This window comes from Phocoena sinus, chromosome 1 (genome assembly GCF_008692025.1).
Source record: "Phocoena sinus isolate mPhoSin1 chromosome 1, mPhoSin1.pri, whole genome shotgun sequence".
Classification (NCBI taxonomy): domain Eukaryota; kingdom Metazoa; phylum Chordata; class Mammalia; order Artiodactyla; family Phocoenidae; genus Phocoena; species Phocoena sinus.
In genome coordinates this window covers 41675141-41963498 of record NC_045763.1, presented here as the reverse complement: position 1 = coordinate 41963498, position 288358 = coordinate 41675141, and the positions used below count along the sequence as shown (strand labels likewise).

General features: G+C 42.0%; 1 protein-coding gene across 9 annotated transcripts; it reads right to left on the bottom strand.

The window, feature by feature from the left end:
* Positions 1-88070: 88070 nt before the first annotated feature.
* On the bottom strand, positions 88071-242927 carry ELAVL4 (ELAV like RNA binding protein 4). Of its 9 annotated transcripts, none has more exons than XM_032639156.1 (7): positions 242806-242927; positions 139284-139524; positions 114932-115035; positions 98094-98247; positions 95925-96150; positions 94014-94052; positions 88071-91041 (listed from the first exon to the last, which is right to left on the bottom strand). In XM_032639156.1, the coding sequence occupies exons 1-7, from the start codon at positions 242821-242823 to the stop codon at positions 90672-90674; spliced, it is 1152 nt and encodes a 383-aa protein (XP_032495047.1). In that variant the 5' UTR covers positions 242824-242927; the 3' UTR covers positions 88071-90671. The 9 variants fall into 9 exon arrangements, with proteins under 9 accessions (XP_032495047.1, XP_032495076.1, XP_032495095.1 ...); XM_032639185.1 differs by having other exon boundaries at positions 88071-90999; XM_032639204.1 differs by lacking the exon at positions 242806-242927 and adding an exon at positions 178645-178736 and having other exon boundaries at positions 88071-90999.
* Between the last annotated feature and the right edge of the window lie 45431 nt (positions 242928-288358).

Sequence of the window (288358 nt, the reverse complement as noted above, 5' to 3'; positions counted from 1 at the left end):
AACGTCATCATGATCAGGAAGGGCAAGAGACGCATGCAAAATTTCTCAGACAATAAGTGGCAGAAGTTGGTGGGCTTCTTAAACCCAGGGCTATCTGACTCCCCAGACTGTGCTCTTTCTTCTATACTCTACAGGGCCAAGAGTGGGTAATGGGTAGAGTAGGGCAGAGGGAAGGGAATTTGGGAAGGCAGCAAGGCTGGAGGAGGCTCACAAAATCCAGGCGTTTGCCAAGCCTAACCGCTCATGCCTGAGCGGCTGGCTGCTTTTTCATAAAATAAAAGAAGTCCCTGAATTGAGAAATATGTGTGTGTCCTAGATTGGATTGTGCAGTGAGCAGTAGTCAGAGGAGCAGTAATCCATCATGGCCTGGCGTTGGCAGGTGCTGCCAGCCGGAGCCCTGGTGGAACTGTCATGAAGGTGACCTTGGGAGAAAGCCAGGGTCCAACTTCCAGCTGCCTCCTGGGAGTCTGGGAATGGGGTGGAAGGGAGTTGGGTGACAAGTTCCCTGCTCCCTACTGTGGAGCTGTTTTTCTCCATTTTCTTTTCAGTGTTTTACATGCTTTGCCAATGCTGGTCGGGCAGTAGCTGGCTGGGTCCCAGGAGATATGGATGGGGCTGAGCCTGGAGAGATGGATTGAGCCAGTAAGACTCCCAAATCTTACACTGAGATTCAACTTATCAGGCCTTGTGACCCCAGACCTAACTGTCCTTCCTTGTTAGCTGAGGGTCCTGCTGTGGAGCCAATCAGCCTGGGATGGGCCCTGGAAGGCATCCCCTCACCCAGGGAAGGCCAGTGGTTAAAGATTCTGGCTCTGTAGTCAATCAGACCTGAGTTCAAGTCCTGGCTTCATTGCCTACTTACTACCTGTGTGACTTGAGCAAGTTACATAACCTCCTAGCCTCAGTTTCTTCATCTGTAAAATGGGGATTCTTAGTGTACTTAGGAGAAAGAAATAGGATAATGTAGGTAAAACCATTAGTTAAATGCCTGATGCACAGTAAGTATCTTGACAAAATGGCAGTCATTATAATATTCCCTTGATTCCTCAGGGCTGCCCTGTCAGATGGAGATTACTTATTCTATTTTACAGAGAGCCAGAGATGTACCCCTCTGTTCTTTTGTGGGTTTAGAAAAGACAGAGAACAAAAGTCTTGTTTCCTGGAACCATGGTAAGCTTTGATCTATTATGGTCTCCTGGGAATGTTGTTGGGCTTTCTGGCCTCCTGAATTCTTAGCTACCATAAACTGAGTGATCACCACGTTCCAGGTACTACACTAAACTCTTTGCAAATAGTTAGTGTATGGAATAGCTTTAGCTATTAGTTAGCTTCAGTTAGTGTATGGAATAGCTTCAGCTAGTGTTAGTGCTAGTGTCTAGCAATAGCTGCTGTAACAAGCAAACCCATGAAAGCATAATGGTTCAAATATTATAGAAGGTTATTTTATCCTCTGGTAAAGTCCAGAATGGCGTTCCTTTTTTCTCTTTTCCATTATGGTTACTGAATATAATTCCCTGTGCTATACAGTGGGGACTTGTTGTTTATCTACTTTATATATAGTAGTTTGTACCTGCTAACCCCAAACTCCTAATTTATCCCTCCCTCACCCCCTTTCCCCTTGGTAATCATAAGTTTGTTTTCTATGTCTGTGAGTCTGTTTCTGTTTTATGGTAAATACATTGATTTGTGTCATATTTTAGATTCCACGTATAAGTGATGTCATATGGTATTTGTCTTTCTCTTTCTGACTTACTTCACCTGGTATGATAATCTGTAGGTCCATCCATGTTTCTGCAAATGGTATTATTTTTGTTCCTTTTTTTATGGCTGAGTAGTATTCCACTGTGTATACATACCATATCTTCTTAACCCACAGAATGGGTGTTCCTGATTGAGAGGAAGCTCTCCTCCAAGTGGTGAGTCAAAGACCCAGGCTCCTTACACATTGTGCGTCTGTCAAGTTCAACATGAGGTGGTGGAAGCACTCTCTTGTCTACACCCAGTAGCAGAAGGGGAAAGAGCATGGAGGGTTTCTGTGTGCCAGGTCAAGAAGTGGCACTCATCACTTCTGCTCACATTCCATTGGCCAGGATTGAGTCATATGGCTTCTCCCAGTGACAGGAGACTAGAAAGTGTGGTGTAGCCATGTGCCCAGAAGAAGAGGATGTGGGGTTGGTAAAGAGGTAGCCAGTCTCTATTACACATCATTCTATTTTATTCTTACAATAATCGAGAGAGAGAGAGAGAGAAGCTGCTCTTTCTGTCTTAGCCAGCATCTTGTTATGAATTCTTTTCCAACCTTCCAATATCTACCTGTCCCTTTAACCCTGATGATCTCAACTGATCCCCCTTTTCTTCCTCCTTCCCCCCTTCTAAGTTCCTTTGTTCTCATTATTTCTGATAGGGTACCAGATATTTGTATAAGACTCGCTGCATCTGTAAAGAGTTTTCTGTAATATATCTTATAGTAGATGGTGAAGGTTATTCTGTACTAGTAGACAGCACTTATCGAGTGCTGATGATGTGCCTGAAAATTTCCAAGCATTTTACATATATTAACTCATTTAATCTTCACAACCATTTACAAGATAAGTTCTATAAGAATCCCATCTTATAAATGAGAAAACTGAAACTCAGAGAGATTAAATAACTTGTCTGAGGTCACCCAGTGGTGGAGGCAGAATTGGAATCCAGCCAGTCTGGCTGCAGAATCTGTGCTGTGGACAGTATTATTGTGGGTGAGACTCAAAGTTCAATACTCCACATGATCAGTTGAGATCATCAGGGTTAAAGGGACAGGTAGATATTGGAAGGTTGGAAAAGAATTCATAACAAGATGCTGGCTAAGACAGAAAGAGCAGCTTCTCTCTCTCTCTCTCTCGATTATTGTAAGAATAAAATAGAATGATGTGTAATAGAGACTGGCTAGCTCTTTACCAACCCCTATGTAGCCTATGAGGAGATAATTGTCACGTTCGTCATTTTACGTATGAGGAGCACCAGGCTCCTAGGGGTTAATTGACCTGCCCAAGGTCACACATGTAGTAAGTGACAGGTCTGAATGAGACCAAAGCCTAAACTCTTAACTGCTGGACTCTAAGAATACTAAGGAGCGGGGGATCATAATCGTATTTTCATGTTCCACTGGGAAATTGAAGGACTTATTTTAAAGGATGAGAGGGTGGGTGGTTAAGTGTATCATTTCAGGTGGTTTGTGTATATTTCAGAGAGGAGAGCAAGCAGTGAGGGAGTGGAAGTGTCCTCCAGTTTGCTGTGACAAGGAATCTTGAGTTCTTCTGAGTCCCATTTACATTCTTGTATCCAGGAGCCTGCATTGCTAGCAGAAAACTTGTGCATGTTAGCATCCAACATAACTATGTTTAAATCCCAGATTTGCCCTTGATCTTGAACAAGACTGAACCTCACTGAGTCTTATTTCTTTTTTTTTTTTTTTTTTCCGGTACGGGGGCCTCTCACTGTTGTGGCCTCTCCCGTTGCGGAGCACAGGCTCCGGACACACAGGCCTAGCGGCCATGGCTCACGGGCCCAGCTGCTCCACGGCATGTGGGATCTTCCCGGACTGGGGCACGAACCCACGTCCCCTGCATCGGCAGGCGGACTCTCAACCACTGCGCCGCCAGGGAAGCCCACAACAGCCTTTTGATTCCATGCTTTGCAGCACTTTTTTGATGGGTTGCATGATAGTCCAGGAGCCTTCTAGAACTGCTCTGACCCACAGAGTCCCTTAGTGAAAGATAAATGGCGATTAATCTTCTGTAATGAGTTGGAGCTACTTCTCCCTTTCCTTTTCAAGGCCTGGAGGTTACAACAGTCGTTCAGATAGATAGCCATGCCTAGGAGCTGTACTGTGGGCACCACCAATAATCTTCCCCTCTTTGTTGGCTAAATGCATGAAGATTAAAATCCTCATCTGTCAAGTTCCCCTTGGCTCTCAGATGCCTTCCAGATTCTCTCAGTCCAGAAACTGAACAATCCCTGCTGTCCGAGTCTGGCCTAACGTGGATGAAGTTCTTCTGAGATGGTGCTGCCCACTGACCCTGCCCAGCTTCCCTTCTCTCTGTCTCACTGGTCACCCCCTGCTCTCAACCTCATCTGCCCTGGCCAGGGCCCGGCTTGGCCTCCCTACCTCTTATCTGGCCCCCTCCAACTCAGTGTCCACACTGAAGCCAGATCGGTTTTCTTGCCACGTCACTCACCTGTCTAAAAAACACTTTTAGTTTTTCTCTGCCAACCGAACAAAACTCCAAACTTGCTGGCTGGGCATAAGTGTCTCACCCTTCTCAGTCTGAGCCCTGCCTGCCCTCCAGTATCATCTCCCACATTCCCTGCTGGCCCCGTTCCCTCCACATGCCCCGTACATTCCCAATTCCAGGCCTCTGCCCTTGCTGCCCACACTGCCTGTGGTGCCAGTTCCCCCTCATCTGCCCAGCCAGAGCTCCAAAGCCTACCTAAAACAACCACACCGCCCCTCCGCCACAACGGCCCAGGTTCTCCTTCACTGGACTCCCATCACTCTTTGCATGTGGTCCTTTTATAGCACTTGTTTCACTGGGTGGTAACTGGTGTTCACCTCTCTGCTTGGCCCCTTAGTTCCCCACTGGCAAGTAAACTCCTTCAGGACAAAGCCTTAGGTCCCCTTCATTGGTGTGGCCAGGGCTAATGGCTGGGCTATACCAACAGAGCCCTGCTGACTGCCAAAATGTTGAAATATTTTTACACCGGTTGGCAGCAGCTGTTCTGGCCTTTCACCTAGGACCCTTAGCCTTCCTACAGTCCAGCACGTAAAGAGTTGATACTGGGAATGGCAGGGAGTTCCTGATTGGTCAAGCTGGTGTGACATCTCAGTCTTTCACAGGGAATGGGTCCTGTCCTTCTCTGCCAGATGAACACCTCTATTCTTCCCATGACTTCTAAACTCAGGAACAGTCTCAGTGGCTTTGGAGGCCCTGCTCTGTGGAAAGTAGCAAAAGCCCTCCCTTCAAGATGCCCAAGTCTGAGAACACAGGAAAGTGTGGTGCTTCTCTGGGGGCCTAGCATGGAGGCAGGGACTAAAAGCTTTAGGTTTCAGGCCACAGGCTCTAGGTTGGGGCAGCCTTGGTGGCTCCACTCAGTTATGGAACCCATACTGCACACCTGGCACCAAGTGATGCACCTGGGCTCCAGAGCTGCATCAGGATGGACCCTACCATTTAGAGTGCACAGCCTGGATGGGGAGACAGGCATGGAAACAGACAAGAACAGTATAGGGTCATAACAGAGGTGAGGGTTGTGGTGGGACCTCCAGAGGCCTAGAGTCAGGAGAGCTCCTTGGAGAATGGGGAATGTAGGCTGGAGCTGAGTCCTGGATGACACAGAGGAGCCCTGCCCTGTTCCCAAGGTCACGGTCACGCCCACAGGCCACTGCCCTTCTGGAGGAGCAATGCCCAGTCATTGCTCTGTCTTGTTGCTGGTCTTCTGCTAAACCACAGTGTCAGTAATAACAATAACCAAAACTTAGATGGCGCTTATCATGCTTTAGGTGCTCTGTATATAATGACCCATTAAATCCTCACAATGACCCTCTGAGGTAGTTGCAATCACTCTGCCTATTTTATTGATGGGGAAACTGAGGCAAAGAATATTTTTGAAACTTGTCCAAGGTCTCAGAGGTAGTATGTGGCAGAGCAGCCAGGCAGCCTAGTTCTAGGGTCTCTGTGGGCTTAACCAGCATGCCACACAGCTCCAGTTTCACTGTTGGGGCCTCACCTCTGCGATCAGCAGCAGGAAGAGAAGCCTCAAGCGTCTGGAAGGGCTTTTCCTCTGGAATGTTTCATGTGGTTAGCAGTCCCACAGTCTCAGGCATCAGCCACCTTCTGACACAAGCTCCTGAGGGCCCAGGGGCATTGTGTATCTGTGGTAGGGGGAGGGATGTGTCACTCTGAGGGCCCCAGCCGTGGTCAGTCACACACCATACTCTCAAAACAAGAGTAAGCTCATTACCTACAGGAGCCCAGCCCTGACAGAGGGTCCCTGAATCTGCAAAAACCTGGCCTCGTTCTTCCTCATACCCACGTCCTCACAGTGTCTCCTCCTCTCAGAGAAGGCTGTAAAGGGGAGGTGACGTCTAAGCTGGATCGTGAAGACTGAGGAGGAGTTTTTACGCAGAGGAGAGGAGCGCAGACATTTCAGGTCGATGCCGCTGCCCAAGCACAGGCGTGAGTGTGTGAAACAGCACCATGTGTCTGGGAAATGGGGAGGGCTAAGGTCAGTGATAAGGCTGGGAAGGTAAAAGCCTATGACCTTGGACTTCAGTCAGTGGGCAAAGGGGAGTCATGGAAGAATATGGAGCAGTAGAGCTGCATGACATATTAGTGTTTTAGAATGACCACGGAGCATGGTCAGAGGGAGGGGCCTTTGGTGGGGCAGCCAGGAGGGAAGCTGTAGGCATAGTCCGCTTACAATAATGGTCTGAATTAAGATGGTGACAGAGAAGGGGGCAGCCAGTAAATGCTTTTGAGGACTTAGAACTGTTGACGGTGGGGTGAAGGAGGGGGTGAGTTGAGGCTGATCCTCAACTTCCTGACTTAGGTGACTGGGGGGTGGGTTTCCAGGAGGAGGGGGTGCATTTGGGTGGATGATAGTGAGATCTGTTTTGGTCTCTGACTCAGGGGGGACCCGGGTGAAGATGTCCCTTGGGTTGTTGCCTATACAGGTGAGCTCAGGAGTGGGCTCTGGTCTAGAGATAAAGATCCAAGGGCCCTCAGAGAAGGGAAGAACCCGAAGGCATGGGAGGGGGTGAAATTCCTCGGGGAGAATGTTGGTGACACCAGGAAGGGTGATGAAAGACTGGACCTGAAGGGAGACCAGCAGTACAGGGGTGGGCTGCAGAGATGCTCTCTTCAGGTGTAATTCATTCATTCATCAAACTGAGCCCTGTCTGTGTGCCAGGCTCTGCCCTTTATGCTGTGAATGCAGCAGAAAATAAGACAGGATAAAAACCTGCCCAGTGGAGGTGCCTTCTAGTGTGGAGAGGTAGACATTCACAAAGTAAAATATGTAGTATGACGGATGATGGTAAGTGCTCTGGAGGCTCAGTAAGCAAAGGATTTAGGGAGGGTCAGGTGGGGCTGCAACTGCAGATGGAGGAGGTCTCACTGAAAAGGAAGCATTTGAATGAATATTTGAAGGAGGTGAGTGAGGTGGATGTCTGGACGAAGACCGTTTTAGGAGAGGAAACAGCAAGTGCAAAGGCTCTTAGGGAGGAGTGTGCCTGGCACGTGGGAGGGATAGCTAGAAGGACATGTGACTGTCACCAAACAGTGTATAAGTGTTACTATTATATAATTATTATATAGTTTCTAGTATCTACCCCTGCTCTCTATTGCCATGATTTTTATAGAAGTGATCTTGGGCAAGTCCTTTAACCTCTCCATGCCTCAGTTTCCTCATCAGTAAAATGGGGATAATAACAGTATCTACTTGTTGGTTGGATCAAATGAGTTAGTGTATACAAAGTACCTTGCTCCGGACCTGGCACAGACTAAGTGTTTGCTGCTACTCTATTAGTAGCATTATTATTATTTTCATCCTCACCATCTCCCCCTGTCAACACTGCAAGCCCTTTAAGGACAATGGCTGTGTGTGGTTCTTGCTCACAGTCCAGGGCCAGCTCAGGGCAAGGCTCATGATATGGGCTCTATAACGGGAGTTTTTGGATAGAACAAATAAAAATATAAATGGCAGGACATGGAGGGAGCTAGGTCCCTGCTGGCCACCCCTCCCCCAGATCCCCAGGTCCCATAAAGCTGGCCAGAGCCTGGGCGGTTGGGGCTTGAAGCAGGGCCAAACTCAACAATGGCGCATGCAGAGCCTCCGGGCCTGACAATCTATTTGCTATTAGGGTAATAAATAAACAAGTTGCTTGTCAGCACCGGGACTGGCAAGAGTGCCTTAGAAGATAAATGCTGCCTCTGAAATAGACAAATATTTACCATCCTCCAGAGGAAGTTGTCAGCCCTGCTAAAGGCCTCCGGGGGCTTAGAATTTAAGTGAACGTTGAGAGTTTTTTCTCCCTATTGGAAATATAGCAGCGTACTTCTTCATAACAAAGAAAGTGAAACTGGGCTTCCCTGGTGGCGCAGTGGTTGAGAGTCCGCCTGCCGATAGGGGGGACAGAGGTTCGTGCCCTGGTCCGGGAAGATCCCACATGTTGCGGAGTGGCTGGGTCCGCGAGCCAGGCCACAACAGTGAAAAAGAATGTGAAACTGCCTGTGTTGAGCACCTACTATGTGCTGGGGCTTCCATCAAGCTCACCACAATTCTTTGGGGGTAGGGACCGTGATCTCCATGTTTCAGATGGAGAAACTGAGACTTGCATGAACGGCTTGCTGAAGGCCACACAGCTGGTGGTGGTTGAGTTGGCATTTGAACCTGACTCCTAGCCCAGGATTTGGGTTCGAGTTTCCTGTAGCCAGTATGTCAGGATTCTTAGCTTGGTGGGAGGAGTGGGTGGCAGGAAGACAAGCTCCTCTCCCCTGATGATGCTGGGGTCACTTTTCCTTCACGGAAGAGACAAATGAGGCTCATGAGGGACTGTGCATCTGAGTGAGGGGGTTACAGGAGGATGGAGGAAGTTGAGTTATAAGACTGCAGAGTGTCAGAGATGGGAGAGGCTTTAGAGTTCCTTGTACAGATGGAGACCAAGTTCTGTCCCAGTCCTAATACATTAGCTTCTGCTGTGTGTACAGGAATCAAGTGATGTGGCCCCTCTATTTTACAAATCAGGAAACTAAGGCTTGGAAGACTGGTGACTTGTCCAAGACTACATGGCCATGAAATGGCAGCCACAGGGTTCCAAAGTGGAGCATCTCCAGATTGTACAGGTAGCGTTAGTGGGGCACCTACCTGCCAGACTGCCATGGTTCAATCCTGCTGCTGTCAATTGTTAGCTGTACGACCTAGAGCAAGTTACCTGGCTCTTTGTGCTTCTGTTTCCTTATCTGTAAAACAGACATAGTAATAACTTGTAAGGTTGTTAGGAGGATTAGAAAAGTATTAAGTACTTAGACTGCGCCTGACACATAGCAAACTATTACTAATTATTATAGTAATTATTATCATCATTATTGAGTTGTTTGTGTGTCAAGCATTCATTCAGCAAAATTTCTAAGTATCTGAAGCAGATGCGGTCAGTGCCCACCCACATGCCCCCAGCATTTACCATTTCTGAGGACAAGGGGCAGGTCAGAAGTACCAGGGGTGTTAACATCCCACCTCCCCCAGAGCAGCTCTCAGGATGGGAACTGGTGGATAAATATTCCAGCTCCCTCACCCCCAGGTGGGAGAACTCTGAGATAAGAGTTCTACACTGGATCCCACAGTTAGGTTCTACTTACTCATGGGGGTGGCTTGCTTAAACATGCACCGTTTTTTGGTGACTGTCTCACTTCCCAAGTTTCCTTCTTAGTGTTTCCTAGGACCCTTTGCCAAATACACGACCTCTACTTGAATCCTTGTTTTAGAATCTGCTTCTGGGGAAACCCAAACTAAGACAGTTCCTAATGTGTATCAGATTTTTTGCTTGGGATTGGGGTAGATGAAGTGAGGTTTGGGAGATGGGAAGTGAATTTCTGACAGAGGGAACAGTATCTGCAAAGGCACAGACACGTGAACAATCTGTGCTTGGTGAATGGCCAGGAGAGCAGTATGGCTGGGGCAGAGGGCTTATCAAACCTTACAATTTGACTTTCAGTTCGGCCATGATGGGGACAGGCTTAGGAAAGATCCCTCAGATGGCCATGCAGAAAACTCTGTCCAGACAATAGTCTCAACTTAGTATTTGAGGACCTCTCTGCCAAGGGTAGGGTATCTATCTGCATTTCTTCTGGAAGTCTCCGAAGGTGTTCATCAGCTTGAGGTTGGTTTTAAGTAGTTGAAGTTCATTAGAAAACACCAGTATTTGCTCATGAACCCCACTGCAAAAGGTTCAACCTAGAAGCTGTGAAGGCAGCTGAAAGTTGTCTGGAACTGGTGTGGGCAGGAAGGTCATTGCAGTCCTAGAAATGACCTCTGCTCCCCTCAGAAGGCAGGGGCAGGGTCTAACCTCTTCCCTTCCCTGAACAAAGCTTTCCTTTCCTCATGTCTCTCCTCCAAGAAGCTCTCCTTACACACACACACACACACACACACACACACACACACACACACACACACACTACTGATCTTTTCATGCTTATGCAGTTATTTTTGGGTGAGCACTCTTTTTGTTATTCAGTTCATCAAACAGTCCCTGAGCTTGCACTTGAGCAGGACTCTATTCCAGGCCCTGGGGACCCAGTGATGCCTCCGATGTAAGTCTTTGCCCCAGGGAATCTCTCAGTTTGGACAAGGCGATGGACATGTAAACTGACAGTGGCTTATATGGTGAGGAAAATGTCACAACAGAAAGTCAGAGGGAGAGATTGATCACATCTAGGGAATAGGTCATGGAAAGCAGCTCAGAGCCAATGAAGTTCAAGCAGGGTTTTAAGGATGCTGAAGAGTTGGGTGCTGCACTTTCCTGATTAGGTGTGTGCCTTCCTATGAGGAGGAGCAACTGTCTCTACCAAACTTTTAGCTTCTTCCCCTAGCTCACACCCCTCCACAGCAAGACACACTCAGGCTCTACCTCTATCCTCAGCCACACCAGAAGTCTTACTTCTTCCTGGTGGAGAGCAGGAAGTAGCTGAGAGCCTGGACCTGGGACCAGTGCTGCTCCCCCACTCCCACTTTGCTATTGAATCCCTGAGCTGGAAGCTCCCCTCCAAACCTTGGGAACCCTGGGGCTCCTTTAGTTTCCCTGTTGAGACACTCATATTCCAACTGTCTCTTAGTTCAAAAGGAGCCTCCACCCTAGTCCTCTATCCTGAGTTTAGACAGCCTTTATTTCCTCTTCTAGTTTGTAACTCTTATATGAGTATCAGTTCCAAAGTTCCCTTTACCATTTCTTCCAAGGTTCTTGGAGCCCCACTGTAGAAAGATTTCTACTATCCCAGGATTCCAAGGTGGATATGCAGAGTAGGTCTCCATGGTGATACCCACCAGGCTTCAAGTGGAAGGTGGCATAACTTAGAGACAACACATGCAGGCTTTGCCCTTAGAGAGGTGTTGGTTAGAATCTAAGCCTGCCGTTTCTTTGCCATATGACCTTAAGCAAGATAATAATATCTCTGAGCTTCAGTCTCCTCTTGTGTGAAATGGAGACTTAATAACCTACCTCACAACAATAATAAATGACTTATATAAAAGGGTAAGCTTAGCGCCTCTCAGAGAGGCAGGAGGAAAAGGTGACTTCATGCCTGCTGTCAACACACAACTAGCTCTCTTGCTCTGGCCTGGACCCCTTTCTACAGAGCTGGGGCACCCCATTTCACCTGTTTTGTTTCTTTGCTGTCTTTCCCCTCCAGATTGTGAGATCGGTGACAGACTCCAAATCCATTATCTGATTTATTTTGTCCTCACAATATGAGATGGGCCCAGGGGGGGTGGAGTGAAGGTGGAGTGCTTGATCACATAGCCAGGCAGTGTCTGAGTGGATCCTGGGACATGGCTCTGGCTGAGCCCATGCTACCACTCTGCTAAGTCAGTTGGTTAGAGCCTGGGGGATGCTAGAACATTCTGATAGAGCATTCCAAAACTACTGAATATTTCAATCAACCAACCTGGTTCCAATCTCAGCTTCTCTCCACTAACGAATTCACAATTTCTGATAATTCAGAATTTGTGAGCTGGCCTGAAATTTACCTTCGCGTTTTCCATGAAAAGTCTTAGCAAAAGTAAACATTTCTGAGGAAAAAATTGCAGTGACGATGTTTAATTGATACTAAATGTATTAACATGATGTGCCCATGGCAAAGATTCATATCCGTTCTTAGAAGTGAGTTATTCTAAGCATGAGTTTGTTGGGCAGTAGAATATGCCACTTGGAGAAATGCAGGGCAAAACATATTTCCTTGCTTTCATACTGTAATTCACACTTTTCTTTGTTAGAGTCTCTAAACATCTCCCCCACAATCAGCCACACTAATTCTGATTATTTCTTTTTCAAGTGTTTTTATAAACGGGACAGACCCTGACTCTGCCAATTGTTGTGCCATTACTCATATTGAAGATGAAGGAAAAGAGGCAAAGGGGAAGCCTTCAGGAGTCCAGTCCTAGATCCTCCACTAGCTCTGTGTGCTCTTGGATAAGTTATTTAACCTCTCTGAGTATTTAAGTGGCATTCAAGTCTCTCTTTACTTTGGCCCAACTTATTTTATAGTCTCAACTCCTACTTATATTCCATGTATCCCCTAAGCCCTCCAGTCAAACAAACTTACTTCTCATTCCAGGAACATGTCCCATGCTCTCCTGCTTCCTCCTTCACCAGGATGCTCTTCCTTTCTATGCCATTAAAACCCCATGCATCTTTCAAGACTCAGATGAGAGGCTGTTTTCTCCATAAAGATTTCTTCCCAGTTGGCTATGAGCCTCCCCTACCATCCTGTTTGGGTGCTTTTAATCACATTCTACCTGGCAATAGAGTTCTTGTAGACATGCCTTTTTTCCTATTAATAGAGTGCAAGCTCCTTGAAGGCAAAGCCAATATCTTCTATATCCTCATAAACCCACACTGGGGACTTGGGTTGTATGGCTGTAAGTAAAGAAGCTGGAATTCACAGTTGGGGGTTCTGAGTGCAAAATCCCTGCTTTTGCCTCCCCATGGCATGGATGAAAGAACCTGTTTCCCTGGCTTTCAAATGCATACAGATATAATATTCTCTGCTTTGTGTTACTTGTAAAGATGAATCATAAACTCTGAAGTTCTGTCATTCTCAGAAGGTTATGAAATGGCTAGGGCTTTCTTGGATGAAAAGGCTGAAAATTCAGCAGGAATGTAATAGCTTGTCTATGGGGCTTCACCATGGAGCCCAAGGCTGGATCTTGGGCATATCCAGGATTGAGACTGACCATCTCTCATTATTGGGCTCTAGAGCTGGGTGGGGCTCTGAAGCTGGTTCACAGTCAGCCTTCTTATACTTCAACACCCACTCCTCCAACCTCTTCACCATCCAATGTCTATTCAAGAAACATTGGTTGACCCCTTCTATGTATCACACATTGAGCTAGGCCCAGGAAATACAGTACTATCAATCAGATACTATCTTTGCCCTCCAGGGGGGAGGCAGACATGTGAACAGAAAATGAACACCCAAGGAGACATAGATTATGAAAGAGGGCAGCCCAGAAGTCATGGTGGCCCAGAGAAGGGAGCCCAAGGGATATGAGAGATACACTTCCTGCCTCTGTTTTTCTCTGTACTATGGAGGACATTAACTCGCTATGAGATCTTAGACAGATCACATTTACTCTCTGGCCGTGTTTTCATTTTTCACACAGCAAAGCATCTGGGCTCAGTAGTTTCCCCAGATCTTATCCCACAATACTTACCTCTTGATACTTACTGCACTCCTGCTGATAGGCACCATGCCAATCTTCATCTTACCATCCATGTTCCTCAAGAGGGTGGAGGCCTCCTCCGAGCTCCAAGTCCCATTAGGCAGAAGTGCTGGCATTGGGAAGTTGACTCTGGGACTTCCAGAGAGGTTTCAAGCCTTCTGTTGGTGTCTCAGTCAGTGCCGGATATGGCCAGGCCTGCTTTGGGCACATTGCCTACCTTCCTGCTAAGACACGGTGGAGGCTTCTCCCTGTGAACATTGTGCCAGGACCTGGGAGTGCAATGGTGAGCAAAAGCAGATGTAATTCCTAATCTCATGGAGTTCACAGTCTAGTTGGGGAGCAAGTATTAATATAACAGTCACACAAATGAATGCATAATTATATCCTGAGGTAAGTGCTTGAGAGCAAGAAACATGGTCCTAGGAGAGCAAGTATAATAAGGACTGAAAAATGCCAATGAGTTTACAGCATGAGGTCATTCCCAACAGCTGTTTTGTCAGAGTGATGGTAGAAGCCACACAGGAGTGGGCTGAGGAGCAAGTTGGAGGTAAGGAAGTGGAGGTGGTCAGTTGTAGATAATTCTTGAGCAGTGAGCACTTAAAGGGCTGGAAGGAAACTTAGAGGACTGTCATGGCAGGCAATTTCGAAAAAGATTACTAAGGTATCCACAGACATCATCTTTGTAACCCTTAGAACAATCTCGTGATATGGGTAGGTCAAGTTTTGTTTCCGTTTGACAGATGAGAAAAATTGAGATCCAGAAAGGTTTTGTGTCTTGAGCAGAGTATTCACAGCAGATCCAGGACTGGAAGTGCCCAGAATCCCTGCCCTCCTTCTGCTCTCCAAAGGCTGGCTGTTAGAGGTTATCTGAATGTGTATTGTTTTCACCACACTCAAGGTTTCTTTATTACTTCCTTCTCCTCTCCTCAGCGCTTAAAGATCCAGGACCATGGCCAGCACCCAAACAGCCTCTACAAACACTGAAATCAAAGTGTAGAGCCTTAGCCAATGAGATCAGCACTGCTTTTGTAAGTTGGTTTTCTCAACAAACATGGAGTGAACATCTACTGATTATCAGGTGCTGTGAGAGGTGCCAGAGATACGGAAGGAAAACTGCCCTAGACAGAGCCCACCATCTAGGATGGAGAAGACAAAGACACAGATAACCATAACAAAGTGTGAGGTGTGCACAGAGGTCGTGGGATTAAAGAAGGCTTCCTGGAGGAGGCCCAGCCTGAGATGAATCTTTTTTTTTTTTTTTTTTTTGTGGTATGCGGGCCTCTCACTGCCATAGCCTCTCCCGTTGCGGAGCACAGGTTCCGGACGTGCAGGCTCAGCAGCCATGGCTCATGGGCCCAGCCGCTCCGCGGCATGTGGGATCCTCCTGGACTGGAGCACGAACCTGTGTCCCCTGCATCGGCAGGCGGACTCCCAACCACTGCACCACCAGGGAAGCCCCTGAGATGAATCTTGACGAGAGCAAATGGCAGTGAGGAACCATAGAGGGGTTTTAAGCAGGGGCATGACCAGGTCACACGTGTGTTTTAGAAAGATTCCCCCTGGTGCCATGTGAGAATAAAGAAGGGGGTGAGAGAAGAGAGGGGCTGACTCAGGAGACTGAATAAGAGTAGAGTTTCCTCAAGCACATTCTAAAAGGCATAGCCAGGTCTTCATCTTGCTTGTAAGAGTAGATGGAAACATTCTAGGTTTTGTATGTTTCCTTTTGGCACTGTCAAGATTCACCTTGACCAGCTGAAACTGACACAGTGAGAGAATTGAGTTGCTGACAAAGAGGAGGGAATTGAAGTCTGGAGAAAGGGGAAGGGACAAGAATTTGACTGTTGAAATAGTCACTATGCGTCCGCACCATGCTAGGTGTTTATCACATTCTCGTTTAATTCTCCCAATGACCTGTGAATTAATGAGGCCCCTAATTTTCACAGAGAAACTGAAGATCAGAGAGATTAACTGTAGCCCATGGCCACACACAAAATAAAAAGCAGAATTTGAACCTAGGTCTTCATGGCCCCAAACTCCACACATTCCCTCCTTATGTAGATGCTGTTTCAGTGGAGAACACAGTGGAGATCCAGCTGACAGAGGAGCAGAATAATGACTCCTGGGCACCCACTCCTGCAGCCTCCTGTTCACACATGAAGGAATAATCACATTAAGCATTCTTTCCTCAGCTCCCAAATCCAGGAGCTTCGGAAGGCCACAAATGGATCCAGGATGGGAGACATACATCGTTCTTCCCGGCCTCGGTGGGTTTTGCATGCCCCTTATCACTCCACAGTACCGTGTTTTGCAGGAAAAGATGCTTCTGTGTTCAGGGATGAGAAGATGAGGGGTTTTATAGTGATGCCAATTACCTGGTTTGACACCCCTGAGGTGCCCTTGGCCCCCAAGTTTTAGAGGCTACGCCATTCTCTCTGGGCCTTTTGCAGTGGCTGTGGCGGCGTCTGCCGCAGAGCCTGAGGAAGCTTTATGGAGATGGTCACACTCCAGTGCCCAGCCTACTTGTTGGAACGTTCCAGAAATATTGCACTGCAGACATTTTCCACGCCGTTATGCTAATGGAATCAGGAAAAATCAATTGTCCTTAAGGAACAGGGGAATGAGACGTGCTGTAAATGCCACAGGATGACTGATTGGTTGACTGCTTGCTGGCGATCTGAGCACGTCTCATCCCTACATTATTCTGATGAATTTTTATGGCCTGCCTCCTCTCTTGCTTGCTCCCTCCCCCCATCCCCACCCCCCTAGCTGGGGAAGAAGGTTTATGGCTTGCAGCTTCTCAGTTGATTGAATGCAGCTGGCATTGTTGCAGCAGAGGACAAATAGGTACATTTGCTTTACAGGCTGAGAAAAGTGGGTTTGGAGAAATTGCATCTCCACATCCCTCTGCAACAAAGACACACTTAAAAACGCAGATATTTTTTATGAAATGACTTTACTCTCCTTCTCGGTTGTCCCTAATCTTCCTATCAGAGGAAAGGGCAAAAAAAGAAAGAAAAAACGTTGGGGGAAAGAAATATATGGCTTGCAATTCTGCGGAAATCCGATTTTTCATTCTGATCACAAAGGAGGTTAACGAAGCCATTTCATTAGTATTCATTTTAGGCCGATGTGATTTTCTCCTCTTTGCTAACACAAAAATAAATAAACAGTCCAGCTATGTCTGGGAAGCTGCCGACAAGGCGGCTTGGAGCAGAGGTCGGCATTTTCTGGAATGAGTGGGCACCGCATTCAGCAATGTGGCCAAGAAAATGGATCCAGCTCAAATAAGGGCCATCTGGGGTAGGGAAGAGACAAGGTTTAGGTGGAGACAGATCCCTTGAGTTTCAAAGCTGGTGTCCAGCTTGGCCATGGCAGTTGATGGACTGGGGAAGGCAAACAGGCTGCGACTGTTGTTTTCTGCAGGAACTTTCCTGCGGTTCTAGCTGCTGGTCCTGAGGCCGGGGATGCTTCACATCTGGTCAGGGCACTAGGGAGCTACTTCTATTGTCTGTTCTTTCTTGTTTCTTCCTCAAGGGCAGCTAAATCCTGTAGAGAATTGGGAAATCATATAGGGTGATAAACCTGGGAGTGTTTAGCTGGAAAGAGGAGATTTGGGGACACAGCTGTTGTCTTCATCCACCCAAAGGGGCATTGTGGACAGAGGAGCAGGCTTATTGCATTGGGCTCCAGAGGGCTAAACTAGGATCTGTGGGTGGAGGTGACAAAGAGGCAGAGGAATCCATTACATCTGAGATCAAATTTCAGATCAAGGGTTTTCTGAGTATGCCTATAGGCAAGTTATTAATGTCTCTGAGCCTCAACATTCACATTTGTATAACGAAGTAAATTAGAATAAAACCCAATCTCTTCATTCTTTTCAAACTACTGTCAGGTATAGTAACATGCAGTGCTGGGAAGGGGGCATTAGTGGCTCCTTTGTAGAGAAGAGGAAATCCAGATTCAGAGAGGCGGTAAGTCACACAACCTCCTGGAAGCAGGCCACTGGTCTCTGAGGCCAAAACTCTTTCCCTTCCCCAACTGGAGGCCTTCTTGTTCAGCTGCTTCTCAGGCTCCTTGGAGGAGAAGGAAAGATATACAAGCAGAAAGCTCTTTGTTCTTAGATAAAAATTCTTACCCAATTTTTGCCTCAAATACTGTCATTGGACATGTTTCCGTCTCTTTCCTGGGCTGCATACTCTCAGAGGGGGGGGATCCTCTGTACCCTCTGTGCTTAATTCAGACAGTTCAGCAATTCCTGACTTGCCTTAACATGCCACATGCTTTGATACTCCCCAACCCTAGCCTGTGCTATTGCCCCTTCATGGAATTTTCTCCCCTGCCTTTTTCATTTGGCCAAGTCTGTCCCATCTTTCAACTCTGGGAAAAGTTCCTGGAGACCCACAAAGGACTTTGTTCTCTTTGTGCCCTTGTTGGGTCTCAATGCAGGTGTTTGTAGAATCGTAACTGTGACGGTGACAAAAAAGCCATGGGAATCATGAAGTCAGGGTGACCTGGGTTCAATTCTGCCACTGATGTGTAGTCATGAGCAAGTTACCAAAACTCCCTGAGCCTCACTTTCCTCATTGGTCAGTGGGGAGAGTAATAATGCTGTTTGAAGGAGTCAGTGAGAACTATTTGTAAAGTACTTTGCTCAGTGCCTGGAACACAGGTGGCCTTAAGCAATTCAAAATGAATGAATGAATGAAGTTACTTTCCATTTGGCTAGAAATCTTGATAGAGAGGGCTGAGGACACTTTTTTTTCAGTTCCCTCAATCCTGTCCATATTCCCCTCACCTTACCTCTCCTTGCGTGTCCCATGAATAATAATTAACGCCACAATGTGCCAGGAAGTTAGTGGCAGGCCCAGGATAGAATCAGAATCTCTTAGGCCCTAGTCATTTGCATTGTCTCTTCTCCCAATCAGTACTGGTCGCTGGTCAAGGGCCAGGGTCCCATCTCCCTCACCCTTCTCCCTTGCAGTGCTTGTCACAGGTCAGGCGCCACTGTGGGTGGTCCATGAAGTGCTCTGACAGGAGGGTCATGGGGCTCAGCGGCAGGGAGATCTGGAGCCCAGTTGAACCGCTGCCTGCCTGTGTGACCCCAAGGCCGTCAGTTTCTCATCCGTCATGGGTGATAATACTTCCTGCCAGACCTACCGCTTTGGGTTATTGTTAGAGAGAGAAGAGCAGGAAGAGGAGAGTGCTCTGTCGGCTCTTACGCATCCAGAAGTTGAAACGATTGCTGCTGTTGCTGTTGTCGTTGTCGTTACTGCCTCTCAAAATTAAAAAGTCCCCACAGCCGGGGTCCCGGAACCAGTCTCTTAGAGGAGATGGCTCTGCCCTTGAAAGCTGCTCTCTCAGTCTGGCGTTTCCTGTGGGTAATTTGAAACTGGGGCTCAGAGAACTGAACTCTAGTTAATGGTTTTCAATAAAGAATTAAGTGCTGCTCGTCAGGCTGGCGCTGGGGCCCGGCTTCCCGGAAGGGGGAGAGGGTTGGGGGATGGGAGTGCAGGTTGCAAGCGTTTAGAGATGCGTTTGCATCTTCTGGTCAGTTAGGTAGCCTGTTGAAAGAGGGCTAAGATCAGGCCACAGCAGCCAGAGGCCAGCGTGGAGCGGTGGGGCGGTGGCGGGGGGCTGGTGGTGCAGAGAGACGCAGACCCCGTGCTGGGCAGGCAGCGGGGAAGGTGTAACGGTCACTGCCGCTAGAGCTAGGTCAGCTGTTTCCACAAAGAGCCTGTCTGCTGGGCACGGGGCAGGTGCCCCCTCCCGTGGGGGCAGCCCCTGCATGCCGGGTGCTGAAGCTCTTTCTGCTAGAGCTGCCTCCCACATCAGACATCGCTTTCATAACAGCCACAGCTCCTGCTTCATGCTTTCTGCGTAGAATAAGTCCTTAGAGCCTCATCTACAACCCTAAGGGGTTGCCATTACTTTCTTCACTCTTGCTTTGCAGATGAGGAAACTGAGGTATGGAGAGGTTGCCCAAAGTCACACAGCTCTGAGCGACAGATCTGGGCTTCAAATCTATGTAGTCTGGTGCCAAAGGCCATGCTGTACAGCTACTATCTGGCAGAGTATAGCATTCTATTCCCTACTAGGGTCTCTGAATCACTTTTATCTCCAGGCCCTGAGGCTGGCAGAGGAGGGTCATTAGTTCCATCTCACAGATGAGGAGACCGAGGGTCAAGGAAGTATTGTGCCTGGGCAGAGGGGACTAGAGAGAGAGGGAGAGGTAAAGAAGGCATCCAGACATGGGGAGCGAAGTACAAAGGCCCCGTGAGAAAGGCATTTGCAGCAGGTATCAAAAGCCTTAAAATATTCATACCCTCTGACCTCTTATTTCTGTTTCTGGGAGTCTGCCATAAGGAAATAATCCTGCTGAAAGAAGACCATTCTAAATAAAAGAAAGAAGAGTGATTATTTATAATATCAAATCATTGGAAGCAACTTAAGTAACCAACCATGGGAAATAGTTAGGTAAAGTCTGGTATTTACACCTGATTTGACAGTCTGCAGCCATGAAAAATAATGGTTTTTGAAGGCAACACAGTTACCTGGAAAAATGCTTATGATAAAATGTTTAAAAAAGAAAAAAGTAAGATCAAATTTTATGAATAATAAAATCCCAAGTATATACCAAGCATACACGAGCTATACAAAATAATAGCTGCTATGCTAGGGTGACGCAATTGCAAGCCCTTTTCGTTTCCCTTTCCAACTTTATATAAGCTGCTTAAGTATAAATAAATTGGTGGACTTAGTCCAGGATGTCACTGGATGACCTGGGAAAGGTTACATCTTTCTATGCTTCAGTTTCCTAATCGATAAAATGTGGATAAAATCCCTTTCTTTTCAGGAGTGCTGTATTTCATTAGATAATATGTATAATATACCTAGCACCGTACCTGTGCATTGTAGGACTAAGTGATGTCAGTGACTCCCCTGAGGTTTCTTCCATTTCTCACATGTTGTCTTCTGACTTACTGAGGTTTGCACAGTGAAGATGGGACAGCAGGGCCCAAACGTGAATTCTAGAGAGGGGGCCCCTCAGAGTCAGGTGTAGATATGTCACACCTCCATTGCCTGACACTAGCCAAAAGAATGAAGGCTAGACACTCCAAGGAGGGTCAGCTGGACCCCAAGCTCTAGGACAGCCCCTGACATTTAGTCTCACCCAGGTCCTCTCAGCAACACAAACCTCTAGGCGAGGCTTCTGGGTAGCATCTCTCCAGAACTTCTGGCAGGGCAAAGAGACTTGTGTAGTTCTGATGTTACCTGCTAGGGGCCCACAGGTCATCAAGTCCCTCAGCCACTTGTTCATTCATTATTCACTCATTGATTCACTCACAGAGTCAGGTCCAGAGTCAGCTACAGTAGATCTTTATTAAGTGTTGACTTTATGTTTACTGGGCGTGGGAGTGAGGATGTCTGTATCAGTGGTTTTCACTTACCTTAGCTCATTGAATCCTCATATATGCCTTGCAGAAGAGGTTTGCTTAGCAGAACTTGGCAGTTTTAAAAAGCAAGATATAGGGCTTCCCCGGTGGCGCAGTGGTTGAATGTCCACCTGCCGATGCAGGGGACACGGGTTCGTGCCCCGGTCCGGGAAGATCCCACATGCCGCAGAGCAACTGGGCCCGTGAGCCACAACTACTGAGCCTGCGCGTCTGGAGCCTGTGCTCCGCAACAAGAGAGGCTGCGACGGTGAGAGGCCCACGCACCGTGATGAAGAGGGGCCCCCACTCGCCGCACCTAGAGAAAGCCCTCGCACAGAAACGAAGACCCAACACAGCCATAGATAAATAAATTTATATATATAAAATAAACAAGATATAAATGAATGTCTCCTCCCATGGTTTGTCAGTCAGTCAGTCCCTGGCCCTGCCAATTCTGCCTCCTTCGTACCTTTCAGATCTAAGCCTCTTGCTCCAGGCCTCCGCTTCAGCCACTCTCTGCTGGAGATATCTTTTGTTTGTTTGTTTTTTGTTTTTTTTTTGCGGTACGCGGGCCTCTCAGTATTGAGGCCTCTCCCGTTGCAGAGCACAGGCTCCGGACGCGCAGGCTCAGCGGCCATGCCTCACGGGCCCAGCCACTCCACGGGATGTGGGATCTTCCCGAACCGGGGCACAAACCCGTGTCCCCTGCATCGGCAGGCGGACTCTCAACCACTGCGCCACCAGGGAAGCCCTGCTGGAGATATCTTTAAAAACCAAAACCCAACTGAGGAGAGCACCCCAGATCTTCAACCTGGCACAACTGGTTTCCTGTGGCCTGATCCCCCACCGTGTACCTCGACACACAGCTGCTTCCTGCTTCTCCCTGCCTCTCCATGCCCCTTTCTGTCTTCACGGTTTACAGACTCTTCCTGCTTCTTAGATGGCAAATTCTTACCCATCCTCTAGCACATAGCTCAACCTCCCTCGCCTCTTTGGCTCCCATACAAGGTTTGCTGTTCCCCTTCTGTGCCCACCTCCCGTTGCACTGCAATAACTTCCTAGTCTGTTCCCTATGGCTCCCCCCAACCCCAAGGATAGTGCATCCTCAAAAGCAGGGACTGCGTCTTTCTATATTGATGTCCCTGGAGCTTGGCTCAGAATTTGGCACAGGCATGAAGCACAGTGAGTGTTTGTTGAGTGAATTATGGATGACAGGGTGATCTCAGGGTCCTCACCAGGGAGGAATAAAAGGGCCCCTTGACTTCTTGGGGATGGGAAATGTTCACAGCTGAATCCTCCTGGCAGACACTCTTCAGTGTCACCAGCTCACTCTCTGGAGGCCCTGGGTCTGCTGAGCTCCCCGATGAATACAAGGATATTTGGCCATAAACCTACCTACTGTGGGATTACAGCCACCACCTCACAGGAAGCTCACCCTGAGAAAGCCTTACCTGGACAGCCGGGGATACAGGGAATCTCCTGGTGTGGCCCTGCCACATCTCAGCCCCATGCCCTGCCTCTCGGCACCCTCACGCTCCAGGCTACCGCCAGACTGAAACGTTTCCTGAAGACACCTTGTGATTTCTCTTTTCTTTATGGTTCCTTCTGCCTGGAATTGTCTCCACCTGCCCATCCCCCCATCTTTGCCCAGTGAATTCCTACTGGCTCTTCTGCTTGGTTCAGGTGTCACCTTTCCTCGGAGCCACAGGCCTGCCCTCTGTATCTCCTGACTACTGTGGCACCTCCATCATGGTGCTGTTCACAGGTGTCATTGTCTGTCTATTTTCTCAAAAAGCCTGTGGGCTCCCTGAGGGCAGGGACTTGGTCTAATTCACTTTGGAGTCCGAGTTCCTGGCTCGTGACAGGCACCCAGGTACGTGCTGGCCGTCTGGCTGTATGGGAACATTGCGCTAGGACCTTCTCTGTTGCTCTGAGTCAAACCTTAGTGCGCAGGAGATACGAGGCCGAGGGTTACAGCATGTAAGAAGATACACCCAACCCTCAGGCTCTCAGGGCAAATCAAACACACTGTCATTAGGGGAGCTGAGAAGGCGCAGCTGCAGATTGGAGAGAGACCTGGGCTTCAGTACCACCCCTGCTTCGCGCTGGCTCTGAGCAATCTCCTCAGCTGTCCAAACTTGTTTCCTGAGCTCTAAAAGTGGAACCACAGGCCCTGCTCAGCCTACCTCACAGAGTTCTTGTGAGGATCAGGTGCAACAGTGTCCCTGAAATTGCAGTAAACTGTGAAGTGGCGTGCCCGTACTTTCCCTCTCTTTGAGGGGAAGCTCAGCTCGAGAATGCGGCAGTGCCCACTAGAGGGGGTGGCAGAGCAGGCCAGGCCATCCACGTTAGAGCCCTGTGGGCAGGAGGTGCCAGCGCTGAGAAGCTGGGCTGGCCCAGAAAGAGGGGATGCAGGGTTCAAGACATATCATCATGAGGTCCCAGTCTCCCCTCTGCTCACCTTTCTCTCCAGATTCAGATGACGTCTGGGCTATCTCTGAAGTGCTAGAAGAGAAAGAAATAGAAAAGCCCAGGCTGAAGACACAGGCGGCAGCCCGAACTCTCTGCTTTATTAACGGGGGTGGCTATGGGCAGGGTGAAAGTGTAAGACCTTGGGTTCTTTCCTTTGAGCACTGTTTTCTCTGATTAGCTCAGGAGCCTGGACCCCAGGGCTCTGAGGCCGTTGTCTGCCTGGTGTAGGGCATATTTCCCAGCTTCTGGAGTGCCACCTTAGTGGAAGAGGGCTGAGATCTGTGCCACCTACCTCCATGGAGGCCTAAAGCCTGCGGGCTTGGCCTCACAGTTGATTAGCTCCCTCTTTGCTGGGTTGGGTAGACCAGACAAAGAGGCCAACTGGAGGAGAGCTCTGTAACCCAATTTGCTGTGCGGAGAAGCCAGTCTGTCTGGCAAGAGCTAATTGGAAAGCTGCTTCCTCTAAGCTTGGACCCAGGAGGGCACTAGCCTGGCTGGGCGGGGCCTCCTTGGCTAGACCCACATCATTTAGTGCTTTCTGTGGGTGCTCCCAGCGGGAGAGCACTTAGCCTTGGTAATTGGCCAGGCAGGCTCATCACTAATTCATGGCAAATTGTATTTCTTTTTTTTTTGAGAGAGAGAGAGAAGAGTGGGGGTAGGTGGGAATAAATGAGTTTTTGAAGGGAGGAGTCTGTTTTGGGCTTGGTCGAAGCAGCTCCAAATCGGGAGGAAGGAGGCCAGGGATTCATTTGCTAACTTGCCGTTGATCTGAGCAAGTTATCTTCTCACAGGAGGTCTCGGTTTCCTAATCTGTGGTAGGAGACAATAACCATGATCTATCTACCTCAGAAATGGCTTTGAGGATTGAATCCAGATAGGAGAGATGAGTGCTCATCACATGGTCATTTCAACAGGCCTGGGGAGGAAAGGAGCCATTTATATTTCATGTAATTACTGATGTAGAGTGCGGTAGATTTATATCTGTCATCTTTTGGATGGACAGTATTTTTTAATGACTCCATTTTATCTCTTTTATTGGCTTATTAACTCTTTGGTGTGCTGTTTTAGTGGTGGCTTTACGGTTTATAGTAAACATCTTTACCGTCACAGTGTACCTTCAAGTGACATTGGAACCCTTCACATAGAGTATAAGACACTTCCAATAGTGTACTTCCATTTCTCCCCCTCTGATATTTATGCTAACTTTGTCATGTATTGTGCCTGTAAATTCCACAATACATTGCTATTATTTTTGTTTAAACAGTTATCTTAATTTTTTTTTATTGTGGTAAAATACACATAAAATTAGCTATCTAACCATTTTTAAGAGTACAATTCAGTGTTATTAAATACATTGATAATACTGAGCAACCATCACTACCATCCATCTCCATAGCACTTTTTCATCTTGCAAGACTGAAATTCTATACCTATTAAAGTCAATTATCTTTTAAAGAGATTTAAACAATTTAAAAATCTTATACATTTAAGTAGTTGCCATTTCTGGTATTTTTCACTCCATGTGAGGAACCATTTTTCCATCTGGTTTCATTTTCCTTCTGACTGAAGGACTTCCTTTAACATTTCTTGTAGTACTGTTCTGTTAGTGATGAATTATTTCAGCTTTTGTATGTCTGAAAAAGATTTATTTAGCTTTTCCCTTTGCAAGATATTTCCACTAGGTATAGAATTCTAGGCTGACAGCCTTCTTTCTATACTTTAAAGATGCTGCTCCACTGTCTTTGTCTTACATTGTTTCTAATTTAAAATCTGTTTTCACCTTACTTTTCTTCCTCTGTACTTAATGTTTCTTTTTTCTATGGTTGCTTTTAAGATTTTCTTTTATTACTAGTTTTGAGAAATCTGGTTATCATGTGTCTTCATGTAGTCTTCTTCATTTTTTGGTGTGTGTTTGGGGTTCACTGAGTTTCTTAGATCTATGAGTTTATAGTTTTTATCAAATTTGGAAAATGTTTGAGCCATTATTTCTTCAGATAATTTTTCTTCCCCCACCTTCACAGACTCTAATTATACATATATTAGGCTGCTTGAAGTTGTCCCACAGGTCACTGATGATCTTCTCATTTTAAAGTTCTTTTTCTGTCTGTGTTTCCTTTTAAATAGTTTCTATTTCTTCAAGGTCACTGATTTTTTTTTGTAGGGGGGAAGGTCTAGTCTGCCTTTAATCCAATCCAATGGATTTTTCATCCTAGACCCTGTAGTTTTCACCTCCAGAAGTTTAATCTGGGTCTTTTGTTCATGTCTTTCATGACTCTCTTTAACTTTTTGAACAGACGAAATTTAATCATGATACCTATTCAATGTCCTTGTCTCCTAATTCTAACATCTGTGTCTGTTCTGACTGATTTATGCTTCTCCTCAGTATGGCTCATATTTTCCTGCCTCTCTGCATCCCTGGTAATCTCTACTTGGATTCCAGACACTGTGAATTTCACCTTGTTGGGGGCTGCATATTTTTTGCCTTTCTTTAAATATTCTTGAGATTTGTTCTGGAATATTGTTAAGTTACTTGGCAACAGTTTGATCCTGTTGGGTCTTGATTTTAAGATTTTTTTTTAAGTCAGGACAAGAGCAGCTTCTAGTCTAGAGCTAACTATTTCCCATTATTAAGGTCAGACCCTTCTGAATGCTCTACTCAATGCCCTGTGAATTATGTGTTGTTTTTTTTCAAATTGACTGGTGGAAACAGACACTATTTCTGACCCTTTGTGAGAGCTGGCCACTGATGGGTCTTTCCTGGGCCTTGTGTAATTTTCTCACACACATGCAGTCAATTCTCAAGGAGAAACCTCCATAGATCTCTGGATTTCCATGTGGTGCTTCCCCTCCCCAGTATTCTATCTTGTGAACTCTCATTGCCTTGCTCTCTCTGGACTGTCAGCTCTGACTTCTTAACTCAGGGAGTCTACCAGGTTCTCCTTGGGTACTCCCTCTTTGTTCTGAGGCCTAGAAACTCTCTCAAGGCAGTAAGTTGGGGCAATTGCAGAGTCTACCTTGCTTGTTTTCTTCAGGCTGACTCTGATATTTCAGTTCTCTCAGAGTCCACTGCGAATTTGGATCTAGAAAGGACAAGAAACACCCATGAGAAGTCATTTTGCCCAAGCTCTTATATATAAAATGAAATCCTAATGCTCTCTTTATGTTATAATGCTGTTTGTCTATAACTTGATAACTCAATCATTCAACAATTATTTATTGACCAACTACTATGTGCTAGACACCTTTCTAGTTGCTGGGGATAAATTAGTGGATAGACAGTAATCCTTTCCCTTCTGTGCCTTATATTCTAGTGGTGGAGAAGAGATCATAAATGGGAAATGGCTGAAGTGCCATTCCTAACAAACCTACTTAACGCCTATGGAGAGAACGTGTGAGGCTTTTAGGACAGGCAAATGGAAGTCTTGTCAGTACCACGGAGAGCTCCAAGGGAGGCCAACCTCTGAAGAGAGCGCCTGAAGCAAAGGAGTGCCCTGGTTCCCCATCAGCTGATTCGCCTGGCCAACTCAAACCTAAACCTTGAGTAACTGTTCTAAATTCAGGTCGGGCTGCTATCTGAGATTCTGAGTCTGAGTCTGAGAATTGGAAGCTAGTCCGCCTCTGCCTTACATCTCTTGCTGTCGGAGTGGTTGGCAGAATCTTGTAGCAATAAAATCTCTGGAATTATCATCTGAAGACCAAGGTTTGAATCCTAGTTCTACCACAAACTGTCTGCACGGCTTTGGACAGGTTAGTTAGTTTCTCACCTGTAAATTGAGGGTTATGATGCTTACAGTGGTGTTGTAAGGACTGAGTAAGATAGATCTAGCAAAGCACCTTGTGCAGTGCCTGGAATGGACAGCTAGCTTGCAACACTTTGTTGAAAGGTGAATGAAATCTCTGGTAATGTTAAGGCCTCTCTGGAGGTGATACATAGGATCTCATGGGTGGATAAGAGGGAGAAGACATTCTAGGCAGAGAAAACAGCAGGACCAAAGGCAGGGAGGCATGAGAGTGGATGACTTGGCCAGGAAATGGAGAATCATTTAATAAGATTGAAGCTATTCAGCTGCCACTTTTATTCTGAGGCCTCCCGAACTGCTATTTTCAGCACAGAGCATTCTGTTGAACCTCCAGACTTTATTTCCAGCTAGCCTATTGTGTATCTCAGTTGAAAGATCTATGTGTACCTCTGACCTACCTTTCCAAAACAGAATTTATCACTTTCCTCCAATGTGTTCTCCTCAGATGGCATGTTAGAAGGAAGAAGTGTGTCTTACGAATGGTCATAAATTGGATGAAAGTTTCGTAGAGGATATGGTGACCTTATTCTTCTTTCCAAGTGAGAGCAGAAAATGAGAATGGTCTAACCTAAAGCATGGGATAATTGGGTTAGAGAAGGGAGAACTTCCAGTATCATAGATTGTAAAAAACTCAGAAGGGGTGATTAAAGGAAGCCATGCAGTTCTCTTCCCTGAAGAAGAGGAGACATTATCATCTAGCTGGAATGTTCTTCTTCTTCATCACTACTTAGTTGCTATTGTAGTAATTAAATTATTAATATCCTTTTAACAGCAGTGTATATTTGTATACAGCTCTACAGCTTGTAAAAAGTTTAATTTGATCTTAATCACCACCCTCTGAGATTATCAAGACAAGGATCATTAACTCATTCCCTCTCTGCCCTCACTTTATACACAGAGAAACTAAGACTGCAAGCCACAGAAGTGATACAATTGGCAAGAAAACAAGTAGTACAGTCAGGAACAAGGCTCTGTCTCCCATCTCCCACCCAGACCTAAGCTTTTTTCCAATACAGCACTCTGGCTATCAACTGAAAACAAGAGCAACAATTGAATATATGACTAAAGATTCATAGAGTCTCTCTTCCTGGTGTTAGTTGCATCAAGGAGTGGGAGAAAGAAGACTTTACCTCAAGGAATTCAGAAGTCTTGGTTCAAAATCCCAGAGCTAAGTTATTAGAAGGGAAAGCGGGCCTGATGCCATGTTAACTTTAATCAAGAGAATTGGCAGTGTTATTTCTCACGTGGCCTAGAACTCGACAGTCTACAAAGCATTTTTACACTCTCTAGTAGCTCATTTGACATGCTCCCGCCACCCTATGAAGGGCATGTCATTGTTAGCACACATTTTCTAGGTGTGGATGAAGGGTCTCAGAGAGGTGAATGAGTTTCCCTGAGGCTCCTGGTCAGTGACTGAGCTGAGATCTGAATTGCTTTCTCTGGCCTCTTGGTTTAAACTCTTTCTCTTGCACTTTCTGCCACATCCCACTGCCTCTGGCCAGACCAGAAAAACAAATCCTGTAATTGAGTTGGAATGTGGGTGCTGGGGCCCAGGAGACAATGTTTCCTGCCTTTCAATCTGTTCTTAATTTATTAAAGTGATGAAATAAGGAAGAGGCCCAGAAGCGGTGGATGTTTTCCATCAGTGAGTCACGGGAAAGTACAGAGGCAGAAGGTCAGGAGGAAGGTGCTGTTGCTCTGGCAGCTCCCCTCCCCTGCCAAAGCCCACACAGACATGCTTGGGGGTCTACCAAGAGCTACTCCTTAGAGTGAAATAAGCCAGGAGAGAACAGGCCCCACGGAGGACTCCCTCCTGTCGCATAATGTTACCACTGACTAACTGAGCACCTTCTCATCTGACAAATGCCCAATGTCCAAGGAGAGGGACCCAGAGAAGACAGGAGGGGGCCTGGCCCAGCCTGAGGGGCACCAGGAAAGGCTTCCTGGAGGGGGTGACATTGAAACTGAGATTGAAATGTGAAGAGATTTTATCTGGGAGAAGAGGATACCCCCAGCACAGAGTATGATGGGGTAGTGGGTGGGGGAGGGAGAGGAAGAAGCTAGTTTGGCCCAGGCCTTGGCAACTTGGCCCAGGTGTCCACTTCTGACACTTGTCTGTGTACAGTGGATTTGAGGGCTGCATTCTCTAATCACCATTCTTACTCAGACTGCTTTCCATCTATTAGGCAAAAACTTTTCTGTGCCAGGCTCTGTGCTAGGCACTGGGCACGCAGTGGTGATTCAGAAGTGAGCCTTGACCTCCAAGTGAGAAAATAGACATATAAATAGTGATGACCATATGGTGTGATAAGGCTGGGACAGAGGACTTGCAAGAGTCCAGAGAGGGCACCAGAGGGAGGTTGGGAATAAAGAGAGGCTTCCTGGAAGAGGTGACTCTAGAACCAGTTCTTGAAACCTGGGTAGGAGTTAACTGGGTGATTGAGGAATAACAGGCAATCCTGAGGACAGAAAGGGGGTTGTGAGAGAACATGGTATGTTCAGGGAGTCTATGGGGGGAACCAGACTGGAGTAAGGGACAGGCAGGGCTGGGCTTTCCTGGCCTGGTTCTTTGTGCACTCTGCTCTTTCAGAGTGAGATGATTTTCTCTTTGGCCCACCTCACACTGCCTTCAAGGTCCACTTTAGATTCAAACTCTCTCTTGAAGCCTTTCTTGACCCCTTCCCTGGTCACAAGTAATCTATTTTGAGGACCTACTAAGTGCTCTTTTCATACTTAATTTCATTTATTCATTATGGCATCCCTCTGAGGTGAACTGGGAAGTTCAGTTCAACATCTACCTAGTCCCCACTATGTGCCATGCTCTGAAAATATAGAGATAAATCATACATTGTTCTTGCCCCCAGGTAGCTCACATTCTAATGGAAAGATACACCTATCAATAGATTATTTTCAATAAATATCACATTGGTGATCCAATGTTCATAGTAGCATTATTTACAAGTCAAGATATGGAAACAACCAAAGTGTCCATCAACAGATGAATGAATAAAGAAGATGCGATACACACACACACACACACACACACACACACACACACACACACACAATAGAATACTACTCAGCCATAATAAGGAATGAAATTTTGCCATTTGCAACAACGTGGATGGACTTGAAGGGTATTACTGAGTGAAATAAGTCAGACAGAGAAAGACAAATATTGTATGATATCACTTATATGTGGAATCTAAAACAAAACAAACTGGTGAATATAACATGAAAGAAATAGACTCACAGATATGCAGAACAAACCAGTGGTTACCAGTGGGGAGAGGGAAGTGGGGAGGGGCAAGATAGGTGTAGGGGATTAAGAGGTACAGACTACTATGTATAAAATAGATAAGCTACAAGGATATATTATACAACACGGAATATAGGCAAGATTTTATAGCTATAAATGGAATATAACCTTTAAAAATTGAGTCACTGTGTTGTATACCTGGCACTTATATTATACATCAAAAATACCTCAATGATAAAAATATAATATCGGTGCTATTATCTCATTTTTTGCAGATGAGGAACTCAGACTCATATTTATTTATTAACTGACTTTGCCCAGGTTCATAAGGACAGTAAGTGGAACCCAGGTCTGGGTGGTGTTGAAGCCAGCGCTCTGCTCCCTGCTCCTAAGACACTTAATCATGGTCTGTCTGCCTTGAGGGAAGGATGTATAAATAGAGATGCTGATAGACTTGACTTACCCCTGTACTTGGTTTTTAACTCATTGGAAGCAGGATCCAGTGTTGTAGAATGCTCCTGCAGAGAGAGATCTTGAGGAGGGGATGTGGGCTAGCACTTAGGAAGTGCCCACTGACAGCCTGGGGTTCTGATGCCCGTCCCACTTACCCCTCATGTGCCCCTTCCTCTGTGCTTCCAACACGCTCCCACCTTCATCTCCATGGTTCTTATCTCATGGTGAACAATTCTTGGTCCTTGCCCATTCATTTGTCTGTCTTCCTTCCTTGATCAGTTTGGAATCTTCAGAGCCCAGCATAGTGTGTGGGCTGCTGTCAGAATGTGGTAATCTTGAACTGGCTTGATTTGAATTCTCCTTATTGATTTTCACACGCTCTTACAGAGTTTGCATGTGTCTCTGTGAGCATTTGTGTGTGTTGAGTCTGTGGGTTTTGTGTGGGCTCATTCATAGTTTGCATTGCAGGCGTATAGCTCCTGTGAGGGGTCTTGCATCTGTATGGCTCCTGTAAGGGCACCCACAGCCCCCTTCTGAACCCTGTGCCTCTTCACCTCATTGGCATCATATCCTGACCAATCCTAAATGTCCCTCTTTTTTAGAAATACATTTCAAGGTAACTTTTGTCTCCTAGCCATGATTGGGATAGTTCTGAACACCATGGGGTTTGAAGTCTGGCCTCTTGGTGCTTTATCAAGAGAGTGCGTTTGTCGGCTGAGCTCCCCAGCTCTGTGACTACCGGCAGTAAGAGTGGACCGGCTTGGTTCTGCAGGGGAGTGGGCGGTAAATGGTGAAACTACGCTCAGGGCCCTGCCTTGTCGGCAGCCCCCAAATCACCCGAGCTGCTTTACAGCTTCTTTAATGAGCTAAGCTTTCGGAGGGAGGGATGGAAAGGTAGGAATTTGGAAATTGTTGTCTTCAGACAGTTTGTGTTTTTGGGTGTATAAGAAAGTCATGTCTCCCGCCCCCCCCAACAACCACCCCCTCCCCCAATCAGGGTGTTTTAATGATTCAAAATCATGAATATTAAACCGATGGAAAGTCGACAGTATTTAAATGAGCATCATTAAAAGACACATAAATTAACAGGGTTTTTAGTTCTTGTGGAACTGCTGTTTCAATGTTAATTAAACAACCGGAGTGCTCGGGTGCTTTTGCAGCAAACTGTCCCCAAAGTGTGCTGCAGAATATCATTATGGGTGGCTGCCTTGCTGTTTAATTATTTCCAAGTTTTTTTTTTCATTGCTGCAATAGTTTTATGCTTGTCTTGCATTTGGAAAAGGTGATGGGGCTGAACCTCCAAGGAGGCGGTAATGTGATCTGTCGGCCCCATGGTGAAGACCTGAGCTGAGCAGTTCTTGTCCCTTCGTGCCAGCCCCCTGTGAAGGAAGCCCTGGATGACCCTTTGGGTCTCCTGATGGGCTGGTCCATGACTGAGTCCAGAAGGTACCTGGATCCTAGGTTGCAGATAATCTTGCTCTTAGAAAGTTGGGGGCCTGAATTCGGATAGAGCCCCAAGATGGGGAAGGAAAGGCAGGGGTGACAGTGAGACAGGAGGTATAAAGGCCTCCACAGCTATATTTGAGGCAGTGTGGAGTGGAGGAGTCAGGAATCCTGGATCTGCTCTTGACTCCATAGGTCTGAGCTAAGTGACCTTGAGGCACTGCCTTGCACTCTGTGGTATCAGTTTCCTCAACTGTAAAATGAGAAGTTTAGATTAGATCCTGCATTCTCAAAGGGGGCAATATTGCCCCCAAGAAAGTGGTGATATTTCACCCCAAGAGGGTGAAAAGTGGTTCTTGGGTGTTGAAAAAAGCTCACTCTTTCAAAAATGTATAAAACACAGATACACAGAGTACACAGATACACAGTGCATCTGTAGTATTAGAATTTCATGGGGCAGAGGGGCTTAAGAGAAAAAACTGTTTAAAAACACTTCTTAGGTAGTAAACAATGGAAAAAAGTTTGAGAAATAGTGGACTGGATGAACCCTAGGCTCTTCATCTGTAAAGAAAAGAAAGCCCACTGTGAGGTGGCCTGATGGCCACAAGCCCTGGATACAGAAGTGGTCTCTGTTATTACCCATGTGAATTTGGCTGAGCTCTTATCTCCCCTGGACCTCAGGGGCCTCGTCTTTCAAATGAGAACATTCATATCTTACCAGTCCAAAGGCAGAGGGCTGGACCAAATGAACTTTTGGCCTTTAGATGCCAGGGAAGTAGCTGGTGAAGTAGAAAGATGCAGTTCTGAGTCCACACTGGGCTGCAAATGCAGAGGGTGTGGCTTCTGGAACCAGACCACTGGCATCAAAGCTCAACTCTACCACTTAAAACTGTGATTTGCTGATCCCTGTCCTATGCAAGTATTTCCCTGGAAATACTGAGGGAGGAAGGGGGAAGGGAGACTTCAGCATGGTGGGGTACAGCTGGTCCTGAGTCCCTTGATCACAGCACCATCTACTAGAGGGCTGGTCTCACCAATATTGCCAACACCCAGCATGAAATGCTGTAAGAAGGAGGCCCACTTCACTCATTTATTTGTTCATTAAATATTGTCTCCTATGTGCCAGGCCCTCTTCTAGATGCTGAGGTTGCAGCAGTGACCCAAACAGACCTGAATCCATGCCCTCAGGGAATGTACATCCTGGTGAGGGGTAGACAATAGGAAATATGTAAGAAGACAAGTAAAGCTGAGGAGGGTATGAGGAATATCTTGTGCAAAGTAGTTTTCAATGGGGTGGTGAAAGATGGTCTCCTGAAGAAAGTGATATTTGAGCAAAGACTTGGAGGAGGTTAAGGAGGGGAGGGTGTGGGGCAACACGGAAATAAACAGTGGAAATGAGGAAGGAAGCAGTCCATGGCGAGGGCGGTACGTTATGCAGCAGCCCTGAAGAGAACACTTAAGCCTGTCAGAGGAGGTCAAGGAAGGTTTCCCAGGGACGTGACGACTGAGTGAGTACTTTGGGGACAAGTAGGAGTGTGCCCAGTAGGCACAGACAAAGGGCATTCTAGCCGAGGAAGAAGTCTGTGCAAAAGCATCATGAAGTCGTGAAATGTGTCAGGGTGAAACATGAAATCCAGGCCCAAGGGGCTCAGTGACTCACTCAAGGCCACTTAGTAATAACAATAAAACAAATTAAAAAAAAAAAAACAAAAAAAACAAATTAATGTTAACAGTGGTGGGTAGAGTCAACACTGAGTGAGCTCTTAGTGTGTCGGGACCTGTTAAAGTCTTTCTTTGTGTTGATTGCCTTAGTCCTCACAACAGCCCTACAAAGTATGTACTGTTCCTAACTCCGTTTTGTTAATGGGGTTCAGAACTCTCCCAAGGTTGCACCGGAAGGCCCAGACATGCTTTACTGTTAATTAAGGTTTTTACTCCAAGCTCCAGGGAGCTGAGCTGGGCCACAGGGTAAATTTCTTTCCCTAAGCTCATCAGGGCTGTATTTCCCCAGACTGCAGCAGGCCGCTGATGCTAAAATCCAGCTCTCATATCTTATCACTATGATTCAAGGAATACTAATCCAATGCCCGGAAGAGTGGAGGGAGGGAGTGACGGTGGGTGCTTGTCCCTATGCTTGGTTGCAGTGGGAGGTTGGGGATGGAGAGACCCTCCAAGCAGAGGTGCTTGGATAAACAACTTCTCTTTTTTTTTAAGACTTTTTTTTTAATGTGGACCGTTTTTAAATTCTTTTTATTGAATTTGTTACAGTATTGTTTCTGTTTTATGCTTTGGTTTTTTGGCCCCAGGACATGTAGGATCTTAGCTTCCCAACCAGGGATCAAACCCGCACCCCCTGCATTGGAAGGCGAAGTCTTAACCACTGGACCGCCAGGGAAGTCCCCAAACAACTTCTCTTTTATGGTTCTTTAATATTCATTTATTCGTTCTATATCCTTCAGGGTAGATTTATTTAACAGTATGTGGCAATTTTCCTAATACATTGTTAAATGGAAAAAAGAAAAATACAAAACTATTTAACTATCTATTGTTTATATCTATCTATCATGTCTATCTATCATCTATCTGTCATCTATCTATCTATCTGTCATCTATCTATCTGCCTATCTATCATGTACAGCTTATGTAGGTATATAGGAATGTATACATTTGAATGAAATCCAGTCAAATGCTACTGAGAGGTCCAATTATCCATCAGGTTGTGCATTAAAACATCTGTGAGAAGGGCCCAACAGGAGATCTGGTAACAGAAAACAGCCTAGAGTTGGGTCGATATCAAGTCTGGGCTGATATAAGTAGGGTCTCTAACCTCTCTCTAATAGTGTACACCTGGGAAGGCCACGTAATGTGAAAGGAATGCAGCATCAGTCTTTTTGGGAGGGGCCAAGACCTGGGTCTGGTGCTGAACTAGGGTTTCCCCTCCCTTGGTCTTGGCCTTCTGGCTGGGCCTGGGTTTGTTCACTGGGGACCCAAGTTAAGAGGGCCTCCAGCCGGGGATCTACCTTCTTTCTTTCACAAACCCATCTGGACAAGTAAATGTTTATTTAATCTTGGGGTTATGGAAGGCTTTAAAAGTCAAGACTCTAAAGACAGAAATCAGAAAGGAAAAGATTAGTAAAGCCATAAAGACATAATACTTATCAAATTATTATAGAGACTTGTTTAAGATGTTTTCTATATTACACTGTAAATTCCATGGGAAAAAGTATTGTGTATGCTTTTTCCATTGTTATTTGACTGGGCTCTGACACATAGGAGGTGCTCAGTAAATAATAATAACATATAATAATAACTAAACCACAGGGATTTCACCACGCTCTTAGTATATGTTATGGTTATAGGGAATAATTCAATTAACAAAAATAATAAAAACTTTCTTTGGAATGTTCTCCATTCTTTTTTCCTTGCATATGCCAGGATTAAGAAAAAAGTTCATAAAACTTAGGGTGGATTGCAAAAATGGCCACAATGCTTTCAAATTCTTCCATCAAGAGGTGTAGTGAATTTCAGGCTAGTTTTATGTCTTGCTTTGGCCAATAGAATAAATGGCATTGGGAGAGTTTTAAGTCTAGGCTTCAAGAGGCCTCACAGCTTCCTCTCTTGGTGTTCTTGGAACACTGAGACTACCACCATGTGACCAAGCCCAGGCTAGCCTGCTAGCTGATGAAACATATGTGGCTCTGTTGACCTCCTTAGCCTCAGTTGATAGCCAGCGAACCCCCCAGAAACAAAGCTTCCTAGCTGACCCACAGCTATACACGGGCAGATGAATAAGCCCAGCCAAGACCAGCAGGAGAATCCACTTGAGGATAGCCCAAATTGCCAACCTACAGAGTCCTGAGCCAGGGTTGTGCTAAGCCACTAAGTTTTGGATGGTTTATTACACAGCAATCAATAACTGGTTAAGACCTCTTCAGGGGGATATTCAGGACTAATTAGAAAGTGTTTCAGCTTATACCCTGTCAATAGAATCACAAACAAAGCTCATTGGGAGAGAGTGTGTAATGACTACCTAGTGTGGGAGCAAAATTTTCAAGAAAAACCAGATTGAGCAGGTATTTCCACAATGAATAGCTGTCTAAGGGAGAGAGCGCTGAAGCGTGGTGGTGGTGGTGTTGTGGTTGTACGTTGGTGGTAATGATTATGAAGGTCCAGACGTTTCTCCAGTTTTTAAAGTACAAGTTGGCTCAACTCTTCTTCCTTAGCCCCAAACAGACTTTGTCCACCTATTCCTCTTATTTCAACGCCACTGCAACTCTCATGCCAGAGAAAGTCCCCATTACCTGTAGAAAAGTGTTCACAATTCCTCTATCTTATTTGACCTCAAGAGACTTACCCGTTCCCTCTCAGGTCTCAACACCATCCCATATACACAATTGCCATCCAGACCAGTCTTGATGATCTAAACACACCTCTCTTTCATGCCTCTGTGTCTCTATATATGTTCCTTCTACCCAGACCTAGTCTTCATCTGGCAAGTCCCCACTCATGCTTCAGGGCACAATTATACAATGTTACCGTCTTTGGGAAACTTCCTCATTAGAGGACGTAAGTCAAACTGTCTCTGAGCTCCCAGATCTTGATTACAGCATCTTGTCCCATTAGGAGCTAAACTTTTCTCCTCTCCTAAACTTGTCTCCCCTCCATACACAAGTAGAGTTCCCATCTAATTCCTGTTTGCAGGTGGATTTCCAGCACATGGCTTGGCATAGTGTAGGAACTCAAAAATATTCTTTGAATGAATGAATAAATGAAAACTAAACTTTGAGCAGGGTTTTGCAGCATACAAAGCATTTTTATCCATTGTCTCAGATATTCTCATTAACCCCATTTTCTAAATGAGGAAACTGCGGCTCAGAGCAATTAAATGACTTGGAGTTTCCTCAGTGAGTGAGCAGAAGAGTCGGGAATCAAGGCCTTTGAATTCCAGAGCCCAGGCTGTGTAATGCACAGTCATTCATTCATTTATTTATTCCACTAATATTTAATTTGTGGCCACTTTCTGCCAGGTCTGCTCCTATACCTCCTCCCGCCTTTCCCCTATGCTGCAAATACTGCCAAGATAACTCTTTTCTGCCATATTTCCTCTATATCCTTCACATTAGTCTCCCTGGGAAGTCTTCACTGAACCCAGGTTGGGTCATGTACCTTATCTCTATTCCCAAAGATTAGATCTAAGATTAGAAAATCTTAGATTCTCCTGTCATACCCCTGTCTTCCCTACTGGGCTATGAGGAGTCTGAGGGCTCCCCAGAACCCCATATGATCTCCATACCAGCAAGTTCTTTGTTGGGTTAGAGTGAGGGGGCCATGTGAATGATGAGGCTTGGGGTGTTCAGCAGAGGACAGATCATGAAGGGGCTTCTTAATCCTGTGAAGGGACTTGGACTTTATCCTGTAGGCAGTCAGGAGCCAGGGAAAGGTTTTAAGCAGCTGAAATACCAACATTTAAGTGATAAAGTGGAGTTCTTATAGGAAAATGAGAAGGGTTCGATGGAGAGACTGGGAAACCAATACACAGGCCGGGGGAAACCAACACAAATGAAAACCTCTACACAGGTCTCCTTATATACCCACCCCTCACTTCACGTGCTTCAGTTGCACCTGTGACTTTTCTTCAGGGGACGGCTCTCAGGCTACTGGATGCTAGCACTAGCCCACTATCACATACAGCCAAAAGTATCGGGGAGTTGACCGATGATTGTTGGGTTGTTGGAAGGGAGAGTTTGAAAGTCCAGCTCTACTCTTGAGTTGGGACAACTTACACTCTGGAGTTCTCCTGCAGGATCAGGCTAAAATATACTCTCTGTAGGACTTTTACCTGAGATCACACCTTTATTTGGCTCCTTTCCCTTCCTGTCCTGCTTTTCCTACTTTCTTATGGTTTCTCCTGGGAGCATTTCCTTAATAAATCACTTGCACATGAATCCCCATCTCAGAGTCTGCTCTGAAGAAGCCAATGTAAGACACATACATGGGTGTACACATTGATATACAATTGCGCATACAAACTGTGCTCATGCCCCAAAGCAGTGGCTCAGAAGCACACACTCCCCCCTCCCCACACACCAGGTCTGTGAATAGATACAGGGGACCATGGATCCTACCTCCTAGGACCCCAGTGAGAATTGACCAATCCCATAAAGCTGAAATGAACTTCCTCTGCCTTCTTACATCAGTTCTTTCACAGGGCATCCAAAACGTCCTGCAATATGGGCAAGGATTGCTTCAGCTCCTCTTAACAGGTGAGGAAACTGAAGCTCAGAGTGATTGGGTGACTTACCGGAGGCCACAGAACTCACCTGGTTTCCTTGATTTCACTGTCTGATTTTCTCTACCATTCTGTTCCTCTGAGGGACACTATCTAAACTTTGGGAAAAGGTTTATACCTTTGGGCTACAAGATGAAGATGAATAGTACAAGGGAGTAAATGGATTCCTGCATAGAAATCCAGTGCATCCAACCAAACCAAAGACACAAAGGTGTCTGGGAGTTAGTGTGAGAGTTAAACAGAGCACCTGAATGGTGGACAGAAAATACTGGGAAGTACCGAGGTTGAAGAAAACTGTGTGTTCTTCAGGACCTCGCTGGCTAGAGGAAGAGCACGAGTACCCCTTAAACTAACTCTGCATTCACAGTGTACTGGGGGCACTGGAAGAACGTACTACGTGAATGAGGCCACATGCTCAAAACAGTGATGTAATAAAGGACATTGAAATGAAGCTGCTCAGGTTCTTATGGACTCACAGTTCTAGCATCACCTTCTCAGGAAGGTATTGCCTGGCCTCCAAGACTGGACAGTCTGGCCCTCTCTTGTGTTCTTATTGTTTCCTGTTATCCTCTTTCAAAACTCTTAATAGCTGGTAATTTCAGTTTACTGTCTCCCTGACTAGACTATGGAATCCATGAGCAGGGACTAGGTCTCAATCATTTATGGGGACTTCCCTGGTGGTCCAGTGGTTAGGACTCTGCACTTTTGCTGCCAAGGGCGAGCGTTCGATCCCTGGTGGGGGAACTAAGATCCCACTTGCTGAGTAGTGCGGCCAAAAAAAAAAAGTCGTTTATGAATCCTAGTGTCATGTCACAAATTGAGCCATGATCCTGATCACAATTTAACCTGGCTCTGGCATGAGACTGATTCTGGGCCCCAGGTCTCAAATCTTGGCCGGAGACGGAGCCCTGTTCATAGCCCGAGTCTTGATCTTGGTCACAACCGGAGCCCTGACTTTGGTCCTAGCCTGAGTCTGATCCTGGCCATACATTGAGCCATAAACCTGGCCCCAGACTGAGTCCTGATCTTGGTCATAGACTAGACCCTGGATCCATCTACTACGCCCATTATTTCACAAGGGGCTCAGTCCAACCAACTCTCTTGCTATTTAAACTCTTCCTTGCATATGCTTTCCCCTTATTTCACCTGTTTCAGCCTCACATCTCTATTAGCCCTTGAGCACCCCCAGGGCATGTCTGCCCCACAGGCTAGCTCAGGGTGGAGCCTCTGCAGGCTGCTGAGAAGGTGTGTTTACTGTGGCTGTACTGGGCAAGAAACAGGAACCAATAAGGTCAGATCATAAAGGAACTTCCTGATTTCCTTTACCCTGTCCATCTCTGTGATCAAAGGACATTTGAGAAGATTTATCTTTTTACATGCTACAGAATCCCATGTAACAGAATCTGCTTTTCCTTAACCAAAAGTCTGCCAGAACTGTGGGAACTGTCAGTAACTTGAGGGCAAAGCAAGTGGGAAGGAGAACTTTCGCCCTCCCAGGCAGAAAATTAAAATCTGATTATAAAATCAGATTGTGTTACCAGAATTGTTTATATCTGTGTTTAAGGAATTTGCCACCTTCTGAATCTAATAGATGGAGCAGTCAGAGCTTGACTGCTACGACAGTTTTAATTTGTTTGGAAATTAGTCCAAATAATGAAGAAATGCTTTTCAATACAACACGAAAGCAATACAATTGGCATGTTTCCTTTAAACAACAATGACAATACAGTTTACAACATTGAATAATTAAAGAAATGCATATGTCAGAAACAGGTACACTTCTGGTTTGGGTGGATGCCTCTTCTAAGGGGATACTAACACCTAACAAGTCTTCATAGTTTAGTTCTTGGTGTCTGTATCATTTTTGCCCTTTAGAATAGACACAGAAGTGGGTAGGCCTCCTTACCTTCCATTTCAGAGAAAGGAAACTCAGACTGAGAGGATGGGGTCATCTGCCCAGGGGCACAGAGCTGAGCTGGTGCTCTCAGCACCCTCCATGCTGTCCCTTTCTGGGTTTGGTAAAGGCTTTGCCCCAACAAGAAATAGGTAAATGGCTTTCCCTGGTAACTTGTGGGTTTTAAAAATGGGTAAATTAATCTAAAGTGTTAATTGTGAATGGTGATATAGACAGAGTCCATATGTTACAGCCTCATAGTCTATTTTCACATAGAACTGTGTTCCTGCCCCAGTTTTATCATTATCAAGCCACTGTGTGACCCTGTGCATGTCACTTTTCCTCTCTGAGCCTCAGTTTCCTCCTCAGCAAATGGGGGTAATCTACTTCACCGATTTGTATGAAAATTAAAGACATTGTTAATATGCTAACAAATAGTTGTGAGTTAGTTAATTGGCGCTTGTGAAGTGTTAGACACTGGTCAAGTCCAAGATGCTATAGTGCTTAGAGCCATGCTTGGTGCCCAGCAAGTTGTGAGCTGCGCCTTCTGGGGTTGCCCCGTGCCCATCCTCAGGGCATGCCTGTTCTTGAGGTGCGACGTAGCCCCTCGGTTCCAGGAGTCACAGAAATGGCATTCCTCAATAAATGATTGAGCTTTGAGAGATCTCATCATAAAGTTTGGGAAAACGTCTCAAACTCACTCCTGAAGAGGGGAAGGTTTCTTCTTGGTTCCCTGCTCCTTCTTTTGCTGGGAAATTTCAGTAGATTCGGGTATGGCCTTGGGGTTGGGGGTCAGGCTTGCCTGTTGGAGCTGAATTTTATTTTATTTTTTTCTGGGTCCTGAGAGGTAGACCAGATTTCAAAAAGCAAACAGCTGGAGGAAGGGTTTACCAGGGAGACGCAGCAGCCTGAGCAAATGTGCAGTGGTTCAGGGAGCAGGGGAGGGAGAGGCTGGGCAGTGGGTGGGGACCAGGTGGGGCTAAGGAAGCAGACTTGTTCTTCTGACAATTGGGAGCCATTAAAGTTTGGGGGAGAAGAGTAGCATTTGCTGATTTCCCAATAGGCACTTTGCATATGTCAGCCATTTAACCCTGTGAGGTAGGTATCATCATGCCCATTTTACAGACTGAGAAAGTGAAATTCAAAAGGCAGAAGTAACTTGCTACAGTCACACAGTCTGGAAGGGTGAGAGACAGGATTTGAAGATTTGAGGCTAGTTCTAATCATTTCCAAATCGCTTGCTCTTTCTAGCACAGCTCGCTGCCTCCCAGTGCAAAACGGTATATACTCAAGTGGGAAATTGGTGAGGTCAAGTTCCTGCGGGTGGGGACCAGGAGGGATTGAGCAGAAGGAGAGACCAGAACTGCCAACTCCTGATTTCCTCTGTTCCTCCCAACAGGAGGCTCAGAGGCCTGCAATACCAGGTGGGCAAGGCAGTATTCTCCCCTCCTTCCTTTCTCTCATCTTCTCACCCCTGCTGTTCTACTGGCCTCCCTTCCCCTCCAGCCTGTTAACCAGCCTTTTATCACACTCCGAGATGTCTGGGGACAGCCTATTTCCGTGGCTGGGTCTCAGTCCTGATAAATGATTTGCATGCACAACACACAGCTGAGAAATGGTGGAGCTGGGCTGGAATCCAGGAAGTTAGAGCTTTTTGCATTGCACTGTTCTCACCATGCCTGGCACATAGTACACGCTCCGCGAATAGTAGCTCTTTCCCTTCCTGCAGGAGCCAATGTCCATCCCACTGGAGGGTCAGAAGTTTACAACCTGAAGCTACATTGGCTCCACCTTTCCCTTTGGAGGTAGCTCTTGTCCCTGGCCAGATTTCAGCTTTTTCTGGAGGAGTAGGAGTGCGGGGGTTTTCCTGGGTCCACAGCTTAGGCTGAGGAGGCTGTGGTCCAAGGGTCTGGCCGTGGAGAGAAAAAGCGTGGCTCAGGGAGGCCCCGGCTGCTTTGCATGCGGGATGAGGTCTCCTCTGGTCAATTTGCTTTCACTAATGTCAGGCCCCTGCGGCGCTGTCGTCGGTTGCGTAGCAACTGACCGAGCAGCAAGGCAGAGGTGGCCATGCATAAAAGATGACACATGATGGTGGGGCATGGGGTGACGATTTGAAAATTTAGATACAGTCGCAGCAGGAATATGAACTGGGCGCTCCACATGCGGCATGGGGGTGGGTGACTCTCTCTGTCTCCTCCCACCTCATTCGGAAAGCCCGGTTCCCACCATATTTATAGAGGTTCAGGGAGAGGGAGCAGAAAGGGGAAAGGGCGGTTTGGCTCCAGCCCGCAGAGGGCCAGGGGCTGAGTTGGTGGGGGCTGAGAGGGGAACAGGGAAGGAAACAGGATGGGAGGCAATGCCGGCATGGACAGAGGGCCACAGGGCATCCTGAGGACCATCTCTGGCAGCTTGGATCCTGGAGACCATCCCTGCCCTGGTGGAAGAATAGTGAGAGTGGCTGGTCTGGATACCCCTCCTCTCCGGGTGGGTCTCCTCTGTGCTGCTCTTGACAGCTGCAGGGAGATGACGTGTGCTGGACATGGCATCTCCAGGTCTGCATTCTAGTCCCAGTCTTGCCTTTTCCTGAAACTAAGAACTTCAGCAGGTGACTTTAAATTACATTCAATTTAGTCCATTCAATACCAATTGAGCACCCGCTATGAGCTGCGCGCTGACCTAGGACCTGGGGACACAACATTATAAAATACTGTCCCTGCCCTTGAGTAGCTCTCAGTGTGGTGGGAGAACAGATGTTGAAATCAATAAGTTATACTCCAGTGCAATGAGTGCAGAAATAGATGAACTAGGGAGGAGGTGATTTCTGCTCTGAGTTTTAAAGGTAATATAGGGCCTGGCCAGGAAGGCAAGGACCGGAGGGGAGCTCCTAGGCAAAGGAAGCAGCATGTGATCTCAGCAGGAGGTGAAGGGAGCTTGAAGATGTTTGATGTGGCCAGGGAGTAAAACTTAGTGCCTCATTGTCAATGAGGTCATGTCTGGTAATCTCTAAAGGTCCTCCTGGATGTGTGGGCTCATCTTCCTGCCCACTCCCACCTCATGCAAGGGAGAGATCCCCTCTAGGAAAGAGTAACAAACCACACAATCACTGACGGCCACTTAGAAGTTCCTGGAAATCCATCTGACCCCAGCTCCTTATTTTCGAGAGAAGGAAGCAGGCCCAGAGTAGGGGAGGGATGGGCAGAGGCCACTCCTGAACCTGGTGGGGGCAGGGGAGGGAGAAGAGGGGACAGCAGTCAGTGAGGTGGTGGGTCCCTGTCAGTGAGGATTCTGAGGTTCTGATGTGTCAGGGAATGTGGTGGTTTCATAGAGACTGACTCCTTCAGGAAGAGCTGGTCTGGGAAATAACTCCATTGCAAATGTCACCTTCAATGTAAACTCTGAGAGAGCAGGTCTTTTCTTGTGTGTCTGTCCTAACATCAACAGGCACAGGTAGGTGCTGGCTGAGTAATTGTGGAATGAATCATTTCTCTTTTGCCCAGGGCTTCAACGAGCTTTTGATCCTTTCACAATCTTTAAGGTAGGTATTGTATGCCCATTCTTCAGATGAGGAACGAGCTCAGAGAGGAGCAGGACCTTGTCTAAAATCACACAGTGTCAGATGCTGACCCCAAGTTTTCTGACAGCTCTGCCGTGCCCTTGTGCCTACACACCTAGGACTTCTGTTCTGAGTGAACCAAGGGTCAGCTTGACACTGGTGACAGATAGGATTATGATGTTTGGCCAGAAAGTTGGATTTGAGGCTATCTCTGAGGAATAAGAGTGCCCAGAAAAAAGATGTAATTTGACTAAAAACTTTGTTTGGGCCTCCCTCTATGGGCTCATCTATCAAAACGGAGACTCTGACCAGGCAAGGTGGCTTCCTTTTACCTCCTCAGAGTTTTTCATCACTCAAGGGAACCATGCAGGAGTTCAAATTCCAGCTCTACCACGTATTTGCTAAGTGAACTTGAGTCATTCTTTTTGCCTCTATTTCTCAGTGTCCTTCTCTGTAAGATAAGGACACTAATAGTAACCACCTTGTGGTAGTGTTGCAAGAACTAAACAGATCAATATATGTGTGTTTAGAGCAGTGCTTGGCATGTGGTAAGTGATTAATAAGATTATTAAGATTATAAGATTATTATCATGGAGGGATGCAATCCAACTTGGGATAGGAGTTAGAAGATGAAAGTTGGGGAGAGATCTCCGAAGGGATCTAATAACATGGGTCGAGTCCAGGAAGATATAGGAGTTAGCCAGTCGAGAAGTGGAGGGAGGATTTGCCAGACGGGGGAACAGGAGGTACTAAACATCAGAGCTCCAACCTTTTATTTAGTGGATGAGGACACCGAGGTGCAGAGAGGCTAACTTCCCTGTTGAAGGTCATGCGGTAGGTGGTAGCAGAGCCAGGCTGACCTCCAGGCCCAAGGCCTGAGTGGAGAGAAGAGCTCTGGGTACCCCAGGGTCAGAGCCTGCACATAAACCCAGCCTCAGCCCTCTCTGCTGGACTGTGTCTGGAGGGCAGAGGGCAGGGCAATTGTGGAGAGGCGAGATGGGCCTTCTCCAATGTCCAACGAGTCAGAGGGAAAGCCAGGTCCTGCTTGACCTTTGAGCTGCCCCCTGGGAAGAAGGGAGTGGTAACTCATGTGGGCTGGGGGCACTGACGCTTGGAGCCTCTGGCAGCTGAGGGGCTCACTGGGCTGCCAAGCAAACGGGTCAAGCCCTGGCGTTATTTATAGATCTGGAACCTGAATGTGGGAGCAGGTGCTGGTCTGTTTAAGGTCCCAGGAGGCGCCCAGAGGAGGCAGATGCCCCTACAGTCCACATCGCCCTGTGCAGGTCTGTGCATCTCCAGTTGCCTTTGTAACCTCTATGGGCTTTAGCACCTGTGAGGGGCTGGATGGAGATTCTCACCTGGAAGTTCCCTGGGTGAGTTCTTGACTGACCTGAGCCAAGACTGACACGACGTGAACCCTTGACTGATATGAGCCTAAGAATGTTGGTCTTGGAGATAGCCTCTCTCCTAAGATGTATTCTGGTTGCTCCTGCGAATTGAGTCATGGTGGCCAACGGGACTGGTAGCTTCTTGGGAACAATTGCTATCTAGAGAAATGCACCAAGCGTTCAAATCTCTGCTCTACCTCCTCCTGGATGTCTGACCTTGGCCAAATTACTTAACCTTCCTCCCTTTCCTTAGCCATAAAACGAGGATAATAGTAGCACCAGTCTCAGAATTATTCAGAAGATTAAATGAGACTGTGTAGGCAAAACACTTGGCAAATGAACGATCTGATGCAAAGGAAATGCTCAGCCAATGTTAACTATTACAGTAGGTTTCAAATTTAACTCACACTCCAGCCCAACTCTGCAGAAAGATTGCATTATTTTTTCTATTGATGATCTGGCCTTCCTTCTGAGACTCCCTTCTCTCCCCTTGCTAGTTGTGGGGAAGATATAGCTTTTAGTTCCAGCCAAGATAAAATTCTGGCTATTTTTTAAATGTCAGAGGCTACATATTACTTCATCTTTCTCTTGGAATTCTTTCTGGAAGATTCTCAACTTTACATTAGACTGGGCAAGGCTCATGTACTTGGAGAAGCAAAAGAAAATAATGCATTAATAATTTCCAAAATGTTGCCTCTGCTACCCTTTTATTATTGTATTAAAGATGCAGGGCTCACACCATCCACTCTAGGCTGTGGCTAAGGTTGCAGCACATCTTATACCTCGAGGCCAAAACCAGGCACAGGCTAACCTGGGCGGGACTGCTGGAGTGGGGCCCCTTGAGGACACCTGCCTGCACTTGCAGAGGCAGCTGGTCACAGAAGCCCTCAGCAGACGGCCACTCGTCTCTCCACAGGCCCCATCTGCACCCCCTGCTGCCACTCCTGCAGGGAACACAGATCCAGCCACCTGATCTCCAGCTGCAGCCCTGGTCTGGTCCTCAGAGCACTGTTCAGATACATCCAACAGTTAACAGAGAAAAGCAGCAGCTCTTAGACTTGTGTTATATTTCTTTATTTAAAAAAACCCCAAACACCCCAAAATCCACTCCCTTCTTTCCTTCTGGAAACTCTTCTCTGGATCAGCATCCAACTCTCTCTCCCTCGCCGGCCATAGAACTCAGACTCACGGTCAGACGGAGAGCCCCAGAGGGCCCTGGAGGAGCTGCCTGATGGGGGCGGCCCACAGATGCCGCCTGCAGGAATCAGCCCGCAGCTATTCAGAACTCTGAGTCAGAGCAGTATCTCTTGCCACGTGCCTGCAGCTCAGGCCTGGACAGTGGCCTGGGCCACTCTAACTCACCAAAGCATGCTTGATTTTAGGTGACATGTAAGATGGTTTGAGGTGACCTTTTGCAAGTTACTGAACCTCTGTGTGCCTCAATTTTTTCTCTCTAAAATGGGAAGAATGCTAAACCACATAGGACTATTAGATGAATTAAATGGATTAAATAAGTCAATTAAAAAAATCTTTTAGAACAGCCTCTGACACATAGTATGTGCTATGTAAACATTTGCTATTTGTTAAATTTGTTATTTGTTATAACAAATATATGTTATAACATATATATTATAAATAACATTTGTTGTTTATTTGTTAAATAAGTAAACTGCAAAGGTCATTGCATTAAACAGCACTGAACTCATATGTTGAGAAAGTGGATTCCATTTAACTTCTCTTCCAATCTGTCTGATTACATCAAGAGGTACATACACCTTGGTTTCACACTAATATGTCTTGAGCGTCTAAGACTTGCTTTTTCCCAAATAGAAGGCAGGCTTCAGACTCAGAACCTCTAGCAGGCAAGAGCCTGTCTAAAATGTAATAATTTTGTTTTCAATGTAATTAATTTTACATTTCTCTTCCTGGTATGTAATATTGATTTTCCATTTATGACATGATATAAAATTTATTTAAGATACAAAGCGAATAAATTTAAAGGAAAATATAAATTAAATAATGGTATTGGTGACTTATGGACATGACTAAAATAGCGATACTGGGAAGTAAATCCTGGAAGTTAGAGAAACACAGCAATGAAAAAAATCTGTCTCTCTCTCTCTATCTATCTATCATCTATCTCTATCTTCCTTCCTCCCCCATCCCCATCCCTCCTCTCTCTCTCTCTCTCTCTCTCTCTCTCTCTCTGTCTCTCTCTCTCTCACATCCCTAAAGAGGAGTTAGGACATCAATCTTCGGATATGCTTTGAGGAGTGTCTTTCTCTACCTGTGACCCATGTGGGCCCAGCCTGGTAGAAGCCACCCTAGTGTACCAGTGTGTGTGGCCCAGCTCTCCAGACATGCCCCAGGCTGGTGTCTCTCGAGGCTCTGCCACTGCACATCTCTCTACCCTCATTCTCTCTCTCCCTCTTCTTTAATCTTCTTGCCTGGCAGAGTGGCTGTAAATTACCACATTAATTTCCAAATCAAGCCAAGTTCCATAGTAACGGAACAGCTTCCATCCAGACCTGAAAAGATTCATTAGGAAGTTGATTTGCTAAGTGCCCTCAACTTACTCCTTCAAAAGAACTGCTGCATTTACCCAATTGTGATAGCTCTCCAGGGACCAGGCCTCCAAGTAGCTGTGAGCCTGACGCCCAGGCTGCAGAGTGAGTCCTTGATCCAGTGGGGTGGGAAATTTGGGGATTCAGGAACAGTGGAATGTAGACATTGGGTGGACATCAGAAATTTGGGTACATCAGTGGGGAGGCGCTGACTGCCTGTCCCCTTTGAGAACTCCTGGATGCCTTCAAGCTCTGTTTGTAGGTGGGCTTGCTAAACTTGCTGGGAGAGGTGCCTGAGGAACACTTTAGGAGGGACAGTCAGGTCCCAGGATGCTGGGGGATTGTGACTGTGGGGCAAAAGTAGGGGCATAGGACATCCCAACCTCTTTATGTCAGGGGGAGGGCCTGAGTAGCCAGGGAATATATTTCATGGTTAAAAGGGGCTGGTAAAATATTTATTTTATAAAGTTCGAGTCATTTTCAATGTAAAGTGTCCCAAATAAGCTATTGCTTGGAAGCCTTCATATTCTCATCTATAAAATGGGGATAATAATACCTTCTTATAGAGCTGCTTGCTGTGAGACCCAAATGAGATCATGTATGTAAAGCACTTAGTACGGTGCCTGGCATGAAATTACTTCTCTCTATCAATGATGATGACAGTGGTGATGAGCAGTGATGAAGGTGATGATTCACAGTCCACGTTTCTGACAGCAGCACTACTGTCTACTCATCATCCATCCATCCCTCTCCCTCAGCACTCCCTTACTTGGCAAGTGAACAAGTCCTGAAGGTGCCCCTTCTGAAAAATCTCTCCATTCCACTACCTGCTCTCCCCTCACCCGCAACTGCTGAGGCTGTGGTCACGTTTCCTTTGGACGCTGGAAACAGCTTCCCTACAAGTGTCCCTGCCCTAGTCAAAGCTGAGAGGGGTGAGTGAAGCAGTTTCTCCTCCTTCCTCCCTCCCTCCCCTCTACGAAGTAGTGGTTAAGGTTAGGCTCTGAAGTGATTAAAGCTCTGGGGAAGAAAGACACAGGGTCTGATCAGGATCCACTGCTCACTAGCTGTGTGAATTCTGGTAAGGGACTTGACTTCTCTGAGCCTACATAAAACTATGTGGTGCTTCTTCTTACCTTATGAAGTACTATTAGATTCAGTGAGATTGTGTTTGTGAATTGGTTAGCCCAGAGCCTTCCGGAGAGCAAATGTCTGGTAAATTTTAGCTATTCGGCTCATTTTCCTGGGCTGGACCTTATGCTAAGTCCTGGGACCCAGACCTGACAATCAGAGGTCAGCCAGCCTGGCCAATATATCTGTGAACTGTGAGGTCTTTTTGAGGGAGTGACGGTAGAGCCATTCTTTTAAATTTGAGAAAATATTTGAGGCATCATGTTTATTGCTTTCACATATTTTACGTGATTTAATTTAACTGTGAGGAAGGCAATAATAACAACAATAGCTGACAAATTATTGAGGATCTACTATGTAGCCTAGCTCCGACTAAGTGCTTTTCGTGTATTGTATTTTTTGATTCTCAGGCAATCCCATAGGGTTAACATGACTGTTGTTTCCCCATTTAACTGATGAAACAGAGGCTCAGAGAGGTCAGGATCACGCAGTTAGAATGTGGGGTCTTCCTGACTCTGGATGGAGTCTCAGCCCCTCACCATTATACTAAGTCTCCTGGTACAAGAAGACCCAGTTTGCAGATGGGAAGACCAAGGTTCAGAGAGGTGGCAATCCTTTTGGAAGGGAGTCGCAGGGCAGTGGTGTGACATGGGGGGGTGGGTGGGTAGGTTCAAGGACTGTCTGTGGGGGAAAGCCAGGGCTGGTGCAGAGGGCCACCCTTCCAGGAATAGAACCAAGGTGCTACCCCTCCCGGCAGCACCTTCTGTGGGGAATGCCAGCAGTTTCCTTTGAAACAACTTGAGGCCAGTGTGCAGGCTCCCCCAGCAAAGTCTTCCTGATGGCATTCCATATTTGCATTACACATCCCTGTGTGCCATGGTGGCGGGGGTGCCCTTGTTTTAATTTGGCAGAAATTAGTAAGTCTGAGCAGAGAGACACCACATGTCAGGCTTAACATGGCATTGTCACCCCCTCTAATCTGTTAGGCTATACAGCCCTACCGCAGCTTCCAGTGTAGATGAGGAAAATAAACACATACATATTTATGACTTTAAAAGATTCCTCTTTATCCAAGCGTGTCGCTTTCTTTTTATTCAGCATATCATCAGATCAATAATTAGTCTCCATACATTTTAATAACTAGAGTTTTCACTTATGATTATTTTTTCATAATTTTGCATTTATGTTTGACAAGTTCAGGAACTTGTTCAGTTTGAAAAGGGAGGAAAAAAGTCAGGGATGTTTTTTACTTGAGCTGTGTGTCCCAAATCTAAAAAAGCAGAGGAGGTGTGAGCTGAGAGTGGCTCACCGAAATCTGGGGAGTCTCTTGGCCTGACTGTGTTCTGAGTGGTTCTAACCTCAGGGCTGTGTGTGTTGGAGTTGGGGGCAGGGATTGTATTCTTCATTATCCACTGTTTTTTTTTTTTATAATTAGCAATAAGCTCTGTTCAGAAAGAGATCCACTGGGGAAGGTGTGGAGTGGTTCTGCATGTGTAGAACGACAGCAAAGCTTATTCAAGAGGTGTCTTGGCTACACACACTTCTAGCTTTGAGCTCCCATCTCTTTTAGGAAAGGCCATTGTCCCAGTGGTGTTTGGTGGGACGGACCTAATATCCACTGACACCTACTCTATGCCAGATCCTTTCCGTATTGCCATTAAACCCATGATAAAGTTTTCTGCAGCTATTATTACCCCACTTTACAGAAGAAGAAACTGAGTTCCATAGAGGGTACATGAGTCACCCTGGGCCACACAGCTGAGAAGACTCTGAACCGCAGTCTGCTTGACTCAGGTGGCTGTACTCCTTTTGCTGTATATTCTCACTCCTCCCCTGGCAAGTGGCTCTCTTCCACTTTTCTGTTAAGATCCAGCCCATGAGTAAGTTTCCAGAGAACCTCCTCTGGCTGCTCAGGTGTCCTCTGTGGCCTCCACACTGCTGTGCTTCCCTCTGTCATGGCGCTGGTCTGTGCTGTGGGCATGTACCTCAATGCACCATATATGCACCCATGTGTTGTGGACATCTGTCTACACTATGTCTCCCCCATTAGAAACTGGACCCCTCCGAGTAAGGACAATATCTTATTTATCTTTGTGTTTCCAAGCTTGGAAAATAAGTATTTGTGGGAGAAAGGAAGAGAGGGAAGGAAAGAGAAAGGTGGGGAAAGAGCAATAATTGTATTAAAATAAACTGAGCAGATTCTAGAGTTGCAGTCTTTCTCAGTGTACCATATTCAGGCTGAATGGAGGAACCTCATTTCTCTTTCCCCGTCTTCATTTTATTTTTTATGAATGTGAAGGTTTATTTATTATTAAAGACATATGATTATTTTAAAATGAACTAGGTGCTCTGAGTAAGGCAAGGAAGGCTACATACAACTCGGTCTTTACTTTCTCAGACCTTATAATGGAGCTTGAGAGACACACATACAGGGTATGTTAAATAAGGAAATAAGGGAGCTTATTAGGAAGTGTAAGAAGGAGTGGGAATGCACAGTAGAATCCGAAACTGGCCAGGAGCTGAGCTACGTACTTCACATACGTTATCTCCCTTAATCCTCACACTTGTGCGGTGAGCATGACAGCCCCCATTTTATAAACAAGGAGTTCTTGGCTAGGGTGGTGTAGGGGCTATAAGTAAGTGATTAACAGAACTAGCTGGTCAGGAATGTGGACTCAGGTTTGTAAAATTTCCAAAGCTTGTTCTCAGTCAAGTTCCCAAAGGAAGAGAACAGTCAACCCAGACTATGTGAGTGTCTAGGGGTAGTGGAGGCTGGGAGAAGATACTCTGTTGGCTTTTCATCTCCTACCCTGCTCAGCTGCCAGCCCCAAGGCACTCAGGCCCTGAGCCATCCTGATTCTGGTGGGATGCTTTGGGGCTCAGCCTCAGTAGTGGGTGGGTTCTGGAATTAGGCTCGCAGCCTGAGCCTAGCATGCTGGATACCTGCTGGGAGCCCTCTGACCTGCAACCTCCTTTCTTGGTGTTGGCCCAGTGGATGCTTGCCTCGGTTTCCCTGATGGACCTCCATTGTCTGCCAGAGCCCTCAGCTTAGCCTTCAGCCTGCTCGGCTGATACCTTGATTCTATATATAACTGGTTATTCATTCTGATTAAAGGAGTACTAAGAGCAATACCGTATCAGCAGGTGTCTAGTCGAGAAGCAAACCCCTCTAGATATTTTAAGCAGAGAGACTTTGTTACAAAACTATTGGATGGGCTGGAGAGTAAAAGGGGATTAAAGGGGTTGCTCCCCAGAAATCAGTCACTGAAAGGAAGCCATTACTGTTCCTCAGTCTGGAGAAGTAAAAGGGGGAGAGTAGAGGCTGCACCCCTGCAGACACTCATGGAACCGGTCAGTACAGCTCCTGGAGTCCAAGAGTTCATACTCTCGCCGTGATGGAAGCTGAAAATGGCTTCAATTTTCTTCCTGTCTTCTTATGGCTCATGTGTGCCTTCCAACTGCAGAACCAGACTGGAACCCAGCTGGCATGGAGCCTTGAAAAATGTAGTTCTCAGGTTTCCAGCCCTAATGGTGCACAGAAGAGTATAGAACAGCAGGTGTAGGACTGAAGACCAATGACAACATCCAATGCAGGATGGAAAGAGCAAGGGTTTGGGAATCAGATAGCTTTGGGTTCAGATCCTGGCTCTGCATTAATGGGTCCTTGGGCAACTTACTTAACTCCCTCTAACTTAGTTTTCTCATCTGTAAAAAAGGGAATAATAATAATAATTATAATGATACCATCCTTTTAGGGCTAGTGTGAGGTTTAAATAAGATTATACACATAAAGCACTTAACACAGTCCCTGTCCATAGTAAGTACTCTCTATAAGTGTTAGCTCTTGTCGGCAAGAGTGTTTCAGTTCACTTCCCTTCCATATACATACAACCCTATGTTTCCTGAACTGCTTATCTCTGCTTCCTAAACATTACGAATCAGTGCCCAAGTTTACCACCCACGGGGGTTTTTAAACACAGGCCAGGTCCTTGGAAGATATTGTACATTGCAGAGAACCTTCCTATCTATGCTGCAATGAAGTGGGATCCTACCCAAAGTTGTGCTTTTCCTCACTCTCTTCACCTCAGTTTCCCTCTGTGATACCAAGAAAGTTAACAGGGGTTTAGCAAGAGTAGAAAGTGCCCATTATGTGTCCACATCTGTGACCTCCTTGACTGCCCCTGACGGCCATTACAGTAGGGATTATTGACTCCATTTCATAGAGACATTGTAGATTCAGATGACCTACCTTATGCTTGCCACCTACTCCTGCCTCCGATGACCTATGGTAGGAGTTGGAGGGCTGGACTGCTTGGGTGGTGCTCAGCTCCTTTCAGCAAGTGTTTCCTGGGCGCCCACGGCTGGAGGGCACACAGCCAGGCAGCCACTGCCAAGCCCATCCCATCTGGAGTCAACTCACGAGACTCACGCGGCTAGGAGGGGGTTGGCAGCAGGAAGAGGACGGTGTGAGAAAAGAACATCTCATGCTCCCCTTGCCCACGCACGAGCGTCTCCTGGAGAAGTTGGATCCAGCCACTTTATTCTGCTTTCTGGCTCTTCAGATGCAATACTGGGCTGGTTCCAATTCAATCCCATTTTATGTGGGTTTGTCGAGCATCTACACAGACGGGTCAGGCCCAGAGTCTACCCTGGAGGAGCTCAAAGTCTGGGGAGGCAGATATGAAACAGGAAGAAAACACTGTGTGGTCAGCTCTATGTCAAGGAGGCACAGGGCTTGTGGGAACACAGAACATGGGCTCCTAATTCTGCCTGGGGGGTCAGGCACAGCGTCTCAGAAGCTGCGGCTTGAAGGAGACAGAGCATCTGGTTTGATAAAGGAGTTGGGGATGGTGTCCAGGCACAGAGATCAGAATATGCAAAAGCCATTTGGGGAGCTGAGAAGAGCTCAGGTGGCTGATGCATAGAGAGCAGAGGCAATTGATGCAAATGCTGAGGCTGTGAGAGGATGGAAAGAGCTGACTCATGAAGGGCTTTGTGAGTTATGTCTGCAAGCTTAGATTTCTTCCTGGGGACAGTGGAGCACCACTGATGGGTTTTAAGCAGGGAAGTGACCTGGCCAGATTCATGGTTCAGAAATAGCATTTTGGGGCCAGAGTGGAGCAAAGGACTATCCAGTGGAAGACATGGAGGCCACGGAGGAGGAGGCTGCTGTGTCTGGGGAGAAATGGTGGTGTCCTGGATTGGGGCAGTAGAACAAGGCATGGAAAGAGGGGCAGGGTTGCCTGGGTGACACTGAGGAAGTAGAAGCAACCAATATAATAACATTAACCATAACAGCAAACACACAGAATTCTCACCATATGCCAAGCACCGTTCTAAGCACTTGACATATGACTCATTTAGTTCTCACAATAACCCAAAGAAACAGGCCCAGAGGGGTATATGTCATATTCCAGGTTATATGCCTAGTAAGTGGTGGAGACAGGATTCAAAGTCAGGTAGTCTGGCTCCAGAGTTCATGCTCTCAACCTCACACTCTACTGCCTCTTGAGATCGCAGTGCTTGGTGGCTGACTAAGTGTGGGACAAGGGAGAGTCCATCATGCCTCCCAGTTTCTATAGAAGCTCATACAGTCCTGTGCCTTTAAGCAGAGCAAGGCCAAAGCTGGGGGAAAATGGAGAAGGAAACACGGCTGGACTCCTCTGTGGCTCCTGACCACCTAGGCTCAGATCCCATTTTCTTTCTGGGCCCGGCTTTTTTGTCCTCCCTTTTTATATAGATTGAATATTTGTGTCACCCCAAGATTCATACTTTGAAAACTAACCCCCACTGTGATGATATTTGGAGGTGGGGCCTTTGGGAAGGGATTAGATCATGAGGTAGAGCCCTCATGAATGAGCTTAGTGACCTTATAAAAGAGACCCCAGAGGGCTCCCTTGCCCCTTCCTCCATGTGAGGACACAGCAAGATGACTCTCTATGAACCAGGAAGCAGGCTCTCAGCAGACACCAAATCTGCCAATGCCTTGATCTCAGACTTGTCAGCCTCCAGAACTGTGAGAAATAATTTTTTGTTGTTGTTTAAGCTGCCCAGTCTGGTATTTTGTTATAGCAGCACAAACAGACTAAGATACCTTTCCTGGCATTCTGTGGGAGCCTTGGCATTGTTCAGGAGCATCAATTCCCGATGAACCCTGGGACTTCCTTTCCTCCCCAAGGGGTCCTGAGCACACAGAGGTGCTTCAGACACGGCCTGTGTCATTGAGAGTCTTTCAGGGGACATCTCTGCTTCCTCTCTGCCACTCCCTAACATGCCCCACTCATTAGCATGTCCTCTAAACTATCTGTGGTGAAGGACCTTTTATTTTTCCATTTCTGCTATGTTTTGGACCAACACTCTTGTAAAATATAATAAAAACGTCTCAGCAATATCAAATTGCTATAAAGTTTCTAAGTCCCTACTCTCACCTTTCCCTTTTTGTACTTCTGTCATTATGGACTGGTTTTAGCTCACGGACCAGCCCCAGTTCACAGACCACACTTTGCTGAGCACTGCTCAAGTCCCTGTTTCCAGTTCCACTACCACCACTCTGGACTAAGTGAGTACTGTTACTTGCCTATTTCTGCAACAGTCTCCTAAATGGTCCACCCTCATGCATTCTGGTCCTCTCCAAGCCGTCCTCCCCCTAATAACTAGATGGATTATTCTAGCGCATAAATCTGACCATGTCACGCCCTTGCTTAAACCTTCCTGGGACTTCCCACTGTCTTCAGAGTGGTTCATAATAGACCCATTCCCACTTCTTGCTTCTTATAAAAATTCTCACTTTCCTCCTCATTCACACACAGCAGGGTTCAAGTCATACCAAACTGCTGAAGTTTTTGAAAATGAACGCATCCTCTCATGCCTCAGGGCTTTCGTACAGGCTGTTCTCTCTACGTGGAATGTCTTTTACTAAAAAGCCATTCATTCTTTTAACCGATACTTATGGGCTACTCACTCTAAGCTAAACATGCTAAGCCCTGGCACTGCAAAGGTGAAGAAGATACAGCCCCTGTCCTTTAGGAGGCCATGATCCAGTAGAGGGAGAGAGACAAGTAGACTGACAGTGACTGCACAGTGGGGCAGGGTAGTGACCAAAGAAAGCACAGGGGCAGTGGGAGACCAGAGGAGGATCTTGCAACCCAGCCTGGGGTCAGGAAATGCTGCCTGGAGTAGATAACACTTGGACAGATCACCAAGGAATCATTCAGAGTAGCCTGGCAATAGCAGAGGTGGGAGTGAGGAAAGGTGATCTGGGCTGAGGAACCGACTACGCAAAGGCTTGGTGGTACCAGGCAGGAAAGGGGATGGAGGAATGGCAAAGGAAGCCTTCCTCATTGCCCAGCTGTTCATTGTCACGCCCTATACAAGGGACACAGCAGTGGTGCCAAATATCCCACACGTAAACACACATCTATGACTTAAATACACACAGATGTAAAAACATACATGGACAACCTCGAAAATATTATGCTAAGTGAAAGGAGCCAGACACAAAAAGTTATGTGATTGTACTTAGATGAAATATCAAGAATAGGTAAATCCATAGAGACAGAAAGCAGACTAGTGTTTGCCTGGGGCTCGGGGGAGGGGAATGTGGAGTGACTGCTCAATGAGTACAAGGTTTCTTTTCGGGATGATGGTACGAAGTACTACTGAAATTGATGAATTTTATATTATGCAAATTTTACCTTGATTAAAAAAAAATATGTGGAAACCCACAGACATATTCACTCAACAAATAATTACTGAGTACCTTCTGTGTGCCAGGCACCGTATGAAGCACAATAGATTAGGGATAGTTCCTACCCTGAAGGTCCCACACAAGTAAGGCACACAGATATGAGCCCATACAGACAAAAACACAGGCCTCATGAAGACATGTGGGCACATTCACTTAACGTTCAATTAACAAATATTTATTGAGTGCCTACCATGTGTCAGGCAATAGGCGGGATGCTGGGCCTGAATGGGGAATGAATAGACATAATTACCATCCTCGTGATTTAAGGACACAGACACACCTCTGTAGGCCTCACCTACAGAGGCACACCCAGATTGAAGTACACAAACACACACGTACCTAAACAAGGACGCAGCCAAAGTCCACCAGCCAAATACGTGTTGGGTGAAATAAATGAGCAATAACACACAGACAGGCGAGCGTAACCCCATCTCCCCAACATGTACACATCCCTCATGCAATCAATAGGAGTTCCATTAAAAGTCAGATTAAAACAGGCTCGGGGTTTCAGAGCCTTCTCAGGAGAGGGGAATAAGCAGGCCTCAGTAGAAGGGCCTGGAGCATTAAGAAAAAAATCTCCAAGTCTCACTTAAGTGATTTTTGGCAGAAATCAAATTAACGGCGAGACTATGGACTGCTGACAAGGTGCTCCATCACGCTCTGCTGTGTGAATGTGTTTCTTACACATGTTGTTTTCATTAGCACTTCATTTGATAATGATAAATGGCATTTTCATTTGAAAGGAAAATATTAAAAAGTTCTGATTTGCAAGAGTGAGTTAGAATAAATGATATTATTATGTTCTGCCACTTGTGTGGCTCAGAGAAAAATAGTAATAATGATAATAAAAAACCCCAACAGCTTTCCCTGCTGAAGAAACACAAGCATTTTATTTCTCCAGCGGGCCATTTGCTCGCCATCAAATCTGTCCTTGGCACAGAACCTGATGAAAGGCGATGGTTTAGAAGAGTGGGGGAGAAATGCTGGAGACATTGAAGGCCATCAGGAAAGGTGACCTTGGGAGGTCCTGGCCCCCTACAGGCTATGGCAGGAGGAGCTCAGCACTGGCTGAGCCTCTGTTGGGGCCTGGAATGCACTTTCTTGCATTTGAGTCCAATTTCAGCATTTTCTCCTTCAGTTTGTAGAAATCTGGCCTCTTCTGGACCTATTTCAAGGACCCTGGGGTCATTTTGAGGGTTGATCAAGTCACTACCCTGCTTACAACCCACAAAGGGCTCCTATCACCTACAGGATAAAGTCCTAACTCTTTAGCTTGGCGACCAAGGCCCTCGGCTACCTTTTCCCTGCCCCCAGCCTCAACTCCCACATTCCCCCACGCTCCTCTTATGCTCCAGTTACAATGAACTCTGTACTATCCCCTGTACATGCTTTCTTTCCTACCCACATGCCACGAGGAACCCCTGGACGACTCCTTGGGTGAACTCCTACTCATTCCAAGAGCCAACTCAAGCATCTCCCTATGAGACCTTGTCTGAATCCTCTTCAGGAAGAGGCTTCACTCATCGGTTCCCAAGCCTCATTTTACATACTTTATCACGGGTGTGATTGCATGAAATGGCCTGGAGCAGATGAAAGGCTAAAGGTCATTGGCCTGGTGATGCAGAGGATGCGGGCAGGTGCAGAGAAGGAAGCACTGTGGCCGCAGTCGGGCCCAGCCTGTAGAGGGTCTGGTACCTTTTTTTTTTTTTTACATCTTTATTGGAGTATAATTGCTTTACAATGGTGTGTTAGTTTTTGCTTTATAACAAAGTGAATCAGTTATACATGTACATTTGTTCCCATATCTCCTCCCTCTTGCGTCTCCCTCCCTCCCACCCTCCCTATCCCACCCTCCCAGGCGGTCACAAACCACCGAGCTGATCTCCCTGTGCTATGCGGCTGCTTCCCACTAGCTATCTACCTTACGTTTGTTAGTGTATATATGTCCATGCCTCTCTCTCCCTTCGTCACAGCTTACCCTTCCCGCTCCCCATATCCTCAAGTCCATTCTCTAGTAGGTCTGTGTCTTTATTCCTATCTTACCCCTAGGTTCTTCATGACATTTTTTTCCCCCTTAGATTCCATATATATGTGTTAGCATACGGTATTTGTCTTTCTCTTTCTGACTTACTTCACTCTGTATGACAGACTCTAGGTCCATCTACCTCACTACAAATAACTCAATTTCGTTTCTTTTTATGGCTGAGTAATATTCCATTGTATATATGTGCCACATCTTCTTTATCCATTCATCCGATGATGGACACTTAGGTTGGTCTGGTACCTTTAAAACCTCTTTGGCCTTGCCCACCTCAGGCTAGTGAGTGTTCCCTTCTCTGGCTCTCACAGCACTCTGGGCTACCCCATCCTACGACCCATCACACCCAGTTGTCTGCGTCCATAGCTCTGCCCTTTTCCTGCCCCTAGACCAGGAGCTTCTTTAGCACAGGGTCTGCTCTGTGTTCTCTTGGTGTTCTCAGTGCCTGGCTCAGGGTCTGCTCAAAGTAAGCATTTGTTAATCAAGTAAGTGGATGGTGCCCTCTCTAAGAAGGGCACATCACCTAAATGTAAACAGAAGTTGGGAAAGTTGAAGCCTGGGAAGAATTGTTGTTGTTTGGATGACTTTGTTCTTGGTATTTCTTCATAGCAATAATGTAACCTTTCTTTTCTTCAGAGGTGAATCAGAGTCAAATAAACTTGTTTGAAAACCCAGCACATCCTAGCGAGGTCGATGGCATTAGCATGCACTGGGAGACTTCCAAAGTCTGGCATCAGTCCAGGCAATTGATGAATCTCCCTCCTGTCTCCTCTGCAGCAGTGGGAGCTTGGCATGAAGAGAGAGGGCTGAGAGTTTGCTGCCTCTGGTTGGAGTGAGAGCAGCTCAAGGTCAGTGACCATGGCAATAACGCAGGGCTTTGAGGCCATCTTTGGTCTTTCTTCCTAATCACGCAACCATCTACCACCTCATTTGATGCCCTCCAAAAGCCCAGTTCAACTAACATGCAATGAGCTCCCACTAAGTGCCAAACACCCTACCGGGTACTATTGGCAGGAGAAGTATGACTATTCCCATTTTAGAGATGAAGAGACTGAGGTTCAGAGAGAGGAAGGGTCTTGCCCAAGGTCACATATATGGATAGTAGATGAACTAGGACAGGAATCCAAGTCTGTCTTGCTTTTATCTAGGTTAAGGGTCTCCCTCTTCCAAGCATCCATAGGTATTCAGCCCTGGAATGGGTGCTGGCAGAGAGAAAGGGCTGGCAGAGAGAAAGGGGAAATAGGGACAGAGAGGAGAGTTTGTATCCCGGCTGACACAGAAGGTATCCATAGCCAGGCTCTACTTCTGCTCATCCCACAGATCAGCCTGTACTCCAGTCACACCTAAGCATTCTCTAAGCAAGACTTGCCACCTTCTTTACTCTATGTCTTTGCCTCCTGCCTGGCAAGCCCTTCTACCATCTTCACCTGTTAAGATCCCTAGCATCCTTTAGGATCCAGCTCATATTCTACCTCCTCCAAGAAACCTGCCAGCTACACTTGGTTCGCTATCCCCACAGCATTATGAGCCACGTGGGGTCATGGATCTCTCTAATTCATTCTTGAATTATGGCTGACACACACACAGTAGGTGCTCAGTAAACGTATACATAGTGACAATCACCATAGCATGTTCATCATTATTAACATTGTAATACTTGTAAGATTTGTCTAGAATGGTTCTTCCCAGCCAACTTAGGGTCACTTTCTCCCTTGAGAATCTGCTACTGGGAGTCACAGACCCTCCTGCCACAAACACACAGAGACGTCACATCTTATGCAGGAGTTGGATTCTAAAGACAGTCTGTGAGGCAAAAATCATATGTAATCGAAATTACCCTTGCAAATCCTTTGAATTTCCTCTAAAGTCCAGAGTACATAGTCTATACAGCAGATTGTCAGTTTACATTTGGGAACCATGTTGTATGAAAAAGCCTTTCTTTTTCTTTAAAAAAATTTTTTTCTCATTAGTCATCCATTTTATACACATCAGTGTATACATGTCAATCCCAAACTCCCAATTCATCAACCCCCCACCCCCACCCCCACTGCTTTCCCCCCTTGGTGTCCATACATTTTTTCTCTACTTCTGTGTCTCAATTTCAGCTCTGCAAACCAGTTCATCTGTACCATTTTTTAGGTTCCACATATATGCGTTAATATATGATATTTGTTTTTCTCTTTCTGACTTACTTCACTCTGTATGACAGTCTCTAGATCCATCCACGTCTCTACAAATGACCCAATTTCGTTCCTTTTTATGGCTGAGTAATATTCCATTGTACATATGTGCCACATCTTCTTTATCCATTTGTCTGTCAATTTCGTTCCTTTTTATGGCTGAGTAATATTCCATTGTACATATGTGCCACATCTTCTTTATCCATTTGTCTGTCGATGGGCATTTAGGTTGCTTCCATGACCTGGCTATTGTAAATAGTGTTGCAATGAACGTTGGGGTGCATGTGTCTTTTTGAATTATGGTTTTCTCTGGGTATATGCCCAGTAATGGGATTGCTGGGTCATATGGTAATTCTATTTTTAGTTTTTTAAGGAACCTCCATACTGTTCTCCATAGTGGCTGTACCAATTTACATTCCCACCAACAGTGCAAGAGAGTTCCCTTTTCTCCACACCCTCTCCAGCATTTGTTGTTTTTAGATTTTCTGATGATGCCCATTCTAACTGGTGTGAGATGATACCTCATTGTAGTTTTGATTTGCATTTCTCTAATAATTAGTGATGTTGAGCAGCTTTTCATGTGCTTCCTGGCCATCTGTATGTCTTCTTTGGAGAAATGTCTATTTAGGTCTTCTGCTCATTTTTGGACTTGGTTGTTTGTTTTTTTAATATTGAGCTGCATGAGCTGTTTATATATTTTGGGGATTAATCCTTTGTCCGTTGATTTGTTTGCAAATATTTTCTCCCATTCTGAGGGCTGTCTTTTCGTCTTGTTTATGGTTTCCTTTGCTGTACAAGAGCTTTTAAGTTTCATTAGGTCCCATTTGTTTATTTTTATTTCCATTACTCTAGGAAGTGGATCAAAAAATACCTTGCTGTGATTTATGTCAAAGGGTGTTCTTCCTATGTTTTCCTCTAAGAGTTTTATAGTGCCCAGTGTTACATTTAGATCTCTAATCCATTTTGAGTTTATTTTTGTGTATTGTGTTAGGAAGTGTTCTAATTTCATTCTTTTACATGTAGCTGTCCAGTTTTCCCAGCACCACTTATTGAAGAGACTGTCTTTTCTCCATTGTATATCCTTGCCTCCTTTGTCATAGATTAGTTGACCATAGGTGTGTGGGTTTATCTCTGGACTTTCTATCCAGTTCCATTGATCTATATGTCTGTTTTTGTGCCAGTACCATATTGTCTTCATTACTGTAGCTTTGTAGTATAGCCTGAAGTCAGGGAGTCTGATTCCTCCAGCTCTGTTTTTTTCCCTCAGGACTGCTTTGGCTAGTTGGGGTCTTTTATGTTTCCATAAAAATTGTGAAATTTTTTGCTCTAGTTCTGTGAAAAATGCCATTGGTAGTTTGATAGGGATTGCATTGAATCTGTAGATTGCTTTGGGTAATATAGTCATTTTCACAATGTCGATTCTTCCAATCCAAGAACATGGTATATCTCTCCATCTGTTGGTATCATCTTTAATTTCTTTCATCAGTGTCTTATAGTTCTCTGCATACAGGTCTTTTGTCTCCCTAGGTAGGTTTATTCCTAGGTATTTTATTCTTATTTTGCAATGGTAAATGGGAGTGTTTCCTTAATTTCTCTTTCAGATTTTTCATCATTAGTGTATAGGAATGCAAGAGATTTCTGTGCATTAATTTTGTATCCTGCAACTTTACCAAATTCATTGATTAGCTCTAGTAGTTTTTTGGTGGCATCTTTAGGATTCTCTGTGTATAGTATCATGTCATCTGCAAGCAGTGACAGTTTTACTTCTTCTTTTCCAGTTTGGATTCCTTTTATTTCTTTTTCTTCTCTGGTTGCCGTGGCTAGGACTTCCAAAACTATGTTGAATAATAGTGGTGAGAGTGGACATCCTTGTCTCGTTCCTGATCTTAGTGGAAATGCTTTCAGTTTTTCACCATTGAGAATGATGTTTGCTGTGGGTTTGTCGTATATGGCCTTTATTATGTTGAGGTAGTTTCCCTCTATGCCCCCTTTCTGGAGAGTTTTTATCATAAATGGGTGTTGAATTTTGTCAAAAGCTTTTTCTGCATCTATTGAGATGATCATATGGTTTTTATTCTTCAATTTTTTAATATGGTGTATCACATTGATCGATTTGCGTATGTTGAAGAATCCTTGCATCCCTGGGATAAATCCCACTTGATTATGGTGTATGATCCTTTTAATGTGTTGTTGGATTCTGTTTGCTAGTATTTTGTTGAGGATTTTTGCATCTATATTCATCAGTGATATTGTTCTGTAATTTTCTTCTTTTGTAGTATCTTTGTCTGGTTTTGGTATCAGGGTGATGGTGGCCACATAGAATGAGTTTGGGAATTTTCCTTCCTCTGCAATTTTTTGGAAGAGTTTGAGAAGGTTGGGTGTTAGCTCTTCTCTAAATGTTTGATAGAATTCAGCTGTGAAGCCCTCTGGTCCTGGACTTTTGTTTGTTGGAAGATTTTAAATCACAGTTTCAATTTCATTACTTGTGATTGGTCTGTTCATATTTTTTACTTCTTCCTGGTTCAGTCTTGGAGGGTTATACCTTTCTAAGAATTTGTCCATTCTTCCAGGTTGTCCATTTAATTGGCATAGAGTTCCTTGTAGTAGTCTCTTAGGATGCTTTGTATTTCTGCAGTGTGTGTTGTAACTTCTCCTTTTTCATTTTTAATTTTATTGATTTGAGTCCTCTCCCTCTTTTTCTTGATGAGTCTGGATAATGGTTTATCAATTTTGTTTATCTTCTCAAAGAACCAGCTTTTAGTTTTATTGATCGTTGCTATTGTTTTCTTTGTTTCTATTTCATTTATTTCTGCTCTGATCTTGATGATTTCTTTCATTCTGGTAACTTTGGGTTTTGTTTGTTCTTCTTTCTCTGGTTCCTTTAGGTGTAACATTAGATTATTTATTTGAGATTTTTCTTGTTTCTTGAGGTAGGCTTGTATTGCTATAAACGTCCCTCTTAGAACTGCTTTTGCTGCATCCCATAGGTTTTGGATCGTCGTGCTTTCATTGTCATTTGTTTCTAGGTATTTTTTGATTTCCCCTTTGATTTCTTCAGCGATCTCTTGGTTATTTAATAACGTATTGTTTAGCCTCCATGTGTTTTTGTTTTTTACGTTTTTTTCCCCCTGTGATTCATTTCTAATCTCATAGCATTGTGGTCAGAAAAGATGCCTGATATGATTTCAATTTTCTTAAGTTTACTGAGGCTTGATTTGTGACCCAAGATGTGATCTATCCTGGAGAATGTTCTGTGCGCACTTGAGAAGAAAGTGTAATCTGCTGTTTTTGGATGGAATGTCCTATAAATTTCAATTAAATCTGTCTGGTGTATTGTGTCATTTAAGCTTGTGTTTCCTTATTAATTTTCTGTTTGGATGATCTGTCCATTGGTGTAAGTGAGGTGTTAAAGTCCCCCACTATTATTGTGTTACTGTCGATTTCCTCTTTTATAGCTGTTAGCAGTTGCCTTATGTATTGTGGTGCTCCTATGTTGGGTGCATATATAATTGTTATATCTTCTTGGATTGATCACTTGATCATTATGTAGTGTCCTTCCTTGTCTCGTAACTTTCTTTATTTTAAAGTCTATTTTATCTGATATGAATATTGCTACTCCAGCTCTCTTTTGATCTCCATTTGCATGGAATATCTTTTTCCATCCCCTCACTCTCAGTCTGTGTGTGTCCCTAGGTCTGAAGTGGGTCTCTTGTAGACAGCATATATATGGGTCTTGTTTTTGTATCCATCCAGCAAGCTTGTGTCTTTTGGTTGGAGCATTTAATCCATTCACTTTTAAGGTAATTATTGATATGTATGTTCCTATTACCATTTTCTTAATTGTTTTGGGTTTGTTTATGTAGGTCCTTTTCTTCTCTTGTTTTTCCCACTTAGAGAAGTTCCTTTAGCATCTGGTTTGGTGGTGCTGTATTGTCTTAGCTTTTGCTTGTCTGTAAAGCTTTTGCCTGTCTATAAAGCTTTTGATTTCTCCATCGAATCTGAATGAGATCCTTGCTGGGTAGAGTAATCTTGGTTGTAGGTTCTTCCCTTTCATTGCTTTACGTATATCATCCCACTCCCTTCTGGCTTTTAGAGTTTCTGCTTAGAAATCAGCTGTTAACCTTATAGGAATTCCCTTGTAATTTTCAGTAATTTTTCTCTGTCTTTAATTTTTGCCAGTTTGATTACTATGTGTCTCAATATGTTTCTTTTTGGGTTTATCCTGTATGGGATTCTCTGCTCTTCCTGGACTTGGGTGGCTATTTCCTTTACCATGTTAGGGAACTTTTCGACTATAATCTCTTCAAATATTTTCTCGGGTCCTTTCTCTTTCTCTTCTCCTTCTGGGACCCCTATAATGTGAAGTTGTTGCATTTAATGTTGTCCTAGAGGTCTCTTAGTCTGTCCTCATTTCTTTTCATTCTTTTTTCTTTATTCTGTTCTGCAGCAGTGAATTCCACCATTCTGTCTTCCAGGTCACTTAACCGTTCTTCTGCCTCAGTTATTCTGCTATTGATTCCTTCTAGTGTATTTTTCATTTCAGTTATTGTATTGTTCATCTCTATTTTTTTGTTCTTTAATTCTTCTAGATCTTTGTTAAACATTTCTTGCATCTTCTCGATCTTTGCCTCCATTCTTTTTCCGAGGTCCTAGATCATCTTCACTATCATTATTCTGAATTCTTTTTCTGGAAGGTTTTCTATCTCCACTTCATTTAGTTATTTTTCTGGGGTTTTATCTTGTTCCTTCATCTGGTACATAGCCCTCTGCCTTTTCATCTTATCTATCTTTCTGTGAATGTGTTTTTTTCCCACAGGCTGCAGGATTGTAGTTCTTCTTGCTTCTGCTGTCTGCCCTCTTGTGCAAGCTTTCTGATGGGAAGGACTGGTAGTGGGTTGAGCTGGGTGTTGCTCTGGTGGGCAGAGCTCAGTGAAACTTTAATTTGCTTGTCTGCTGATGGGTGGGGCTGGGTTCTCTCCCTGTTGGTTGTTTGGCCTGAGGTGACCCAGCACTGGAGCCTACCTGGCTCTTTGGTGGGACTAATGGCAGACTCTGGGAGGGCTCACACCAAGGAGTACTTCCCAGAACTTCTGCTGCCAGTGTCCTTGTCCCCATGGTGAGCTACAGCCACCCTCTGCCTCTGCAGGAGACCCTCCAACACTAGCAGGTAGGTCTGATTCAGTCTCCTGTGGGGTCACTGCTCCTTCCCCTGTGTCCCGATGTGCACACTACTTTGTGTGTGCCCTCCAAGAGTGGAGTCTCTGTTTTCCTCAGTCCTGTCGAAGTCCTGCAATCAAATCCTTCTAGCCTTCAAAGTGTGATTCTCTGGGAATTCCTCCTCCTGTTGCTGGACCCTCAGGTTGGGAAGCCTGACATGGGGCTCAGAACCTTCATGCCAGTGGGTGGACTCCTGTGGTGTAAGTGTTCTCCAGTTTGTGAGTCACCCACCCAGCAGTTATGGGATTTGATTTTATTGTGATTGCACCCCTCCTACTGTCTCATTGTGGCTTCTCCTTTGTCTTTGGATGTGGGGTATCTTTTTTGGTGAGTTCCAGTGTCTTCCTGTCGATTCCTGCTCAGTAGTTAGTTGTGATGCCGGTGCTCTTGTAAGAGGGAGTGAGCACATGTCCTTCTACTCCGCCATCTTGAACCAATCCTCAACTTCCAACTTCTTGTATGATCATTTGGGGAAGGCAGAGGGAGCTCAAAGCCTTTCTTTAAATAACAGAATCACCACCCACATAGCAAGATGCTTATCTGTAGAAGAGGCATGAAGAAAGTCAGATTCTTTTTGCAGGATCAGCAGATCTCTGCCTGTACTTACAAATTTTGGCCTCAACTTCAAGGGGTTCATGGATTTCAAAGCTCAGGCATGGACCTCAAGTTCAGAGCTTTTGGTATAGAGCTTTATTTTTTATTCATTTATTTTTTAAATTTATTTTTGGTTGCATTGGGTCTTTGTTGCTGCGCATGGGCTTTCTGTAGCTGTAGCAAGCAGGGGCTGCTCTTCATTGTGGTGTGCAGGCTTCTTATTGCGGTGGCTTCTCTTGTTGTGGAACACAGGCTCCAGGTACGTGGGCTTCAATAGTTGGGGCATGTGGGCTCAGTAGTTGTGCCTTGTGGGCTCTAGAGCACAGGCTCAGTAGTTGTGGCCAATGGGCTTAGTTGCTCCATGGCATGTGGGATCTTCCCAGACCAGGGATCGAACACGTGTCCCCTGCATTGGCAGGCAGATTCTTAAACACTGCACCACCAGGGAAGTCCCTGGTATAGAGCTTTAAAATGTACAAAGTCTTTATCATGCAGTAGCCTATCTTAACCTTCAAAACTATCCTTTGAAATGGGTATCATTGATATTATTCCTACGTTATAGATGACAAACTTGAGACTCAGGGAGGAAAAATGACTTTTAGTCCAAAGATCTGGCCTCTTGTCCGATGACTTTCCCTAAAGACTTCCCTACTCCCTGCCCTGATGGCCACATTGAAGGTTTGAATTAATCCTTCATCTACTTGTCAATGGAATAGGAGGCTGTGTGATCTTAGACTACTTACCTAAACTCTCTGATACTCAAAAGCTGTGTTTGCAAAATACAGATAATAACACCTACTGAGTAGTGTCCTTGTAGGATTAAATGAGCCATTGGATGTGAAATTGCATGGCAGGGTGCCTAGGATATTGCAGAGACTCCTTATAAGGGTTAGCTTTTCTTCATCTCTGCTGGCATTCCTGGGAAATCAAATAGAGAAAAGCTTTCCTCTGTACAGTGTCATCTCCCCTCCTGACCTCCAAAGGACTTCAAAGACTTGGAGTCTTGGGCAAAACTGCTTAAAAATATGCAAATACGTTTCCTTGTCTTTGAAATCTCTGGCTCCTCAATGCCACTTGTTGAACACTGAGTGGAGAGCAGAGAAGCAGACACCAGGGGCCTGTTCAATCACAAATTTTGTGTGACTTTGGGCAGGTGCCTTCAATTCAAGAAATACTGATGGAAGCACAAATGCTTCATCTGGACTTTGCAGGCCCTTCATGAACCTCTGCTTGAACCCTCCAATGGCTGCCCATTTCACTTAGAGTAAAAGCTCAAGTCTTACAGGGGCCTATGGAGCCTACATCAGTCAGGGTCCAGCTGGGAAAACAGCCCACACCAGGTAATTTAGTAGAGATTGTTTAATACAGGGAGTTAGTTACAAGGGCATTAGAAGACCTAAAAGGGCAACAAAGGGAAGGTGAGGCAACCCTGAGATTTGCAATTGCAGGGGAATGCAACTTCCCCTAGGGATGCAGGAATAAAGGGAGCCCATGGGCTAGAGCTGCCCCACTGGAGCCAGAACCAAGGTGGGTCTGTCTGGTGGGAGCTGGAGCCATGGGAAGCTGTGGCCCCTACTAGATATACCACTTGAAACAGAGAAGAGTGGGAGATATACTTGGCTTTTCTTCCCTCTCTCTCTAACCTCCTGCCAGTGCCTCCCACTGGCCAAACCTAGCCAGAAGCCAGAGAGCAAGGGAAAAGTACAGAGAAGGATGAATATGAGAGGAAACCAGCCATTGATGGCACACACGCTCAGGATATGGTACACCCCTCTCCAGCCCCCTATTATCTCTTTGAACTCATGTCCAAAATCTTACAATTCACTCCCTGTGCTCTAGCCACATGGGCCTCCTCAGTGTTCTTTTGACACACCGGACCTTTACATTTGCTGTTCCTTCTGTCTGTATTTTGTCCACTAGATATCCACATGACTCCCTTCCTTTTTCTATCACTTTCTAAGTGAGGGTTTTTCTGACTATTCTACTTAAGTTTCTACCCCCCTCCCCACTGGCCCTCCTATCTCCTTCCTGCTTTATTCTTCTCTCTAGTTTTTATGACCATTTAACAAACAGTCTTTGCAACTTACGTTTGTATGTATATATTTTTAGTGTCCTCTGCTTTCTAGAATGTAAGGTCCATGAGGGCAGAGATTTTTGTCTGCTTTGTTTACTGCTATATTTCCAGTGCCCAGAACAGAAAAGTGCCTGGAAAATACTCAATAAATATTTGTTAAGTAAACTAATGGATAACTCAAGGTCCAAACTCCCCCTTTATTTTTATCCATTTGTTCCTGCAGTGAACTCTAGGATACGTGTGGGGTACGGGTTGGAGTGGGGCATGTAAAGAGGCAGTCTGAACAATTAGGATGCCCTTCTGATTGCTGGGCCTTTGTTCCCCCATCCATAAGGCAAAGGGGCTGAGCAGGAGACCTCAAGAGACCCTTCCAGCCTCACCATTCTACAAATCTAAGAGTATTTCCCTGGCAGAAATACTTGGAAGATAAAATTAATCCTCTTCTTAATCAGCAGTTCCCATCTCTGCACGTGACTTGTCAGGGGAACTTTTCTCCGATGCTCACACGATGCGAGAACTTGTCACATCTTCCATCTCTGGGAACATCCTCACCTGAAATTGAAAGGTAAATATTTCAGTTGTGAGTCTCTCTGTCATGACTCAAATAATTTTAAAATTGCTTAGATGTCTTTGCCTAACAATGTTCAGATTGTTCTAATGCAGGGGAAAACGGTAGTTTTAGACACAGTAATATTGCTAGCAGCTAGTAATTTCCATGTATTTCTCACAGTTATTGGCGCTGTGAAGATTACCAGGGAGAATTTTTTACTTATTAGAAAGACGTTCTATGTCGAGGGCCTAGCATGGTGCCTGGCAATAGAAGATGCTCACTAGGTGATGACTTTTGCAATCATTATTTTCATTGAGTTGGGTTAGAAAATAGCCATGCTTATTTCCACGATGCTATTTAATGTCTGCAGGGGTCTCAGCTCCAAGGGATTTTATCCCCAGTAGACCCCTTTAGAAACAAGGACAGGCCCACTGCAAGAATAGCAGAAACTTTGTAGGGCAGAAAAGAATTAAAGGATTGAAAAGTATTGAGAAGAGTTTACGACTAGGGGGTCAGTGGAAAGACAGCTCAGGGTTGCCGCAGTCCTTCCCTCATTCATTCAGCAGGTAGTCTCTGGTGCCTTCATGAAAATCAAACTCTGTCCCTGCCCTCAAGCAGCTACCGATCTAGTCAGAAGGACAAGATAATGTGCTGTAAATATCAGTTAACGGGCCTCAATGCAGTGCTAGGAGAAGGTACAGAGCATTTCTTTTAGTCTTTAGAACATCAAAGAAAGATGTTTAACACTATACATTGAGGGAATTCCCTGGCAGTCCAGTGGTTAAGACTTGTTGCTTTCACTGCTGTGCGCCCAGTTTCGATCCCTGGTTGGGGAACTAGGATCCCACAAGCTGTGTGGTGTGGCCATAAAAAAAACCCCCAAACCAACTATACATTGGATCAAGCACAAGTTTTGTTTTGCCACTTTCACTCACCAGTGCCAGCAAACAGGAAAAAGGAACTAATATCGTAAGCAATTATCACCATTTAAATGACTGTATTGTTTATTTATGTGGTCATTTTAATCATCTGTTTCCTTCTTGAGGCCAGAGAATTTTATCTGTTTTGTTAACTGCTTTATCCCCAGCATCTAGAATCATGTTAAGTGCATAGCAAATCTCCAATAAATATTTGTTGGCTGATGGACTGGACCAGCCCCACTGCACAGAAGAAATAAAACTGGCCCCTGGTCAGGAGAGAAGCTGGAAGAGCCCTAAGCTCTACATAATCAACTGGGTGCGTAGTGATGGGGGTGACAGTTGGGAGGATGGGACAAGGTTGCAGAGATTGGAGGTGTAGCCAGATCCTGGAAGGCTTGAATGCCAGACCAAGCATCTTGACCTGTGTTCTGAGGCTCTAGAGAGACACTGAAGGATTTTTTGCTGGAGTGAGGTCTTCTCAGACTCCTGTTCCAAGACCTCTTTCCTTTTTTGTGTGTTGCTTGTTTTATTTGACTAGGTGAGTCTTACTTGGGAGTTCTCTAACAAAAGTCTTTCAGCGAGTGAAAGGGACCTAGTTATCTGTTCCTCCCTTTCCCAAATTCAAGCCCACATTCTTCCTGTAGTTAAACCCAAACTCCAGCTAAATTAGGCAAACATTTTAAAATGGCAACTCAGGAAGGATGTTTTAGTAATTGTGTGATGAAGATGTCAGATCTTTGTCATCTTATTGCAGCCTGAAGGACAGCTGGTAGGGAAGTTACTTTGAGAGATTTTAATAACGAGTCCAATTCTTGCTGTGTATAAGAATCATGACAGCTGGATGCCAGTTTCAGAGGATGGGTCAAGCTTTGGATTTGTGTATCTGTGCTACTTGTCATGTATCAGCATATTTTTTTATATTAACAAAAGGGTTTATATTGACAAGTATTTCTTAACCATCTACTAGGTTCCAGACACTGCCCTAGATGCTGGCGCCAGGGATTCAGTGTTCACAAGAAGCCATGTCCTTGCTATCGAGAATCTTTTAGTCTAGTAGGGAAGATTTAACACATGGTCATAAGATCAACATAACAAAAACAGCTTTCTTATCTACTATGTGTGATTGACATACATTTTCTCATTTAACTCTCACAGCAACTCATTAAAGTTAATACTTTTATCTCTATTTTATTAGACAAGGAAACCAACCGTGGCAAAGTCAGTAAGTGACCCAGTCAGGATTTGAACTTAGGTCTGACCCCAAACCCATACTCTTTCCACAGTGCCTGTGTCTTACCTTAGAGGAGCGTTGGTTTATGTATGTGGGATGGAGCTGGGAGCAGGGCAGCTATGCAGCATGTCAGGGGTTCTTAGAAAAGATGAAGGAAGAGATGGAAACTGGCTAGTACAGGGAATGGGAAATTGAAAGGGATAGAAGTGTTGGTCTGCTATGGAGGTGGGCAAATCACCAAGTTCCAGGGGTCCTTCCATATGGCCAAGTTCTACCATGGCAGACTTCCTGACCCCTCTCGCTAGTTACACCTCACATTTCTGATTCTCTGCTTCTGATCTACCACTTCCATTCCCTTTGATCCCTGGGAGAGGCCCCAGTGACAGTTCTGCTTCTGTCACCAGTGCCACTCCAGCACACATCTCCCACATACCTCATAGTGGGCAAGTTTAGCTGCAGGTTTCAGCTGTTCCTTCCAGTGACAGGAGAGAAAGTGGCACTTGCAAATGGAAATGCTTTTCTTACCGAGTGTTTGCAGGTGTAATTCTGCTGTTGAAATTGCCTGGCCCTTGTTGGCCCAGAGTTTCTTCTTAGGCACTCCCTCCCTCCTCCATTCATTCAGCATTTACTGAGGCCAGTTCCGTGACAGGCCTTTGCTGGGCTCTGTGGACACACAAGTGTGTCAGACTTTGTTGCTCCCTCCAGGAGTTAACATTGCAGTGAGGAGACAGAATGACTCTAAGGCATACGTGGTGGGTGGTGTGGAGGCCTCTTACAGGGCCTAGAGTGAGGGAGGACCAGACCCTGAGCAGGTTCACTGCTGATGCGAGTGGGAATGTGGGTGGAGAGGGCCAGTGAGGAAGGAGCATCCCAGGCAGGGAAACCGTATGTACAAAGGCATAGAATTCCTGGGGTATCATAACACTTTGAGGACTTTGGGGCTCCAGAGTGAAAGGGGCCAAGACAGGAGATGAATCTGGAGAGATAAGCAGGCGTGAGGTCACGGAGGGCCTCAAATACCAAGTGCGGTCATTGCTGGGGTCACCAAAATCTCTACGTGATTCCTCTTCTTCCAGAGCTCAGAGCTTGACTGCACTCCCAGCCTCTCCTGCAGTTAGAGTGGCTCCACAGAAACCTGCAACTTGTGATCCTCTCTCTCTTCCCCTGTCGGCTGACTAGATGCAGAGGAGTCCAGGGCCACAAGACGGAAGGAGCTTGGGTCTACATATTTCCACTTAAAGGAAAGCTTCCTACTACCATCGGGAACACCCATTAGGACTTTGTGTGAATGAGAAATAAACTTCCCTGTGTTAGGCTACTGTGTGGGTGAGGTTATCTGTTACAGCAGCTAGCAGATACTTTTACTCAGTGATCCTCAAACTTCAGCATACACCCAAATCACTAGCAGAGCTTGTCAAACACAGATTAATGGGCCCCACCCCAAATATCCAATCGAATAGATCCTGAGATGGGGCCTGAAAACTTGTATTTTTTATACAATTTATCAGGTGATGCTGACGCTGCTTGTATGGAGACCACACTTTAAGAATCACTGCCTTAACTCTTATACCAGGTTCAAGGATTTCACCCCAATGAGAGAGGAATAACCTGAGGTCTCCTGAGAGTAAAGGCACAGAGTAAAGGAAGGGATCTTGGTTAGATGATGATGATAATGAAAACAATGACGATGATGACTAGGGTCAACATTCATTAGGCACGCACTGTGTGCTCGCCTGTGTTCGAAGTCATTGAATCCTCCCAACAATATGATAAAGTAAGTATTCTTAAATTTCCACCGTTGAGGGGCAAAGGCTTCTGTTGCAAAAGTGCCTTAGCTGTCCCCTCCCTCAGGCTCTGTAAGAGGAGGAAGAAGCAAATATCCTGGGAGAGGTAATGAGATTTAGCAGAAAAAGTACATAAAATTTGGAGCCAGACTGGGCTAGAATCCCAGCTTCTCCACGGACAGCCTGTAGATCCTGGGAGAGTCACATGACTCCTCTGCATTTCAGATTCCTCACCTGTAAAGTGGGAAAAATACCGTGTACTTCAAAGGGTTGTAAGAAGATGACAGAGAGTGTATTAAAGCTCCTGTCTCCTGGTTTGTGCTCAGGAAAAGGCATCATTGTTATTAAGTCTGCTCTGAGCTCCCAGACCCCATGCCTGGGCTTGGTCTGGCATGTTAGTGTGTGCAAGTCTACTCCTTTTCCCTGAACTGCTTCAGTTTCCTTTGGGCACCTGTGGGCAACTGTATGAAGGAGGAGGGGAGGAGCTGTAGCTACCTTTAGCCACCACCCTGTCCAACCGGTGTTGAGCTAGAACTCCAGCCTGGCTCTCTTAGGTCGCCAGTGCACATAGGTCTGGCCAGCCTGATTCAGATGTCCTAATCCTTTTATAATTCTTCTTGGGGCTGTCCTGACTTCAAGGCAGTTTAATTAGGTTTATATTTAACTCTCCCTGAGCACAGAGATGGGGCCCAACAAGTCTTTGCAGAGGGAGAAGGTTGTGGGGTGAGGGTTTATGGCCAAGCCAGAGCTGGGGGTAGGCAAAGCAAGCCCCAACTTTGTGGCCTTAACAGGACAGAACTCCAGGCTCCAGGTAATTTCCTGTCAGTCGGTTACTTCTCAACCTGCCTTCTCAAATGCCAGGAACATAGCTGGAATCTTGGCTGGAAATCCCCAGGCATTGCTAGATAATGCCTTTTAACTTGTACCATAGCAGAACAGTCCTTGCTCATTTAAACTATATTTAACCTCTTTAAATGCAATCCATTTCTAGCTTTCTGTTTTGCTTGGTCTGTGTCTTTAACAATCTGGTTAAAATGTCCTACAAGCTCTGGCAATGACAACTCTGAAGATCCCTGGCTAATCTCACTTGAACCTGAAAACAATGCTACAAAGTAAGCAGGTCAGAAATGGTTATCCTGAGGGAGAGATACTTGGTAGAGGTCATATAGTGTAAGCCTGGCAGAACAGGGATCCGAATCCTCAGGTCTTAATATTACTCCATACTCTTAATTTAGAAAGTTGACAAGACATATGAAGTCAGTGACCTTAGAGTAAAATCCACAGTCCTTACTCGGGTCTGCAAAAGCCTGCATGATCTGGCCAGCTCTCCAATGTCTTCGGACATCTTTGTCGCTTCCCTCCCTGCTCTTCTGCCCCTCTGGCCATCTGTTATTTCCTAGAACCTATTCAACTCTTACTACCTCCAGGACTTCACACTGATGTTCTTTCCCTGTATCTTTCACAGTGACTCCTTCTCATCCTTCAGGTCTTGTTTCGAAGTCCTTTTCTCAGGGAAAAGACTTTTACCCTGCCTAGGTAGAGCCCCTCTGCTATTTATTCCATAGTATTTTCCTTCCCAGCCCTTACTTATCACAATCTGTAATTATTTTAATTATTGAATGAACAGATGGATTAATGACTTGGTACCCAAGTAATTCAATTCAATTAATTTAATTATTCACTTATTAGGCAAACATTTATTGAGCACCTACTAAGGGCCACTCTTTCGGGAGCTGAGGTTACAATAGTGAACAAAGATACAAGTCTCTGCACGATGGGGAAAATGTCTAGGGAAGAGAAGAAAAACAAATGGAGTTAAGGGTCACTCCAAGGGTTTTGGCTTGAAAGACTAGAAGGATGGTGCTGCCATTTGCTAAAATGGGGACAAGAGCAGGTTGAGTGGATGAGAAGGTAAAAAGGAATGGCTTTTTGGCTATGTTAATTTTAAGATGCCCTTTAGACAGTAAGGTGGAGATGTCAGCTTGGCAATAGTGTATATATCTCCAGAGTCAAGGGGAGAGATATGGGCTGGAAATATATTTGGGAATCTTCTGAACATTAATTATATTAAAAGCCATGATCCTGGATGAGTGATTCTGAGAAGTGAATGTAGTTAGAGAAAAGGTCCAAGATCCTCCAATATTTAGAGTTCAAAGAGATGAGGAAGAAATTGATTGATGGCCAGAAAGGTAGGAATAGGAAGCAGAGTCTTCACTTGAGAATGAAGATGAGGGAGGAGGTATTGGAGGTTTGAAAGAAAGAGGAGAAAGCAGGAAGACATCCTCTAGGAGCGAGAGAGTACGAATGAACTAGAGTATAGTGAAATGAGGGAGGGCCCAGAAAAAGAATGTTTGCAAGGATGGGATTATATGTTTGATCATGGACTTAAACTGAATAGGAAGGGAATTGGGGACATGGCGGGTGGGAGGGGGACGGACAGTAAAAAGTGAGTTGAAGGTCCCAGTGGGCTGAAGGGTTATTTTGAGTCAGGATACTAAAGGGAGTGGGATAGGAAGTAGGCATTGACAAGAGGACGCTTGAAATTGAAATTCAGGTCTTAAGGCCTAAGGTATGAGCAGGAAGGGAGTAACGAAGGGGAAGGAGAAGCAGAGGTTGAGGAATTCAGAAGCTAGGATATTGAAAGGATCATCTATGTGCATATTGAAATCATCAAGAATTATGACAGATTAGTTTTGGAGAGTCTTAGTGTGGTTTTGGGGAATATTTATGGGAGATAAGGTGTGTGCCTGGCACACAGTGGGTTCTCAATCAATGCAATTTGATCACTTATTTGCTTAATATTTATTCAGGGCGCTGGGGCTTCTCCCTCAGGTGCTTCCAAGGGAGGGCTCCGTGGAGGGTTGTGACACTGCATTTCAGGTTGGGGTGGGGGTTGGGAGACACGGTTGGGGTACGATCCTGCCCTCAAGGGAATGTATGGGTCCCTGCTGCGAGGCTGCCCTGTAGTCTAGGGTGCAGGCCTTTCTGCGGGCTTCAGGCTGGACTCCCACCAGAACCGCACGCCTTCAGCTCCGCGGCGGCAGCAGCAGATGGTGAGAAGTGGGTGGGCTGGGGGTATCTGCAGCTGATCCCACAGTCGCTGGATTAATGAGGCCTCGTGCCCGCCTTCTTTTCTGCAGCATGCCAGCCGACAGTAGCTTCCTTTGCTGGGGTGGGTTTGTTTGTGGGAAATTTTTTGGCAGTGAAAGCTCAGCACCTGATTGAAAACTTCCTCTCCCCCTCATTTTTCCCCCTCCCCCAGCTCCTAGACTTGTTCTAATGTATTCTGGGGCCTCAAGCCTACCCCCGGTGTTCTTCCTGCTATCAGACTGATGAAGCTAAGATCAGGTAGTCCTGCTCCTGCATCTACAAATGGGGAAACTGAGGCCTAGAGAATTTAAATATTCATTCTGTCACAGGAGGCTCAGGACTCTGCACATATTCTAGGCCCTTTCGGTGTCTAGCTGCATCCCCAGGGTAGCATAGACTCCACAAGTAAGAACTTGGATTGTTCACATTTGAGGTTCAGATGTATATAAGCATATCTGATGGATATTGAGGTTGTGGGGAAAGGAGGCATTGGAAGCCAGATCACAATGGAGACAAGGGGGTCCCGAGAGAAAACATCGCTATAAGTGTGGAGGGAGGCTGGTACAGAGGACCAGGTTAGTAAAGTGGCTTGAAGATAAGAAGCACCAGTTGTGGGCATAGTGTAAAGCTCTTCTTAGCCCACTTTGGTCTGGCCAAAAAACTATTTCAGTAAGACACTCGGGGTCCAGCAAAGTGGGATAAGAGAAATAAAGGGTGCACCCCTAATGATAGGCAAGAGTGAGAGAGCAGGTGAGAAAGAGAGATAGCCCTGGGGATCTGGAGGTGAGCGAAGATGCTGAGTTAGTGGGGTGGCAGGGATTGAGCTCACACGGAGCATGAGAGGTCAAAGGTAGGTCAGTGCCACTGAATGGGTAGCCCAAGAGGAGCCCTGGCTGCACGGCAGACTGATGCAGGCAGCAATGCAGCAATGACAATCTGGAGGTGAGTTGGGATGGAACTCATAGCAGTGGAGACAGTAGGGGCAGTGGACTTCTGGGGTGAACCTGAAGTCCCATATAGGCTTCATCAAAGTGGTCAAACTGAGAGACGCAGGCAACGGCCAAGTGGGACAGAGTAAGAAGCAAACTTAAACCACTGAGACAAAGTTTTCTAATCTTTGTCACATAGTGGTGTATGTACAAAAATATTTATTTGTCCCGGTAGAGTAGAGGGACAGACTGTTTGGGGCCAGAGATGAATGGATTGGGGGTTGTAAGAGCCCAGGGCTTGGGTTGTAAAAGCCCAACCCCCTGGCTGCTCAGAGGGTTGAGGAAATAAACTGAACACATCAATAAGAATGTGTTCACTGGTTGGGAAGCTCTGCAGTAAGGAATGTATTTTTCTCAAGTAAGAAGAGGTCTTGGGGAGATAATCCAGGGTTGCTGTAACAGCTTAGAGATACCGCTGAGGACCTAGGCACCTCATGTGCTTCTAATCTGTTGTTCATAGTTTTTACTATTGCTTCCTGGTTGCAACAAGACACTTGCAGCTCCAGACATCACATGAGCATTCCAAGTGGGAGGAAGGAAGAGGGGAAGGAGGGCAATGGCAAAGGGAAAACACTGTGTCATCTTTTTTTTTTTTGCGGTACGCAGGCCTCTCACTGCTGTGGCCTCTCCTGTTGCAGAGCACAGGTTCCGGACGTGCAGGCTCAGCGGCCATGGCTCACAGGTCTAGCCGCTCCGCGGCATGTGAGATCTTCCCGGACCGGGACACGAATCCATGTCCCCTGCATCGGCAGGCAGACTCTCAAGCACTGCACCACCAGGGAAACCCTGTGTCATCTTTTAAAGAGATTTCCTGAAAGCCTCACCAAGGACTTGTTACATCTCATTGGCCAGAGCTGTGTGATGTGGCCACCTCTAACTGTAAGGAAAACTGAAAGGTGTTTTGCAGCTAAGCATTTTGTTGCCCCAATAAAATCAGAGTTCTATTAGAAAGGGAGAAGAAATGTGGGTAGGCCTGTGACAAATGCTGCATGTGTTCAGGGAACAGTACATAGTTTTGCATAGTTGGACCACAAACTGTGAGGCAGGAAGAGGAGAAGGATGTGGCTAGTTGAGCCATCAGAGCCTAGGTGATGCAGGGCCTTGGAAGTCATTCTCAGGCTTCTGGACCATATCACCTTGGTGATGGGACTCCACTGATGGGATGTAGGCAGGGAAGTGATTTGGTCAGATTAGTGTTTTTGGCAGATCATTCTGGCTGAGGGGATGAAAGGAGTGCAGATGTTGAGGAGGAGAGGTCTCCTATGAGGTTTGTACCATAATCCATGTACATACATAGAAGGTCTCCAGTTAATCTCTGAATGAGATGGTAAGACTTAAACTAGGATATCAGCCATGAGGAGGGGGAGGAGGGGAAGAATATGAGAAATTTTCAGGGGTAAAAATGACAGGGTTTGGTAAATGATTGTATAGTTAGGGGAAGGGGGTTGGAGTTTAGAAATACCCCTGGATTTCCCACATTTATTGGGATAAGGAATACAAGAGAAAAAGTAGGTCTGGAGTATATAGGGTTTGAACTGCATGAGTCCACTTATACACGAATTTTTTTCAATAGTAAATACCACAGTACTATACAACCCATGGTTGGTTGAATCCGGGATGCAGAGGGCTGACTATAAGTTATATTCAGATTTTCAACTGCCAGGAGAGTTGGCGCCCCTAATCCCCGAGTTGTTCAAGGGTCAACTGTATAATTTGTTCAAAATCTCACAGGATGTTGGTGGCAGAGCTAGGAACTGAGTCCTGCTCTCCTGGGCCAGTGCTCTTTCCATTACTGTATTCTCCAACCTCTATCCTCTGGAGCCAGGAAAAACAGTCCACTGATGTCATTGGATCCACTGATTCTTCTCCCCCTTCTCTACTCACCAAGTCATGAGAGCCCAGAGATGAAGTTAATACGATGGTGGCACCTTGCTCCTGGAGGGCCCAGTTTGACGAGGAGGTGCTACGGGGGTGGGCAGATGGGGCCACCATAAACCCCAGCCCTGCTCTCACTGATGCTGGGGACCAGGGAGGGCCTGAACTGAGCATTAGCTTCTCCCCACAACTATTCTTTCTCTAATCCCTGCTTCATGGCTGGCTTGTATGTTAATTTCCCATTGCTGCTATAGCAAATTACCACAAACTTTGTGGCTTAAAACAACACAAATTTATTCTCTTATAGTTCTAGAGGTCTGAAGTCTAAGATTAAGGTGAGGGACTTCCCTGGTGGTCCAGTGGTTAAGAATCCACCTTCCAACACAGGGGACGTGGGTTCGATCCCTGGTCGGGGAACTAAGAACCCATGTGCCATGGGACAACTAAGCCCGTGCTGCAACTACTGAGCCCACGTGCTCTGGAGCCCGAGCAACAACAAGAGAAGCCCATGCGCTGCAACAAAGAGCCTGCATGCCTCAACGAAAGATCCCGCATGCGGCAACTAAGACCCGACGCAGCCAGAAATAAATAAATAAATAAATATTAAAAAAAAAAAAAGATCACGGTGAGGACAGGGCTGTGTTCTTTATGGAGTCTTTTTGGGAGAATCCATTTCCTTACCTTTTTCAGCTTTTGGAGGCCACCTGTGCTCCTTGGCTTGTGGGCCCTTCTTCACATCACCAGCGCATTTTGCTTCCATCATCACATCTCCTACTACTGACTGATCCTCCTGCCTCCCTTTTATAAAGACTCTGTGATCACATTAAGCTCATCTAGATAATCCAGATATAATAATCCAGAATAATCTCTCCATCTCAACAGACTCACATTTGCCAAGTACTTTTGACCACGTAAGGTAACATACCCTTGAGGTCCAGGGATTGGGATGTGAACATCTTTGGAGGGGCCGTTATTCAGCCTACCACAGCTGAGCACCTTCATTCTTTTTGTGCTCAGCCTTGTGCCTGGCAAATAGAGCACAATCCTTGCCCTTGATGAACTCATGGTTCAGGGGCAAAGGCAGAGAAGTCAATAGCAAATTACTGTGCAGTGTGAGAGAGGGAAGAACAGGGACTTTGGGAAGCCAGAGGACTGGTACATAACCTGGTGTGGGTGGTCGATGGCGGGAGGGAGCTCCAGAAGAGACAGTATCCATGCTGAATTTTGAGGAATGTGTAAGAATTAACCAAATGAATAATAATGATAATAATAATAATAAAAGCAAACATTTATTAGTTACTGCTACCTGCCAGGTTGTGTTTTAAGCACTTAACACATATTAATGCATTTGATCCTCTCTATACCATGTAAGGTGGGTACTTTATCATCCCTGTTTTATAGATGAGTAAACTGAGGCTTTGAGAAGATGATCCATCAGCTGGAATTTAGGTCCTTCCCACGACTCTTTTTTTTAAAAAAATATTTGTTTATTTATTTTATAATTTTGGCTGTGCCGGGTCTTAGTTGTGTCATGTGGGATCTTTGCTGAGGTACGCGAACTCTTAGTTGTGGCATGCAAGCGGGATCTAGTTCTGTGACCAGGGATCGAACCTGGGCCCCCTCCATTGGGAACACGGAGTCTTACCCACTGGACCACCAGGGAAGTCCCCCTTCCCACTACTCTTCAGGTAAATATCAATGTCTTTCCACGGCTCATGAGGTCCTTGGTGATCAGGTCCCTTCTACCACTCCCATCCCAGACCCATCGCCACCTCCAATGCTGAGTCACTGGGGGCTCCTTTCAGCTGAGCCTCATTCCTCTCGACCTCTGGGCCTTTGCCCAGGCTATTACCCTCTGCCTAGGCTGGGACATACTCACCTTATCCTTCAGATCTCAGCTGAAATGCCACAGTATCAGGGCATTCCTGTCCTCAGCGGGGCAGGTGTCCTTGTTACTCACTGTCAGAGTAGCCTGCACTTAACCTTAACAGCACTTACCCCCTACTGTATTCAAACATCTCTTTTGTCCCCCTCATTGTATTCTCAGTGCTATATAGTAGGGGGTCAATGAATATTTGCTGAATCAATAAAAAATATAGGGGAAGATGAGTCTAGGAGTAAAAGCAGGAGCAAGACTGTCAGACAGCACCTAGTCCAACACTTTCCTTAAATCTTTGGGAAATTGAGGCCCAAAGAGGTGCAGTGACTTGCCCAATATCACACAGTAAGTCAGAGGAAGAGCTGAAGATTCTGACCCCTGGTTCTGGGTTACTTCCATGGTTCCCAGTGTGATGCACCTGACCTTGCCCCAATGTCTGCCTGTCCAAGTATGATTCATCCTTCAAGATATAGCTGATTCCTAAACATCTCTAGGATGCCTTTCTTTTTACACCTCAATTTCATCCCACCCTGCCAAAGTTAGAATTGACTGCTCTTTTCTCTGTGCTCCCCAAACACCCTCTGGCTTTGAACTCACCCTGCGATGCTCAGCTTACACTTTTTTTTTTTTTTTTTTTGTGGGCTGCGTTGGGTCTTTGTTGCTGCGCGCAGCCTCTCTCCAGCTGTGGTGAGCAGGGGCCACTCTTCATTGCCGTGTGCAGGTTTCTCATTGAGGTGGCCCCTCTTGTTGCAGAGCATGGGCTCCAGGCGCCCTGGCTTCAGGAGTTGTGTCTCGCAGGCTCTGGAGCACAGGCTCAGTAGTTGTGGTTCATGGGCTTAGTTGCTCCGTGGCACGTGGGATCCTCCCGGACCAGGGCTCGAACCTGTGTCCCCTGCATTGGCAGGTGGATTCTTAACCACTGCACCACCAGGGAAACCCTCAGCTTACATTTGAGCTCTTCCAAGGCAAGCACTGTGTCTGATTCCTCTGTACAGATGTGATGTGTGAAGTGTGCTGTGATATGGGAAAGCAGAGAGAGGTGGGATTGTCCAGGAATCCCTAACCCAGCCTGAGGGTCAGGGAAAGTTCTCTGGAGGCAGTGAACCATGAGCTGAACAAGCTGGATTAGCCATGTAGGTGGTACATGTGTGTATGTGTGTGCTTTGAGTGAAATGGGGCCTGGTGGTGGAGGGCAGGGCATTCTAAGGAGAGGAATCTTAATATTTGTGAGTTGGGATAATGAGATATTCACATGGTAGGTGGGTTGGGAGGCAACCCAAAGCCCCTTTTCTCCGAAGGATTCAAATAAGGAGGTTGAACTGACTTCCAAGGACTTTCCATAGCTAACAAAGCAGGCAAGGCCAAGACCAATTGTGTGACAAGCTGGGGAGGGCTTCCCTTTACAGATAGTCTGATTGGATCATCTTGGGTGAGACAGAACTTATGACTCTTGTGACTACAGCCAAGAGGAGTAGGGCTTGGGGATAACAGTCTTTTCCCAGGTATTTGCTTATGAATGGAAGAGCCTCATTCTCTGCTCCAAAGCCTTCTGGCATCCTGCTTTTCTAAAGAAGTCCCCTGCCTCAGCCTGAGAATTCAACTCTTTTTCTGTTATTCTGCTGCCATCCACCCACCACTGCTTACCTAAGCTCCCCAGCACCTGCCGTCATCCCTTCACCAGCCCCAGGAAGGCCTGTCTTAGCTCCACCTTGCCCAACCACTCCCCCCTGTACTGCACAGGCTGCTCAAGCTGCCTGCCCTGCCCAAGCCATTCTTTACCAGTGGGCCATGTTGTATAGCACATGACCCCAGCCCTGGCTTCAGCTATTTGGACCAGGTTGGGCTGTGAGAAGGCGAATTAATGGTACCAGCAACTTGTAAACACCAACCAACCAGGGCCAATCTGGTCCCACTCTCTGGAATTTGAACTGTTTATTCAGGGAGAAGTGGACCTCTGGTAAAGAGAAATCATTGAAAAGCCACAGTGAGTAAGGAAGTGAAATGGCTGAGTCACTGTAGTGGCCGGGCTCCAGAGGACGGACCAATTTGTTCTCTGTTGGCTGAGGAACAATCAGAGCCTCTGCTGGTGTGCGGCTGGAGTTACTGTATTTCGAAAGCAGCTGAAGTGCCATGAGACCAAGTGAGATTTCCAAGAGCTTATTTCCACACGCATCCCTACTATTTTGTCCCTCCTTTACTTGAGGGTTTCTCTGTTCTTTACATCCAGGGGCATCCACCAACCTGGCCAGTGGGCCCTGTCCAAGGTGGTCTTTTCCTCTGGGAATCTTTCTGGCTACAGTTTAATTCCTACTATTCTTCACTGAGTGCTAGAGACTTGATGTATTTTATCTCTAATTCTTCCTTCTCTGATTAGGAATCTCAGAGACATTAAACAATTTGCCAGGGAATTCAAACCCAGAACTTTCTTTCACCAGAACTCTCCTCGTACCTCCAGGCCATATTCTCTTCCCTTTCTGGGCCCCGGAATACTCCTTTCACTCCCCACAGATTTTATAAAATTTCCTGTAATTCTCCTTTCAGCACAGAAACTATCTGGCATGGCTAAATAATTGTTTCATATGTCTTGTCTTTGTAACAGAATCCCAAACTTCCATTCCTGTTTCTTGTTTGTTTGTTTTCGGTCACAGCCTACTGCACAGTGCCATGCACGAAATAGGTGGAAGGAAAAAAGAAAGGCTGCATATGTTTACTCATCGTGTGCCCCTAGCTCAGTGCCTGGCATGTGGCAGATGTTCAGGGTAAGGATTCTAGTGTAGACGAGGCTTAGGTGGGTTTCTCCCTGCCCCCCACCACCCTGCAGTACCTCACAGGTAGGTGGGTGTTCAACTGATGGTGGTGGTCACATTAAAAGGCCGTCAGTGTGCTTTAGTGGAAAGACACTGGATTGGAGCCAGATGGCATGGGTGTAAATTCCAGTTCCTCACAGCCTTGGGCAAGATACTTAACATCTCTGAGTCTGTTTTGTCAGATGTAAAGTGGGGATTATGTTGTGTGCCTCCCAGGATTGTTTTGAGGATTTGGGGGCAACACAGGTAAGGAAGGAGCTCCCACCACAGTAATACTGGTTCACACAATGCTTTAATTTGTAGGGAGACTCATAGGGCCAGCTCCAAGGGCAGCTAAGGTGGCTTGTAAACATTCTTACCTTCTGATCCTATCCTTGACTCTTTTCTACCTCAATGACTTTTGGTGGTTTAAATAGATCAACAAATAATCTTGTTTTTTGGCACTGCTGAGCAAACTGTGTTTAAAAACTATTACTTTTAGTTTTTCTTTGTCAATTCGCTTGTAAACCAATATTATTGGATCTGTTTTTCCATTAAAGATTTGGGGAGAAGGTTAGCCCCAGGCACAGGGCATTAATGTTATTTCCCTTGTTCGTTACATAACAGGACTCATCTCCACCTTTAATTGAAATGAAGCTCTTATTATGACAGAATTGGATCATAGCCAGGGTGGTATAAGGGGGGGGGGGGGGGGCCTTTGGGGCCAGATAGGCCTGGGTTTGAATTCTGTCTTCACCACCTACTCACTTGCAAAAGATATCAAATCTCTCTGAATCTCTTTGTGTTCAATGTTAACGGGTGATGTTACCCTTCACTGGGTTGGCAGAAGGACAAAATACTAAATGTATAGTGTCTGGCATATTGGAAAGATAATAAATGCTAGTGCTCTTTCTAGAAAACATTTCTTAAACCTCGAGGACTTTGCTGGAAACTCTTTAAAATAATTACATGGCATCTTGGAGTGGCAGGTGAGTCCACTTTGTATTTGAACTACTAGTAGATCAAGCTGGACTTGCATAGGGAAGCTTTTTGGTAATTAACCCGGGGTTGGGTGATTTTAAGCCAGTTTTCATTCTGCTGCAGAAACAAAAAAAGATGAGACTGGAGAAATGCTATTCCTTTAATTGAAGGAACACTTTTATGTTCTCAGGTCTATTTTAATCTTAAGTGCCGGTTATGCATCATTCTCTCCTGTTAACAGACACTTCTGTAAGTGATCTGCACAGAGAGAAATAGGATTCTAACATAAATACTGTACCATGAGAAATTATCTTATTACCTAATATGCCAAAAAGTTAATAAGATAAAGGAACAGTACGAACCATTTTTGGACAATATTAAAACTTGATTTTAGCTCATGGAAATAAAATGTAATTTCCTTTTATTATTCTCTTTTTCAGGTAGAACAAAGGCAGTGAAGGGTGTAAGGATATTATACAGCTGTGTTCTGTGAACTCCTGTTAAGGCTGTGGAATGGATCCAGGAAGGATGGCCTCAAATTAAGATTATAATGGCTCTTCCATTTAGAAATCACACTCTTGCTTTTAATGCTGTCTTGTTAGATCTGATTTTTGACTTTGCAGGTGAAAGTAGAAAACCCCATTTCCTATTCAACTGTACAAATGTTTGCCTCTGTGTGTTTGCATGTGTATGTCTGTTAGGGAACAAATGCATAGTGCCTATGGAAAGTCAGGACAAAACAATTTCAGGAACTGGGAGTTTCCTGAATCATCTATGGTAAAAGGCAATTAAATGCCAAATTTTGACAAGGATAAAGCAGCCAAACCCAAATACTGACTGAGTAGGGGCCCCGAGAGACTTTGTGAGTGTCAAATGTACTTTTAAATGTTATTCTTTGGGGTTTAAATGTTTTATTCAATAAATAATGAGTAATTTTGATGAAAGAAATTTAAACAGGACTCAAGTTGATAAAAACTGCTGGCTGCAACCATCATTTGGTCAGTGCTTGATCTTTGGTAGTGGCTGTAAATAGTTTTGATGCTGGTGGTGATGATGTGGGGTGGTTATAGACACTAGCACGTGTTTTTGGCCCTCTTCTGTTCCTATCACTTTGACAGAAATAACACTAAGTAAATGCCTTCAGCCTTCTCTGGCATGCAATTCTTCATCCAAGCAAAACATAACGTACCTAGGACCTGAAAGAAATTTAATAATCTCTGCGTTCTTGTGATTTGTTAGACCTTTCCTACAAACACCTACAGAAACTATACAATGTTTGCCTGGAGATTTGAGGTAACAGGCTTACACTTGCAGCAAGACGGATTTTTTATTAGATGTTAGGCAGACAAGTTGTGCTGATGATGGGAAGTGTTGCCCAGAGAGTGTATGTAGAATGTCCTTCGTTGGATGTTTTAAAGATCTATTGAAACACCTACAGCTAATTGTGAAACTTTCAGGACAGATCTGTTGGAGGCTGGGGAATGAACTACATGAACTGGTGAGATTCCATCAACTTCCAATATTCCAAAATAAGTATCCATTTGTTTAAAGTGCACTAAAATGACCCCTTTAACGAGCAGGGGTGGTGATGATTGGTAATAACTATCATAGGTTTGGCAGCAACATTTTTAGACCCTATGTACACATTTGCGAAGCTCTGTTATTACTGGGGGTAGTAATTCGTTTAAATGCCCATTTCTCTTCAGAAAAGGAACATAGCAGCTTGTCTTTAAGACAAAACTAAAAGGAGAATCTTTAAGTATGTGAAGTTCAGGCTGACTTAGAGTTTTAATATTTAGCTTGGTTAATTAAATCCTATTCTTTGCCCTGAATTTAATTATCCCAACCATTGAGGTAATTTAATATAATAGTAAAAAAGGAGCTAATGAGAAATGGAAGAGACTCTGACTATTCCTTCATCTGGATCAGTGGGGGCATTTCTTCTTCAAGTGTCAGTTTGTGGATGGTGATGTGATGTTTTATGGGGTATTATGAATTTTCAATTAGTGAGAAGATGAAAAAGACAGACAGTAGATCATCAATGAATGATCATATCAGGAAATCACTGAAAAGCTCATCTGTAAAGTTCAGGGCATATTTTAATATGACTTCATGATACCTTAGGCAGTCTTTTCCCCCTAGGCTGAGCTTGAATCACGTTCTTATACGCAGTATGAAAAAGTCCTTGTTTAAGGTTTCTATTCAAAGGTAAGAAAGTCAGATACTTGACACTTCTAAGCAAAAATGAGTTTAAATAAAGAGGTGACCTTTCTTTTCTCTTCCAGTACAAAATGGTCTGTTTCCTTACTATTGCGCAAGCTTTGCCACCTCAATGCTGAGGTGCCGTGCAGTTGTATCAGACTTGGATTCAAATCCCAGCTGGAAATTTGCTAGCTGTTTCAAGTTAATCTCACTGAGCCTCAGTCTCGTCATCTGTGAAATGAGGATAGTGCTATCTCCTTCTTCCAGATGGCTGCAGGACCAAGAGAGAGAACGTAGAGGGCACCACACAGCCTGTCTGACGCAGAAGCTCTGCAAATAGTGACTCCCTTTCTTCTGCACAAGTCACAAGTGTGCTTATAAATGAATAACAGACACTAGTGGATCATAATGCCAAACACAATGCCAAATGTGTCGGCTCATTATCAACCAGGACAGTGCTCCTCACACTCTAAAGTACCAGTGATTCACCTGGGGAGCTGGTTAAATATAGATTTGCATTCAGCCAGAGATTCTGCATTTTAACAAGCTCCCAGATGACACTTAAACTGCTGGCTGGAGACCGTACCTTTAGTAGTGTGGAACTAGGGCAATGACTTTTGAATACTGAGTTGACTTTGAGAGACTGGGCTAAGTTGCAAAACAGAAATTTACTCTACCTCTTTTTGTTTGTTTGTTTAATGGTAAAAATATTGGGGAAATCTGAAGATGCTACAGAAAAAAAAGTGTGAGTGAACACATTTAAAAATCTGGGAAGCTCAAATCCATTCTACACACTTTCATTTATTGTCTGGACAAAGTACAAATAATTCAAACACAACAAGATTATGAAAAAAAAACCATTTACAACACTTTCCCTCAGAAATCATCTAAACTAGCAAGATTAACATGAAGTCATTCATTATAACTAAAGTATACAACTGCCTGGTCCTAAGATTTTTTTTCCTTTTTCCCCCCCCCCAAGAGTGAACACTTTATAGAGAAGAGATTTTGGCATGCCTTTCCCACTAATGCTTAGCAAATGCATCAGACTTTGCCAGCAAACTGAGTTCACTCATAGCAGGTGATGTTAAAAGGTTTCCCTGAATGTTGAACGAGTGTTCTCTGAACTGAAATCTGGTGTTTTTTTCTCAAAACCGAAAAGAGGAAAAAAAACAGAAAAAAAATTTAAAGGAGGAGTCTATGATGCAGCCGTGGTTTTCGTTACCTCTCTACCACTACGGCTACTACTACAAAGTTTGCCTCTTTAGTGTGAAAACAACAGTTCTGTCTACATGCACTTAGTGGGTTCAGCATGAGAAAAAACGCACAAAATAAGCACAAGTTATAAATAACCATAACGTTTTATTACCATTAAGACTAAACTGGTATTGAAAAGATTGTATATAACAAGACAAGAAAAGCAATAGCAAATTTAACTATCAACTAGATTATGCATAGCGAGTAACTGTTTCTATTACCCAGGGAAGAGCATGAACCCTTGTATTTTTTTGTTTTGTTTTTGTTTTAAATATATAACCGTACAAAGCACAAATATACTAAAATGATCAGTGCACTGGACGTGGGAGAATGCTCCCTCAGTCATTTTGTTCCCTTAGCTCTGTTTTGTTTTCCCCAATCTGAATTACGTTAAAATAAAGACCCAGTTGTTTTTATTTTTCTACTGTGCAGTAAGAAAAAATATTCACAACAAACATGACAATATATCAAACAATAGTTCTACACAAGTTACCTTGATACCTCTTTAACTGTCACTTAAATATCATAAGAAAACATTTTAAGACATATACAAACAAAACTAGCCAAGTGTTACAACTTATAATAAATTAACCCAAAGAAAAAATAACTTTATATATATATATTTATATTGTATATACACATACACACACAACAGAATGACACAATAATATGCTTCTTCCCATAGTTTAAGTAAACAAATAAGTAGTCTAGCCAATCTAGCTATATTTGATCTCGGCCATAGGCATCATCACATCTGCGATTAAATAAATAAGTGTTTCAAGCAACATAAACAGTGTTTCAAATGTACCAACACAGCCCAATTCTATCAGCATGGGCTACAAAGTGAATTTGAAAATTCCTTAATGAATTTAAAGCAAATGTAGTTTTTGTTTTCCTCTCCTAAACACATTACATTTAACTATGATACTAAGATATGTAAATAATTTCGTAGCACCTACTGCTCAAACTAAGGAAGTTTTAGATCAAAAGGAAAAATCAATCTTTTTAATTTTTGTTCTGCTGACATCCCATACTGATGACTTAAAGAAAAACTGTCTTTCAACTCATCTCCTTGCTTTTGGGTTTTGACTGTGGGGAACTGTGGTACCCTGGGTAGAATGAACACTCCTTTCCCCTAGTAATTAATAATTTTTTAATTATTATTACATGCTATGAAAAGATATGAAGATCATCTGTTTATAGCCCATCCTTCAAAAAACAGTCTACGAATCCAGTTTAAAACACACATCTTGATCTCTAAAAAGTTACCAGTGCAGTATGAACGCGACAAAGTTGTCAATTTCCCCTAAATTAGCCAGTCAAAATATTTTTTTCTCAAATCCAGATTCTCTTGTAAAAATTCTTTATATTTTATAAAAATAGATTTTTCTTGAAACCCATTTTCAGCAAAGAGACCACCTCTTTGGCAACGTTAATGTTATTAAATTGTTAATGTCATCAGGTATCCCCCTCGCCCCCATCCCCTAACAGAAGACTGTTTTAGTTCACATGATATAAAAGAAAAAAGGAAAAATAAAAAAATTTGCAAAAGTTTCTTTAATTTTTGCAATTTTTATTATTCCTCTTTAATTTGTGTGGGTTTTTTTTTTAACCAATCTGATTGGATCAACATTTTGACAAAAAAGAAAAATCTTTATTTTCTTTCTTTGAATCCCATTACTTTGTAAAAATTGTTTTATTTTTATTATTTTTTTTTTGTTTTTTGTTTTTCTTCTTCAAATGAGCGAATGGTCATCTTAAAAAGACCCACCTTCAAGGAAGGTAGTAAAATTAGCTGGCTGGGTAAAAATCCCTGCACGTCGCTATCTATGTATATTATAGTCAACAACGACAGCTATGAAAGAACATTCAATGCATCAAAGGTATTTTTTTGTGTTTTTTTCTTTTTTTCTAAGCATTATAAAATCCTTTCCTGGTACACCTCAGGATAATCCAATGTTTTAATACTTAGGCAACACTGGCTTATAAAGTCCATGGTTGAATATAAGCCTTGAAAAGTTTGTTTCTCTCTCTTTTGTGTGTGTGCGTGTGTATGTGTGTGTGCGCGCGTGTGTTTTGTTCGTATATATTTATATATATATTTTAATAAGTAAGGATGGGAAATTCAGGACTTGTGGGCTTTGTTGGTTTTAAAGGAAACTTGCAACACTCGGTCTCCCAGGCGGTACCCGTTGAGGCTGGCTATGGCCATGGCTGCCTCATCATAGTTGGTCATGGTGACAAAGCCGAATCCCTTGCACTTGTTGGTGTTGAAGTCACGGATGACTTTGACGTTGTTCACTGCACCAAAGGGGCCGAAGAGCTGCCAGAGGACACTCTCGTCGGAATCAGGGGACAGATTGTAGACAAAGATGCACCAGCCTGTTCCTGTGTGACCAGGGATGTTCATTCCCACAAGGCTTGTCATCCCGTCAATGGTGATTGGGGAGAACCTGGGGGGACAAGCAGAAGGGGGGACTGGTCCAGACATCAGTCTGACCGTGGATAACACACAGATGCACAGACACAGACACGGGCAGAGGCCTGAGTGAGTGTTTGCAGGAGAGTCTTCAGGGTTTGAAAACCAAAATATAAAGACTAATGTCTGTGGAATTTCTTCTAATGGGAACAGTTAGACTGGCTAAGGCACGTATATGCCAAGAGAAAGGCCTAGGTCAACTACTAAAAACCACGAAGAACTCCCAGAGCAAGTCTCTGTCATACTATCAAGTATATGTTCATAGGGTATCCCACTCTGACCCTCACCCTCCCTCCCCACAATAGATCGTGAGCTCTTCAGAGAAGGGGCTCCACTTCATTCATCCTTTTGCTCTACTTATTTATTCAGTGGAGCCCATATGGGAATCTCACAGACATGACATGTAGAAAACACTTAATAGCTGCTTATTGATTGAACAGGTGAATAACACTGTGGATGTTGATGCTCGGGACATTTCATTTATTTTTTAAGGCAGTTTAGGAGATGGCCCAGAAGTGCTCAAGTCTACCATCTTTGCAGTCCCTTGACTTAACCGTTGTCAAAGATCTCTCAGTATTATCAGGAATGGAGATACATGAGATCTCTAGATATTATGGGGCATGGAGATACACCCATTGTTATTAATCCAATGGGTGGCTTATGTTTCATTTAGCATTTATTCAAAAGAGTTCCAAAAAAAACCCTGAGCAATAATAATAAAGATGTATCACTCCTTGATGCTATATTATCTGGAATTCATTTCTAAGCGTCACAGGAGTGAGATTTCAAGTGGTGTGTGCACTTATATATCTTGAATCACTGTACATCAGAAAAGCAAAAAACTGTTTTTTGTCCTATTACAACTACTTTTGTATTAGGCTTCAAAATCTTCTTAGTTTTCACGTAATCTTGAAAAGAAAAACAATCCTTTAGATCCTATTCACCGTCTGATAAAATATGTATGTGATTCATGATGGATGCATCAGATGAAACAATTAGGTTACCAGTGCCTACAGCAGAAAAAATATTTATTAACATTTTACTTTATACCAAACTCATACAGGTATTTTGACTCTATACACTGACTAGTATCTTGCTTTTCATTTGGTTAGTTTTTTTTTTTTGAAGTGGGGGATAGGAGGAGAGGAAGCAAAAACTGGGGAAGTGAATGGATAAAGTGTCATTTAGGAATGTTTTTAAAATATGTGTATATTATTAGAGATTCAAAAGTCCTATGAAAGAATAGTTGTGTATCTAACTAAAATTTAGATAATCAAATGGCCGCTGAAGATATGCTAAACGTAACGACTCAACAGATATCATTTTTGGTATTGTTCACTACATCAGTCTTCCCTCTTACTTAAAAACAAATAACAGGACAAAACCAAAAACATCATGGTACAGATTCTCAGAAGGGCAAACACATGTCTAATCATTATTTGCACTATTTCTGAACATTGTCTTCTCAACCTTCTCTCCTCCAACTGAGTCAACTGACCTCTTTCGGTTTATAGGTAGAGAACGGCTAAATATTGTAAGGCCAAAGTCAGGGCCAGCAAAGAGGTTTCACGGAGAGCCTCAACTCTAGATGGTAATGGTACCTGGAGCACTTTGGTAGGAAGGACTCTGGATCCAAATCTGGGTTTAACAGGAAAAGAGAATGCTCTTATCAACTTGTGAAGTGTACTATGGGTGGGGAACTGGAGGAGATGGCAGTGTGCATGCTGCATTGCAGTGTCTTCCCTGACCTCATCTATGTATAAGCATCACTCTTTTCACAATATTTGGTGCAACTTCACAGAAGTTCAAGAGGAGCAAAGGTATGGGACAGAGCTGGGAAAAAGTGTAAAATGCGTGGGAACAGGCAAGCAGTATGCTAGACGTGTGGAGATAATTCACAGTTACCCTCATGGGGGCTGGGATTGAGATTCAAGAGGCTGGCACCTTGACAGTGAAGTCTGCAGTCGAGTTACTTTCTCCACTGCATGCCAGTTTCCAGAGCAGGGTACCTACCATGCACAGCAAGTGGTGAAAGGCCTGCCTCATACAGGGAGTGTGACTTGGACTATTCAAGACCACATCTCTTTCCCTTGACCGCAGGAAGGGGAATTAAAGTGTGCAGCTCTACAGGGCAGGATGATGAAGATGCTATCTCCCTAGCAGCTCAGTGGGGCTTATCAAAAGTACACATGGGAATCTCACGGACACAGTGACATAAAGCAACCAACCTCCCGAGATTCAGTTTTCAGACTAGGTCTGGAACACCCTTGTGACTACATTCAGAAAGTCCCCCAAACCTTAACACCACAAAAAGGTTTTAAATAAAAGAAACAGCCAGTTTAAAACATATATACATATATAACCAAGGGAGGATTGCTAATAACTGCTAAAACCTGTAACGAAAGAAACTCCTGGTTGAGGTGCACACAGATACACTTCATTCTCAGGCTGGGCCCTGAAAGGCACTTAGAGCTGGGGGCGGGAGTCATAAGGTCATCCACGCACTTATTCATGCTTTGGCCAGGGCTGGTAGTCCGAAATCTAATTTTTCCACTGACAATCATAAGATGATTAGCAAAATGTTCTAATTTTCATTTGCTGGAATCTGCCCTCTTAACTGAATCTTGGCATTGCTAATGTAAAACAGTTGCTTTGCAAGTTTGCAAAATCATCTGGCAAAGAGTCACAGTCTTCCCTCTTAGGGGAGCCGCTCAGAGGACCAGATTATTAAAGGCTTGGTAGCTGTGGCACCTGAACCATGGGAGAAGCCCACCTGCAAGTAAAAGAAAAAGTGAAACACACAAACACACTTTGTGTGCCCTAAAAGAAACAAAACCAACTGAGGTCTGAAAGTAAAAGAGAATTTGACATGCTGGTGGAAGAAAAAGGAAGAATTAAAAAAAAAAGTAAAGTTAGTGAATTAAAAAAAAATTCTAGCCCCAGTCTGTGCCAACACGGACATCTGGCAATCTGTGGAGTTTTAATTACCTCTTTACGCCATAGGCCATATTAAGCAAATTGTCCAGCCTGCAAAGAGAAGGAGGGTCTCTGGGTTAATGCCTCACAGATGGCAAGATCGCTCAATGGAACTATTAATAAGAATGCTCCATTTTCAAAGAAGAAAAGCTCAAAAACTTTCCCCAGTGCTTAGGAGTCTATCCGCTGGTAGTTCCCCCTTTTCCTGCCTCCAACTAAAGTAATTCATGTTCAGGTCAATGCCGGAGTTTAAAGCAAGTGTCTAATGAACCTTCCTTTCTTTCAAGGTCTCAATTAATCCCACTCCCCCCACCTTTCAGAACATTTGTGAGGATTTTATTTTACATTGTGCTGTGAAAATTTTTAAAGAGGGGTGGCATCTTAAGTTGTTCAGCTTTTACTGTAATGAAATTTATGAATAAAGGTCTCTGCTCCAGATTAACAATATAAGCACACACATGCATATCAGAATGGATCTTTTCTCTTAGCCTGGCTACTTTAACTAAATCTTCTTACCACACCCATTTTTTTTTTGATGCGGGGGGAGGTTTGAGGGTTCAGATTTTTAAAAAATTAGCTTACTGTTTACAACCTGAAAGCACCTCCCAGCAAACTGCCATTTTGTTATAGTCTCCTTCACCTTCAGTATCTTACTTGGGGATAAGCTATTCACATCATGGGGCAGTAGTAACCATAGTTTCCACCATTAGAAGCCTGCTGGAAAGGTTTTTTACACAAATACTGCATGTATTCTCACACAAAATAAAAATTAGATGACTTGGACTCTTCATGAAATCACTAACCATTTCATGTTCAGGGGGCATATGGAAGTACACTCCAGAGGCTGATTTTTCTCCTCCTTGTGGCTAGATGGAAGGGCCTACTATTTTCCCATGTGATGTTCGAAAAAGAGAAAGACCTTTTCATTAAAGGGAAGTTGGGACATGGGTGGAATAAAATAACTATTTAGAATTATTATGGGTAGGTCAAGAATATTCTTTTTTTTTTTGCAGTACGCGGGCCTCTCACTGTTGTGGCCCCTCCCATCACGGAGCACAGGCTCCGGACGCACAGGTTCAGCGGCCATGGCTCACAGGCCCAGCCGCTCCGCAGCATGTGGGATCTTCCCGGGCCGGGGCACGAACCCGTGTCCCCTGCATCGGCAGGTGGACTCTCAACCACTGCGCCACCAGGGAAGCCCAAGAATATTCTTATCTCTTGCATAACAGAGGTCAGACTGCCTACATGGTCAAGGTTGGACTGTCTACATGGAGAGAAATCTGCCTTTCAGAAACGTCCCAGGAGAAGGGGAATGCCCCGTTGTACCTGGAGCTTCCTGGGGGTTGGGTACCCAGAGGAAACACTAGTAAGGCTTGGACAAAGTCTTCCTCCTCGTCTTTCCAGAGTCTGCTGACAATGTCAGAGTAAAGGTAACACAGAAGAGAGGATCCCCTCTACCCCCCCCCAACCCAACAGAGTTACCGGCACAAGAAGGAGGAGGGCAGAGGCCAAACCATTCCCTCTGGCAAGGATGTGCCTTCTGGGCTACTCTTTTCTTTGACTTTATTAAAAGCCACTGCCTTAGCTTTAAGTCTAAACTGCTGAATGTGGTCACTTATCTGTGATTAACTCTCGTTGAAACGGAACCTTCTCATTTGGTTAAATGCAGAAATTTTGTTTTGATCAAAGAATCTGAAGATTAATCACGGTCACAGCAGTAGTTTGAAAGGGGGCTTAGAAAAGCTTAGAAAAGTCCAATCATCACATTTTACAGTGGTGGAAACTGAGATTTGGGGGCAATTTCCCACAGTGATTCCTAGAGGCAGAGGTTCTCACCCCGCCCCATGCTTCAGGGCCATGGGCTTCCCTGGCTCTTGTCCAGCTCTCGTGTAGCAGGGCTCTTTCCCCTGTGGGCACGCCTACCTGAACCTCTGAGCCTGGTGGTGAAGTGGGCCAGGGTAGCGCCGGTTGGGGGACTGGTAGAGCTGGGAGAGCAGGGCCTGGCTGGACTTCTGGCTGGGGTTGTTGGCAAACTTCACAGTAATTGGTTCCGTAGCACCACTGGGCTTCTGGCCATTCAGCCCTTTGATTGCTTCTTCTGCCTCAATCCTCTTATCAAACCGGATAAATCCCACCCCTCTGGACACTCCTGGGGAAAGAGAAAGAGCCTTGATAAAGAGTGAACAAACCAAACTGGTAAACATCTCCAGGAAGAGATGCGCTGGGTCCCATGGATTTCCTTGGGGAGTCAGCCCACCTGCGGGGCCAGGGCTGAGCCTGGCTTCCTGAATCTTTCTCACCCATCAAAATGCACCTGCCTGCATTTCTGCCATCATGGCCCTGGACTGTGACTCCTACCCACAGAACACAGGCATCTTTCTCATCTGTCCCTTCCAGCTCCCCCGCCCCACCCTGCTCAGTCCTCAGGTCTCCCTTTAGTTGCTGTAACTGATCACCCACTGTCAGTTGAGAACCTGACAGTGAGAACCTCCAATGTGTCCACCACACCTGGCAACTAAATAATCTATTTGAAAAGCAAACTCTGACCATATTATACCATTTAAAAACATCTTTTATACTTTTTCTGTACCTTTTCAATTTTTTACCTTGTGCATGGTACCCATTCCTCATTGCTCCCTACTCCAAACACAGAAAAACAAATGAAAAAAAACCCCACAAAAATCCCTTCCATAGCTCCATGCTGCATACGGATGAATTCCAGACTGCTTGGCGTGGCATTTAATGTCCCCGATGATCTGGCCCCAACCCCCTGTTGAACCTCGTGTCAGCCATGCTGAACTGCCAGATATTCCTTGAACAGGTTATGTTCTGCCTCAACTCCATGCCTTAGGGTATGTCCTATCCACCTATTCTACAGGATACATCCTATCCACCTAGCATGCTCTGTCCCTCCTTCTTGTCAGATAACTGCAAGTCATCCTCCAAAACTCTGTTCAAACATCACCTCCTTGATGGAAACTTCCTTCCCAACAGTGCCCACCAGGCACAGCAGGCCTTCTCCTGAGCTCTCGTTGGGCAACGGACAGCCCTAGCAGGTACTCATCACACTGGAGTCTTGTATGGGCAGGACTGTGCCACCTTCATCCCTGGTCGCTGGTGTCCCTCTGCGCAGCGTCTGGGGCAGAGCTGCCTTCAGTGAGGGTTTGTTGCATAGTCAAACAATAAACACATGCTAAATGGCTCCCAGGGTGTGTTTTAAATTAGAGTAGGTGGACACCTTCTGTCATCAAAAATGCAGCCTGGGGGTAAGTGGGGGGAGGGATAAATTGGAAGATTGGGATTGACACATACACACTACTATATGTTATACAGATAACTAATAAGGACCTACTGTATAGCACAGGGAACTCTACTCAATACTCTGTAATGGCCTATATGGGAAGAGAATCTTAAAAAGGGTGGATATATGTATTTGTATAACAGATTCACTTTGCTGTACACCTGAAACTAACACAACATTGTAAATCAATTATACTCCAATTAAAAAAAAAATGCAACCTGGGTGCCTTTCTTACTGACAGGTGGTGGCGGGGGTTGCTTTTCTTTATGATGGCCAAAGTATCACAGCACCAGATCCTGGGTTACCCCTGTACTGCTGCTAACTAACTGGACAGAAGTCACATGCCCCACTTTGGACCTCTGTTTTCTCATGCGTGAAATGAGGCAGTGGGAGGTTGCCTCTAACTTTACAATGCTATCATTGGAGACAGAGCTATACATATAGGCTCTTTTCACATACAAAAGTAATGTTATTTGGTTGAGGGTTGAAAGAGACTTTGAAGGTCATTCAACCCCACTCCCAGCTTGATGGCTGAATCCTCTTTACAACTCTGCCAAGTAGTTTAGCTGCTGCTGGAACAATTCCCACGATGGAGATCTCCTACTTCCCAAGATGGCCCATTTTAAATTTCAGCAGTTGATGGATAAAAAGTCTTTCTCTTAGGTCAAAAATCTGTTTACTCATGACCCACATCCTTTTCCCCAAGTAACCACTACCTCTCTGCTCCTATGGGTCACAAGGCACTGGCTGGTGACACTGAGACACAAAATAACGGCAAAAAAATACTTAACCTGTGACTTGATCCACCAGGATTCGTGAGGTGATGATACGGCCATATTGTGAGAAAAGCTGTTCCAGTTCCTTCTGGGTCATGGTTTTGGGAAGGCCGCTAACGTAGAGGTTAGCATCCCTGATTGAGGCAGAGCTTGGACGGGCATATGAGACCTAGGAAAAGGCAAGAGGTGCTAAATCCATTACAGGCAACACCCTCTGAGTAGAGACTGAGTCGACAACTGAGATGACAGCCCCGTGTCTATCATTCTAACTCACAGTGTCAGTTCAAATAACTCTGTAGTTCAGATGTTTAGCTACTTTTGTAATAGTAATGAGAACCAGGAGAACAGCAATAGAGGAACAAGAGGAGAGTTGGTGATAACTTAAAACAAATGCACAGATAAGGGTCTCTAAGTGCAGAACAAAATAGCTACTGTATGGCAGCTGTTTAAATGCAGAACTACCCACGCATGGAGTTCTGAAGATGTACCTCCTGGATGTGGGTGTATAGATGATTTACTGTATCCAACACATAATAATCTTTGAAAAAACCAAAAAAAAAAAAAAAAACTCATGAAATTCTGCTCTGCAGATTTCTTTCCTTGCCAACCCCACCCCACCCCCATCCCCTTCTTGAACACATAAAAGCGATCAGGTTCTCTGCAAGATTTTTTTATGTCCCATCCTTTGCGTTGTTCCAATCTGTTCCCACAAGGTCTGCTCTCGCTGAATGACAAAGTGCTGGTGAAATGGGGCTGAATGAACATCTGCTTGCAAAACTGGATATGTGACCTTGTCATAACATCTGCAAGAATGAGTTGCCTTCTAACTTTGAGGCGGAGCAGATGAAACCACAATAAAAAAAAAATGAGGGCACGATGGAAAGGAGGGAGGGAGAGGGCAGTGGAGAGAGAAGTGAGCCTCACCGATGGTTATAATAAGTTCAACTTTGTAAATCTGTCCTCCCGGATCTCTCAACTGCTTTTTTTTTTTCCCCAAAAAGCTAACACAGAAGTGTAAACAGTTCTGAAATTCCATCTGCAAGAAGCCAAATCTGTAGCAGTACACATAAGCAAAGCAAACCCCAGCAGTCATTAATTTTAGACTTTCATTTACTTATTTATTTATTTTTTAAGAAAACAACATCAGACATTTGAAATATAATTTACAGCTAGTCTAACAAAAGCACTTTCCTGCTAAAGCTATTTCTGGGGCGGTTATGGCTCAGAATAGATGATGAAAACAGTCATTTCAGAGCACATCTGACAATGTTGGACAGGGAGGGACCTATATGCCTTATTAGCATTTTTTAGTTTTATTTAATTTGTATAACCAATTCACAGGACCTGCTAAGACTATAGGGGTGAGTGAGTGAGTATGTGTGTGTGTGTATGTGTGCTCTGCATACACAAAAGCATGTTTGCAAAAGGAATTATACATGTTAAACTGGACTTTTGGCATTAGGAACTAAACCTCCAGCAGGGAAGGAGACCTTGCATCTGAGAATGGGTCTAGCAGCGGATCACGCAGAGGCGTGAAGGATGAGCAGACCCCCTCACCCATGGCACTCTCTCCCTTTCCATGCAGAGATGCCAGGTCCCTTTCTGGGTTCCACACCTAAAAATAGATGTTGACTCAACAGATAAAATGATGTGAGTGACTAATGTGCCTTGCTGGCCTCCTCCTGCCAATGGAGCAAGGCAGCCAGTCTGAGCATTTACCTCTTCTAGAAACTCATGGGTGGCCTCTGTAGGCTCTTTCCCAGCACACAGATGACATGCACAGAGGCCATTTCATGGAGGGTCCCTGTGTGTGTATCTGGGGGTGGGGACTGAAGGACCAAGAATCCCATGTGACTGCCAGGACAGGGCATCACTCTACACAAGGTTCTCCTCCCCCTGTCCTTTCAGGTTATAACTTAGCAGAACTATTTTTTAGGCATGAGGAGGGAGCAGTAGGAAGAGGGAAATAAAAACATCACAGTGACATGTCTATGGTAATGAGGGTCACCCTTGTCTCACCCTTGCCAGTTACTGACAAATTAATTGTCTGAATGATCTTCATGCTCCCCAAAAACAAACCTTCCCACCTCTATGCTTTTGTTCACAGGGAACATTTTTCCACCTACTTCCTCAGGTCCTAATCCTACTCTTTCTAAGGCCCAGACCAAATGCTACCTTCTCTAGACAGCTTTTCCTAATCTTGCCTCCTCCTAAAAATCCCCCTCGCAGTGCTCTCGATGAGCCGCGCCCATGGCACTTAAGCCATCTGACCTTGATTTTCCATCTCTCTATCTAGTCTGCTGATCTCCTTGAGGTCATGGCTTGTGTATGTGTGTCTTATTCATCTCTGTGGTTCTAGCTCCCAACACAGAGCCCGATACTTGCAGGGTGCTTAACACCCACTGAAAGAGTGAATGAACACCCACGGATCATAATGAATGACTTGGGCATTAATGGCTCTTTGGGTTAATTGCAGCTTGGATTCCTCCACTTAAGGGGATCGCTGAGAGTTAGGCGTTCTGTTTTCCTACTAAGTCATAGCTGTGTTTTCCTACTAAGCTAAGAGCTAAGAGACATGTTTCCCATTCTCCAGTATCTGGGGTTGGAAGGACTAAATCTTGTTCGAGAACTAGATTTAGAGGCCTCTCTTAGCAAGCATTTCCTGAGGATCTACTATGAGCCAGGCGTAGTGCTGTATGCTGGGGATACACAACAAGCAAGAACAGACATGGTCTCTTGCCCTAAAGGACTTCCAAGTCCAACAGGGGCAACAGACAACACACAGCAGGTACTCAATAAATAAGTTGAATGGAAGAATGGTGCATATATGGACCCGTTATCATAATGCCATAAGATGTGTGCCATTCCAGGGCTGTATGTTTGGGGCTGGAACATAGAGAAGGGGAGGCTAGTCTCCCTTTTAATTAAGGGTTAAAAGGGCCAGGAAGGAGACAGAGCTGAGGTGAGACTGGTGGTGAGGCAGGTCGTATCACAGTGTGTGGTGGGGTCAGGGAGGGCCTGATGATAGCCCTCCTCTGTTGTGAGGACAAAAGAGATGATGAAGGTCAAGGGCTTAGCGCAGTGCCTGCCTGGCACCCAATAAATGCACAATGCATAGTAATGACCTTGATCCCCTTATTTTTGTGCAGCTAGAGCTGGGGTACAGGGGAGAGCAGGCTGGGGACAGATCTGCTAGGGAAAAGGAGCTGGAACTGGAAAATCAAAACCATTTCCCCAAAAGAGGATTCTGACAGAGGCAGAATCTCAGAGAGGGAGAATTACTGTGACAGACCCCAGTCACTGAGCAGTGACACATCCCTAGGGTGAACAGCACCTCAACCATTCACCAAGCCTAAATCCCGCTTAGTTTTTCTCCTCTTTTTGGAAACTTAGGTCTATTGTTCTCTTAGTTCCCTGTCTAGGAAACCTGCAGAAGTGGGAGCGGGCGAAAAACAACAGGAAAAGGATCTTCCCACATTCAACATGCAAATGCTTGCCCCAGTGTTGAAACTTTTCAAGTTTCTTCATACATTTATTAACCCCTAACTGACTGACTACAGGTGTCAGGCCCTTTGTTAGGCTGAAACATTTCTAAAAAAATCGCTGACTTTTAGCCCCTCCAGAGAGTCCGCCATGGCTGGCTTATTAACCCCACTAGAACCCGAGCCTTCCAACGCTGGAAGAAGTGCCCTAAAGAACCCTGTGCCTCAGACCATCAGGATCCTGCTCACTTCTTTCATCCAGCACCTCTGAACACAAGACTGGTATTTCTACGCCCGCACCAATCTTGCTCTGGAGCTCAGGAGCTGGAGTGGGGAGATGACCCCCCTCTCTCTGGGTAAGGGTGGCCCAAAGGCAGGTGACTGTACAAATGATCTTGATGGAAGATTTGCAGTCACTCCAAACTCCTTATCCCTCCCCATCCCTGCAGGCTCACAGCAACCCCTACTCTCTGCAAGGCTGACAGTACAGCACGGGGCTTATGAGACATGGGCTGGCTCCAGTACTCACTAGCTTTGTGACCTTGGGCAAGTAATTTGATCTCCATAAGTCTGTTTCTTTACTGGTAAAAAGGGGAACAATTCTCCTTTGATGGGTTATTGTAAAGAATTAAGACGACAGACTTAATGTGTCTAGCACATACCTAGAATTTAGTATCAACTTGGTAAATATTATTCTGTGATGACTCAGATAGGCTTTTGTGGGTCAGTCTGGGACTAGCCCCCATTGGGGCACACCTTCCAATTTTACCACACAAGCAAACATCTGGAACACTACCAGCAAGCGCCTATAAAGCACTGTCCTCCTCCATCAGACTGGTGGGGGTCTGGATCATCCTTTATCACTTCGCAGCCATGAATTTCCTTTAGCACATTCCTACAGATTCCGCTGCCTCACATCCACAAAGTACTTTCCACTTTCCAAAATGACTTTACAAGGCTGTTCTCTGCGGTAAGGCAGGCATTGTCATTCATCACTGATGGGGCAGCAGGACCAGGGCTGGGGCTGCCCCTTGCGACACAGCACTCACAGGTTCCTTCACCTGCTCACAGCCAGGGCTTGGCAGGGTGGGAGGAACAGCACGGCCTGGGGAAAAGCTTTCCTGAGTCACCAGGCAACACCTTGGTCCTTGTCTGTCCCGCCATGGTACAGAAAAAGAGAGCAGTTGGAAAGCATGATAAAGACGTGATCTTGGGTGCTATGAGGAGGGTAAGATGAGAGGAAAGGGGCTTCTTTAGGAAAACACTGGTATTAGAAGATGAGAGTTCATTCATTCCTCCCCTTCTTGAACACTTACTGTGTGCCAGGCCCTGTGCTGGGAGAGTTTTTGCTTTGAGAGTTCCACAGTCTGGTGAGGGAAGTAATCAAACAAGTGGAGAGTGTAATACAGAGGGCTGCTCCTGACAGGGGGAGACTCGTTTCCCACGCCCGGCGTTTCCTCCCATGCGGAGGATATGCCCCCTGGAGTAACAGTCCAGGCCTCTTTGTACCCCTGCAGCCCCTCTTTTCTGGGGAGGTGGAGCAGTGGCTCTGAATAGGCTTCAACAAGGGAAATGAGCAGGTGTGCCTCAGACTCTGTCTGTTTTCTCCCTTCTGGGAGCCAGATGCCAGCCGGAAGCCCACTTTCTACTCCAGGCTCTAAGTTCTATGGGAGCCGCCGATGCTTTCCTGTGGGGAGGCCTATGGGGTCCAGAGCACCTGTGACACAGTATGTCAATCTGTCAAAGTGTGGGGTGTTAGGAAGCCCGTTGAGTCCACGGAATCCATCTGGGCCTTAATCATTAATAAAGAACTTAGGATTCCATAAGTTTTTCTCTTTTTGTCTTATCTCTCAATTGGTGTAAAACTTGGATGTACAAATAAGGGTGACAGGTGATGCTGGTGAACTCAGCAGAAAGCATTATCCTTGAAATCTGTTTCACAGAAACTTGATGTTGGAAGTGACCTCAAAAGTTCAGGGCAGGGCTTCCCTGGTGGCGCAGTGGTTGAGAGTCCGCCTGCCAATGCAGGGGACACGGGTTCGTGTCCCGGTCTGGGAAGGTCCCACATGCCGTGGAGTGGCTAGGCCCGTGAGACATAGGCACTGAGCCTGTGCGTCTGGAGCCTGTGCTCCGCAACGGGAGAGGCCACAACAGTGAGAGGCCCGCGTACCGCAAAAAAAAAAAAAAAAAAAAAAAAAAAAAGAAAGTTCAGGTCAGGATGTAAGACAGCTGGCCAACCACCTTACACATTTCCAAAGACAGGAAGCTCACTACCTTACGAGGCATGCTACACCATCACTGGCCATCACTGATTATTGGAAAGTTCTTCCTTCTGCTGAGTTCAAACCTGCCTCCCCTGTAGCTTCCAACCTTCTCCTATTTCTATTCTGGCTCCACACACTAGGACCATCCTTCCTGTCCTCAACACCCCTTATCTTGTGGGTCTCACTGATAGGTGATAGAGCATCAGTCAACTATATTTTGAGACAGGTCACTCCAAGGAGTTTCTCATTTATGTTACTTTAACTGAAATGGAGTATCTATTCTGGAATGGAGCCAGGGGTTAAGAGCAAGAGTTTTGGGGTTAAAGAGATGTAGATTTAAATCCTAATCGCTTACTAGCTATAAATGGTAAGCCTTGAGGTAAGTCACTTACACTTTCTGAGCTGTATCACTTGAATAACCTAGTTGAGAAGCTTTCTAATAGAGTTATTAGAGCGTTAAACAAGCTAATGCATATACGATTCTTAGGCACTATGCCCGGCACACAGTAAGTGCTCAATAAATAGTGGCTTGGATACAATTGTTGTGTACTTAGGCCTTATGTCAGACACTGGGGGTACAAAGATGAATACAACAGTCGCTGACATGTAGGACTATTAGTCTAGCAGAGGAGACACACTCCTTTCAGAAGATCAGGCTGAAGATTTTCCCCTGTCTGCTGTAACACGGTACTCTCTGAGTGAGCAGAAACTCCCTAGAGCAAACAGATCCCTGGGGACAGACATTCCAGAGAGACCAGGAGGATGGCAGCAGAGAACAGACTCTGGTGCTTCCAGGGCCTTCTAGGAGCACACCCTCCCTGGGACTTCTGATCCCACTACCAGGAGCTGGGAAAGAAGAAAGAAGCCAGCTGGCTCCTAGAAACAAGAGTTTTCATTGTGAGGATCAGCTCACCCCTGTGCCTGTGGCTGCAGCCCTGCCCACAGGCAGGACAGGTGTCTGCTTATGTGGCCCCACTCCTCGTACTTCCCCTACCCACCACCTGATATATGATCTATGATTGATATGATATTCTTTTATCATGGGCAACCTGATGGTAATGTTTCTAATGAGTTCTGATTGTGCTACTTGTTGCTGCTCAAAACCTTCAGTGTTCCTCCAGCACCTTGTGATGGAAGCTCAAATCCCTTACCTGAGCATCCAAGGCCCTCTGGGATCTGGCACAGCCTCTCATCTCCTGCTAACCCCTCTAAGCACCCTATGCCTCAATTCAAACAAAATGTCTCTGGTTCTTACTATCTGCTCATCCTCGTGGCAAAATGAACTCCTGCCCATCCTTCCAGGCCCAGCCTGAGTGCCACCTCCTCCATGAAGCCCAGGCACAAATGACTGCTCTCTCCTTGGACTCTACAGATGATACACGTTTCAGTGGCAGCAGCTATCACACCCTGCCTCCCATCACAGCCATCTGTGCTAACACCTCATCTGCCCAAATAGTCTGAGCATTCTAGCGGTCTCTGCAGACCCGCTGTGGCATCTAGTCTCAAAGCCTTACATAGGGCAGGAGCGCAATAACATTCTCTGAATTGAAACAAAATGTGTAATATACTGTATGTAATGCATTTTAGCTCCTTTCCCAGGCACTGACTCTGACGTGGAGAAGGAGCTAGAGGGAACCACAGATTTGAAGCGTATCCAAGAATATCATGAGAGTACTTCTGGCACAGAGTACGCTGGATAAATAATTCTTTAAAAAAATGGTGTGGTGATAAAATTCGTGTGCCTTAAAACTTCTTTTACAAAGTCCATCTAATTATCAAGGGGGATTATTGGTATCAGGACCTTGTTGTCTGTCTAGTGACCCCCAGAAGGGAGAGATGTGCTAAAGGTTTTATGGCCTGGTTAGCAGAAGAGCTGGTCTCAGACTCAGGGTTTAAGATACCGAGTCTCTTCACTAAACTTCAACTCCTGAATCTTGCTATACTGGTAAGACTGCTGTGGTCACTTGGAAGCTCCATGATACTTTCCACTACACAAAGTAAGACTTAGATTCGTTCTTTATGTATCTCTGAAACATGTAGATGGGAAAAAGTCTTCCCCTCTCCCCATGTAATTTTTACCTTAGGGGTAACCCTATTCGCTACCGTCTTCATGCTGGGGAGCATTACTCAAGCAATCCACTATAAGCCAGGACTTCCTACAAGTGAGATATTATTAGTTCCATTTTCCAGACGACAAACTCTGGCTCAGTGAGCTCAAGTACTTGTCCAAGGTCACACAGCTGAACTAAGACAAAGCTGGATATGACTAAGTTCTGGGATCTTTCCACTATGCCAGGCTATCGTGGACAGTGAAATAGAAGCCGTGTACTTGGCACAAACTGCTACTTTCCCTGGAAAGTTACCAAGCTGGAGAGATCGTGCTATAATATTTTATTAGTTAGACTTAAAGTTGGAAGGAATCATTCTGTAGATGAGGAAGTAAGTCCAGAGAAATCAACTAAGTTGTCCAAGGTCATCCTAGTAGTTTCTAACGGAGCTGGACCGGACTCACCATCTGAACTCAGAGCTCTTTTGAATGGACAGCAAGGGGAAAGGGGAGAGGGATGTGGCTCTATGACCTTTGACAGACCAGCTGATCTGCTCTGGGGCTTCATGGTAACCATGGAGAAGTGATCCTTTATTCCCCAGGGCCGCTGATGTTCTAGGCCAGCATTGTCCAACAGAACTTTCTGGGATCAAGAAAACGTTCTAGATCTGTGCTGTCCAACATGGTAGCCACCAGCTACAGGTGGCTATTGAGTACTTCAAACATGCCTAGTGTGACTGAGGAACTGAACTTTTCATTTAATTTTAATTATTTTAAACTCAGATGTAAAGAGCCATAAATGGCTAGTGGCTACTAGACAGAACAGCTCGAGGCCCAGGAACAACACAAAGTTATAGCATCTCAGAGCTAGAAGGAACCTTTAGAATCATATAGTCAGACTCCGGTCTGGTATAGGAATCCCTCTAAGTCACCCCTAATGACTCCATTTGCATGTGTCTGACAATCAGGGACTCACTACCACCCAAGGCAAATGACAGACACATAGATTCTTTTTCTAGATTCTTGACATATAGGATTGAGCTTCAGAGTCACTTTTTCTTCTCTCTAGAGAATGGAAAAGCAACCATTGTGGAGTGAATATGTGAGTGCAGCACCGTTTGGCCATCTTCCTCATTTGCCTCTGGACAACCCTTAGAGCATCTGGTCTTTTCAAAACGTGGAGCTGAGAAATGGAGACAAGACACCAGGGATGGGTTGACCAGAGTGGACAAGAAAGGACCACTGTTTCCTGGGATCTGGAGTCCACAGTTCTCCTAAGACACCTGGGGTGTGCTGAGTTTTTTTTTTAAGCAGCTCACATCACACTGTGGGATCTTTTACACTTGTAGACAGCTAAAGCCCCCAAGCCTCATTCCACACACTTCTGAAAACTTAAGTGTCCTTGTAACCTGCGCTTGACCAATTTCTTTTGTAACCCAGACACAGGACACTGTGGATGACCTTTAAGATACTGGGAACATAAGAGCCTCGCTGGGCAGAGTAAGGGAACTGTATTTCCATCTCTCAAACTCCTACACCTGTAACTGAAATTAATCACTCAGCGGAAGTTAACAGGGCGCTAGGAAGCAAAGCAGCCAAACGGAATGTGTCACAGGAGAGAAAGTGCCTGGTACAACTGGGGTAGACGGGTCTCCCGTTTCCACTGGTGTTGCCACCCCCTCCCTTCACTCCTCGGGGATTCAGTGATCCAGTCGCCCCTGCTGACCTTGGCAGGGAAGCATTCCCACACCGGCTCTGACTACAGCCATAATGGGGGAGGAGAGAAAATGCCTTTTTATTATTAACGAGACGGAGGGAGGTAGTCTATCATTTCTGGGTGGGGTGATATCTGCCAGCAGAAAATGATCTGCTAACTCTCCGGGAAGCATTAAGAGCAGTGATAGGAGAAATAATTGCTTATGCCAAGAGCAAAGAAAAGAGGCCTCAGCGGAATGGAGGCCTTTAGCAAGGCAGGTGGATTGCGGGCGCGCGGAGGGAGGGAGGTGAGGCTCCCTGATGACCCCTGGCAAGAGAAAGAAGCAGGAGGGGCAAACTGGAAACTGCAAAACTCAAGTGTGGAAAGATCCCCCGGAGGCACCGTTAGTGCTATTAGAAGAATAACGCGAAAATGGAGAAATGGCTAAGCAACATCGGAGCAAGAGGCTGAAATAAAGGAGCTGCTCTCCTTTCCGGAGAAGCGAGGCTTTTTCCCCTTCCGAAAAGCCTTCACTCAGGCACCTTCCCCTCCTCTAGCTCTGCTCCCCCTGGAACCTGGCTGTTGCCTCGTGATAAAGCTTCTCTTTTACTCTCTCACCTTCTCTCCTGACTGAGTGCCAACCCTCCTGGGTTCGGTCACAGTGGCAGGAACAGCTTTTTTGTCCCCTCCTCCCGACCTAATCCTGAAATCACTCACACCTCCAGTTTGCACAAGAACTGTGCTCTGGGAATGCTTTCTTTAAATTCATATGTTTATAATTTGAGTAATAGTTTAATGCAATGATTAGGAAAAGAAAAGCCACAACATCATTTGTAAATGTAATGCAATGAGAAAAGGAAGGAAAAATATAAAAACGTTAATAGCATGGAGCTGGGAATGTCTGACATTGCCTTCATTACATGATAATGAATTTTCCGAATTATTTTTAAATAAGCCTGCTTTGCTTTTAAAATGAGTCAAAAAAGCTCCTAACAGAGCTGAGGAAAACCAAAGTCTAAGGCTGACAAAAAACTAGCACAGCAGCCTGCAAGCCTCTGGTTTCGTTCAGTCAAACAACCTAAGTGACGCACCAGTGCCAGATGAACCTACTTGGAGCTTTACTTTGATCAGATCCCTCTCCTGCTCAAACTGTGCACAGCTCTCTACTCCGGCTCCTCTACCCCAATCAAGTGGGAACCCCTGCAGCCCTGTGGCAGTCCCCATCTCACCGCATTAGAGGCGCTCCTTCACATGTTTGTGGCTCCCGTGAGAGACGAGTTTCCAGAGGCAGAGCAGTGAACGCTTCTCTAATCCTGGTCCTCAAACTCAGGTTAAAACCCAAACAGGTGTCCCACTGCACGGAAAGGGTTAGGATCCTACATCCTCAAATCCCATTCTGGATCACTTTTTACTGAAGGCTCTCAGTGTAACTTGTATATCAATCCAAACTTTTGGTAAACATATCCCTCTTTTGAAGCTACTACAGAACCATCTACTTTTCTTTGTTCCTAATTAATGCAACACAGAGCTGGACTACTGCAACTGCATTCAACAGAGCGCTTCTTAGAAAGAGGCTGGAATTCAGAAGCTGCTCTTGTAAATGCCCTGCAGAGGTTCAGGACTGCGACAGGCATCCACTGCGGGGTCCAGGAGTACTGGGGATCATCTTCCAGAACCCACAGCCATTTTGCTCAGTGCTTCTCAGCGTCTAAAGTGATCTCTGTTGGAGACAAACAGGGGGTTGGAAGCTAAACAGCACTTCCAAGGCCCTAAACAGGGCAAATAATCCCCACTGGGTTTATGGTTGAAATGCTGAGAAAAGACCCAATTTTGGGTCTTTGGCAGCCTAGTCAGTGTAAGCCCATGCATGGTCCATACCCCATGCCTCTCTTTTTTTTTTTTTTTTTTTTTTTGGATACGCAGGCCTCTCACTGCTGTGGCCTCTCCTGTTGCGGAGCACAGGCTCCGGACGCGCAAGCTCAGCGGCCATGGCTCACGGGCCCAGCCGCTCTGCGGCATGTGGGATCCTCCCAGACCGGGGCACGAACCCATGTCCCCTGCATCGGCAGGCGGGCTCTCAACCACTGCACCACCAGGGAAGCGGCCCCCATGCCTCTCTGACTCACACGGATGGAAGAATCTCCAGGGCACTGCCATCCCTATGTCACCGAAGTCCTAGGACCTAGCTCAGGGCCTGCAAAGCAGGGGTCTCAGAAGATACGATCTGAAGTCAGATCTGTCTCCTGATTGATGGCAGAAGCCCCGAACCACAAGTCTGTTTACTGAAGAACCCGGAGGAGCCATGCAATTCATCTGTTTGCTTTTTATATATCTTCCCTCACCAGGGAGTATAACCCATGTGTGTACAGAACCAAATACACACCCACACACTCACAGATGCATGTGCCGCTGAGCAAGCAGGCAGTGAGACATTCCCACACTGACGACCTATTGCCAGAGTTATTTTTAAAACATTTTTTTCTTATTCCAAATCTCTCTTACTAACTGTGTGATCCTGGATAAGTCTCTTAACCTCTTTGGGCCTCAGTTTCCTCAATTGTATAAAGGAGAGAATCACTATTTTAAGAATCAGAGCTGATGTGTGTAAAGCATCTAGCCCTAGGGAGGCTTCAAGGGTTAAATGTTATTAAACATGCGTAGCGGTTAGAATACTGTTGGACACAGAGTAAATGCTCAATATAAGGTATCATTACTATCATTATTATTATTATTTCCTTTCCAGCTCATGCTCACATATTAAGTAGCTCCTCTTCTGGAAGAATCTTTCACGGCACCTTTGGATGCTAACTCAGCTCAACTGCTGGCCACCTGTGTGCCTTCGGACAAGTCAATTCATCTCTGAGCCTAATCTCCAAGAGGCGTGGGAACCTGGCCACTTTCTCCCACTAAAGAAGTTATAATCCAAAGAACAATTCCTCTGCAGTCATGTGTTTGCAAACATGTACTAGATGGCTCCAAGGAGATCTCTGTAATGCATGTTTCCATTGAAGATACTTGTTTTTTTTCCCCAGATAGGCAAGTTATCTGCAGTCATCCACACTACTTAGAGGGGCTTATTTAAAGAAGCATTCTCTTTCTCTGCTTTGATGCTGTATCTATGCTAAGATTGTATTCTCCTTGAGGACAGGGGCCCGGTCTTGCCCTCCAGGTGCCCTCAGTATTCACACACAGTCACATTACATCCCTCTTAATAAAGGGGAAACGAACATTTGTTAACAGGGAACCATCATTTGTGGGCACCTTCTACTAGCAGCCTAGTAATGAATCATTCACTTTCAAAATGCAAAATAGTGTTTGTGTATTTAAATTTGAGTTCAGAGGCTGCAAACTGCTTCTCCGTAAGTCATCTCTTAAGTTTTGTTTGTCCCAGCAATCCCACTACTGGGCATATACCCTGAGAAAAGCATAATTCAAAAAGAGTCATGTACCAAAATGTTCATTGCAGCTCTATTTACAATAGCCAGGACATGGAAGCAACCTAAGTGTCCATCAACAGATGAATGGATAAAGAAGATGTGGCACATATATACAATGGAATATTACTCAGCCATAAAAGAAACGAAATTGAGTTATTTGTAGTGAGGTGGATGGACCTAGAGTCTGTCATACAGCGTGAAGTAAGTCAGAAAGAGAAAAACAAATACCGCATGCTAACACATATATATGCAATCTAAGAAAAAAAATGTCATGAAGAACCTAGGGGTAAGACGGGAATAAAGACACAGACCTACTAGAAAATGGACTTGAGGGTATGTGGCGTGGGAAGGGTAAACTGTGACAAAGTGAGAGAGTGGCATGGACATATATACACTACCAAACGTAAGGTAGATAGCTAGTAGGAAGCAGCCGCATAGCACAGGGAGATCAGCTCGGTGCTTTGTGACCACCTAGAGGGGTGGGATAGGGAGGGTGGGAGGGAGGGAGACGCAAGAGGGAAGAGATATGGGAACATATGTATATGTATAACTGATTCACTTTGTTATAAAGCAGAAACTAACACACCATTGTAAAGCAATTACACTCCAATAAAGATGTTAAAAAAAATTTTTTTGTTTGGCTTGCCTACATAATGCTCTAAAATTCTTTGAGTTGGTTTTTAACCTTTAAAAATTGGGAGATTTGGCATAAAATATCTAGCTTTTGGTTTCTATTGAGTAAGTGGAAGATCTGACAATGATCTGGGTTTAAATAATCAGTAGTAGAGGAAGAACAGCTGCCCCTTTTAGTGCTCTCCAGCCCACTATAGTCTCCACTACTCCCTCAGGGCTTTCTAGAACTATCCCTGAATCTAGCTGTTCATCACTAACCTTCAAAGCTTAGGAATTAACTCTTGGTTTGCCTGCATCTATGTTGTACATTACATTTGAAGTCGTGTGTTTTGCAGGAAGCAAAAGGAGGGACAGACTTGACCGAAGTTTGCAAACACGTACTACATGATTCTGAGGAGATTTCTATGATGCATGCTTCCAAAGATGATACTTGTTTTTTCCAGATAGGCAAGTTATCTTATTCCTTCATGGGAATAAGAGCAAAGAGATAAATCTCATGTCACTTATCAAAGCAAACTGAAGCAGAAGAAGTAAATAGTGGCCTGAAAGGCAGAAAAGTAATTTAAAAAAATTAATAAATGATGAGACTATTAACAGCACACAAAAAGGGTTTGCTTTTTTCCTTTCCTTTAATATGATTTTTACCTGAAACACTGTGTCCCTTTAGGAAAGGGAAGAAAAGTTAATAAAGGAACCTATCACTCAAACTTAATTTTTAGTATGGCAAATAAACGCTTTAATGAAAGGGCTGAAATCCCCAGGTTTGCACATTAAATTTTCATTCATCGTAGAGAATGGAAATTATTGATTCAGCCGTGGCATCATGCATTTTGAATCCTACAGTGCCTCGGAAGCCCACGTTGCTGCTGGGTGCAAATGTGTTGGCAGCATTTTGATTCAGGGTGAGCACAGGGTGGGTGAGGGAGCGGGGAAAGGGATATAGAGATGGGAAGGAGGCTGACTGGTTCTTCACAGAAAGAAAATAATCAATGTTCCTTTTTTCTAAGATCCACTGAGACAAAGCACTTCTTCTGATGGCATCATGGGCCAGGGGGGTTGCATTCTGAGATCAGAAAAGCCGGATCCACTCAGCCTTTTGGGAATCTTCAATGGCTTCATGGAATACTTTATTTTAAAAAAGCAGAATGGATGGCTAAGAATTTGACCCTAAGCTCTTGGGGAGGTTTGGGTTTTAAGAAAACTGTAGAGGAAAGAAAAGCATCTTTCTCAGTTTAAGATTAGGGAAGAGCATCAAGGGAAGAGCAAACGTCTGACATTCTAATGCTGAATTGGATAACACAAAAAAATCAATCAAACCCACAAATACACCTCTCAATCTGGTGTGGCCTCATCAAAGAATCAGGTGACAAGAGCATCCCATCTCAAAACATTGAAAATAGGTATGTTTTTCCTTTGAAAGAAATTAATGCTCCTCTCTCTCAGAGGACTACCCCATAATTAAACAACTCTCGATTATTTCTCCTTTAGAGAACTCACAGGGACTGATTCTAAGCTGAGACTGAGGCAACCTGTGTCAAGCCCATTTTGGGGTCTTTGTGAAGCCCAGACTGTATGAGATCAGGAAAGTGATCATCTTTAGAAAATAAGCTAAACTAAATTGCAAAAGTAGAGTGGCTTAAAAGAAAGGAAAGAAGGAGGCAACGAAGGAAGGAAGGAAAGAAAGGAGGAGGGAGGGAGTGGAGGAAGAAAGAAAGAAAAAGAAAGAAAGAAAGAAAGAGAGAGAAAGAAAGAAAGGGAAAGAAAGAAAGAAAGGAAAGAAGAAAGAAAGATACAAAAGAAAAGAGAGAGAAAGAGAAAGAAAGATAACCACATAATATATTCCAAAAAGAGAAGGTTTCTGTTTTGTTTTGGTTTTGTTTTGATTACCTCCCAGCTAAGATTTTCTTACACCAGTAGCCTCCTGTCAGTCTGGATGTTGGAATAGTAGCTCTGTTGAACCATAAAGTTCTGGTTTTGTGTTTTCAAATGCTGAGAGCTGGTGCCATCTATAGATTTCCATTCTGGGAGAGGTTTCTCTTTTGTCCTACTTTGCGTCAGACCTGCTGTCATGAGGATAAGAGCGCCCAGGACACACCTCCCCATGGTTTAACAGGCTATGAAGGATGGGACTCATTAATCGGCTGGCAGCTGCCCCCAAACAGGATGCTGCCTGGAGGTGGGGGAAGAAGGGAGAGGGAGGCTGAGGAAGAGGCAGGCTCCATCCAGGAGACCACCACTGGCTGTCAGGGGCCAGGGGCCAAAAGTAAACAGCACCACCTCCTCAAGGATCCTCACAAGGTGAAGTCTGAACGGAGAGAGTGACTATCCAGCCACAGAAATGTCCATTTGGAGGAGCAGGCTCTGGGGGACTGTTTTTCTTTTCTGACTTGAAACAACCCCTCCTGAGATATTATCTACCAGTCTGATTATTTTTGGACTGCTAGAATGTTTACTTTTTCATTCCTCCCCAGATGTTATAGTACCTGACCCTATTACACCAGTGCATTTCTTTTAAACTGATTTTTCCTTTTCAAGTCTTGTTTAGGAGGGTCCTCTTCACCTTTAGGTAAAACCAAGATGCTTGGCCTCACATGTGAGCCCCCTGCCTACCTCCTATCCTCATCTTTTCATCATCTCCCTGCTCAACCTTAGGCCATAGTGTGTTCTATATGTTGTTCCCCACTCACAATGTTTATATACATTTTCACAGCTTTGCATGTGTTGTTCCCTCTGCCTGGAACAGCTTCTTCCCTTGGCTCTGCTCTGACCATCTTTGCAGGCTTGAGCTCACAGGCATTCTTTTTTTTTTTTTTTTTTTTTTTTTTGTGGTACGCGGGCCTCTCACTGTGGTGGCCTCTCCCGTTGCGGAGCACAGGCTCCGGACGCGCAGGCTCAGCGGCCACGGCTCATGGGCCCAGCCGCTCCGTGGCATGTGGGATTTTCCCGGACCGGGGCACGAATCCGTGTCCCCTGCATCGGCAGGCGGACTCTCAACCACTGTGCCACCAGGGAAGCCCACACAGGCACTCTTGATGGGGTTAGTCATTCCTGGCATCTTACCTGCTCTCTGGAATGGAGGTCCCACAGCTTGTGGTCCCCTCCCTCTACTCAACCCTCACCTCTTTCTTCTGTAATGATCTGTGTCCCTCACTTAGTACAGTGGATGGTAAGTGTCCTTTGAATAATAAATAAAGAATGCCACTGCCAGCTCCCTCATAGCCTGAATTTATTAGATCAAAGGAATGAAATTTAACCAGTGCCTCCCAAATAAGGAGCTAACATGTAACCTCTTACCTTTATGGTTTTGGTCTGGAGTCTGAGTCCATTTAAAGTGTTGATGGCTTTCTCTGCATCCTTTGGATCAATATAGTTAACGAATCCATACCCTAAACTCTGTCCTGTGGAAACATTTTTTAAAAAAGAGAGAGAGAGAGCTCATTATCTTTATTAAGGTAACACTTCCCATTGCAGTGCGTCAAAACCCTCTAGTACATGGTTCCTTTTATACCAGGGTTTGCTCCCAGGTTGAGAAGTTTCTAGTTCTTCCATCTCTCACTCTGGTCAGCCTTTAAACTCACAGGAGCTGCCCCAGCTGGGAATAGGTAAGTGCCTGTGCACGTCCACACCATATACACACAAGTGTCCACTTAATTGGGAAGAGGCAGGGCAGGGTAGTGGAAAAGAGCAGGTGTGGTTTGTTAGAAGAGTTCTGAACTGGAGTCCTGGGGCTTTTCCTATCAGCTGTGTGACTCTGAAGAGAATTCACTTAACCTCCTGTTTTCTCCAGAGGTTTCTTCTCTGCAGATAACAGCACTTGCCACAGACAGGTTTGAGAGGGTTAACGAGATATTGAGCATGCAATGCCTACCTAGAACATAGTAGCTGCTCAACAAAAGACAGCTCTGCTATGCTCAGTCCTGTAAAATTGGGACAAGTGCTGGATGCAGTAGCTGTGTCTGCTGCCTCAGTCATGCTATCCATGCCTACACTCAGAGGACTGTAGCAAGATCTGAGCAGCAAAGACTGGAGACATTTAAAGTGAAGGCATGGCCAGAATTTAAAGCAGTTGCAACAAATCATTCATTGCCCTCCTCATTCCCCCAGCCTAAGAACAATAAAAAATGGGGGGGCTTCTACTGGAAAGAACTGGGGAGCTCCTAACACTTTGCAGAGCACAAATACACTCTGCAAAGAGGATTTAGCTACTTTAGGTGAAGATGGCATCAACTTGTCTGAAAAGAGAGGTAGCAAAAGTGACAGGGCTCCCCCACTAAGTGAAATAAAAATAATGTGCTTGCGATTGTGCCACTGATTATAAATAGTCCATCAGCTCTGCCATGTGTCATCAGCCAAAAATATCATTAGGAAACTTTACATTTTCTGACATACTCTTTAAGAAATACAGAGCTTGGGGTGGCTGCAAAGCCAGCTTGAACTTCCCAGGCAATGTTATTGATTTGTGGGCGGCAGCAGAGCCGAAGGGGAGGAAAATGACAGGACGTCACATGTCAGGAAAGACTGATTACATAAAGCTCTCTTTGGAGTACACTCAGACCAGGGCTGGGAGACAATACAGCAAAAAGTCTGCCATGTCCTGGTGACAGGAGCCCACTTCAGCAGCCAAAAAATCTTTCCAACAGCTTCTGTTTTGCTGGTGAATGTCTGTGTTTGTGTTGGTCGTAGGAGGGAACCTGGGAAAACAAGTTGGGTTCCGGATCAGAAGATGGATGACTTTATTATCATTTATAGGGTGGAAGTAAAGAGAATCATGAGGAAACTGAGTTGCGTTTTTGTCCCCAAAATGGAAAACCCCAAATGACAATACATTAGGGTATTCCTTCTGTTTTGGAATAACAGGGTTAGAACAGGAAAGACAGGCGCAAACTTCGCCAGATATGCCCTTCACCAGCCAGAATTAGTAACTGAAGAAGGGGGAGAAAACGTTGAGCACGCTGTAGCTACCAGGGCCCTTCTCTTTCTATTTCACTGGGTTACGTGTAGTGTGTGAGAGGTGTGTGTGTATGAGTGGCGAGTGCATGTGTGCACACACACGCATGCACACACACACAGGAGAGTAACAGTTAGAGAAAGAGGTGTGTGTGAATACGAGACCCTGCTACATGTTCTCAGAAAATTTTTTGCAAATCCAAAAATACATGAGACTAATTCATTGGTTTAAAAGTATCATTCATCCTAAGTTCAGCTTCACCTCATCAAGCCTGGCTAAATTCGCCTAATTAAATCTATTTTCATCATGCAAATTTATCAGTCCTTATTTACCTTGTATATAAGAGAAGCCTTAAAAATTGCTGTAAAAGTCTTACAGTTATTTCTTTTAAACAGTCATGCACCAAATTGAGGGGCTTTAGAGGGCACTTTTAAAGTAATAATCTCAATGACAAACCTTATGTATGAGTTCTAGGAAACAGGTCAGAGTCAATCTATCCAACTAAGTTTAATTTGTATAAAATTAAAATGAAATACGAAAAATACAGACAAAACACTCACCACTTAACTGCACTTAACCACTTAACAATGACTCATTGTACTGATGGGATATATGTGGAAGAATTTATCATGCCTACCAGTGGTTAATGTTCCCTGATATACTATCTTTCTTTCCAGTTATTCATATGTTTACGGAAATCTTAAATATATATAGTGGCTATGATTTTTATATTCTATATTTTATCTTTATTTTAGAACATTGCTTCAGGAGGAAGGAAAACACACTCAGCTTCTAGGAAGGTTCTGAAGGTCAAGTGAAGGAAAGACTCCTGCCCAGCAAGATACGCCACATCTACCCACCTGCCCGTGTAGTCCCAAACCCACCATCACCTTAGTACCTGACTGCAATCAGCACAACCATGTTACGCTCACCTGCTCTAGCTTTAGAGAGGGACTGCATTTAATGTCACGAATGAGGGTGCTTTGGGGAAAACTAAAAAGTAGATGAACACTGTTTCAGAAAGAAAAGGGATAAAAGATCAGAGGATTTCCTTGATATGAAATAATGAACTGCAAACTCTAAAATAGGACACTGCACTGAACAGGAGGAGGAGAGAGGTGGAAAGGCTTGCCTGTGAATTGAAAGATATGAGATAAACTGGCAGCACAATAGATCTACCTGTGCTTAGCCTGGTTCATGAACGGGCTTCTTGACGTGCTTCTTTGCCATCACGGAAGGAATACAGCTAAGTCTCATAAAAAATACTCAGTGGAGCGAAGCATATTCTTTTAAAACACTCTTGAGAGGATTAGATCCCTAGGTAGAAAATATAAAAACCCAAGCCTCATTTCTTTCAGAAACTGTTTTAGCAGTGAGGGAGAGTAAAATGAGGAAGAATTTTATGTTTTAATTTTGGTGGCCCTATACTGGTGATGGGTTTTAGATTTGCATTTCTGTATTTAAATTGTACACAGAACATAGAAAAATACAAATGAAACCTATTCACAAAGAATACCAACACTATTTCTACGAGGACCAAGAGAGCGCCCATGCTGGGAAGGCCCAGGGGACCCAGTCTGGAGCCTAGAACTAAGTGTGTCTATATGCATCCCAGAAATAGATGAGGTTTTTTTTTTTTCCTTTCTTCTTCTCAAACAGCTTCATTCTCTCCCTTTATCAGCAGCAGCAAGATTTGACCACACAGGTATGGCAACAGTAATTTCAGAACGGAAAATTAAAACAAACTTTATTTTGCTCCCAGTTTATGAGCTTATTTTGATAGCAAGCCAAGCATACAAATTAAATCATTGAAGTTATGTTTACTGAATCACCAATAAAGAAAAAACAAAATCATTACAGACAAGATACAATGTTATAAAATGAAGACTACCTCCAATATTCAGAAACTATAGTGAGTGCCTGCTCCTTGATGCCCAGGTGACCTACAACCCTTACTTGTGACCAGTCCTTAGCAGTCCTGACCAGCAGGCTTGGGTAAGAGGCCCAGTGACCATGAATGGGCAAGAAAGGCATTCTTGGCAGTTTGGGATAGAAACTTAAAATTAGAATGTAGTTTCCAAGGGAAAACTGTTATACACAATGGCTACATTTTTAAGGCGCTTCAGTGTATTTTGGATTAAACAGATTCTTGTTTTTAACAAGCTTAAATCTGCACCTGAATATTTCTATTTTTTAAACTGTGCACATATGCACATACACACACAAAGACACGACGTGTCCTCGTACTACAATGTGGCAATATTTCTCTTCTGTTATAATAATTCCTATACCTAACTTCTCCCCTTAGAAAGCAAACACTTCTCCCTACAAGAACTAGTTTATAAAGACTGCCTACTTGAACATGGTAGGTACTCAACAAATATTTGATAAGGGAACAGATGGATACGTACACTTGTACTAATTCGCCATTGCTGTAAGCACATGACCAGGATGTGTTCATGTTTGGAGGGAGAAGAGGATGAGAGGGGCACCTGGGGAATTCATTTCGTATTTGTGAAAAAGGGAGAACAGGACAACAAGCTGACATCAGGGACTGGAAAACACAAACAAAAAATGTCCTGGTGGGTCCCCTCCAGCACAGATCAGGTGAAAAATAAAAACCATCCTGGCTCACGTTTCCAAAGAAATCCTGAGTTTCCAAAGTGCCTTTCCACCCATTATGTCACATTTGAGTCTCCCAACAACCCCGTGGGAGAGAGAGTCATCATTTATAGATGTGGAAACTGAAGTTCTGAGAGAAGAGCGATTTGCTCTACTATCCCTGAATAGCTGAAACTGAGTCTAGATCAGGGGTTGGCAAACTGTTTTATGTTTAGGGTGAGACAGTAAATAGTTTAGGATTGGTGGGTCCTCCAGTCTGTCATGATGACACTGCCATTGTAGCGTGAAGGCAGCCATGTACAATATGTAAACTTATGAGCATGGCTGAGTGCCAATAAAACTTTATTTAGAAAAAAAAGAGGCAATGGGCTCAATTTGGCCTTTGGGCCATAGTTTGCTCACCCCTTGGTATAGATCTTTTGACTCCAAATCTAGTCCCCTTTGCCATATCCACAGTTACTCCACTGGAACTAAAGTGTTGTTGACAACTATACTGAGGCCCTGAAATACCTCAAGTTGTTTTGAACCACCTGAGAAAAAAGTAAATTACCTTCAATAGTTTGTGTTAAGCACTTTTATTGTATTCAAATGCTAGGAAATGTCACCATCATAGCTGATTATAACCCCTCATTTCCCAGTCATTCTGGAGAGAAGTTGTTTTCCCTTGCCTTTGGGGTCCTGTGGGTTATGACAGCAGGACCCTAAATATGACATCCTTATGGCTGATGGCAGCAGCAGAGAAGCTGTCCCCTCACAGGGCTGACCGGGAGGAGCCTCAGCATTTCTGCACTGCCAACCTGCACACATTGCTCTTTCTTTCTTCAAAAACCATCATTCTCCAGAAACCGAACAGCTACCCCCCTCATCTGCAAAGCCCCCAAGGGGGCAGCCAGATGGGTACCTGCTGTTGATGAAACCTTCTGAGTTGAGTAAGGAATTTTTGTGGATGTTGGAACCCTTAGCTCAGGCTGAAATTCTGTTCTCAAAGCACATGATAAAATCCCCAGTCACCTCAAGATCACCTGCAGGGCAGTAATCCACATGCTGGGTTAACCTCAGCCAACTTCAAATCCTAGGACTCCCTCCCTGCCAGTCCTGAGATGACATTCCCTGTTGTCCACTGCCTTGAAATCTACTTCAACACACCCTAAAGAGGGTCAGAGAGGAGCTCTGAGGCTGTTACTGCATGTACTCATGTATGTGTGGCCCAAGACTGTACTTGCTGTATATCCTTGGTTAATTCATTTAAGCTTCACCAGCCTGTTCCCTTATCTGGAAAAAACACGGATAATCCCTTATCTTCACAATCACAGGATCACCGTGAGGACTAACTATATTAACATGAGGACGAACAGAAGCTACAATTTATTCAGTGCCTACTTTGTGCCAGGCACTCTGCTAAGTGGCTTACTAAAATTACCTAATTTAATCCTGTGGAAATGGGTACCATTAGGCCCATTGTAAAGATAAGGAAAGTGAGGCTAAGAAATGTTAAATAACCTGCCCCAAGTCAACCAGGAAGTAGGCCTCCAGGCTAGGATTTGAATGAACTCAGGTCTGTGGGACTTCCCAGCTCATGCCTTTTCTCCACAGGGTTTGGTCTCTCTGCAAAGACACAGCAATGTCTGGCATCAGGCAAGAACTCAAGCGGATGCACACCCCTTGTGTTGGGAACTCTTCCCCTTCTTCACAGTGACTGGGATGCTTTGAGATTCTAGAGCATCCATGGCTCTGTTCCTTCCCAGCCCACCTCTGTGGGTGTTTACACTTGCTGGACAGTCTGAGTCTTGGATTTTCTCCTGCAAACTCAAGTGTTAGTAGAGCCAACTAATCAGAGGATTTATTTTCTTTTGGTAGTTCACACAATTTCCTCAAATTAAGTATGGTTTAAAGTCTTGCTGCTCTAAGTGTGATCCCTGTACCAGCATCACTGGCATCCCTGGGGACTTGTAAGAAATGCAGCTTCAGCTTATTGCTCTGTGACTGAGGCTAAGTTGAATGAACCTCTCCACACCCTGATTTCTGAGAAAACTACACATCTAACTCATAGTCACAGGGAAGGGAAGCTCTGACAGGAAAGCTCTCAGGATTTCTTAGTATACGCTATTTCTTTTCATCCGCAGATTTTGCGTTCTTACTTTGCCTCTTTTTGCTAGAGTAATCTCATCTGTAAAATGGACTTAATATTACTTTCTTCATGGTGTTGTTAGGAGTACTGAAAGTGATAATGCATGTAGAGTGCCTGGTGTATAAACAGAGGCTCAATAGATGCTGGTTTCTTTTCTTTCGTCTCCCATGCCCCAGTGGATACTGCCTTACACCGTTGCGTCTGAGGATGCTATCTTCTGAATGAGGTCCAACCTCCTCAAAGGTAGAGAATGTTTCTGATGCTTTTCTTTCACATAGGAGTACATAGCATGCAATAGGCACACTAATTCCACAAATAACTGACACCTACGACATGCTAGATACTATGAGTGTGCCTCCAATAACCAAGAAATTGTTCCTGCCTTCAGGTGACTTGTCTCACTCCCTAACCCCCCAATCAGAATATCAATTCACTGATGGCGGAAACCAAGTATTTTTTGTTCTCTGCTATGTTCCCAGAGGATGGTGGTAAGAGGTATGGAACCAGATCCCATGAGACACATCTGAAAGACCTGTGGGCTTTAACCTTGAAGGAGAGAAGATTCTAGGGGTGCTCAATACTTGAAAGGCTGCATGGGAAGTCAGGAGTAGGCTTGCTATGTGGTGCCCCAAGGGAGAGAATGAGAATCAGGCAATAGAAGAAAGTGAGGGAGTAGATTTTTGCCTTGATAAGAGGAAGAACTTTCTACTAATGATTTTATAAGGATACAGGCTGCCTTGTGAGGTGGTAAGGGCCCCCTGACTAGAACTATGCAAACAGATCTACATTTTATCAGGAGATGTTGCAGCAGTTAACAAGATCAATTCATAAGATACCTTCTAATGCTAAGACACAAAGGTTCTAAATTATATTTATTTGAGACCCCATGCTCACAGTTTATCCTGATTTCTAACTGAGAAAGTAAAAATAATAGAGAATATTTATTAAGCACCTACTGTGGGCTAAGCACTTTACATATATTATGATTTAAATCTTTACAACCTCTGAAGCAGGCATTTCCATCCCTGTTTTACAGAAGGGGAAACTGAGGCTTCAAAAGGAGAAATAACACAACCAGGGTTATTTGGCTAGAGAATAGTAGCCAGACCCATCTGACTTCAGAGCCTGTGCACTTTCTGCTGTGCCCTGGTTTCTTGAATATGTGCTGATTTGTGTGTTAAACACCTGCCCTGACACAGCACGGTGTGCCTGAGACTTTGAGAGAGACTGGGTTTTCTAGTACTATCTCCAAGTCTTCATTCTTTCCATTTAATTTCAATATATACCCCAAAGTATCCCATTCCCATCTTCCACATTGGTTGTGTCTGTCAAACTTGATCTGGTAGGTCATAGAATGACAGTCTTGGAAAGGACTTAACTATCAATCATCTTTGAGTCTCTTCTACAGATTTGGCAACTGAGGACCAAGGAAGAAGCAAGCAGTTCATGGTCTAGTAAGAAAATCAGAACTGTGAATCAACAACTATAGTAGAGTGTGGCTAAGTGTTGTGACAGTGAGAAGGAGAGAGGGCTTTCTGGAGGATATAACTGAGTTGAGACTAATTTGAAAAGATTGATAGGAGATAGCCAGGTCATAGACAGAGAAGGGCGTTCCAGGAGGAGGGGACAGCTTAAGCATCTATCCCTTGAGGAGAGAAGACTGCTATTCAGTTTATAGCTATTACTTCCAGGAGGCCAGTGCAGCTGATGTCAACCTGAACTGTCAATATCGATTCTAAGTTGAGTGCTCAGATGTATACATGAGATCTCCCCATACCTCTGGCACTGATTTAGGAATCATTTAGACATCTGAAATTTTGAGTGCCTCTGCTCTCTGCCAACAACAAACACTATTAAAAAAAGCAGGACCCAGCCTTCTTATTCTGAATTCCCAAAGTATTTAAAATTACATTGAATCAGTACTTGGTTATTTCCAGAGGCTACATTCTGGCTTCCTAAGCAGATGAAACTTCCCAGTTGAGAGCTCGTCGTGCGGCATCAAGATGATAACAAGCAAAGCACTTGGTCCATAGTGGGCATTCAACATAAACTTGTCGAACTAAATGTATTTCTCAGTGAACCCTAAGTTCCTTAGGGCAGGGACATGGGTCTTATTAATCTTGGTACAACCAATGTCTGGCACATAGTAGGCTTTCAGTAAATCTATGTTGAATGAATGAATGTATGAATTCAATAATCAAATTAATAGTAAAAATATAGTTATCATTTTTTGAGTGCTTACTATGTATACTGAGTGCTTTATTTCTTTTTTTCCAGCTTTACTGAGGTATAATTGACAAATAAAGCTTGTAAGATCATACACACTACCATATTTAAAACAGATAACCAACAAGGACCCTGTGTATAGCACAGGGAACTCAGCTCAGTATTCTCTAATAACCTAAATGGGAAAAGAATTTGAAAAAGAATGGATACTTGTATGGGAATAACTGAATCACTGCTGTACACTCGTAACTGTGAATCAACTATAGTCCAATATAAAATAAAAATTAATAAAATAAAATAAAGTGTACAGCATGATTATATATATATATATATATAAACACCTTGTGAAACGATTCCTCCCACCTAGTTAATTAACACATATTTATCTTTTTTTTTTTTTTGCAGTGAGAACATTTAAATTCTACCTGACTGCTTAATTTGTATCATCTCATCTGCTCCCTAAAACAATCTTACAAGTTAGGTATGGTCACTGCCATTTACCATTGAGAAGACATGTCCAGAGGCCTCAGATCCCAAGACACAAGTCCCTCTGACTCTAAAGCTCATACAGGCTTTCAACAGTTTCTTGATTTCAGAGATGATATCAACCAAACTGTTCAAGTAGATGTAAAACAATACCTCTGTTACTGGGGTGAGGTACATGGAAATTCAGAGTGTATATGATGATTTCCAGGAGTCCCGAAAGCAGGAAGGACCAGTTACAAAGCTACACTATTTCATAAAGAAAGCCAACCAATCAGTTCTCAAAGGAGTGCTTTTTAAAAAACTTACTCTTTTGGTTTGTTCTATAAAGTAAGTTGCTCCAAGTGACAGATATTCAAACATACACTTCAATAATAAGCCTCAATAAATGAAAAAACTGAACTAATCTGAACCTTATTTTTCTTCTGCCTGTTCAGGAAAGAAAGGCGATTCATAGGATAAAAAGCTAGTATCAAGTACTTAGACTTAGTTAAAAAAAAACCAAAAGGAAAATGTATTCTAGGTAAAGTACCAGGGAAAATAGAAGCCTCAGTGACAACTAGCTTACCTTCAGCATTTATCACACAAAAAGAAATGTTCAGACTGATGACCCTGGGGCAGTAAGAGATTCTTAATAGGAGCAACATTAAATTAAATTATGTTCAGAATACTCTTACAGACAGGAAAGAGTAGTCACATATTTAAATATTTTTAACAAGGGTCAAAACAAAAAGAGGAGGAATTTGGCAAACTCCCAGCTTGCCAAAGAAATGAACTAGAATTCTTAACTCTTGGTTGGCTTACTCTCATGTGAAACAGAGTTCTCGGTGTCAGACAGACAAGACCTTCCCCCTAGAATGGATGTGAACCAACAGGTGATTCCAGGACTGCCGCTGATGTCAGAGAAGGGTTTAGCAACAAAGGAAGAAGAGGCAGAAAAAGTTATCAGGTTAATACTAATTATATACACTGTAATCAGCCTTTGGGCAAAATGAGATTGTCTATGGGTGAAACGTCTGTGGGTGAAAGGAATTGTGGTATTTAGGCACAAAGAAAATTACTTCTAAAACTCCCATCAGACACTATTCTTATAAAGGGCAGGTGGAGGCTCCTGATATCATATTGGGATTTAAATTAATTAAGATAAGTTATGTGAGAGGGCTTGGCACAAGGGAGATGTTTCATAAGTACTAACTGAATATAAATCTATTAAAATTGCCTTTATTCGAAGTAAAAGAAAATTCACGGCTGTCAGCGAAGGAGGTGAGATAAATAACTGGTCTGTGCAAAGCTAAGTCAGGATGTCAAATATGAGTTGCAGAAGAATTTTGTCTGAAAACCTTTGCCAGTGTCTTCTCTGAACTAAGGGCATGGGGTTCTCTGGCCTTGGGACTTAACCACTAACAGCTGTGTGGAACTTCCCGTCCCTCCCATCAAGGAGTTCAATGATAGTGAAGTACCATCAGGAAGCTCATGACTGTGGTCTGAAAGCTCAGTTTGGCTCCAACAAATGTTGAAAAAGAAAGAAATTCCCCAGATGCATGAAAAAAAGAAAAGAAATAAGAAGCAAAAGTATATTTTCCCTTTTCTTCACCATTCAGCTTACAGTTAAGAAATAAGACAAAATAAAGAAATCAAAACCCAAGAACAAAAGAACTCACACAGAAATGGGTCTGTGGAGTAAGAATGGAGGAGGGAAGCCATATTCTTTTGTTATTTTTTTTAAAAGCTAAAGGCTTCTGGGGGAATGGCTGCACCAAGCAAGTGTGACCAGCTTCATTACACTGAGTCAAATACCTGGGAGAGGTAAAAATGAAGGAGTGCCTGAGATCTGTGTGAGAATCACCAAATGTAAGCACTTTCTAATGGCTCAGCTCTTTCAGGTGATGGAAAATGAAACATCACCCTGACAGTCAGGAGACCAAACGAATCCATAAATTAAATAATTCCCAGAACATACCCAGTACTCAATAATTTTCAACAAAAATGCCTAGTATGTGATGGGACTTTGCTGGTGCTAGAGAGATGGACCCATATGGCATCATCTTGTGTCCCTTTTGGGAGTCGGTAACACTTTCCTGGGACACCAAGGCCTCCACTTGCCCATCCACATGCAGTAGATGACCCCACCTCTTTCTTAACAAAAGAAATGAGGTCATCAGGTAGTAACTGGCTCAAACTGTCTTCTTTCCTTCTACCCGGAAAACTTATCCCTAATGGAGCTCCATTTCTCCCTCCTGGCTAAGAATGTACAGTCCACAAACTGCTGGAGAAGAAAGGCTTCTTTGGGTAATGTTACATATTATATACCGTTCTTTTTAAGATTTATAACACACATTAGCACAGACTTAGAGAAGTAGTAATAAAAAGAAACTCCTTTATAACTTGGTTTACTTCAGTTTCCCAAACTCATGCAGTCACATAACCTATTTTAAAAAACATATTACCTATTAAATACCCTTGGGAAAGACTTTTAGATGGGATTTCCAAATGAACATTACTCTTTCAAACAGGACTGAATACTGTCTCAAGATATAATTACCCTAAGGTGGGTGGGTGTGGACCCCGATTCTGAGCTATAGTTCCTAAGATACCAGAAGCACCAGCAGAAAACAAGGAGACCAAGCCAGAGAATACCTCTAAGGTCTCTTTTCACTGTGATAGTTCATGATTCTGTTTCTCAGAAGACATCACACAGACTTGCTTCTGGGATAATCTAGACACAGGACAGAAATGCACAGTGCGGAGGGGGTCAGACATCTGTGTATATATTCACATGTTAGTACACATTGCACAAGTCTGGTTCTAGCTCACTATGTATCAGTAGTCAGCATGCGACGAGCTCAAGGTGTTTCACTAGGAGAACCAAAGATCCAGAGGAAAAACAAAACAAAATTGTGTGTGGCTATGTGGACCCCAAGCAGGAACACACACTTATAGGTACGTACATACAGGCATACACATGAACACTATCTATATTTAACTAACTAGGCATACAACCCTGGGAGGCAGTACAGTACTGTAGGTAAAAATAGAGATTTTGAAGTCAAACAAACATGGGTTCAACTTTTCCCTGCCACTTAGAAGCTGTGTGACCTGGGACAAGTTACTTAACCTTTCTGAGTTCTGTTTCCTCACCTGTTAAATAGAGCAAATAAAACCTACACCTTGCAGAACTGCTGTGAGAATTATATATGTCAGGTGCTGTTCTGAGTGTTTTACATATACTGATGCTCACAATAATCCTATCAATAGCCCTATCTTACAAATGAGAAAACCGAGGCACAAAGAGAGTAAACATTTTCCTGCTATACAGCTAGTAAGTGGTGAGGTTGGGATGCATACAGAGCAGCTAGCTCTTAATCACTAGGCCCTCCTGCCTCACACAATCCTGGATTATAGTAGGTCCACGATATTCCCCTGGAAGACACAGACACACATACACAAATATATAAACACCCTACACCTCCTCTTCCTCTCTGGCTTTTCAAATCTGCTGGTTTTGTCATTAGTTTATTACACGATGCAGTTCAAGTGGGCAGCATGCAGACACCAGCTTCCCAAACACAAGGATCCTGTGTGGCTGCTCAAGGAACAGAAGAACAAATTCAACCCTGAGAAATGTTAGTTCATTCTGAACGATGACTCACAGCCGCTATTTTCACAAACAGCCTGCTAATTAAACTTTCTTATGAACTCTGCTAACCAATTTTTCCAATGCATGGAGAAAAATCATTCATTATAGACCGGAATCCAAAATCTAATATCAAAGTGCAAGTAGGATCTGTGGCATTGTAATTTGATCAGCGTGAGCATTAATAACAGTTACACACTGATGTCTGAGAGAGGTAATCAGCTTTTGTTGAGATGTACGTAGATAACTGAACAAAACATTTGGAAGGCAGACTAGAAGGCAAAGCTAGCTTATCACAGGAGTTTTAGTATTTACTTTACCCTCAGAAATCCCCTGCTTACAATATCCTATCTTCCAGGTGACCACAGTAATATCCTGATTGGTATAGCACTTCAACGACTTAATGACACATTAGCAGCTCACCTGACGTCACAACACACGGTGCGGTGGAAAGAGCCAGTGTTATCCCCATCTTATGCACAACAACCTGAGGCACCCAACGGCTTGATCCACTGCAAACCCCAGAGCGAGCGCTAGAACGAGAACTTGGTGGATCTTTCCATTTCTTCATGTTGCCACTCATAAAGGTGGCCTGATTTTTAAAACAATCTCAGAAACCATCCTGACATTTTCAAATATTGAACTAAAGGCTTTAATTTATAATCTTCCAGAACCACTAAAACTGCATTAGTCAAGTGCATTATTACTGTAGCTATTTCTGAGGCTTACGGGGATACATCCTACACAGCCACGTTCACAACTCAGGATGAAACAGCAGAATGCAGGGAACCCTCTCTGTGAAGGACTCCTATCCCAATTGGCAGCAGCATGTGGTCAGAGAGACACAGGTATGCAGACAGCTTGGCCACCTGCCAACTGTGTGACTTCAGGTCAGTCATTTTAAACTCCATGAGCCTTGGTTTCCTCATCTGAAGAATGGGGTCACCACTACCTCTTGGGGGCAAGGTCAGGATTAAATGAGATAACACACATAAAGTGACTGGTTTCTAGTACTTAATAAGTCTGAGTTCCCATTCCATCCTCCTGCCTTCTCCTACTTGGTCCTTGGAATTACATATTGAGGACTGAACCAGGACAGAAATCCACTTTCCCACTCCTCTCCTTTTGTCTGTTTGTTGGCCCAGTGGTAGAACACTTACAGAGAAGAGGGAAGGAGTTATGGGATAGAAGGGGTCCCTCACATTTATAGGTTGTTTTAGTTTACAAGTGTCTTTATCTGTCACCTGGTTTGAACTCACAAGTACTATCCAAAGAAGGTAGGGTAAGGATTTACCTTTTTACTGTATATTGAGAAAATGGAGGTCCAGGGGAATACAGTGAGTTATGCAAGGCCATGCCTGCATCTATTAAATGTGTGTGTGTGGAGGAAGGGGGTTGTGGTGTAGGACTTTGACTGACATCTGTCTCACTTCTGGTTAGTCCAATGCACTGCATCTGGTATTTTTGACCAGGAAGTTGGTGTGTGTGTGTGTGTATGTTTGTGTGTGTTGGGGAGTGTAGAGCTCTTGGGTAAGTGCTCATTTCTTTTGTACTTAAAGGTTGGCCTGTCTCATTGGGAAGGCTCCACTGACTGGTGAGGGGCACTGGAAAGAGAAAAGGCAGCTGAGAACTAGTTGCTGTTTCCAGGGCCAGGGCCAGGAAGTGAGAGTGACATTCATGTTTTCCTCTTTCTTGTCCAGCTCAGGGTCCCGGACAATGGGGAACCTGCCAGGATTCAGTGTAGGAACCCTCACCAGGGAGATGGAAGCAGAGGACTGACGTTCCTGTGTGCCCAACCTTGGGAGTGAGGGGAAGGGGGAAGAGTGCGGAGACTCAGAAGCCACCAATACCTCAGTTCAGGGCAGCAGGCAAAGAATCTCGCTTCAGGACGCCTCCTTTGGCACACTGTCTACACCCTATGTTAATGAAAACAGGGACTCCACTCAGGCAGCTTCTCTGTGTGGCTGCTTGCTCTGGCCATAAAAAACAAGTCGATCAATCCAACATGGATTTAATTTGAAAAAAGGAAAACTCTATGTATGTGATTTCAGGCTTCATATCCTATCCTGTAGTAGAGCTGGCAGTGGGCTCCACGGTCAGAGGCTCTAGTGAGTGTGGTGGGAAGGGGAGAAGGGCTGAGATCCTGGTTACCATTTGAGAAGGGGATCAAGGTTGTCACCATCCGTATTTCCTTGACGTAAAGAAAACACAGACTAGGGGGCCAGGTGGTCTGTTACTTCTCAGACAAGTCACCTAGTGACATATAATTTACAAATTTTCTCTCTGGTCTCCTTTTACCATTCTATACCCATTTCCCTTCTACCTTGTTTTTTTTTAAAAAATCTATGGCTATTTTAATTTTAGCTCTTTTACATCTCATAAGCCAATTCAAATCCTTTTTGGATCAAATGGCATATAAATAAATAAGGAGGCAGGACAGGAAACAAGCCAAGAAAATAAAAAAGAGAGGAAGAAAAAGAAAGGAAAATAAGAAGCCAAATGTTTCTTCTTTGGGGTACACTGGCCTTATCTGTAAAGTAAGTATAGACATTGCCTATATTGGCTACTTTAATAGGGTCAGAGGAGGTACTGAATATAAAAATCTTTGAAAATAAACATGAAAGGCAAATATCAGGGATTATTAAGTATATATTTTATGCTCATACTACCAATAAAACTATTTAATCTGATTTAAGACGTTTGTGATGAGAAATTCTATTAGCAGCCACAGGAGTTAGGGTAATTACCCTAATTAGCTGCATCCACTTAGTGTAAATGGCGCCTTGTTTCACCAGACATCCAACTACAAAACAAGGGCCAAGCAGAAAACCAAACTTATAAATCAGCAAGAAATTGAAGTAGGTGGAAAGAGAGTCACTCAGAGAACATGGCCCTGACCTCAGCAAGAAAAACAATGATTCTCAAATCACAGACACCGTGGTAAGTCTGAAAGTCGTCCACCTCCTGTGTTAGGTCAGGTTATTTATTAGCGAAGCAGAAGGAACACACTTTGGAGTCAAACCATAGCTCCAGAACTTATTAGCTATGGCCTTGGATAAATTACTTAAACTCTCTGAACTTATTTCATAAACACAAAGGGGGTACTAACTTTACCCCCCAGAGTAGTCCTGACTATTCTATTCATTATCCCTTGAAGATATCTCTGAAACTTGGCTCAGCTGTGTACTGGTCTGTGTACACAGACTACAATGTACTCTCTACCAAGTTCAAGGCTTGCTCCTATTTGACACCTGCTCTGAGAACCCCAGCCCACAGTGATCTTTTTATCCTCTGAACACCCATAGCTGATGTTTTCTTCTTCTTTTCAGCAGAGGCAGGTAAGGGAATAGAAAGACCATAGGTTTTGCACTCTCCAGCTAACTGACTCTAAGCCTTGGCTTTCTTATCTGTAAAATGGGGACAATACCATTGACTGTGCATAACTGGTACAAAGCTTCAATGAGATGACATATACGGTGTGCCTAGCACTGTAGCTGACACACAGTGGGCAAACCTCCAACTTCATTGTTCTGTTATGAATCCTTTTGTGCTATCTTTCCAGTGAAATTAACAGCTAGGGTCAGGAAAGGTGAGTTTGGGCTTTGGTGAAAAACAAAACAACCCCCCCCACCCCCCCACCCCCACACAAAACAGCAAGGTGGCACCACTTTTCTGCATCATAAGCAGGCTCCCAGCCCCTCCCAGACCTGCAGGCTTCTGTAGGGTCCTGTGATTTGTCCTGGCCTCCCCCACTCATTGGCCCTGCTAGCAGCAACATGTGGGCACAAACAATGTCTTACCCTTTTTAGCTTCCTCACAGAACCTGATACAGAATTTAAGAGAAGAGAAGGAAAGTAAATAACATTTATTTGGCCTGAGGGAGCAGACACTAAATAAATATAATTGGCCGATTGAAAATGTTTTACAAATGTAAAAGCCTTATACAAATATATAGCCTCCATCTGAATTTTATCTTCTTTCCAAACTAGAAATATCTTCTCCCATCAAAGTTCAATTTGGGGCCGTAGAAAAAACAAAAAGGCAACTTAAAAAGATCTTTAGTTCTAACAAGGAATAAAAGACAGATAACAGAGTTCATCAATTAAGAGCAGTAAGGGAAATGTGGAATGGGGGCAGGGTGGAGGCAGAGTGAAAAAAGAAATCACCACTACCACAGCTCACAGAAGACAAGAAAAAAATGAATTTCCCATTAACACATTTCAGAAAGCACTTTCCTCCTACCCTGAAGCTGACGAATTACATTTTTAGATAATGTGTGGAAATTTCAGTTTGACATTACCTTCCTGCGTAGTTCCTAGTCTCAATCAAGCAGGTCATTTTACAGAGAAGGGGAAGAAAGTGAGTGAGTGTGTGTGTGGCGGGTGTGTTTATGTGTTGGGGGAAGGAGGGGTGGTTAGTGAACAAGGAATTGGTCTTATGAACCAAACAGTCAGCTAAAGTACAGAAATAGAAAATCCTTAAAATACCCAGTCCTGATTCACATCCTAGGTAAAAATCCTCTGAGACATCTCTCTTGGGATGTGAGAATATTTTCCTACGGGTTATCTGAGTTCAGAAGCAGGGCAGAACCCTCTGATTTGGAAGGGAAGATGAAGGGAAAGATAGCCAGGGGGCAAAAGGAAACCATACCTGGTCTATAATCCTGTCTATTGCCGTCCTGGGGAAAGAAATGTGTCCAAAGAAAAAGACTGTGCCTGCACAAACTCTAAACCTCACAGCTACACTCAATTGCCAACCTGTCCTAATTAGAAAGGATGGGAGGTCTCTGATTGCCCTTGATGGGTGTGTAAGAGGCACAGTGATTATATGGCTTACTGTCTGCACTTAACGTTCTGACATTCTCTAAGTTCCCCTTAATAAAGCAGACCCCTATTCTCCTGTTCTGTAACTGCATTAGTTTCCCAAATCTTCTCCATACCTAAACATTTTCCATTCACCTCCAGTAATAATCAACCCCCTCCCCAAGTCAACAATTCAAAATTCTTTTATTCTTCTTTGTGGACTACGTACAAAATGACTGCAGGGAGGTGATAAATAAAATAGCAGATGCAAATCTGCCTGATTTTCCTCTGAATTCAAGAGGCACATTGTACTGTACCAAGTACATTTTCAAAATCAGCAGCAAAATATGCTGATAAATGCTACTATTTCCTCTACTCTTCCCATCGTTAACGAATATCCCTCTGATATGCATGTAGAAAAGTTCATTTAGCTAATCAATATCTTGGGATTTTCTTGGATATGCATAATTGAGGCCGGGTTTTAAGTATGCTTAAACTTAAGGCAGCATCCATTTCAATACGGTGCTTGCAAGATAAAGAAAAGGAGAACACAGTGAGGGGTATTTTGTGAAGAGAGGATCTGAAGGTAAAAACCACTCCAAGTCTATGCTTCCTTGTTCAGGTAAGCAGCAACCTGCTTAATTTAAAAACACTGGCATTAGTGAGAGAGTGGCATGGACATATATACACTACCACATGTAAAATAGATAGCTAGTGGGAAGCAGCCGCATAGCACAGGGAGATCAGCTGGGTGCTTTGTGACCACCTAGAGGGGTGGGATAGGGAGGGTGGGAGGGAGGCTCAAGAGGGAGGAGATATGGGGATATATGTATACGTACAGCTGATTCACTTTGTTATAAAGCAGAAACTAACACACCATTGTAAAGCAATTATACTCCAGTAAACGTGTGAAAAAAAAAAAAGGAAAAAAGGGGAAAAGCACTGGCATTTATTTAATTCAATGCATAGCATGCTATTTTCCAAAACAAAAGATTTTGAATTCTAATTATATTTTCCCTGTACTAAAAGTTTTCATTCCCTAGGCAATATAAGCTGAATTGATTTGTATAGGGGAGATGCCAGTTTAGTATCTTCAGGGAAACTGCCAGAGATAAACTATAATGGGATAACTCACAATTAGTCAGACAGCCAAGAGTTCGAGTCCCAGCTCCCCTACTTGGGAGCTAAGTCACCTTGGGCAAATGACTCAATTGCTCCTAAGTCCAAGTTTCTTCGACTGTAAAATGACTGTCTTGTGGATTACGTGAAACTCCATTTATTGATCTTAGCACAATGCTTAGCACATAGTAAGTACTCAGTAAACATTGGCTATGATTATGAATCTCCAAGAAGTCCCAATTTACTATTTAGATGAGCAACTATATTTAAAGCTTTTAATATAGTGCCCAGAACACACAGAAGGCACACAAAAACATACAAAAGCTGCTGCTATTATTTTTATTCATCTTTGCTGGGTGCTGTCAGAAATTATACTAATAAAACTTACCCTAGGGCTGAATTCACATTTCAGAAGTGAATTCAAAGCACTTTCATATTTTAGGATTTTTTTCAGCGCCTTTTATTGTTTACAAAGTTATCTTAGAAGCAAAACAATTAAGTTCTCAAAGTGTCCCTATTAGTCGTTCCTTGTATATGAGGTAACATGAGGTAACCCAAAACCCTCACTCTCCTCTCCCTCTTTAACCCAAGAGACTGTATCCCATGTAATGCCTCTTGGCCTTGATGCTCTAACAGACACAGCCCCCTGCCCAGCCCCCCACTGCTGTAGTCCACACTCCACATCTTACCTCCTGAGAGGGACATACAGGAATATTAGCACTTTCACAAATCCGAGAAAGAAGAGAAGTTACCCAATGTCACCGAATCAAAACTGAGATGGTTCCTTTAATTAGAGGTGTGATTCTACATACAAAGCCTGTGGCAAAGAATTCACCCTGGTGTCTCCAGTAGCGAAGCATCTTTTTTGCCTTATTCTGCTCTTTCCACTAAATGATAATATTAATTAAGCCAAAGATGTGTTATAAAGGAAGAAATGAAGCGATGGATTAGAGGTGGGGTTTAGGAAGTGTTGTCTTTGCCCGTTGGGGTGCAACTCTGTCTTGATGTTTTTGTATGCTTAGCTTCACCTGGCAATGCTGCTTCCATATAAGACTACTGCTTCCAAAGAGGCACGCCCCAGCTCTACTTCCTTTGTCCAAAGCACAGAGGAATAAAAAAGTCTTTTGTTCTTAGACTGGAATTTTAGCTCCATTCCTTTGCTTTTCTTCCCTCTACCTAAATCCTAACCCCATCTTTCAACCACCGCCGCCCCGCTCCAACTAACACAGACTTCACCCTTTCTCAGACATCCACAGCCCACATAATCTATTCCATATAGTGGTCACTCCATATATTCAGTTTTATAATCGATAGTGTTCAGTTTGGACCATGCTGTCCTCAAAACCCCTGCTTCAGAGCTCTCACTTGCCTGAAATGGATAGAAAACTCCTCTTAAAAACTGCATTGTATGGGCACATGGAGAGTGACATGAAGTAAAAGTATAAATCCTTTTTTTATCTCTATGATGCAAATAATCACACAATCTAGACCGGCAGATCAAAACTATTTGTTGTTGTACACGGATTTATTTCTGGCGATTTTTCTTTGCTAGTTTCCCCCATGCTTTCTCTATTCCTTTTGGAGAGAAGTGATAACAAGAGGGACAATTATAAAAATGCAGTTTAGCATTCCAGCTGTTCTGGCTTTAAGACATACCCTGAGCCACCTAACTCTATCCTGGTTCAGCCATATGTTTCCTCCTCTCAAATACTGATCATCTAGGAACCTGGATTCGGAAATGCAATCTCAAAGCTTGAAAAGCAAAAAGGCAACAAAAAAAAAAAAAAAAAAAGAAACGAATTCAATTATCTGCAGTCCACAGGAATAATAGAATTTTTACCAGGGGTTTGGTGTTCTTTGCCTGAGTTCCTCAGTTGCATAAATCCTTGTGGGCCACATGCCACTTTCCTTCCTCTCTAGCAGCAGAGGCTGCAGGTGGATGGAGGAGAAAAATAAAGGACACAGCTTCCAGAGCCTCCTTGTGTTCACAGCTGCACACAAAAGCGACTTGGGACACACGTCTTCTCTCCCTGGTACCTAGATTATCCTGATAAGCAGCCTTTCCCAATTGGAAAAAGAAAATCTAGTATCTCTGAGAAGATATTAACAGAGATGTCCAAAAGCACTGTGAGGGAATCTTAAACCTGGCACTTTCCATAAATTTGGGTCTCCACTGAAGACGGAGTTATATCCCCAGAGGATGATAAATATTGTTATCTTTGCCTCCCGGTATACACAGGAGTATTGTTTTTTTTTTTTTTTTTTTTTTTTTTTTTGCGGTGTGCAGGCCTCTCACTGTTGTGGCCTCTCCCGTTGCGGAGCACAGGCTATGGACGCGCAGGCTCAGCGGCCATGGCTCACGGGCCCAGCTGCTCCGCGGTATGTGGGATCTTCCTGGACTGGGGCACGAACCCGTGTCCCCTGCATCGGCAGGTGGACTCTCAACCACTGCGCCACCAGGGAAGCCCAGGAGTATTGTTTTAAGCCATGGTACATTACATGCAGAGTGCGGCCAGCAACTGCTACTCAGAGGAACCCAGTGTTTCATTGGGTTATGGGCTGAGGGTTAGCAGGGATCTTCAGGTACCACAGGCAGGGGCATCCTGCACATGCTTCCACATAAGATCACGCTTTTGGAAATTGGGGGTGAATCCCGGTTCTACCACCTGCTAATAGCTGTGCTGTCTGGGGAAGTTACTTAACCTCACTAAGCTTCCGTGTTTTCATCTAAGAAAATGGAGGCTGTTTTTAACGTTAAGTGAAATAAGGTATGTTCAGTGCCTAGCAAGTACCTGGCATAGAGTAAGTACTTGATAAATAATAGCAAGTATGTCCTCAGTACCACAACACTTAAGTCCATGCCCAAATTCAAACGGAGAATTCATTGACAACCCATAGCCAGGAGCGAAGCCAGCCTACTGGCAACACCATTAACAGTTTCTCTTTCCCTCCCTCCCTCCCTCCCTTCCTTCTTTCCCTATCTCCCCCCACCTCGCCCCCTCTCTTACTCTCTCTCTCAATATTAGAAGCCAGAACCTTCTAAGGGAATCTATTACATTCTCTTAGGGAGTGGTTTAGGCTGGGAAATCTTAATCTTGATTTCTTATCTCTTTGCCACTTCCCACCCCCCAAATCCTCCCACTGGATATTTAGAACTCCTTGTAAACTTCACAGGATCAAGATGCATTGAGATCTGTAGGAGGTGTTGGAGGAAAAGGGGGACTGGGGATGTTAAAAATCAGGGCAACAAAAATACCTATGATGTCATTTACCCTGACTTCTGAACCACTAGCAGCAGCCTTTTAACTTGGCTGGTGTGAAACCTCACCTCTCCCAGCCTGCGTTATCACTTAACCCCAAATGTAGGCCTCAGAGCGTCTTCCATCAGAGCGATCCCCACTCCTTCTCCACCTCCCTACAGCCCTATCTCTCCCTCCTTCTCTGACTTTTAGCATAGCCAATTAAACCTGAACAACGGGTGGATAGAGGAAATATGCTGCATCTATGGAATGGTACAGCAGGGACCAGTTTCACTGTTAATTTAAAATGCTAGAATTAATTAGGTAGTGTAAATGAAGAATTTAATAAGCACTCTTTACAACCACAAATTCTACTTTTATTAAACACTGCTGCCAAATGAGGGCAAATATCTCTGGTCTCTCTATATTTCCCTGCCTCATTCCCATAAGTTCTCTGCAAATAAAATTCTTTTCCCCCCTGAATTAAAAAAAATGCATAATTATAAATTTATGCCTGCATTGTATTTCTGTTTTCAATCCGTTAAGCTTCTTCTTTAAGCTCAGATGCTACTTTATGTCTCTGCTTGTGCTGGAGAGGGTGCTAAACAAACCAAAGTTGACAATTTTGGTTTTGTATACCAAATTAAAGGCTGTCTTCGAAGCTGTCACTCTTATTCAAATACACTCAGTGAACTACCAAATTAGCATTCTTTCAGTAAAGGAATCTGCTTGTTTAAACATGTGTCTTTAGAAAACAAGGAACAACACCACGAATCAGTACTTCTCAAAAATCTTACTATAGTTCTAAAGGAACTCTTTTGAAAAGGTAATTAATAACGTTCACTAATATAGCTGGCAGAGTCCCTATTTAGAAGGTAAGGCTACACCAAAAATACATTTTCTATACAGGAGTGGGAGGGAGAATCATATGGTTAACTGGTTTTAATTTGGTTTGAATTATCATCCTATTATATAAAGATTCTTCAAGAATCTAAACATTGGCTTTCTGAGAGCATAGGCAGTTCTGTCAAAGGATGGATGATCCAGGGCCCTGGGATAAGAACACCAAAGCCCTGGCCCATCTGGAGACCTTGATAAAATTTCTCTGTTCTAGCTATTCTCCTTGAAACATACTAACTGTACCTATAATAATAACACGCTCCCCCATTACTGAGAGACTGCTACGCAATAGGTATTGTGCTAGGCAGTATATATCCAGTCTCTCATTTAATCCTCACAATAAGCCCTTTGAGATAAGTATTCTTTTCCAATTTTACAGAAGAGGAAATTATGTTTAGAGGGTTACGTGACTTATATTTTTGACAGTTATTTTAGTTTTATGATTTTGCAAAATAATATAAATGGACAGATTAACAAGTGAATTAGAAGAAATGGAGAATATATATAGCTACATGCACATAAATACACTGGATTCTCTGATTTAAAAATCAAGATCATGTATCTCTGTATTTTAGAGTTTCCTTTTTCCTATATAGGCCAGCTGCTCTTCAATTAAACTGTCCAGAGAGAGGGAAACAAAAGTCAACCTTCCAAAATGACAAATACTCAAAGCTGAGTGTGAACAATTTTAGGACGGGAGCATCAGAGAGCAGTAGCTTCACTGCCGTCACTATGTAGTCCAGTATTTTTCTAAGAAAACATTCCCACTTCCAGAAGGATTACAAGGAAACTACCCTCATCCCCAGCCCCAAAGGATAAGAGCGTCAGTATCTGGCAAACATTAAGTCCTCAATAAATGGCTGTCAGTTAGAAAAAAATCAGAACCTAAAACTTTCAAGTATTGAAGCATAGGGTATTGTTTCAATTTCAAGTAAAAAGTCTCTGACTTCTCAGAGAGTATCTTCACAACAAACAAATAAATAAGATAAAATACCTTCATCAAGCATCTCCCTCCTACTACAGGGTAGTTTTATTCCAGAATCATCTGCTATCCTTGGGGCCTATTTCTCCCAGGGACAATGGGCAGTTGTGACCACAATGGCCCCCTTTAAAAGACAGTTTCAGATACATGGAAATACATTGGACACACGCAAACCAAATGTTTGAGAGGAAAGGGATAAATAGATAAAAACTAGTATAGGGAGGGCAGAGGGCAGAACTGAGAACTAAAGAACAAAGGGTAGGGGTGGCTGATTAAGAATAAAAGAGGACACAGCCAAAGGATTATTTCACATAAACCAAAGCTGAGGAGGCTCCAAAATCTTTATCTGCTTCCCAGTCCTACCAATTTGCAATATGGTTTCATGTAGTATACATACGCATATGAGTTTATGACTGTGTACCCACGCTGACCTTGAATGCAGGATACACGCTGCAGACACTCAAAAGGCATCACCACACATATGCATTTCTGCTAAGATCTGCACATCTAATGGAACAACGCAGCTGTGAATCCCAAGCCTAGAATATCGAAGAAGAGCATACCTGTAATTTTGTCTCTCACGAGTTTGCAGGATTCTATTTCACCAATGCTCCCAAAGAGACTCCTGAATTCCTCTTGGGTCATATTCTGGGGTAAATAGTTGACTATGAGGTTGGTTTTGCTGTCATCTGTGGCTGCCCCTGTCTGCATGGGAGAAGGACAGTTTCTATTGTTGCTGGAGGGTCCATTGCTTGTATTGGATGTCGGGCCATTTGACACCTGAGGCTCCATGGTGCTAATTATCTAAATAAAAATAAAAATAGTAAGCCTTTTGATATCTCAAAGACACAGAGTCTCTTTCAAGATTTTATTTTATTTTTTGTAAAGAAAGAGAACAAGATAAAGCAGGATGGAGCAAAAGAGATGGGGTTGTGAACACAGCCGATTTAGAAACATGTTTTTAACCAAAATGTTAAACTCCCCTTGTTATTTTTAGGCCAGCCCCACCCCCCACCCGCACCCGTAGATTTTGAGCACAGACTAGAATGCAGTGGGAACTCTCCCATTATTTTGTTAATGAAAAGCTAATTCCTGTTTTCATTACACAATCACTCTCAGAGATGTATACTTAAGCCACACCGAATTATAATTAAAATGTAAAGTAATAATCATGATTAAAATTATAGTTCCATTAAAGCTGAAAAAGCTAAATATAGAGGGCTATGCTCACAAGTTTAAATACAGTACCTGTTTATTAACTGTCTCATAAAGTAAAATGACATTAAATTAAGTGGGGTTGTTCCATATGGGAAGGGTTTAGATTTTCACTGATACTTAATACTGATCAAACTTCAGATTTCATAAAGGCATGCTGGGGAGCTACAAAGTTATCTAATAATTTTTCTCCCCAGTGCCTCTGTTACTATTTCTCCTGGACCTCAAATAAAATTAAAAACATGAAGGAAAAGTTCTCTCTAGGTCTCCACTTTAAGTCTAGCACAGCTCCAGGCTGTCCTCTCACACATTACTTAAAAAGGCCTTTCACTGTATCTAAACAGTTAATAAAACAAATATTCCCACGAATGTGTGAACTGTTTGAGGCAGCATGCATGGAACTAAAAGAGATAAGTCTCTGCCCACAAGGGGCTTACAGTCCACAGAGGACACAGAAGGCACATGGCTACAGTAGGACAATGGGCCTGTAACAGAGGAGCAATTAAACCTGCTTAAAGGATAGGGGCATTCAGGAAAGTCCCAAGAAGATACTGATAGAATAAGGTTTCACATGAAAAATGGGTTTAAGTTCATGGAGCCAGGTCCTAAAGATGCCTTGTATATAGGATGACAAACATGGAGAATCACAAAACTACAGAGCCAGAAGGCACTTCAGGGAATAAAATTCAGTTCAAAACTCTCATGTTTGAGATGAATTCCAGAGACATCCAGCGACTTCTCTGTCATCACAGGAAAGTGGGGCAGAGTCTGGGCCTGCACCCAGTTTTCCTGGCCCCAAATGCAGCTCATCAGTCCCACTTTTCCATTCTATCCTAGCACCATCCCTTACTCATCCTTCATGGTGTGGTTTCTGTCTTACGTGAAATTGACCATCACCTCCTTGGAAATGGAATCATGCTCTGCCATTCCCTAGCTGTGTGACCTTGGGTTAGGGGTTCAAATTCTGGGAGCCTTAGTTTTCCTCATTTGAAAGAGGAGAACAATGCCACCTGCCTTGCAAGGTGGTAAGAAGGATCTGGTGACAGGATGTATGTAAAGTGCCTGAATAGCTGTGGGAACATAACCACAATCATTGATATTTATTGAAGTCATTCTGCCAATCACCTGATGTGACTTCTCTCACTGACTCCCCACAAGAAAGCAGTGAGCCATATTCTAATATCCCCTACATTTTATAGACAAGGAAACCAAAGCTTAGCAGATACCTGATTACTAGTAGCTTCCATTACTACCATTTGGCTGCTCAAAGAATTTGGGGGAGATAAGCATGTTTATCTAATATACATGTAGCAAAATGTACAAATCTTAAGGGTACAACTCAAAGAATGTTTACAAAGTAAACACCACTCACACCTAAGTAACCACCTTTCAGATCACAATACAGAACATGACCAGCATTCCAGAAGCCTTTCTTGTGTCCTCACCCCTGTTATTCATACCACCTCCAAAGGTAACCACTACTCTTGACTTCTAATCCATAGATTTGTTTTATCTGTTTTTGAATTTTACATACATGGAATCACACAATACATACCCTTTTATGTCTTTTCACACATTATGTCTGGGTGTCATCCATGTTGTGAGGTGTAGTGGTAGGCTGCTCTTCTCCACTTGCTGTAGAGAATTCCATTGTATGAAAATATCACGTTTTATTTATCTCTTCTACTTTGATGAACATTTGGGTTGTTTCTAGTTTTTAACTATTGTAGATAATGCCGATATGGGCATTATATACATGTCTTTTGGTGTACACACACACACCACATTTCTGTTGGGAATATTCCTGGAAGTCTATTTTTTGGGTCATAGGGTGTATTCTGCTTTAGTACATACTGTCAATAGTTTTCCTAAGTAGATGTACCAGTTGAAAGTTCTAGTTTCTGTTCATCCTCACCAACCTTCAGAGACCATTTTTTGCTTTTGTTTTGTTCTGTTTTTTGCTTATTTACTCATCTGAAACATAGTGGTAGTAAAAAGGGAATGAGTTTTTAGCCAAGGGAAGAGCTGACTTAAAATTCTAGTTCTATTACTTATTAGCTCTGTGATCTCAGGCAGGTTATTTCAATACTCTTAAGCCTCAGTTTCCTCTTTGTAAACTGGAATAAAGCCTACTGTGCAAGGTTATTTATATGTATAAGTTGCCTAGAACATAATGTGGCTAGAAGCATCATAAGTATTATTCCTCATCATGCCCTACATAGGTGAGCCTTACTGTAATCATTTCTTCTTCTGATAATCACAAATGGGATATGAAACCAAAAGAAAAAAAAAAAGTCTCAAGAGGAGTCATGGAAATAAGGCAGATTGAGGAAGGTGGGAAGCTTCTAAGATTCTTTGCCATCATGTAGGTAACTTAAGTGGCTCCACTTAAATCATCACAACTTTCTTGGCTTCAGGTCAGCTGTGGGATTGCGTTAGGCTGGTCCAAACCGCAAGGAGAAAGCAAAGGGTTCCTGAGAGGAATCGTAAATCAAGCTCTCCTCAACACTGATAGAAAATGCACCCAGTAAATCCTATTCAGCTGCTCTGCCCTTGAGGCAAGGGCCCAGGAAAGAATGAGGGCGACGTGCCCAGGGGAGGGGTCACGCTAATGGAGATGCTGTTACGGAGCATCACTGAAACTGCTGGCTGTGAGGCAGGTTTCTGCTCTGCCAAGCCGTCGGCCTCCTGGGTCTGTGCAGTGCCTCCGTTTGCTGTGTCGTCTCACTGCTTCACTGAGTCAGGTGTCCAGGCAACAAACACAAGAAGCACTGCCAACTCAATAAGGAACTTAAAAAACAGAATTTATGGGCTTCCCTGGTGGCGCAGTGGTTGAGTCCGCCTGCCGATGCGGGGCACACGGGTTCGTGCCCCGGTCCGGGAAGATCCCACATGCCGCGGAGTGGCTGGGTCCGTGAGCCATGGCCGCTGAGCCTGCACGTCCGGAGCCTGTGCTCCGCAACGGGAGGGGCCACAACAGTGAGAGGCCCGCGTACCGCAAAAAAAAAGATCAAAACAGGATTTATCCAATTCAGGAGGCTCGGGTGGCAGAACCACAGAGCTGCCCAACTACTACATTTTGATTTAGTGGCAAAAAAGCCAGTCCCACAATCTACATAACACCTTCGCTGCTCCACTTTCTTAGGTTACCCTGCTCATTGCACAAACACCTAGAAAATATTCTGCGGCGAGGCAGCTTTGTGGGTGTTAATGATGGCATAAGAAGAATATAAGTCATACCTAAGCAGGCTGTTACCTGACAGCCGTGTTCGGCGTTTGTTCACTGGATGCTTGACTCACAGACACACGTGGCGAAAGCACTTGTCTCTGTGAACGTCTCATGGGTCTCCCTGCTCCAGAAAGGCCTAAGAAGTATCAAGTCTGCAGCAAAGAAATTTCAGTTCCCCAATCAGCTTTCTGGATCTCCTTACATCCTATGTGGATTTCCTAATTTATGTTGACTCCTGGAGCTGAGCCCCATCTGGACATCCGACAACCTGAACTGGGCCCAAACCTCTGACAAGGAATCATGAGATACAGTGTTCGGTACTGAGGTACCTCAACCAAACAAACCTATAAATTAGGTCAAGTCATTTCTCGTCTCGTGGAGATGGAGCTCTCTTTGCTCTGCACACACACTACACAGTTATCCTTTTGTGGACTCAGAAGGAACTGAGGAAAATACACATATGCACACACACAGAGTTTTCTCAGTAAAAACGTACAGCTTCAAAGCTGAGAAACATTTGCAAATGTGTTAATACACATCATGTAATAAGACCCCTTGCTGGTCTTAATGACGCATCCCAGGATGCAAGACAGGCTTAAAAAAAGAATCAGAAATGTAAAATGTCAGAATCAAATCTGATACACAAGTGAACCAAGAGCATTTTAAAACATTACTTGGAAAATAAGAAAGTTGCCAAGATGTAAATATATTGAATGCAAGAATATGAAACTGTGGCACTTTAACGTTACGTGATAGATCTTAAAGAGAGGACACTTATAATCTCTACTTGGGAAACAGACCAGAGGTAAACATGTCTATTAGTGGGAAGCACATCTTTCAATAAATTCAGAGGCCGGCTCGGCAAAATCAGAAAGCTTGCTTCCCTACTCTAAGGCCTTTGATATTCTAACAGCACAACTGTCATTGCAAATAAATATATCAGTTACTCAAGTGTGCCTATGGACTTTAATGAAGGATTCTGTGTGGGTCTCACAGCCAACTTCGTAGCTGATCAGGTTCCAAACCCCTGACTTGCCTTCCTTCCCTCCTCTGAATGGCAATTAAGAGCAGAATTAGAGTCAGCATCCAGGATAGAGCATTGAGGAGGTTCAGTTGACTTCAAACTCTAATGGTTGTACAAAGCACTGCATTAAATCTTTTATGTTCCCGTGATATATTTTAAGAAACATTATACAGGCAGAAAATTTCAGGGGTAAACTATTAGAGCAGTGCACAACAATGTAGGCACTCAAATCCTGTCATTGTAAATGTTGATGGTTTGAATGACTAATTACTCACACTCAAGGCATTAACCTCACCCCTCCCACTCCCCCCCCCCCCTTTTTTTCTGCAAAATATACAACAAAAGCGAGAGGGAAGGCCTCAGGCATGCAGCTGCTGGATCATCACTCTGGGTCGTTTATCTCTGCGGAGGCAGTGGGGGTAAGAAGCAGAGGCTGGGCGCCAGGCTTCTTTCTTTCTCAGGATATTCTTGAAAATAAGAGCCAACCCTCTCTGTCCTTCACGGCATCTCTGTCACCACAATTCTGGGTCCTTCCCAATGGTCCTAAATTAACTGTTCAATCACATCTTTTGTTATTGTCCGCCCAAGGTATCTGTTACACTACTTCCTGGACATGCCCGGTTATATGCATTAAAAAAGGGTTCATTTCCACAATGGCTAGATCTGGGAATGTTAGATGAACGGAGATGGAGCCCTGGAGTGCCAGGCACTGTGCTAGGTCCTGGGGATACACAGACAACAAAGACAAGGAGCTGGCCCTCACTGAGTTCACAGTGTGGATGCAGGACAGACATCAGAGAACATTAGGGACCACCAAGCCCAACCCTGTAACTTTAATGAGGAAACTGAGGACCAGAAAGGGGAAGTGACTTGCACAGGTCACAGTGCTAGTTAGAGACAGAGCTAGGACTTAAGCCTAGGCCTGCAGGCTACGTCACTTGAGTGTTCTTGTGACAAAGCAGACATGGCCGCTTAGATGAGAGTTTACTTCTACTTTTTTTTCGGGGAGGGTGTGAAGGTGGCCATATCACAGAAATGCACTTGAATATAGGTGTGGAGACATGTCTACCTCCTTACTTTTCTGAGTAGAGTACTTTAAACAGTTCACAAAGAATGGCGACCTGAACTCTGAGCTCCATCGTACAGAGACCACATCTGTTTTGTTTATAATAGTATCTCCTGCATGTAGGACAGGGCCTGAGAATTGGTAGGTTCTGCATAAAGAACTACTGAATGAATGAAAGTCCTTGAAAGTCCAATAGTTTGCTAGATCCCTCTTAACAACCCTGTGAAGTACAAGCCAATAATTTTATTAATGTCATCTCCATCTTACATATAACAAGAGGACAGAATACTTATTGAGTTGCTATTATATGCCAGGCATACACTTAGATATTATTTCAAATGCAGATTCTAAGAGGCATTCATTCAAGCAGTAGGGCTGAAGCTTTGGCTGACATGGACCCTGTAGAGCAGCCGGTGAATGCCTTTGCTCTTTCTCCTCAGAAAAATATATATGCACATAACATTTTAGGTACACTAAAGCCAATCCTTTGTCTCAGACTGAAATCTCCCAATTGATTCTAAGAGTAGCAATATAATCAAAGGGCAAAAACTTGCCTTCCGTCCCCTATCACTCTTTTCATGTAATTTCTTGCCCTCAGAATTCATTCGTTCATTAAGACAAATATTTATTGCTGAAGGGTCCACATGTCAGAGGAGAGAGCAAGCACATCCTGTGGCCAGAAAGTCCTTTAAGTATATTAAGCGAGACCCATTCTAAAATTCTAGAAAGTACGTAAGGCCTCCTTTAATATTTCTTCCATCGGCTCATGAATCTCTTACAGCTCCCTCTGTCCCCCACTCTTCACAAGGCTTTCATGTGCTCAGGCTTGCGGGGGGGTCAGGTAAGCGTTATAGGGCTGGTCCTGTTCCTCACAGCTGAGGACATCACTATTCCAGACCCCACGTTGGCACAGCAGGGGTCCTACCATAGCCCTCACACCAATCCTGTCAGCCACACCACCATGGTTTTGCTCCAGTATTTTCCACAGAAATGGCACTCTGACAATAAATTGTATGGTCTTGCATTTACGTACCTCAACCTAGTTGACACTTTCAGTATTTACTTCACAAGGCAAATAGAAGGTTACAACTTTATATTAGAGGAACCTGTGTCAATGTAGAACTCACTACTGACATTCATCATCTGAGAGCCCAGTGCAGGGCCCTTGTACTCCCATCACACCACTCTCAGCTGTCCTCAACTTCTGATTTTCTTGGGGGGTGGGGCGGTGACCTCGATACTCCATCATCAGTCAAAAGGATCAAGAGAAAAGAACCTAAGAAGGTCACAGGAATGTGATGTTTCTTTAACAAATACTCTCCCTTCTACTTTCAGCACCCTCTAAATGTCAAACTAGAAAGATGCTAAAGGAATGTACTAATTGCAAACTTGCTTCAGGTGTGTACATCTGCGATCCACATATGTATTTTATTAAATATTTTAATGAGTATTTAAAGGTGTTTCCTTTTACCATGCTGGAAGGACTTTTGAAAATTTATGTATAAAGGCTAAGCCTTATGTAATAGAACAAGTGCTCCCAAGAGCATGAAGAATAATGTTTACCAAGGGCAGTCACTGAATCGAACCATTAAAGAAATAGATTTAAATTATTCATGAGAACAAAAATAAAAGTCCTAATTCTCTTTGTAGGCATTTCCCACTTGACCCTTATAAAATTCTGACATGCACTATGTTAGACTCTGGTAGAGCAGCCCAGACTACTGCATCTCACCCACTTTTCAAAAGCCTGAAAAACAAATCCCCAAAGTTAGAAAATTACACAGCAGGCTCTGTGTTCCTGAAGACAGATATTATTTTTAGGAATAATATCTCACTTCTCTTCTTGCTCCTTGAAAGATACTAAAAATGTCCTTACACGCCCCCCCCCCCAATTTGATATTTCTTTAAAGTTTTGTCCATCAGCTCATAAACTCCATGCTGTCTCCTCCTTTTCAAGAGGTTTTAATTTGCTCAAGTCCCTTCAGATTAATTTTTTTTTTAACGTAACATTTTCCTGGTTATGATTCAACTGGGAAGGAGATACGTTATTAATGGGGCCCATGAGGAGGGGCTGAGATCTATGATGTGATCACTCTAGGAAAAGGGAACTTGGGAATATATACCCACCCCCAACCAAATTATATGTGATGACTCACAAAGACCCCTGGACCAGGGGAATCTGGCTGAACACTGCACTCAGGTCCCCCAAAACCATTTGTACCAAGTTTCTGTAGATTCTGCTAGACGGGAACTAGAAAACTCTAGAAAAAAAAAATTTAATTCCAACGGAGGAAAACATGCTGACAGTTTAATAATGCCTTTGGGCAGATGTACAAATAACCCGAAAGACCTATTTACTCTAGGAAGTTATGTGGTAATAAATTCTCAGCATATCTTTAAAACAAGTGTTTTCAATTCAAGACAAGTTTATTGAATGCTATTATAGACCAAGGCATTGTTTGAGGAATTGGGGAAAGAAAAATAATTTGATCCCTGCCCTTAGAGGGTTCAAGGTGAGAGGATGGGAAAGGAGGGGAGGTAAACAAATAATTAAAATCAATCATATACACCCCTTTCTTTTAAGCAATTCCCTTCAGACTTTGTCTAACAATGCCCCACCCCCTCACCAAAAGCACGCAAATGAAATTACACATAGCCTAGTCATACGCCATTCTGACACTGAACTGACAGTCCTGTTTCTGGTCTAAATGCGTACGTCCTAAACAAGTGACTATGTGTAACAATGAGGTAAACTTGAGGCATTACTCCTTTGAAACAGCAGCTTCTTCACCGGAGATGAACACCAGGCATGGCAAAAGTATTCTCAGTGCTGACAGTCAGGGCTTTTTGAAAGAATCAGCCGCCACTGGAGAGAATAAGAGGCATTAATACTTAAAATAGCAGGGCCAGCATTTAATGAAAAGCATAATCAAAATTTAATGTCTTTTAGGCATTATTCTCAAATTCACAGAAATCCAAGTTTTTAATCTTCTTCCCCAGACACATCACATACATTTCTCCTCCTAAATAAATACTGGCCTCCTTTACATCTTATAGTGTTTCTTTAAGGCTTCAGTTTGGTCCTAAAATGATTTCCTGGTGTGCCCATCTGGGGCAGTCCTGGTACAACCCCTGAGTATTTGGTTTTTAACAGACTTTTACAGAAAGCTCTCCAGAGCTGAGGGATGGCTTGATCATCCAGTTCATTATAAAGACAGGGAAACCTTCAAACGACACCCACCCCCACGGCCCTATTTAGTCTTCTTTTCCAAAATGGCCAATAAGTAAATACAATCCCAAACTTTCAATAGGATTTCTTCATTAAAGGCATATTTGAAAAAGACAAATGTTTTCATTTTAATATAAATGCAATTTCGTGGGCAAGCGCTCAGGCTTCCTGCAAAAATATCAGCTCTAATAAAAAAATCAACTGGAAAACAACTCCTTTCCCATTCTACTCCCTAAGCCCCCAAACTCTGAATGTTTAATGTAGACAAAATAACCAAAATGCCTAATATTAAGCTATGGGCTCCTGTTGGGATGGGAACCAGTTGGGATGGAATATATGTTATCTTCATCTTCCATACAAAGAACATTAATGAGTCACTTGTAAAACTTTCCACAGACTAAATCTGACTTATCTTCTGATTAAACGCATAAACAGTAGCCAGTGGCACAATTCATGTAAACATAAGTACTGTATATTTATAAAATGCCTGGCTAGTGGCTCAGAGTATGAGCAAACTCACCAAGATTCAGCTGTAAAAAGCCACATGTTCTTCTGTATCTATATCATGATTTAAAGCATTGGGTCACTTCTCTGAATTTAAGTTTTGTGCACACTCAGATTGAATTCTTCAGATATCTACTTAAAATATTTTTTATTTTGAAAATTAACCTTGTTTTCTTAACACAGCTGGGGTAGAGACAAGGAGGAGAGCAGAGGGGAGTGGAGGGAGTTAGTATCTAGAAAAATCTGCACAGAGCAACCTTCTCTTTGTTAAGAGGAATTGTATAATGCCAACAGCCCTTCTAATTCGAAGGAGAGAGATTATCTGGGGACATTCTGAAGCCAAAGTTACTGAGAGAAACAAAAAGGTTCTCAGCACCTCAGTGCATGTATAAGTGGCCGATGTATAAATTAGACCCATGGACGATTCACACAGCCTCATATTATATCTGTATGTTCACTAGTGAAAAGATCTTGAACAACAATCTGATAGGGTAGTTTTAAATTTGAAAATTCCTGTATCACACTTGAAATTTTATTTATAACTTCCTCCTTCACTGACTTCGTTTTCTGTTTTTGTATAAGAAAGAAACATTAGAAAAAGGGACACTCTCTGGGAAAGCAAGTGGGTGCAAGTAAAATTGGACTCTAGGAAACCAGCGTTGGTGAGAATGCAGACCTGGGCTGGGAGAAGTGTAGATGTGAATTATTTGTGGACAAAATGTTTACAGAGAACATAGATAGAAATTCAAAGTTTGCAAGTGTCAAGCTTTGAAGGGCAGTGAAATAGTCTCTCTCTCATCATTATTGGTGGAAATAAATATAAATTGGCACAACCTTTCTGAACCTCATGTTCATATTCTTGGACCGATGATCCATTCTGAAGCTCAGAAAAGAATCCAGAATTCTGTAGACCAAAAGTATGCACAACAAGGTATATTAAGAAAAGTGTACCCAGAAGTGTGAAAAAATAGAAACAACCTGAGGCCCCAAAAGAGGGGGTGACTAAGTAAGTTATCACCTATTTTATGACATGGTATTCCACAACTGTTAAAATTATGTTTATAATGGTTTTTATAACATGAGAAAATGTTTGTAATCAATGTAGAAAAAAGGTGAAATAAAAAATTGACTATGTCGGGCTTCCCTGGTGGCGCAGTGGTTGAGGGTATGCCTGCCGATGCGGGGGGCGCGGGTTTGTGCCCCAGTCCGGGAGGATCCCACGTGCCGTGGGGTGGCTGGGCCCGTGGGCCGTGGCCGCTGGGCCTGCACGTCTGGAGCCTGTGCTTCCCGGCGGGAGAGGCCACAACAGTGAGAGGCCCGCATACCGCAAAAAAAAAAAAAAAAAAAAGAAAGAAATTGACTATGTCAATTATATAAACATGCACAGAGTAGGAGGGAAAAATTAAAATGTTAATAATAAATAGTAGGATTATAGGTGATTGTTATACTTGTCTCCATCTCTATCTTCCTAGTTTTTTGGTTTTTTGTTTTACAATGAAAATATAGCACTTTTATAATCTGAAAGGAAGCTATTTTTAAAAAATAAAGAAAATATCAAATCCTTCAAACCAGTTCGGAGCCACAGTATTAAAAATGATTCCATCTCTCTAGAGACTGTCATACAGAGTGAAGTAAGTCAGAAAGAGAAAAACAAATATCGTATATTAACGCATAGATGTGGAACCTAGAAAAATGGTACAGATGAACCGGTTTGCAGGGCAGAAATAGAGACACAGATGTAGAGAACAAACGTATGGACACCAAGGGGGGGAAGTGGCGGGGTGGGGTAGTGGTGGTGTGATGAATTGGGCGATTGGGATTGACATGTATACACTGATGTGTATAAAATGGATGACTAATAAGAACCTGCTGTATAAAAAAATAAAATTCAAAAAACAAAGCAAAACAAAAATAAAAACGAACAAACAAAAAATGATTCCATCTCCTTCCCAGAGCTGTCCTGCAGGATCTCTCCTTGGCCACACTGCTTGTTTCTACATAGGAGCCCAAATGAATAAAAATCGCCTTTCTTGAAACAGTCTCTGATTTGGTCTCCCCTTCACCTACATCACTGCACATTAGTGAGGTTACAATCTAAGACTGCCTTATCGCCTGGCAGCAACCTTCATGAAGACAGCAAGGAGAGTGGATGATTTATAAGAAAACTGTTCCCTGGATCAGGGAGTGAAAAGTACTGATCTGTTCTAAAAGCTCCTGCTGACAAACTCTGATATTATGAACATTCTGCTCTTGGACAAAAGCTCCCACTTTTCTTAATTACATGGTTTGAGCAGGAGCCTGCTTTCAGGATCTGCCCAATCACACAACAGCCATTTATTTTCCCAACTGCAGCTGCCAAAATTTCCCTGATCTCTGTTCTGTGCTCCATCTTCAAGGACATCTTGTGAATGTATGACACTGTCAAGCAGCATTCCACGCCATGCTTTTTGAGTTTTTCTCTCTCTCTTTCCTGCATACGGAGATCCTCCTAATACATATTTATAAAAATCTCATGAACGAGAAGCAAGGCGGAGGCAAAAAAAAAAAAAAAAAAAAATCACAAATACCAAGTATCAGAATATTTCTATCTGCTTTGAGGCAAATAACTTTATTATGGCAATGAACCACTAATATTCTCTATTATCTGTGTGATGCGTTTACTTTTATTTTATGGATGCTGCATCCTGTAATTCTTTGGGTCCCCTCTTTGTAATATTGTAGGAAAATGGGTGACAAATCTGTAGTCTTCTATGTGTAAAGAAAGAGCATATGACCTCAGTGCAAACTTGATTTTTTTTTTAAGCACAAACCTCACCCCTGAGTTTATCTGATTTTTTAAATTCTCTTAGTTTTCCTTAATCTCAATCTCCTCATTGTTCTATTTTTAAAAATCTCCTACTGTATGCATTATGATTTGCTTCATAACAACAGAAAATTTTGGATTAGAACAGAGGATAAGTAAGTTAATATTTCTGTCTTCACAAACAATCTTTTGTCTTTATCAAAACATGCTCTTGAAATCTCACTAATTCATGTTAATTGGGCAAGAGTCAAACTGGCATTTTAAAAATTGAGAAATAATAAGCCTTTTAAAAACACACGGTAAAGTTCAAAATTATTACCTTTATAATAAAATTCAAACTGCAAAATATATAATTCTCAGATAAGACCCTTTTAGGACTAATTTAATATGTCCCTAATAATTTAGATATGACACATCCAAATTATGATACACTAAGGTTACTGAAAAGAGTTGAGTAGGGTAACCATCTCCTTTGAAATCACAGACACAAAGTAAATTTGCTTACAAACTCTTCCAACTCTTGATATATTCTTTTTATCCCAGAAATTTACCTTTTAAAAGAGTGAAAGACTAACAGATATTCAGAATCAGCTGTTGTCAAATCAGTGCAACCTAAACTTCTTTAGTTACAGGCATATTTTAAAGCAAGTTATAAGTCACAATTTACTAATGATAATATAGTGCTCCATTTGAATAGCCCCTCCCACAACTGAAGTTAACTTTTAAAAGAAGAAAAGCAGTATAAAGAAACAAAAGCCAAGCTAACTTCCTTAACACTAATGAGTTCCTTCCATGAGCCAAAAGCCATTATGTTAAATGCCAGGGATATAAAGGAAATAAAAGAGGTTCCTGCCTGCAAGGAAGTAAATAAATAAGTAAATAAGTAATTATTATATAATGTCATAAATATGGTAATGGAGAAGCACATACAAAGTGCCTAGCAAAGTCCCTGCCTGGAATATGGCAAAGGCTCAATAAACGGAGATCCTGTTTGGTTTACACAGGAAAATGTCTAGGCAAGCAATTACCACGAAGTCCGTCCCATACTGCCAACAGTTAGCACACAATAAATGGTAATAGGTATCTCCACGTACTTTACTTCACTTAATTCTCCCACAATTTTGCAAAGTAGGTAATTGTCACTCCTCTCATTTACAGCTGAGGAAACTGAGGCTTGAAGAAGTGAAGTCACTTTACACATGATGGAGAAATGAGGCTTCAGGCAGTGTCCACTGTCACTCAGCCAGAACCGCAACTTGAACTCAAGTCTGAAACCAAATTCTGTGCCCTTCCCTAAACCTCCACGTCTGAGGAAACAATTCCTATCAGCATAAAATGCAACCCAGTAGTCTCAGAGAAAGTAAATGATCTAATCCGATTAAAAACATTCTAGGCTATGTGTCTGCTATTAGTCAGTAAATACTGCCAAATAAATTGTTGTTACTGGAAAGATCTTAATTCAAAATTCTACGTGGTATAATGGAAAGAGCATGAGGTTTGGAGTCTATCTGATCTGGGTTTGAAAACCAGCTCCAGCCTTGACCTTGGCTCAGCCACTTAAGACTCTCTGAGGTGCAATTCAAATTTACTCATCTGAAAAATGCGAACAATTTTCTGTCCGCCTTGCAGGGTTACTGTGAAGATTGAAAATAACAAATTTAAGGCATTGGACTCAGAGCTCAGCACACAGTAAGCACTTAATACATGTTCATTCTCCTGGTCCAAAACATAACATACTGAAAATATGTGCCCATTAAAATGTGTTGCAGGTGGCAAAGTTGACTAATCTGAGAGCTGGTACGATTTATCCCTGGAATTTAATTTCTGAAATAGAAAAGAACACTTAAAAACGTTACTACTCATCACCATGTCGATGGCTACTTCCATTTTCAAAATGCTTCACAAACATTAACTAATAAGTTCTCACAGTAATACCAGTCAGGAAAATATAGAGCAAAGGAGGAGAGATTAAGTGAACTTGAAAAAAAAAGAATAATGAAAGCACCATTTTTAACACTTACAGACAATTTCTGGTACAGTTTCCTCTTTTAAAAAACTCTCTACTGTGAATGGGTTAAAGTTAGATACTTCAAATGCAATAAGCAGTCATTAGGGTTTCTGATTTCTCAAAATGAAAACCCTCTTGTTTTCACAGGATATTTCAGGAAATCGACACACTGCTCTGTATACTGAATATGGAGGGCATTCCTGGCTTTCCACATGGACCTGCTCAGGGTGAGAGAGTGGGGGTATTCTTGGTCCACTTGGATGGCTCCTCCCTCCTGTGGACCCCAAGGGGCAGCTACATGGACCAAATACCCTTCAGGAGGATTTTCCAGGCCACCGTCGGAAAGGCGTGGTGGCAAGTGCAGAGATAACACAGCAAGTGTCATCTCCCTGCAGAAACGAGACGAACCCTTACAAAGCCACTGGAAAGAATTCATTAAATCACATGCTAGATGCAGGGGAATTTGTAAGCACAGTCACACCCAACACCCCTTTTAATCTTCATGAAGATCCTCAGAGATGGATGGGTTATGTCCTCCTTCCACCCACCACTTGCATTTTATAGGTGAGCAAACTAAGAGTCAAGGAGAAGACGGAGGGTAGAATGACTAGCCCCTGCTCACAATGTTCAGAGTTGGGATTGGAAATGGGGTCTTCCTGTTACTGACTCCCATCTTCCTCCCTTACCCACCATAACCTCCACAAGCCCTTAGAAAGCTCACTCTGCGGCCAGCAATGACAAACCAGAGCACACTGTGTTCTCTCTCATGCCACACTCTGCAAAACACTCTTGCTGGCCCGGAAGGCCCTCCTCTCTCATCAACAGGCCTAACACAACCTTCCTCAGCACCCCATCACGGCTCCCTCCTCTCTCCCTTGTACACACTTCTAACACGGACATTTAGCACATAGCATCGGGACTCTCCATCTTCCTATCTCTCTCTATCACTGGACTGTGAGCTCCTTGAGGACAGGGACTGTGTTTGATTCATTTGTAACCCCAGGGACCAGCTCCAGGTTTTGTTGGTAGAATAAACGAGTGAATGGATGGCTCTCTGCTCTCCGTAGTGAAATCTGCTTTCCTTGCTCTGTTCCCCACCATTCAGCTCTTATCATAAACCTCTCTCATCTCTCTTTCTCTCCTCTTCAAAATCAATTTAAAAGTAGGAGCACTTTCATCTTCTAAAGCTATATGTACTTATCATTATTGTTTCCCTCACCTTCTTTCAAACTGTCTCAAAAGACTGTATTTTTAAGGCCAGGGATCTTCCATTTTCTGTGTAAGGCCATCTTCACAGCCTCTGTTTCTTCACCTCCAGATTCCTTTGACCTCTGATTTCCTCTGTTTCAGGCCTAAACTCATATTTCATTTTCACTTTGGGTTTGAATCTGGCTAAAGTCTGGCGATTAAGAGCCCAGAGAACATTTCCACCTGTGAGAGTTTCTACATGTCACACAAGCCAAAGCCAAAGCCAAGGGGGCTTCTTAAGATTTTGCTGCAACAGCTGTCAGAGGCTGGCATGCCGGCCACGTTATTTTTTTTTAAACAAATGAGAGACTACATTATCATGTAATTACTTCTACATCCATTCAAATCAAATCAATTCAAATACTTACCTATTGCATAGCATAATGGTTAAGAACACAGGCACCAGAGCCTGAATGCCCAGGTTCAAATCCCTGTTGTGCTGTGTGACCTTGGGCATGTTACTTAACAGTCCTATGTCTCAGTTTTCTCAATATTGGTAGAGTTCACAGGAATGTGGCAAAGATTAAATATTTTATTATTATTAGATAATTGAGTTCCAGGGCATTTGATACCTGCCCTCTAGGAATTCAGGTCTTGAGCGATTAGCAGATAGATCTGTAAACAAAGTTCCAAAATGCAATAAGGCAAGTGCCCTACTCTGAATGCCTCCTGCTGTATGTCCCTTCCGTGTTATGTCCCCTCCATGTCTTTGCATGTGTGCTCTCTCTCCCCGCAACTAAAATGCTTTTCCCACCATCATCTAAATAACCCTGCCATTTTGCAAAATTCAGTTGAAGCCAGCCTCCCTGACCCACACAATCTTGGGAACCTCCTCTCTGTCCTCTGTTGTGATACTCACCACCCTGCATTCAGTCACAGTCTACCTGCCTGTCTCTCCAAGGACTAGGAGCTTCTTGAGAGCAGGGCCTGAATTTTGCTTGACTTCCTGCTCCCAGCGTGCAGCACAGAGAAAGAATTCAAGCAAAGCCCACTAAATGAATCGGTCATCAGAAGCAGGGGTAGGGTGTTAGGAGAGTTTAGAGGGAGACAGCACAAGGACGTCAGAAGAGACTTCCTTTTCCCCAACTCACCAGACTGCAGTGTGCTGAGAAAACCGTAAGAGGAACGTGTAGTTCTATATTTTTAAATCCTTTTCTTAAGCCTTTTCTTCACTCCTCCTGCTCTGTTTATTTTAGATGAGTGCAGGCATCAAACTCAAAACAAATGTGAACTAATGGCCAGGGGGGTCAAATAAATTCTCTGAGAATCACGATACTAACATGCCACTAACCACAAGAGGAGGAAAATATTTAGGGCTTCATCCAGTGCTCTGCACAAAAGGTGTGCTATCGAATGCGCAGACAAGGATTCTTCTACTGTTAAAAGTCTTGAACGGAGAGTTTGCTTTAAGTAACTTTAAGTCTACACATTGCTAACAAAAACAAAGGCGCTTTGGGATAAGAATAAGCTGTATCTCTCTCTTTTTTAATCTTAAGATTTTAATCTAATTTTATGCAATAGTATACACGATGGAGAGAGCAAATAAAAATATATAGAGGGTTCTATCTATATTGTAGAACTAATATTCTTCAGTTGCTCACACTGGGGCATCAAGTAGATTTATTTATAATTCCCGTTAGAATAGGATCCTTTGCCTGAACGTGTTTGACCTACGACAACACACATTTATAAGTGCTTAAACTTAAAACTAGAAAGTAGCAGAATCAAGAACTGAACTCAGGATTTCAGATCCCAAAGCCCTTTTATCAAGTGTCTTTCTTCACAGAGCCTCAGGCCTCTAAGGGCCTGTGACTCCAGGAGGATGCAGCCAACACAGCTTTGTGACAGAGACTGGCTGTTCCAGTCTCCACCATACTGATTTGGAGCAAATCAAATCTTATTTTCCTCTGGTGTCCACAATCCTTCTGAGATGATATATCCTCGGTTTTGAGGTTACCTGCTCTCGTTTTTGAAGGTTATACAATGGGAAGGAGCTCACATATTTTAGTCTAAGTCTCCCCCTGTGAGCCCCGCAATAAACAACCGATACATAAAATGCACACCCTGAGGGGACTGAACTTAATAAAAAAAATTCTTCTTTATTAAAAGCCTACTACATAGCCAGGCTCTGAACCAGGCTCTTTACATATGCTAACAATTAATCCTCTGAACAAGCCACTTAAGTAGGTATTATTAACCCCATTTTATAGACAAACTGAGGCTCAGACAAGTTAGTGACTTTACAAGACCCCACTACAAGTAAGCAGGGAAGGAAAAAACCCTTGATTTCTCTGACTCCCAAGCTCGTGCTCTTGACCACTATAATGCTCTTACGAACATGAAGAATCCTATGATAGTGTCAATGACTACTGCACTTTTTAGGTCCAGGCTCCTGCAAAGAGCTATCAGGAGATCTTACAAAATTATTTGACAATACATCCCAGCTGACCCTGTCTTTAGCTGAATGATTGGCCAAAACGTCCTTCTGATCATTTCAGGACATTTTATTCCATTTTACAGCCTCAAGTGTAGGGAAAGAGAGTGGAGTCTCTCCCCTATAGACTGGAGACCCCCTGGCCTATTTATGAGTTCTCTATGTTGGGTTTTCCTGAGGCCCAGACACCTCAACCTAATCATTTAATTTCCTGCCACCCCAGGGATGACCACCCCACACTGAGTGCAGGTAAGGCGAGCCTGTCATCCCAAGAATCAGCATCTGGACATGTAAAGCCCAGCCTTTCAGAGCAGGGCATGGACTGCTCCACCTCGCCAAGCAGAAGCAAGACATTGGCTGAACTGTTGTGTCCTCCCTGTGTGTCCACAAACACGTGCTCGTTAGTGCCACTCTCCATTACCTGTATTTTTAAAATAGCATTCCAGTGCTCGCTTCAGCAGCATATATACTAAAATAGCATTTCATTATGTGAACTAAGATATCACAAAATATGTATTATCTAGTAATATCCACTTATTTATTTACTCTGTTGTCTGTCTTCCCTCTGTAAGACGAAAGCTCCATGATGGAATGTCTTAGTCACCACTGTATCTCCAGCACCTAGACCAGTATCTGGCCTATAGCAGGCACTAAACAAATATTTGAAGAATGGGACAAAAATTAATATTGTATGATAATAATAATGATCATTAACACTTTATATGCTGAACACTGTTTTTAATCCTTAATATACATTGGTCCATCAAATCCTCACAAGAACCCTAGTTTAAAGATGAAGAAATGGAGGCACAGGGAGGGTAAGTGATTTGCCCAAGGTCACAGCTGGTAAAGCCAGGATTTGAACCCTGGCAATCTTGATCAAAAGTCCCACTAGGCTAAATGGTCCTTATTAATATTAATAACCACTAGGCTAAATGCCTCTTTTTAGTCCCCACCTTTTAAGAGGTGAGTAGTAGATACAGGGAGACAGAACATGGGCTTTGGAATCAAACAGAGTAGGCTTGGAATTCCAAGTCTGACGTTTCCTAGCCATGTGACCTTGTGTAAGTTATGTAAGCTACATGGTGCTCTTTCTTCAAAATGGGAATAAAAATACCTGCTTCCTAGAATTGTTGCGAGGTTTAATGAGATAACCTAAGTAAAGTTCTTTTGCAAAGTCTGACACGTACACAATAAAGGGCTGCCATTATTGTGATATATCGTTGTTAACTGTGTGGTACAGAGAGCAAGTGACAAAGGAATCTAGAGGAAAGAAGAATTACTGAGGAATCACAGGTGAGTCACGGTGCTCAGGAAAAGTTTCACGTAAACAGACATACTCAAGACCTTCAACTTAAAAGTCACAGACTGTGGTTGGTAAGCAACAGGAGTGTCAAAACCAGTCTTCTTGATAAGGGGGCTTTGGGTCCGACACATCTCTCATAGGCTAGAGGTTAACAGCACACCTGGTAAGAACCCATTTATGGACAATCTAACAGACATCCAACTATATCACTCAGTTAACAATTAATTACTGAGCACCTACTGAGCCAGGAAGAGAGATAAACCCAGTCCTGACTGTTGAGGTGGTGGTAAAACAGACAAATCAACAATTGATTATACCATGTGGAAGACCAATGATGGAAGGATGCCACAGTGCTAACAGAGGAGCTCTAACCCTGCATCACTCAGACAATCTTTCCTGGATGAGAAGTCGCCTCCGATTTGTCTCATGAAGTCAGGTAAAGAAAAGCAGAAGTATGTTTTGAGACCCAGGGATCGTTTGGGCATAAGTACAGAAGAGCATGGCGCAGTTCCACAGTGGAGGATGAACGGAAGGCAGAGAGCTGCAGGATGGGAGGCTGGAAAGGAGGGCAGGGGCCAGGCCATGGAGGGTCTTCTGGGCCTGGTGAAGGTGGCAGGGCTTGGTCCTGAGCCATTAATCTAAAGTAGCCATCTCTGCGATCGCATCTCAACTCTGTGCCGGTAGCAATACACTGGTTCCCCGTGAAATGCGAACAAAACAGCACTGAGAAACAGAAAGAATACATTATTTTTTTAGGCTCCCTGCCGAATTTTCTTTGGGGCCCTATTTTCTTCCTGAATAGATCACAGGCATTTTTAGCACTAGTGTAGTTTATCACCACCTCATGAGACTGTTCCCCCTTTGTGCGCTAAAGTCATTTTAAACTCAACTCTGTTCAGCAAAGGTTATTCTCCCTTCCCCAGCACAGTACTTGAACAACTTGGTAAATATTTGCTGAATTGGGCTGCATTCATTGAGTGACAACTATATAAGGTAACACTGTACCACTGGGCAAGGCTGGGTTCCAGGGGGAGGAGGGGATAAGAAGATGACTGTCACAGCACCCTCAATAAACTTGAACTTCTAACGATGCAAATGAGGCATGCATGACCATAACATGCACGCAAAAGCAGACTGCAGGGTGTTGCGTTCTTTCAGTGGTGGCCTATTCACATGGTGGGAGTCCGAATCCTACTCTCACAGCACTTTCACCAGATACTCAGTTCTTTGAGGGCAGTGGGCTATGTCTCCTTTACTAAGGCCTCAGAGACCACCAAATGGTAAGTGCTTAGTAAATATTTATCAAATGGATCTATTTAATCCTCACAACAACGCTGAGAGGGATAAATATTTTGCAGATGTGGAAACTGAGGCTCAAAGAGGTAATGTGACTTGCTTGAGGTTATAAGGTTAGTAAGTGGTATAGTAAAATTAACAACAACAATTATTTTGTTATTTTAAATTCTAAGGAAGGCTACCCTTCAATTATCATTCTCCAAATGTCTCTGTCACAGGATTCTCTTTTTATACTAAAATGGAAAAAGTTCTCTCTGCCTGAATGAAACCTGAAGTTTATAATTTGAGTTCTTGAACTCCAGTTGGCTTTCCTTGCTGCCATTCTAGGAATTCCAAAAGGCACTGAATGGCTCTAGGACAGATAGATCTGCCACTTTGCAGGTAAAGACGCTCTTTACCACAAAGCTTCCCCAGTATTGTCCCATTCTCTCCCCAGTCACCAGGTAAGAATTAATCCAATTTCAATTCAGCTTAATAAATCTTTACTGAATACCTACTATTTTCCAGGCACTTTTCTCAGTACTTCCAAAAATAAAATACTTAGTATGAGAGTCTTTGTGCCTGTCCTCTTATGATTAAATCACATTTTACTTACTTTCATGCACAGAAAAATCTCAAGGGCAGGTAGTAAACCCTCAAGGGTAAAGACCAATTGACCCACCTATCTTTGTAGAGAAGTACACTGCTAATACATAGCAGGCATCTTAATACATCTTCATGGAACTTTAAAATCTTGCTCTGGAAGTAGACCTGGGTTCAAATCGAATCCCTGCCCAATCAATTATTGGCTATATAACTTTAATTTACTTTCCAAAACCTCAGTTAGCTCATCCATAAAACAGGAAAATTAACATTTACCTTTTAAGGTTGTTCTAAGGATTAAAAGGGATGCTGTCTGACAGTGCCTGACTCATAGTAAGAGCTCAACAAATGAAAGCTTATTTCATTATTTCTAGTCTCACATCTAGGTCACCTCCACTACTTATTACTGTCATCATTATCATTACTTTGCAGGTTCAGCTAAAATAGCTCGACAAAGGAATGAGATTTGCTAGTTAATAAATATTGTAATTAATAGAAAGCCCCAACATATATCATGCAGACATTAACTTTCAAAGATTTAGAATACAATGTTCCACATTAAATCTAAAATAATCAGAAGTCATCCTTTCTTTAATAATTTGGAAAATACTAGAGAACTTGCATTGCATAGCTCTGAAAAAAGTTGACTGGTTTTTTTCCCTTTGGATAATTCAGAGATCATTATCATCTAGAACAGTGTTTTACTAACCATGATCCAACAAAGTAAAAAGAATTAAGTAGTATATTGAACACAGCAACTTCATATCACAACTCAGAACATAGGTAACTGAAAGAAAAGTTTCATGAAATAATGCCCTTACTAAGTACCAGCCACTGAAATTTTCATTTCTATTTCATTTGTTGTTTTAATTTTTAAAAATTCTGGTCAAGACTCAGTAAAACAATTTTAGGCAAACTAGAACTTAGTAATTTAACTAATATTGTTATCCTGTCTGTTCAAGTGTATTAAGGACATAGCTTAACTAATCCTCCCATCAAGCTATGAAGTTGTATTAATTCTATTTTACATATTAAGAAACTGAAACACAGAAAGGTCAGGTGACTTGGACTAAATAGACTCCCACAAATTGATGACAGATCCAAGATTCACAAGTTTTCTAACTCTGCAATTCAGACTCTTTAAAAATATTATGATAATTCAACAAACATTTATTGTACCTATCACGTGCCCAACATTGAAATAAGAGAGCATTTGACGTGATCTCCACCCTCCAGGGCTCCCAGACTACCAGAGGAGACAAGCATGCCTTGGCACATGCACTTGGAAGTCTGAAGCGGGTACTTTTCTATTCTGGAGGAAATCAGTTTATTCCAAAACCACCACCATCCGCTCTCTGGCCACACATCCCACAAAATGAGCACTGGTACCTGTTGATGAGAGAATGCAGCAAACTCCTCTAATGGCACATTTCTTTATGATCTGAAATAAAGTTGATATTTCCCCTCCTACTGCTCTTTGGCATTGTAACCCTAAAAGCAATTCTCAGCGTGACTGTACCAATGAGTAGTATCATCATAACGTCACACCGTGACCAGAAGAGTGCTTTAACGCCGATTCCCTCTAAATAACCAATATCCATTTTAGAAGCATCTTTATGGTGACTTCAACCTCTAAGAAATCATGATTAAATAAAGACAGGTCTTGACCCTGCTAAACCATCAGGAAACTCTAGTTTTCTGATCTAAGACATTGCATAGCTACCAATTAAAGTCAAAACCAAGTCAAAACACCCGAACCACCTTAAACCATAGCTTTTACCCGTCTCTCTAGCTTCACCTTTACACATCCTATGCTGCACTCATACCAGACTACTTATTCTTTAAGTAATTTCCCACCTCTGTGCTTTTACTCATACTCTTCCCTCCACACGGAATCCCCTTTGTCCTAATTCTTCTGCCTATCCATCTTTCCTGGCTCCACTCCAATGGCATTTCCTCCAACAACAGTGAATGTCTCCCTCTTGTGCACATTGTACCTCCTCTGCTGAGACAATTTTCACATTCTGTCATGTCCTTACCCACTATATTAGAGTATGTTTAAAATACTGTGACATTCCAGGAGGCACCTAGAGTCTGGTTTATATGCAATAGACACACAATTGTGTTTGCTGATTCCACACTGAAAAACTTGATCTGAAAAAGGAATCGCTCCCCCTCGCTCCCCGAGAAGTAAACTTTGGCCAAGCTGGATGTATTCCCAAACACTCTGGATCTAGGACTGCTGATATTGCTAACTATGTAACCTAAGGCAGGCGGCCGAGCTTTATTTTCTATAAAAAGGGGTTAACAGTCCCCGCCCTAACTACATTAAAGAGATTAAGCGGCCATCACAGGGTCAAAATTATGCAATGTTAAGTGAATATGAGAAATGATCTCCATAGTCACAGATCCATTACAGCAAAACTGTGCTGAGAACAGCTGACGTTCTAGAAATGCAAACTTGCTCCTCTATTCTTGAACAACTGATAGTTCAGGAGCAGTACTGTTAAGATTATACCAACTGCAAGTCCGTGTCTCCAAAGTTCACCTGTTCAAGAGTTCTTATTAAAGCTCTTCTAAGCTAGAAGTCTTTTTTTATCTTCTTGCAGATAACCTTAAGCCAGAGGTATAAAGCAAGAAGGAACTGAGATTCAAATATGGGCTTAAATATGGGTCACTTTTAAATAATGCAAACCCTTATCTGGCAAGGAGATCCTAAGAATATCTACCTGCTACTTCCCTGTCCATTCACCTGCTCAAATCACTCACCCAATCATCTCTTTTTGGTCTTGCATGAATAGGTATGAGATTTCCCTAGGACAAAATATGTGAAAAGGTCTTCTACCTTCTCAAATTTAAGCCCCTTTCTTCCACAGATATATTTCTGCCCATATAAACACAGTCTAAAAATCAACTGAATTCTTCCAGAGAGCTTGCATACCACATACAAGGCTGCTTACAAAATCCTTTGATGAATCTTGCTGAAGCCTTGAAACAGATACATGTGGAAAGAGAAAAAGTTCAACTGTCTGTCTGTTTCACAGTAAAGGGTCTTTTTCATAAAAACACAGGACCTGCAAAATGGCACCTGGGGGATCAGATCAATTTATAATCCCTTCCCCTAGTTTTAAGTATTAAATTGAAGGAAAGAAAATTGCTCCCTTCACATCCTTCCTATGATCATATGAAGTGGAATTCAAAATCCACGACACTAAAACAGTAGTCTAAGGTTATGTTTTCAGTTTAATTCTTGAATCCTCGGAAGGGACTACTTGTGTTATTTCTTCATGCTCACTGGTGACAGCAACAGGTCCCAATTTAAAACAGTTTGTGAATTTATTATGTGCCTATTTATTCCCCCTTCAGAACCTTGGGAAAGGTATAAACTAAATTAGGCTTGGCCTAACACCAGTCCTGACACCACCCATACCCCTTCCCATGTGTGTGTGATCAACAACTATGTCAAGGCCTTTGGGGTGATTTTCCTCCTTTCTCTTTTCTTCCTTTAAATGGGAGGCTAATAAATTGAGGGCCAGCATTCCGCTCCCATCTCCCACACCTCTCAGTCAATCCAATCACTTCTAGAGCTGTTTATACTGCCAAAGCCATCTATCATCTTGCCTCACCAAGCAGGAGAAGAAAAACTGATGGCAAGTTAGAAAAACCTCATTAAGCCGGTTTCTACCTCAACCTCTTCCCCACTCCTTGAGAAACAGAATTTCAGAATTCAGCCTACTGGGGAAAAGAGGGATAGAGGGAAAAAAAGCTGATGTGGTGAAGGGGAAAAATAGGTCCAAAGTAAGTTGGTTTCGGTGCCAAAGTCAAATAACTCACTCACTCACCCTATCTATCTATCTTAGACAACAAAGATGAGACCATATCAATTAACCTTAACTTCTTTTTATTTTCTTTCTGGATGAGTTATGAAGTTCCTAACAGACTCTATCAAGAAATGGGAAAACAGCATCAATTAATTTTATGTTCACCCTTTTTCTAATGACTAAATCCCGAGTTAATTCGAACTCCAAAGGAGATCATGGATGTACCTTGCAAAAACATAGGAGAATATAGAAAACTTAATAAAGTCACACAATTCCAGGGAAGAACTGAGGGCTTGTCTATGTTTAAAAACCACTGTGTGTCAAACACAACCCCCATCCCCATGAGTTCTGGGGAGAGGATGGAGACCGTGAGGGTAGCATGCAATGTCACTTCTCCCCAGGACATCTGGCACGGAGGATAGAATGACTACAGACTGAAAGAGAGTGAATGTCCTCTAGGCACCTTTAATTTTCAACTCTTGTATGTGACTGGTGCCTTCAAATACTGTTTCTCATCTGATCTTCACAGAACCCCTGTGAGTCAGGCATTATCATTCCCATCTTAAAGATGAGGTAACTGAGGCTCAGAAAGCTCAAGTACCTCATCCGAGATCACCTTATTACTATTCGGAAAAGTCAGGATTCTAACCCAAGTTCACCTGACTCAAGTCCTTTGCACGTCCTGGTTTCTTAAGACAAAGAGCAATCTTTCCAGAGGCTTGCCCGTACAGGCGCCCTGTGAAGGTCCTCCGAGCCCAAGGCAGGCTTGTGGTTCCCTGGCCTCTGCTAACAAGAACATGGGAATAGTGGTATCTAGTTAGAAACAAATCTAATTTTTCTACACGTGCACCAGTTGATGTAATATGTTTTTAGTCCCATCTGTACACTGGCCCTCTGGTTTCTAATCACAATAACCAGGTTGGTTTCGGGTCTGGAAACTTTTCTACCACAGAGACAATTAAAATATAATCAAGCTAGAAAGTTATCCTTCCCCAAAGCCACCTAAAACAGAGCAACTCCAAAATAAAACCAATTTACATATTTTAGCCCAAATTAAAAAGTAAAAGCTAAGGATTCCCTTTTAATATCCTGAATAATAAATGAATATTTATGTAAAGCTTCCTTTGGGGAACAGTTACTATAGGACAACTTTCCCAATACTATTCATAAATATCACTTTTGTTTTAGTGTAACAGTAAGAATGTGGACTTGTGGGAATTGTACTGTCTGTACCCAGTGCATCAACATAGATAATTAATATTGAAGACATGTACAATATCCAGAATTTTAGATGTGTGGTTGGCTGTATTACAAAAAGTAACATAAGAAAAGATGAGTCAAATCTGGTCAAAATCACAAATTACAGGGACTTAGTCGGTTACTCCATTTTAAGTGAGCACTTTCCTAATGAAAGTTTCATTAGTAAAGATTGCAAGTTCTCAGGCTTTCCACTACAGACTTTTAAATAGCACTTAGAGCTAAAGTTTATCATTAAAGCTGTATTCACTACTGTTGTATCTTCAAAGGGGGCACTAGAAGAAAAAGTTCAACTCAGTTATTTTTCATATACAAATTAGAAAGCAAAACTCTAAAGGGTTTAGACTGGCAGCTTAGGAAAACACAGGTGACTTGAGAAGCCATTACTGATACTTCCCAGGGCACATCGGGGGTCATGGCTGTCTATCTATACCACACACGTATACACACTGCACACAGTATCTAGGTATGTATGACAAAGTAACTCTCCACTAGCAAATGTCAAGTTTGCACAGGGGTTATATCAACTGTACTTCTATACAGCTAAAAAAAGTTTGCACAGGGGTATGCCAAGGAGGTCACTATCTTCTCAAATTGTCACTGGAGAGTAACATGGGAAAAGTTATTCTAAGAGTCATCTCTGTCAGAAGCAAGGCATTCTTATTTCTGTAAAATTAACAGGTTACCTAGCCAAGCTCCATGGGCAGCTGACGGCGGATAGACAAGTTCTTTCCAACTGTCCAAACTTTACCTTTTCCTAAGAGTGAAATCTGGATACATGGAACCTTATAGACAAAAATGCCCAGAATAGCTTTTATTTCTATCTTTTAGAGTCATGCATAGACTCTTATAAATACAAAAGAAAAAACACTAATGTACTTGAATGCTTCAACAGATCTTTTCCCATAATTTGACATAAACCTCATTGAATGACGTCCAACCTTAAAATCCCTCACCCAATTTTATCCCTACAGAGATTTAGCCTCTAATATATCTTTTGATTAGTGTCAGAAGAAATGGTGACTTTGAGTTCCGTGTTTCAAAGAAATGCACATAGTAAGTCTTCAACAAATATTTCTTCATCCAACAACAAATGATAGCCATCCTCCACTATGAACACAGTTGGCAAAATAACGTCAAGGGCTACTTGTTCCAAGAAAGTAGACAATAGAAGGTTTAACTGACTCAGAATGAGCAGGAGTAGATTCAATGCCACAAAGTGCAAAACAAGAGGAAACCTCCACGCTGTGGTGTGTTTTTCAGAATTCGCCATCTTGACTGGAATTGTTTCTCTGCTTCCTCATATCCTGCAAAAAGAACTAAACCTCTTATAGAAAAAATACTTATGAATTACTACATTTTTATAGCTTCAAAATGAATAATTAAGAAGTGAACTTTGATTTTAAATGTTATTTTCAAACCCAGAGTCCAAGGAAAGTTATTTTCAGGAGAGACCTATGACTTGTAATTTTTGTCCATTAAAAAAAAAATCACATATGCTATTTTTGTGTTTTACTTTTGTGGTTAAAAATAAGGCTTTCCAAGAACAACAAAAAACAAAAATTCAAGTACAACAATTACACTGACCTTATTTCTTCAACATTTCACTGCTTTTTCAACCAAAATTTATTTAAGAATTCCTTTATGGCATTCAGCATTTCTTGATCCTTGTACAGGGGGATCCACATTGGGGGGAAAATATTTCTGGTGTTTGATACAATGAAGATGTGAATAACGTTCTTCGCCAAAGCAAAAATGGTCAGTGCTAAAATGGTCTGGCAAAAGGTGAAAATCTCAGGAGTTGGGAGAGGGCACGGGGAGAGACAGAGATAAAGAGACGGGGAGGGGAGAGAGAAAGAGAAAGAGAGAGAGAGAGAGAAAGCCAGCAGCCTATTAGGAGCACTGACCCTGCATAAGTTATTTCTTAATGAATGTACAAGGAACAGCATAAATATTACCACTAAGCAGAGTGGATGTGAACATCCAAAGCAAGCTAGCTGGCTGATTGCTTTCTCATTTTTTGTTCTTTTGTAACAATTTCATTTCCAAAGTGCTTGATTTCTATGGCTGATGCTCCAAAGCTATTGTGAGCACACTGCCTGAATGCTTAATGAACTAAACAACAAAATGGCTCATCTTTGGTGCCCCCAGCTAGCATCCCAAACTGGATATAATTAAAGGTGTGAACAAGCAAGCAAAGAAGTAATGAACCTGCAAAGTCAAGGTTCTGAGAAATTATTGGGCAACCTACACTGCACCAGTTCAGATTTATCACTCATTATCTCTTACACCGGCAAGGTGCAGGTCCACATGTTGGTACCCCTCTCCACTCTTGTCCTCCAGCTTTCTTTCTTCTTTCCACTTCTAGATGGCTAACTTATGACAATTACTGCTAGTGACAACGCCCACCCACCCACAGATCACCTTTCTTTGTACACTTAAAAAGCTGCTGACCTATAAAAAGCCCTCTACCCTTAAAACACAGAGATTTAAAAAATACAAGGATGTTCCTAAAACACACACTCACAAAATGAAGTACGAGAAGCTAACACAGCCACGCTACCTCCTCCTTGTTTTTACCACTGGCTAAAGATTAGGTGCAAATGCTCCCAAAGAAAACAAAATTCTCATTTCACATATACATATATTTTAATTTGAACCCAACCCCTTGATTGACAGGGTAGCTTCTAGTTCACAAATATTGTTATGGATTTACACATTTATGGTTTCTCAAGTGGCAACTAAAGAAGGGTGTTTGGTCTAATGGTCTGTGGGGTCTAGATATATCTTTTTCATGAATTTTTGTATTTTTCTAATAAAGGAACTTGGAATTTGTGAGGAGGAGAAGCCACTTCTTAGGGGAAAACAGCCCAGTTTGGTTTTCTTTCCATTTTTAGATGCGCATATACTTGCAAGTATGTATACACATTTGGTAATACCAAAAGAGGAAAACCTAAGACAGGTGCAGGATTCCAGAAACACAAATGCTTACAATGATACACACACACACACACACACACACACAGACACACACACACACAGTCCCTCTCTCTCACATACACGTATCTATCAAAAGGATAGGAGATGGATAGTGGGCAATAAAAGGTTGACTTCACTTTCAAAAGGGGAATTGGCCAGCTCTGTACAACACGGCCCATCTGCTGGAAAATAGTAAGATAAAAGCTTGAGACTGTTTATGTCCCCTCATACCCCCCAAATTCCCAATGACATTGGGAAAAAATACTGCATTGCAGCATTTGCCAGTGCATACTCATGTGTCTAGCATCCGCTGGCCAACTCACCAACAAATGTACATATTAAGTGTCCAGGCATATAAATTAAGTGCCTGGTGGCCACAGATCATCGAAACTGATGAAGAAATTTGTCAAGGCCAAAGGACTTCTGTCTATGTACAATGTGACCTCTATCAAGACCGCCATTCCTTACTTGCGGTACACACTGATAATTTGTTTCAGCCTTTTTTTAATTAAAATAAGGCATTAAGAAGCCAAGGGCTAACTGAAGCAGCATATCAACATATCTCCTCATGGACGGAGTAGTTTTTGGTCTACATATAGGAGGAGAATCCACCCACAATAAGGAAATAAGAGCAAAGGGAAGAAATCAAACCAAAGAAAAGAACTTGCCCTGAGGAAACCCTTTTCATTGTCAGTGGTAACTCTTATTTGAGTAAAACACCTTGATTCACTTACAAATTCTTTTAGAGATATTAAACACACACACACAAAGCACCATTCATGCAGTGATTTCCAGATTTAAAGTTTCAAATAGATTATCCCCAATAGAAATGCTAAGTTTAAAATATGTGAAGTCTAACATGTCTCAAACCCTATTTCAAGAGTTTTAACACTAAAGCGTGTAGCTCATTTTCTTTCTCTTTCTTTAAAAAAAAATTCTATTGTTATTACCTCACAACAATCTGGACGTCCTCTTATAACAAAATCCTTGAATATGCAAAGGACCAAGGAAGGGCTATAGGGAGAGAAAAAAGTTTTAAGGCTTTGGAAAACTATCAAACAGAAGCAAGCTCATCTATACCTGGCCAGGAGGATGACTTGAATGAATGGCAGTTAGGAATGAATGGAACTGAGATCACAAATGATGGTTAAGTTGCTTGTTAGTTTTTTTAAACGGGATATTAAAATTGTCCTATAAATCAATGATTTTCAAAGAAATTTTTCAGCTATTTCCCCACCTATGTTCATTCAAAATTTTAAATATTAAATGATTTAACTATTATATTTCAATGAGATACAAGAATATTCTGATCATTAAAACTGTGATGTAGCCAGGTGTTTTTCGCAGAAATATTTCCCATCAGATTTTCATTTCTTAATAAATGCACACTCAGCCTTGTGCTTCCGTAAAGAAACACCTCCACATGCAGGTAGTAGGTATTAATATTTTTAAGACAAAGAAGCGAGAAAGGTCAGCAGTAGAACCACGTGTCTTTTTTACAACCCAAGCCAAGGTGACAGTTCCTACAGAAACGATTTTCCCCTTAACTAAAATATGCAGAAAAATTCTCAGAAAAAAATAAATTTGAGATAATCAGAAAACTATTCTAATTTTTAATAACAACATATGTTTACACACTCAAGATATGAGAGTAAGAGGTTCAAGGGTATGACAAAAAATATAAGTTTATTTTTTTTAATACTTCAATAGTCAAAACAAATTTTTAAAATCCCCCGATAAGAAGACAAAACAAAAAGAAGCATCTGCAAGGAAGAAAGAATGGGAGGGGTGCAGAGATCTGCAATGGAGAGAGTAAAAATTAAGAGCACTTTCAATAAAGCCAATTATATTTCCTAACCTTTCAGCATATTCCAGTGTCTTTTAATCTCTCATTCTGGGGCTTAAAATTATCACGTACTTAATTTGTCTCTCCAGAAGAAACCGTAATAGATCATCGTTTCAGTTGTTTCTATGCTACCTTCTATTCACCTAAGTAATATACCTTTCAGTCCTTCTGGTACCCACCATCATGAGAAAAAGAGACTACTAGTAAAGCACACTTTGAGAGAGAAAAAGCAAGAGATGCCTGTCACCCAGTGCACACATGGGTCCCAGACGTTCAGAGACGCTGGAAGAAAAATCAGCTTTTCACTCAGTTTATGCCAAGACCAGGACCAAATGCTGAATGGAAGGCAGTGGTTGCAAGGGTGCAGCCTGACGGATCTTGTGGCTGGAGGCACAGAGAGGGAGGCGAAGCAGAAGACTGGAACAGAGCTTTCCATTTATTATTTTAAAAAGTAATTTCTACCGGGGTATAAAATGAGAGATACAATGAACTCCCCGGAACTGTAGTATCAATATCTGATTTAGGAAAAACACCAATACCACCTAGCACAAGATCATTGCTTAGGGTAAATGTATTCTACCTACATTTCTCCTATGGATATTTGCTGGAAATTTCTAAGAAATCATTTGCAGAACATATCAGCTGTGGGAGTTCACTATTATGCTTCAGTCAACTTCATTCAATATAATTTACATTTTTTTCAAATGGCCTCACAGGATTCCTTGCGATTTTTGCAGCACAATTTCACAGCAGGGAAAAGGAGAAAGAGAGAGAGGGAGAGAGAGAAAAAAAAGCAAGATTCCCTACCTCCCTTCCCCCTCTCCTTCTCTCTCTGTTTTTTAAACCAAAAAAAAAAAAAAACACACACACACAACAGGGGAGACAGAACAGATGCTTAAAAATAGATTTCTAAAAATCACTGTAAACCAGAGTTAGAAATGTAATTAACACCTATTTATAAAGAATAATTAAAGTTGGGCCGGCCACAAAGAACAGCAAAGATAATCAAGGTCCTGTCCCCCCAACCCCCCCCCCCCCCCCCTTTTTTACACTGTTTGCAGTGTGTTCTCATGATAGCCACCTGCTCCCTACCCGGCTTTTCCTCTGTTCGTTTCCCCGGCAACCTTTCATTGGGTTTTCCTCCCAGCTATCGCTTTCAGTTGGGCTGCTCGGTCTAATCTTATTTGTTTTACACCCATCAAAACAAGCAGCCAGACAAAGGCAATCCGCTAAGAATGGGAAAAAGACCACAGCTTTGTTATAACATCTATGCAGAGCGAAAAGTCCTCCCCAGGCTTTTCTAGCAAAAAATAAGTGAGATGGATATGAATTTACAGCCTCCCCCCATACCAAGCTTTGAAACCCTGTGAAAGCTATGGCTAGTGAAATTCAAAGTCAAAGTGGGCACTCGTGGCATCTGATCGTGCCATTTTGTGCCATATCTTCAGGGTCAACATCAGGCAACAGGAGCGGCACTCAAGGAGTTTCCCTGCTTCTTTTTTTTTTTCCAGAAAAAGATGATGCTAAAAATAGATTTACTACTTTGGCAGAAAGGTTTTCTACTTCCCCTTCTACATCCAAAAGTCCTGTTCCACAATTGCATCTGCTGGTACTGAACCTCACCTCCTCCACCCCTCATTCCCAGCCTTCCCCATCACTCCGAGTAGGAGACTGAAAAAAGAAATGTGCCTTTAACTTTAACAGTCGTGCAATTCCGTTGAAAGCTCACAGAGGCGGTGGACACGCCAGCCAACAGCGATGGTGACACTGTGATTGTCAAAAAAGACACCAACCTTGCTTGGCTAAAATGTGTGTTCGATAAAAGAGGCAGTGTGTGTGCCTTGTGTGCGTGCAGTGCCATTATACTTGGAGATGGATTCTGGTTTTCAGAAAAGAGAGACACTAATAAACACACACATACACACACAAACGATCTGCACAGTGATTTACGATGCACAGTCCACCATCCTTATGCGCGCGCACGAACACACACACACACACACACACACACACACACACACACACACACGGCTGGAACCTCCAAGCTGTCTTCCTCTTTTCACTTACCATCTTCAAGCCATTCCACTCCATCTGTGATCAGAAGAAGATGGACCCTCACACAGTGTGTCAAAAGCGGAAAGGAACGTTATGTAAAAGCTGACATTCCTTCTTACAGAGCTGCTGCCCAGAGAAGGAAGCAACAACTCAACACGCCAGGCACCGCTACACATACAAGCCGCCTCCTCTTTTTTATGAGGTCATGACAGGAAACTCTTTGAAATACAAGATGCAGCATTTACTGAAGCCCAAATAAATCACTCTCTTTGCCGTTTTGAATGCGCAGCCCCCCGAAACACAACTGCCCATGTCAACGTTCAGTATTCAGGAGCTGCCTCTCAAGGTTTAAATTTCCAGCACGGAAATGGAGAGATTCCTAAGCCCGCGGCAGCCACCTCGAGCCCCACAAAACCGAGGAGGCACATAGACAAACCCCCTCTCCCTTACAAAAAGAAAATCCTTCTTTTGCCATTATGGTCTCAGGTAATATAACCTATTTCAACAAACCAGCAATTATTTCAGCCCACCTCCCCTTCCCCACCCCCACCTTTATGTTGAAGGGAAAATTGACAATGACCTGTTAAAAATGACAATCTATTTCCCAACTGCTTTTCAATAAAAGGACCTACCCGCACTCTCTACACAAAAGAGATAGTAAATGTAGGAACCAAACAGCAGCAGAGAACTGAAGTCTTGTGCAAGCATAAGACTGGTCAAGGTGGATATGCTTTTCTCCCCTCCAGCGGCACAAACAACAGATTATAAATCTAGTCATACCTACCATAACCATTCTTATTGGCAAATATTGGGTCTCGCAGAGCTTCGACTCTTCTGTTAAAATTTGCAAAGATTTCAGAATATATTTTTAAAATGACTACTATTGTTATATATTTTTAAAGATCCACAAAACACAGTGTGGATGACTGTAAAGTAAATCAATTATTTTGGGGGGGTAGGGGGAGAGAAAGAAAAATAAAAGAAATAAAAGGAGCAGTGAGCTGAAACCCCTGATTCTAGGATGTAGATAAGAACAACTGAACAGAGCCTTGCTGAAATTGGCTCGAAGCTTCCCCTTTTTACATCCATTTATGGGACCATCTGTCAGCTGAAGCCAGGATCTGATTGGCTGGGGAAACGAAGGGAGGCGTTGCAACATCAGGTGCTATTTAAATTAGCTACTGCCAGATTGACGATGTTAATGATTTGGTGACCTCTACAACAACAGAGACCAGATTTCTGAACTGCTTCTTGTGTCTGGTAATTAAGGCCAGGCTGAAGCAACACAGCCATACTTGTATATTTACCTTTTCCTTCCTCCCAGCTCAAAAGTACTGTAACAACTGCAGGTCACTGGCGGCTTGCAAACCTTAACAGTGGGAGTGTTCTCCCTTTCCCCTGTCCTGAGGGCTGTATCACCCCACCCCTCTGACTGAGCGCTTTTCCCTCATAGAATGTTTTCAACCACCTTATCTTTTTCGACAGTTGCTTTCTAGCAAAATGCATATTTAATGACCTGCCTCTGGGCTTAAAGATACAACAAAAGCACTTTAATGTGCTAATATATCTACATTTTAACTTTATCATTCCCCAATATTGCTGATTTTTAGTGAGCCATGCTCCTTCTGCAGCTAATATGGCCAGCGTTTCAAAAGAAAGCAAGTTTGAGATCAGGCTTGCTCTGTTAACTAGGTTCATACAAGTTTGCTTCAGAAAACTACTTCCTAATAAACAAAAAAGAAAAAAAGCTGTGGGGGAGAAGGGGGGCAGCTGTCAGCCTCTACCTTTCTGCCTTCTGCCTGAGCTTTTCAAAACAGAGGATGATGAATGATTTATTTAAATGAATTTATTTCTCAACTTGGATAGGAGCATGATCTGAATTTTTAAAAATCCACTAAAATACATTCTCTCTTTGCTTTCTCTACTGCTTCAGAGAAAGGTAAAACACACTTTTGACAACAGCCTCATTTCATAACCGGTACAGGGTGCTCATCTTGCTTAACTGAACACGTGATTTTGCTTCTCTCCTTCCAAGGATGTCTTTTTCCTTTGGCCTCTTAAAAGACTTGCAAAGAGACATTTAGCAAGTGTGTGGTGATGTATACAGTTTGTCTGCCCATTTTATACATTTCATAACCGCTATGCTACCAAGCCTTCAGTAGTATAGTTTTTTGTTCTAGTTTGGGTTTTGAAGTGGCTTATCTGAGGAGTTTGTGTTTTACTTTAACCCCAAAGGCTAATTTATCATGATTTATCTAATTCATAATTTAGTCAATTTGTTCCTCAATAAATACACAGAGGTAACACATATTACTAAAGACATAATTTATCATAATTTTTCATCTTTGGCTGGAGTCGACAGCGGGATGGGATTGGGCCAACTGGAAATATAGGCCGAAAATCATGCTATGCTCTAGGCTTCAAAGTCCAAGAATAAATGGGTCTGTGAAAAATTATTATAAAAGAAAACAACCTTTACATTAGAAAATTAAAGCTATTTTCTCCAAGCTACTATTTCATGAACACACATACAAATATACATATATATACACACTTTAAAAATACAGATACACCATAAAACAGTATCTGTTGGGTATACAACAGGAGTTATTAGACTTGAATATAAATAAATTCAGCTATTAGAAATGAAAGTACATTAAATAGAAAAGTAGAAATGTTAAAACTATGATCCCATCAAGTGGAACACTACTGAATTAAGTAAACTTTTAAAATAATTTCTTGAACAAATGTATAAAGAGTCCTACAAGTCACAATAGTACTACAGTATCCCTTGAACTGTGTATGAAGGACAAATTCACAGGTTAAGTGCTCTAAAGAGCTCAACATACGTACACAGGGCAGGTACAGGTGCCCCAAATCAACAACAGAAACTCTGAGTACGATCTCACCAATATCAAAATATTGTGAAAAGTAAACATGAACACAATGCTGACTAACACACAAATAAAAACAGCTCATTGGGAACAAAAATATTTACTGTGTCTTTCTCTGGAGGTTTTAAAAGTCGGAATTTCTTAAAAACCCTTTCTTCCACCCATACTAATCTCAGCACACTTAGTGAGCCATAAATTAACATTAGGGATATCAAAAGGTATTCTGGCCAGTTTTCCAAAATAGTAACTGTATATTACAGTATAAACAATTAGCTGGTTTTGCTAGGCTAAAAATCCATGCAGTTTGTATATTGATCACTTTTCCAAAAACCTCCACTCCAAAGCCTTTCAACGGGATCCTCAAACAAATGCACAAATGTCCTCAGAGGCCTTTTCTCTAAAGACAAAGGCAGAATCCTATTGTTGGGAAAAGTCAACCTTATTATTGCGTTTCCAGTAGTACCATTCATCTTTCAGAGTGAGGGGCTGACCGCTACATCAGTGGTGTGACATTTGTAAAGCAACAGATTCTTAACATATTATCTCAAGAATCAGGCAGGCGAGTCTCCCAGTCATGCATGATATTTTTTTTTCCGCCACAATCCTCCACCACCACAGAAAGAAACTTGTCTCACTCAAGCAGCTAAGGCAACCTAAAAATGATATCCCAGAGCTGTGGGGCTGCCAGTGCCGCTGTATCCTTCTTACCATAAATGAGCAGTTTCTTGACTCATTAAAAACAATTTCCCTTAAAAGAAGTAATCTCATATCAGTCAGCCCCTCGCCACCATGCACACATCCCAAAGGTTGCAGATATCTCAGCATCAGTCGCCGGCAGCCAGCTTTCCCACACAGAGTCCAGATGGACTGTACCAGAAGCCAATTCAGCGTTAATAACTACCTACTCCGCGCAGTGGAGAAGCCTTACGTGGCACAATGGGCTAGGAAACAGCAGCCGGCTGAAACTGCAAATAAAAAAAGACAACCAAATTCTCCAAAAGCACTGAAAGGAAGGAACACAAATGGAAGCGTGAATGCTATTTCCTTGACTTCAGTGAGAAGAAAAAGAAAGAAAGAAAGAAAGAAAGAAAGAAAGAGAGAAAGAAAGAAAGAAAGAAAGAAAGAAAGAAAGAAATAGAATCCTTCATAAACACAGGAAAAAAATGAAGGGGGAGGGAAACAGATGCTGCCCAGAAAAAAGTGACAAAATATTACCTCATTATTTAACAAAGCAGCATTAAGCGTCCTGCTGATTTCAAACATCTTGCCACAGATTTTGTTTTAAGAGAAACAGATAGAATCCTTTGCAAATCACTCCGTCTGCAAAGGGTTCTTCAATTTTCTTGCGTGCCACGGAACAGTCAATATATTATTTCCCTAGAGTTCGCACATTAAAACCTCTAGTCAGTGAGCTGAATTTTCCCCTTATCTCACACACAGTAGACGCCTGTTATATGTACTGCTCTCTTTGCAAGAGCAGCCTGCCCCAAACATGGCTGGTGTTTCAACTACTCTTTAAAGTAACAGTTCACTGTATAACCACCAGGTGGGTAGAGTGCACAGATTCAAATGAACCATCTTAAAAGACTTTTTTTTTCCCCTTGGAACAGCTTTTGGGTGTAGGGTGTGACATGAGAAACACCAGCATCCTAACAGGCAACTGTCTTGTATCTCTCTCTGTATCTTGTCAAAATAAATAAATAAAATTCCCTCTCCTGACTTACAGTGAGGAAACAAAACAAAACACCATCACCAATTCTAATAAGAACTGTGAAGAATGAAACACAAACAAGCTTTGTTTCATTCAGCAAAGGATGCAAAAGGAAAATCCAATCAATGCAGAGCAAGGGGGAAAACCAAAAACTTCATGGAGATATTTTCTTTTAGCAAAAGGAGAGAAATATTGACAAGTGTGATAAACACCCAGTTCAAAAGTAGGCATATGAATGAAGCACACACAAGATGGAGGCAAGAGTTCAAGGGTGTAACTTTTCTTCATAGTAATATTTGATATGATCTTTCATGATATGAAATAACCAAAAGCTTAAAAGTAAAGACACTGAAAAAGACAAACAAACAAAAAAGCCTTGAGCACCTCTTTTTAAAACACAATTATTATTAGCAAACTAATGATATATACTTCCCCAGTGCTGTTCTTTTTCCCTAAGATCTACCTCAAAGTGGAACATTTCTGTTGTGTACAATTTTGTCTGTATAGTTAACTTGGTGTCTCCTTTGTGCAATTCTATTCCAATTAATCTGCTCCTCTGCCAGGAATAAATAGAATGTCTCAAGTTGAAAGCGCCAAGTGATGATGTTAAAAGGATAAAGAACCACCTGGACGAAAATAAACCTCATCACTCATATCATTATATGACCTGTTTTTAAGGAGGCTTTTACTACTCACAGAGTATGCATGCACCATTCTATGTTCCCTCGTATCTAAAAGAGAAACCAACATACACAGATACCTGGGATTTTGTTTTCTTGGCTGGACAAAATTAAAGCCCTGAAACTTCCACATCCTCTTGCAAACATGGATGTCGATACTAGTATTTGTCCAGCCCATCTGGCAACATTTAGCCATATACAACAGTGACTGTATCCTTCATCTTTAAGTCCAGTCTGCATCACTTAATACCATTTAACCTCCTCAAATATATTAAGTTCCAAGTGACAATTTTTAACTGGGGAGTGAGAAGGAGGAGTTGCTCTCATCAAATTCTGGTTGTGTGAAATAAGCTAATTTGTACACTCACCATATGTCTTAAACACTAATTTTAAAATGTCACTTTCTTCAAACATTAAAATGTAATCAGCCTAGTAAATAAAATATTCTCGAGTTTTCTTGCCTTGGTGATAATTTAAAGAGTGTTTATCTCAAGGTAACCTCTCTATTTTGGTTACCAAGGAAGGCTTTTGATTTGTAAAGGGAAAAAACGAGATATTGGGGACTGGGGGAGTGAGAAGAGAAACCACAACTGTACGTAGCTGCACAAAGGAAAATAAGATGAAGCGGGTTTTTCAGGACCCATAGTCTTGTTACCCTAAGGCAAATCCAGCCAATCAATACCACCCATTGACGGTCTACCATCTGCCATGCTACCCAGCGATGTGGCTAAACAGACCTGTTCCATATGACCGTAGCCAGCTCATTTTCAGTCGATTAGAGCAGTTCCAGAGCATTCACATGCAACAGCACAAAACTCCAAGTCAGACTGAGCCTCTCTCTTCACACCAGTCCCTCCGAGCACAGCTGCAGACCTTTTCCTCCTGTTCCGGGTGTCTGGATTACCTCTTCTTGCCCCTCAATTGAATTATCAAAATGGGGTGGGAAGGTAGAGTGAGCAGACACTCACATATCCACACACACACACAGATAATTGCTGGCCCTTCTTCACTGTCATGCAGAAATCGGGAATTCCATGTGCTCTGCCCTAATGTGATTATTGCACACCATTTAAATAGCGTCATCAGTGACTATGACCTGACATTTTCCTGTGGTTCAATTTCTTTTTATCCTCTCTCTCTTCCCTTGAAAAATAAACCTGAGCTGCTGGCATTTCTTCTTTTAGGGAAAATACAGTCAGTATGCCCAGACAATGGTATACTATATTTAAGAGCTTCTGATAAAATTTAAAGCCTAATTTTCCTTTGATGAATTGTGGTGTTGGTTTTGCCTTTTTTTCCTGCAGAAACATTAAATCAAATGTTGTAAGAAAATGCAAACATACCAGAGAGGAAAGAACGATGTGCCCGACTGACATGGCGTCTGTCAGTTGGATCAGGAATTCACTGTTGATGTGCTATTAGAGGTACATGACCTGACTGTGTCACGCCTTTCTCTTTCCTAAGTAGTTTTGTCTACTATGGATTGTTGGAAAGGGCTAGAAGAGTGCTACTGTGTGGAGAAATATGACAAATGGATGTATAGTCAACTTATATGACCAAGAGTTCACCTACGCAGGTAAACTAACTTAAGGGTAGATCCACACTTGATCTGTCTTCTTTCCATACTCCTAAGCCTATGCTAGAACAGCAGTTGAAAGCAGAGGCTTCTTTCCAGAATCAATGCATGATTTTTCAAATGTGCCTTTGCTCGCATGCTTAAAGCACTAGGGTGTCTTTCTGGGAAAGAAAATTTAAAGGACAGGAAAACTGCCTTACTTACAAAATTCTAAAAACCGGTAAGTACATATTTATCAAAGAAATCTAATTGAAGGGAGTCCCTGTCTGGACTTTTCACTGATATATTCTTCATCATAGCTTAAGAAAACTCAGCAGGGTCAATGTGCAAACACACAGAGATTTCTGAAGATCTCTATATTAAGGGATTTGAGGCCTTCTCATTTCAGTTCAGATGAGCTTTACTAAAAATAAGATAAATAAAATAAAAAACAAAGAAACAAACAAAAAAACTCCTTAGTATAGATATAAATCTTCACAAATCAAAGGCCACTGAATAAATGAAATATGGAGTAGCTACTCATACCACTAAAGGATGCAGTGTTTAACGAGATTAATACAGTACTGAAAGTAATTCAATGTAGGGCCTTTTAAAACTCTGGACTCATTTATAATTCTGTAACTACAAATAAACAGATGTACTGTAAAGGCAAGGAAGGTAATTTGTGGAAAAAGGAGGAAGAGGAGGAGTAGAAGGAAGAAGGAAAGGTAAAGGTAAAGGGGAGGAGAGGAGAGCGAGGACAAGAAGAAAGAAAAATAGTAGGACTTACAGTGTGAATAAAAACTGCTCTTTTACTAGGAGTCTACTGTACATCAAACACTGTACTAGGCACTTGACATGCACAATCTCACTCAAGTGACAATTGTTATAACTAAGAATTCTTCTAGAAAGGTGTTTGACTCATCTAAAAGTAAGATCTCCCCTCCTTATACCACAGAAGAATATGCTTAGTAAATATGTGTTGAATAAATGAGAAAGATGGGCACAGACTAGAAGAGAAAGCAGAGGGAAGATGGAAGGTGTGTTCAACTTTTCTCAAAACAAACAAAGTGAGAGAGAAACAAAGAATTAAAACTACAAAGCACAAAATCTTAGAAGGCAGGATTAAGTCCCCAGCCCTATCCCCTACTTCCTCTTTCAAAACTGGCAAAACTCCTTACACAGAGTATCTGCTCAGCAAACACTGATGCATTTAACTTCTTTGTCCTCCGCCCTTTATAATACAGAGCATGGCTCCAGGCAGCACTCCAGTCATGGGGAATGAATGAAGATCAATAGTTGCCCTCATCACCTCAAATACTATCCCAAGGCCTATTTGTTTTGATTCAACTAGCAGTTGCTGAACACTTTCTCAGGGGGAAATGATATGCTAGGCTCCTTAATCTTCAGTTTCCCCATCTGTAAAATGGACACAGTAATACTTCTCTTAAGGTTTGTTGCCAGAATTAAGTAGATATAGGCTTGGTGGAGGCAGCACTCTAAATGGTAGCTATTATTATTAACGTGGTAAATAGGGAAAAACGGTATGAATTAGTACCTGGCTACAAGATAAGTCAATCTTGTTGAAGGAAATACAATTCAAAGCCTCTCTAAACGATTAGAGCATAAAAAGACAATAATAACTAAGAAAGGCTAAAAGGTCTGTTCCTGTTCTAATGAAAAATGTCTGCTGCAGATAAACATGTACTTAGTCCTGTGTGCAAAGTTCAGTGCTAAAATCTTAACATGAAGAATAAAAGAAATAAAAGTCACAGTGCTCACCAAGGAGCTTACAATCTGGCTAGGAAAGGAGCTTCATTTTTATGCATAAATCCTAATAGTATAAGGAAGAATGTAAAGAGAATAGTATCAAAATGAAATACTGACAGGCAGTCAATGCTGAGGATACCACCTGAGTGATGGGGAAGGCTTCATGAGAGAAGCTGGAACTGAAGCTAGGCTTAAAGAATGATAGGATTTGTTTTGGACAGTGGAGGGTATTTCATACAGGAACAAAGATCGAGGAGGAGGGCAGGAAGGGGATACTGGCAGCCAGCTCCTTCTAGCTAGATGCCCTCTGAAGTCTCCTCTGAATCTATCCCAACCTATTCCATTTTTAAAAGTTGTAAATAGAGGAATATTATGATCTGATGACTGTGGGAAAGAGGACCTCTTATACAGTAAGTACTTTTATGAAAAGAACAAGAATTAGCATTTATTGAGCATCCACTATGTGTCAAACATTGCATTAGATGCTTTGCCTATAAATCTCATTTAATCTCACAACTCTGAGATTCCCAATAAGAAAACTAAAGATTAGAGAATTTAAGTGATTTGCTCAAGATCACACAGCTAGTAAGAGGCAAATTTAAGTTTCAAACTTATGCATGTTTAACCTCAGTCCACACTCTTTTCGCTATAAATTCTACCTTATATAGAAAAGTGTAGATGTAAAAACTTAAATCTTATTCTCTGTTAGTCTGTAATCAGAAACTAACATTCAGAGTAATGCTGTTGCCATCTGCTGACATTTAAAACAATAACAATAATTTTAAATAAAGAAAAAAGAAAAAAACATCCACCTAACTTACACCTGTAATTTTAGTATTTTGCCACCAGGTGATGATAGAATCCTGATCCTGTGAAAATTACAAGGGTCATGCTTTTGTCTGCTATTATTTTGTGTGTGTGCTATTCCCTCCTACATCTCTGAAAGTAAAGGTAAGAGTGCCTGATCTTCAGATGGAATCATCTACTAAAATCCCAAGACATTAAACTTTCCAAATATTTTCCAAATTTTATTTATCAAAAATTCAACTGTGAGCATAATTCTGAACTTCAACAATTTTCAAACAATTCTATAACAGATTGTACTCAATGAGTTATAGTTCTTTGTTACTCTCACACTGTACTGTGAGCTTGCAGGGTAGAAATTGTATGTTATTTGCCTTATATCCCCAGCATGTAGAATATCAGTACCTTGAACATAATGGGCACACAATAAGAGAACATAAATAATTGATTCCAAATATTTTAGAACTTTTGAACCAAATGCTTAAGGCACAATGATTTGGTACTTCATTCATTAATACATAATTTTCTTTTTCAAGTCACCCTTACTGTTCGCTGGGTTATTGTAAAAAGCCCTTTTCTGAGGTTGGTCATCAGCAGAAGCATTTCTCTCAGTGGTCAGGCACTTCTTTCTGCCTTAGTCAGGCAGAGTCTACATTCATTATAAGCCTTGCCCTGCTCGGTAGCCTAGTTTACCTTTTCAACCCTCTTATGCCTAGGAAGGTCATTTCCTTTCTCTACAAAAGGTGAAGGAAAAAAATGTGAAAAACAAGAGAGGCATGCTATATAACTGTCAGAAAAAGGCAACTCTCCACTTGACCCTTTTTAGTCCTTTCCCTCTCTGACTCTGAAGCTGGAGGAATGATTTAACTACTTTTAGGCAGAAGAGTAAAGTTACACATTAGTGCTGAGTAGCTCATTTCCCTTAGCAACGCCTTAGCAACAGCAGCTTCAAGTTCAAAATACCACCTTGAAAAGGATCACATCTTTAACGAGGATGAGTATTTTTTTTAATGTAAGATTTTTGAACAGAAGTTGTAACATTATAACCCCCAAAGCCTTGTAGGCTAACAAATACCTATTTCATGCTAACCTTCCTCTATGATATTATGTGGTAACCATAAAGATGCTGGGCTCCTGTGAAATTTCAGTGCCTGGAAAAGCCCTGGTCCTACTCTGAAATTATTCACAAATATATAACTTTTATTTTATCAAGGCACCATTAATCCTAGGTAATTACAGAAGTTATACTTAAGTTCTTTTAAAAGGGTTATTGTTATTGACCTCACTATTCAGTTTTCTCCCTTACTGAGAAGAGTGAATAACTAAAATCACAGTTTTAAAACCCACATCAGGATTTTACAAACAACGTTACATGTAACTTATGGTTCTGTGGACAGTTTCAAGAAAAATATAAAAAAGAATTCCAATTTTACCCCAAAACTGGTACTTACTGATTTTATTATTCAATACTTACCTTGCCTACTTTATTATCCATAAAATGGATCATGGGATAATCAAATAATCATCACATTTGATTTTTTTTTACACTGCCAATAAAATGAAAATGCTTGCAGAAGGTTTTGCTAGCCTTCAAAAACCCTAGGAATGTAAACTGTGTGGGTCATATATGTTATGTATATTATTGAAACTTCCACCTTATTCAAGAATTTTGAAACTCTTGTCATCTTAAAGATTTCACAACTCAGATAATATACAAGCTGCTGCTTGAAATTTGTTCTTTATTGTCTATCAGCATTATGGGTACCTTGGGGTACAGGGAAACAAACCCCACAAGGGCATGGAACAGTAATTTCAATGGAATTCTTCACTGTTAAAATTTATTATCAAGTAAGACCACACAAACTATGTGTGCCAATTACAAGACACAGATAGGTAAAGGACAGATTTTTCCCCTATATCTTTTATTTGGTATCAGTATATAGCCAAACTGTGCCATCCACCTAACATGAAATTTTACATGTGTCCATGTATAAGGGTATTACTGAAGAACATTCCTAGAACAATGGCTCTTATACACAGGAGGTGTTCAATGTGTGTTCTTGAAAGTAAGATCCATTTTAAATCACAAGGAAACAGAGAGGAGCCAGGAGATCTCAAAGTCAGTTCCATCTCTACCGCTAATAATTCTATGACTTTGGGCAAATCACTTCTCTTTTGGCCAGAATCTTCTTGAGTAAAGAAGAAATGAAACTGGATGCCAGCTCTAATATGTCAGGGTCTATATATAAATAGTTTTCAATTAGCAAACAAAATTTTTGGTAAGGCTAACTCAGATTTTCAACTGACATTCCAGTATAAGAATGCTGGCTAAAGGGAAATCAAGCTTTCGAAGGAAATTTTTAAATCTGCCACAAATGAAGAGCCAGATTAGTATAATGTTCCTCCAATGTCCACCCTGGTCACTAGAGTTATTTTAATAAAATACAGAACTGGAAATGGTAGGTTAAAATCATACAACCAACGGTTTTGACTAGGACCTTGATTAAGTCCAAAGATGCTCTCAAGTGTCATCATACTTAAAATGCAGACAGCAATAATGCCTAGGGTTGTGAAGATTAAATGAGATAAGGCATGTAAGGCATATATTACAGGGTATATGGCATATGGTTAAGTACTCAAAAATGTTAACTATGTTTTATATTAGGTTGAACACATGAAATTGTTTTTACAGGTCAAAAGCAGTCAAATACTGTCAATTTCATATGATTCAATCTACGTTCTGTTACTTTTTACCTGAAAAACCTTCATGATCCTCACTGCTTAAATCAAATCCAACTATGCAGTATGGCGTTCAAGCCTCCTTATAATCCGACCTTCGCTTAAGCTTCCTGACTTCTCTGGGATATTCCCTTTTATATACACTGCTCTAAACATGCCACTCTATTCTCCTACATGGCCCTTCTACCCCGTGCCTTTGTTCCTGTAGTTTCATTCCATTTGGAATGACTTCTCTCCCTGGAAAATATACCCATCCTTCAAGGCTTCAACCTCACTAGGAAAAATTAGCTGCTTCATTATCTGAGCTTTTACAGCAGCTTGTTCTTCCTGCCTCCACAGAAGTCATGCCAGAGTATTACCACAGTTGTTTACAGGTCTGTCTCCCAGAGTGTTTTCAAGGTACTCCAGGGCAAGGATTGTCTGTCTTTGTTTCCCTCCAGGTGAGCACAGTGGCTGTCTCATAGTTGGCACTCAGTAAATATTTGTTCAAGTAAAATGAATACATTCACATGGCAAGTTAAGATATGGCCTCTCTTAGAAATAAATGATAAATAGATGAATCCCAAAGTTGACTCCAAGAAGAAAAATCTTTTGGAATCCACCCTTCCACAGAATCATTTTTTCTGATGTAAGAAATTTCTGCTAAAGGACAGTCTTTTTCCCTCTAAGAAATGCTCAAGTGACTAAAATCAGAAACTCTAAAGTGGAAGTCACTCTTTAGAACAAACCCACGAGCTGAAGCCATGAGCTTTCAACAGAGACATTGTTTTATTGCTAGAGGGGGGAATGCTGCGGCTGCAACCGTCTTTAGTGGATATAATGTGAGGGTCTGCACACTGAATTCGTGCTTCTGTAGCTGGAGAGGTCTTCAGTCACAGAGAACTCCAATAAGGCCTGGATGACGTGGAAGGTATGGAAAAGAGGAGGGTGTTGCTGATGTTGCAGCTTAGAGCATGCATTCATCACCTGCCCACATTCCCACGCTCCATGAAACCACGACTCTGGAAGAACTCTAGGAAATGCAAGTGCTTAAGAGAATTAATACCATATTCTAAATATTATCTAACTAAGGTTACTAGCTATATAGGCAGTAACATTAGTTAATATTTAATATGTGTATGTACGTATGTGTAAACTTAAATCATCATATAATTGCATATAGGTAGATATATAATTAGTTTAAAAGGAGAGAAACAGGTCTGCACTATAGGAATATCATGCTATTTATAGCCAGTTTGTAACTCCAGAGGTTGTACTTTCAAACTTTTTTTCCAGCAAGTGATTTTTCGAAGTAAAATCTTAGACAAACCTCTAACGTATAAACAAATAAAATAGTGCTGGTCTCCTGGTGGGGGGAAGAGTGGGCCCCACTAAACATTTACCCCACCCTCACATACTTCCTGGGGCACTCTGAGGAACTCAGCAACCAGTGAGGAAACAAATCTAGTCTAGTCTGAATGATACTGCAGTGGGTAAATGGTGAATTGAGAGTCAAAAGACTTGGTTTCCAGCACCGATGCTACCACCCTTAGGCCCAAGCCTCCTCGTCTATTATATCTAATTTAAAGCCTTTGGTAATTGCTAAGCAAGATTCCAAATGGAATGTCTCAGCTTCTGAGGCTTCCCACCCACACAGGTTAATAGTGCTTACTCCTCTCATACTATCTACCTACATTAAAGCTTCACAATTAATCCACTTCCCAATTATTCTTCACTTACAGAGACACAAACTTTAACAATTAATAGTGGGACAACACAGGTTTCACAAGAACCCAGTGAGGGCTTGGAAAATAAACCTGGTGTCTTTTTTTTTTTTTTTTTAAACATCTTTATTGGGGTATAATTGCTTTACAATGATGTGTTAGTTTCTGCTTTACAACAAAGTGAATCAGTTATACATATACATATGTTCCCATATCTCTTCCCTCTTGTGTCTCCCTCCCTCCCACCCTCCCTATCCCACCCCTCCAGGTGGTCACAAAGCACCGAGCTGATCTCCCTGTGCTAGGCGGCTGCTTCCCACTAGCTTTCTATTTCACGTTTGGTAGTGTATATATGTCCATGCCACTTTCTCACTTTGTCACAGAAACCTGGTGTTTTGATCTTATCATTTAAGCTATACCTCTTTTAGTTGAGAAAAGCTGTCTGTAAGTTTCTCAAGAGTCGTGCCAACTGCTTAGTTGTGTAGATTATATCTCCTTAACTTTTCTTATACCCACTGCTACGGTCTTGGTTCAAGTCTCTGCATCTCTTTCCTGGATTATTATCCGCATATTCTTACCTCCAATTTTGACTGAATCCCATTTACCAACCACGGTGACCTTTCTAAAATTTCAATCTAACCACATTGCTTCCTTGATTAATATCAATGTCCATCTCCTCTTCTACTGTGCCCATCCCCTTCTCTACTGAGATTTTCAGTGAGTGGTCTATGAAGGGGTACCCAGCAGACCTCTTACAAACTCCACAAATTTACAGGACATTGTTTCATGACACAAATACAGGTAAGTTCAGTCTTCTTTTGCATATCTGTTTCTCTTACTAGGCTTGAGCTCCTTAAGGGTGGGGTCATATCTGATTCATAATCAAATGGTTGAATAAATTTTAAAATGTAACCTTCCTTAAGCAAAGCTTTCAACTAGCTGTTTTTTTCTCATTTTTAAGCTGTAGAAAGCTATAGGTAGCTCCGTTTCATTTGCAAAGTGCTTTCACATAATAACTACTGTCTATTGAGCATAAATGCTCAATAAATAATGTGTCAAGTACCAGTCTTATCTCTTTTTTTTTTTTTTTTTTTTTGCGGTACGCGGGCCTCTCACTGTTGTGGCCTCTCCCGTTGTGGAGCACAGGCTCCGGACGCGCAGGCTCAGCGGCCACAGCTCACGGGCCCAGCCGCTCCGCGGCATGTGGGATCCTCCCGGACCGGGGCACAACCCTGCATCCGCCGCATCGGCAAGCAGACTCTCAACCACGGCGCCACGAGGGAAGCCCCAGTCTTAGCTCTTTGCATGCATTAACTCACTTAATATCACAATAATCCTATAAGGTAGGTACAATTATTGCTATCCCTGCATTGACAGATGAGGACAGCTAAGGCAGAGAGAGGTGAAGTACACATACATTAACTCATAATCATTCAACAAACATTTTCAGAGTATTTATTTTGATATTCACACAACCAACCATGAGAAAGACAGGATATATACAATCATCACTTTGAAATAAGGGCCAAGGAGAAACCATGTCTTGGTCATCCTTGGAGATTCCTGGAGTATCCAGAATAGAATCACATTCAGTGAATATCTGTTGAATAAGTGTTGAATTAGCGCTCCTGAAATCTGGTAGTGGGGTTTTCTACATCAACCGCTTTCCCTGACTGATGCTTGAGAGAAGGGACCCCACCTTCTCTTGGTCAAACCCAGACACTTTTGAGAGTGCAAGGAGGCTCTATTAATAATTATATGTAGACAACAGGCATAAACCAGTACTGTCCAAGGTTAATCAGGTTACATGGTCACATTACTATAACCAACTTAACCGGATACCTATTTATGATGTTGACAAAGTTCCTGGTGAATATGTGCTGGTATGGTCAACCTTGGTAAGATACTTAGCACAGCAATATGTGAGGAGCATTTGGTCAAAAACTGAAAAAAAGACAGGCCATTGTCCAGAAAGCTATACAAGAACACTCTCTGGAACTACATTCAAGGAAACATTTAGGTAAATAAAAACATATTCTTGTGTATGTGTCTTTGTACAAACTATTCTCTCTGCCTGGATCATAACTTCCCCTGCTTCTTCTGCTTGGTGAACACATACTCACCCCACAAAATCAAGTTCAAGTGTTAATTTCCATAAATTCATGTAGCATATATTTATTGACCACCTGCTACGTGCCAGACACTAGGGATTCAACACTAAACAAGGCACACAAATCCCCTGTCTTGAGAGTTTACGTCGGACTGGGAACAGACAGTAAAGACTCCCAATTTCCCCCAGACAGAATTAACAGTTCCCTATTTGACATCTCACAGAACTTGTTCCTCAGACTATTCCATTCCCCATGGAATTGCAATTACTGCCTTCCATGTCTACCTTCCACTCAAGACTATGAGCTCTTTTAGGGCAAGAACCAGTCTTCATCTATGTCCCTGTGACTGGCACAGTGTGGGGTTACCTGATTGAACTGAAGGCCACTTGCCTCCCCTCTCATGATGTTACATCCTGAGAACATTCCCTAGAGTTCACTGCTTGATTTCTGAATATTTAAAAATCACTAATCAGTTCCTTGGCACCACAATGTACTGTTCTTGGTGCTGGGATACAGGATGCAGCAAGAATGTGACATGGTTCAGGATCTTTGAACATTTACAATCAGACGAAGGAGTCCAGGTTTACTGATGAGAATAAGAACAGAATAAAGCAAGAGAGTACATAATCAAGGACTAGATCATGTGGGTCAGATCCAAAACATTCCCTAAGTTCAGAGAATTGAGATGTCACTATGGGCCCAGGGACAAGGGTGAACACAGCATTACAGAATATCATCCTTCATTTTTAGCCCAGCAATGCTGCCAGGTGCTCCCTGGGGTTCGCCACTCTCCAAAACCATCCCCAAATATGCCAGAATATCCTTACATGGGCCATATCCTCTCAAGCTTTTATGCTTTTGCACAAGCTGGTGCCCTGGGTTGGGATGCCCCAATACCCCTAACGTGTCTGACAGTCATTAAGATTCAGCTCAAATGTCACTCCCCTTGTGACACCATCCCTGACCTTCCCAGGAAGAACTAACCATGCTTTCACTGTGTGTCCAATCCTGCTCCTTCTCCCACATACATACCCATCATACCCTGGGGTCTTCACATATAATTGTATCCATCACATTTATCTACATGTCCATCTCCCCTACTAAGCTGTGAACTTGTTGAAGGCAAAGACCCTCATTCATCTTTGTAGCTCAGGCACAATGCCTGGTACAGAGTTTGTGGATGGACAGATGGATGAATGAGTCAACATACAGACGGAGTCAGTTATAAAGGGCTGGAGCACACCGCCCTCCCCAAGAAAAAGCATCAGCTGATATAACCTCATGTGGTCTAGTGAAAGAGTTTGAAAGTGTAGATAATTGGGTACTAATCTTGAATTCATATCTCACAGACCTTAAGCAAGTCACTTAATAATTTATCTGGACCTTAAGTAGTCTTATCTATTAAATGGGGATACATCATGAAATCCCTACCTCACAAAATAATGACTGGGAGTTTTAAATGAGATTATAGACACAATTATATAACTTTCACTTATAGAAGTGAAAGTGCTTAGAAAAAAATATTATTTCAATTTAACATGACTTCGGGGGAAAAAGCATCAACCATAGTAATGTTATCTAGGGATATTTTTAACGAAGGCCAATACTTTTTTTCCTTCCAAACTAACACATGGCTGTGCTTTTTCTAGGCTGTTAAGAGAACAAATAGGTGACAAACCTCTGTGTTGGCAGTCTCTGGGGTGAGTTTCTTTTTCCCTTGCTGGATAGGAAAAAGAGGATTTATCCTTTTTATGGGTTGGGGGTTTCAGGTCTCAAGGTCTAAACATTTTTGATGGCCTTGAACTAATTTCGGCCACCATCGACAGAATGGGAGTGGAAAAATCCCCACCACATCTGCCTTGTCAGGTGGTAGAGGAAAGAACTTTCTAAATAGCCTCATTATTGGTCCCAGCTGAATTCTGCTCCTGTTCCATGATGCCAGCAAAAGCATTTTAGTAAGATGCTGCCAGCATCAAAAGCAGATCCACTTACGGCTTCCTGTAAGTGTATCTGCAATGGCAGAAGGTGGCGGGCAGCCAGGTGTGAGCGTGCGTGCTAAAAATCTCCAATACGTCAAGCTGGAAGAACAATCTATGAAATGAAATTCAACGTTCTATTTCTACTCCAAGAACTCAGTTTAAGGCACCAGAAATTCAGCTGGGTAATTCAGCTCCATTTCTCTGTTGCTTTACTGAATCAGAGAATCTCAGAAAGAGAAATGTCCTCTCATTCTTCTAGCTTGAATGCCCCCCACCACACCCCAACAGGACATTCCAAACAAAGGGTCACAGGGCTCTGTTTATATAGCTTAAACGAGAGGATCTTATTCACTTTTTATCCAATAATTTGCCCAATGTTCTGGCCATGGGGCAGGGACTATCATATGTCCACCAAATCCTGTCTCCTGTTCTGCCTGGCCACCCAGCTAGGCTATAGTGGGACTGAGTAACTTGAGTTATGGAATGTGGGTAGAAATGATCACTTCTACACCTGGTCCCTAAATAATTTCTGTATGATGTTTTATCTTCTCATTCTTTCCTGCCTACTCAGTAGATGCAGAGGGTACAAGGGAGAACTCCGAGGCCCTAAAGGAAAGCAGAGCCGCTAAATGGGAGGGGCTGGGTCCCTGAATGACAGCAGCACAGCCTCCTGCAAACCCATGTTGAACTCTGGTATGAGTAAGAAGTAACCTTGTTAAGTCTCTGAGATTTGAGGGTTGTTTGCTACAATAATTCACCTATTCTGACTAATACAGACTGTCCCTTCCATTTTTCAAATGGCAGAACCACACTAAGTGTCTCAGAAGTTATTGTATCGCCACCTCCCTTAGAAGCCTGAGTGGCACATTTTGTATATAACATTTTAGTATAGCTCCATGTACTACTATCTCCTGAAAAGTGAAAAGGAGTAGTGCAGGAAGGCAGGGGAAGGGGGTATGGGAAGGAAGGAGGGGTGGGGAAGGCTACATTCTTTTTCAAGGACCAGTGTCCTTATGCATGTGAGTTTCATTTATCCCTTATAACAGTGGTCCCCAACCTTTTTCGCACCAGGGACCGGTTTCGTGGAAGACAATTTTTCCATGAACCAGGGCTGATGGGCTGGTTCAGGGGGTGATGGGAGCAATGGGGAGTGGCAGATGAAGCTTAGCTGGCTCGTCCACCACTCACCTCCTGCTGTGCAGCCCGGTTCCTAACAGGCCGTTGTCCAATACCGGTCCATGGCCTGGGGGTTGGGGACCCCTGGCTTATAACATCCTAATGAGACAGACAGAACTATCACCATTTTAAACAGGAAGAAAAGGAGACTCATGCAGGTTGATGTACAGAACCTCTGACTGAGCCTGCTTGGCCTCTGCCATTTTCCACTGATCTCAGCACCATAATCTTCCAACTGCCTCCTGTGGACAGACCTTCTCACAATCTCCACCTGCCTCTCTAATGCCCAAACACCAACCTCAGAATCCCTGGTTTTTACCAGGGATTTGACAGGTTTTTACATAACAAATGACAGGTTTTTACATAACTCTTAAAACAAATAACCAAGTCCCTTGGACACTGGGATTCCCCACTTGGCTGTTCTTCCACAGGTGGCCTTAGCCAGCAGCTGTGTTCTCCTGCACCTGGCTTCATCCTTCCCATCCAGGGTAGCATCCACTGAAAACACACACCCACCCCTCCAGTTCATTCTAACTACAGAAAGGGTGAGAAAGATGTTTTTAAGAAGCCAACACTTGAGACAATGCTGAAATTAAATCAAAGTTAAAAAACCATATATCAAAAGTTTATGTTTTTAAAATCACAATTAGAAACTATGAAGCTTATCTTGGAATCTAAAAGGAAAACCTTCCAAGGTAAAAACGCCTTATCTCTTTAACTTAATTTGGCCAGTTTTTAAGAATCTGCATTAGGTACCCTCCTCTCTGCTCCTATGGCCTCCCGTTTCCTTTCCTCCATTACAGCAATTTTCATGCTGTAATGATGGGTTTATAGGTCTTTCTTTCTCGCTACGTTGAGAGCTCTGCAAGGCCAGGGACCATGTCTAATTCTCCTGTTTATCCCAGTGCCCAGAAGAGTGCCAGATGATCCTTGAGGAGCCAGTTGGTTTTCAGGGTGGCTTTGCTATGGAGTCCTCAAGCCCGCTTTGGGTCAGCATCATCAGCTGTTAAATAGGGCTATGGCTGCACCCTGCCTGCTTCACAGAGTAACTGCCAACCCTGCGTAGGAACCAAATACAGTCATTTGAATGGATCTGAAATGTCACTGCTGCTCGCCAAGGTTTAACTGATTATTCTACCGTCTAGCATTTGGAGAACAGGGTCTGTAGGAGAATGTGAGAGGTGCTCGCTGTCTACGTGGGTGGGTGCTCTTTCTTGTTTCCTGGTTTCTAGTACCCTGAGTGATCCAAGGAGCCTGTCCATCCTCAGAGGTAGAGAACATTTGGTGATTAACATTATGAAAGTAGCATTACCACTCTGCTAAGACCTGCAGACCAGGAGCTGGCTTTCTTTTATTTCAAGAACTTTATGAGGTATAAAGTCGTACATTTTTAGATCTCATACTTTGTCCGAGGTTGCATTGTTAAATATTTGTTTCCAATTTTGACATTAGCTGGATCCATTTGTGTGAGGGCACCAGATCTGCGGTGGGGAAGATTGAGGCTCAGAATTTCGTTAGAGATGCTTGAGTTAGAGTTGGTCTACAGAGAGAAGCGATGACCTCCTGAAAGGATTCTATGGTTCAGATATTTTATACAAATGTTAATGAATAATTCAGCATGGCAGGAAAGACAAAACTAGCACAGTAATGCTGTTCAGGTATTATGTGCTTTTGCCTTTAATTAAGTGATTTCAGGAGCCCAGAAGTGAGTTCCCAGCGTAGCAAAGACCTCTGGCTGCAGTGACATCACAATGCGAATGCATCCTTTAGTCCTGGTTTAGTGGAGGATAGGCCACCTTCTACCCACCAGTCCCATTTGTGAGGATATTTCCAGTCAACAAAAAGCTATTTCTTACAATTAAAGCAAGTGCTCTGAAGCACTCACAAGTCAAACCCACAAAAGGTACCCAGAGCATCAAAGGAACAATCAGAACAATTTTTCTAAAACATGGATCATGGGACTTCCCTGGAGGTCCAGTGGTTGAGACTCCGTGCTTCCATTGCAGAGGGTGTGGGTTCCATCCCTGGTCAGGGAACTAAGATCCCGTATGCCACGTGGTGTGGTCAAAAAAATAAATAAAACTCAATCAATCAATCACGGATCATCTTCAATGATCTTGTAATTTGCATGTCTACTGGCTCTAGGAACCAGGATTTAGTAAGACAGTAATTTACTATATTAGTCAGCTTGGACTATCATAACAAAATACTATAGACTGTGTGACTTAAACAACAGAAATTTATTTTCTCACAGTTTGGAGGCTGGAAGCCTGAGATCAGGGTGCCATGGGTTCTGGTGAGGGTGATTTTCCTGGCTTGCAGATGTGATCACCTTCATGTTGGCTGTGGACTCACATGGCAGAGAGAGAAAAAATTCTCTCTTCCTCTTCTTATAAGGTCACCAATCCTACTGGATTAGGACCCTACCCTTATGACCTCATTTAACCTCAATTACCTCCTAAAACCCCCATCTCTAAATAGAGTCACAGGACTTGAGGACACGGGGACAGGGAAGGGTAAGCTGGGATGAAGTGAGAGAGTAGCATTGACATATATACACTACCAAATGTCAAATAGATAGCTAGTGGGAAGCAGCTACATAGCACAGGGAGATCAGCTCAGTGCTTTGTGACCACCTAGAGGGGTGGGATAGGGAGGGTGGGAGGGAGATGCAAGAGGGAGGGGATATGGGGATATATGAACACATATAGCTGATTCACTTTGTTATACAGCAGAAAATAACACAACATTGTAAAGCAATTATACTCCAATAAAGATGTGAAAGAAAATAAATAAATAAATAAATAGAGTCGCATTGGGTGTTAGAGCTTCAACATACGAATTTTGGAGGAACACAATTCAGTCCATAGCAACTTTCATGTAGTAAATTCAGCGTCTACCTCAGGTGGTTACAATTTATGTCACATCACTAAGGTGAAATTCACAAAAATAAAAATATATTTGTCCTCAATGGGTTATTTTAACAAAGAATTTTTAAAAGTAGAATCTAGGAGATGTATTCTGTTTGTTGTTCATAGCCAAAGTTGTAAAATATACTTCTTTGGAGATTGTGAGAAAAGAAGCAATGGAAAGTATTGGAGTGGAAGGCATGAACACCAAGCATCTTTACTCCATAACTATCTGTGTCTAGTTAGTTACATCTTGGCTAAGTCCCTAGCCCTCTCTGTGCCTCTGTTTCCTCATTACACCAAGCTGGTTTAAATAAGAAAACACATTCATTTAAAATAAACCACGTTGGGCTTCCCTGGTGACGCAGTGGTTGAGAGTCCGCATGCTGATGCATGGGACACGGGTTCCTGCCCCAGTCTGGGAAGATCCCACATGCTGCGGAGTGGCTGGGCCTGTGGGCCATGGCCGTTGAGCCTGCGCATCCAGAGCCCATGCTCCGCAACAGGAGAGGTCACAACAATGAGAGGCCCACATACTGCAAAAATAAATAAATAAATAAATACATAAAAAATTAAAAAAACCCCATGTTTCAGACCTCCATTTCTGGGTGGCTGTTTTGGAGATTCAAATCAGTACAGTGATCAGGAAAAGAATCTCCTGCCCCAAAGGGGGGTCTACATAAGGAAAATAATGGATGATAAAATAAATATCCTTGAAGCTTCAAGATGGCAGAAGAGTAAGACGCAAAGATCATCTTCCTCCCCACAGATACATAAGAAATACATCTACAGGTGGAACTGCTCCTACAGAACACCTACTGAATGCTGGCAGAAGACCTCAGACCTCCCAAAATGAAAGAAACTCTCCACATACCTGGGTAGGGCAAAAGAAAAAAGAAAAAACAGAGACAAAGAATAGGGACGGGACCTGGACCAGTGGGAGGGAGCTGTGAAGGAGGAAAGGTTTCCACACACTAGGAAGCCCCTTCATGGGCAGAGACGGCGGGTGGTGGAGTGGGGAAGCTTCGGAGCCGCAGAGGAGAGCGCAGCAACAGGGGTGTGGAGGGCAAAGTGGAAAGATTCCCGCACAAAGGATCGGTGCCGACCAGCACTCACCAGCCTGAGAGGCTTGTCTCCTCACCCGCCGGGGTGGGCAGGGGATGGGAGCTGAGGCTCGGGTTTTGGTCGGATACCAGGGAGAGGACTGGGGTTGGCTGCGTGAACACAGCCTGAAGGGGGCTAGTGCACCACAGCTAGCCGGGAGGGAGTCCGGGAAAAAGTCTGGAGCTGCTGAAGAGGCAAGAGACTTTTTCTTCCCTCTTTGTTTCCTGGTGCGCGAGGAGAGGGGATTAAGGGCGCCGCTTAAAGGAGCTCCAGAGACGGGCAGGAGCCGTGGCTATCAGCGCAGACCCCAGAGACAGGCATGAAATGCTGAGGCTGCTGCTGCCCCCACCAAGAAGCCTGGGTGCGAGTACAGGTCACTATCCACACCACCCCTCCCGAGCGCCTGTGCAGTCCGCACTGCCAGGGTCCCGTGATCCAGGGACAACTACCCCGGGAGAACGCACGGCGCGCCTCAGGCTGCTGCAACATCAGGCTGGCCTCTGCTGCCGCAGGCCCATCCCGCACTCCGTGCCCCTCCCTCCCCCCGCCTGAGTGAGCCAGAGCCCCCGAATCAACGGCTCTTTTAACCCCGTCCTGTCTGAGCGAAGAACAGATGCCCTCAGGCGACCTACACGCAGAGGTGGGGCCAAATCCAAAGTTGAACACCCGGAGCTGTGTGAACGAAGAAGAGAAAGGGAAATCTCCCCCAGTAGCCTCAGGAGCAGTGGATTAAATCTTCACAATCAACTTGATGTACCCTGCATCTGTGGAATAACTGAATAGGCAATGAATCATCCCAAATTGAGGAGGTGGACTCTGGAAGCAAAAATATATTCTTTTTTCCCTTTCTTCTCTTTTTGTGAGTGTGTATGTGTATGCTTCTGCGTGTGATTTTGTCTGTATAGCTTTGTTTTCAACATTTGTCCTAGGGGTCTGCCCGTCCATTTGTTTTTTACTTTAAAAAATTTTTTTCTTAATAATTATTTTTATTTTAATAACTTTATTTTACTTTATTTTATTTTCTTTTCTTTCTTTCTTTCCTTCCTTCCTTCCTTCTTGCTTTCTTTCTATTTTTTCTCCCTTCTTTCTGAGCCGTGTGGATGAAAGGCTCTTGGTGCTCCAGCCAGGAGTCAGCGCTGTGCCTCTGAAGTGGGAGAGCCAACTTCAGAACACTGGTCCACCAGAGACCTCCCAGCTTCATGTGATATCAAACGGCAAAAATCTCCCAGAGATCTCCATCTCAACGACAAGACCCAGCTCCACTCAACGACCAGCAAGCTACAGTGCTGGACACCCTATGCCAAACAACGAGCAAGACAGGAACACAGCCCCATCCATTAGCAGAGAGGCTGCCTAAAATCATAATAAGGCCTCAGACACCCCAAAACACATCACCAGACGTGGACCTGCCCACCAGAAAGACAAGATCCAGCCTCATGCACCAGAACACAGGCACTAGTCCCCTCCACCAGGAAGCCTACACAATCCACTGAACCCACCTTAGCCACTGGGGACAGACACCAAAAACAATGGGAACTACGAACCTGCAGCCTGTGAAAAGGAGACCCCAAACACAGTAAGTTCAGCAAAATGACAAGACAGAAAAACACATAGCAGATGAAGGAGCAAGACAAAAACCCACCAGTCGTAGCAAACGAAGAGGAAATAGGCAGTCTACCTGAAAAAGAATTCAGAATAATGACAGTAAAGATGATCCAAAATCTTGGAAATAGAATAGACAAAATGCAAGAAATATTTAACAAGGAACTAGAAAAACTAAAGATGAAACAAACAACGATGAACAGCACAATAAATGAAATTAAAAGTACTATAGAAGGGATGAATAGCAGAATAACTCAGGCAGAAGAACGGATAAGTGACCTGGAAGATAAAATAGTGGAAATAACTACTGCAGAGCAGAATAAAGAAAAAAGAATGAAAACAACTGAGGACAGTCTCAGAGACTTCTGGGACAACATTAAATGCACCAAAATTCGAATTATAGGGGTTCCAGAAGAAGAAGAGAAAAAGAAAGGGACTGAGAAAATATTTGAAGAGATTATAGTTGAAAACTTCCCTAATATGGGAAAGGAAATAGTTAATCAAGTCCAGGAAGCACAGAGAGTCCCATACAGGATAAATCCAAGGAGAAACACGCCTAGACACATATTAATCAAGCTGTCAAAAATTAAATACAAAGAAAACATATTAAAAGCAGCAAGGGAAAAACAACAAAAAACACACAAGGGAATCCCCATAAGGTTAACAGCTGATCTTTCAGCAGAAACTCTGCAAGTCAGAAGGGAATAGCAGGACATATTTAAAGTGATGAAGGAGAAAAACCTACAACCAAGACTGCTCTACCCAGCAAGGATCTGATTCAGATTTGATGGAGAAATTAAAACCTTTACAGACAAGCAAAAGCTGAGAGAGTTCAGCACCACCAAACCAGCTTTACAACAAATGCTAAAGGAACTTCTCTAGGCAAGAAACACAAGACAAGGAAAAGACCTACAATAACAAACCCAAAACAATTAAGAAAATGGGAATAGGAACATACATATTGATAATTATCTTAAATGTAAATGGACTAAATGCTCCCACTAAAAGACACAGATTGGGTGAATGGATACAAAAACAAGACCCATATATTTGCTGTCTACAAGAGACCCACTTCAGACCTAGAGACACATACAGACTGAAAGTAAGGGGATGGAAAAAGATATTTCATGAAAATAGAAACCAAAAGAAAGCTGGAGTAGCAATTCTCATATCAGACAAAATAGACTTTAAAATAAAGACTATTAGAAGAGACAAAGAAGGACACTACATAATGATCAAGGGATCAATCCAAGAAGAATATATAACAATTGTAAATATTTATGCACCCAACATAGGAGCACCACATTACATAAGCCAAATACTAACAGCCATAAAAGGGGAAATCGACAGTAATACATTCATAGTAGGGGACTTTAACACCCCACTTTCACCAATGGACAGATCATCCAAAATGAAAATAAATAGGGAAACACAAGCTTTAAATGATACATTAATCAAGAAGGACTTAATTGATATGTATAGGATATTCCATCCAAAAACATCAGAATACGCATTTTTCTCAAGTGCTCATGGAACATTCTCCAGGATAGATCATACCTTGGGTCACAAGTCAAGCCTTGGTGAATTTAAGAAAATTGAAGTTGTTTCAAGTATCTTTTCTGAACACAATGCTATGAGACTAGATATCAATTACAGGACAAGATCTGTAAAAAATACAAACACATGGAGGCTAAACAATACACTACTTAATAACCAAGTGATCACTGAAGAAATCAAATGAGACATTTAAAAATACCTAAAAACAAATGACAATGGAGACACGATGACCCAAAACCTATGGGATGCAACAAAAGCAGTTCTCAGAGGGAAGTTTATAGCAATACAATCCTACCTTAAGAAACAGGAAACATCTCAAATGAACAATCTAACTTTGCACCTAAAGCAACTAGAGAAAGAAGAACAAAAAACCCCCAAAGTTAGCAGAAGGAAAGAAATCATAATATCAGATCAGAAATAAATGAAAAAGAAATGAAGGAAACAATAGCAAAGATCAATAAAACTAAAAGCTGGTTCTTTGAGAAGATAAACAAAATTGATAAACCATTAGCCAGACTCATCAAGAAAAAAAGGGAGAAGACTCAAATCAATAGAATTAGAAATGAAAAAAGAGAAGTGACAACTGACACTGCAGAAATACAAAGGATTATGAGAGATTACTACAAGCAACTCGATGCCAATAAAATGGACAACCTGGAAGAAATGGACAAATTCTTAGAAATGCACAATCTTCCAAGACTGAACCAGGAAGAAATAGAAAATATGAACAGACCAATCACAAGCACTGAAATTGAAACTGTGATTAAAAGTCTTCCAACAAACAAAAGCCCAGGACCAGACGGCTTCACAGGCGAATTCTATCAAACATTTAGAGAAGAGCTAACACCTATCCTTCTCAACCTCTTCCAAAATATAGCAGAGGGAGGAAAACTCCCAAACTCATTCTACGAGGCCACCATCACCTTGATACCAAAACCAGACAAGGACGTCACAAAGAAAGAAAACTACAGGCCAATATCACTGATGAACATAGATGCAAAAATCCTCAATAAAATACTAGCAAACAGAATCCAACAGCACATTAAAAGGATCATACACCATGATCAAGTGGGGTTTATTCCAGGAATGCAAGGATTCTTCAATATATGCAAATCAATCAATGTGATACACCATATTTACAAATTGAAGGAGAAAAACCATATGAGCATCTCAATCGATGCAGAGAAAGCTTTCAACAAAATCCAACACCCATTTATGATAAAAACCCTGCAGAAAGTAGGCATAGAGGGAACTTTCCTCAACATAATAAAGGCCATATATGACAAACCCACAGCCAACATCGTCCTCAATGGTGAAAAACTGGAACCATTTCCACTAAGATTAGGAACAAGACAAGGTTGCCCACTCTCACCACTCTTATTCAACATAGTTTTGGAAGTTTTAGCCACAGCAATCAGAGAAGAAAAAGAAGTAAAAGGAATCCAAATTGGAAAAGAGAAGTAAAGCTGTCGCTGTTTGCAGATGACATGATACTATACATAGAGAATCCTAAAGAAGCTACCAGAAAACTACTAGAGCTAATCAATGAATTTGGTAAAGTAGCAGGATACAAAATTAATGCACAGAAATCTCCAGCATTCCTATATACGAATGATGAAAAATCTGAAAGTGAAATCAAGAAAACACTCCCATTTACCACTGCAACAAAAAGAATAAAATATCTAGGAATAAACCTACCTAAGGAGACAAAAGACCTGTATGCAGAAGACTATAAGATACTGATGAAAGAAATTAAAGATGATACAAGTAGATGGAGAGATATACCATGTTCTTGGAGTGGAAGAATCTACATTGTGAAAATGACTCTACTACCCAAAGCAATCTACAGATTTAATGCAATCCCTATCAAATTAACACTGGTATTTTTCACAGAACTAGAACAAAAAATTTCACTATTTGTGTGGAAACACAAAAGACCCCGAATAGCCAAAGCAATCTTGGGGATGAAAAATGGAGCTGGAAGAATCATGCTCCCTGACTTCAGAATATACTACAAAGCTACAGTAATTAAGACAGTATGGTACTGGCACAAAAACAGAAATATAGATCAATGGAACAGGATAGAAAGCCCAGAGATAAACCCATGCACATATGGTCACCTTATCTTTGACAAAGGAAGCAAGAATATACAGTGGAGAAAAGACAGCCTCTTCAATAAGTGGTGCTGGGAAAACTGGGCAGCTACATGTAAAAGAATGGAATTAGAACATTACCTAACACCATACAGAAAAATAAACTCAAAATGGATTAAAGACCTAAATGTAAGGTCAGACACTATCAAACTCTTAGAGGAAAACATAGGCAGAACACTCTATGACACAAATCACAGCAAGATCCTTTCTGACCCAGCTCCTAGAGAAATGGAAATAAAAACAAAAATAAACAAATGGGACCTAATGAAACTTAAAAGCTTTTGCACAGCAAAGGAAACCATAAACAAGACCAAAAGACAACCCTCAGAATGGGAGAAAATATTTGCAAATGAAGCAACTGACAAAGGATTAATGTCCAAAGTTTACAAGCAGCTCATGCAGCTCAATATCAAAAAAACAAACAACCCAATCCAAAAATGGGCAGAAGACCTAAATAGACATTTCTCCAAAGAAGATATACAGACTGCCAACAAACACATGAAAGAATGCTCAACATCATTAGTCATTAGAGAAATGCAAATCAAAACTACAATGAGATATCATCTCACACCGGTCAGAATGGCCAGCATCAAAAAATCTAGAAACAGTAAATGCTGGAGAGGGTGTGGAGAAAAGGGAACATTCTTTTCTTGCACTGTTGGTGGGAATGTAAATTGATATAGCCACTATGGAGAACAATATGGAGGTTCCTTAAAAAACGAAAAATAGAACTAACATATGACCCAGCAATCCTACTACTGGGCATATACCCTGAGAAAACCATAATTCAAAAAAATCATGTACCAAAATATTCATTGCAGCTCTATTTACAATAGCCAGGACATGGAAGCAACCTAAGTGTCCATCAGCAGATGAATGGATAAAGTAGATGTGGCACATATATACAATGGAATATTACTCAGCCATAAAAAGAAATGAAATTGAGTTATTTGTAGTGAGGTGGATGGGCCTAGATTCTGTCATACAGAGTGAAGTAAGTCAGAAAGAGAAAAAGAAATACCGTATGCTAACACATATATATGGAATCTAAGAAAAAAAAAAGGTCATGAAGAACCTAGGGGCAAGACAGGAATAAAAACACAGACCTACTAGAGAATGGACTTGAGGATATGGGGAGGGGGAAGGGTAAGCTGTGACAAAGTGAGAGAGTGGCATGGACATATATACACTACCAAACGTAAAATAGATAGCTAGTGGGAAGCAGCCGCATAGCACAGGGACATCAACTAGGTGGTTTGTGACCACCTAGAGGGGTGGGATAGGGAGGGTGGGAGGGAGGGAGACGCAAGAGGGAAGAGATATGGGAACATATGTGTATGTATAACTGATTCACTTTGTTATAAAGCAGAAATTAATAAATATCCTTAAATTGTGGGCTCATTTTCTTTAGTTTTAAGCTGATATGATAATTGATTGCCCCTCTATACCCACCCTCTTCCTTGGTACTAGCATTCTCCCTTTGGAAAAATAGATAAGAACAATCGGTAGCATCTGGGAATCTCTCCCTTCAGCTGAAGAACAGCCAAGGCCAAGGAGTGATTTGAGGGCTCCAGAATGAAGGACTGGCCTTGGATCTGCAGAGCCCCTGAGACAATGCACTCATGCTACAGCAGCCCCCAGCCCTCTGGGATAATACACAATCTCCCCTCTCTTAAAAGCAAGCAACAAAGGAACACTGACCGCAATCCAATTATCTGGGGGGTGCACCACTCCCAGGACAGCAGGAGGGAGGGGCTGGGAGAGCTCACAGCAAGACCAGCTCTGAAAATGTATCTCTTACACAGAATGCAGGCTTGAAAACATTAATTCCATTGCAGAGAGTCAATGAACAATTTCCCAAGGATTCCCAAGATCTCTTGAGCCATGAAAAGCATCCTTATTACGTTAGTAGGCTAAAGGGTTCCCCTGCATATACTATTCCAGGAGATAGCAGGGAGAGCATAAAAAAGCTGAATGACTCCCAGGAACTAAACAAAGAAATACCTTTAAAGCTTATCTAGTTATACCTCTCTTTGAAATCTATTTTTTTCAAAGCCAAATTGGAAAAAAAGTTTATACCAGTTTTGGGGAAGGTACTACAGAACCAGGTATTTACAACCCAAACAATTTCAATGTTCCCTTATACAACTAAAAAGCACCTTCTAAACTAGACACGCTTATCAAATAGTAAAATAAGAAAAAAATATGAGTAACCATTTATCTGGGACTTCTCTAAGCTTAAAAGCAACCAACAAGCAAAAAAATATTGATACAACGGACTACATGTAAATTTAAAACTTTAGTAAGACTAAAACAGTAAGAATTATAAGAAAGTTAAGCTGGAAAAACATTTACCACAGATATAAAAACGGATTACTGCTTTTACTATTTAAAGCACTCACATAAATATATTACAAAAGACATCAATATAGACTCAGAAAAAACACATGAACAGTTACCCATAAGAGGACTTAAAACTGGCTAACAATGGGACTTCCCTGATGGTCCAGTGGGTGAGACTCTGAGCTCCCAGTGCAGGGGGCCTGGGTTCAATCCCTAGTCAGAGAACTAGATCCCGCATGCATGTCACAACTAAGAGTCTGCATGCCACAACTAAGAAGACTGCATTGCTGCAACTAAAGATCCCACATGCCGCAGCGAAGGTCTTGTGTGCCACAACTAAGACCGAGTGCAGCCTAAATAAATAAATAAAAGAAAAAAATAAATAAAACTGGCTAACAAACATTTGGAAAACATCTAACCTCATGACTAGTTTAAAAAGCATGCACATGAAAGCAACACTGATAAGGGGAGGTCTCAGTATCTATCTCCCCCTTCACTGCTCGCTTGAAAAAGAGGCTTGCAGGAATAAATCCAGTCAGGTTCAAGAGCTTTTTATTGGCTCACAGTCTCAGAGGGTAAATTTTTTACTATGCCATGCATTAAATATTATCAGTTTTTAAAGTCTTTGTTCATTTGATACATGTGAATAAAAATGTAACCTCATCTGTTAAGGAGATGATATTGAAATGACATTTGGACAGGTCTATAGCAGCAATGATAGGGCAAATTCATAGGGCAAATAGTCTTCTTTTGCTCTGAACAGGTCTTTGCTCACCATTCTGATGCAGATGTAGGGAAAAGGGGTAGGGGGCAACCTTATTTTTAGGCTCTGGCTGCTTCTAGGCCCAGCAAAAGTAATCCTTTTCAAGGTCTAGCCCAGGTTACAAGGGCTGAAGGTGGAGCCTAGCTGTTCACCTCTGCTTGCCGTCATCCTCCGCACTTACATGTCTCTGTGTGACCTTATAGGAAAATGGGCCCAGAAGAGGATTCGGGTGTTCTTGGAACTCTGGCCATGTGTCAACTTTATATTATCCCCCTATCAAGTGAGATTCCTTTATTCATTCAACAAAAATGTTCTGGGCATCTACAATGTACAGGCATCATTTGAGTCAGCTATCAAAATAGCTAATGCTTTCTTTTTTTTGTCTATTTCACTTTATTTTAAAACCACTTTATTGAGGTGATCGTTTTATAGATGTATACTTAGCTAAAACTTTTGAAACTGATCACACTAGCAAGGGTACCCTCACACAGAACTTGCAGTTATATACGTTTTGGAATGTGGGGATGAAATTTTTGCAGTAATATGAAGCAAGAGCCTTAAAAATGTTCCTACATTTTTTTTTCTTTTTTCTTTTTTTTTTTTTTGCGGTACACGGGACTCTCACTGTTGTGGCCTCTCCCGTTGCGGAGCACAGGCTCCGGACGCGCAGGCTCAGCGGCCATGGCTCACGGACCCAGCCACTCCGCGGTATGTGGGATCTTCCTGGACCGGGGCACGAACCCGTGTCCCCTGCATTGGCAGGCAGACTCTCAACCACTGCGCCACCAGGGAAGCCCCTGTTCCTACATTTTGACACAGTATTTGAACTTCTATGAAACCATCACGATAATAAATTGTTTTATATACAAACATGTTCAGTATAGAATCATGTATAGGCCCATGCTAGGCTAGACCTACAAAGATGAAGGTGACATGAGGATACAATAAAAAGGCAAATAAAATAAACTAATAATAAGTTGTAACAGGTGCTATGAAGAAAACGCACAAGGGGCTAAGAAAGAGAACAGGACCTACTTGAGACAGACATTCAGGAAAAGCCTACATATTTAAGCTGGGACCTAAAGGATGAGAAAAAACTAACCATTTGAGAGCTGATACGTGAGCAGCTGATCCAGAGGGAGTGGCCAGTGCAAAGGCCCTGAGGCAAGAACATTCTGGACTTTTTTCCAGGAACAGACAGGCCAGTGTGGCTGGAGTATGACACTCAAGGTGGAAGGAGGTATGAGATGGAGTCAGAGAGGAAGGCAGAGCCAGACCATGTAGGAAAAATGCTTATGCCGTTATGTTAAGTGAAATCGGGAGGGTCGAAAATTGTGTTCACAGTATGATCTTAGCCACAAAAAAATGTGCCCAAAAAAGACTTGGAAGAAACATACTAGAATGTTAACGGTGGTTATGTGGGAGAGGCACAAAAAGAGTACTGGCTTTGGAACTAGGAAAAAAAAGAATGTTATATCCAGGCTTCACTACTTACCACTTAGGGGGACAGTTATTTAACTTTTTGAAGCCTTAGTTAGCAAGTCTACAAAGTTAGGATTATCTCACCTATCTCACAACAGTGGCTGACACACAATAAGCATATCTTACTTAAAGAGCATTTTTATTATTACTACCATTACTCTTGGATAAGAGGATTATGGGTGATTCATCTTTTATACTGTTTTATATTTTCCTGATTTTAAACACCTGAACATGTTTCTTTCATAATCAGAAAAATATAAACTTTATTTTTTTAATGTTCTGAAGGCTAAAGGAAAATGAACTACACTGTGTTAAATCAAATGCCTTTCCACTGCAACAAATGCATTTCCATTGGCGTAAAAGGCATTCAAGGCAACCCCAAACATTAAGAGCAATGCAACATTTATAAGGGACCTTTAGCAATAAAGGTTCAGCTATGCAAACATGCAGAGACTCACAATTAACTTGAAATATCAAACAAGTTGTTACTGACCTTTTAGGAGTGTCAACAATGCCTCAGGTTCTCTACAAAATACAAAATTAAGAAACGTGGCTGCCCAGTTTGGTCCTAAAACAACCTTCAGAAACCTCTTTAAAAAAATCACAGTAAGCATTCTTCTTTTTGCTTAAATACAACTGATTTTTAGATTTCCCAGAAACTGGGAAGATGTTAGTAGCAGTGCCCTGAAGAAATTCTTGATTTGATAATTTACTTCCTTGAAAATGGAGTTTTCACCTAAAATTCTATGTTTAATGAGAAATAAACTGACTGATGGACCTAGAAAAGGCTGATGAGCTTTGGTGCCCACCTGCAGGTAGCCAGAGATATGTTCATCCAGCAAAAGCGAGCAGGGAGATTTGGAGTAGGACACACCTGGGTTCAAGTTACAGTTCAACCTTCATGACTCCGAATGACTTAAATGGTTACATAATCTCTTTTAAGTTTCTGGTTTGCTCACCTGTGAAACACTTTGCAGGGTTAGTAACAATGTACCTAAGAAGACTTGTAGAGTGCTTGGCACCAGGTAGGTGCTCAAGAAATGGTAGTTGGCATTATTCTCCAGGGAAGGTTATTTCCTGGCCAGTTCCTTTTACCTCTTCTTATCAAAAATGCCCAAATCCTAGGGTAACCCTTGTTCCAAAAGGCTGACTCTTTCTGTGGTTCATGTTGTTTCAAGGCACAGAGAGAATAGGTTGATTCATAAATACGAGTAGGCAGGTACAAAGGCAAATAGGTAGTCAGGTAGACAGGCAAGTAGGTACAAAGAAAGGGAGGAAGAGAGGAAAGGAGATAGGAAATCTGTCCCATAGTCATAGATCAAATACTAATTCTAACTAGCAACCCCATGTATGGAAATGAATACCACCATGTCTTTCAAGCCAACAGTCTGGGCACAAGGTCTAAAAAGCGCACTATATGGAATAATGGGTCAGAATATGTGATCATGACTTATACAGAAAGTTGTCCTAGTTGTGGAAAAGCATGTAAATGGCTGTGTAAAACCCATCTCCACTGAAAGATGTAGGGTACTTATTAAAATTCATATTCCTGGGTTCCGGCCCAGATTCACTGAATCAGAATCTGGATTTAGAGGTTCAGAAATCAGTGTTTTAACCTAGCTCAGCAAATGATTCTTGGGCATGGCTAGAGCCACTGGTCTAGGGGAAACAGAACTTAGTGTTATTGCTTAATAGTACTTCCTTCAGCTTGTGAAGATATGGTAGTGAAAACTGGTGTGCATTTACACTTCATCTTAAGAGACTTCTCTTAACCTCTCTTTCTCCATGTGCTGTTCATTAACCTTCATGCGGGGTATTCTAACATTCTTGAGGAACCATCCGATCCACCAGAGACAAACTGAATTCAGTTTGGGGCATGTCTTGCTATACTCTAATTTTTAAAAAATCTGTAATTATCTACACATGGCAGCTTGAGTAAACAGAACAATGAACAATCCAGAGCACTGCTCTCTCAACCTGGGGAAGGAGGTTTATGTTTTTGTCTATAATCTCTGGGCTCTTTCAGCACCTCCACAAGAGGGCAGTCAGGGGAAAGTTTTACTTGTGTCAGAAAGCCTCTCCTCAGAAGCTCTTCTAGTCTTTGGATCAAAAGATGGTTCTTGGTTCTTCTTAAAACCAAGAACGAAATCAAATATCAGACACATTAAGTCATACCTTTAGAGAGATACATAATTGAGTACTGACTCTACAGAATATAAGTTTTAACTAAAAGGGCTTTGCATATAACTTCTCTCATTCTCTCTGCACCCTGACCCTCTCACCTCTCTGTCAGGTCCATGAATTAATTTCCCTCCCATCTGGTGGCTCACGGTCTGGGAGGAAAGGAAATACAGAGTGGCAAGTGTTGTAGCATTGTGGGGAAGCCAGGGAAGGCTGCCCAGTGGAGGTGACATTTGAACTGAGACCTGAAGGATGCATAGGCAGTGAGAAGGCTTTCTGAGGAAAGGAAATGGCATGGACAAAGACACAGCAGCATAAAAGATCCTGATATATGCAGAGAACTAAAAGAGCTTTGCTAAGACTTTAGATTTTATGGTGGAGATGTTAGGGAGCTACAGAAGGTATTTTGACAGGGAAGTGACACAATGAGATTTGTGAGTTAGAAATATATATGCATACATGCATGTTTGAGAGAAATCATACAATGATGAAATTCATAGAATAACTGCCTGAGTACATCTCTCTCGTGTGTGTGTGTGTGTGTGTGTGTGTGTGTGTGTGTGTGTGTGTGAAATCAACAATATATTATACCTCTGAACTCCTGTATACAGTTCTTTCTATAAGCAGCTGGTCCCTAGAATTGACTCAGAGCTGCCCAATATTCTTGATCTCTGGAACATTCATCTTTCACATTAACGGCTTTTGCCAAGGTGTTCTCATGTCTGAGCCCTATAAACTGACAGAACTGACTCCAGGGTCAGTACAAAGTTGGGAATGCGAGGGCCAGCACTCAATGACGTTTAATTAACCTCGCTGATAGGAATAGTTAATGTTAGCAATATTTAAAAACTGCACTAGGACTTAGAATTTCTCTGAGCATATATGGGATATAAAGTGTGAAGACAGATAGATAGTCAAGAAAGTGCTTCCAGCTGCTCTAACCATCCTGGATTAAGGTCAGAGTTCAGAATAGTCATTTCAGTGGAAATGAAATCAAATCAAACCAACCCTAGAGGTTTTAAAATATGATGGCATAAGCACTTTTAAGACAAGATTAATAACAAAAGAGAGAGGGGCAAGGGTGTCTTTGGGGAAGTGAGAGGAATAAAAACAAGGGTATAAAACGACTTCACGATTCTTACTGAGAACCTACTCTGAGAAAATAGACTTAACTCAGTTGAAGAAATATTTACTGATTGATATATATATATATATATATAATTACTATTAATATTCACAACTAAAACTTTACATTTGTTTATCACTTTTGAGTATGCTTTTGTATGTATCAGCTTTCCAATAACCCTGGAAGTTGCTACTGCCATAGAGACTGTGATAAGCCACCCAGATCTTCCTTCAGAACTGAAGGGCTCAGTCTCCTGGAGAGCCCTCAGCTGACTAAAGAGAGTTGTCTCCCCCAAGGTCATGCCCCCTTCTTGGGACACCCCATATCCAGTGACTAGGGTATGAAGACCTGACACCTTTACCCCGACTCAATACACTTTTGAAGGGCTATCTCAGCTTCAGACGTCCGCCTGGGGTTGACTGAGGCCTTCAGTGAGACTGTACTGCAGCCCCACTTCTCCCTCTGCCTGATCCAGCTTCTTCCCCTCTCCTCCCCTCCCATCCTTTCCCTGGTGATGATCGCGAGAGCACTTCTTAATAAACCTCTTGCATGCTAGTCTACATCTCAGAGTATGCTTCCTGGGGAATCTAACCTGTGACAGTTATTATCCCCATTTTGAAGATGGCAAACCAAACATCTCAGACAGTAAATTGATGGCCTGAGTTCACCACCTGATGAGATGGGTAAGACCAGACTCAGACCCAGCAGATGTTACTCAATGGATGCCAGTGTGCAAGTGTGGCAGGGGATGAAAAGATGAATAAGGGCCCAACCCTTCTGAACTCATGAAGGAGTGAGCAACACAAATACAAACATAGTCATAACCTGCATGGACATCAACAGAGGCTCCTGTGACAGGCATGAGAATGGAGCAGAGAGAGTGATGTCAGCAGGATGTGTGATTTGTACAGGGAGGTCCCTGAAGACATTCCAGGGAGACTGCAAGGAACAAGGGCACCTTTCTTATTTTACTTGCCCTACCTCTACCCCTGAGAAAAGCAGATCAGCAAGAGAGCACACCCATAAGGGAGTCAATGCTGACAGACAGACTGTAGGATGGACCTACTGCCCCAGTTCCACTCACCCAGCATCCTCTACACCATACAGCAGGGTCAAAAGAGTACTACTGGCTTTGGAGTTGGGCCTCTGTTCCCTTTGTTCAGTCCCAGTTCCCTCTGGTACTTACTACCTGGCAAGTGAGCTTTGATTTTGACATCATCTGTAAAATAGACCAGCCCGCTAACAGGACTGTTAAGGGAACTACTCGTAAAACACTCATTATGCAGCTTGGCACATGGCAGACCAGGGGTCAAAAACTGATGTTGGCCGAGCAGTGTTTTGTAAATTCCAAGATTTCAGTATCTTTAAGTTAAGAGGACACTCTCTAGTTCTCCACATACCCTACTACTCCTTCCGACTTATTCCTGGCTGCTTCACACACTGATGTTACCTGACTGGTCCCTGAAGCCATGTGAGTTTGTGTAATCCTGTCACCACCACCACTACTACAACATATATACCATCTATACATATATACATAGTTAGTATATATTTTATATGCTAAATGCCAGCTCTATTCTAAGCACTTTACAATTTTCGTGCCATTTCACAGAGGAGAAAATTGAGGCATAGGGAAGTTAATAACTGGCCCCTTGCAGCCAGTAAAAGAGTTGGGATTCAAGCCACAGCAGACTGGCTCCATAGCCTGTGCTCCTCTTCATGCTGGGTATGAACACTATGCACTAATGTCATAGTGCAGGCAGTCTGTGTGCAGTAACAATTATAGACATGGACCCCTCCAAGGGGTAAAAGGGGAGATAAGGTCATTGTGAGAATTAACTGCGAGAAAATAAGTCAAACAGAACAGTAACTGGTACTTGTGAAGCACTAGATAAATATAAGCTATTATCATCAAGGAATACCTTTCCCCTCTGAATAAACAGAGACACTCCCTAATATTCATATAGTGTTTTTTAACCTCACACAGCATTTCCACCACAAGCATGGGAAATGTGACAGTCAATTTATATGTCAACTTGATGGGGCTACGTGGTGCCCAGATATTTGGTCAAACATTATTCTGGGTATGGTTGAGGGTGTTTTAGATGAGATTAACATTTGAATCAGTATACTTAGTAAAGGAGATTGCTCTCCTCAATGTGGCTGGGCCTCATCCAATCCGTTGAAGCCAGAATAGAACAAAAAGACCAACCGTTCTGTGAATAAAAGGGAACTTCTGCCTGACTGCATTGAGCTGGGACAACAGTTCTTTCCTGTCTTAGGACTCCAGCTGAAACATCTTTCTGGGTCTTGAGCCTGCAGGCATTCAGAGTGGAACTACACCATCAGCTCCCCTGGTTCTCAGGCCTTTGGACTCATACTAGAACCACACCATTGGCTCTCCTGGGTCTCCAGCTTGCTGACTGCATATCTGGAGACCTGTCAGCCTCTATAATTAGATGAACCAATTCTTTATAGATACAAACATACATGGTATTGGTTCTGTTTCTCTGGAGAACCCTGACTAATACAGGAAGTATTCTCACCTTTCCCATCTTACAGATGAGGAACTGAGGCTCAGAGAGGTTGAATGACCTGCACAGTTTACAGCTCATCTCCTTGTCCTTCATCCCCAGGACTTCTTGAATCCTGTAGATTGTACTTTCATTCATTTGGCAAACACTTATCAAGCAAATGTTATGGGCCAGGCATTGTACCCCTAAATAATTTTCAAATCCACACTCTCCCTCTCTATCCTACTACCCCTGGCTCTACCGTGCACGGCATCGCTTGCAGCCATGACTGGCCAAATACTAGCTCACAGTCTTGTTCACATGGTGCAATGAAGATGTCTGGAAGGCAGCTGGGGACACAGGAGTCTTACCTGGAAGTCGAGAGCATGGTCACAGTTAGATCTCTACTTTCCTAAGCACCAAAAGCCTTTGGTACCTGTGGCCTATCTAGTTTGGTTCTGGTCACCATTATATTCAGACCAGTCTCTTGGTATTTTCCTCATTTATAAAGCCACTAGGTCTCAAACCCCAGGGGATGACCAAAAGTTAACATTGCATATTAATGTTTCATACATGTGTATGTATTCACTAAAAGGTAATGAGTTGTTTTATCTTTAATTCATCTTTTCATAAATTTTTCATGTATACTATTGATTTTGCATTGAAATAGTTTTGCAAAGCATTTTAGCTAGAATCCTTACTTAGCATCTTGCAGACCACAACACCTAGTAATAACGATTTTCACAAAAAGAGGGACATGGGTTTTTGCTACTTTACTTTAAAAAAATTAACATAGCTTTTGTGCCTGTATTAGAGATTAAAATAGCTTCTGCCTCACAATTAGAGTAAGCTTATATATTTTTTTAAAGAATATTAGAGACTTTGTCAAATATCCTTGCCCCCATATACAAAATTTCTGTTTCTTAAAGGTTTAAAGATACAGAGGAGGTGAAATAATAAAATATAAAATTAAGGACCCTGAGTTTTTATCCCAACTCCACTGTCTACTAAGAAGGACTGGGAGAATATTCCTTACTCTATAAAGATGGAGTAATGCCCTCCACTCCCAAGTGCTATGAGTCTTGAGGGAGACTGTGTGCCTGAGCAAAGGGCTGAGCTTAATGCAGACAAGTACTACCTATACCTTCTAGTATCATAGAAGCATTCAGGTATAGGCACCTTCTATCCTGCAGCTCAAGATACATATTAGGGCATCATCCACACAGAGGGGATTTAAAATTCTTCATCTTAATAACCATTGACTGAGCTGGGCATTGGGAATGAATGGAAATGAAAGGTGAATAAGATTTGTTTCATCTCCTAAACAGCTCACAGTCTGGCAGAGACAACAGACCACCTTGGAGAGTGATAACTCAGCTCAGGCTCTGGGATCGAATGATTTCACTTGACCTCCCAACTCCTCCATTTTCTAGCTGGGGTACTTTGGGAAAGTCATTTCATCCCTTGAAACCTCAGTTTCCTCATCTGAAAAGTGAATGAAGATATAGTGAATGAAAGTATAGTATCTATACCTTCTAATGCTGTAGAAGGATTCAGACAGAGGATTGAGCACAATGTCTGACATTAGCAAGTACTCAATCAATCTCTGTATCAGGATTATTATTTATGTCATTCCCAGCAGTTGCAAAGACCACAGATTTGAAGGACCTTCAAAGTAGGCTGAAGTCTAATGACTGAGACAAGGAGGATCTACATATGCCCCTTGATGATCTAGAGGGAAAGATGACTTGCCCTTAGCCCTTTCTTTTCCAGGCCTCTTGTCCCTCACCAGTGATGGCTGCCACTCTGATGGGTCTTGTCATCTGTCCAATAAAACATTGGGAAGTCCCAGTAAGGCTGTGTGGACCAAGCATGCCCATGCCTCTGTTGGGGAGGAAACACAAGGTGGTTCACATTCATACAGGGGTACAGGAGGCATCTGTGAATTATGCAGGCCGTAGTTTACTTCTCTTGCTTTTGGCATTTTGGCCACAGTGCCTCCTACAAATGATGGGCAGGAATTTGATGGGGAAAGAAAATTGAAACTTGTATGGGCTAAGATTAGGTTTGGGCACTAGTCCATTTGCCTATTCACTTATTCATTCACTTCAGGACTTGCATTTATTTCTGTCTGATTCCAGAATCCAGATTCTTGCTATGCTCAAGAGACTTCCCGTGCTTACTAAATGCAAACAGGGGGCAGAAGCATCCAACAGTTTGTTTAAAGTTTGCTTAAATTCAAGGAAATCTAATCATTAACACCAGACATCCAAATCTTTACAAGTGTTTCAAATCATTTTTGTATTTCAATAATTTTAATATAAATAATAGGTACTATTTTTTGAGTACTTACTTGGTGCCAAGCACTTTATATCCATTTATATCAATTTAGGTGAGCACCACTTGACATAAACTGTTATCACATATATTCTCTCAACAGTTTTACAACAACCCTTATGTGGTAGACAGTGCCTCCCCTACCTCCCTTCCCCAGTTTTGGGCCTCATTTTACAGACAAGGAATCTGAAGTGCATAGGAGGTCAAAAGACTTGAACAAGATCACACCACCAGTAAGTACAAGGCCTTTACCACTCATTGCCTATCCAGTTTAGTTACAGCCCCCATCATGTTCAGACAAAAAGCTTGGTGTTCTCTTCATCTACTCATCTCCAGGTTTTACCATTCTACATTAGCTACCTCTCTAAAAATCAGCTTCCAATGATAAGCCTGCACCTAACAATTTCTACCCAAAAGGCAGTCACCTAGTCCATAGGAAGCTGTATCTACAGTGAACCTCAACTTGACTCTGAGTCTCTTAATCAAATTGTCCAATAAACTTTTACTAGTTAAATTAGTAAAAATAAAAGATATATAACCCAGGCTGTTCTAGGAGCCAGCCCTGCTCACCAGCACCCGGCAGCCACAACAGACAAGCCTCCAGCTGTTCCAGGGACCAGCCCCACACACTGCAGACAGGTCCTGAAGCCTTTCTGGGGGAGCAGCCCTGTTCACTAGCACATCACAGCAGCAGTGGCAAACCTGCCACAAGAGGAGGCACACATAGCCCTTATAGGGGACATCCTTTGAGCACCTGGCTCTGGTGATCAGGCAGGACTGTGTTTCTGAACCCCACAGGACATCTACATAAGACGATGCCTTCAAGATTGGGAGGAGAAGATGATTTACCTAATGCATACAAACAAACAGAGAATTAAGCAAAGTGAAGAGACAGAGGAATATGTTCCAATCAAAAGAACAAGACAAAACCTCAGAAGAAGAACTAAATGAAATGGAGATAAGCAACCTGCCTGATAAAGAGTTAAAAGTAATGGTCATAAAGACTCTCACTGAACTCAAGAGAAGAATGGATGAACACAGTGAAACTGCAACAGAGAGATAGAAAATATAAGAAAATATCAAACAAGTTATAACTGAACTGAAAAGTAAACTAGAGGGGTAAAACAGCAGATTGAATGAAGTAAAAGAACAAATCAGCAAGCTGGAAACAAAGCAATGGAACTCAACCAGACAGAGGAACAAAATAAAAAAATAATTTTAAAAAGTGAAGATATCTTAAGAAACCTTTGGGACAACATCAATTGGAATAACATTTGCCTTATAGGTGTTCCAGAAGGAGAGGAGAGAGAGAAAGGGTCAGAAAAATAATTTGAAGACACAGTGGCTGAAAACTTCTCTAGTCTGGGGAAGGAAACAAATATCCATGTCCAGGAAGCCCAGAAATTTTCGAATAAGATGAACCCAAAGAGACGCACAGAAAGACACAATGTAATTAAAATGGTGAAAGTTAAGGATAAAGAGAGAATCCTAAAAGCAGCGAGGGAAAAACAAATTGTTACATACAAGAGAAATCCCATAAAGCTGTCAGCAGATTTTTCAGCAGAAACCTTAAATGTCAGAAGGGAGTGGCATGACATATTTAAAGTGCTGAAATAAAAAAAAATTTCCAACCAAGAATTCTATATCCAGCAAGGTTATCACTCAGAATTGAAGGAAAGATTAAGAGTTTCCCAGATAAGCAAAAGCTAAAGAATTAAATTGTTCCTACAAGAAGTGGTAAGGGATTTCTTTAGGCTGAAAAGAAATGGCACTAATTAATAATAAGAAAATATGTGAAAGTAAAAATCTCACTGGAAAAGGTAAAGTTAGTAGATAAATCACATAAAGTAAACATGAAGGTTAAAAGACAAAAGTAGTGGGCTTCCCTGGTGGCGCAGTGGTTGAGAGTCCACCTGCCGATGCAGGGGACACCGGGTTCATGCCCTGGTCTGGGAGGATCCCACGTGCTGTGGAACAGCTGGGCCTGTGAGCCATGGCTGCTGGGCCTGCGTGTCCAGAACCTGTGCTCCGCAATGGGAGAGGCTACAACAGTGAGAGGCCCACGTACCGCAAAAAAAAAAAGACAAAAGTAGTAAAATTAACTAAAATTTTAATAATTAGCTAAGGGATTCATAAAATAAAAAGATGCAAAATATGTAATCAAAGTATAAAATGTGGGGAAGTAGGGAGTAAAAAGATATAGCTTTGGAATATATTCAAATTTAAGCTGCTATCAAAACATGTTGTTATTTACATAGGATGTTATAAGTAAACCTCATGGTAACCACAAGAAAAAAAATTATAGTAAGTACACAAAAGAAAGTGAGAAGGGCTTCCCTGGTGGCACAGTGGTTGAGAGTCCGCCTGCCGACGCAGGGGACATGGGTTCGTGTCCCGGTCTGGGAGGATCCCACATGCCGTGGAGCAGCTGGGCCGTGAGCCATGGCTGCTGCGCCTGTGCGTCCAGAGACTGTGCTCCACAGCGGGAGAGGCCACAGCAGTGAGAGGCCTGCGTACCACAAAAAAATAAAAAATAAAAAAAATTAAAAGAAAGTGAGAAATAAACCTAAACAATACACTAAAGAAAACCACCAAAATGCAAGGGAAAAGAGAAAGAGAAGAAGAGAGGAACCACAAACACAGCCAGAAAACAATGAACAAAATGGCAATAAGTACATACCTATTAATAATTACTTTATATAGAGTGGCTGAATGGATTAAAAAAAACAAGACCAGTTTGTATGCTGCTTATAAAAGACTCACTTCAGAAGTTAGGACACGCACAGACTAAAGGTGAAGGAATGGAGAAAGATATCCCATGCAAACGGAAATGAAACGAAAGCTGGAGTAGCTATACTCATATCAGACAAAATAGACTTTAAAGCAAAGACTGTAACAGAAGACAAAGAAAGGCATTACATAATTGTATAGGGGTCAGTCCATCCAGAAGACATAACATTTATAAATGTACATGCACCTAACATAGGAACACCCATATATAGAGAGCAAATATTAACAGACTTAAAGGGAGAAATTGAAAGGAATACAATAATAGTAGGGGACTTGAACACCACACTTACATGAATGGATAGATCATCCAGATAGAAAATATATATGGAAATAGTGGACTTAAATTACACATTAGGTCAGATTCACTTAATAGATATATACAGAACATTGCATCAAAAAGCAACATTCTCTAGCACCCATGGAACATTCTCTAGCACCCATGGAACATTCTCCATGATAGAACACATGTTAGGTCACAAAATAAGTCTCAATAAATTCAAGAAGAGTGAAATCATATCAAACATATTTTCCAACCACAATGGTATGAAACTAGAAATCAACCACAGATAAAAAAGAGAAAAAAAAAACATGGATCTTAAACAACATGCTACTAAAGAACCAATGAGTTTTCATCAGAATCAAAGAAAAAATTTTAAAATATCTAGAGATAAATGAGAACAAAAATATGACATATCAAAATCTTTGGGATGCTGCAAAAGCAGTTCTCAGAGGAAAGTTGATAACAATACAAGCCAAGCTCAAGAAACAAGAAAATTCTCAAATAAGCAATCAAATTTTACACCTAAAGAACTAGTAAAAGAAGAAAATGAAGCCCAAAATTAGCAGAAGGAAGGAAATAATAAATATCAGAGCAGAAAGAAATGGAGACAAAAAATAGAAAAGCTCAGTGAAACTAAGAGCTTTGAACAGATAAACAAAATAAAAAAGCCATTAGCAGGGGCTTTCCTGGTGGTGCAGTGGTTGGGGGTCTGCCTGCTGGTGCAGGGGGTGCAGGTTCATGCCCCAGTCTGGGGGGACCCCACGTACCGTGGAGCGGCTGGGTCTGTGGGCCATGGCTGCTGGGCCTGCACGTCCAGAGCCTGTGCTCCGCAGTGGGAGGGGCCGCAGCAGTGAGAGGCCTGCGTACCCCGCTCCCCCCCAAAAAAAGCTATTAGCGGGACTTACCTGGTGGTCCTGTGGTAAAGAATCAGCCTTGCCCTGCAGGGGATACAGGATTGATCCCTGGTAAGGGAACTAAGATCCCACATGCTGTGGGGCAACTAAGCCCGTGTGCCACAACTACTGAGCTCATGTGCCTCAACTAGAGCCTTTGTGCTGCAAACTACAGAGCCGACATGCTCTGGAACCCATGTGCCACAACTACAGAGCCCACATGCCCTGGAGCCTGTACACCACAACTACAGAAGAGAAAACCTGCACACCACAACTAGAGAAAAGCCCACGAACCACAATGAAAGATTCTGCATGCCTCAACAAAGATCCCTCATGCTGCAACTAAGACCCGACACAGCCGAAATAAATGAAATAAATAAATAATAAATTTTTTATTTTAAAAGCTATTAGCTAGACTAGCCAAGAAAAAAAGAAAGAGGGCTCAAATAAATAAAATCAGAAACAAAATAGATGTTACAATTGATACCACAGAAATATAAAGGATCATAAGAGACTACTAAGAACAATTATATGCCAACAAATTGGACAACATAGTAGAAATGGATAAATTTCTAGAAACATGCAATCTTCCAAGACTGAACCATGAAGAAATAGAAAATCTGAATAGACCAATTACTAATAAGGAGACTGAAACAGTAATGAAAAAGCTCCCCAAAAACAAAAGCCCAGGACCAGACAGCTTCACTGGCAAGTTCTACAAAACGCTCAAAGAAGATTTAATACCAATCCTTCTTAAACTCTTCCAAAAAATTGAAGAGGAAGAAAACCTTCCAAATACATTTTTGAAGTCAGTATTCCTCAGATACCAAAACCAGACAAGGATACCACACACACACACACACACACACACACACACACACACACACACACACATCAAAAAACCACAAGCCAATATACTTGATGAACCCAGATGCAAAATTCCTTAACAAAAATATTAGCAAACTGAATCCAACAATACATTAAAGGGAATCATACACCACAATCTAGTGAGATTTATTCCAGGGATGCAAAAATGTTTCAACATCTGCAAATCAATAAATGTGATACATCACATTTACAAAATGAAGGATAAAAATCATCTGATCATCTCAATAGATGCAGAAAAGCATTTGACAAAATTCAACATCCATTTAAGAGAAAAACTCTCAACAAAGTGGGCATAGAGGGAAGCTACCTCAACATAATAAAGAAAATATATGACAAACCCATAGCTAACATCTAACTCCACAATGAAAAGCTGAAAGCTTCTCCTCTAAGATCAGGGCAAGACCAGGATGCCTACTCTCACCACTTTTAGTCAACAAAGTATTGTAATCCTATCAAGAGCAATTAAGCAAGGAAAAGAAGTAAAAGACACCTGAATTGGAAAAGAAGAAGTAAAACTGTCACTATTTGCAGATGACATGATACTATATATAGAAAACCCTACAAACTCCACCAAAAAGCTGTTAGAATAAGTGAATTCAGTAAAGTTGCAGCATAAAAAATCAATATATAGAAATCTGTGTTGTTTCTACACACTAATAATAAACTATCAAAAAGAAATTAAGAAAATAATCTCACTTACAATTTATATCAAAAAGAATAAAATACCTAATAATAAATTTAATCAAGGAGGCAAAAGGTCTGTACACTGAAAACTATAAGACACTGATGAAAGAAACTGAAGAAGATATGAAAAAATGAAAAGATATTCTGTGCTCATGGATTGAAGAATCAATATTGTTAAAATGTCCATACTACCACAAGCAGTCTACAGATTCAATGAAATCCCTGTCAAAATGCCAATGTCATATTTCACAGACGTAGAACAAACAATTCTAAAACTTGTATCGAATCACAGAAGACCCCAAATAGCCAAAACAATCCTGAGAGGGAATAACAAAGCTGGAGAGATCACATGCCCTGATTTCAAATTATACTACAAAGCTATAGTGATCAAAACAGTACGGTACTGGCACAAAAACAGAAACATAGATCAATGGAACAGAAACAGAGCCCAGATATAAATCCACACTTTTGTGGACAATTAGTCTACTACAAAGGAGCAAAGAACATATGGAAAAAGGACAGCACCTTTAATAAATGGTGTTGGGAAAACTGGACAGTCAAATGCAAAAGAATGAAAATAGACCACCATGCACAAAAATTAACTCAAAATGGAGTAAAGATGTGAATGTAAGATCTGAAACAATAAAATTCCTAGAAGAAAATATGGGCAGTAATTTCCTTGACATCAGTCTTAGTGACGTTTTTGTGTATCTGACTCTAAAGATATGTGAAACAAAAGCAAAAATAAACAGACGGGACTACAACAAACTAAAAAGCTTCTACACAGCAAAGGAAACTCTCATCAAAATGAAAAGGCAACATACTGAATGGGAGAAGACGTTTGCAAATCATATATCTGAGAAGGGCTTAGTACCCAAAATATATAAAGAACTCATACAACTCAACAACAACAAAAAAACCCCAAACAACCCAATTAAAAAACTGGGCAGAGAATCTGAATAGACTTTTTTCCAAAGAAGACACACAGATGGTCAACAGGCACATGAAAAAAAGTTCAACATCATCAAGGAAATACAAATCAAAAGCACAGTAAGATATCGCATTATACCTGTTAGAATGACTACCATAAAAAATACAGGAAATAACAAGTGTTGGTGAGAAAATGGAGAAGAGGAAACCTCTGTACACTGTTCGTGGGATGGTAAATTGGTACAACCACTGTGGAAAGCAGTATGTAGATTCCTCAAAAAATTAAGAATAGAATTACCATATGACCCAGCTATTCCACTTCTGGGTATCTATCCAAAGAACACCAAAACACCACTTCAAAAAAATAAATGCACCCCTATGTTCACTGCAGCATTATTTACAACAGCCAAGATACTGAAGTAGCCTAAGGGTCAATCAATGGATAAATGGATAAAGATGTTGTACATATATGCAATGGAATACCACTCAGCCATAAAAAAATAATGAAATCCTGGGCTTCCCTGGTGGCGCAGTGGTTGAGAGTCCACCTGCCGATGCAGGGGACACGGGTTCGTGCCCCGGTCTGGGAGGATCCCACATGCCGCGGAGCGGCTGGGCCTGTGAGCCATGGCCGCTGAGCCTGTGCGAACGGAGCATGTGCTCCGCAACGGGAGAGGCCACAACAGTGAGAGGGGCCTGCATACCACAAAAAAAAAAAAAAAAAAAAAAAAAAAAATGAAATCCTGCCATTTGTGACAACACAGATGGACCTTGAAGGTATTATGCTAAGTGAAATAAGTAAGATGGACAAAGACACATACCATATGATTTCACTCACGTGGAATCTAAAACAGAAAGAAAAACAATGAACAAACAAAATACGACAAAAACAAACTCATAGGTGCAGAGAACAATTAGTGGTTCCCAGAGGGCAAGAGGTTTGGAGATGGATGAAGGGGGTAACTATATGGTGATGGATGGTAACTAGACTTGTGGTGGTGATCACTCTGTACTGTATACAGATGTTGTTTTATAATGCTGTACACTTGAAACTTACATCATCATGATCATCATCATCACCATCATCATAAATAAAAATGATATGTAACCCAGGAAAAAAGCTGTTACAAAACTGAAATTAAGAATATCCCCAAGAAATGGATAGTGCCAGGCATGTTTACATCCATGGCAAGAAATACTGTTTGAGTACCTACTGTGTGCCAAGCACCACTGGAAGAGCTAAGGAGATAAGGAAACAAGATAGACAAAGTCCCCACTCTCTTGGAACTTACATTCAAGTGAGGGGAGAACAAACAAGTCATAAAAAACAAAATAGTTTAAGACAGCAGTAAGTAGTATATGGAAAATAATGCAGAATAAGGGGGATAGACAGAAGAGGGGAGGAGGGAGAGCTCTTCTGTCAGAAGGCTCTCTGAGGAGGGGTCATTTGAGCAGAGGACTGAGCCAAGTGAAGGAGGAAGCCACCTGAGGATCTGGGGTATAAGCAGAGCAGGAAGGCCCAACGCAGGAGTCAGCTGGGCATCCTGGAATGAGACACGATGTCTAGCGAGGCTGGAGTGGAGTGATCTCTAAGAGCAGGCTGAGAGACAGGCTGAGATCAGATAATACTGGTTGTTGCAGGCCACAGTTAGGAATTTTGATCTCATTTATTCCACCAACAGTCCTATGGAGTATGCGGTATTTACAGAGGAAAACCTTGAGGTCTAAAACAATAATATAACTTTCTCTGCCCTTATGAAATCTCACCACTTAGTGAGGGAAGTTTCCAATTTTATATATATATATATATATATATATATATATATATATATATATATATATATATATATATTTACATCTTTATTGGAGTATAATTGCTTTACAATGGTGTGTTCGTTTCTGCTTTATAACAAAGTGAATCAGTTATACATATACATTTGTTCCCATATCTCTTCTCTCTTGCATCTCCCTCCACCCTCCCAATCCCACACCTCTAGGTGGTCACAAACCACCTGGCTGATCTCCCTGTGCTATGCGGCTGCTTCCCACTAGCTAGCTATTTTACGTTTGGTAGTGTATATATGTCCATGCCACTCTCTCACTTTGTCACAGCTTACCCTTCCCCCTCCCCATATCCTCAAGTCCATTCTCTAGTAGGTCTGTGTCTTTACTCCCATCTTACCCCTAGGTTCTTCATGACATTTTTTTTTCTTAGATTCCATATATATGTGTTAGCATACGGTATTTGTCTTTCTCTTTCTGACTTACTTCACTCTGTTTGACAGACTCTAGGTCCATCCACCTCACTACAAATAACTCAATTTCATTTCTTTTTATGGCTGAGTAATATTCCATTGCATATACGTGCCACATCTTCTTTATCCATTCATCCGATGATGGACACTTAGGTTCTTGCCATCAAATGAAAGTACAAGTCAGTTAATAAGAAAGTGAAAATAATGGGGAAGGGAGTCCCATAGAAGAGTCCATGTATTTTTTTTTTCTTCCAGGAACTGCTCTTAAATAGTGTTAGATGAGTAGAAATCTGAATGAGGACTCAGAAAAATAAATGCAGTGTTCAGTCCTCTCTGGTCATTGCAGTTCTAGGGAACCTCCTGACAACCAGAAATACTGTCCCAATAACTGCTATCCCTCTATTCCAGTGATCATTATTTACATCACACATATCCTTCTATGTCTAAGCACATTAACAGTGCCAAGAAAGCTTGGGAAAACAAGGAATTGTGTTGCCTGGCAAAGCCAGGGGTGGCAAATACATCAATTCTAGCTCATTCTAGCTATTCCCTGTAATAATTCTGCACTTAGAAAATTCACCTAAGAGGAAGAAAACCCACAGAATTTCATAAAAAATACTAAATAAAATAGAAAGGACACTAAAATAGAAAGGACTTAGAAATGTTTAAAATACTTAGGTAATACCTCCAATCAGTCTTCTCCAAAAATTCACTGGGACTGACCCCCTAGGAGTTACTGAGCACAGGGAGGGGCTACAAAGGCAATACAGGACCAAGGTTAGGAGTGTGAGTCTGGAGTCAGACTGCCTAGGTTCAGAGTGTGATTGTAAGGGTTTAATAAGATAATTCATGTAAAGTACTTAGTATAATGCCCAGCATATAATAACTCTAAAAACTAAGCTGTTATTATTATTATGGTACCATCATTAAAGAGATAAGTCCCAGATCCTGCCTCAAGGATGGTTAAGTAAAAACTGAATAACATCACTAACAGGAATACTGCTAAACAGATATGCCGAAAACAAATTACAAGGGTGTAGGGGATCCAAAGCCACATATCCAAAACACATTCATTGAGCACCTACTCTGGGCCAGATAGTGGTGGCTGGGAATACAAATAAGGTAGACAATATGATCCCTGTCCTGGAGGAAGTGACTGTAACTTTCCTTTCACCCATGAAACTGGTTCAGGAGTGGTTCTGAACCAAACAAGTATTTCATAAGCACCCATGTCTAGTTGCACAAAATACTAATGGAGTTCCTGGTTTAAAACATGGCTCTTGGGATAGAAGAACGTACAACACATCTAGGGAGACAAGATTTCACCAGAAGAAACAATAAGAAAACAAGCTTGTGAGAAGGTCAGCGTATAAATGCTAGAGGTGACAAAAGAGAATAATGGGGGCCAGAGAGATCCAGGAGGGCTTCATTAACCAGGGACAGAGAGTGAGGTGTCCTCATCAGCACAGTGACTAGGTCTCCATCCAGAGCAAGCAGTCCTCTTGGCTGGTAAAATGATGCTGCTGTTAAAGAAATTGAAATATAACTCAGAGATACATAAACAGAACTTGCATGAAATGAAATCAGTTTCATATAAGACAGCAGGATATAGCTGAAAATGCATGGACTTAAGAGTCACAAGGCCTCAGTGATTACTGTCTGTGAAATCCTTGATAAATTACTTACTCTCTCTGAAATAAATAAATGATTGCGAATAAGTGAAAAAAAAAGAAATTAAATTACCATACCCTGTTTAAATCAGGTACAGCTCTGTGGACAAGAAAACTACTCTGTGATCCTAGAAAGAGAAAATGCCTATGAAATGAAAAAAAGGTTACTTTTAATTCATTTCATATAGGAGGGCAAAACAGAATAGGTTACTCTTCTGGGGAAAACTTATCTGTAGACCTCCATTTAAATCCACAGCTATCTCAACTGAATACCTGCAAGAAGATCCATGGATTTCACACAACTACATGTGTGACGTTCAGAAATGCAATTAAAAATCAACTCTTGATCACATACTATGTGTCAGACACTGGGACGGACCAACAGGGATATAGAGATGAAAAAGACACCATTCCTGTGTCCCTACGGAGTTCATAGGCAGTTAACCATGCTGTTCTAACACAGTGCCAGAACCCTTTTACCCTCTACTATTAGAGAGCACAGACTATAACCCCTGAAACCTCCAACCATTGGTCCCAGGTTGTTCCTGTCTTCCCCCACTGGTGAGTCCTTCAAACTACTAGGAGTTGGAGGTTCACCAACTCTCCTGAGCCTTATTACCCCATCACACCCATCCCCAAACCAGTCCAACTGGACTGCTCTTCCCCAAGCACAGTCCTTATTCTCCCATGTCTAGTCATGTCTAGTATTTTATTTCAAGAAGACCTTCATTTCCCACCCCTGTCTCTACATATTCTTGACCATCGACCTAAAATAACATCCCCAGGTCTATGCTCTTTCATCTACTTTATTTTCCTCATACCATTTAATGATGATCTGAAAGTGTATTATTTTATTGAAGAGTTAATAGCTTATAATTTATATGCCCCACTGGAAAGTAAGCTGTGATCCCAGCACCTACTGTGACATCCAACACCTACCACAGTGCCTGGATGCAGTAGGTACTCAATCAATTTTTGTCAGAATAAATAAATGACAGAACATACAAACTCCATATCACTTTGTACCTTTCTGATGATATTTGTCCCTTTTGACATGATAATATTTATATGCTTACTTATTTTTATGAATATGTCTTCCCTACATGGTAGGAAACTCCTTGAGGATCCATGTCTGTTTCACCTTTGTATCCTCCAATACCCAGGGTAGAGTGTTTCCTTCGTTAATGCCTGTTGAATGAATAAATGATGTGGTCCCTTGGTTAAGATCTGTTGAATAAATAAACAACATGGTCCCTTCCTCTTCAGGCTTCTTAATCTTGACTTTGTCAAGACTCTACCTCAATCCTCAGAAATATGAACATATTTGGTTGGTAACATGGAAAAGCAAAGGTTCTTTTTAATTACACTCTGCTGCTTCTTTTAAAGAACTAATTACTTGACCAAGATTAAAGGTTATTTCCTCCCCCGCCCCCATCCATCAAACCCTTACCTGCTAGCGTTTTTGCAAACACCTATCAATTTCTTGAGGATAAAAAAGTTAATAAAACCTTTAAAAACCATATACTCTTCTGGAGTGCACCAATCTCTACTTGCTGTGGGTACAAGCTATTTTTATCAGGTGATACTGTGATATTCCTTTTCAACACATGATATTCACTCTTTCAAGCTGTTCAGCACTGTTCTATTTGGTTTCATGCTACATCAATGAGACAGTTTGAGGGAAAAGGAAAAATGGGACATGGTATATTTAGTAGCACCACTAAAACCCTAAATAAAAACTGAGTTTCCTAAACTCCTCGGCTACCCAATCTATATCCAGGACCCTAACTACCAACCCAAGATTAAAGCCAAATAGGAAACTCCTTTATCCAAGAGAATATTTTTATAAGAGTGTTAATTACAGAAAGCCATTTGAAATGTCTCTAAAACTTTAAGGAGTTAAAGTTCACACATAAAGGTCATAGAAGAGTGAAACAATTGCTACATGTACTTTGTATTTTCATAGCATTTTTACTCTGGGATTATCAGTCTAATCATATTTTAAAATGATACATCTGTTTATACATCTGGGCATGATAGGTTTGAGGTGGTCATGTGACAACTATGAACTGCTGGCTAACAAGCAGTGAGACATAGAAACACAAAGCTTTGGAAGGTTTAGGCTGGAGTTATCAATGGAACCATGAAAGTAAATAAAATGACCCTTGAAGAGTCAGGAGAGCAGTAGGCTGAGGAGGAAACCTTACTGCACAAATGTGAGCAATCATGTGTGCTAGAAGGTTAAGAAAAAGGTATCAATAGAAGTATGTGCCCAAGATTGTCTCAAAAATACTCAACTCACAGTCTTGTTGTAAGACTCAGTGGTTACAGGTAAAAGGTCTTTGTAGTCTGCAAACCATGCTACAAATATTTGTTTCTATTGTTTCTGTAAGGAATGTTAAGGGTGGTGTGGGAGAGCAACTGCAAAACTAGTCATAATATTTACCCCTCCTTGTACCCATGCCCTTTACAATGTGACTTTGCAGATCTTCCTGTCAAAAGATGTAATCTATTTCCTGGTGCCTATATCTGGGCTGGCCTTGTGATTTGCTTTGGCCAATAGGATACAGTAGAGTTCCTGCTATGTCAGTTCTTGCTTACTTTCTCTCTCTCTCTCTTGGAATCTTGCCCAGCTGTCGTGAGAACAAGCCCCAATTTTCCTGCCAGAAAAAGCAAGACCACATAGAAAACAGTCCAGTGAGCCTAGTCAAGGCCATCCTAGAACAGCCTATAATCAGCCAACTCCACATATGTGAGAGAGCCCAGCCAAGATCAGCAGAGCTGCCTACCTGCCCTAGAGCTGACTGCAAATGTATAAATGAGCCCAACTAAGATCAAAAGAACTTCCCAGTTGACCTGTAAACTCATGAGCAATAATAAACACTCACTGTTTTTTGGACTTCCCTGGTGGCGCAGTGGTTAGGAATCCACCTGCCAACGCAGGGGACATGGGTTTGAGCCCTGGTTCGGGAGGATGCCAAATGCCATAGAGGAACTGAGCCAGTGAGCCACAGCTACTGAACCTGCATGCCACAACTACTGAAGCCCGCGTGCCTAGAGCCCGTGCCCCGCAATGAGAGAGGTCACCACAGTGAGAGGACTGTGCACCACAGCGAGGAGTGGCCCCTGCTTGCTGCAACTAGAGAGGGCCCGTGCGTAGCAATGAAGACCCAACGCAGCCAAAAATAAATAAATTCATTAAAAAAATAAATAAATAAAAATAAACACTCACTGTTTTAAACCACTGAGTTTTAACAGTGGTTAGTTATATAGCAATAGGTGACTGATATAAGTAGCAATAAATAAACCAGCCTGTCAGGAACCTTCTATGTACTTGGCACTGTGCTAATAAGCACTGTTTACAGGGGTTATTTCATTTGCTTCTCACAATAACTTTATGAAGTAATTATTATTATCCCCATTTTACAGATTATAAAATTGAGCACAGAGTTTAAGTTCACTTGCCCAGTGTTGCACAGCTAGCAAACAGTGGGGCCAAAATTTAAATCAGGCAGTTCAACTACAGAGCAGCACTTAATCCAAGAAAGAGAATCTTTTACTTAATCCAACAAATAAGGAAATTTTCCCAGGCTATTCCTTCTACTGGAGCTCTCATTTCTTCTAATCACCCTACCTAATCCTGCTTCCCTTCTTCCACTAGCTAATTCCTATTTTTCTTCATCCTTAGTTTAAATGTCAGTTCCAGGTTGAACAGAAGGAAAACAGGAAGCCCTGTGGGAAAAAAAAAACACCATAAATGAGGAAAGAGGCTAGGACAGTGGGCCTAAAAGCTGGATGGGATCAGTGGTTCCAGGTACAGTGGGAGGTTCTAACTGACAGCCACATTTAACAGTTTGAGAAAAGAAAGGATGTGTGATAAAGAATGAATTAACTCTCATCACGAAGAGCCCAAGCCCCAGTTCTACCTGTTCCCCACAAAAGCAGGTAGACATAAGAAAAGGAAAATGCTTCACTACTAACTGGAAAGAGAGAAGCACCTGAATCTGGAGGTAGGAAAAATGGCAACAAACTCCACAGAGCAGATGCTCCAGGAGGTCTTGAGGGGAGAGGGGTGGTTAGCTGAGATGAGCATAGCAAAGTTTTAGTAACAGATGAGTGCAGATGCTGATAAAGGAACAGAACTCTAGAGACTGGCCACAGAGGAAGCTGATGAACCTGCAGGGCACATCATGTAGGTGTTTCCAACAGTGGTAGTAGTATAGTGGAAAGGTACAGGCAGCTTTAGGGCAACAAGTAGAACAGCAGACAGTGGCCAGGATATATGGTGAGAGGAGGCATTGGAGGAGAAGAAAAGAATAAGTGTAAGTAGTAGAATATAGTATATGATAGTAATAATAATGGCAATAATATTCACTATGAAAGTTTTACTCAACTACCAAGCATGTACCAATAATATGCATTATTTCATTTGAGCGGAAAAAAGTTGACCTTTGAGGATGCCCAGAGAGACATAAGAAAGGGACAGAACTGACAGCATGCCATTTGGTACATGGGAGATTATAGATACTAGACTTAGTGACAAAGATTTAAAGTGACCTCACCTAAGATCCATGAACTGGAGGGACTTAGGGGACATTGAGGTTGTATTTGTGTAGAACCTAATTACCTGCCAGAATGAAAGCTCCTTGAGGTCAGAGACTGTGCTCCTTTTCCACCAGTGTATGAACAGTACCTAGCACTGTGCCTGACATACAGACGGCACTTCATAGATATGTGTTGGTAGTCTTAAAAAACAAATGGATGGATGAATAAAAATATCAGTTTAGGGGTTTCCCTGGTGGCACAGTGGTTGAGAGTCCGCCTGCCGATGCAGGGGACATGGGTTCGTGCCCCAGTCTGGGAAGATCCCACATGCCGCGGAGCAGCTAGGCCCGTGAGCCATGGCCGCTGAGCCTGCACGTCCAGAACCTGTGCTCCGCAACGGGAGAGGCCACAACAGTGAGAGGCCCACGTACCGTAAAAAAATATATATCAGTTTATGTCTCATAAACAAGATAAAAAGGCATTTGTCTGTGTCTGAATCCAATTCAACACAACATGATTGTTGAACATGATTAAGAGCACTAAAACTCATTTGGCTGTGAGATCTTGAGTCACTTCTCTGTGCCTCTGTTTCCTCATCTGTAAAATGAGGTTAATAATCTGTACCAATTGTATACTCCCAGAAGCAAACACTGAGACCGTGGAAAAGATTTATCAATTTATTGTAAAAATACACAGGGGAGGAAACAGAATTGGACAGGGAGAGGCTCAGATCACAGTGCAGATGGACAAAGTCTTGGTCTACCCAAAGGGGAGTCTGGAACAAATATTTTCCATAAGAAGAGTCCCCACAGTGGGCAGAAATGGTCAGGTCCTAGATCCCCACTGTGTTCAGTTACTGTCTCTCCAGGAAGCATGTGACCAAAAGGAGCTGTAGCTGGAAGCTGTCATCTAACTGCACTCCTTGCAGTTAAAGTGAGTTCTCTCTTGAAGGGAGATCTGAATGGCACATTTCTACAGTGGCCACACTACCTGAAGGGGTTATGAGCCTTCCATTAGTTAATATAGATAAAACACTTAAATCTGTGCCCAGAACTCAGTATGTTCTATTAAAGTATTTGGTATTACTGTTAATTATCTGTACAATTACATACAACTGGTTGGAAATTACAAACTCAAATGACTACAGGGGATACACAGGAAACATAAATGTGTAAACTGACCTAAGATAAAAAGAGTAAGGGGGCCTATGGTCTCTGTAGCCTACCTGGAACGTACATACTCTGCCTAAAGGTATTCAGATTAACAACAATACCATCTGTTATGTCTTCTTAGGTGAAATGTCTATTTAGGTCTTCCACCCATTTTTTAATTGGGTGGTTTGTTTTTTTTTGATATTGAGCTCCATGAACTGTTTGTATATTTTGGAGATTAATCCTTTGTCCGTTGCTTCATTTGCAAATATTTTCTCCCATTCTGAGGGTTGTCTTTTCATCTTGTTTATGATTTCCTTCACTGTGCAAAACCTTTTAAGTTTAATTAGGCTCCATTTGTTTATTTTTGGTTTTATTTTCATTACTCTAGGAGGTGAGTCAAAAAAGATCTTGCTGTGGTTAATCTACACACAATAAATGCTGGAGAGTGTGGAGAACAGTATGGAGGTTCCTTAAAAAACTAAAAATAGAACTACCACATGATCCAGCAATCCCACTTCTCGGCATATGCCCTGAGAAAACCATAATTCAAAATGACACATGTACCCCAATGTTCACTGCAGCACTATTTACAACAGCCAGGACATGGAAACAACCTACATGTCCAAAAACAGATGAATGGATAAAGAAGATTTGGTACATATATACAATGGAATATTACTCAGCCATAAAAAGGAAGGAAATTGGCTCATATGCAGAGATGTGGATGGACCTAGAGTCTGTCATACAGAGTGAAGTGAGCCAGAAAGAGAAAAACAAATATCGTATATTAACACATATATGCGGAATCTAGAAAAATGGTACAGATGAACCTATTTGTGGGGCAGGAATAGAGATGTAGATGTAGAGAACAGACTTGTGGACACAGGAGTGGGGGAAGGGGAGGGTGGGAGGAAGTGGGAGATTACGTTTGACATAAATACACTACCATGTGTAAAATAGATAGCTAGTGGGAACCTGGTGTATAGAACAGGGAGCTCAGCTTTGTTCTCTTTGACCTACATGGGTGGGATTGGGAGGGAGTGAGAGGGAGGTCCAAGAGGGAGAGGATATAAGTATACATATAGCTGATTCACCTCATTGTACAGCAGAAACTAACACAACATTGTAAAGCAATTTTACTCCAATTAAAAAAAAATTAAAAATAATAGCAAAGAAAATAGCCATTATTAAAGCCTGGCTAAGATTCAAACTTTGAAAACTAAATTTGTACATAATTTTATGAATAAACAAACTATTATGCAAAGATCGTGTCCATCACTTCTGGTCATTGACAGTGAAGCAGAGAATCACAGGGATCCTGCTCTTCATAATCCATGCTGGTGAAGTTGGCCTCTTTGATGCTTTAGAATTGATATTACAATCTCAAAAGGTATCAAGGAATATTGGGGTTTCTTTTGAATTTGGTTATTCAAATTTTTATTTTTTTAATGTATGAAGATGCTCTGCTGTACATTAATAAGCATGTGTTTGTTTATTTTTTCTCTCCAACAAGAGAAAAAGAAGAAAAATTACCTTTAATGAAGAGTGTAAATCATGCTTGAGTGCTACAAGGCACTCAGGGTATCTTCCCATAGGAAATAAGCAGATAGCTTCGTCCAGCCTGACTCCAAGAGATGGAGTCAGATGGTCAGTGTTCTGGGCCTATAAAGGCATGGAAATATGAGCTCACAGAACCACTGAGTTCTGAGACTTGAGACTTGCAGATGACAGTGCTCTCCCACTGCTTCAAATGGGATCATGCTGGTGGTACTGCAGTAGTTAGAAGGGGACACAGTCTAGCATATTCTCAGCTACAGCCAGCCCAGGCCCTCCTCCACATGGTAACAGTAGGAGCCTACTTCACAAAGTCTTTAAGTCACTGGTCCTGGATCCACCTGTCTGAGGCAAGCTGCAACCTTGCCACCAGTGCTCACTGCATGACTTATCTGCAAAGGGAAACGCCACTCATGATTTCTGAGTGGGGCATAGTGATATACTATGAGCTGCTGAAGGGAAAAAGAATGTAGATACCCCTGTTATATTTGATCATGTATCATGAAAAGTCATACAGCTGCTATTGGAAGTCGAGCTTTTGACATATAGATGATAGGTGCCTATATGACAGTCCTTGATCACACATGCAAAGGTCATACCAATCTCTCTGAACTCTGAAATTCTAGAATCTATATAAAAAATTTGACAATTTATTCTGTTTTTAACTGCACTGAATGGTATATGACAGGCAAACTCCAGGGCACACAATAACTTTTATTTCAATTTTGCATCACAGTATAACATTTCAAAAATAATTTATTGAGGTGAAATTTATATAATATAACATCAATCATTTTAAAGTGAACAATTCATTGGCATTTAGTACATTCACAATGTTGTATAACCACCACCTCTGTCTAGCTCCAAAACATTTCCATCATTTCAAAGTAAAACCCCTTACTCTCCATTGTCCCTGTTTCTAGCCCCTGGCAACCACCAATCTGCCTTCTGACTCCATGGATTTATCTATTCTGGGTACTTCATATAAATTATATAATATGTCACCTTTTGTGTCTGGCTTCTTTCACTTAGTATGTTTTCGAGGTTCATCAATGTTTCAGCCTATATCAGAACTTCATTCCTTTTCATAGCTGAATATTACTCCATTTTGTGTATGTATTACAATTTGTTTATCCATTGATGGATATTTGGGCTGTTCCCACCTTTTAGCTATTGTAAATATGTGTGAACATGAACATGTGTGTACCTGTACTTGAATACTAGTTTTCAATTCTTTTGGTTATACAACTAGGAGTAGAATTGTGGAGGTCACATGGTAAACCTATATTTAACGACTGGTGAACTTTTCCACAGTGGCTGCACCATTTTACAATCCCACCAGCAGTGTATGAGGGTTGTAATTTCTCCACATCTGCCCTAACACTTGTTATTTTGGGGTTTTATTTATTTATTTATTTTTCTTTCTTTTTTATTATAGCCAATGGACATGAAGTGGTATCTCATTGTGGTTTTGATGTGCATTTCCCTAATGACTAATAATGCTGAGCATATTTTCATGTGTTTTTTGGCTACTTTTTAACATTTTAAATGACAGCAGGGATACAAATTTAAGTTAAAATTCATCTGTATAGGGAGTCTCCAAATGCAAATAACGCAACTGAGATGACCGTTAAACACATACTTGCTGTAAGCTTCACAAAGTGCACTCGTGCACAGGCAATGATAACCACATTTTTTTTCAAACATTGATTGTAAAAGTGGGTTTCCATTTCAGAAATCTTATCTTCAAATCAAATATGATGTCTAAGAAAATGCAAGTCCCCCAAGGACATCAATTTTTGTCTATATCATTCTCCATGTCTGAACAAGGCACATATTAGGCACTCAGTAAATGTTGGCTAACTAAAAAAATCAGGCTTACTATCTGGACCCAGAGACTTGTAAGTGAGTATAGATAATAAGGTAGAGGGATGGATCTAGGATAATTCAAGATTTTTCTACCTAGGTTTACTGGGAAAATGATGGTGCCATTAACCAGGATAATAAATATAGGAGCAAGAGCACTTGTAATAAAGAAATTATCTCAGAATTCTTACTATTAATTCAGAGTTCCTTTTTAAATTTTTATTCTTTAATTTTCATGTTCCTTTTACACCACCTTTCTACGTGGAAAAATGTAAGAAAAGTGAAAAGGTATTCTATAAACATAACCTAATAATACTGCTACTCACAAACATTTCCTACCTTAATTTTTTGTGCTTTAGTTTTTCTTCCTACATGTCCTATTCTGACCTCATCCCTGCTGAATATTACTCCATCCCATATATATCAAATTTTCCATGGTTATTATGACAGTCTTTATAGTACTGCCCATCCCAATTTGGTTTGGCAAATTTATTAACTCTCTTCTCTGGTTTATGAATTAGAGAATGTCTCCCATTGAACAGAACTTACTTAGAAAAGCAGACCATGTCTATTGTGACTCCATATGGCACCATTTTGTAACTAGAGGACAGATCGCTAAATTTTAATTTACTCTGATCACTTCCCCCTTGTAGACTATGTGTCTTCCATTCCAAAAGTCAAAAAAAAAATAATTCAAGCTTACTTTAATCTAGTAAAATTGTCTTGGTACTACTTGCCTTTTGAAATTATTTTATTATAAAAATAATCTAACCTTGCATAATTTATACCCCAAAAGAATGTATCACACCCTCAAAATGAAGAGAAATCCTATTTCAACACACAATAAGACTGTCCCATGTGTACTAAAGTTTCTTGAGCTCTCTCCTTCTGCCGTATGTCTCCAAACAACATAGTAATTTAACCTCAAATTACAGTATAGTATTACAGTTAGTATCATCTTCCCCTCAACAAGTGATAGTCTGAGTGGACAGGGAGAATTTGTAGTACAAAATTCTTACTTGTAATATAAACTCGGGATCTGACTTCTATTATTACGGTCATGGACCAGGGACTTTCAGGAACACTGGTTCCTATGACCTGAGTAAGATCCTCAAAACTGCTGCTTCTGAGATGACCCTTTGTTCAGAAACTCATGCTGTGAGAACTAAAAGACCTTTAATATCAGAGATGTAGGGGAAAAAATGGTCAACCAATCTTCGGGGGAAAAAAAGGGAAATCTTTTCTATAATTGTAGCAGAGAAAACTAACACAGGTCAACCACAGCCATTGAAATATTGGATAAGAGACCAAAGTCGTACACAGTCCTACTCAAGCCTCTAGCAGCAAAAACAGGACTCCATGGCATGGACTCCGTATTTAGGAACTTTCCAGTGGATGAGAACTCAGAATTTTTGCTTTTTATCTTCTCTTTGCTGCTATCCTCATCCAACCTTTCTGATATTTTAATTCAAATCAGTAAAAACAACTTAAAAACTTTTCTTGTAAAGGTTTTGGTTGAAGGAGCCTCACACAGAGTCATTGACTCAATAAATATTTGTTGATTGTCCACTAAATGCAGGGCCCTAGACCAGGCCCCAGGACTCAGGGGATACAATGATGAATAAAGACCCAGATTCTGTCCTCAAGAGTTGGGCTTCTTTCCTCAAGTCTGGCTGCTCTGCCTGTGGGGTCCAAAAGGTTTCATGTAATGTTTTCCTACAGAACTCTGATGGATAAGTGGTTCTCTTGACAGATGATGGGGCTGAGGGCAAGGATGGTGATATTGTAGGCAGAGAAAACAGCAAATGCAAACAGACAAAAGCAAATGTGAAGTATGTTTGGTCAACTGCAAGATATTTAATGGCAGAGCAAATGTAGGATTTGAATGGGAGAAAATGGAGGGCCATATATTTAGTTATAAAGGTAAGGATAAATGTACAATAACAAACCAATAAGCTTAGGCTTCAGCCTGTGGGTAGTGGGGGGCAAAGAAATGGCAGGGTCACATCTACCTTTTAGAGACAATGTTTGGTGTTGGTGACCAATTGGAGGAAAAGAGACTGTAAAATAGGGCTGAGTAAAGAGGATTTTATGGTAGACCAGTAGAGAGATGAAAATGGGAAATTCCAGATTATTAATTATTCACAATGTCCCTATTTTTTATCACCATGAATAACCAAAGGCAAACAGTCTAAATGCTTCCTGATTTTGTCTCCATGCTTCTCTTACGAAGATATAATGTGTTTAGGTTTTTGTTTGTTTGTTTGTATTGTTTTGGCAGGAAAGGGAATAGCATTTCTTTGTAAAGAGCTCTACTGTTTACAAAGGCCCTTCCATGTTTAAGGACATACCAATAAATAATATCCCATACAGTACACTTTCAATTGGAGACCAAAGTAGAAAGGTTTTTGCCTCTGAGCCACAAAACCAGGATCAAGTCCCTACTCTGTCATTTACCAGATTTCTATCATTGGGCAGGTTGCCTAACTTGTCTAAGTTGTTCATCATTAAAGCTGTGTCTCAGTCAGGGTCTGAGTCAGGAAACAGAAGGCATACTCAAAGAGTAAAACTGAGCAAGGTTTAATGAAGGAAATTCATCAAGGAATGATGAAGCACCCTGGGGCTAGCCATAGTGGAGACTCATTATCACCTCTTTGAACTTGAGAGAACCCAGAGAGAGAGAGAGGGAGAGAGTGAGCTGTAGCTGTAGGATGGATATGGGCTGCAGCCTCCACACAGCCACTGCTAACCAGTAGCCTAGCAGAGAGAGAGTTGGGGAAATAAATACCCAGAACTCACTTTCTTTTTGCCTTCAGATATCCTGCCAGTGCTCCCGCTGGCCAAATCCTTCTAGAATCAAGAGGGCAAGGAAGCCCACTGATGCAGTCTGTAAAGGTCAGCCTCCAAGGCCACAGAAAGGATGGGGAAAAGGGTAGAGAGTAGATCTAGAGGGCAAATGTAAGATACCCAGTTCAAAATGTAATGATGGCAATCCACTTCTCACACAGACTTGCTGTGAGGGTCAAATAAGATAACATATATAAAAATAACTTGTAAACTGTAAACAAAATACACAAATATAATAATTATGAGATCCATCCTATAAGAAGTAAACAAGAAAGAATAACGCCAATCTATGGTATGGGTCTCCTGAAGTTGACAGACCTCAAACTTTCAAATCAAGAGTAGCTCTACACCGGAATTTTTTCTTTCTGGTTAAAAGTACAAATCTTGAAGACAAAAAAATCAAACTGAAAAGGAATTGCTCAGTACCAAATGGTTAAGGCTAAGTGAAAAAACTAATTCCCTAGTGAGGTCGGTGTGACAATGGTCAGACAGGACTCAGACACCTACACATCAGCATCTCCATGTTATTTTTCTGCCCCTTGCCTTGCCCAAATCCAATTCTAACGTTTTCCAGAAACAGAATTAGCAACAATTCTAGAGGCCTATTCTGCTTTCTACTGTGGTTCAGGACCATTTCTTATAAGCACCAATTCATTTGCCAAAGAAACATTCAACAAGCATTTGCGGAGTACCTACAAAGTGCTTGGTATATAAGCTAAGCAAGATCTTCTCATCAGTGGATGATGAACCATGACAAAATTTATTCCTCATGCAACCCTTATAATCCGATTTATAATCTTTTCCCTTCTTGTTCACTCCTCTTTAGCCATACTGACCTCCTTGCTGTTCCTTGGACCCTTCAAGTTACACTCCTGCCTTAGGGCCTTTCCTTGGGCTATTCCCACTGCTTTTTCCAGATAGCCACATGGCTAACTTCTTCGTCTCCATCAAGTTTGTTCAAATGCCACCTTCTCAGTGAGGCCTACCCTATTCAAAATTACAATCCCCTGCCCAAGCTCCTGATCCCCTTTGTCCTACACTATTTTTTATAACCTTTTTACATGCACATAATGTGCATGTTTATTATGGTTATTCTTAATTTCTATCTCCCCTTGTGCTCCTACTGACAGGCATATTTGAATTTTGTTCACTGATGTATCCCAAGCACCTAAAACTGGGTCTGACCCATATTGGACACTCAACAAATTTTCACTGAATTAATTAATCAATCAATCATTCAGCCATGTGAAATGGTTTCAGAAGGCTCACTGACATTAGCAATTTTTTGTTAATGTAAATTTTAAAAGTCAAAAAAAGAAAGCTATGTTGGCATTGCATTTTAAATCTAATAGTCTCATCTCAACATTAATTTGTTCCAAATTTTTTGCTCATAGGTGAAAACTCATATGTGATGATTAATCCCCATTATAATTAAATGTAAAAGCTGTAACATTTCTATTAGAGGAAATATAAGATCAAGCATCAAGCTGGTACTATAGATAACAAGTGTTTGTAATTAACATACTGTGGATAACTGTAAACTCTGTCATCACATTAATAAAATGTAAAAATTCCTAAAGCAACTGGGAGCTCCGTGGCAGCTGCAACATCAACACTAGCCACTTTGCCAGTTGTTCAGAGGCTGTGCAAATTAGACAAACTGGTAGTAACACACATAATGCATTTGAGAGCCATTTTTGCACAACATAAGTTTATGTCTCTTTTTTTAGGTAAGGGTTTTTTTCTTTTCTTTAGATAAAATATCACATCCTGATGCATGAATATGTGGAGCTGAGATAAATTTCAGACTGGTAAGGGGACTAAACCATGAAGTGGGCAGTTTAGGTACCTCTGAGTAAACTATCACTCAGACAACAGTAAACTGTTCCTTGGACCCTTCAAGTTACACTCCTGCCTTAGGGCTTTTCCTCGGGCTATTCCCACTGCTTTTTCCAGATAGCCACATGGCTAACTTCTTCGTCTCCATCAAGTCTGTTCAAATGCCACCTTCTCAATGAGGCCTACCCTACCCAAAATTTGAATAGGTTCAGATAGGTTCAAACCTATTTGAATAGGTTCAAATAGGTTCTGGTTTGAGTGAAGAAAGGTTACTTGTGCAGCAAATTTGGGTCCATAAATTCATGGCTCTAATATGCAGAAAATATGAATAGAGAGATTAGTATAATTATTTTATTGCAAAGATAACTGCAAAGTCAAACAAAGAATTCAAATGACAGATCTAGGTATGAAGGTATCAAAGGGTTAAATCGTTTCTTTCCAGAAAGCCAAACCTTCTACCTCCACCACCCAAAGTGCTATAGAGTCAGAAAGATTAGGAAGCCACTGCACAGCCAATCAATGAAGGACATGATTTTTAGTGGACCCAGACACAGATTAAACTCAGCTTGGACAATGACCCTAACTCTGATTCAGCTGCAATCAGCCTCACATGTAAAAGGTGCGTGTGTGCGTGTGTGTGTGTTGATACCTGATGTTTATGTTTGGGTTTCTTACTGCAACAGGGAAGTACAACATCTAGATCCAAAACAAGAAGTAAAATCTGACTTGTTTCCTAGACTACGTACGGAGCTACAATATTTTGAAAGAACCAATACAGCTTTTACTAGATAGTGTGCTGAATTGTGTTCCCCCAGCCAAATTCACATGCTGAGGATCTATATGTTGGAGTACATATACTCCAACTGTATTTGGAGATAGGGCCTGTAAAGAGGTAATAACTGAGGTAAAATTAAGTCATATGAGTGGGCCCTAATCCAATATGATTGAAGAGAATTAGGACAGAGACACAGAAAGAGGAAAGACCATCTGAAGACAGAGAGAAGATGGCCATATACTGGCCAAGGAGAGAGGCCTCAGAAAAAACAACTCTGCCTACACCTTGATTTTGGATTGCAAGCCTCCAGAAGTGTGAGTAAATAAATTTCTATTGTTTAAGCCACCCAGTCTGTGGTATTTGTTATGGTAGCCCTAGCAAACTAATACACCATGTATGATTCGTCTTATTATGCCATTGCATGAAAAGAAGAATGCAGTTTTAAAAATCCAGTTCCCAATCACAAATCACAAGCATGAATGTCAACGGATACCTCATTTATGCAGTATCATAAGGGAATAAATCATTCCACATTAAGTAAAATTTACAGGTAACTAAAGCTTGCCTCTTAACAAACCAAAGTTTCTAATCTAATTATATCAGATGGAAATCTTCCTAAAAATACATTGTTATATGCTATTCCCCTTTTAAAATAGAGCATACCATGATGCAACCCTTTTAAAGAATAAAATGGAAAATTCCAACAAAATTGGCAATTGTTATTCAGTACTCTAATTCAATTATTGCTTCTATTTAAGATTAAGACTAATTTCTCATGTCTTACTTTTGTAATTTGTTTGTCCCTCACTTCCAGCTCACCTTTACTGAAATTCCAGTATGTCTCCTATCTTTCAGGCCTTCTAATCTGCTGCAGGCTGAGAAATTAGGGAACTAAGTATGTTAGAACTATGTCTCAAGTAAGAATTAGAAGGCTTGAGGGAGGGTCCAAGGAGCTTGTCTGTGAGTAAACAAGTTAACATACTCTCTGTGGCATACTCTTGGTTCTCAGAAATGTTTTTGCTTCCATCATAGCTTTTGCCTGTATTCCTAAGGGCTACCATTGAAAAGTTATGACCACTATGTTTGGATGAGATTTTATTTTTACAATATTTTATTAATAATTATTGGCTTGTTTCCACTTCAAAAACTTTTCACAGCATCATTATAGTGAATTGACATTAAAATTTGTATAGTGTTGATTTCCATCTTCAAAAAAAGATGAATATAAATATAGCAATTTTAATAATAACAGCTGGCATATATTAGCATTTACCATGTGCCTGATACTGTGCTAAATGCACATTAGGTATCTCACTTAATTACCAGCAATGCAAAGAATTTACTGAAAGCAAGGGAAGGGATGCAAAATCACTATGAACTTTCAGGAATTGTGCTTACTGGATGGAAATATGCAAATGAGCATTACTGGATCAAATAAGACATTTTAATCTGGTTTTTAAAAAGCTATTAGTAAAAACTAATACCATATGCAAGTTCCAAATTAAATATAATCCTGGCACAAGCTAAATAATCATTCTTCTCCATGGACCATCACTCCTGACAACAACCTGAAAAATTATAGTTCCTTCCCTCTATGTTTCCTATGACCAAACATGAATTTATGAAGAAGATACGCTCAAAGGCAGAGGGGCCTCAGGAAATGAATCACTAGGTTATGCAGAATTACCTTGTTATGTCAACTCCTGCCTCTCAAAAGGGATGTATTTAACACATTTGGGGGTTAATTTTTTAAATGAACTTTATTGAGATATAATGCACATACAGTCAAATGCACAGATCTTAAGGGTTCAGTTTGATGAGTTCTGACAAATGGATACACCCTGCAGTCAGCACCCCAATCAAAATATAGCGTATTTCCATTACCCCAGAAAAATTCCCTTATGACTCCTTGCAGTCAACCTCTTTCCCCGACTATAGATAGGTATTTTTCAGCAGATATAGTAGCAGTGATGGTAACAGCTACTGTTATGGACCATTAATAGGACTGCCCATATGCCAGGCACTGTACATATACGGTATTCCATTTAATTCCCATGTCAAAGGCTGGTATTATCCCCATTAGTCTATTGGGAAGTGGGAAAAAATAGTAAGACCAAGAAATTGATTATGCAAGGTCACATAACAACTGAGTGGTAGGATAGACCTGAACCAAGAATATCTGAATTAGAATCCCTCGTGCTAACTTCTATTGCCTCTACACAAATGCTAAGGAGTTTTCTGTTAATTCAAAACACACTAAGTAGTGGAATTAGTGAGGCCACCAACTCTAACCCACAACCCCACCTCTATTACAATCACACCCAAGTACCTTATCGTATAAGCAAGCAAAGGTTTCAGAGGCTAATACTAATGATAAGTAAAGAGGATTACTTACAGGTTCCATAGCTAAAAACCTGCATGTAAATCCCTCATATATTTCTAAGGTAGTCAGGAGAGGGGGAAAATCCTCTATATAGGTGTGTGGGTCACAACCCCATCAGCCCCAAGGAACAGATAGTGTTTCCGAAAGTGAAGGGAAGGAATCCAACCATCACTGGTTCTTAGTCAACCACAATCCACTCTACCTAAGAACCACAAGGAGAGGCGCTGTGCAGCACTCTACTCTCACTTTATTAGGGAAGCACGGAGGCAAACATCTGGATTAAACCTTCCGATGCCTCATTACATTAATTTTATTCAGTGTTTTAAACTCAACCCACTCACATTTACAAAACACTTCACACAGACTACTTCCCTCATAAATGGAGCTCCATTCACATTTCACTTAAAACATCAAACTTATTCTGAAATGACTGAGGTTAAAGCCTGTTCAGTGTTAATTTGCAAGTATTATAAAATAATGAAAAACCAGGCGCAGAAATGCAGGAAGGTAATGTGAGGCAGCCTCTTCAAGGGGTTCTACTAAAATAAAGCAGCTTGGAAAGGGGAGCAGGCAGGCTTTCATGAACCCACAGGGATCGTGACAAACTGTTGTGGAGCGGGTATTTGATTCCCCAGAGGGAAGATTTATGAGAATTACCACCCTTGAAGCAGTACCGGCTAACCCTGGGGAATCAATATAACTCATATTCCCCCAAACCTGGAGTTGTTTTTGAGAAGTTCCTCCGAGGTTTCCCTGTGGTCTCCCTAAATCCATTAACATATGTTGGAAGAAGGGAGGTTCTCTCTCTTTTAGAAACGAATTGTCTCCAGCAAGTTCAAGACTTCAGGACGTGTGTTTACTAAATCTTAAACGCTTGACAACCCCAGCCCAAAGAGAGACGAGTACAACACACAAATACACCCTACCCAACACCTGATCCTCCTTTTTCCTCCGCTAAACAAGAGCACTGCTCAGTGCAACGGAAGCGCCCGCTCATTCTCATCTAGAAATATCCCAAGCCCCAGGTCGACAGCGGGCTGTAATAGGGGAAAGGCACTGGAGGGTGCTGCTTCTCGACAATTAGCGGGAGTCACACAGGCAGAAGGGGGCCCCCTGAGGATGCGCGCCTGCTCGCCCACTCTGGGGTCCTGCTCGCTCGAAGCTGCCCGGACTTTTTGGCGCCACCAGCTAGTTCAGCAAAGCCACTCCGAGGACAGCTCGGGAAAGGCGCAGAGGGGAGTGGCACGCGCGGGGCGGCGTCTTCTCCGCGGGGCTGGGTCGACTGTCCCGGGGGGCGGGGGGCGGGGGGCGCGGCAACCCAACTTTCGGTTGTCTCCCCTGAGGCAGGGGAAGTGTCTCGTGGCCCGCGGGGGAAGGACCCAGAGCCCCTCGGGAACAGAGTCGCCAGCTGGGCGGCGGAGGGGATCGCCAGGAGTCCCCGGGCCAGGGGTGCGTGGGGGCGGCTCCCTCCTGCGAGGGCCGCTCCCTCCTGCGAGGGCCCCTTCCCCCTCCCTGAGAGTCCGGGTGGCGGGGCTGGGCGCCTGGGATGACCGAGTCACGGCCACGTGGCCGCGCGGTCGCGCGTGACAGCGGGTGGGCGGGGCGTCGGGGGCGTGGGGCCGGCCGAGGCGCGGCTACCTGGCTCTTGAGGCGCATCTTCTCCGCGGCGCGGTCCAGCCGGAGGCGGCGGAGGCTGGGCAGGGCGCGGCGGCAGGGAGGACTTCCGCGGAGTCGTCCGGCGCTCGCTTGCTAGCTGGCTCGCTCACCCGCTCAGCGCTGAGCGGTCGCTTAGCCTCCCCCACCGCCGTCTCCAGGGGGCGCCTCGCGCGGGAGTTGGAGGACCGACCCCTGCGGTTCCCGGCCCTGGCGCCTAGCATCGAATTTATGCTCAAGAAGTTGAATGAATAAATCTCTTCTCCAGTACTGCTACCTGTGCTTAAATTTTAAGTGAGATAGCTCTTTTGGCAGTTAAAGTCCACCAACAACATTTGGACCGATGTTCTTGGCAAAACACTGTGCTGGGCTCCGAGGATTTGCAAACGTGACCAATTTGGAACCCTTAGAATAAATCTTACCCTTCAGGCGAAGGCGCACTAGAAAGGTGGCCTGTCTTTGGCGGAGTGTGGACGCACTAACTGGATCCTTCAAGCCATGTTTGGCTAGTTGACTGGTGTCTAAGATATATCCAAAGTAAAGTGAGAAATGGAGACAATGATTAACATCACTAAATCTCAAACAGAATGACCCAGATTTCTGTGCACTATGATTTCAGGTATAAATGTTTGTTGGCCTCAATGACTTGGGAGAGCCAAGTTGCTCTGTGGCCTCCTAAACCACACCAGACTTTTGAATAACACAGCGTTGGTCTGGTGCTGGGTAATCTGATGATCATTAAAAATGGGAAAGCCGCTTCTTGGGCCCTCCCTGACCTTTGTAAGACTTTCACACCCAGGGCCCAGAAACTCACAGTTAGGTTGTTGAGAATGCCCATTATTGCCTAAAGGAAATCTACTTTGGTTCAAAATATAGGAAATACAGGTATGAGTAAGACTTACTGGTTGAAGTAAGCTTAGCACGGTAGAGTTAGAATGGAAATATTAAAGAATCATCTTATCTGATGCCTCTTTATAGGTGAAGGCTCTGAGGTCCTGAGAAGACCTGCCCAGGTCACAAGGGAATCAGGAGGAAAAATTGTAAAAGTTCTCGTAACCCCTGGTTTATTTTTTTATTTCACAATTCTCAGGATTCTCACATTTTCTGTTTTTAGGACTTGATCCATTCAGACCTTCACATAGACACAAATAAACTAAAGAGGCTGCCTAGGTAATAGGAGGACTGGGAATGACAAACAAAACAAATTTGATGTTATTTTCATTATTATGATAGCTGTTAGTTATTGAGCACTTATGTGCACTTTCCATGGATTATCTCATTTAATCCAAGTTTTAAAAGGTGCAGCCTTAAAACTGAATAATCCCCGATGACTATAAGAGCTGTTTTCTCAGTCTCCTTTGACTATGTAAAACAAAAGAGTTTTGTTCCTGAGCAGATGGGGATATACCAACTCAAAATTCTGCTAACTTGTATTCTTTGACCCAGTAGTTCCACTTTTATAAATTTGTTTTAAGGAAGTAATCATTAATGTGTTCAAAGACTTGGCCCTATGATTATTTACTGTAGCATAGTTTGAAATATGCAAAAATTGGAAATAGTCTTTAATGGTCAACAAAAGGGACTGATCGTCCATACAATGGAATATTCTGCAGACATTAAGAATGATACAGTCCATGAATATTTATCAACATGGGAAGATGTTCACAGTATATTTCAAAGTGAGAAAAGGAGGTCACAAGATTGTATCCTGTTTTTGAAAGGGTAACTGGCTATTTTGGAAGGTGGGGTTATGAGTGATTTTTATTTCTCCCTCTTTTGCTTATCTGTATTTTTTTAAATGTCAATAAGTAAATAGTTATTGTTTTGGAATTAAAACAAATTTTGTTTTAATGAATGACTATCTCTGATTATTAGCAATGAGCAAGATATTGTAGGAAAGGCCAGCAGGCAAGAATTCAGGGCAGTTTAGCACAGTAAAGGACACAGGCTTAACCACTGTAGTTAGGGTATTAATCAGACCTAGTTTCTAGATCAGCTCTGCCCTTTTAAAAGTATGTCATCTTGAACAAGTTACTTGGTTTTTCTAAGCCTAAAAACAGTAATGACAATAATAGCTAACATTAATGAGAGTTTACTTTGTGCTGGGCACCGTGCTATGCACTCTGTTTACAATCTCATTCTCACATCAACTGATGAGGAAATTGAAGCTTAAGTTGAGGGAAGTTAAACAACTTGTCCAAGTATACACAATCAGATAAATACTCACATCACAGTGTGGTTGTGAGGGTTAAATGCAAGGGGGCACTTAAAGCACTTAGCTTAATATAGTGGCAGATATGCAAATGTATATGCAGATGTATATATATACTTGATGCCAGTTGTTTTTTAATAATTTAGGCACAACTCTTGTAGCAAGTTCTGCTCTTTATAAAATTTTTAGTGCTCCAATCACCTCTCCAGGGAATCTACTTTGGTTATACTGTAGTGGGTAAGATTATGGGCTCTAAAACCTGTCTTGGCTTGAATACCAGCTCTACCACTTACTAGCTCTGTGATTAAGTTAAGTTACTTAACACTCTTTGTACCCCAGTTTTCTCATCTGTAAGATGGGCCTAATATTAGAACTAACTTCATGGGGGTTGTTCTGAGTATAAATGAGTTAACAGACAGAATGCAATAAGAACAGTGCATGGTGTACTTAGAGTTTTTAAAATGATTACACATTTTACAAATTGTAAGTTCCTTTTCACACTAATATAAAGATCTTAATACATGTTCCTTATATTGATATATGACCATATTGTTATTTAATGCCAAAAGGTTATGTAAATGCAAAACATGTCAGAATTCATAGTAGGAAGTAGTCCCCATTTAAAAGAAACCCATGTAGCATTTACATGTGCTTATATTACTAAAACAGACATCAAACCCAGAAAAAAAAATACAAAAAAATACCAATTTTTCCAGTCTTAACTTTTCCAAAATCAGTTTAGCCATGGATTCTTCAAAGAAAACAATTTGGCATATTTAGGACTTTACTTTGTCACGCATTTTATTATACTCAGAGATTCGAGCTATTCTCTGGATTTATGAGGTCTTTTAAAACAATTGAAAAATTCCACACAGAGATAAAAAAATAATACATTTTCAATTTTATAATCAAATATGTTAAGGTAATACTACTTATGAAAAAAATCACATAAAAAGCAAATCATCATTGTATTAAGAACAATGCTACAGGGAAAAAAACTGTTTCTCATCAATTGAAAATATATTTTAGGCTATATATATTCTTATATGTGTGTATATATACACATTTAATTAAAGGTGATATATTAAAATATTAATTTTATCAGCATGGTATTGCCCATCTAAAACAAGTGTTTTAGAATTACATTCAATCCTCCAAGGTATAATGATAATTTATATTCCTTCCCAATAGAAACCATAAATGGAATCTATGATAATTTTACAATTACAAGTCATATTGTGGCTCTAGAATAGTCAACTTGATGTAACAAAACAATTAGTAAGAGCATGGAAACTTACTTTCTTCCTTTGAAAGGCAATTCCTTATTAAGGGCAATGTTATTTTTCTTTAGAAGTTCTAAATCTTCACACAAAGGCACTACAAGCTCATTGTGCACCTTAATTATAAGGACACCTGTGTTTCTTTGTTTATCTGGTTGGTTGGTCCTGAGGATTTGATTTGTCACATTCCTCCCCTGTCCCCGTCCTATTTCTGTTGTAATGAGAACAACTTAACAATACCATCTGCACAACCTCCAAGCCCCAAATAATGACTGGGGAGGAATACAGGTATTAGTTATGGTGGGGGAGCTCTTGTTGCTTAACCTTCATGTAAAGGGCTAAAATTCAGCGTTAGTAAGCATAAACTTGGGGGATATACTGATTTTAAAACATAGCATGAAATCCCACCCTTACCCTTCCACCTCCACCCCGTTCTCCCCCACTAACCCCACCACCCTCACCCTTCTCCCTGGGGAAGCAGTGTGATATTAGATGGAGTCAGATTAATCCCACCTCCATCATTCAGGAGCCCTGTGATCTCTGGCAAGTTCCTTTATCTCTCTGAGCCTCAGTTTCTGTATAATAGAGATAGTAGTACTTACCTCATAGGTTGTTACGAAGATGATTTTTACTGTTAATGGAAAAAGTGTGTAAAGTTGTTTCTGCTTCCTCTTTCCCCTCTGCATTGGGAACATTCAAAAAAGGCTCCAGCTGTGCACATCTATAGAAGAATAGGCATGTGTGAAGGTATGGATATTTGAGGGATTTGGGAATTTGATGTGAGATAGAAATGCATCTGTTGTCTTCATCATCAACATCTCCTGAAAGGGAATGAAAGAACCCCATTTATCAAACAAGTATTCATTAAGCACCTACTAGGTCTAGGCCTCCTACTAACCACTGGCAATAGAGTTGTCTTCTGTCCTCGAGAAGGTCTCAGCCTTAGGGGAGATGAGAAATGACAGACTATGACAATTCAATATAACACAGTATAACAAGTACTAAAATTGAGAGAAGCACCAGGGACTGTAGAATAGGGGCATCCAAAGCAGCCCCCAGGAGAAGGGGTTAGGTGAAAGGAGGGTCTGGGAAGATTCCTGGTGGGGGGGGAAATGATTCTATAATTCAGTTTTGAAGAACAAGCAGGAGTTAGAAGGTGAAAGACTGAACATCGCAGCTTGATAGAGGTGCCTTTAAAAAAAGACATAGATGTGAAGTAAATGGTGTATTCCATTGTCAGAATGAGGCTACACTGTAGTGTTATGTATATGATGGATATAACAGGATTTGTGCATTCTCTGATCTTTCATCACATGAGATTTTAATGGGAACAAGGAATAAGCACTCTTTTTGAGTAAGCCCATGAGCATATGTTCAGAAACATTTGATTAGAGCCTTTGCTCTAACGGTTTAACTATTCTTAGTTGCTCCTTAACAGTTGCAGTTTGCACTTAATAGATTAGATAATTGCTTATTAGTAGAAAATAACCCAGCCAATCATGACATGCAGGAAATGATAAGAAAAAGTATACTCAGTCTTCGTGTAGGTTTTAGTGCTGCAAGGAACCTTAGAGATGGTTGATATCATCCTCATTTTACAGGCAAGAAAAGTCAGATCCAGGGAAGCTCAGTGACCTGCCCAAGTTCTCACAGCAGAGAAGCAGAGCCAGGAATAGAACCCAGTTCTCTGGGCTCCCTGCCCATTGCTCTCACCAATGACAGTGGCTACCATTTACTGGATATTTCCAAGGTTCTAACATGATAACTAAAATCTCTAAGTATTATTTCATTTTATTGACATTTCTAATCTAATTTGAATCATTTTAGAATGGAGCAGGGAATAGTACTTTTAAAAAATTAATATTTTGTTGTGTGGATACCAGTGAATGAAGAAATGCTGTACACATAGATCTTGTTTCATTAGCTGGTTAATGTATTTCTTTCAAAGCTAACTTTAGTTTTATATACATCTTTCAGGTTTTGTTTACAAGATTTTCCTCTAGGAGTTTGATTTAACTCAGTTCGATTTGACAAATATTTATTGAGTCCTTGTGAAAGGAGAAGCAAATTTTTCTTTTCTGTTGCGTTTCCTCTGGATGTCAGGCTTCATGAGAGGCTGTGTCATGCCAGGAAAGAGCACAAGCTTGGGAGTCAAATAGGCTTTGGTTCAAATCCCAGCTCCACAATTAACCATCTAACGGATCTTGGAAGGGTACCTAACTTCCCATATCTGTAAAATGAGGGTGTGAATTAAATCTACTTTACAGGGTTGTTCTTTGGATTAAAATGAATGAAATAAGTAAATGGAATCCATTTTATTCATGGCCATTTGGTCTGAAGATTACTCATATTCGTTAAGCCGAGCAGCATTCTGTTAAAGGTCATTTATTGTAATGTGTGGCAGATTGTAATTTCCAAATGTGGCTACAACAATATCTCCCTACCCACCTGCTCTTCTGCAATGTGACCTTGCTACTCCCTCACCAAGAGGGGAATCTAATCCCCTTTCTCTTGAATCTTGGTCATTCTTAGTGACTCTGGGTCACACTATCCACTGTCCCTTCCTTCCAGCTGATAGAAATGCAGATGTCATGGTGGGAGCGGAGGTACAAGTTGGCAGGACAAGAAAACAGAAAGCCCCAGGAAACTTGATGAATGTGTTGTCATAGCAGCCGTGGACTACATACCCAGACTTTTACATGACAGAGGAATGAACTTCTATCTTATTTAGGCCACTTATTTTGGACCTTCCCGTCACAGCAAACCTACTAATATGCTAACCTACACAACTGGAGATACTAACGTGATCCTAAAGTGCCTGGCATAGAGCAGGTGCTCAATAGTAAGTAGCTAGCACATTTAAAACACCAAAACCATCTACTGCCCTCCAAGACGCAATCCCACCTTTCTGGGTGATTTTTATACTTGGCTCACTGATCTCTTCCACATAGCTTTCCCTCTATCTCTGCCTTCCAGGTCATCAACAGACAACAGTAGTCTTTTTAGTCACTTAATCCCACTAATCCTTGCACTGCTCACCTCCAGTGACTCACTTTCCCTCCATTTCAGCCACCAGCTTCACAATCAACTCCAGGCTTCATCATGGCACTAAATGGCTCCACCTGTATGTTCTAGAATTCTGCCATTTTTCTCTCTGATTCCTGCTCTCAGTCACCTCTCTTACTCTCTCACTGCTACCAATCCAGTTTTCATCCCTATCATGTTCCTATGCTGTGTGCCAATATGATTTCCTGACTGGCATTTCTATTGAGAATGGGCCACACAGTCAGCATTTCCCCTGCCACCCTAGAGTCCCACCCACCGCCTTCATCTTCTGCCATTCCCACCTGGTCAGCCTTAGCCCAGGCTGGTCCAAGTGGGCCTCCACTGGATTCCCACTGCCCCTGTGCAGTCCCCTATCACAATTGGTGTCACTCTGCTTTATCAATTTCAGTCTGTGAGTCTGTCTCCCCACTAGACTATGAGCTTTTTGAGGTTGGAAACTGACTTATTTGTGTATGCAACTACACTTCCCAGCAAAAACATGTCTACTATTTGGAATGTCCCAGGTTTTCCCACCTCCATGCCTTTGTTTATGCCATTCCTCCCTGGGAACATTTTCCCCCATTGCCTCATTCTAACATCAGACAAATCCAGGAAGTTTCATCTCAGATGCCACCTCCAAGAAGTTTTTCCTGATAGGACACTTTCCTCCTTTGAAGCTCCAAAGCATTTCCCTGGTATTTCTTTGCAGGCACTTTAACTTTGCAGTCAACTCAGTTACTGAGCACCTAGTATTCATTCAATGATATGCTGCCCACTTCATTCTTGGCTATCGTTTACTCCTTATAAATACCCAATCATCCTGACTTTGCAGCTAAGGTAACTGAAACTCTGAAAGGTTAGGTGATTTTGCCCCAAGCCACACAGCTAGAAAGTAGTAGGACCATGATTCACTCCAAGGTCAGTGTTCTCATGCTGTGTTGCTCCACATCTGCTTTGGGCTTTTGTCCCTTGTGTAAATATCTTGTCTATGTGAGTTCTTTGTGGGCAAGGGTTGTGTCTCTCACCTGTTATATCTCCTCTAACATCTAGCCTAGCCTCTTGCAGATAGTGAATGCAACAAAATACACAGAAAATAAAATACTGATTCAGGGACTCTCAGAAAACACCTGCAGGACAGCGTGCAGACCCCTCCCTCCATTCCCACATCCTTGTCACTGACTCAAGGGCCCTGGCTGCCAATGGGCTCACACCTGACCCTTCCAGGAGCAGGTGATAATTCAGACAACCTCATTAACAATCTGTGGGGCTCCTGAACTAATTACTGTGGGGTTTTAACTATATTTCCCACAATTCAACAGCTTCTGTTGTTAACCTATAATAGTAGGATCTAGAGGAGAAAGAGTGGACAGGGATCTAGTTTTCTCTCATGCCACGCTTTGTACCCCCATAATGTTCCAGAGGCAAAGAACCTGTTAAAAATAAAGAAAATACATTAAATCAGCTACATAAATTGTTATTTATATCTCACAGCTTATTCATTCCTTGGCCGTGTAAACATTAGATTTTTAAAAATTAAGGTGAATCTAAAAATAAAGAAAATTCTTCAAGCTACCATTGACTGTGACAGAAAAAGCACGCCTTTCCCCAGTCATGTAGTTCCCATGGTACTTCAGCAATTACAAACATTCCTTCCCTCCTAAACATCACTCCTCTTCTAGGAAGTGAGGCCCAGGTCCCATAAGGTTTAGTGTGGTTTTGTTCAGTGTCTGTTTCCCTCATTTCACTTTGAACTTAAAGCTGGAACGCTATTAATTATTTCCTGTGAACCCAGCTTTTGGCAGAACTCTTAGCATAAACTACACATAGTGAATGTTTGTCGAATGAATAACTAATCTAGTTCAGTGTTATTTAAATGTTTTAAAAAACTGTGCAAGGTGAAAAATATAATTTACATTGTCTCTCCTTCTGAAACAAAACTTTTATGAAACAATATTTACCTTTACTACCTGCAATGCACTGTGATGTTTGCTATTCAATCTTATACCTTCCTATTATTTTATTTCTTTTAATTTCTGGCTGTGACCCAATAAATTGATTTATAACAAAACTAAGGCATTCCAAACTTAATTAGAATCATATTAGACTATGTATAGGAATTATGTTTTATTTTGTTCATAGGTTATTTACCATAACCATGCTTTATTCCTATTTTCAAGTGTTGAATGGGGACATAAATTAAAAATAAACACGAGGAGAAGTCCTTTGCACAGAATAGGCAATAGCTCTCCTCTGCAGAGTCTCAGAGTTTAAAGTTTGCCTCTTTGCCTTGGAAACACCTTGAAAGCTTGGGATCAGAATGAGTCATTCTTGCCAATGAATGTTTCCCAAAATGTATGTGTCCATTCTTCCTTGAGCCACCAAGTAATAATAACACCTAACATTTACTGAGCACTTACTAAGTTCTAGGTACTATTCCTCTAATTGCTATATATATATATATAATATAGAAATATATATATTCTCAGTTAATCCTCACAAAACATGTTTGGGTAAGAACTATTATTATTCCCATTTTACAGATGAGAAAACTGAGGCACAGAGGGACTCACATTGCTGGAAAACAACAGAGCCAGTATTTGAACCCAGGCATCCTTAAAAGGATGTGTATATCACAGCTAGACTACGACATTCAAATCCTGTCTCTGCTGCTTAATAATTGTGAGATCTTGAGCAAGTTACTTAACACCTCTGTGCGTAGGTTTTCTCAACTATAAAATGAAGCTGATGATAATAATAATAGTTACTACCCACAAGATTTTCTGAGAAGATTAAGGCAGTTTATATATAATACTTAGAACAATGCCTGGCGCATGGTAAACACTTATTAAGGTTTTGCTCTTAATACGATGGCTTCCTGCACTCTAAACCACTGTGCTAAGCTGCCTTTATAGATGTGGCTTCCACAGTGAGAGAAACACATGCGCTGAAAGGAACCTTAGAGATCAGCTAGTTCCACTTGGTCATTTCATAGATGAGGTTGGTCTGAAGAGGAGAAGGGGTTTGTTTGTTCAAATGTATGTGGCAGAGCTAGGCCTAGAACTTGGGTATCCAGTGTCTGCATCTAGTGCCCTTTCCACCACTCAGCCTCTCTCTCTCCCTCATGTATTTAGTCCCCTCGTTTATTGTGAACACTGCTATCCTGTGCTCTTCACCTTCTCCACATAATTTTGTTGCTGGGGAGAAACCTAAGTGCTGGATACTGGGGAAATTCTTTGACTCAATCAGGCTACACCACAGCATCCTGCTTTCTATGGGTGTTCATTGCAGGTATTTAGTACTTTATTACAACATATAAAGTTAGAAAACACAAAATTTGGAGGAAGATAGACCTGCCAACTTTGGATCTCGCACTAATTTCTCTGTGCCTACATTTACTCTTCTGGTGCCTCTCTCATCCCCAGCTTAGCCTGCTGCCTTGGCTTCCTCAGAACTTCCTCTATCTTTTCCTACCCTTGTAGTCCATTCCCACAGCAGCCTGAGTGAGCCTTTTAAAAAATATGATTATGTCACTGCTCTGCTCAAAACCTTTCAATGGTTTTTCATTCTCTGTGGGGCAAGGAGCAAAATCCTTAAGATGGTTTACAAGATCCTCCTTGTCTTGATTCCTGCCACCTCTCCCACTGCACTGACCCTCAAGCCTGCCTGCATTCTCCTTTCACTTCCTTGAAAGCACCCTCTTCTCCTCTCCCTCACCACAGGAACTTTGCAAATTCTGTTTCCTTTATCTTAACTGCTCTTCCTTGGGGCTTTATGCAGTTAATGCCTATCTTTCTTTCAGCTTTTTCAATGATTTATTTTAGTTCCATCTACACCTGCTCAGGGAAACCTACCTTTTTCTAAGTGACTTTGTAGAGTTTATTATTTTAATAATTTTACTGCTTTTGGTTATTCCTTGATTAATCTCCATTTCGTCCACTAAGATTATCAAGTTTGTGAGGATCAGAATAGTATCTTCTTTCTCTCTAATTCAAAGCCTCTTATATATTAATTAGGCTTTTTTGCCATGCATCTAACCTACATTATATCTAATTGTCATAATGATCCACAAGGTAGGTCTAGTGTGTCATTTATACATGAGGAAATTGAGATTCAGGAAAGTTAAATAACTCACTATAAAGTCTTACAGCTAGTAAGTGGTGAGGTTGGAATTTGAATTCAATTTCTTCTAGTTCCAAACTAGTATTCCTTACTTTACACTGTATTGCCTGTGACTAGGAAGCTTTCAATCTTTGTTTTTTTTTTGTTGTTGTTATGAAAAAAGAAATTGTTTTAAAAGTATGCTGGCCAAATGCAAAATTTCTTTCCTGGATATGTATGTATTTTTGATAGGGAGGAAGGCAAGAATTGTATATGCACATAACTATCTTTAGAAAAAGATTACCGGGGAGACCTTCAAGATGGCGGATGGATAAGATGTGGAGATCATCTTCCTCCCCACAAATACATCAGAAATACATCTACATGTGGAACAACTCCTACAGAACCCCTGCAGAATTCTGGTAGAAGATCTCAGACTTCCCAAAAGGTAAGAAACTCCCCACGTACCTGGGTAGGGCAAAAGAAAAAACAGAGACAAAAGAATAGGGACGGGACCTGCACCTCTGGGAGGGAGCTGTGAAGGAGGAAAAGTTTCCACACACTAGGAAGCTCCTTCACTGGCAGAGACGGGGGTTGGCACGGGGGAAGATTCAGAGCCACAGAGGAGAGCACAGCAACAGGGGTGCAGAGGGCAAAGCAGACAGATTTCTGCACAGAGGATCGCTGCCGACCAGCACTCACCAGCTCGAGAGCCTTGTCTGCTCACCCGCCGGGGCGGGTGGGGGCTGGGAGCTGAGGCTCGGGCTTCGGAGGTCAGATCGCAGGGAGAGGACTGGGGTTGGCTGAGTGAACACAGCCTGAAGGGGCTAGTGCGCCACGGCTAGCCGGGAGGGAGTCCGGGAAAAGTCTGGAGCTGCCGAAGAGGCAAGAGACCATTGCTTTGGGGTGCACGAGAAGGGATTCGGAGCACTGTCTAAACAAGCTCCAGAGACTGACGTGAGCCACGGCTATCAGCGCGGACCCCAGAGACGGGCGTGAGACGCTAAGGCTGCTGCTGCAGCCACCAAGAAGCCTGTGTGCAAGCACAGGTCACTATCCACACCGCCTCTCCCGGGAGACTGTGCAGCCCGCCACTGCCAGGGTCCCATGATCCAGGGACAACTTCCCCGGGAGAATGTACAGCGCGCCTCAGGCTGGTGCAATGTCACGCTGGCCTCTGCCACTGCAGGCTCACCCCTCATTCCATACCCCTCCCTCCCCACCGGCCTAAGTGAGCCAGAACCGCCTAATCAGCTGCTACTTTAACCCCATCCTGTCTGGGCTGGGAACAGACGCCCTCAGGCGACCTAAAGACAGAGGCAGGACCAAATCCAAAGCTGAACCCCTGGAACTGGGCGAACAATGAAGAGAAAGGGAAATTTCTCCCAGCAGTCTCAAGAGCAGCAGATTAAATGTCCACAATCAACTTGATGTACCCTGCATCTGTGGAATACTAGAATAGACAAGGAATCATCACAAAATTGAAGCAGTGGACATCGGGGACAACTGTAGACTTGGGGTTTGCTTTCTGCATCTACTTTGTTTCTGGTTTTATGTTTTTCTTAGTTTAGTATTTAGAGTTTATTATCACTGGTAGATTTGTTTATTGATTTGGTTGAGCTCTTCCTCCTTTATTTTTATATATATATATATATATATATATATATATATATATGTTCTTTTCCTTTTTCTCTTTTTGTGAGGGTGTAATTGTATGCTTCTTTGTGTGATTTTTCTGTATAGCTTTGCTTTTACCATTTCTCCAAGGGTTCAGTCCAGTTTTATTTGTTGTTTTTTTTTTTAAGTATAGTTTTTAGCACTTATTATCATTGGTGGATTTTTTTCTTCGTTTGGTGGCTCTCTCGTTCTTTCTTTCTATTACTTTTAAATATTTTAATAATTATTTTTTATTTTAATAACTTTATATTACTTTTTTCTTTCTTTCTTTTTTTCTGCTTTTTATTCTGAGCCATGTGGCTGACAGGGTCTTGGTGCTCTGGCCGGGTGTTAGGCCTGAGACGCTGAGGTGGGAGAGCTGAGTTCAGAACATTGGTCCACCAGAAACTTCCTGGCTCCACGTAATATCAAATAGTGGAAGCTCTCCCAGAGATCTCCATCTCAACACTAAGACCTAGCTCCACTCAATGACCAGCAAGCTACAGTGCTGGACACCCTATGGCAAACAACTAGCAAGACAGGAACACAAACCCACACACTAGCAGAGAGCTGCCTAAAATCATAATAAGGTCACAGACACCCCCAAAACACAGGACCAGACACAGTCCTCTCCACCAGAAAGACAAGAGCCAGCCTCATCTTCCAGAAAACAGGCACTTGTCCCCTCCACCAGGAAGCCTACACAACCCACAGAACCAACCTTAGCCACTGGGGGAAGACACCAAAAACAACGGGAACTATGAACCTGCAGCATGCAAAAAGGAGACCCCAAACACAGTAAGTTAAGCAAAATGAGAAGACAGAGAAACACACAACAGATGAAGGAGCAAGGTAAAACCCCACCAGACCAAACAAATGAAGAGGAAATAGCCAGTCTACCTGAAAAAAGGAATTCAGAATAATGATAGTAAAGATGATCCAAAATCTTGGAAATAAAATGGAGAAAATACAAGAAGCATTTAACAAGGACCTAGAAGAACTAAAGAGCAAACAAACAATGATGAACAATACAATAAATGAAATTAAGAACTCTAGAAGGAATGAATAGCAGAATAACTGAGGCAAAAGAACAGATAAGTGACATGGAAGATAAAACAGTGGAAATAACTACTGCAGAGCAGTATAAAGAATGAAAAGAACTGAGGACAGTCTTAGAGACCTCTGGAACAACGTTAAACACACCAACATTTGAATTATAGGAGTCGCAGAAGAAGAAGAGAAAAAGAAAGGGACTGAGAAAATATTTGAAGAGATTACAGTTGAAAACTTCCCTAATGTGGGAAAGGAAATAGTTAATCAAGTCCAGGAAGGGCAGAGAGTCCTATACAGGATAAATCCAAGGAAAATCACACCAAGACACATATCAATCAAACTATCAAAAATTAAATACAAAGAAAAAATATTAAAAACAGCAAGGGAAAGAGAACAAATAAAATACAAGGGAAGCCCCATAAGGTTAACAGCTGACCTTTCAGCAGAAACTCTGCAAGCCAGAAGGGAGTGGCAAGACATATTTAAAGTGTGGAAGGGAAAACCTACAACCAAGATTACTCTACCCAGCAAGGATCTCATTCAGATTTGAGGGAGAAATTAAAAACTTTACAGAAAAGCAAAAGCTAAGAGAATTCAGCACCACAAAACCAGCTTTACAACAAATGATAAAGGAAGTTGTCTAGGAAACACAAGAGAAGGAAAAGACCGACAAAAACAACCCAAAACAATTAAGAAAATCGTAATAGGAACGTACATATGGATAATTACCTTAAATGTAAATGGATTAAATGCTCCCACCAAAAGATATAGACTGGCTAAATGGAAACAAAAACAAGACCCATATATATGCTGTCTACAAGAGACCCACTTCAGACCTAGAGACACATATAGACTGAAGGTGAGGGGATGGAAAAAAGATATTCCATGCAAATGGAAATCGAAAGAAAGCTGGAGTAGCAATTCTCATATCAAACAAAATAGACTTTAAAATAAAGACTATTAAAAGAGAGAAAGAAGGACACTACATAATGATCAAGGGATCAATCCAAGAAGAAGATATAACAATTGTAAATATTTATGCACCCAACATAGGAGCACCTCAATACATAAGGCAAATGCTAACAGACATAAAAGGGGAAATCAAAAGTAACACAATCATAGTAGGGGACTTTAACACCCCACTTTCACTAATGGACAGATCATCCAAACTGAAAATAAATAAGGAAACACAAGCTTTAAATTATACTTTAAACAAGATGGACTTGATTGATATTTATAGGACATTCCATCTAAAAACAACAGAATACACTTCCTTCTAAAGTGCTCATGGAACATTCTCCAGGATAGATCATATCTTGGGTCACAAATCAAGCCTTGGTAAATATAAGAAAATTGATATAGTATCAAGTATCTTTACCGACCACAAAGCTATGAGACTAGATATCAATTACAGGAAAAAATCTGTAAAACCTACAAGCACATGGAGGCTAAACAATACACTATTTAATAACCAAGAGATCACTGAAGACATCAAAGAGGAAATCAAAAAATACCTAGAAACAAGTGACAATGAAAACACGATGACCCAAAACCTATGGGATGCAGCAAAAGCAGTTCTAAGAGGGAAGTTTATAGCAATACAATCCTACCTCAAGAAACAAGAAACATCTCAAATAAACAACCTAACCTTACACCTAAAGCAATTAGAGAAAGAAGAACAAAAAAACCCCAAAGTTAGCGGAAGGAAAGAAATCATAAAGATCAGAAATAAATGAAAAAGATATGAAGGAAACAATAGCAAAGATCAATAAAACTAAAAGCTGGTTTTTGAGAAGATAAACAGAATTGATAAACAATTAGCCAGACTCATCAAGAAAAAAAGGGAGAAGACTCAAATCAATAGAATTAGAAACGAAAAAGGAGAAGTAACAACTGACACTGCAGAAATACAAAGGATCATGAGAGATTACTACAAGAAACTCTATGCCAATAAAATGGACAACCTGGAAGAAATGGACAAATTGTTAGAAAAGCACAACCTCCCGAGACTGAACCAGGAGGAAATAGAAAATATAAACTGACCAATCACAAGCACTGAAATTGAGAATGTGATTAAAAATCTTCCAACAAACAAAAGCCCAGGACCAGATAGCTTCACAGGCGAATTCTATCAAACATTTAGAGAAGAGCTAACACCTATTCTTCTCAAACTCTTCCAAAATATAGCAGAGGGAGGAACACTCGCATACTGATTCTATGAGGTCATCATCAGCCTGATACCAAAACCAGACAAAGATGTCACAAAGAAAGAAAATTACAAGCCAATATCTCTGATGAACATAGATGCAAAAATCCTCAACAAAATGCTAGCAAACAGAATCCAACAGCACATGAAAAGGATCACATAACATGATAAAGTGGGGTTTATCTCAGGAATGCAAGGATTCCTCAATATATGCAAATCAATCAATGTGATATACCATACTAACAAACTGAAGGAGAAAAAACATATGATCATCTCAATAGATGCAGAAAAATCTTTCGACAAAGCTCAACACCCATTTATGAAAAAAAACATTCCAGAAAGTAGGCATAGAGGGAACTTACCTCAACATCATAAAGGCCAAATATAACAAACCCACAGCCAACATCATTCTCAGTGGTGAAAAACTGAAACCATTTCCGCTAAGAACAGGAACAAGACAAGGTTGTCCACTCTCACCACTATTATTCAACATAGTTTTGGAAGTTTTAGCCACAGCAATCAGAGAATAAAAAGAAATAAAAGGAATCCAAATCGAAAAAGAAGTAGTAAAATTGTCACTGTTTGCAGATGACATGATACTATACATAGATAATCCTAAAGATGCTACCAGAAAACTACTAGTACTAACCAATGAATTTGGTAAAGTTGCAGGATACAAAATTAATGCAAGAAATATCTTTCATTCCTATACACTAATGATGAAAAATCTGAAAGAGAAATTAAGAAAACACTCCCATTTACCACTGCAACAAAAAGAATAAAATACCTAGGAATAAACCTACCTAAGGAGACAGAAAACCTGTATGCAGAAAACTGTAAGACACTGATGAAGGAAATTAAAGATGAAACAAATAGATGGCGAGATATACCATGTTCTTGGATTGGAAGAGTCAACATTGTGAACATGACTATACTACCCAAAGCAATCTACAGATTCAGTGCAAGCCTTATCAAACTACCACTGGCATTTTTCACAGAACTAGAACAAAAAATTTCACAATTTGTATGGAGAAAAGAAAGACCCCGAATAGCCAAAGCAATCTTGAGAAAGAAAAACGTAGCTGGAGGAATCAGGCTCCTGGACTTCAGACTATATTACAAAGCTACAGTAATAAAGACAGTATGCTACTGACACCAAAACAGAAATGTAGATCAGTGGAACAGGATAGAAAGCCCAGAGAGAAACCCACACACATATGGTCACCTCATCTTTGATAAAGGAGGCAAGAATATACAATGGAGAAAAGACAGCCTCTTCAATAAATGGTGCTGGGAAAACTGGACAGCTACATGTAAAAGAATGGAATTAGAACATTACCTAACACCATACAGAAAAATAAACTCAGAATGGATTAAAGACCTAAATGTAAGGCCAGACACCATCAAACTCTTAGAGGAAAACATAGGCAGAACACTCTACGACATAAATCACAGCAAGATCCTTTCTGACTCAGCTCCTAGAGAAATGGAAATAAAAACAAAAATAAACAAATGGGACCTAATGAAACTTAAAAGCTTTTGCACAGCAAAGGAAACCATAAACAAGACCAAAAGACAACCCTGAGAATGGGAGAAAATATTTGCAAATGAAGCAATGACAAAGGATTAATCTCCGAAATTTACAGACAGCTCATGCAGCTCAATATCGAAAAAAACAAACAATCCAATCCAAAAGTGGGCAGAAGGCCTAAATAGACATTTCTCCAAAGAAGATATACAGATTGCCAACAAATACATGAAAGAATGCTCAACATCATTAATCATTAGAGAAATGCAAATGGAAACTACAATGCGATATCATCTCACACCGGTCAGAATAGCCATCATCAAAAAATCTAGAAATAATAAATGCTGGAGAGGGTGTGAAGAAAAGGGAACCTCATACACTCCTGGTGGGAATGTAAATTGATACAGCCACTAGGGAGAACTGTATGGAGGTTCCTTAAAAAACTTAAAATCGAACTACCATACGATCCAGCAATCCCACTACTGGGCATATACCCTGAGAAAACCATAATTCAAAAAGAGTCATGTTCCACAATGTTCATTGCAGCTCTATTTACAATAACCAGGACGTGGAAGCAACCTATGTGTCCATTGACATATGAATGGATAAAGAAGATGTGGCACATATATACAATGGAATATTATTCAGCCATAAAAATAAACACAGTTGAGTTATTTGTAATGTGGTGGATGGACCTAGAGTCTGTCATACAGAGTGAAGTGAGTCAGAAAGAGAAAAACAAATACTGTATGCTAACACATATATATGGAATCTAAAGAAAAATACGGTTCTGAAGAACCCAGGGACATGACAGGAATAAAGACGCAGATGTAGAGAATGGACTTGAAGACAGTGAGGGGGGGAGGGTAAGCTGGGATGAAGTGAGAGAGTGGCATGGACTTATATATGCTACCAAATGTAAAGTAGATAGCTAGTGAGAAGCAGCTGCAGAGCACAGGGAGATCAGCTTTGTTCTTTGTGACCACCTAAAGGGGTGGGATAGGGAACGTGGGAGGGAGACGCAAGAGGGAGGGGATATGGGGATATATGTATACATGTAACTGATTCACTTTGTTGTAAAGCAGAAGCTAACACACCATTGTAAAGCAATTATACTCCAATAAATATGTTAAAAAAAAAGAAAAATATTACCTACCTCCATATGGCTTTTTTTCAAACCAGATGTTAATCACCTAGTTTAAACCATCTAAATTCCTTGTGTCAGATTTCACTGTGTGTATTTGTACGTTTACTGTTTTTATTGTGCCACAAAAACTAGTATTTGAGAAATAAAGTTTGCCCAGGAATGGCTGAATCAGAAGTTTGAGATTTAGATACCTTGGCTTGCCCACATTGCTGAGGTTTAGGGAAATTCAATTGTTGTAAACCAAGTTGCTTTTATTCACAACTTCCTCATGTTTTCTTTATTTCTACTCATTACTGCATCTTTATTAGCAGTTTGAAACAGATTTTTCCTTTTGTGTCTTGTTAGTTTTATCTTCCCAGAACTTGTTGTAAGGAAGTAAATTGCAGATTTCACTTTGATTTTGCCTCCCTGAACTTCAAAGTTAATATTCCCTCAGAGAGAAGCTTAGATTCTAATTTTTCATCTCAAGAAAAATTATACAAGCAACATATTTGAAGTAGCATGGTGGAAAAATATAAAAGAAGAAATGAATGCATGAGTTTTCCTTTTAAAGAAGGTACAGATAAGATAGTAGAAGAAGGAAGGAAAAAACAGGACTATATGTAGGGGACAGGCCCCCTCAAGCATTCAGTGGCAAATCTAACAAACTTTTTTTTCCTTTAAGATAAAAGTTATTTTGAAGTAAAAATGGGAACTGACTATGATTTTCAAGGCAAGGAATAGAAAACTATTCTTCCTATAGTTTTTCTTCTAAAAAGAGTGAGCTCGTACCAGCTCTTTGAAAATATCTTAAAAGATAATATTCCCTCTGTCCCATGGAAATACTGCTTTTATTTGGTAAAAGCAAAACCAGAGAGGGGAAGCATAACTCCCCACTCCGTAAGTGTGGACTGCACATGGTGACTTCCTCCAAAGAGTACAGTACAGAAAGGGAGAAAAAGTAAGTTTACAATGGAGAAAACTGACAAATACTACCTCAGCCAGGTGATCAAGATCAACATCAATGTCATAAATCATACTGATAGTATATACCTTTGATATTATGTGATGAAAATGGCAATTTACCTCTGTTATCATCTTCCCCAAAACACATAACCACTGTCTAATCATGAGAAAAACATCAGACAAATTGCAATAGAGGGGCATCATTTTGAGTAATGTTCTCCAAAACTCTCAAGGTCATCAAAAACAGGGAAAGTCTGAGAAAATGTTATAGCTAAGAGTAGCTTAAGGAGACAACTAAATGTAAAGTGGTATCCTGCATGGGATCTTGGAAAATAAAATGGACATTAGGTAAAACAAAGGAAATCTCAATAAACTCTGGACTTTAGTTAATAATAGTGTGTCAGGGGAGTTCCCTCTGGTTTAGTGGTTAGGGACTCTGTGCTCTCATTGCCAAGGGTGCGGGTTCAATCCCTGGTCAGGGAATTAAGATTCTGCAAGGTGTGCTGTTTGGCCAAAATAAATAAACAACTTCATACATCTTCATAAAAAGATAATAGTGTATCAATATTGGTTCATTAATTGTAACAAATGTACCATACTAATACAAGAACTTAATAATAGGGGAGACAGGGTGTAGGGTATATGGAAACTATTCTATTTTCTCAGTTTTTCTGTAAATCTAAAACTATCCTAAAAATTAAAATCTATTTTTAAAAAAATAACAAATAAAAATGCTTAGAGGGTCATTTGAAGGGCTTCCATGGGAATTTAGTAGAACACAGAAACAATGGAAGTTACATAATAATCTCTAACATTTGCAGTGCTTTCTGGTTTAGGAAATGTGTTAATATATACAAACTCATTTAATTTCTAAATAATCTAGTGAAGTAGATACAATTAATTACTCCTATTTTATGGTTAGGAAAAATGGAGCTTAGAAAGATGAGGTGACTTGCTGAGAATCAAAAGCTGATCGGACTCCAGTTTCAATGATGTTTTCATCACATCCCAGTTACCTTTCTATTTAATGTCCCTGAATGTTAGCAACAAAGGATAACAAAAGCAATAACAGCTCTAGTGTTTTAATGGTTAATTAACTTAAGCCAAATGATTAATTCTTAAACTTTTTCCTATTTTCCCTCAAAAGATATTTATCTAAGATCTTCACTTAATCATTGGTTAGTGGCATCTTATCAGGAAAGTCAATGAGCTGTGTTTGTCTTTGACAAGGATACAGAGTGTGTTACCACTGAGGGTGGATGGTAATGTGCATGGGCAGTAGTTTACTTTGCCAGAGAGCTTTACCTTTTAGTTTTGCACAGTTTAGGAATCTGACCTCTGCTCAAGGCTACTTTAAACATCTCACTTGGCTTTTCAGAGTTTGCTGATAATAGATGGTGTGCTCTACTTTGAACTGGGGAAGTGTTCAAAGACCAGCGATGGTCTGGGGATCCTTTACAAAGCATTCCAGCTGCGGTAGCCATATGCCACTCCATCTACATGTATTATGTGGGTATTGTTCTGCAGTGTTCCACATCATGCCCACTCTTGCTTTTGGATTACAGACTCCTTGGGGTATGGATTTGTTTTTTATTTGGACCATTTTACCTGCTACAAAGCAACACGTACCCTTTCTGCCTCCAAACACACAGGACCTGTGGATCTTAAATTGGCCATTGTAGGAGCAAGGAAATATACATACGTGAAACGACATCTTTTGCAATCGGTTTATTGTGGGACATCTGCCAAGACACATATAGCAACAACAGCAATGATTGGATATTAGTAAATACATCTATGTGAGATGAACTCACTGTATAGAATCTGTCTTTAAGTCCATTATAAGCTGGCTTATAATTATGGATCTTGTTGGATGTCCAGAAGGGTAGCTGACCTGGGTGTCTGCCAGATCTTAGTTGGGGAGTGGGTGTAGGCGGGAGATGAACAGGTCACACACAGAGAATTTTAAAGAAGTTTCTTCCATTTAATGTTGCTTTTAACTTCTCATATTGCTGGAACCTCTGTTGGAAGGAAAGTCCAGATTATTTTGATCACCTTTGGGAGCATTTAGAAAGAGGATGTTTTTAGCAGCTTTGGGGCTCAAATCATTTATAAGGCTTCAGGGACTACACTCAACTCCTCCAACCACACAGAAGCCATTTTCTCCTGTTCACCTTATTGTTGAGTCATCCCAGATTGCCTACAGCTTTCTGAGTATTAAAGCTGTGTTCTCTTACCCTCTGCTCCTCACATCTCTTACTGTTTCCTTTACCTAGGATCCTCCGCTTCTTCCTTACTTGCCCTTCAAAACTCAGCTTATTTTTTACCCTTCCTCTAAGGAAATCTCCTTTGATCATACTGTCTTTCAAGTGCAAGTTTAGGCTAGGTGCACCTTCTTTGTACTCTCCAAATACATGTACACAGAACTATCACAGCTTTTGTTTTGTTTGTTCATTCATTTATTTAGTCATTCATTCAAAAATATTTATTAAATATCTACTTTTACCTGCTGATGATAACAGCAGGGCACAAAACAGGTAAGTTTCCTGCTCTCATAGAAGTTATAGTGGGGAAATAGTCAATAAATAAGTAGGCAAATAATTAAATAAATTTTATGATTTTAGATATTAAAGGGAAAAAGCTGGGTAATGTAATAATGAGTGACTGAAGGTGGGGGTTATCTTGAGTGGTCAGGGAGGGTTTCTCTGAGGAGGTGACATTTGAAAAAAGACCTGAATGAAGCAAATGATATGAAGTTATGAGGGAAGAGCAGCCCCAGCAGAGGGGAACAATGAAGGCTGTGAAAGGGAAACAAGCTTGAGGTATTTGAGGAACAGAAAGGAGCTTGTGTGGCTGGAGCATGGTGAGTGAAGAGGAATGGGGTAGGAGGTGAGATTGGAAAGGCAGGGCTAGCCAGGTGATGTTGGACATTAAAGGCCAAGGAGAGAACTTTATGTGTTGGTAGAGCCAAGATTTGTACCTAGACTTATCATACTCTAAAACTTGTGCCTATCATATTGCCTATACCTATCATATTCTATAATACAGTGATGGGGGAAGTGAAACCTTTAGGCTGTTCAAAAATATGTAATTAAATGTACTAAAATTTAATACAAATGTTTTGGGAAAAATTAATCATATTTATTAATCAGGAAAGAAATATACAGTTTTAGGCCTAGTATTAGTCATTGATCTATTTTGGTCAACTCAGTGAGGATATAGGTTTTTATCAGGCTAAACTATTCTTGAAAACTGCTGTGCTCATAAATCAGAGAACATCTCAATTCCAATTCCAGATTTATAACACTAATTGTATATTCAGCTTTCTTTTTGCATATTTTATGAAAAAAAGTCATGGCCCAGTGTTTCATTACATAGCCATATATTTCCAGATAGTTCTGGGATATATATACTTTCATACACAATTTCAGGGATATTTTTACTGGACATAGTTAAATTTCATATTTGTCACTTCCTCTTAAAACTAATAGAAGAGATGCTTATTAATTTGGATACATCCTAAGATTTGCACTCCAACAGCAATTCTGGAAAGTTAGGCTTATTGGCATCATAATCTGTGACTCTCTTCTGAAATTGTCACTCCATTTCTACCATGTAACTCTATAACTCTAAAATTTGTTACTCTTTTGAGCACTGGAAAATAAGTTTCCGTGGTCTCATGTTCAAACTAAATGTCTTTACTTGAACACGTCAGCAACAGCCTTGTTTTATTCCCTACAGTTTCAAGCTCAGTGTGTTTAGATATTTGTCACATCAGTAAGTCCAATCTTAATGACACTGGGGGACCTAGCAAAATGGGTGTCATAGAGCCTTTTAGCTCCAAGTTTTAAATTTTATTTCTTAAATAAGTTTCTAACAATGTCATTAAATAGGTCTGATCCTTCTTGGACTACCCTGTCCCGCTACCGCTAATCTCACCCAAATGAAGAGCTACATACAGTATACAAAGTTCTTTAAGGAGGTAGTTCTTAGCAAGGAGTGGGAGAAACAGACTGAAACCCATCCATTTTCAGCAGTCTCTTTTACGGAAGAAGTGAAGGTTTTCAGACTTGGTCCTTCTAAAAGACGGTGGCCTTTGTGGGAATTTCCATCTTGGGACCTCTTTCCCGTCTCAATTTCCTTGACCTTTCTTCTTTAACCCCATCTTCTTCCAAATTTCTGTGGCCCATGATCTCATTCCCTTCTATGGGAACTCTACTCCTCTTTCTGAAGGAGGACAATCTGTCCTCTGACCTGTATATATCTGATTTGGGCAGTTTTCCCGCAGCTTCTACTCTTCTCAGTCATTGCCTATTCCTAACAGAAAGATATCACTACTGATTTCCTCATTAATTCACCCAGGAAATAATCATATCTCACCAAGGGTGTGTGTGTGTGACACTCATATTTCTTGGAGGCAATCAAGATTTACCAAGGAGACATGATCACTTCTATGTGTTTCTTTATGGTTTTATCACTCAAGTGTGTATTCCTAAACAATATAGTTGTGCACATTTTTAATTTAATATGTCCCCACAATTGGAAAGGGAGATATAAGAAAATAAGTTACAACTTAAGTGATAGGTACAATTAAAATGTATATACAATGTAGAGAGGTAGTACATTGCACTAAGTAAAAGCACAGAATCCAGAGACAAGCTGGTTGGGTTCATATCCCAGTGTTGCCAATTATTAACTCTCTGAGCTTGACCAGAGTATTCAGATTCTCAGTGTTCATTCTTCTCCTTTGTAAAATGGCAATAATACCTATCTAAGTACATGGAAGGAAATATACATTTTTTAGGAAATAAAACAATTAGCTAAATGTTCAATTCAGGTAGAGTAAACCCTAAGAACCACAAATGGGAAAAAAAAGGGAAGAAATGATTAAATTAAATAATGGGGCATAGACTTCCAATTGTCCCTCCATATTTCTCCTCCTCCTCCTCTTCATTAAATAGATCAGTTTCATGGGCATGTGACCTGTGCAGTCACACAGGGTGCAATACTCAGAAAGCCCCAAGATTAGTTTAAAGCTCTCCTGTTGCCATCTTGAAATTCTTAATAATTTTTGCACTGGGCCACACCAATTACATATCCTTTCCTGATCTGGGCACACAACTGCCCATAATAGAGACTCATTTCTTCAGCTAGGAGTGTTTCTGTGAGCAAATTCTCTCAATGGGATATAAGTCGATTTGTATGTGCAACTTACAGAATGTGCCCTTAAAAGACATTTCTCCTTCTTGCTGGCTGAAATATAATCTTAATGGCTGGAACTCCAGTAGTCATCCTGGACCAAAATGGAAACCATGCAAAGTGGAGCACCAAGATACACATAGTTTGACCCCTGACATTTAGAGTACCGTAACAGCCCTGAACTATCTCAGAACTTCTTAAACTTAAGAAAGAAGAAATATTTTATCTTGCATAAGCCACTGGCATTTTGGGTTTTCCTGTAGCTTGTACCTGAATCTAATCCTAATTGAAAGAGAGAAAGAGAGAGAGCAAGAGTGAGAGAGAGTGAGGGTGAGTGAGAGAGAGAAAGGGAGTTTCACAAAATTAAAAGCTTTGAAAAGATCAATAAGATAGATATATCTCTGTTAATACCAATCAAGAAAAAAATGGAGGGCTTCCCTGGTGGCGCAGTGGTTGAGAGTCCGCCTGCCAATGCATGGGACATGGGTTCGTGCCCCGGTCCAGGAAGATCCCACATGCCGCAGAGCGGCTGGGCCCATGAGGCATGGCCACTGAGCCTGTGCACCTGGAGCCTGTGCTCCGCAGCGGGAGAGGCCACAACAGTGAGAGGCCCATGTATCGTAAAAAAAAAAAAAAAAAAAAAAAAATTAAAAATATGAAAATTTAAAACATAAATGAAATTGATAGATTTCTGAAACATATAAAATGTCAAAATTGGCTCCAGAAAAATACAAAATAATAACAATTAAAGAATTAGAAATGATAATAAAAAATGTCCCCCCCAAATTCTCTAGGCTCAGGTGACCCATTTTCTTTTCTTTTTTTTTTTTGGCTGCATTGGATCTTCATTGCTGCATGCTGGCTTCCTCTAGTTGCAGTGGGCCGGGGCTCCTCTTCGTTGTGGTTTGTGGGCTTCTCATTGCAGTGGCTTCTCTTGTTGCAGAGCATGGCCTCTAGGCGTGCTTCAGTAGTTGTGGCGCGTGGGCTCAATAGTTGTGGCTCATGGGCTCTAGAGTGCAGGTTCAGTAGTTGTGGTGCACGGGCTTAGTTGTTTCGTGGCATGTGGGATCCTCCTGGAGCAGGTATTGAACCCGTGTCCCCTTCATTGGCAGGCAGATTCTTAACCACTGTGCCACCAGGGAAGTCCTACCCATTTTATTTTCTAACATAGATATAAACATTTAAAAAATAAAATAGCTAACTGAATCCAACAATGCATTAAAATACAAACTGTGATCAAATAATATTGAACCCCCAAATGCAAAGATGTTTCAACATCAGAAAATCTATTAATTTGTTTTACTGCATTAAAGGAGAAAAAACACATGATTGTGTTAGTAATTGCAAAAAGAGCTTTTGATTTAACATTCAATATTTACATGTAATTGAAAAAATTTGAAAACTTCGAAAACTTCTTCAGTTTGACAAAGACTTTGAGTCAAAAGTTACATTTATTGGAAAAAATTTAGATGTAGCAACTTTAATGTCAGGAAAAGACAAGAATCCCAGCTATAAACTACTTTTAAACACAATACTAGAGGCTCTGGCTAAAGTAATAATACAGGAAAAAGAAATAGTTAAAAGAATAGGAAGGGAAGAGACAACTATGGTTTTGCAGTTGATTTTTCTAATAGGTTAAAAAAATCTGAAATAGTCAACAAACTGTTAGACATAATATGAGAGTTCACTGAATTTTACAATTCTAATATTAACTCATAAAAATCAATAGCATTTGTCTACATAAGGAAAGCAAGTATAAAAAAATTATAGAATATAAGATATTCACAATACTATAGAAGCTATGAAATATCTGAGTAGTACATTTTAAGTAGTATTGTCAGGGAAGACCTCTCCAATAATGTAACATTTGAGATGAGACCGGAATGAAGTAAGAGGCAGGCAGATATCTGAAAAAAGAACAGTCTGGGCAGAGGAAATTATAAGGATAATGACTTTGCACCATTGATTTCTCTCTTCCTTTCAACATCAGAATATTTTCCTTTCTGTTGAGTTCAGTCATGTTCTTTTAAATATTTTATTCAGGCTAACAAAAAAAATCCCTAAATAACTCTTTTATAGCCTTAGCATAGGGCAGTTGGATTTTTTTTTTAATTAAAACTTAAGAACCAAATAAGAAAAGACTGGTAATATTTTTAGAAGGCCAAACCAACATAAGCAAAGCAGAAATATAAACGACAAGTTTGATTAAAAAATATTTTCATCTCTCTTCTGTCCACCTTACACTTCATCTGGCTCACCCCAGGTCACCCTTAATACTCAGCTCAAGGGTCATTTCCTCCAAAAATCCTTCCCTATGCCTACCAAGGGCATCTCTCTTTGATGCTCCTATACTTTTCTGAGCATGCCTGTATCATTGTTCTTACCACATTTTTTTGAAATTGTAAACTGGATTTGTGTTAGTCTTTTCTTCCTCATTAAATTGTAAACGTTAAAGACATGGATTTTTGATGTGAAATTACATGATTTCTTTGCACATTCCAGTCTTCCCTGGGTTTGCTACTTTCTGACTGTGTGACTTGTGTAAGTCACTTAAACTCTCTGAATCCCAGTTTCATCTTCTGTACAGGATGATGACATTTATGCCAGTTTTACAATGAGAATTAAATGAGTTCGTACATGTGAGAAATGTGATTATAACTTGAATATCTCTTTAATTCCATACCACAACTAACTCAGTGCCAGGCTCATAGTAGGTGTCATTTTAAAAAATGTTTACAGAGGGAGTGGGTGAATCCTACAGGGAATATTTTTCCGAAGGAAGCAACACTGGCTTTGTGGTAGGAGGGTGGCTGGCTGTGGAGGCAGAAACCACGGGAGATCTTTAGGGAAGGCAGACCTCCCAGGGACACTCTGAATGGCAGCATGGGAAAACCCACTCCCATGGCTCACGTAGGGGGCATTTCTATCCTACACCCCGTGCTGTGCTATTTCACACAACAAAAGGGAAGTCTCTGAAGACTCAGGCAGGAATGCACTACTTCCTGAAGAGGAGCTGACACACAGGAGAACTAAACTTGGTCCTGTCAGTGCTGATTTTCCCAGGCATTTCATCTCCTCTGCTCAGTTGGCATTTATGTATCAATACTGTCCGATAGAACTTTCTGCAGTGATAGAAATGTTCTATATATATGCTGTCCAATACAGTAGCTACTAACCACATGTAGCTATTGAGCACTGGACATGTGGACAATCTGACTAAACTGATTTTTAAACTTTATTTAAAATTTCAATTGAACAGTTCAGTTATATAGAAACATGTTTGTTGACTTTTCAGATTACCTTTGATGAGAACCTTCCATGTGTTTCATAAATTTGTGTCGATTATTTACTACACAGCCTTTTGATTTTCCTGGCTCTAATCTACTCTATATACAGCAACCAGCGCAGCTGACCAAATCCATGACCTCCTTAAAAACCGGCCAATGGGTTTCTACCCGTTACAGGATCAAGTCCCCCACATTTGAGTTCTCCAAATCTGTCCTTACCTATTGGTGTGGCCACTCCTGCCTTGGTCTTCACCTCAGATATACTATCCTTTGCTTTGCCCATGCGGTTCCTATTGCCTCAACCATCCTTTCACACTGTATCCCTGTATTCTTTGCCCATCTTACTGTTACTTGCCCTTGAAGAGTCTGATCAGACACTCCTTCAGGAAGCTTTCCCTGAATATCCCTTCACTGATCCCCTCTATCCCAGGCTGGGTTGTGTGCTCATCCTCTGGGCTCCCACAGTCTCCCATGCTTTCTTCTATCAGGACACTGATCATGCTGGGTTGTAATTACTGATTAAATCTCTTTTCCCTTCTGGACTGTGAGCTCCTAGAAGACATGGACAGTGTTATATTCACCTCTTCATCTCCAGCAGTTACACAGAGTCTGCCTCAGCAGAGAAATCAAGGGATGTTTAAGTGAATTATCCTAAAACATCCTAGGTTCTTTATTTACTAAATTTATACTTGTCAAATGCATTTTAATCTATCACACCATTTGTGACTTAGAGAATTCTTTGTGGCAGGCAGGATCTTTGTCTCAGTTTGTTGGAAAAGGAAACTGAGGTTCAATGAGTATGTCAGCTACAAATTGGCACTTGCCATTGGCACTTGCCATCCACCTCTACAAGGATTAAATCATGTGCTGCTGCAACTGCTGACTTTCAACACCCCTGGAAAGGAGTTCAGGGTGGAGAGCAGAAATGAAGCCCTCTGTGCTCTGGGAAAAACTGGCAGACAGGTCTTCAGATAGTTAGATATTTTCAGGAGCCGATTTTATAAGCCCAATTCTTTTTTTTTTTTTTTTTTTTTTTTTTTTGCTGTACGCGGGCCTCTCACTGTTGTGGCCTCTCCCATTGCGGAGCACAGGCTCCGGACGCGCAGGCTCAGCGGCCATGGCTCACGGGCCCAGCCGCTCCGCGGCATGTGGGATCCTTCCAGACCGGGGCACGAACCTGTGTCCCCTGCATCAGCAGGCGGACTCTCAACCACTGCGCCACCAGGGAAGCCCAAGCCCAATTCTTATATCTCATATCTAGAAAAGCACTAAAATCCTTCATGGTGACGTCTGCTCCTCATGACTAGCGGTAACCTTCATGAGACTAGCAGAAACCTTCTGCATAAATATGTGCTTGATTGCATGTACTCCCCCTTCACCAAAATCACATATATACTGACCTTCCCCTGCTTCTTTGGAGCAGTTTCTCAGAGCTATATGAGGTGCTGTCTCCTGGGCTATAGTTCTCATTTTGCCCCAAATAAAACTTAACTCGCAACTTCCACCTTGCGCATTTTTTTAAGTAGACACATTCTTCAAGACTCAGCTAGGGTATCCACTCCACTCTGAAGACTTCTCTGATTAGCCATCCCCCCGGCTCCCTCCCCCCAACTTACAGTTCCATCGCTCTGATCCTGTAGCACTTCAAAGACTAGTTAACCTCTATCAAGGTCATTAACTCTTTTCCTTTCCCTGTGAGCCCCTGGAGGAGTAGGGGCCTACCTATCAAGGTATTTGGTAAAAAAATTAAGTGCTCAATAAAACAGGTAAGAATGTGCAGGCGTGAACCTAGGAACAATTTTTCATTATGTATACATTTACTTGGCACCTCCTTTGTGTCAAGCACAATGCTGTATTATGGAGTATACAAAGATAAAGACACTGACCCTAGGTATAAGGGAGCTCCACTGTCAAGTGAGGAAAAGATAGTAAATAATGCATAAAGCATTGTAAGTGTTAGGACAGGAATGCACAGGGGACTGTGGGAGGACAGAGCAGTTCTGTAAAGAATAATGTTCCAGTTTGGTCTTAGAAGGTAGTGGCAATTCACCAGAGATGGGAAAGAGCATCCTAGTAGACTGAGAAATAGACTAGCGAAAGGGAAGCCTTTCCTAGAGTTGGGGGCTGGTGCGGTTGTAGAGGGGCGAGAAGGCCGACCCCGTTAGTCCTCCGCGTGTTTGGGGTGGGGTGGGCACATAATTATTGATTCTCAGGGCTTTTCAGTTTAAGATATAAGTTACTCAGCACCTCGATCAGGGACAGGCACGAAGTGGGGAGAAGCGCTGGGAAATCAAGAAGCCTGTCCCAAGCTCCCGAAGTTGAGTACCAACCACAGTAAAGCTAGCCCAACCAGCTCTTCGGTCAGCTCGAGCACCCGCGTGCGCAGCAGGAAAGCGCGACCCCAGCGGACCTGGTCCCCGCGCCCCAGAGGCGGCCGCGCGTGCTCAGTTGCCAGCACGCGGTGGCCAGGTTGCAGGGTAGAAACGCAGCGGAGTCCCAGCCCCGCAGGCGCCTGTCCCGGGACGGGGTCTCGCGCCGAGAGGGGCCTCGCGCCGAGGGGGCGGGGCCTCGGACGCAAGCTAGCTCCCAGCCTGTCCCCCGCCACACGCCGGCCGGCCGCACGCCGGCCGCCCGTTGCCCTGGCAACCGTCGCGCCGCGGCTTCCCGAGGTAGTTCCTGTCAGCTCGCTGATCCCATCGCCCACTCCCCACTGCCCTCTAATTTTCGCGTGGGCTCAGAGGCGGAGGGAGAACAAAAAATGGCGGAGCGGAGCCAGACGGCGCCTGAGGCAGGTCGGTGGGGGCGGTCGATCGGGGAAGCGCTGAGGCTGCACGGCTGTCCTGGGCCTGAGGAGACAGTCGACTTGGACCTGGCGCTACTCCTGAGGAGGCCACTTCTGTGTTTGCGCGGTGGGGCTATGACCTCGGGGTCAGGGGTCAAGGGAGGAGCGTACCCCTCTGAGTGGCGGGCAGGCACCCCGGAGTCCAGGCGTCGCAGGGGTGTATGAGAGTGTGCACACTTTTGAGTGAGCATTGGCTGAGAAAGGGCAGGGACCCCACGGAAGACGCCGGACTCTCCTCCTGAGGGGCACCTGTGATGGGGGCTGATTGTAGGGGGTAGGCTGCGTCATGGGGGGGTTGTACACAATCATGTGGGAATATGGGAGGGTTCCCTAAAGGGGCATGGTTTAGGGGAGAGGGGCTCCGATTCTGAGGAGGCAGGTGTAAGTAGGAGGAGTGTTACTTTAGTATCAGGCAGTGCCATGGAAGAGGGATATACGAGTATTTGTGCTTTGGGGAATTGTAGTGCCTGAGGGTCACCCCTGGTCACAGAGAAAGTATACAAATCCTCATATGGGTCCTTAAGAGTACAAAAGGCTTGAGGGGACACCCAGTCCTTTAGAATCCTACTAAAGGAGGCTGTATGGGTATATATGGGATCAGTGGGTATATATGGAATCAGTGGGTATATATGGGATCAGTGATCTTGAAGGTCGTTCAGAATCAGAAAGGGGTGCATGTTCACATATCTGTGGGTGAAAGGTAGTCTTTAAAGTGCAAGGAGACTAACAGGCAGGGAGACCTAGGATCCTGTTCCTGAGGGGGCAGCCTTGTGAGTATGCCTGGGCTTGGAGAGATAGTGATCTAAGTGTCTTACAGGATCATAGAAGAGAGCAAGGGTTTTTACAGTTCTGTGTGTGTGGGAGGGAGTTTGTCCCTAAAAGGGTCTGGGAACTGAAGAACTGGAGCATCAAAGTGATATCCGTGTGTGTGTGTGTGTGTGTGTGTGTGTGTGTAGAAAAGCAGTGGCTTTGGAGATATATGTGGTGGTGGGTGATGGAGTGGTATACATGATCTTGTATATGTGTCCTGATTAGGTAATTTGGTTACAAGAGTGATCCACTTGGAGGTGGAGGAGGGAGGTCGTGGTTATGGGAAAAGCATACAATGACTGCAACTGGAATCTGTATGAAGCCATTAAGAATGGTTCAAGAGACCATTATCTCTCAAGACCTGCATGGTTTCTCTTTCTTTCATGGCATCTCTGTTCTTAGACCAAGTAATTCCTTTACTCATTTTATAGTTTAAGCTCCCTCAACTTGAACATGTGCATTCTTTTTTTCGTAACATACACTCAACACATGTTTGAGTGCCAGCTATATGCCAGGCATATAGAGCTGAAAACTCTCTGCTTGTGATTCTCTTACCTTACTCTTTTTTCTTTTCCTTTCCCCAATAGACTTATGCCTTCACACATATTATTTAATATACTTATTATTTTTATTGCTTATTGCCTGTCTTCCTCCTCTAGAATGTAGGCTCCATGAAGGCAAGGGTCTTTCTTGTGTTTATTAATTCCACATGTCTAGAACCATACCTGGTGTAGAGTTATTAATTAATAAATATTTGTTAAATGAATGACTGAATGACCTGATATTGTCTAGATGTTCAAGGAGCTTTCTCTAAGGAAGTGATATTTTAGTTGAGATATAATAGAGATTGAATAAATGAAGAGAAGGGCAGAGAGTGGTCCAGGAAGAGGGAAACCATGTGCAAATGCCTGAAGGTAGGAGGAAACATGATGCATTGTATTTAAGGAACTGAAAGGAGACAAGTGTGGCTGCACGTAGGGCAATAAAAGGAGAAAAGAGGTAATCTGAAGCAGATCTTGCAGGGCCTTACAGGCTATGATAAGAATTTTGGTCAAAAATCCTAAAATGGAGAGAAGGAATTGAAAAATGTTTAAGAAAAATCAATAGGACTTAGTGAAAGATGGGAATGCGAGAGAAGGATGTATCAAAGTGTACTTCTAATGTTTTAGTTTGTGCAGCTGAATAGTTGATGGTGCCATTATGGAGATAGGGAGTCCTGTGAGGGATCTTGGCTGGGTTTGAGAGGGAAGATCATGTGTTTGGTTTTGGGCATATGGAATCTGAGGTATCTTTGAGATATCCAAATAAGTAAGGAGATTGGCAAGGAAGTTGAATTTATAAGAAAAGTCTAAGGTAGCATGGAGTTAATTACTGAAGCCATAAGTGTGGATAAAATTGCCTAGCAGGAGAGTGTGAGGAGAAGCAGCCTGGGATGAAGTAGCTGCAACATTTCAGTGCCTTCCAAAGAGACCGAGAGTAAAGAGCACAAGCAAAAGAATGTTTCAAGGTAAATGGCATATTCAACAGCTTGAATGCTGCCAAGTGATATAAAAAGGAAGACTGAAAAACTAGATTTAGCAACATATTTAGCATAATTGGTAACCTTGATAAAAGGAAATTGATGAAGGTAGGAGTCAAACTATTTAACTTCTGAATCACTAATAACTGGCTTGATCTTTGTTTCATTTTTTTAAAATAAATTTATTTATTTTTGGCTGCATTGGGTCTTTGTTGCTGCGTGCTGGCTTTCTCTAGTTGCGGCAAGTGGGGGCTACTTTTCGTTGCGGTGCACAGGCTTCTCATTGTGGTGACATCTCTTGTTGTGGAGCAGAGGCTCAAGGTGCTCGGGCTTCAGTAGTTGTGGCGTGTGGGCTCAGTAGTTGTGACGCATGGGCTTAGTTGCTCTGTGGCATGTGGGATCTTCCCAGACCAGGGCTCGAACCGGTGTCCCCTGTACTGGCAGGCGGATTCTTAACCACTGTGCCATCAGGGAAGTCCCTCAATATTTGTTTCTTAATTCAGATCCCCAAGAAAGAGAATCTGATTGACACACATCATCTTTTCCCACCAGATCATGTCATAGATCACAAGCCAGTGTAGGACTGACTGTCTTTGAATTGGGTATATGTCTATTGCTGGCTGGAGACACCTGGTACAAAATATGTCTGTCAGGTGATTCCTCATCTCAAGAGCAATAGCTAACATTTATGGAGTGTTTATTATCTGCCAGACATTGTACTAAGTGCTTTAAATGATTTAATCCACTTCAGCATCATAATTACTCTCTAAGGCATTATCTCTATTTAACATGTGAAGAAGTTTTGGCATAGAGGAGTTAAACAACTTGCTCAATCTGCAAATAATTGCAGGTTTTTGGCTATTTTAACATTATCTAGATTCATTATTTGGCCTTCTGTTTGTATTGCAACATACTACATACTGAAGAAATAATAGCCATGATGATAATTACTTCCCTACAGGAAATATTCTAAGCTAAGCATACATTAGCAAGGTAAAGTGAAAAGAACTGGGAGTCAGATCCTTGTTTAAATCCTGTTTCTGTGACTTATTTGATGTGGACCTTAGATTCAAATTTTCTGATCTTCAGTTTCCTCATCCTTAAAATGGGGATGATATTTATAGGATAGTTGTGACTAATAGAGGATATATATGAAGAGCCCAATAAATGGTGTTTCCTTAATTCCCCTGAAGCTTGAATATAAAAATTCAAATGTATTATATGTACTTTACATATAAAAACAAGCTTTAAACATACAGTGATTAACATAAGACATTTCATTTTTCTTCATTAGCATAATTGATTTGCTGTCAGAACAAAGACAGACGTCAAGTTTTGGAGAATGTAGAATTGTTAGCTGAACTATGTGTCATGGGACAAGTCTCTATATGAGGTGGATTTTGAGAAATTTCTTGAAGGAGTGAAGAGACACTTAGGATACTTTTTTAAAGCATGCAGGTAGCTCTGAAAGATGGTCAGATTTGCAAAAGGAAGTTTCTTCTTTTAAATATTATACTTTAAAATGAGGACATGAATATTAGAATTTTTCTTCTTGTCCAACAATTTGACTATTAATAACAATACAAAAGAAACTTATAGTGAACTAAATGTAGAGGTATTAGTTTCAGGCTAGATTGTACCTACTTCAGTTTCTCAGATTCTTCTCCTGCCTTTCCAACTATCACAAAAAAAGCTTTTGTTCAAATTACTGGGTTAAATTATTTGTTTTCCTATATTGCCAAGTTTGTTACTTTTGTGGAGGCCCATGTTGAGCAGAAATTTTAGAATGAGGCAGTATGTTAAAGTGGCCTGAACCTTGATCACTTTCTCTGTGAATGAAATGAGTTGTTTAAAAAAAGCAACATTACATTATCTGAAATTATCTATAGACAGAATCTTGAAATTTTAAAAAGCCTTAGAAATGAGAATAATGTCTTCTATCTTTTGTTAGTAACTGGGCAAAATAGTTAAGCTTTTTTGGCTTTAGTTTCCTTATTTGTAAATTTGGGATAGTAACACCTACTTTTCAGGTGACAATTAGAGATAAGGTATGGAAAGTGCACAATGTTTTACACCCCCAAAGAAATGGTAACCTAATTGGTGTATGCACGTGTGTGTGTGTGTGTGTGTGTGTGTGTGTGTGTGTGTGTGCGCCTTTTCCTAAAGCCTTACTAGTAAAATCACCTTTAAAAGAAGAAGAAATCCAGGTCTGCAATCTCTTATTGAGCAGCCTGGCAAATATATCTCAGAATTCATATTATTATTTTTTTTTGAATTATGGAAAGACAATAAAGCCTTATGTATTGCTTTATGTACTTAGTATTTCATTATGTACTGTTTATTTATTTATTTAATTTTTATTTATTTATTTTTTTGCGGTTCGCGGGCCTCCCACTGCCGCGGCCTCTCCCGCTGCGGAGCACAGGCTCCGGACGCGCAGGCCCAGCGGCCATGGCTCACAGGCACAGCCGCTCTGCGGCACGTGGGATCCTCCTGGACCGGGGCACGAACCCGCGTCCCCTGCATCGGCAGGCGGACTCCCAACCACTGCGCCACTAGGGAAGCCCTATGTACTGTTTATTACATAACACCCCCAATGGGGTATGGGAGAGTGTCCTATAATCAAACACATTAATATCACATTCACACTAATTGAATAAAAGTTATAAATAGCTTCACATCAATTTAGGTTAAGTTTTGCTTACAGATTAGTTTTGGCACCAAAGTTGTGAAAAAAATGACTGTTTTTAGAGATTCAGGGATTTTGGAATTATGGAAAAGGGAATGTGGATTTATATAATTTTATCCCTTTTTAGAAATATTTTTAAAACTTCAAATTATTTTTTGTCTCATTTATATCTTTTGTAATATCAGTGAGGTTGGCTTTGTGAAAAGATCTCAGAAGTACTGGGACAGAAAACACCTTTTGTTTCCATGATGCTATGTGCTTGTTTCTTCCAAGGAGCTCTGATAATGTCTGTATTTCTGAGATCTATGAATGTTACGTTTGGTTTTTCTTTTTTTGCGGTATGCGGGCCTCTCATTGTTGTGGCCTCTCCCGTTGCAGAGCACAGGCTCCGGACGTGCAGGCTCAGCGGCCATGGCTCACGGGCCCAGCCGCTCCGCGGCATGTGGGATCTTCCCGGACCGGGGCACGAACCCGTGTCCCCTGCATCGGCAGGCGGACTCTCAACCACTGTGCCACCAGGGAAGCCAGCTCAGGGTAATTTTCAATGAGAGATACTAGAGAACTGTAGCATTAAGGTCAGAAGGATGCCAATATTTTGATACATATTCTTAACAGTCGCAGCTTTGTCCTTTCGTCATTTAAGAACAGCACAGTCTTCTGTGAGTTTCAGAATATTTTTAGTAATTGTTAAATTTCAGCAATGTAGGTGTTAATTTTAGTATTAATTTAAGAAAAATTTTAATTCTTAGCTGAATTTGATTTTTCTGATTATAAAAGATTATCACAAGTGTGAAAGCTTGTGATAATTTATTAATGGTGTTCACCATATGGGAATATGATAATTTTTACTTTTTATATTTCCCATTTATTTAATGGGATTCATTAAAAAATTTCTTTTTTTCAAACTGTAGAGAAAGAAGTTTTTATTTGTCATATATTTTTGAGAACTATTGATTGTGAATATTTGACTCTCAAAATAGGCTTTCAGAATAATGTACTTGCATGTCAACTGAAGGAAAACAAAACAAGCAAACACAAAGATGCATAGAATTTTATATAAGATTAAAAACTTTTATATAGGCTTGGAAATTCCTAAATAAAAACTTTCAACGATTTTACAGAAGGACTTCCCTGGTGGTCCAGTGGTTAAGACTCTGTGTTCCCAATGCAGGGGGCCTGGGTTCGATCCCTGGTCAGGGAACTAGATCCTGCATACCTCGAAGATGCCACGTGCTGCAATTAAGACCTGGTGCAGCCAAGTAAAGCAAACAAACAAACAAAAAACTCCAAAACAATGTTATGGAAAAAAAAAAATCTGAGATTTGGTGTAAAGGAATGGAAAAAACAATCTGCCAACAATTATAGTTTGCTTGCCTTTTTTCAGGAGTCTTAGAATCATTAATTTTAATATATTAATCTCTATGTCAGGCTTTGCGGAAGAAATCACTATGCTGTGGACTGTGTTATTCGTTTAAAAATTATTCATTCAAAAATATATATTGAATACCTACCATGTACCTGGCATTGTGCAAAACTCTGGAAATTCAGAGATGTATTAGACAAAGTTCCTGCCTTCAAGGAACTCCCATCCTAATGGAGGAGGAATAGAGTTAGAAAATTACCATCCAGGCAATGATAGAGTTGTCCACAGAATTCTGAGGCCAGAGAATGGTTCTCTGAGAGCCTGTGGGTGGTGGCAGTAATAGTTCAGTAAAGCTTCTTGGAGGAAGAACCCATGAATAACAGTCTTGAATGTAAAAAGGAGTTAGTCCAGCGATGGTGGTAGGCAGAGGGACTAGGAGAGTATAGTAGGATTTGGAAGGTAGAGAGAGCAACACGTGCACAGAAAGTTGTGTGGTGAGGGAATAAAGCTTATGCAAAACATTGCTAGTATTGCTGATCTGTGAACAGAACTGAAGACTGTGTTCCTTCCTACCTCCTACCCCAACCCTGGATTGGTTCTTAAACATTTCTGGGGTCATATATCCCTTTGCCTATGTGATGAAAAAACAATGAATTCTTTCTCATGGAAATGCACATTATGTGTAGACACACAAAAACTTGAAAATGATTTCAAGTAGTAATGTCCATCCCCAGAAACCCAGGTTAAGAAATCCTCTATTTGTTAGTAATGAGGTTACATTTAAGAATCTGAAATCTTCAAAGTAGGAATACTTCGGTGGAAAGGGTTGATCTAATAATATCTGGGCTAGAGCAGGTTCAAAGTAAATGCTGGCCCCTACATTATTTGGTCATCAGTTTATCTTACACTTTTAGCTTCTTTGTAGTTTACTTTGTTTACGTTCTCTTATTTTGCCTCACAGTGGACCTGAAGAAAGAATCCAGTTACATAGTTAGGTTCAAGAGAGATTAAATGATTAGTTCAGGCTTATGTGGCTGGAAACGGGTCTTTTTGATTCCAAAGCCCAAATTCTTTCCATTTTTGCTCTCCTGTAAGTAGAAAAGACATGCATAATATTATAAGACACAGTAAGGGAAGTGTGAATTTTTATCTTTATATTGAATGTTAGAGGTCAAGCAACTTACCCAGAGTCACGTAAGAAGCAAGAAGAGGAGCCAGAACTGTAGCTCAAATTTCCTGATTCCCATTCAGTAAATAATAATAGACTGCCCTAAAATGGAGAGAGATAAATAACCAGGTATTATAGTAATGACCTTTAAAAACAAAGTTATTTCAGTAAGACAGTCTGCCATTTACAGTGTTACTTCTTTCCTTTCAGGTACTTTGAGTATATCTTGTTTAATTCTCACAAAATTCCTGCAAGGGGGTATAATTATCTCAGTTTTACATATGAGCAGATTAGCATTCAGAAAGAATAAGTGGTATATATGTACCACAATGTTCATTGCAGCTCTATTTACAATAGCCAGGACATGGAAGCAACCTAAGTGTCCATCGACAGATAAATGGATAAAGAAGATGTAGCACATATATACAATGGAATATTACTCAGCCATGAAAAGAAATGAAATTGAGTTATTTGTAGTGAGGTGGATGGACCTAGAGTCTGTCATACAGAGTGAAGTAAGTCACAAAGAGAAAAACAAATACCATATGCTAACACATATATATGGAATCAAAAAAAGAAAAGGTTCTGAAGAACCTATGGGCAGGACAGCAATAAAGATGCAGTTGTAGAGAATGGACTTGAGGACATGGGGAGGGGGTAGGGTAACCTGGGACGAAGTGAGAGAGTGGCATGGACTTATATACGCTACCAAATGTAAAATAGATAGCTAGTGAGAAGCAGCTGCATAGCACAGGGAGATCAGCTTGGTGCTTTGTGAACACCTAGAGGGGTGGGATAGGGAGGGTGGGAGGGAGACACAAGAGGGAGGAGATATGGGGATATATGTATATGTATAACTGATTCACTTTGTTATAAAGCAGAAACTAACACACCATTGTAAAGCAATTATACTCCAATAAAGATGTTAAGAAAAAAAAGAGAATAAGTGGTATAGCTAAGACTACATTACCAATTAGTTTGAGAACAGGAACTACAACCTGAGGCTCTCTGGCTCTGAGTTCATACTGATAGGACTTCTCTGCTCTGCCTCTTGGCTTTATTTCCTGGGTATACTGTCTCATTACTGATAGAAGGGGAAGGCATACAATAGAACTTAAATAACACAGATTTTCTTCTCTAGAGGAAGAGGTAATACATATATACATACCGTAATTTTCAGACAAATGTATTAAACAAAAAGTATGTGTTTCTAATTATTCTAATCATGAGGTTAATGAAGTTTCTCATCTTAGACATCTCTACACATGTACTGAGTAAATTAGTGCTGGATAGTAGGGACTAAAATAGCAATTAGCACATGGTTGCTACATAGTAGGCATTCAATAAGTATTTGTGGAAGAAATGAATGAAAAGTTTTTTATCCATAAATTTTATGTTTAAATATTTGAACTTAGGCTATTGGAAGCTGAGCATGTTGACCCAAATGAAGGGGGAAAGTGGGGAAACTTTTGATATTTTACAAACAAAATGTACTAGTTGAATATAACACAAAACACAGTTGGTGAACTGGGGATGGAAAAGCTCATTTAAAACCTCATTTGTTTTGGCTAATAGGAGTCTTTTGTATTACCATACACATTTAAAAATTATTTGTTCTAGTTCTGTGAACAATGCCATTGGTATTTTGATAGGGATTGCATTGAATCTGTAGATTGCCTTGGGTAGTATGGTCATTTTAACAGTATTAATTCTTCCAATCCAATTTGTGTCATCTTCAATTTCTCTCTTCAGTGTCTTAGTTTTCCCAGTATAGGACTTTTACCTCCTTAGGTAGGTTTATTCCTAGGTATTTTATTCTTTTTGATGTGATGATAAATGGAATTATTTCCTTAATTTTGTTTTCTGATAGTTTGTTGTTAGTGTATAGAAATGCAGTAGATTTCTGTATATTAATTTTGTATCCTGCAATTTTACTGAATTCATTGATGAGTTCTAGTAGTTTTCTGGTGGCATCTTTAGGATTTTCTATGTGTAGTATCATGTCATCTGCAAATAGTGACAGTTTTACTTCTTCCCTTCCAATTTGGATTTCTTTTATTTTTTTTTCTTCTCTGATTGCTGTGGCTAGGACTTCCAAAACTAATTTTGAGAAAGAACAGAGCTGGAAGAATCATGCTCCCTGACTTCAGACTATACTACAAAGCTACAGTAATCAAAACAATATGGTACTGGCACAAAAACAGACATATTGATCAATGGAATAGAATAGAGAGCCCAGAAATAAACCCATATTCTTATGGTCAATTAATCTATGACAGAGGAGGCAAGACTATACAATGGAGAAAAGACAGTCTCTTCAATAAGTGGTGCTGGGAAAACTGGACAGCTACATGTAAAAGAATGAAATTAGAACATTCTCTATCACCATATACAAAAATAAACTCAAAGTGGATTAAAGATCTAAATGTAAGACTGAATACCATAAAATTCCTAGAGGAAAACATAGGCAGAGCACTCTTTGACATAAATTGTACCAATTTTTTTTTTTTGGCTCTGTGTCCTAAAACAAAAGAAATAAAAGCAAAAATAAACAGATGAGACCTAATTAAACTAAAAGCTTTTGCACAGCAGAGGAAACCATCAACAAAAAGAGAAGACAACCTACTGACTGGGAGAAAATATTTGCAAATACATGCAAATAATATTTGCATATTATATGCAAATATATGCAAATAATGACCGATGAAGGGTTAATATCCAAAAATATATAAACAGCTCATACAACTCAACATCAAAGACAAAAAAATGGGCAGAATAACTGAATAGACATTTTCTCAAAGAGGATGTGCAAATGGCCAATAGGCAGATGAAAAGATACTCAGCGTTGTTAATCATCAGGGAAATGCAAATCAAAGCCACAATGAGATATCACCTCACACCTGTCAGAATGGCTGTCATCAAAAAGAACACAAATAACGAATGTTGGCAAGGATGTAGAGAAAAGGGAACCCTTGTCTACTGGTGGTGTGAACGTAAACTGGTGCAGCCACTGTGGAAAACAGTATGCAGGTTTCTCAAAAAACTAAAACCAGAACTACCATATGACTCAGCAATTTATCTCCTGGGTATATATTCAAAAGAAAAAACCACACTAATTTGAATAGGTGCATGCACCCCAGTGTTCATAGAAGCATTATTTACAATTGCCAAGATATGGAAGCAACCTAAGTATGTCCATCAACAGATGAATGGATAAAGAAGAAGTGATACACACACACACACACACACACACACACACACACACACACACTGGAATACGACTCAGCCATAAAAATGTGTAATAGTGCTTCTATGAGCCTCAGTTTTATTCATCTTTAAAATGATGATACTAATCCTTTACTTGATAGAGTTGTGAGGGTGTATGTTATGCATATGATAGAGTAGAAATTGTATTAACCAACTCATTGGATTAATTGATGCCTTCCATTCCATGAGGTATACAGCTTCATATATATTTAAAGAGGCTCTCTGCTCATGTTGCTACCCCAGATACTGGAAGAGAGCAATTTTAAAGATGTATATTATAAATACATTAAAAACTTAAAATAATTTTAATTAAAATTGGAAATATCATCTATAGCAGTAATGTTCTAGCTTCTCTTTTACTAATGTCATTACCAGTGTACCACCACAAGAATAGCAATGATTATGAGAAATGCTAGTAAAATTTTTGCAGCTTTGTAAAAAATTATTATAAATGTTTTGAACTTTCTAAAGAAAAACTGGAAGGCCTTATCTCAGTTTAGATTTATCAGTATTTTGGGTTCTTTGATTTGAAGCTCAGTGTCACTCATATTATAGAACTGGATGAAGAATCAAATGATTTAATGAACAGAGTGGATAACTTTTATTCCTTTCTCCAAAGAGACTGGATGTTTTATTTCAATTTAATATAAAATATATGTAGTCTAGGATTCAGTTTCATGAAAGCAACTTTCCCTGTATTCTGAGGAGGGAATCATGATTTAATTCTTGTGTTTATCTTTTTATTAATTTCTAGAAGTTGATTTAATAAGGTTGCAAGGGGAAAAAAAATCTTTCCTCTGCATCAACATTTGCCAGAGTTGAGACTAATTTTAAGTTGGTTTGCATTGATTATATCTTTTCTGTTACTGGGAGACTTGTCTTGTGACTACATCAGTGTTTTTTTAATTGATTGAGTTTCTTCAGTTAAGGAACTCAATAAATAATTGAGGTATTTTATATATTTTAATTGAAATCTGAAGAGGTACATTCTGAGGCAATAGGTGTTGTAACTAATTAGTGAACCATATTATCCCAGAGGTCAAATTGTTTTTTGGGGGGAAGAAGGAGGGGGAAATTTTTCTTTATCATTTGTACATCCTTACCTTCATAGTGGTTTGAAGTTGGCAAAAAGTTGTTCTCAGCAAACTTTACATTGAAGTGTATGTCTTCCTGATGAAATGAAGTAAGTACAATTTTTTTTAGGTTTCTAATTTTAATGCTACTTCTCATTTAGGTTATAAAAAGTTGCCAAGTACCCTTGAAAACACACTGTCTACTTAAAACTGTGAGATTGAGTTTTCTTGTTATTAGAGTGACAAAAGCATCCTTACCCTGTAGGTATTTGCTCTGAACAATACATACTTTGAAAGTTTACAAGTTTCAATCAAATGGTTGTCAAAAGCAGGGTTAGGTATTGTCAGGAGAATAGATCAATTCCTTTTGTTTCTGTCCTAGCGAGCTAAATGTTTTTATATTGATTTTATAAATTTTATTTTTATTTTTTTATGATTTAAAAAATTTTATTTTTTCAAGCTCTTAATCTTTTTATCTATCAATCCATTCTCTTTTTTAAAGAAACTAGAAATTAGTAAAAATCTGTAAACTTTTCATCTCTACCTTTCCTTGATTTTTCTGCTGCAGGCTTTTCCTACCCCTGCCTTGTTCCAGTTAAGTAGAAGAGATTGGCATACTGAATAAACACTAGGTCTTTGGTTTTTTTCTCCCTTCAATTTTTTATCAGTTCTCTCTTTTTTTTTTTTAATTACTTGGCTATGATCTGTCTGGCAGACCAATAGCACTCTCTGGTTCTTAGGTATTTCAGGTCTAAAATGAATGTGCTGTTTATTATTGCCAACTACCTTGTATCATGAATATTTAGTGCCAAAGAGAAGAAAGAGGCTAGGTAATTAAAAAAATATTTATGTATATGGAATTCCTAAAAATCAAATTTGAATTTTAAATATTGCAGATTTTTTAAAATGATAAATCAGGGCTTAAAATCCATTTTCTATTCATACTAGTTTTCTGAATCTGAGAAAACTGCTTCTGATGAAAAGTAAAGCAATCCTTGGATATGTAAGGCATCACCACATTTCTTAATTCTGAAGCTATCTTTCTCTTTGCCTTGCAAGTTTTAATTAGTCATTTTGAAAAAGTGTTAATAGTTATGTGGAATTTAAATAAAGAAATGTAATTATTTCAGATTAATTTACATATAGCTTTATTTGAAATATATTTATCACATTCTTACTTGTATTCAAGTTATTTTGTGTACATATCTCCTAATTTTGCACATTTTCCCTTACAAGGTTATAAGCAAATTTGTATCAGGCACAGGCAATATTGGGTGAGTCCGTCTGACTGGACTTGTGAGCAGAATCTCCTATTTCCCTCCATATTGGCTTCCTTGGGTCTTGGAAGTGTAACTTTAATTATTATTATTTTTTTATTATAATAAGACATAAAATTTAAATTTGGCTTCCGTACAGAAAGTAGGAGCATAAGAAAGCTGAGGCTCTTACCTTTCTGCAATGCATACCCTATTAATCAAAAGGTGTTAGCATTAAGGTAAAGGGCCTCTGGTGGTCTTTTCTGTTCCTTACACACCAGTCCCTCACAGTTAATTCCTCCGTGGATAATCTCTAGGGCCATGTGTCAGGACTAGGACAGACTTAGCAGCTCAAATCAATGTGAGGAAACCAGTAAGGTTCCTGGACTGACTTAGGGTTATTGTGTTTTTTCATAGACTGACTATATAAGCTGAAGGTAAAACAATTTGGTCCATTTGACTCACCATGCAAACTGAATCTTATAACCATTCTTTCAAATTAATTTACCAGAAACTTATTTATTGGAGCCTTATTTTGGGATGAAAGAGAGAAATAAATGACAACTGACCACAAATAACTTACCTTCAATAATTTATTTACACAATAGGAACATCAAAGGTGACAATGAATTAGGTAAAGTCTTTTTTCTCTCATCTCAGTGGCTATCAACAAAATAAATTCTTGCTATCAGGGAAGATCTGGAACACATCTCCCTTCATTCTGTTGTGCCATATTAAGTTTTTCTTAGACAAGTCATTGCAAACTGGTATCACATGGGATGGATCAAGATACCAGATATATTTTGTTGGGCTCATGAAGTGTATTATTTAAAAACAGGGAGATTTCACATAAAAGTATGAATTTCTGGCTTCTCTTGAAAATTCAGGAGACTTGGCAAAAGTGGGCCTACATTGATACATGTTCACTATTGGCTGGAGCTGAGCAGCTAGTGCCACCTTTAGAAGGGGTCAAAGGCTGTCTGGTATGACATGGTCCCCACCACTCACTATTTTCTCCTTAGTTCCTTATTCTCAGTTTGCTTTACTTATTTGGTGTTACTTGCATAGTTCATAAAATTTGAAACCCCTGGTTTAGGCCATCATTGTGAAAAAAAAGCATAGATATATTTTTTCTTTCTGGTAGGCTAAGTTGAAAAAAACCCACCACAGAGGTAAGTTTATGTTTTCCTTCCTTCTACAGTCATAGGGGCACTCTTATTGGCTATCAGAGTTTTACTTGGTAACATAATCTTATAGGATCAGCATATCTATAAAGCTACTACCTAGACAGATAGTTTTGGATATAAACTATAAGTAAGTTGTATTATGTGGCTAGTTTAAAATAACTCCATTTAAAATAATCTTTATATTATGGAAATTTTCAAACATATACAGAAATAGAAAGGATAGTATAAGAATTCCTAAATACCCATCATCTAACCTCAACAATTATCAATTATGTTTATCTTTCTTACTCTCCTTCTTCCCCTAGGACTGTACTGAAGCATAGTGAAGATGTATAATTTAATCTATAAATATTTCAATAAGTACCTCTAAAAGACACATTCCCTCTCTCTTTTTTCTCTCTTTCTTTCTTTCTCTCTCTCTTCTCTCTCTTTCCCTCTCTCTGTGTGCGTGTGTATATATATGTAGTATACTACATGACATATAAATATAAAATTATGCCATATATATATTCATACCAAAAATAAAATCATACCAGATAACAATTCCTTAATATCAAATATCCAGTTAGTTTTTAATTTGATTATTTCATAAATGGGTTTCCTCTCCATCTCATTTTTCCCTTACAATTTTTTTGTTTGAAGAAAGCAGATTGTTTTCCTGGATTTTGCTGATTGCCTTCCTGCGATGTAGTTCAACACATCATTCTG

Excerpts from the sequence above, each read along its gene's own strand:
- ELAVL4 (XM_032639135.1), bottom strand. The coding sequence starts at position 176,341 with ATGCTGAGATATCTGCAACCTTTGGGATGTGTGCATGGTGGCGAGGGG. Across the intron at positions 139,525-176,224 it reads CAAGAAACTGCTCATTTATG|ATAATTAGCACCATGGAGCC; the intron begins GTAAGAAGGATA and ends ATTTTTATTTAG. Across the intron at positions 98,248-114,931 it reads TCCAGACCAAAACCATAAAG|GTCTCATATGCCCGTCCAAG; the intron begins GTAAGAGGTTAC and ends GCCTTTTCCTAG.